General features: G+C 35.8%; 3 protein-coding genes across 3 annotated transcripts; 2 read left to right on the top strand and 1 right to left on the bottom strand.

Annotated features, from left to right (window-relative positions):
* The first annotated feature begins 7447 nt into the window (after nucleotides 1-7447).
* On the top strand, nucleotides 7448-122681 carry LOC126819696 (semaphorin-2A). Its single transcript, XM_050547891.2, has 20 exons — nucleotides 7448-7561; nucleotides 34869-35223; nucleotides 36354-36754; nucleotides 86931-87033; nucleotides 105088-105136; nucleotides 105661-105729; nucleotides 106571-106681; nucleotides 107744-107837; nucleotides 108586-108747; nucleotides 109439-109560; nucleotides 110036-110144; nucleotides 110680-110734; nucleotides 111310-111457; nucleotides 112415-112607; nucleotides 113590-113717; nucleotides 114141-114301; nucleotides 115107-115186; nucleotides 115787-116029; nucleotides 116884-116972; nucleotides 117890-122681. The coding sequence occupies exons 3-20, from the start codon at nucleotides 36652-36654 to the stop codon at nucleotides 117953-117955; spliced, it is 2085 nt and encodes a 694-aa protein (XP_050403848.1). The 5' UTR covers nucleotides 7448-7561; nucleotides 34869-35223; nucleotides 36354-36651; the 3' UTR covers nucleotides 117956-122681.
* Nucleotides 122682-124871: 2190 nt separating this feature from the next.
* On the top strand, nucleotides 124872-141893 carry LOC126819715 (cystathionine gamma-lyase). Its single transcript, XM_050547919.2, has 12 exons — nucleotides 124872-125076; nucleotides 128236-128317; nucleotides 129430-129525; nucleotides 132025-132134; nucleotides 132759-132893; nucleotides 134118-134175; nucleotides 134834-134911; nucleotides 135586-135738; nucleotides 136360-136481; nucleotides 138036-138088; nucleotides 138641-138779; nucleotides 139598-141893. The coding sequence occupies exons 1-12, from the start codon at nucleotides 124927-124929 to the stop codon at nucleotides 139604-139606; spliced, it is 1185 nt and encodes a 394-aa protein (XP_050403876.1). The 5' UTR covers nucleotides 124872-124926; the 3' UTR covers nucleotides 139607-141893.
* A 1913-nt stretch (nucleotides 141894-143806) lies between these two features.
* Nucleotides 143807-165167, bottom strand: LOC126817725 (kinesin-like protein KIF2A; the record flags this gene model as incomplete). Its single annotated transcript, XM_050544845.2, has 11 exons — nucleotides 143807-152587; nucleotides 153355-153417; nucleotides 154060-154132; nucleotides 154745-154846; nucleotides 159224-159350; nucleotides 159889-159956; nucleotides 160656-160766; nucleotides 162760-162848; nucleotides 163381-163427; nucleotides 164053-164127; nucleotides 165151-165167. Coding segments are annotated over 11 exons (855 nt in total), but the record flags the coding sequence as incomplete, so codon positions are not given.
* Between the last annotated feature and the right edge of the window lie 44828 nt (nucleotides 165168-209995).

Here is a 209995-nt window from a genome sequence, read left to right as displayed (position 1 = left end):
AGACTAGTGATAGACAAATAGAATGACTCAAACTAAATAAAGAAAAACACAGCTAAGAACTTATCAGTAGACACCTGTGAATTCTTAAATGGGATCACATGGTTATCACATTTTTTAACCGTGCCGTTCAAAATTTCGCGGCACACTTAGGAAGATCTTACGGCACACTGGTTGAGAATCACTGCCCTAATCACTGACCAAACAACAACGTACCGGATGGGACGAAAAACCAAGGTCCCGTGTATACATTGGAATGCACGTAAAAGATCCCTTGACAGTTGGAATTTGATATAAGAGTAGGCTGTAGTGTCGCTGTCCAGGCAAAATTTCCCTCATAGCACACTGTATGGCGTATACCCGTCTTCATTAGCCCAGTTTGGAGCAGAACAGTAGGACGCTAAACCCCATTTCATTTCATGTTGTCAGTAATCCAGTAATAATAACAGGGAAGCCCTCCAGGTAAACTGAATATTTTTCGTGAACCCCATGTTAGAAATTGGGTGGGGGGGGGGTGGATGGCTGAATGGTTAACATAAGGTCTGTCATTGAGTCAACTGGCGGGGTTTCGATTCCCCGGTTGTATATGTCAAAGAGTAAGGTCGCCTGTCCAACCTCGTGGGTTTTCTCCTGGTCCTCCAGTCCCCCCTCCCCACACTGCTAAAGACCCCTACATGCAAACAAATTATTGAAATAAAATTAAACCATATGTTAGTCCTGAAATGTCGAGTGAATGTTAAATCCCATTTGATTCTCTCTCTCTTGTTCAAAATTTATGACTTTTTATTGGATAATCATCTGAAAATGTCTAGAATATTTTCTATTGATATTTTAACATCCCAACGCTTGATTTCATCATTTCATCCTTTTGTCCATCCATTTAGATTTTGAGACGTTCTTAATGTTTTATTGATCAGAAAAAAATTCTTATATTATTAAAAATTTCAAAGAAACCTTGCAAATTATTGTCCATTTTTTATTTGATTTTTATACGTAACATGTCTCTTTCTAACTGTAAAAAAGATGGTGGAATATTATTCTGATCTTTACACATGACTGTATTCATAACTTCCTTATTTTATTAGTTGCTGGATACGCTTCTTCAATATCCACAACATTATTTCACTCCAAGTATTTTTACACATGACAAGCGACACGAATAACCAGTAAATTCATCACACGTCATTTTCTATCCTTTCATGAAGAAGACCATTCGTTATTTTATGACTGTTTTGGAATTCGCTCTGTAAAGCACAAATTTCATAAAAACATCAAATTAGAAAGCAGTGTTTGAAAACGCCTTCCGTCTGATTAGATTTGTTGGTGAAGTTGAAATGTGTTTTTTGTGAATCTTGTCGATGGTAGAGAATCATTGAGAAACGCTGGTGAAAAGATTTCCTGGAAGACAGTAAATAGACGGGGAGATCTGCTGTCAGTTAATGAATAACTTCAATACTTCACCAAATCTCTCTTAACTTGTCATGCTCTAACTTCTTTCAAGGGCTTGTTTTTGGGACCTTTTTTTTACGAGACATTCAGTTGGTATTAGAATGTCTATCTGTCAATCAATTTAAGGGGCATTATGGGAGATTAGATAAAGAGCTGACAGTTCTCGCTATAATAGTTAAAATATAGATAACGTAAAGAGAATATTCTGAAATTTTCAGTCAAATTTCTCCACTATGAACCGAGATATTAGCGATTAAATTTCAGGCCTTGTCTCGATCATCATTATTAAAGTTGGTACAATAAAAAAAACAAAGTCTTGATTATCCATTTTTACTTTTAAATATTTTGACGTTAAATGATCCATCACAAAATGTATTTAAATCCAGTAAAAATCGCAGGCTAGCAATGGCATCGAGAGTTGATTATGGTCTGGATAATTTAATAAATGTCTAATTAATAATTTAGATAACATTTCAGGCCTAAAGAAAGACCTGCAATAGGCAGATTTAGCTCTTGCATAATGCACGTTTAATAGATTTAACTCAGTTGAATGAATTTCTAAAAAACAAGAAATTATAAAAAGAGACTTCAATTCTATATTAACCTGGCACCAGGGTCCGGTATACACATAAAAGAATCTTTGACAGTTGGAATTTAATTTCCCCTCATCCCTTTCTTCATTAGTTGAAAAGTCACAATTTCCCCTCACACCTTTCTTCATTAGTCGAAAAGTCACAAATTACACCCGTTTTCATTCATTTATTCTTAACCCAGTGTGGGTGGCATATATGCTTTTGGGATATGACGACTCCATGCTTGTCTGCGATGTAACTACTTTGGAAGTAAACCTTAAACCACCAGCTATTACCACTATAACTCCATCAAAGAATTTCGATTCCCCAGTTGTATGTGACAAGGAGTAAGGTCGCCTATCCAACCACGTGGGTTTTCTCTGGGTCCTCCGGTTTCCTCCCACTGATAAGCGAATTATTGAAATAAAATTGAACCATGTGTTAGTCCCAAAATGACCTGGTTTGTGTCGAGTGGATTTTAAACCCAATTTCTCTCTATCTCTCCCCCCATCAATGAAAGAGTGCTTGTCTAATATCTTTAGATAATGAATTTTTAAGAAATTTTGTTCTTGAAACAACAGTTTTTAATAAAATAATACATTATCTGAATGATTGCAGCAAAACATTATTGTACTCTTTGACTTGAGGAGTCATCATTTGGGGTCACTTTTATCGCACCACAGGTGGGCAAACAGATAAACTTATTGTGAAGAAATTAAATTCATTAGACAAAATCTGAAGCAACTATAGGTAACTCTAGGTTACAACACAATGATATTACCCGAACCAGATGGAATTAGAAATGGATTAGTGCATCTGATGGTACTGCAGTATGTGACTGACTTATATCAGATTACTGAATGTTTTAAAATGTTTTGTCAGTGACATCTGGTAAGAAGCAACAGGCTATCTAAGATGGAATAAGGACTCTTGTTGTTCATATTGTGGACGTAAAACTCCAGAAACGAATGAACGAATATTGTGTTTTTACCTGAGCTCATGGCTCGAGATATTTGTTGGGATTGCTGTCAGCTTTCACCAAAGTGGTCTTATTTATAGTATATTCAGTGCATGTGCACGAGTTTTTCCTGCGGAAGTACTTAAAGAGTAAATACCCGAGTTTGATAAGGCGCCCCCCACACATGCTCCCACCAGGGGTGAAAACCAAAACCACAAGCAAGAGGTGATCAGCAACATTCCAGATTACTAGGCCTTCCCCAACCCCTATAGCTACTCTAAGTACCTCCCCTTTATCTTATAGCTACTACAAAGATCTCCCCTTTGTCTTATAGCTACTACAAAGACCTTCCCTCTATCGTATAACTACTACAAAGACCCCCCACAACCACCACCACCCCTGTATCTTCTAGCTACTCAAAGACCTCCCCTCTAATCTTATAGCTACTACAAAGACACCCGCTCCCCCTCCTTTATCTTATAGCTACTACAAAGACACCCCCTCCCCCAGCTTTATCTTATAGCTACTACAAAGACACCCCCTCCCCCACCTTTATCTTATAACTACTACAAAGACACCCCCTCCCCTACCTTTATATCTTATAACTACTACAAAGACACCCCCCTCCCCCACCTTTATCTTATAGCTACTACAAAGACACCCCTCCCCCGTCTTTATCTTATTATAACCACTACAAAGACACCCCCTCCCCCACCTTTATCTTATAGCTACTACAAAGACACCCCCTCCCCCACCTTTATATCTTAAAACTACTACAAAGACACCCCCTCCTTTATCTTATAGCTACTACAAAGACACCCCCTCCACCACCTTTATATCTTAAAACTACTACAAAGACACCCCCTCCTTTATCTTATAGCTACTACAAAGACACCCCCTCCACCACCTTTATATCTTATAACTACTACAAAGACACCCCCTCCCCCACCTTTATCTTATAGTTACTACAAAGACACCCCTTTAAGTTGTATTCCACCATCGTCTAACCAACACTCATCTTGTTACCAAGATTGTTTTCAGTTTATTACATGTATCTTTTCTTGCCAATTTGATAAATCTGCCTGATAATTGTTCATCGCAGTCTATCCCATTTACAGTTAACTTCATAAATTAAGATAAGGGATGGGATCGAGATGTAGGTATTTTGTGGTTTAGCAACACAATTTTCTAAATATTGTTGATAAGTTTAATACTTTAATAACCTTCTTAGTGTGTGACTTTACTTTCCACAAGATGTCTAATTGAAACAAAAATGGATAACCTTGGAATTATGTTACATGACTTAATAAATTCATAAAAAGAAATTCTATTCTACTTGTAACTAGCTTTATGTATAGGTTCGTTTATTTGTTACATGTATATTTGTTGTATTGTATTAATGTTCGTTTATTTGTTACATGTATATTTGTTGTATTGTAGTAATGTTCGTTTATTTGTTACATGTATATTTGTTGTATTGTATACTATTAATGTTCGTTTATTTGTTACATGTATATTTGTTGTATTGTATTAATGTTCGTTTATTTCTTACATGTATATTTGTTGTATTGTATTAGTGTCAGTTTTGTAATTGTATGCTGCTCCTCGTGGGCATTTTTATGCAATAAATATACTTATCCACTTGATTGAAGTTATAATTATGATTCAGATTATTCAAGTCTTTTTAGCGCTGAGAGAAAAAACGGCCTAAAAAAGGTTCAGTTCAGTAATTATAAATATATAATGATTTTGGTTTGGTATTCCTAATTAATTGTTAAAGCAGCATTAATTAGTCTAAGATTAGATAAAGAGCTGACAGTTCTAGCTATAAAAATTAAATAATAGATAATGTAAATAGAATATGCTGAAAATTTCAGTCAAATTAGGTAACCTAAGATTAGATAAAGAGCCGACAGTTCTGGCTATAATAGTTAAAAAAAAATAGAATATGCTGAAATTTTCAGTCAAATTACTTTACTCTGAGTCTGAGCCGAAAAAACTGAATTTAAAAAAACTGTAGCCTTGATTGTCATGGTTTCCGTTGTTATGATAATAAACAAAGTCTCGATTATTTTTTTTTACGGTTCATCTTAAATAGCTGTTAAATTGTAGATCGGATTCAAATCTGTTTAAAATCGTATCCATCAGATGATCTTGCCATGTTAATAAATGTCTAATTGATAGTTTATTTAACATTTAAGGCCTAAAGAAAGACCTGCAATATGCAGATTTAGCTCTTGCATAATGCATGTTTAAATTAATCAATTTCAGTACATTTTTTCGTATGAAGTTACCTGTGAATGAAAAATGATCAACTGCCTTAACATCTGTAACATTAATACTTTCAATGTCTTTATTGGGAAATTCCCTGATTACCTAGCATTTAATTTGGTTAGGAATAACTGAATATTTAAAAGAGAAAGTTGACTTTGTTAAAGGGTGGCTCAACTTTCAGTGGCAACTGGTGGCCTTAAGTGTAGCTAGAGGGAGCAAGAGGGGGATAGTATGATGGCTGCCACATGGTCTATTACAACAGATGAATCCGAGACTTCAGTTAACCGTTAATTAAAGAAACAATAAACATGGTCAGTATTGGTGAAGTCCACTCTGTATACATGGACTGAGTTAATGAAATGGCTGGAGGGGATGAATAGAAGCTGCTGACCTCACCATCTTCCAGCTGATCCCTCTAGGCTATCTCACTGATCATACTCTGTATCCACTCATTCCTCATCCCCTTTGTCTTCATTTTAGAAACATTTCTTCCATATGATAGTTTTATTGGATCTTATTGATGCTAGCAGCAGGTTATTTCTTTTTTCATATTCTTTATTATATGGTAGATAAATCAATAAGGAAACAAATTAATATAAGCCTACTTGGCTTGTTTTTGTATCCTATTCTTTTTGCTTTTATATTGTATAATATTCTCGAAATAAATACTGTTTAAAACCAAATCAATAAGCTTTTTCATCGATATTCAATCTTCTAAAATTAATTCTGTTTTTATGATGACGCATATATATAGTTGAATAGACTGACTTTCTATGATATAATTTTCAATAGTAAATTTTAATTATTCTGACTCACACCTATTTAAAAACTTCCATTTATTAAAGACAAGTACAGGTGTTGTGGAGTTATTTATACATGCAAACTATTTATTTGATAAAATGTGTGAATAAAGTGTATGAAAGTATCCTGAACTTGATTTCTGAAAAGTGATTTATTACAATGCAGAAGGAGATTGATACCAAAAAATAGGCAATTATATAATACAATGGATATAGAAATTTATACAAAATAAGTAAACAATTTAATACAATGAATATAGAAATTTATACAAAATAAGTAAGTAATTTAATATAATGGATACAGGAATTGAGTAATTTAATTATTACAAAAGTTAAAAAAAAAAATTTTAAGCAGGACAGGGCTTCCAGGCTTCCACCATTTTTTAAAAGGTTTACCTCTAAGGTTATTTAACTTATTTTAAATAACAGCTTGTATTGTGACATGATTGCTCTAATGTTAAATAAGATATTTTATGCAGGACAGGGCTTCCATCATCTTGTGTAAATAAAGTGTGACCATGTAATTAAAAATTACCATCTAGGGTTAATTAGGGATAATGGACACTAGTTATTTATGGCTCTTGACCAGGGGACACTTTAATTGTCCTTAATTTATCAGACATAGGCTTAGTTGATAATTGATGATAAAAATATCAAAGGAAATGATCCTGTTGCTGATGATAAAAATATTATTAAATTGTAAAACTGACTGACCAGTTAACAGGCTGCTCAATCTGTGGGGCGTTGATTTTAAATGTCAGGCTTGTACATGTATGTCGTCTGCAAAGTTCAAAGTTATTGAATTTAAATATTATACATGTAATTGCTAAGGGATCCCATTGCAAGAAATGTTAAAAGGAAGTGCAGGTTTAAGATAGCTGATCTCTGATTGGTTGATTTGTAAGGTAAGACAAACAATGTTGCAATGGTTTGCTGTCTCTCATCTCAGAGTAGGCTACACATGTGCTGTTTTTTTTTTTGTATAATCCATGTGTAAATCGTACCACGGATGTTTAATATCATATGGAGTCTAACTAGTGCTTTTTTTTTAGTAGTCTAATTTGGTCTCTTCCTTAGAAATATGGCGCTGCAGTGATCAGCCTGTGACAAACTATGAAGGAAGACTGAGTTGATACATGAAGCAATGTGAACTTCTAGTCTAATATCAGTGATTATTGATTTATCCGGAAGCCGTAAGCTGGCTCCTACATGTTGTTCTGTTTACATTCATAGCCTCAGTCAAGCAGTCTGTATCTCTCCACATATTATACTCAGTGTTTTACTTCACCAAAGAGAAAAACATTTGTCGTGGAAATGAAGAATTTCTTTATTTTACATCGTTAAGAGATCGACACAAGGTACTTCTACTTCCATTTTGTGTTTATAAAGAGTTTAAGATTGGATTTGTTGGTGTGTCGAACCCGGGGTTTATTCCTGTAGAATTAGAGAAGGTGAGTCAGACAATCATTCAGTGAAGAGGGAGGATAAAGGGTCAGCTTGCTGCTTTCAGGGTCAGTGCAATTCAGCTATTTAATCTAAATGCACTCTGTGTTTTTTTTGGTGTTGTGTAGTTTATCAATGTTGATTCTGTCTTACATAAAGTAGTTTTCAACCAGGTCTGTTTGTGGTTGTGGGTAATATATTGAGCTGAACGAGATAAAAATAGATCTGCTGGTGGTGCATGGTATTAGATGCAACCAGTGTTAGGTTTCGGTCCCAAGAGGAAACAATTACAGGGGAGAAGAAGAACTGAAATTCATCCATTCTCGCGATTAGCAACGACTGTTGAATCTCAATAACCTTAATACATACAGACGATTATTCCCTGCAATAAGGTCAAAGGTCGCATATTATTACCAAATCATGCAGCTACATAAAGAACATGACAACATGCCAAACATTGCAGGTTATTTTGGTATAATTTAGCCATACATAGCCGCCAGATATAATAAAAAAAAGATCATCCATTATTTTTATGTTTAATATTTTATGAGTATGAGTTCATCAATCATGTCTGTGAACAGTTTTGACAACAATAACTTTTTATATTATTTTATACTTAACTCCTTGTTAACAGCGAAGCAAGACACCTAAATTATCAGTGTATTAAAGAGCTGTTATCACCTCAACCAATGTGATCAAAATACAGGTCTAAAAAATTTTATACTTTTCGATGGTATCACCTCAACCAATGTATCAAAATACAGGTCTAAAAAAATTTATACTTTTCGATGGTATCCACTCCATATATATTTGACTGGTTTCTTCGTTTTTGTATGGCTGTTATATATTTACTGATGTCAAGAAAAAGTTAATATCTCCACTCAGAGTGAAGCATTTTGAAGGTATTATTCCAAACATAGGATTTTATATAGGTCTAGACGTTGTGTTAGGACTGATTAGAAATGATGTGTTTTATTTTCATAGCTTGAGTCGTCTAATTATTACGGTTATGTTATTATTATAAGGATAGTTTTTATTAGAGTTTTTTATTAGTGTAATTAGTTTAGCATATTTATATATTATTTACTGTTAATGATAGTATATTTACTGGTACTTATGTATTAAATATACATACATACATCTAAAAAAAAAACATAAACCAAAACAAGCAATTAGATCATGTTGTACGCCGAGCATTTATACACAACGTACTATAGTTATAGCTAAAACGTATGCGTAAAGATCAGAACAGAATACAGTGTAATAATTATTACATTCCTACCAATAAATATTCATTATTTATATTACATTAACATAGTCATATACGTTTCTAAATGTTGCAGAGGGGAGTAGGTGGCTGACGTGACAAGGAGTAGGGTCATCTGTCCAATTATTGATATAAAATTGAACCATATGTTAGTCCCAAAATGACGTTAAACCCCATCTCTCTCTCTCTCTCTCTCTCTCTCTCTCTCGATCTAAAGTGTACATGTAGCACGACTCAGCTCGCCCCCCCCCCCATTTTGGATATAGTTTTGAACTGAGTTTTGAACTGAGTTTTGAACTGATTTTGATGAACTGATTTTGGATCTAGTTTTGAACTGATTTTGAATAAAGTTTTGAACTGATTTTGATGAACTGATTTTGGATCTAGTTTTGAACTGATTTTGATTATAGTTTTGAACTGAGTTTTGAACTGATTTTGATGAACTGATTTTGGATCTAGTTTTGAACTGATTTTGAATAAAGTTTTGAACTGATTTTGATGAACTGATTTTGGATCTAGTTTTGAACTGATTTTGAATATAGTTTTGAACTGATTTTGGATGTAGTTTTGATCTAATAGGCAACTCTGTCATTTTAAATTTAGTATTGAACTAATACCCTTTCATTATAGATATAAATTTAAATTAAACATGCATTATGGATATAAAATTTAAACTTATACTCTGTTGTTTTTCTGTTGTTTTTTTTAAATGTTACAGATTCATACCCATAATCCATTTTGAGAAAAACTATGTTTTAAGATATTATCAAAAATTCAGATAAAATTATGAAATAACACTATTTTTTTCTGCCCGTTAAATGTCACAGATTTCGGTTAATTCATTCTCCGTTTAGGAATTAATTTACAAAATGGTGAATACTAATTTTGCGATAAATTAGATTCATGTTTAAGTAATTGGCTTAAAAAAAAATCTTAATGATGTAATTCATCATCATAGTTGGAAAAGTCATTTAGACAAAATAATGTAATTTGACAATCTATTTTTCAACAAACCATATTTCAAAAGTGATTGAAAGTTAAGTTAGAATTTAAATATATTTAATGATCAATTAAGCCTCTTTATTGTCCCTTTACTTCTTCCTGACCGTTGATTCAAAATGGTGTTTATTTTAGCTTTGCCTAATTACACGCAGACAATAGCATGGCATTAGCATTTAACTGTTCATAAATTATTCACCACCCTTGGGGCATCAAATCCCTTGCTCAATTTTTAAGGCCTGATTAGATCCCAAGAAATAAAGGGGCCTGCAGCAATGAGATTGCCAACCAATCTAACCATAGTAAAAATGTCATTTCTCAAGCCTGTCAGTTTCGTCAAGTTCTACAAGAGAAGCAAAGGACAGTGTTTATCGTAATTATTAATAACCCAACACACCACTCATCTTGCCAAAATATTGATCATTTCAAGTTTGTCCGAGAAAATTTGACCAAATCTAATAGATGTGCAGCAATAATCAATTTAGCGTCTGCGTTATTGGATATTAGATCCCAAGTCAATAAATTCATTCTCATAATTTGGAATATTTTGTAAGAAGCTAATGTCACTGGTTTCATTCCAGGCGTTGTGTTCATGGCTTTTCAAGTTTTATTACATTATTAAAACAGCTATATTACACCCATACATCACCCCTAGAGCTCAGCAGGTTTCGATATTAAATTCATGGTAAAATGAGATTTAACAACGTAAAAAATAGCTCATTAGTACCCATATTATTATGAAACTTGGAGATAATTGAGGAAAGTTGTGAAGTGAAAACCATCTCTCTCCTCCATCATGTTAGATCAAGTGTTATAGGGATGATGTAATGTATTATTACACCTCATATATGGCAGTTATATTCACTTTCAATACCACCTCAAGCAACAGCTAGAGTTAACTCACCAAATTGGTTTTTCAATTGGTGCAAATACCATGGTTGACCTACTCTAAACGCTCATGTAAGGCCACATGAATTTTATTTTGTTTTTTGCTTTTCAAGGACTGACCAACATAAAAATTGTTACTTAAAATTTCTATGTTAAAACTGTTGATGATCAATTACATTTATTGGACATTATCTATTTTTTCATGCTTAATAACCCACTCTAAATGTATTTGGATTGATTATTAAATATTTGATTAAGAAAATAAATTTGGATTTCATCAGATTAAAAAGAAGCCAAATCAAAATATTTTACCCAACAATTGTACATGCTGTTGGCTTCTCTTATATTGTTGGGGGGTTGGATGGCCGAAGGGTTAGCACGTGTGCACTGCATCATAAAGCCTGTCATTGAGTCAACTGGCGTGGTTTCGAAACCCCCGGTTGTACGTGACAGGCGACCCTACTCCTTGTCACATACAAACGGGGATTCAAAACGTCGCAAGTTGACTCAATGACAGGTCGTATGATACAGCACGCACGTACTAACCATTCGACTATCCACCCACCCACCCCTCCTTGAAGAGATTGTCTGTATAATTTACATACCTGTAAAACACAAATGAATCTAAGATTTTTAAAAAATTAGACGTCTTTGTAAACCACTTGAGATGATGCATTCGCTAACCATTCGTCCATCGAACCCCCCCTCTGCCAATGAATTACAAACTTGTATTGGCCTTATGATGGATATAGGTTGTGGGAATCTAGCGCTGGCAGATGATGTGAAAATTGCCTATGATGTAATCTATTGATTTCTCCAAGTAAAACAAATATGATTGGAGGATGGAAATCTCTAGGGTCTGGGCCTCCCAACACCTTAATGTAGTAATAATGGCACATTTCCTGTAATGATTTAATGTGTCGGCAAATTTACTCGAGTAATTTTGGCTACGTCAGGATTTCTAAACTTAAAGCTGTCTTTATTATATGTTATGAATTAAAAATCCCCGTTATCTGAACAAGATGTCAATTTGACTTTTACATCCAAATGTGAAACATTATTTGTTAGATATGTGAACTCCCCAGATCAGAGTTGGTATAATGTGTTCTATAAAGAGTTGGTATAAGGTGTTCTATAACAAGTTGGTATTATGTGTTCTATAAAGAGTTCGTATAAGGTGTTCTATAGAGTTGGTATAATGTGTTCTATAACAAGTTCGTATAAGGTTTTCTATAAAGAGTTGGTATAAGGTGTTCTATAAAGAGTTGGGATAATGTATTCTATAAAGAGTTGGTATAAGGTGTTCTATAAAGAGTTGGTATAAGGTGTTCTATAAAGAGTTGGTATAATGTGTTCTATAAAGAGTTGGTATAAGGTGTTCTATAAAGAGTTGGTATAAGGTGTTCTATAAAGAGTTGGTATAAGATCAAGAGTTGGTATAAGGTGTTATATAAAGAGTTGGTATAAGATCAAGAGTTGGTATAATGTGTTATATAAAGAGTTGGTATAAGGTGTTCTATAAAGAGTTGGTATAATGTGTTCTATAAAGAGTTGGTATAAGGTGTTCTATAAAGAGTTGGTATAAGGTGTTATATAAAGAGTTGGTATAAGATCAAGAGTTGGTATAAGGTGTTATATAAAGAGTTGGTATAAGATCAAGAGTTGGTATAAGGTGTTATATAAAGAGTTGGTATAAGATCAAGAGTTGGTATAAGGTGTTATATAAAGAGTTGGTATAAGATCAAGAGTTGGTATAAGGTGTTATATAAAGAGTTGGTATAAGATCAAGAGTTGGTATAAGGTGTTATATAAAGAGTTGGTATAAGATCAAGAGTTGGTATAAGGTGTTATATAAAGAGTTGGTATAAGATCAAGAGTTGGTATAAGGTGTTATATAAAGAGTTGGTATAAGATCAAGAGTTGGTATAAGGTGTTATATAAAGAGTTGGTATAAGATCAAGAGTTGGTATAAGGTGTTATATAAAGAGTTGGTATAAGATCAAGAGTTGGTATAAGGTGTTATTTAAAGAGTTGGTATAAGATCAAGAGTTGGTATAATGTGTTATATAAAGAGTTGGTATAATGTGTTATATAAAGAGTTGGTATAAGGTAATGAGTTGGTATAAGGTGTTCTATAATGAGTTGGTATAAAGTGTTCTATAAAGAGTAAGTATACCCTAGCATATGTACGACACACATCATCAACAGTTCAACACTAATCAATTGTCATTTATTGTGCTTGTTAATTTTATTTGATATTATTCCGATGCGAGACAAATAATTGATCCGGTGTCAAATCAGTAAATATTTGGAATTCTAAGACAATAGCCTGAAATGTCATAGTCCATGGTAAATTCTTTTACATAGCCATCCATCTTCTCTTGTCCTAGTATATGTCGACAAACCCCTTCTGAATACAAGGATCAGTTGATGAATTCCCTTAATTGAAACCTTGTACTCATGAATCAGTTCTTTTGATAAAACTGTAAATTGGTAGTGGTCAGTCCTAGTGGCCAGTCATTGAAAGCCTACAATACAAATAATCACTGCATTATTAATGTGGTTGTATCAAAGTTGGGGGGTTGGATGGCCAAATGGTTAGCGCATGGGTGTTGTATCATAAGGTCTGTCATTGAGTAAACTGGCGTGGTTTCGATTCCCCAGGTGTATGTGACAAGTAGTAGGGTCGCCTGTCCAACCTCGTGGGTTTTCTCTAGGTCCTCCGGTTTCCACCCACTGCTAAAGACCCTTACGTGCAATTGAATTACTGAAATAAAATTGAACCATATGTTAGTCCTGAAATGACTTAGTTTGTGTCAGTGGATGTTAAATCACAAAAGTTTGTTTGCTCTGTGAACTCATATTTGTGAATGTCAGAAAGTTAGCTGTGAAATTACATCAAAGTAAAGTTCACGATTTTTAAAAACAAAAATTGAGAGTGTGTGATATTTGAAATGAAAGTAGATCTAAAAACTAGTTGCAGATACATGTATATCTAAACAAAGTAATGTTATGTCAAATAGAGACTGAGTACACATGGCTATAGAAAGATTAACATGATAATATGAATATATTTGTTGGCTACTTCACATTAGGGATCAAAGTGTGACTTACCTGACGCTTTTAGAGAAAAAAAACAACAATGAAGGAACATCAAATAAACGATGTTCTGTGGGGAAGATAATTCCATCATGGAAATGTCATATGATATGTTGAAACATCCAACAACCTGTTAGAGATAAAATTCTTCCATGTTTTTTTTACGAAAACTTATCATCAGCAGAAGAGGGATAAGAGGTGAAAAGCGAGAAACGAAAATGGCAACGTTACACAGTTGTTGCATTTGACTGGTTGATAACTGGGTATCAGAGGCTAATGCTGCCTTCCATTAGTTAAAAACATGGGCGTTAAAAGGTAGCTAATGTTCCCCAGACACATTATAATACAAGCACTAAGATACCATAATGTACGACAGATACAATATATTACAAATACTATGATAGTAATAGTAATACCCGCGCAGTTACTCATCACAAATATCATAATTTATTAGCCTTGTTAACCTTCTGTTCCTCTCAATATCTGTACATAACATACCATTGTCTCTCTGATCTTCTATCAATATATAACATTCCCCCCTGTCAACACTTTACACCTACCAATATTTCTTAGTCTTTATGAAAAAAACCTGGGATATCAAATCAACCCATCTGTGAGTATTCGACACAGTGATGGCTTTATTCCTATCTATTATCTAACTTGAAGACATATAAGTATTGTTTGATGGATGGGCGTATGTTTATTTCTACACCGGATCCACCAGATACTGAGATACACATGGTCTTCTTATGACTCTGACAGACAATACTACAAATGGCAACCAATTGCTTAAATCATTTATCTTAATACTCTTCAACATTATCTGAATTTATGTCAAGACCAAAGAAATTAATACTTAAATAATTTTGAAATATTTGTTTGAGTGAAAGTTTGATCTAAGATTTGTCCAATTGGCAAGTTTGGTTAATTTATTGTTATGTGATATTTAGGAGTTTTCTTTGGGCATTATTTTAGTTGTTGATAATAAGAGAGAGGGAGAGAAATGGGGTTTAACGTCCACTCGACACAAACTAGGTAATTTCAGGACTAACATATGGTTCAATTTTATTTCAATAGTTCGCTTGCGCATAGGGGTCTTTAGCAGTAAGAGGAAACCCACGAGGTTGGACAGGTGACACTACTCCTTGTCACGTACAACCAGGGAATTGAAACCATGCCAGTTGACTCAATGACAGACCTTATAATACAACGCGAAACCGGTAACCATTCGGCCATCAAACTCGCCTTCGGATGGGGGAAAAAACCTGTGTATACATTGGTGTGCTCGTCTTCATTAGCCCAGTCGGAGCAGAATAGTAGGACGATAAACCCCATTTCATTTCATTTCACAAGTTTCAACTTTTCTTCGGGCAGTGTGAACAGTATTATTAAGATTGATTACGTAAATGCACTCACGGTTAAAACAAAAATGTTAGTTTTCAAACTCTGCATGAATTATTTTATTATATAATTATATGATATTATGAAAGATAAGATGACATTTAGATTAAACAAATCATATCAATAACCATAAATAATAATATATTATTGGTGTACTTATTCACCTTTAAATTACTTACATCCTTCTCTATAATTTATTCAGTTTATTAGGTATATATACATGCTAATATATGCTAATATGAAGGTATAGTGTATGTAGCAAAGATAAACTTTTGCACTACAGGTGGGAGGGGGGGTGGGGTGAACCAGTGTGCGAATGGATATGACCAATTTGTATAGCATTTATGCTATTGATCTTTTTTCCTATCACATGCTTAGTAATGGGAATCTTTAGGATCTCAAGTTTGGTATTGTTGGATTTTGCCATGTTTCCAGGTTTCCTCCAACAAATGAAGATTCTTGCTTGTAATAAAGGTATGCCATATCTCAAATTAAACCCCATTTCTTCTTCTCACATTTATTATAATTTCTGTCGAGTAGTCTAATGGGAATATGTAAGATCGGCAGGGTGCACAAGGACATGATGCCTTCTCTCTTATTTGGGATAACATAAAAGATCTGTTTGGAGTGCTAATTTAAAGACTAGGCCCCGAGTTCACAAAGGATTCTCAGACTTAAGAATATACTCAAAATTTTTCACCTTATTTTAAACAGCCCTTTATAAAATTTTTGTTGTTTTAATATATCAAATACATCAATAAGAAACGATGTCTAAAGTTTTTGTGTGCCTCGATCAAAGATATTTCTCATAAACAGTGATTGAAAGTTGAGTAAATTCTTAACTTTAGGCTGAGAATTATGCTTAGTGAACTCTGGGCCAGTCTATTTTAAAATCTTGTGTCATTCTGTGTTTATACTTGCCATGGTTTATAATGGAAGCAAATCATGATGCTGTATATTAGCAATATGTTTACTTTATAAATAAGAAAGACCAGCATTTGATTGATATAGTACCAGTTACAAATCTCTCTACTACACAAATCACCACCGATTTGATAGGTGACTTGTGAAAATTATTTGGGCAGTTTATATGAAGATCAATAAATCCATCAGAAGACGTTGTTGAAAATCCCATCCATCTTTCAAGAATTTAGCAGAAGATAAACGTCAAGTTCGATAGCCGTCCCTTCGTTCAATATGGAAGACGGGATGATAGTGTTTAATCTAATATAAAACATCTTGATTCTCAATTCCGTAGAAAAAAACGGAAAAGATAAGACTTTTAAGAATTTGATAAATTTGTTTTGACGTTTGCCATGTTCAGAATCTAAAAATTCCTCCCATCAGAGTGGATTTCTTTTCGGTAATATTTTTTACTCTCAAAATCCTCTAAAAAATAAAATTTGAAATTTGTTTTGACATTGCTGTGTTCAGAATCTAAAAATTCATCCATCAGAGTGGATTTCTTTTTGATAATATTTTTTATTCTTAAAATCCTCTGAAAAATAAAATTTAAAAAGATATTTGAAAGAATAGAAAATTGTTCTTTACCTATACCGAGTCTAGTTTACAACCCCCCAAATCCCTTGTGGAATTTTTGTCTTCTCAGAACTATTCCACCAGCTTGAGTTTGTTCCCAAAAAACTCCTGCTGAACTCTTTTCATAATTTGTCATTCAGTTATGTTTTTTGTTGGTCGTAAATTTGATTTAAGAATAAAAAAAATCACATAATTCTTCCAAAAAGGGAGAAGGATGTTTATGATAAATTTTTGATACTGTTACAAAAGACTTTAGTTAAAATAAGTTTTTTTCTTAGTGACCATGTTTCTCCTCCCTTATCTTTTTGAAATATTTACGTTTTAGATTGTAAACATTCTAAAATTTGTCTTGACTAGATTTATTAAAGGGGAACAGTCTGGTATTTGAAGAATATTTTAGATTGTAAACCTTTTTTTCTTGACTGGGGGAAACCTGCTAGAATAAAAGTCTGGTATTTGAAGGATATGAAATGAAATGTAATTGGCTTAAAGATGCATTATGTAAAAGCTAACTCAGCCTATAGCAGGTCTTTATTTTGGCTTCAAATGTTATATGAATTATTAATTAGACATTTATTAACACGACAAGTCTATAATCAACCCTCTAGATTATTGGATGACTGAGATTTTAAATGTTATATAAACTATTATTCAGACATTTATTAACACGACAAGTCTATAATCAACCCTCTAGATTATTGGATGACTGAGATTTTAAATGTTATATAAACTATTATTCAGACATTTATTAACACGACAAGTCTATAAACAACTCTCTAGACCATCGGATGGCACCAATTTAAATGGATTAATACACCTACAATATTTAAAAAATTAATGATAAAATTGATAATCGAGTCTTAGTCTTGATTATCAAGTAACCTTGCTACGATAATAAACAATCTAGGCTACATCTTCCAGCAATCTTGTCTTCACTCAGAATAAAGTAATTTTACTGAAATTTTCAATATATTCATTTTTCATTATCTATATTTATATTATTATAGCAAGTACATCCAACTCTTTAAAGGGACAATAACACTCTTGCTGGCTTGACAGCTCCAGAAAATAAAAAATAGCCTTATTCTAAGTATTAGATGTGTTAGTGTCCTACCTGTTGTGTAAATTATCCATTAAATCATATTTTACTTGTCCAGAGGGTTCGAAAATATTTTAAAATCCAAGTCACATTTGAAAAGGTTTACGTTAGGCTTTTCAAATCATTTAGTTGGATTTTTCCAATTTTTTAAATTAGGTGTGTTAAGATGAAATTTGTATCATCAATTAATTGGAATACTGTAAAATAGTACAATTTGTTGACCAGAATAAAGATTAGGACATATTATTCAGTTACAACAAGAGTGGTATTGAGCCTTTAATTAAATCTTACATAATAAATTTTTAACTGGTTTAACATGCTAATTTTCTGCACCAACAAACCTAATGGAAACAGGTTGAGGGATGTATTCAATCATAAGTACTATTACAAAATATATTAGTCCAAATATTATTAAAATCTATAAATTCTAATTCATTTTATGATCATATACAGTTTTCATTATTTTCTATTTTCTATTCATCACAGTTCTTAAAAATAATATCATTATTAATATTTTTTTTGTACTTGGCTTAATTAGAAAAACTCGAAACGCCCAAGAACTGAATTATTCAAAATAATGCTGTTTGTTTAACTCAGAAATATCAATCACTGTAATTTAACGGGCCACACCTTCCTGCAGTCCTGAATTGGCCACTGCTTTTTAAAGTACTCATTATATATACTTTTGCTTTACAAGAAGGCTTATTTGGATTTTCTGACATGGTTCAGTGGTACAGGACAGAGGGCCTGGCAAGGGACAACGTATAGTCATTCAGATGGTACAAAAAGAACCCTGGACATGGGCTGTAGTGCTGCTGTCAGGCCAAAATTTCCCCTATAGCGCACTGTATGGCGTATACCCACCTTCACATTAGCCCAGTAGGACACTAAACCCCATTTCATTTTATTATATGCCCTCATTTTCATTTGGACGTATATTGTCGTCGCCCTTGGACGTCTGGACGTCCGGACGTCCGTCCACAATTTGTTTGTGTACTCTTTACAGGCCATAATTTTGATCCAATTTTGACAAATCTTAAAATATAGGTCTATCTCCTAACGATCTTGGTTCCTTTCGATATTGGCATGTATCAGACCATATCTTCATGGATTATGGCTCCTGATTGTACGAAAAATCAGGTTTTTAGCTTGTGGACACTCAAGAGGTCACGATTTTGATGAAACTTGAAATGCATCTTTATAACCCAAAGATCTTGGTTCCTTTTGATATTTGCGCATTTCAGACCATAACTTTCTGGATTATTGCCACTGATTGTACAAAAAATCGTGTTTGTTTTTAGCTTGTTCTCTATCCATCTCTTGCAAAATGTGGGCATATCCTGGCTGGCAGCCACTGGTTTCATTTCGTTTTATAAAATATATTTCGTTCTGTCCCTTTAAAACAATATTAATATATTCGTCTGAATTTTTTCTCCTCAGTGATAGATCTGTAGAAAGTTAATGTAAATCTTATCCAGTTAAAACTGACATATTTTGATGAATATAAAAAGACACGAAGACAGATTGTGATTTCATAGTTTATTTTTCTATTTTCTCAAGGGATTTGTTTGACTTTGTTAATTTTACAGTTCTCTTTGATTTGGTTCCCCGATGTTTATCAGAATGTATACAACGTTACGTAACCTTTGACTTGTTTGCTCTTCCATCTCTTGGGAGTTGGTCGATCTGATAGGATTTTGAAGACTTATATAACATACGGGTAATCCAATGGAATCGTGGGGTCAAGGAATATTTTTATGATCTGATATTTTCTACCAAATGTTTCAGATCTGTCTGGCACCCTGCTTCACCAGGTCTAGATTCGGATGACATAATGGGTTTATTAAATGTATTATATGAAAGCCGAGAAACAATGAATCGGTTATTGTATGGTAATATGGAGGTGTGGATGACGGAATCTCTATAATAATAACAACGCTAACAATAATGATAAGGTGTCGAGTATACACCCACCTCTATTCATAACTCTAGTTCCATAGTTCCTGCCACAAATCTTTTCTTCACTTCAGGAAACCAAGTACAGATGTAAGCTGTCTGCATATAGTTTAACACAAGTTTCAAACCTAAATGCACCAAATGGCTAATAGTCGTTTTCCTTTATTAAATTTAACAAAAAATAAAGACTGTTAAGTGTTCTTGAGATAGCAATTTAGATGATTAAAACGAAAAAAAAGTGTAGATGAGATAGCATTTTGAGTTCCAGGTTCATTGATATAAATTAATTATCCTTCCGACTTTCAGTAACAAAAAAGATAGTGAACTTTAGATGGCCTTAACTTAAGTTAGAATTAATTGATTTTACTAAATTTCAGACCAGTCTACTTTTTGATAATGTTACTTCTCGTTGTGTCAAGGCTTTTTCTTATTCTTTAAATTTCAAAATGATGAGAGAGAGAGAAAGATGAGGTTTAAAGTCCACTCAATACAAACTTGTTTATTTCAGTATGGTAATCTTTATTTCAATTATTTGCTTCCATGCAGGGATCTGTAGCATTGGGGGGAAATTGGACAAGAAATTCCACAAGGTTAGGCAGCAAACCCTACTACTTCTCACAGAGAAGCTTGGGATTGAACCCTTGCCACTCGATTGGTTAGCACATGCGTGCTGTATCATAAGGTCTGTCATTGAAGCAACTGGCGTAGTTTTGATTCCCCTGTTGAACGTGACAAGGAGTAGGGTCGCCTACCCAACCTCATGGGTTTTCCCCAGGTCCTCCGGTTTCCTCCCACTGCTAGCGACCCCTGCATGCAAGAGAATTATTGTCAATCCCAAAATGACCTAGTTTCTGTCGCATGGAGGTTAAACCCCATCTCTCTCTCTCTCTCTCTCTCTTTCTCTCTCTCTCTCTCTCTCTCTCTCTCTCTCTCTAAAGTCTACATGTAGTGCGACTCAGCTCGACTCCACCCCCACCCCCACCCCCCATTCGAATTCAAAGCGAGTTTGATATCACTGTTTGAATAAAAATAACAGCAACAGAAGAATAACTCTGTTTTGATCTAGAATATATACCCAGATCCTGTAATTCTTGCACTGTATTTGAAACATCGTGGTAGGAAAATTACATGTTTTTGATTAACCGTCAATTAAACACCCAGTGGAACATGCTGTTTTTTTCAACTGCCTATCTGTTTGAGCTCCTTCAGAATTCAAACTCCAGGAATCTGTTTTATCTGATTCTGGTTGTTTAATATGTGACATTAACAAAATATCTGATCTATGAATCTGATGTTTGATATAAAAGAGATGAGAAATGTAACATTCTAGTATGACATGTTTAAAGAAAACTGCCTACTGGTTCCATATCTTATTAATCATACAGTTTCACACATACTTAAAATTATCCCACGTTAGGTGCATTTGTTCATGCTGAGACAAGTAATTAAATGAATTTCACTTGCTTCTCTACTTGCTGAGCAGAACTTGTTGACTTCTACCCCCCATCCCCTCCCCGTTTTTGTGAAGTTGTACCAGGTCTTTCGAAAAAGTTAACGTACCCTCCACATGTAAGCACTTATTTACACTAGTTTGACTGTGACAAGTACAGTGGAGTACTAAAAATATGCCTATCGGAGCAAAATTCACATTTAGAGGGGATTGGGTTCCGGAGGCTTGACAATTTTGAGGTAAATGAAAACACCCTCTTCTGTGCAATTGAATAAAGGCATCTATACTGTTTTTATTTTGACTAGTTTCCTGTAGATAGTTTATATTGGGATAGAGATAGTGCTTCTTTTGTACAAGTTGAAAATGAATGAAATGAAATGGGGTTTAATGTCCTACTGTTCTGCACCGAACTGGGCTAATGAAGACGGACATATGTCATACAGTGTGCTATGAGGGAAATTTTGCCCGGACAGTGGCACCACGGCCTACTCTTATATCGAATTCCAACTGTCAAGGGATCTTTTACATGCACGCCAATGTGTACACGGGACCTCGGTTTTTCGTCTCATCTGAATGGCTAGACAGCTGTCCTTGTCAGGCTGTACAAGTTAAAACTATCAATCCAATTTGGCTTCATTGAATAACATTTATTGCATGCAAAGCTTAAACAGTTTCATGTACCACACCCACTATGCCAATTTTATATAATCGAATAACTGTATTGTGATGTATATTTGGAGGAAACCGTGTACACTACTCTGTATGCCACACACAGTATTCCATTAGGATGTAAACGTTGCACTTCCTCTAGGCAGTTCTAAAGAGTGGTACTTCTCCATTTTTAAAATCACAACCAACACCCTTTGCCATGTTGACCAATTTTAAAATTTTGATAAAACTGTCATTAAACATACATTATGCAAGAGCTAAATTTCTTTAGGCCTGAAATAGTATCTAAATTATTAATTAGACATTAATTAACTTATCCAGACCATAATCAACTCTCAATGTCATCATATGAATCCGATTTTCCACAGATTTGAATCTGATCTGCGGTTCAACAGCCGTTGATGATAAACCGTAAAAGTGGATAATCGAGACCTTGTTTATTATGGTAATGACTGTAACAATGACTCTGAAATTTTCAGCATATTCCCCTTACATTATCTATTTTTTAACTATTATAGCGAGAACTGTCAGCTCTTTATCTAATCTCCCATAATGTATCTTTATATGTTAAATTATCAATATTTCGGGACTAACATATGGTTCGATTTTATTTCAATAATTCGCTTGCGCGTATTGGTCTTTAGCAGTGGAATAAACCAGAGAACCCAGAGGTTGGACAGACGACGAAATGAAAATGAAGTGGAGTTTAACGTCCTACTGTTCTGCTCCTAACCTGGGCTAATGAAGACGGGCATACGCCATACAGTGTGCTATGAGGGAAATTTTGCCCGGACAGCGGCACTACGGCCTACTCTTATATCGAATTCCAACTGCCAAGGGATCTTTTACGTGCACGCCAATGTGTACACGGGACCTCGGTTTTTCGTCCCATCCGAACGACTAGACAGCTTTCCTTGTCAGACCCTCCGTCCTGCATCACTGACAAGGAAGAACCACGCCAGAAAATCTGGATGAACTTTCTCGGCCAATGCAGGGATCGAACACCCGACCTCCAGGCTAGCGAGCTAGCGTCTTACCCACTTAGCCACGTGATTCCCTGGACAGACGACCCTACACCTTGTCATCTACACGCGGGGAGTTGAAACCACGCCATTTGACTGAATGACAGACCTTATGATGCAATGTGTAATTGTTAACCATTCGGCCACAACTTTCACCACTGAAATATACAAAGAGCTTTAAAGTTTTACGAAACATTAGTCTCTACTTATATTGTACTACATTTGCATAAATATTTTGTATGGGTATATGAAGTAGTTTTTTGAAAAGAAACAAGTTTAATTGATTCTTTTGTTTAATTAATGCACACTTGATTAATTCTTGTAAACTTGTCGAGGTCTAGCGAAGAGAAAAAACAAGTCAAGTTGGTAATATAATGACATTGTAAGCTTACAAAAAAAATAAGAGTGTTTTAATGGCTTCAACTCTGTAGGTTTTTTCACAAAGTCTATCTTCAAGTTGAAAAATGGCAGTACTTAAAAACCTCTGTTTAATTGTGAAGCAAGGCAATACAATGCATGTGATAAAAAGAACTATATTTAAAGGTATCATCCCTGATATATGTGGGGGGTTGGATGGCTGAATGATTAGTGCATGCGCGTTGTATCATAAGGTCTGTCATTGAGTCAACTGGTGTGGTTTCGATTCCCTGGTTGTACGTGACAAGCAGTAGGGGGTCGTCTGTCCAACCATCATTGGCATCATGGGTTTCCTCCGGGTCCTCCAGTTTCTTCCCACTGCTAAAGACCCCTACACATAAGCAAATTATTGAAATAAAATTGAACCATATGCTAGTCCCAAAATGACTCTCTCTCTCTCTCTCTCTCTCTCTCTCTTTTCTCTCTCTTTTCTCTCTCTCTCTCTCTCTCTCTCTCTCTCTCGATATCTTTTTTCAATCCTTACAGATCTATTTCACTAACATGGAAGTTTTATATATTTACCCAAATTACCTTTTATAGAAGTAGCTCTGTTGTGTTCCCCCGTCCGTCCGTCCGGTCTGATCCCAGAAGACAGAGGACATAGCATAGACATCAACCAGTTTGTGGATGGAATGAAAAAAAACCGAGGTCCAATGTATACAAGAACCCTTGACAGCTGAAATTTAATTGCTGTCGGGCAAAATTCACTCAGCACACTGCATTGCATTTCATTAGCCCTGATGTTGCTGAAAAGCAGAACGTTACACCTCGTTTCATCAAGGTAGCAGTGGGTGTCATGCATGGGGCAGATGATATTGACTCGTTTTGACACACCTAATAATTCTTTGCTATGACAGTATCAGTTACTTTGAAACATTCCCCTTTAAATCCGCACTTATATCTGCAGATGTCTGGTGAAGTCTGGGACTCCACCTTTAAATGTAAATGTTAAGAAAACATCCATCAATCGACATAAACAACAAGATTACAACAGGGTTACAATCAAATCTTTCAATAAATTCAACATGAATATTTTTCTTGAGGCCACATGTCTGAGTGAGCCATTTCATCAAGCATCTCGGCAGTATAATTCAACAACCTATACATTAAAGAACTTTTTATCGTTATCTGAAGAACCTCAATCGTTATGATTTAGCGATGAATTTATTTCTAGTGGTTCCACCTGTCAAACTTTAATTAGTTAAATTTAATTAAAAAGTTATGTACATATTCTGAAGTCCTTATGTATATACTTACAAGTTCTAGGACCAGATAATTAAGTGTTTAAAATTTTTATGGTTATCTTTTTTTTTTTGTGCAATTCCCACCCATTAGACGCTGCATCATAAGGTCTGTCATTGAGTTAGCTGGCATGGTTTTGATTCCCCTCTTGTACGTGACAAGGAGTAGGGTCGCCTGTCCAACCTCGTGGGTTTTCTCCGGGTCCTCCGGTTTCCTCCCACTGCTAAAGACCCCAACATGCATGCGAATTATTGAATTAAAATTGAAAATTATGTTAGTGCAGAAATGACCTGGTTTGTGTTGAGTGGATGTTAACCCCCCCCCTCTCTCTCTTTTTATTTAGCAAGTTCTTAGCAATAGTTATATTCCATTTTAAATGTAATACCACTTTTAAAGAAGGATTGTAGAACATATATTGAAAAACAAGGCACTTGATGCTAAAGCAGTTCTATATTTTGTACCCCACCCTTACATCGTCTAGATCTCTGCATGCATGCATGTTATGAATTTCCACCATGCGGTATCAAAATTACGAATAAACTCAAAATTTGCAACAAAAAACTTAAATATTTTCAGAACTAAAGTGTAAGACACTTGAAGCTAGAGCAATCCTACATTGGGTACTCCACCCTCAACATCTCTGCCTGAATATAATATGAATTTTTACCATGTGGTATTAGAATTAAGAAATAAAAAAGAATCCTACATGTTGAAGTGGGGATGTGTTTTCTTTGAATCTTAAGTACCAAGTATAGGATTCGTGTATAGATTGATATTCCATCTGTTAAAACACCTGCAGATTTTTTCTTTCAATGGTTGACTCGACTCTATTATGAATTCAATTCAATATTTGTTTAGGCTATTTATCAAATAAATATTCCATATTCTTTGAAAAGTATCATTTTGGACAGGAATAGAAAGTACCTGACACCACTTCATATATAGATAAAAAACAATACATCCAAGTTAACAATAAAATAAGTAAAATGGTTTATCCATGTTTTGTGGGTTTTCTCTGGGTCCTTCGTTTCCTTCCACTGTTAAAGATCCCAACACGCAAATGAATTATTGAAATAAAATTGAACCATATGTTAGTCCTGAAATGACCTAGTTTGTAGACATTAAACCCCCTCTCTCTCTCTCTCTCTCTCTCTCTCTCTCTCCTATCATCATGTTATGTAAAATTTATTGAATAAATCCAACAAATGTTAGTCCTGAAATGACCTAGTTTGTGGACCTTAAACCTCACTCTCTCTCTATCTCTTCTCTCTCTCCTATCATCATGTTATGTAAAATTTATTGAATAAATCCAACGAAACTCACATTAGATTAAATTGTGGAAATAGTTAACCCTATGTCTATAATATGATTATTTTTCTTTTTGTACTGTCATCAGTTTTAAACATTTCTACTTCAATTTAAATTACATGTCATTCAAATTATTCTGCATGTTACTTTTTTATACTGGAAAAAATGTTTTATTTAAAGTAGGTGACATATTGATTAGTTTCTCTACGATTTAAATAAAATGCAATCAGTATCAATACTCGACTAAATCTATCTAGGTTTTTACATTAGAAAGGTTCAGCACGCGGAAGACATCTCACCTATTCTCATAGCCTGGTTTTCACTCATCGGGTATCTATGTTTTTACATTAGAATTGTCGATGGTTTAGCACGCGGAAGACGTCTCACCTATTCTGATAGCTTGGTCCACGCTTGTCAGGTGTAACCCATGCTGGGTTGACCAGGAAAGGAAAAAGGGTCTAGTCATTCGGATGGGACAGTAAAAACAAGATCCTCCTGGTCCGCACTTGTCAAGTGTGGCACATGCTGGGCGGATGGGACAGAAAAACAAGATCTGCCTGTTTACATGATGGAGTGCCCCATAATAAACCTTTGGCAGTTGGGCCTGATGCCACTGCTCAGGCCAAATTGTCCTACTCATATTGCACACATAATCATAGAAATAACAATTACCATTATGTTGGTCTCAAAGTGACTTATGTTTTGTGTCACGAGATGTTAAAACACTATTTCATTTCATTTCTAATTAAAGATATATTATGTAAGATTTAGATCAAGAGTTGGTCGTTCTTGCTATAATATTTCCCAAAATAGATAATGCAAAATGAATATATTGAAAATTTTTTTTGGGCAAAGTTATCAATGGGTCGTAGTTTTGGTATCACGTCATTTGGGACTCACGTCATTTTGGACTCAACATAAACGACATTTGGGACTCAGTTGACTACGTTTGGGACTTGATTGGCGTCAATTGGGACTCAACACAAACGACATTTGGGACTCAATATAAACGACAGTTGGGACTATTTATTTATGAGATATATAGTAACAGCTGTCTTAGTTGTCTTTCGTTTTATTTAGTTGATCGGCGATTGTTGAGACCGCGATTAACACTGCTAGTTCTCCTTTGTTTTGTTTTATCTGCGAGTATAAAACTTGACAATGATATATTGTTGAAAATTTGTGTATATTTAGTAATACTTCGTTGTTTTTCTTTTATCAAATAGTAAACGAGCTTGATTGACCGACCACTGCTAATGTTTTTTCGTGAAACGGTATAACTGCAATCAACACACGGCCGCCATTCTCAATGATTGACAACTCACGTTTTTCCTCATCCACCAAAGAACCGTTAGGTTTCTTTGAACATACTGCAATCAGCTTTAATTATCCCGCTTTGATCGTTGCCATTTCTTATATTTTCCACAAAAAAACTTTGCCTTGTACGCACTTATTTATCTATTGGTATTGGTGCAGCTCACGGATTATCGTTCACAATTTCAAGGGGCATGTAAAAAAGATTGCATGTCGTGTAAATATTTATTTTGTTTTTTGTGTAGGTCATTTTCAAATAAATTCATCAGCATATTATTCGTTTTAAATAAATATATAACTTTTATGAGAAACGATGATTATCAAAGAACCGTAAGTGCAACTAACTAATGTTTTATCGTTTGGTTGAGCCTTTTACTAACCACGTGTTTCATGTTAATAAACATTTTCTTTCGTGTTTTGAATTGGCCTATTTCTAATAAATTATCCCGAGTCCCAAACGTCGTATACCCGAGTCCCAAACGACGTATACCAAAGTCCCAAACGTCGTATACCTGAGTCCCAAATGTCGTGGTCATATTTTTTTGAGTCCCAAATGACGCGAGTCCCAAATGACATGTAATCGTCAATGTTTGCATTGATCATAACCACCATACTGGTAATTCAAGTCTTAGCCTCGTTTCTCCATTTTTAAGTTAAATCATTTAATGACCAAACCGTTCTAATCTACTTAAAATTGGCGCCATCCGATGGCGTCAAGAATGTCTAATTAATAATTTATATAACATTTATTAAGACCCAAAGAAAGACCAGCATTTAATGACCAAACCGTTCTAATCTACTTAATAATTAATAATAATGTCTAATTAATAATTTATATAACATTTATTAATACCCAAAGAAAGACCAGCAATAGACATATTTAGCTCTGACATAATGCCTGTTTAAAATACCATTTCCCAATAGTTGCTAAATTTTACAGAACGTTAGTCAATAAAACATGGTTGACAGAACAACTGAAATAAATATTTGATGCGATTGTAGAAACATGACTATTTGTTTACTTTGTTAATTACTGAATACACGAACATGAAAGGAATAGTTTGCTTCCAAGTATTCAAGCTTACTCTAGGTTTGGGCGATATAGTGTTTTTTATACGCCCCCATCGGTCCGTCTGTCCGTCCATCATCCACAATTTCTTGTAAACCCTCAAACGACAAAATTTATAATCTGATCTGTATGGAACTGTCTTGTAAAGGCCCCCAATTACCTACAAAGGAATAAATATGCGACAACCCTTGACGACCGCTCGGACGATTTAGCTGCTGTGGGCGTATGTTTTGTTGCCTGGCAACCTATCTTTCAGTATATTCAGAAATGTTGACTCTTTGGAGACAATAAAACAGATTTGGAAGTGTATTTGACAATTTGGAATATTGCCTGGAATTACAATGAAAGAATTGCTGTATGTCAGTATTCAGTAGAGGTTTTATACCCTTGTTAATGACCACATAGTAATATGGTCTATACTGTGGGTTTTTTCTGGGTCCTCCGGTTTTCTCCCACTTCTAAAAGACCCCTACACACACCGAAGTGTTGAAATATCATTGAACCATATGTTAGTCCCCGAATGACCTAGTTTATGTCAAGTAGATGTTAAACTCTCTCTCTCTCTCTCTAGATGGAATTTTATTTTATTATCTTAAAGATCAAAGATCTACCTTGATAATTATCGTAATCCTTTTCAATTTACCTACCTGGTATAATGTACCTATAGTAATTACTCGTTATCAGATTGGACTTTTCTAAATGTTGTAAGTACTTCAGATGGTATTGGTCAAGGTTTTCTGACCAATTACTAATGGACAATTTCCTCATTACTATTATCATTATCAAAAGAGATCATGGTTTAGTTGATAATTTACTGGAGATATGTGGTTAATTGACTTTTCTTGAAAATTGTTGTTACTATTCAGATGTTCATGCTTACAGAGTTGAATTAAGAAATACCCGGTGATATATGGTTGATGGCTTTCTTAGAACCTATTATGATACATATCTATAGATGCATTCACATCAGAAGCCGGGGACAATCTATGGAATTTCAGAATCCTAGTCTGAATACTGGCATTTAATTCCTCTACACAATATTTCAATCTGGTTAAAACACATACAGATCCTATTTCGTTTCGTTTTTTATAGTTCAGAATTTTGTTTTACTTGTCTTTACTACACTAGGATCTGGAAGAGTTGTTATATAACCCGCGTTCTGAATGATGTGATGGATTAGCCAATGAAACGTTCTGTTACGGAGAGTTTTTGGCATGAGGTGAACAGAACTGTGGGTAACCCACTAGAAACATCAACGCTGATTGGTTAATCAATTGTCTGATGTCATAGGGTCAAAAGTCGCTTGTATGATCAACATCAGTGTTGATTTAAATTGACATCTAATTTTAGTGTTTTCAATGTCGAAGACTTTGGATGATATTGAGTTACAAACTTAGCTACTTGAAGGTCAGTAAGCTAGTCAGATGACACCCATACCTTTAAATCAGATATCTTGTACAAAAAATTGCTGAGCTAGCAAAAAAAATCCACTATGGTATACTCCAGTTTAATTTTATATTTGTCCATCTTGGTACATGTGACTGACAATGACTGGGGTACCTCCCTTTATAGTTCACGGTTTTGTTATTATATTTGGGTGGGATCATTTATGTAAGGAATCAATTTAAGCTTTGGTATTTCTAATTCAGTCAATGATGATGTAGATTACTCACATAGTTCCTAGTATTTTTTCTAGTCTATGTTTGTGTTTAATTAATCTGAAGTTATTCCTCAGTACGTGTCAAATTGCCCAGTCGTTTACTTTTCCCCCACCTTCTGAATTATTAATTTATAGTGTGTTTGATCATTTTTATACGCCCACATTTTTATGTGGACATATATTGTTTTCACCCTTGATTGTACGAAAAATCACATTAACAGGTTTTGGATTCTCTGCTGGTCATAATTTTTATCTGATTTTAAAAACCATTTAAATATATCACTGTTACACCATAATGAAGGTTGGGTTCAAATTTCGGGAAAATCGAAACGAAACTGCCCGACAAAATGGCCACTCCTTGTATTTAAATATATCACTGTTACACCATAATGAAGGTTGGGTTCAAATTTCGGGAAAATCGAAACGAAACTGCCCGACAAAATGGCCACTCCTTGTATGCAAATAGTGTAAAAGTATTTAATATGAAGGTTGCGGACCCGTTAGAGGTCACAATTTTCAGTTCCTTTTGATATTCAAGCATTTAAGACCATAACTTACTGGATTATGCCCCATGATTGTACGAAAAATCACTTTTTATTTTTTAGCTTGTTCTCTATCCATCTCTTGCAAAATGTGGGAGTATCTTGCATGGAAACCACTGGTTGTAAGTCTGGAATCTCTGTTTTTGTCCAATTATCATTTATAGAATGTTAAGTCTTTTTTGGGAGCCTGTAATCTCTGTGGTGTCCTGTCATTCAATTTTATCAGTCTACCCAATTATTATCATCTTAAAGCATTTTAGTATTTTGAGGGATTCTAGGGATGTTGGCACTTATTTCCAAACATTTGCTTTTTATAAATCTTTTGAATTATTAGTAATTTTCGGAGTCTTGATCTTCATGCTTATTTATTCTGAATTCATGTACATTTGAATTGTTTGATGATTTGTTTCCCTGCACGTTATAAATTAATATAAATTTATACTGTGTTTGGTGGGAGCCACGCTGGCTAAGTGGGTAAGACGCTGGCTCGCTAGTCTGGAAGTCGCGTTTTCGATCCCTGCATTGGCGTGGTTTCCCACTGTCAGTGGTGCAGCACGTAGGACCTGAAAAGGACAGCTGTCTAGTCATTCGGATGGGAAGGAAAACTGAGGACCCATGTATACATTGGTGAGCACGTAAAAGATCCCTAATTGACAGTTGGAATTCTATATAAGAGTAGGCCATAGTGCCGCTGCCCAGGCAAAATTTCCATCATAGCACGCTGTATTAGCCCAGTAGGAGCAGAACAGTAGGACGTTAAACCCCATTTCATTTCATTTCTGTGTTTGGTCTGGAATCTCTACGCTTATATATTGCCAAAAACACCCCTCAAAATTCCATTAAACTGGTTTAATTTATTACTCTAAAATACCAGACTAATTACGCATTCAATGTAAATAGTTTATGTGTTTTCATCGTATAACTACTCCCCGGATGTGCTAAAAGGATTCTTACTTCACACTGACATCTTTAAAACTGTTTAATACATCAATTTTATACCTAAAACATTTAAATAGATTTTGTGTCTGCTCTTAAAATCAGCAGCTATCATAGCAATTTTGAGTCTAATAAGGGGGGTTGGATGGCCGAATGGTTAATGCGTGTGCGCGTTGAATCATAAGGTCTATCATTTAGTCATCTGCGTGGTTTCAATTCCCGGGTTGTACGTGACAAGCAGTGGGGTTGCCTTCCCAACCTTGTGGCTTTTCTCTGGGTCTTTCGGTTTCCTCCCACTGCTAAAGACCCTACATGCAAGCAAATTCTTGTGGAATGGACATAAACCCCAATTCTCTCTCTCTCTCTCTCTCTCTCTCTCATTCTTTGAGCCTTATATTTTATTATGTGTTAAAAAGAAGCATTGTGTTTATGGAGGTCAGTATAATTTGTTGCCATTGAATGGTCTGTTACCATAGTAATTGTTTAATATAAACATAATTTAAAAATTCCTAACAGTTTAAACTCTGTTACTTGCAGGTCCTTGTTTATCTCTCCAGAACTTTGCTTACTGTATAAACAATTGCCATTTTAGTTGCCAAATAATTTTAAGAAATTGAGTATTGTAATGGTATACTTGATAAACGTGGTGGTTTGCGGGAAACATTAAAGATACATTATGTAAGATTTACATAAAGAGCTAGCCATTCTTGGTATAATAATTCGAAAATAGATAATGTAAAATGAATAATTTTAAAATTTCATTCAAATTACTCTATTGCGAGCAAAGATAGTAGCATTTGAAAGTTTGACAGGATGTGTGACTGAATATCGTAGACAGTGCCAAACAAGGGACAGTCTAATTTACGGTCTCCCGAAATCACTTGGACCTAGTTCCTAGAAAATATTACGTATAAGGTCGATTTAAAATCAAAATTTGCCTGGACCATTTCTAACAACATTTGTATTACCACGGTGGCTAAGTGAGTAAGACACTGGCTTACTAGCCTGGAGGTCTCGGGTTCGCTCCCAGTTTTGACCAAGAAAGTTTTATCAGGATTTTCTGGCGTGTTCCCCCTTGTCAGTGGTGCATGACAAATGGCCTGAAACGGCCAGCTGTCTAGTTGTTAGGATGGGACGAAAAATCGAAGTCCTGTGTACACATTGGCATGCATGTAAAAGATCCCTTGGCAGTTTGAATTTGATATAAGAGTAGGCCACGGTGTGACATAAGCCTGTCTTAGCCAGCCCAGTAGGATCAGAAAAGTAGGATGTTAAACCCCATTTCATTTCATCTCACTCTCTTTCTCTCTCCAGAAAGCAAAAAAAGATTAGAATAAACATGTAGACAAGGTGGGAGGTACATCTCTATAATATAATTGTTTAAACTTGATCTCATATTAATTCCACATGTTAAACGAGTCTATATATTCAAGCCAACCTCTAAATACACTGTTTGTCTTTCTATTGTCCATCTGTGTGCCGGGGCACCGAGGGGGTAGTTACTGTGTTGATTTTCATTTTGTTCTCAAATCACCATGTATGTGTAACTATTTACTGGTAGTTATATTGTATCATTGTCTGGGGGGATATTTAGCTAGAATGATGGAGAGCGTTCCAGACTGGACGTGTTATCAATGAGCCAGTAAATTAGGGAAATCAGTGAGTTGACAATCAAGGGAGATAAGGAGAGAGTTTGAATGATAAGGATGTCTGCTCTCCTAATCTTGTGTCAATTTTATCATAAAGGTGACATACTTCACAAAGTCGGTATATCGTGGTCATATGGCACATCCAGACAGCAATTTGTCATATTACCGAGACGTGGAATAAGTGAGAAAAGGCCACTCTCATGATCATATAGATAATCTTGACTGATTATTTCAAAGAAAACTGTATTGTAACTAAATATGAGATATTTTATGGTCAGTATTCTTTTAAACATATCTTGGTCAACAAGACAGATATGTAATATTACCGAGATTAAAATTATTATATTGTTGATCTCTATAGGCCAATTGAAATACATAAATCATAAAATGGTGAAAATGAAAGTGAAGCATAGTGAATTGACCTTTTAAAGAGGCATTATCACTCCCATATACTTACAAAAGAAGAAGAAACTTTATTGCACAAAAAAAACTTGACAAGGTTATGTGCATATACAAATAAAAATAATAGAAATATACATGAAACATAATTATACAAAGATACACAACTTTACAAAGACACGAACAAATTGTATACAAATATAAGAGTAGTTCATAGCACTGCTGCCCAGGCAAAATTTCCCTCATAGCACACTGTATGGCATATACCCGTCTTCATTAGCCCAGTTCGGAGCAGAACAGTAGGACGTTAAACCCAATTTTATTTCATTTCAATTAGATGTTTAATAAACGTACAGAATTTTCTAAAATATTTTTATACAAAGTGTAATACATTCATTGTAATAATTTAAAATAATAGTGATTTGTGAAAGGATATCCCAGCAAACTATATTAATAATTAGATGTAGACTTGTGTGACATACATAATTAACCGATATATTGCTGCAATTATAATTAGATGTAGAATTTGTAACATACATAATAAAATCTTGCGCGCTGACATTCAATGGAAATGACATAGTTTTAGTCTGACGGATCCACATCCGAACCTTCTTTGTTGGAATAAGTTTTTTTTTTCTGGACGGTTTCTGTAATTTAGTCATAACTCCCTTTTAATACACTGTCTATTTGTAATTCAAATACCAAAATTTATTATAGGACGTGTTCTACAAGCATGCATTTATATCCTTTCCAAAACAAGTCACAAAAAATATATTAATTTGAGTTGCAAGATATAATGAATTGCAGTAAGACAGCATAACACATAAAAATGGCTATTTTTGGGACATGTTCATTGCCGTAATTCAACAATAAAGCTATATATTGACTTGAAATTTGATGGTCATTAGGAGAGGTCATTATTACAAATGTTGAATATAAGAAATGGACTGTATAATTCTGGAAGTTGTTTCCAAACTGTATATAACATCACAAAATTGAAAACTGGACAAATAATGGGTTTTAGCTTTCATTTCATTTCTGCAGATGATAAGACAACTGTGTAGTTGACAATATTCTAGTTCGAGATTTTATTTTCTTCTTTTTTATTACTGGTACTTGGTCATTTTAGGAGCCACAACTTTTGTCTGTTATTCAAATTGTAGGAGTGTAATTTATTTTTATACTTGCACAGGCTATCAATTCATATTGTTTACATGACCTGGAGTATTGGAAGGACTAATAAATTTTTTTTCTAAGAAGAGATTACGGGTGATCACTTGAACCCTTCTCCTTTGTCTTAAAATGATAATTTACAAGATCCCTTGCTTTGAAATGTCAATATAATGGTGTTCCCCTGATATACTACAGTGTGACAGAGAGGGAGGGACAGACTGAAGCCAAGTAGAAGAATAAATCACTTATTAAATTCCTTTTGTCTATTTCCTTTTAGATGTGAGATTTGAGACCAGTGAACCAAGTCTACAAGCAGACAGCCTGTATCACCACGACCATAGCAAGCACACACAGGGCCTCTCTTTCACACACCATCTCACAGTCAGTATTAGCTAGCCTGTTGAAGGATCAACATATTAGCTGAAAGCAGACAGGGCTTTGAAGCAGTATGACAGGGAAAATTCATGGATAAATCTCTGGCCGTTAGTGTGAAGTTTAACAAATTATTTTCAGTTCATTATTCATGTGTCTAAACTAAGCTACAATTATAATCTGTTGTGGATTTATCGGAGTGTGTGACTTTATATAAACGTGAGATTAGGGAGTAGGGCTCTACAGATTTGTGTATAAAGGTAAGTACAGGTTTTATCATTAACATACAGGTAGATGATTCCTTTGATTTTAGTTGAACAAATGAAGGTGTTAATTTAGTTAAAATTGGTGTGTTTATTCATTTTGGAACTATCTTATAAAATTCCAAATGTTAGGTCCTCAGATTATCAAATGTTGGGATCTAACCGATTTTGATCTCATTATGTCAATTTGAGTGAAAAACTTAAACTGAATTTAGTAAACAAAACGGCTTTATACTTGACTAGATATAAAATTTATTGGCATATAGTTTGGCTCATCAATTTTGGCACTAACTCATTTGATCAGTTCATTATTGCACTTTTGTTTAATTTTTTACCTGAATCAAATAGGAGCGTCGGCGATCATGTTTGATACAAATCCCTTTTCTATTTCCATCACTTTTACATTCCATCACGTCTACATTTTAGGGTTAGGGTTAGGGTCCGGTATTTAAGATTAAAACCTATAAATTCAGGGTTAGGGATTTAAGATTAAAACCAATGAGTAAGACAAAATCTTCAACAACAATGAAATATTGAGACACAAAAATGGGAGTCGCATGAAACATGAATACCTGATCGTCTTCTTAATAATTCACCATGATCATATACGACTTGAGAATTTTTACTACTTTTTACCTTCAGTAGTTCTAAGTAGATCTAAGATGGGTTTTATTTTATGTACATAGTTTTATTGAAACTTTGATACTAGATACACATATATATTTATTGACTTTGATACCTTCGTGTAAATAACACATTACTTATTTAAACACTTCCATAAATTCAAAGTATGCATGCCGGCTTGATTGAATACTATCGTGTTTTTAGTTTCGACCATGTAGGTGTTGTATTTTTTGTTATTTTCTTCTAACTAACCAACTTAACTAGTCAAGATAACGATTGCCCTTCCTGATGTGCGAAATGTAGAGTAAAAAGTGAAGATTGGCAAGCATGTTTCATTTAGCCAAGAATTTCTAATCTTGCTTTTGTTGGCCTGAAGGCACTTAACTTGTTCAGGTTCTTTACTTCCATTCTGTTTTGATTGATGAAATTTGAAGTCTATTCTATTCCTTAAGGATTTCTTATTCTGCTAACTGTAACTTCTTAATCACTATTTTCTTTTACAGATCATTGCCTCTATGGAGTGGACTACTTTTCTCAGTTCGGCACTCATTGGATTTAACAAGATTTTAGAGTAGAAAAAAAAGATTTTAGTGTGGAAAAATAAAAAATAGACAGGAAGAGAAGAAAAGCTACGAATTCTGTTTACTTTTGTGCAAATTGGATAATAATCCCTTGACCTAGAAAAGGATTTTAGGCTCAAAAAAAGAGACAGAAAAAGAATTCTTTTTATTTTTGTGAAAATTGGATAATAATCCGTTAAAGGATATTTTGTGGTGTGTATTAAAGCAAAGACATTCTACCATGGCTTTGTTTTATGTGATAACGATTTTAACAGGACTAAACTCGGTTTTAGCCATGATGAATTTAGAATCTTGTGAATCAGGTGCCAAACTCCATGATACAGGTAAGTTGTTTTATTTTTACAATATTTTAATAGATGATGCAGCATACCTGTAAAATAAAAACAAGGACAGAAAAAACAATACAGTAGTAGAGACAGACTTTACCATTTTATACGGTACACATTCCCAAAAGAGGACACAAAATTAGCCCCCCCCTTCTCCCCCAAATAAACAACCATTTTGAATCTGCCTAAAAAAGAAATTATTAATTTAATTAATCAGTGTTTTGAAATATGGCTAACACTCTGCAATCAGGAATTATATCTACAGATGATGTAGGACATTGTTTTAATTGACAGTATAACCCAGGTATCATTTAATCTTGTGTATCTAGTAATAATTTCTTTCACATTCATTCAATATCAAATCCTTGTTTAAAAATTTGTTTAAAATCAACAAAAAACTTCTAATTTGTACTGGTATCCAGTTTAAAGCTGACCATTCAGTTTTGAGAATGAGTGTCCAATTATTTAATTTCTCAATCACTGAAAATAAACAACTCAATAGATTATTGATGTATAATGTTTAATTTTTGAACAGTGTCAGTACGACGGTATATTAAATGCTTTTTAATTGGATAAATTAGATGATTTTGTTAATTTAAATGATTTTTAAACAAAGATTTGATATTAAACGAATGTGAAATAAATTAGTGCTAAATACACAATATTAAATGATACCCGGGTTACAGCCGCCTTTACTAGTCACCAACCCGATTCAACCCTTCAAATAGGTCAGTTCTCTTAAAAATACTCAGGTAACGAAATTTTATCTTCGATAGTTTTGTATCAACAATAAAATAAACTTTTACTTTGATAAAACTTTGGTGATATAGATATGTCATAAATTAAATCTGACAGTTTTTCAAAATTTATTATTAAATTTGAAAGATGGTACTTGTGCAATCTTTTGAAATCCAATTTAATCTTCAATATTTTGATGCCATTAAAGGTTCGTACCTCATAAAAATTCAACAAATATAGGTAGTCAACATCATAAATTATTTTTGACAGTTTTTTCAAATTTATTATTAATTTTTAAACATGATACTTAAGCCATCTGCTTTTATCTTTTAGAACCGATTGACAGTAGGCAATATCAAAATTGAAAAATTGACGAACTTCAAACACTCCTTGAGCAATATTTATGTTTAAAAGTTGTAAACGTAACGAATGATTTAAGAGTTGGATCGATGAATAGTACTACTCGAGTCAGGATTGCACATGACTAATGTAATATATGAGGTCCTCGTATTTTGACAGAATTAAAGTCATTGTACAGGCAGGTGACAGTACCTGATATTTTCTCTAGTGTCACTCGTGAACTTTACGACCTACTCGACTCCCAGCTCCCGTCATTAGCCAACCGACATAAAGCATAAATCTATATCCAGCCAGAACTGCTACAGTTTCACAATCCCATATTTTACAACTTCTTCTTTAGTCTTTCGTTCTCTTGATCTCCCTGGAAACAAAAGCTTAGAAGATTGTGTCTGCTCAGTGTTGTTTTTGCATTTCAGAAATATAAACGAAATGCACTAAGCTGCCTTGTAATTTATTACTTTTTAGACTGGAGAGAAATTTGACGACAGAAAGCATAAATATTGTCGGATCTTTTGTGACTCAATTACTAACCCCCATATTTTAATGTTCTTTTAATCAATGCTTCGGACAGGTACAGATTATTTCTGTCGACCAGACAATTTTTACTCCATTTCATTAGGGAATCTACTCGGCAGATATGTGTTATTGCACCGCCACATTCAACTTTAATGCATTCCCTAGGTAAAAATAACACTCACGTGTTATTAAGTACAGATTGAATCAGATCTTACAGAAGCCGACATAAATTCTACTTTATTCAAAGTATTTTTGGAAGGTTGATCGAGTAAAGATTAGGGAAACTGTAGTCCAAACTATTATTTTATTGAATAGAGGTGCTTGTCCAGCCTCAACTGGCGTGGTTTCGAATCCCCGGTTGTACATGACAAGGAGTAGGGTCGCCTGTCCAACCTCCTGGGTTTTCTCCGGGTCCTCCGGTTTCCTCCCACCTCCAACTGCTAAAGACCCCCTACACGCAAGCAAATTATTAAAATAAAATTAAAACCATATGTTAGTCCCAAAATGGCCTAGTTTGTGTCGAGTGGACGTAAAACCCCATCTCTCTCTCTCTCTCTGTATGTCCAGCCTTAAGCCTAGTATGTTTACTCTCTAGAACACCCTGCATCACTTCTCAATGTACACGATTAATTTACGCCACCAGGTCTGGAAATATTGGTTTTAGTCCCACCTACTGCACTCTGTGCATTAATAAATGATATCAATAAAAAATATTCAAAAAAGACAAATCAGTGGTGAAAAAAATGAAATGAAATGGGGTTTAACGTCCTACTGTTCTGCTCCGAACAGGGCTAATGAAGACAGGCATACGTCATACAGTGTGCTATGAGGCAAATTTTGCCCGGAAAGCGAGGCTACAGCCTACTCTTAATCAAATTGCAACTGCCAAGGGATCTTTTACGGGCACGCCAATGTGTACATGGGAACTTTTTTTTGGGTCCATCTGAACAACTAGACAGCTGTCCTTGTCAGGTCCTCCATCATGCACCACTGATAGGAAGAAACCACGTCGAAAAATCCTGATGAACATTCTCGGCCAACACCGGGATCGAACCCGCGACCTCCAGACTAGTGAGCCAACATCTTGCCCACTTAGCCACCGTGGCTCCCACTGCCAAATAAAACGTCTAGAGCCTGAATGATTGTGCATGAATTTGTGCCTGTCATTTCTGTGACTGATGCCTTATTTCCAGACGTGAAAGTCGCAGTTTACTGCTAGTCACAAATTTGAGTCTGGATATCAAAACAAATTGATATCGAATGGCAGAAATCGCATTATTATAGTTAGAAATCACATTATAGTGAAGTGACATATTTGATCAAATTACAATCTGGACCTGTCCGTCAAATCGACTCCCATACTTCAATAATTTAATTTATGAGTTGATTATTTTGTAAAAGTTGTGATTAAATTGGGTGATTACACACCCTGTTGCTTTATTAAAGCATGCTGTGTGGAAAATAACCAACTACATTATCATTAATATATAGTAATATTGTTATGATTGACGCAATTGGGTCCATATGTGGCTACCTTTACTTTCGCTCAGTTTGAAATTTAAAGAGGCTTTATCGGAGATAAGATAAAGAGTTGACTGTTCTCGCAATAATAGTTCAAAAATAGATAACGTAAATATGTTGAAAATTTCAGTCAAATTCAGTCAGTACCGAGATATTAAATTTTGAATTTTAGGCTAGCCTCAATCATCATTACTAAAGTCGGTACAATAAAAAACATAGTCTCGATTATCCATTTTTGGAAATCATCAGTGAAAATCCGATACATAAGATGACATTGAGAGTTGATTATGGTTTGGATAAGTTAATTAATGTCTAATTGATAATTTATATAACATTTCATTTTTGGAAATCATCAGTGAAAATCCGACACATAAGATGACATTGAGAGTTGATTATGGTTTGGATAAGTTAATTAATGTCTAATTGATAATTTATATAACATTTCAGGCCCAAAGAAAGACCTGCAATAGGCAGATTTAGCTCTTGCATAATGTATGTTTAATGTGATTGGACGTAAATAACTCTTCTAGTTGTACTGACATTTAATGGACATGTTCTTGACTGATTATAAGGCATAGATTGTGGGATTTTACAACAACAAAAAATCTTGTGATCTGAAGCAGGTTTCAACAATTTTATAATCATAGTGCATGTTCCATCCGTAATCGAAACTTTGTGGTGAAAATTGTTTGGTCTGGATTATTTTAAGCAATTAAAATGTCAGTGTTTGGTTCAAAGATGGCAACCTGGAAGCCGAGCAGACGCTGTAATAAACATTGTTCAAGCTTTTTCATTAGAAATGATTGATTTAAAAATACCACACTTAGAATACATTAATAGAGTACGCCATGTTCTTAGTATTGATGTGGACAAAAACATTAACAGAGATTGCACTGAGAGAAAAATATAACAAGCTTTAAGCTACATGTACATAGGTCAGAACATTTCCACTAATAAGATTGCAGAACAAGATGCTGAGCAGCGTACAGTTGTTTAGTTGGGACAAAAGAATGAGGTACTGCGTACAAATTGGCGTGCACGTAAAAGATCCTTTGGCAGTTGAAACTCGATATAAGAATAGGCTGAATGCTGCTGTCCGGGCACAATTTCCCTCATAGCACACTGTATGGCGTATGCCCGTCTTCATTAGCCCAGTCAGAGCAGAACAGTAGGACGTTAAACCCCATTTCATTTCATTTTGTATTAAAAATATTAATAATGCCTTGAATTAAAGGACACTTCAGTACCAGACAAAATAACAAAGGTTTTGTGTCTGACAGGTGGCATTTGGCTTTATGGAATTGCTCACTAATTAGTTTATTGGATGTTCTGTTTGTCGTGACTGGACTATATTTGCACCGAGGAAGAAGATATTTCTAGGAAATGTAACTTGCTACATACTCCTCGCAGTGTTTCGTTTGATTAGAGCTAATCCCACTAAACACTGCTTTAATGGAAGCAAATTTCTGTTCCAAATTATGACTGGTCAATGGTCCGATTAACAATCAATTCCTGACTGGGTTACAAAAGCATTACGCTTAAAACAGAGCTACAAATTGGACCAAATATGTTTACATAACGTTACGTCATGACTCATGATTTTATTATGCCCAATTAACCAGTGCATAGCAGAATATTGCAGAAAAACTAATTGCATGACAAATGAGGCTATCAAATCGAAAACAATGTAAACAATACTATTTGGAGACGAACATACTTTCACCGCTTTTAATACCTTAAATCACTGTCCAAAGTTTTAGGGAAGACCCTGATTAAACGAAGGGCTGTCATGTTGCTGTACTTGGGATAGATTTGATTGAATGGGAAGAATAGACAAACTCCCTCAAAAGCTCAAGTATCTAGCAATATCCAGAGAGGGATTCCTCGGGCCATTGCTTCAGGAATATGAACTTGCTAGGGCAATAAAATACATAAAAAGCTGTGTGTTTCAGGCAGAACAAAACCAGTCTTTTACTTAATATTTCAGTAGAGACGCAATTGATAGAACAATGAAATAATATGCTGCACTTCCCGACTTTAAACAGGATGACGTTCTTCCTTTAGGATTTCTATTTTAAACAATACGTTTATTCTCACTTTCTTTGTAATATAATCATTGGTTGAACTGTAAAGAAAAACCTGGTTTCCTAAATTCAAAGTGTTTTGTTTATAAAAGTAAAGAAAGATCGGCCATTAACATGATGAGAAAAGTTTAACCAGGGGCATATTACATACATGTATGGACAATTTCATCTTTGTCAAAAATAAAATTGTCATTTTCATTCGACTTTTTCGATTCTCCGGTTAAACTGTATGTGACAAGGAGTACGGTCGTCTGTCCAACCTCGTGGGTTTTCTTGGGTCCTCTGGTTTCCTCCAACTACTATAGACCTCTACGTGCAAGCGAATTATTGAAATAAAATTGAACCACATGTTAGCCCCAAAATGACCTAGTTTGTGTCGAGTGGATGTTAAACCATCTCTCTCTCTCTCTCTGTTTAATTTGTCTACTCTTCATCTTCATTAGCCCAGTCAGAGCCGAACAATAGGATGTTAAACTCTATTTTATTTCTTTGCTTTGCCATTGTAAATCCATCAATTTCCCCTGATTTGTATTGGTTCATGCTTAATGAATAAAAAAACATTTGAGTTAACTTGACATAGTACGTCTTCTATCGCTGATTTATTGATCATTCACCATTTTATTTTTATATCTATCAAATTATTTTTAATCCATCAAGCATCCATCAAAAATCTTTTACCTAATTACTTCACACTAAACCATAATTTACAGCTTTTATTTGTTTTTTTATGTCGTAGAATTCTCACCAAAAATCGTGAAAATTTGTTTCTCTAGATGGTCTCGCAGGAATCGCGAAACCATTTTATATTTCAAATTCAGTTATTGTATTGATGAGTTGAATTTTATTATGATTTAAACACACAATGGTAGTGAATATTAATTTCGGATTTTGGTTCCTACTATGTCTAGTCCTACAAATAGAACAAAAAAAAGGCTTTTTTTTATAAAATGATGTATTTCCAAACCATTGCTCTAGTTGGCTGTAATTAGTGACATGTAGTAACAGTTGTCATGCACAAGGCAGGATATGCTTACTTTTCTAAGACACCCGATACCATCTCTCATTTGAGGAGTTGACATACATGTAGCTAACTGATCCGCGTAAAATGTAGAAGGTTGGATGTTAGTGTATCAGTGCTCACCTTGTAAATAATATGTTTTCTATGTATACACACTAGCATTGTAACCTGGGTATCATTTAATCCTGTGTATCTAGCACTAATTTCTTTCACATTCGCTTAATATCAAATCTTTGTTTAAAAATTTGTAAAAATCACCAAAAATCATCTAATTTGTACTTGTGTCCAGTTTAAAGCTGACTGTTTAATTCTGATAATGAGTGTCCAATTTACAAGTATTTAATTTCCTGACCACTGTTTAAAAATTAATCATTATACATCAATAATCAATTGGGTTGTTTATTTTATTAGTCAGTTTTAAACTGGACACAAGTACAAATTAGATTATTTTTTACTGATTTTCAACAATTTTAAGAATTTTTAAACAAAGATTTCATATTGAAAGTAAAAGAAATTAGTACTAGATACACAAGATTAAATAATACCCAGGTTACGGTGTTACACAGTTGATGTACTACAGACTGATAGAGTAGAATAATAGTTATTGTCTCTAGATATAACAGATGTTTACTACTAATGTCTCAGCCATAATGTGTGGTACTTGAAATTTGAAGAGTGCTCTTATAACAATATTTATAACAGGCTTCATAAATCAAAAATTAACTTATTTTCTTCCTTACCACATAATGTTTTCTTTTTGAAATTGTATATTCAAAGATCATGTAGGTATTGCTTTGAAAATTAACAAGAAAATTTTGGCATTCCTCCCCAAATAGACGCTGAAAAGGAAAGAAGTAACTGTACTCTTCTAAAAAAATAATTTGATGATTTACAATAAGGTTTCGATATTGATTGCAAACACTTTATTAAAAATAAAAATGAAAACTGCCAGATAAATAGTTTTGTAGTATGAGTTGAAATTTTATTCAAAATCGGGGTCGACATTAGCCGAGAAAGTTAATCCAGATTTTCCAACGTGGTTCCCCCTTGTCAGTGATGCATTATGGAGGGCCTGGCAAGGACAGATGTCTAGTCGTTCGGATGGGACAAAAAAAAAATGAGGTCCCATATACTCATTGGCGTGCATGTAAAAGATCCCTTGACAGTTGGAATTCAATATAAGAGTAGGCCGTAGTGCCGCTGTCCAGGCAAAATTTCCCTCATAGCACACTGTATTATGTATGCCCGTCTTCATTAGCCCAGTTCGGAGCAGAACAGTAGGACGTTAAACACCATTTCATTTAATTTTTATTCAAAATAACCTTACGGCTGACAAACCACAGTATTTGAAGAGTTGAATAGACCACATAAAGATTTCCTGTAAAACTATCATATAATCTCCTGATTTACACAGATTTATCAACAAATCTTCTACATCGTTCTATGTATAGAGGATTTACAAAGAATTTTTCTACAACCTTCCAGCATTTCTCGTTTGAAAATAAACAATTAAGTGTTGTCTTATGCACATGTGTATCTTGTTTATTTGTAAATAAATTTTTTTTTTTGGCATGGCGTACTTCGGGAATATTTACCACATTTTAATCAACAAATATTTTTTGTAGTATTGGTGATTTTTAGAAGTTTTTATTTTGTAAACCGTTAGCATTTTTTTTGATAGAGTAACACAATCAATTTAAGGTTTTATTCTACAAACTATGTCTTTTTCAAGGAGGTTGGTTGACTGAATGGTTAGTGCGTGTGCGTTGTACATGTATCATAAGGTCTGTCATTGAGTCAACTGGCATGGTTTCAATTCCCCAGTTGTACGTGACGAGGAGTAGGGTCACCTGTCTCTCTGTCCCTCATCTGTAAATAAATCCCCCTTTGCGTAGTTATTGTCATGAAATATCTTCCACATTACGATCATATTTTCAGAATTTGTTTACCACGTTTTTTTTTTAGGGTAACAATATTACTTAAAGTTATCTATTTGCGCACTTCATCTTGTTCATCCGTAAATAATCTTTCATGGAATAATGGATGTTGTTGATATATGTTCCATATTACAGTTTACATACAGAATAAAAATGAACGAAAGGTTAAACAGACTAAATTATCAATCAACGTAGACCACGTATCTATCTCAGATGCAGAAGTCAATATATGTACGATATCGTAAATGGCATGTTTTAGCCCACCATTTGTTAACCATACATTTAGTTTTATGATCTAGATATCCGTATTTCTTCCTTCCTGCAAGGCAGTTACTAGATGTGTTGTTAGATTAGCTTTCTGTTTATTGCAGACGTTGTCTGTTGTAGGATTTCTCAGGTGTTGAAGAATGAACATCTGAAAAACCAGGTGAAAAAACCAACAACATTAGTAAAAATACACTAATAAGATATCTTCATATCTTGTTAGTTTCATTAACCCATATATTGTTTCATCCTAAACACATAAATGTATTTGTTGTTTTTATGCCTAAAATTTTCTTTCGCTTTATGATTTGCACATGTGAATACAAGCTTAATTACTACTAGTAACAGTACCGGTAATTGTTATTTTCAGGAATTTTGCATACAGCAAAAACAAAATTCTTATTATAGACCCACATTGAAATGTGGTCGTATAATGTCGTCGCCTCCGTTCATTCATCCGTCGCAACGATTTCTGATGATAATGGCAATTGATATTAAATGTTTTGTATGTTAAATGTTAGGATAGGGCAGAACTAGAAGCCAAATGGATATTTTACGCGTAATCAGATTTTAGTATGTTGTAAAAGTTTTCATTTTTGACAAAAGAAAAAATATGTGACAACCTTTGTTGACTCCCCGGACGACTTAGTTGCCTGGCAATCTTATCTTTACGGTTTATGAGAAATGTAGTTGTATATTATTGTCACCTTTATGGATGCTCGTGCGGTTAAAATTATCTTCCGATTGACTTGAAATTTACACGCAATGTTTATGTTAGCGAGACGTAATCCATTGTCAAAAAGACAATGCAAAAGTGTTAAAATGTTTAGCTCATCCATAAATATTTAAAAGCATTCACTCATATCCATTTAGATAAGGGGGATTGGATGGCTGAGTGGTTAGCGTGTGCGCGTTGTATCATAAGGTCTGTCATTGAGTCAGCTGGTGTGGTTTTGATTCTGCGGTTGTAGGGACAAGGATTAGGATCGGCTGTCTAACCTTGTGGGTTTTCTCTGGGCCCTCCAGTTTCCTCCCACAGTTAAAAGACCAATATGCACAAGCAAATTGTTAAAGTAAAATTGAACCATATGTTAGTCGCGAAATGACCTGGTTTGTGTTAAGTTGATGTTAAACCTCATTTCTCTCTCTCTCCCTCCATTTAAATTATCATGTCATTGATGAGATACCAGTAAGAAAAATGTTCTCCACAGAATGACCCTATAGATATAAAAATAAAGAGTGGAATTTTTATGTTGTTGTTTAAACCAGGATCACAGGATCACAGATATTTTATAACCTAATTACAATACAATGGTAGTAAAAATACTAGACATCAGCCATTTAATATTGTCATTCCTAACAAAGTTTATTTGACACCCCTCGTCTCTTCACTGACCTACAACTGTCATGTGCTTTTAGAACTACTCATCATTTCAGGGGATTTATACATTAATAATTCATTAATTATTATAAATTATTCATAATCTTGTAATCTGTTGGCAAGCTCGTACATATGAAGACACATGTACGTGTCAAGGTTGTCAATATGTTCTACACAGATTTTCTACAACATTAATAAAACCTTCGTCTTGGGAGAATATGAACAGGCTCCAGTCGTCTGGCCCATAATCAAAATATTAATTTTTGAAGAAGGATTTGTTATTGAGTGTCTTGAGGGGTTGTCAGGCTCAAGCCACCTAACTATCATTCCTGACTAGCTATGCTTCTGGTGTTAAGCAGTTGACGACCAAAATAAAAATCTCAAATCTTGGAGACTTTTATATCAAAGATAATTAGTGTGTGAAGTGAATTAAAATAAAACCAAGTACGAACAATAAAAACCATTAGATAAAATTCGAAGTCCTAAAAAAACAGTATAGGCAAAATAGTGTAATAAGGCAAAATAGTGTAATCAGCATTTGGACTGTTCACCGTGTACAAAATACACGACAAACAGATGAAAGTTGAATATCAATCCAGTTTTGTTCAGTACTGTTCAGTCTTGCAAACCAAAACTAAAACTAAAATTTAGTCATATAGAGCTTGTCCCTCCCTTTTACTAATCTATTCTGAAGTTGATATATGGGTTCTTTGTTTTGTCCTGTCTTCATTAGCACAGTTGGAGCAGAAGAGTAGGACGTTAAACCCCATTTCATTTCTTATCTTTCTGAATGAACCAACTTCATGGGTTAGTTCCAAAATGATCTAGTTTGTGTGAGTGGATGTTAAAACCATCTCTCTCTCTCTCTCTCTCTCTCTCTCTCTCTCACAGCAGAACAGTAGGACAGAACAGTAGGATGTTAAACCCAATTTATTTTCTTATCTTTCTGAATTAACCAACTTCATGTTAAAGGCCCCTCCGCGAAAGCGAATTATTGAAATAAAATTAAACCATATTATGTTAGTCCCGAAATAACCTAGTTTGTGTCAGTGGATGTTAAACCCTCTCTCTCTCTCTCTCTCTCTCTCTCTCTCTCTCTTTTCTAAATGAAGCATTGAAACTTTGAAAGTCATGATGGAAGATGATTGGGTATGAATCTATGTGTTATTGTGATCTATCAGAGTGATCTAGTCTGACTAGAAAAGCTTGAAATGATGGACAATACAATGTCTGTCAAAGTCATGGGGGGGATATATAAGTAAACCATATTGTATAGTATACAGCTCTGATTGACAGGTTAATCTATACAAGTTGTCAACTTTAAAAACCATGTGTTGATATAGTATCAAAACCACTTCTAACTCGACTATATGGTCGTGATCTATAGCATAGGCTTTTGTTGAGGTCAGAATTACAAGTTGTGACTCTCTGATGTTTTAAACTGATTAATACAGATTATCTTTTGGAAAACAGAATCCTGATCTGTTTATCAAACAGAAGCAATGCTGTGGGGTTTTTTGGAGGTGGGGGTGGGTGGGTGGGGGTATTGGTTGAGTTCAGGGTTATGACAATTATAGAATATATTTTTATACATAAAAAATATAAATTTAACTGAAATGTCCAATTTTATACCAGGAAAGAAATTTGACTACCAGTCAGTGAACACTAGTAAATATTTCTGAAAGACAAGTGCTGATTAGTTGGTATGGTGTGCCAATGTTCAAATTACTCAGGCCCCAAGTTCACTAAGCATTCTCAGACTTAAGTTAAGAATTTACTAAAAATTGTTCACCTTATTTTAACTAAAATATAGCCCTTTATAAAACTTTTGTTGTTTTAATGTATCAAATACATCAATAAGAAACTATGCACAAAGTTTTGTGTATCTGGATCAAAGATATTTCTCATAAACAGTGATTGAAAGTTGACTAAATGCTTAACTTAAGTCTGAGAATTCTTTATGAACTAAGGGGGCCTGATTGGGTAGTATTGTGTGTCTGTGTTCAAATTACTTTGGTTCTCAGCCAGTCTCCTGTTAATAGGTAATTTACACAGATAATTATCCTGTTTTGTGTTAATTAGCACTAAGAGAAAGTGATACCAGAGACTACAAATACTATTGGTAATCAAAGAACAAAGATTGGAGATTGTTAAATCTGTGATTCCTGTCTTCTGACAGAACTGTCATTAAGTTCTATTAATATATGAATATCAAGTAGCATTTATTCAGCTGATTATCTCAAAGAGGCATGATATCAAACTGTTATTTATAGAATAAACTACATCAATAATTCTGTCCATAGTTCAAAGTCATTTACTAGACGATACAGTCCTTTCACGTTTATAAAATTATGCGGGAGTCATAAAAAGCTCCTGCCAATTTCAAAAATGAGAAAACCGCTCCCGTAAATTCTACATTTTCTTGAATTAACGAGAGCAAAAATGTATTTATGCTTTAGTCTTCTTTCATATTTGGTGAATATGTTTGGTGAATTTGGTAGCGTCAGAATTATCATCATGGAAAATGATAGCGCGAACGTATGCAGTTTAAAAATTAACAAAAACTGAAAGTAGTTTTTTAATCTCAATATTTAGGAGAGCAATTTAGCTAATTTACTTGAGTCATTAATGACTCCTTCGAAGGAGAGGAGGAGGATCCCCTTGAAACCTTGAAACATGAAGGACTGACAATAATTTCAGACACACAATACCCATTAGTAAATTCAAGACCACAGTCTTTATGACTATTAACGCTAATTTCTAAGCCGCAGATAATCTTTGGGCTCGGATTGGTCGATCAGCAGGTTTAACTGATATAAATGGGATGTTTTAATAGAATTAATTAAGCTGAATTTACATTTAAAATTCCTTGCACAGCAGTTACACCTCGGATTATTATTGATACCCAGTTTGTAAATTAATCCCAAGTTACTAACTACAGCAGGGAATGATTTAATGATGTACCACGATATCTTCATCTGTCGTTCGTTTGGTATGTGTTTATTTATATTTCTGTGCAGGAGGGCTTCAGACTTTCTTTTCTGTAGAGCTTAATAAATACAATTTAGTCAGAAATGAAATGGGGTTTAACGCCCCACTGTTTTGCTCCAACTGGGGTAATGAAGAAAGGCATATGCCATACAGTGTACTATGAGGGAAATTTTTCCCAGGCAGCGGCACTATGGCCTACTCTTATATCGAATTCCAACTGCCAAGGGATCTTTTACGTGTACACCGATGTATACATGGCACCTCAGTTTTTCATCCCATCCAAATGACAAGACATCTGTCACCACACTGATCCGCAGTGAATATTTTTTTGGCCGCAACAATCACTGATAAGGATGACATTGATGTGGCTTAATGAGCTAGAAATATTAACTTTTTTCCTGCGACAAATTAAATTCTAAAACATTTTTTGTATATATTGGAAAAATAAATAAAGGCGTTTGACGTATTTGTAGTTAAAAATTATTTCCGATTTAGTGTAAATGGGTATTAAAATGACTAAAATTGACTAAAATGCAGCATTCTCTCCGAAGCAGTTATGTCTTATGTAAACAATGCACGCGCCATTCAGCAAATGATTCACACCACGTGCTGTGACAGCACGTGTTAAGGCAGTCATCTATGACAGAGATATTATACGAGACTCGTAATTCTCTGTGAAACAGATTGATCTGTCACCACTGACAAGGGGAAACCACGTCGGAACATCCTGATGAACTTCTCGACCAAAGCAGGGATTGAACAGGTGTCTCAGCCACCATCGCTCCTGATTAAGTCAGAACTTATTATTTATATTTCTGGAGGATCTTTCTTTTCTGTAGAGCTTTACTCTGAAAAAATGCATCCGGACTGGAGATATTACTAATGATGCATCAAATCTGAATAAATTAACAAAAAAATAATTGTGTGCGTAAGCTGTCGGAAATATAACGTAAGAAGTGTCAGAACTGATTAATATAGTTAATAAATTAAACTGCGCAACTGTTGGAAATATGAGGTATGGTGTGTCAGGTATGTATTTACACCTGACTATAAACTAATTATCATTCACCTGGTTGATGTCATTTATCATATTATATACCTAATGTAAATAGTTTCACGTAATAAACAGGTAAAACAGGTAAATAGACACACCCTCGTTATGGTTTACTAAGAATTCAGTCATACATGAAAATACAAACTTTATTTAGGCATAAATTGGGTGCAATTTGGCTTTTAATTAAATTTTGTTTACCTTGGTAATGCAGAAGTTTTGCCCAGAGGTTACAAATTCTAAAAGATCACATTTGCTGAGAGGCACAGCATTGTTTTGAAAGTGTGCTCACACCAACTCAACCCCCAGTCCAGTTCCATCATAACCTCATGAATAACACAAAGGCAATATATTTTGTAAATACTTTGTGTTTTATCTTAAAGTCTGTTTAGGCATTTTGTAAAGAATTCTTAAGAAAATCACTGTATGTTTATGACTGGGGGGGGGGGGGGGTCATACTCACAGTGGGTAAGACGCTCATTCGCCAACCTGGAGGTCGGGTGTTTGATCCCTGCATTGGCTGAGAAAGTTCATCCAGATTTTCCGGCGTGGTTCCCCCTTGTCAGTGATGCAGGACGGAGGGCCTGACAAGGACAACTGTCTAGTTGGAATTCGATATAAGATTAGACCTAGCGCCGCTGTCCGGGCAAAATTTCCCTCATAGCATACTGTATGGCGTATGCCCCTCTTCATTAGCCCAGTAGGATCAGAAAAGTAGCACGTTAAACCCCACCACCACTGCCACTCCCCCTACTGGATCAACCGATGGTACATGTATGTATTATGTAGTGTATGTAAAGGTTCCAGACCAACTTGGGTACCTTTAAGAGGTGGGGTGTCCCCCTACTCCTACTGGATCCACCCATGATAAAGGTGTCCTGACCAACTTGGGTACCTTTCAAAGGTAGAGTGTACCCCTACTCCTACTGGATCCACCCATGGTAAAGGTGTCCAGACCAACTAGGATCCTTTAAGAAGTGGAGTGTGTCCTCCCCTCCCGTACTACTCCTGTTGGGATCCACCCATGGTATGTATTATATTATGTACAATGTATATAAAGGTGTCCAGACTAACTAGGTGGAGTGTGTCCTCCCCTCCCATACTACTCCCACTGTCTCCACCCTTGTGTTCTATGTATATAAAGGTGTCTGGACTAACTAGGTACCTTTCAAAGGTGGAGTGTCCCCCTACTCCTACTGGATCCACCCATGCTAAAGGTGTCTGGACCAACTTGGTGCCTTTAAGAAGAGGAGTACCCCTACTCCTACAGGATCCACCCATGCTAAAGGTGTCTGGACCAACTAGGTACCTTTAAGAAGAGGAGTACCCCTGGTCCTACTGGATGTATATATGTATGTAGTAGTTATTAGCACACTTTCCGAGGTGTATCGGTGAATATCAGCCCAGCCGAGGCGGCTCCCGACCAAAACTGTCCTGATATTCACGGATACACCAAGGAAAGGTGCTAATAAGTTACTTACATCACATTTCTATCGAGTATTGTGAAGCAAAATGTGAAAAATAGTATTTATTATCGAGTCGTTTCAACCGAAAAGTGACAAATACTTTCTGTTCTTTCATTATTTATCCCTTTCTGAGCCTCACGTTACATTTCATGGTAGAATGATTTCGCAGTGGAGAGACGACCTGAGTAGTATTTACACGTGCGTCTTGCTATGATACTCTGAGCGTAAAACAATCACGTGTTTGTTTAGACCACATCGTCAAAACGATGTCTATGGCGTAGAGGACTGCGATATTATTAAATGTAGTGTAAAGGAAATGCGAAACGTGGGTCATTCCTGGTGAAAGTATGCATTGGCGAATGGTTCTTCCGTTGAAATTTATTTGTAATAAAGTTTATGACTTTCTAGGCGTTTTTTTTCATCCTGCTTATTTTCAATGCCTGTGAAGTGTCCAGCAAGAGAACTGCGCCTTCTATCATCACAATTAATTAAAATAATTATTCAATATTCTAATTTATATATTTTGCATATTAATATAAATCAAACCAAATTATGAAATAGATGCCAATTGATATGTATAATAATTGATTTTTGTAATATGTTGTTATGTTAATTTAATGTCATTGTATATGTTTTTGAACTGCCATGTAGTTCCCCCCATTTTGTTTTGTTACTATGATTTTGACTAGTTGTTTCATGTACATTGGTTGGAGCCTCGTTATCAATTGCGATCTGGGTCGGACTAAACGTCCGCTACTTATTGCTTGATAGATATCTAAAACGGTATAAAAGTATCGGTGTATCAGAAATGATCAGTACTCTTTCTGTACATTTCTGATACATGGATACTTTTAAGCTTGTATTGCAATTAAACAGGACAGTTTTATCAAAGGTTGCCAGTGGCAACGAGTAGAAGTGGGATGTAAGTATATATAAAGGTGTCATGAAGAACTAGGTAGGCCTATATATGGAGTTGATTAAGAAGACATGATATAGGTTATATAAATGTAAACTAGGCACCATGTGGGTCAATAACATGGAGTATAGAATCATGTCTTACATTAAAATGTTTATTATTTTTACCATTGACGCCTTACTATATAAGTCACACTTTACACATTCTCAAATTCTCGATGTCATGATATTTACCCCATGGCACCACACTGTGTCTAATCACAGCTCACATTCTCTTCTCTTGTGAACTGGTTGTTTGTGACTAAAATTATCTGTTCATGAGCGCAACTTGACAAAGCTTACTTTAGGATTACCATGGTATATCGGTTTATATTTCAATAATTTGTTTTTTGTGCATATAGTGGAGGAAGATGCATCAAGTCAGGCAGGTGACACCTGCAGTAAGACAAGTTGCACATATCCCTTTTAGTTGAGAGTTTTTATCGTACATGGATTAATATAATTTCCTATTTCTTCAGGACCAGAAAAAATTATTTTCAATAACATGTGCATGAAGGTTAAGAGAAGGACAACTTGTTGAGATAATGGTAGAAGTTGTCATAGGGTTCTTGTTACCTTTTCGCTAATCATCTGGGCCCTTATTCACGAAAACTTAAACTAAGATACAATCGAAATTTTAAGAAGTACTGCAATTCGATTGGCTGACCAGTAAAATCAATTTGCATATATCCAATGAAGTTGCAGTATTTCTTAAAATTTCGGTTGTAACTTAGTTTAAGTTTTCGTGAATAAGGGCCCTGATATGTAAAAGGAGCTAAGTGTCTTAACCCCAAAGTCTCTATCATCCAAAGTCTTTGAAATTGAAAACACAAATTATTTGTTAATCTAAATCAACATTGATGTTGTGATCTTACTGGGAAAAGATGGGCTTCTGATATCTGATATTTTACCATCGGTACACGGATTGTGTAGCATAATGCATTTAGTGCCATTTGTAACAAGGGACTCGAAGAACAAGGCTAGTCAAATGGTGACGCAATAGTCTTATCTGGAGATCATGCACAATACATACTTTTGGTGTAGACTGGAATAACCAGACTCTAGAGATTGCCATTCGATTGAGACTTCTGATTTGAAATTAGATTAAAAACGGAAACGATTGAATGTAAATCAGTTTATATACATTCATATTACATTATTATACGCGTTGCGACCCATTTGTGTCAATTTCTAGGTCTCAAATATCTGTGATTTAGCTCCTTTAATGTTACCGGTAGTTCTAGATTCATTTTTATACATTGTTCACTTTTCCGAAAAAAAGACTACAAAGAGAACTTACTACTTACTTCTACAGTGTTTAAATTGACTCAAGATTTTAAAATGAAATGCAAGAGTACAATTCTTAAAAAAGCAGAAAATGTTTGAATATTTTTTGTTTGTTTTTGGTTTAATCCCCAACAAGTGTTATCCAAGTGTTTGTAATTTGACCAAAAGCGCTGACAGTGAAAAGTGAGAAGGTTAAAAGGAAATCAGGAAAATTCTTTTTTTTTTAAAAAATAACAGACTATTCTAATATAACATGTGTACATGTAAATCAAAAATCATGTATTTAAATATTTATTTAATCCTTAAATATTTTAAATAATAATATTACATGTACGGACATAACTTGCGATTCCGAACAATGACAATTTCCTCTGTTTTATAAATACACATGTAGATCAAAAATTGTGTTATATTTAAATATTTATTTAAGCCTTCAAGGAGCTAAATCGCTAATATTTCGGACCTAGAAATTGACACAAATAGGTCGCAATGCATGTAATATTGTAATATGAATGTATATGAACTGACTTATATTCAAGCGTTTCCGTTTTTACTCCAATTTCAAATCAGTTATATGCGGCAAAATACGCCAGAAGTCTCAATCGAATGGAAATCTTTAGCGTCTGGTTATTCGAGTTATGGTACACGAATCGTGTACCAATGGTAAAATGTTTATTTTGTCTTAAATATTGGATATCAGAGCTCTTAAATGTTATATAAATTATTAATTAGACATTAATTAACTTATCCAGGCCATAATCAACTCTTGATGTCATTGCTAGCCTGCGATATTTACAGGATTGGAATATATTTTGTGATGGATGGTTTACGTGACAAGGAGTAGGGTCATCTGTCCAACCTCATGGGTTTTCTCCGGGTCCTTTGGTTTCCTCCCACAGCTAAAGATGCCTACGTGCAAGCAAGCAAATTATTGAAACAAAAAAACTTAACCCTATGTTAGTCCCAAAATGACCTAGTTTGTGTTGAGTGGACGTTAAACCCCATTTCTCTCTCTCTTAACTCGGGTATAAACAGTAATCATATTCCATTGAATTATTCCCTTCTAGAAAACCTGATACCATTCCTCATTTCTTTTAATCATCCTCATATCTAACAAAAGTTTTTGTTTTAATTTTGCAATCAGAAATAAAGAACATGACAATCAGTTAAAAATATTTTTCATTAGAAAACTCATTATAATTTTAAATATGATTTATTCAAACGTTATTGAAGCATAAACACATAATTAAACACATGTTCATATTTACATTCCAGAGTCAAGTTTTTCTGAGATAATTTGGTTTCGAAAATTAAAATGTTCAGTTCAATTTTCTTCACATTCTTTTAAAGATAACTTTTTTTTTAAATTAAAATTTTTAGATTAACATTTTTGACTTTGATGTTTTTTTTCAAATTTCTGACTGAATTTATTTTTATGGTGGGTCAAGCTGATCTTAACAATACCTAAAAAATTATAAAGTCATCTGGTGAAATGATTATGTGTTTACGTGAGATTGTTGCAGTTCAGGATATTTTTCAAATGTGACCAATTCAATGGCAACAAGAAGCCGAAGCTGGTGAAGAAATTGACATTTGTCCTCTGTGCAATTTTATTGTTTGTTTAGTGCAGCTTCCTGTAGATTTTGATATTTTGAGGATAATGAGAGAAAGAAAAAAGAATATTATTGAAAATAGAGTACAGCTCAAGTGTGAAAATGTGTTAATAAAAAAAACCGTTTTATTCCTAGAAATTATTTATTTTGGGTGGGCAGCAATGGTGAGATGTGGTTATGAGAGAGAGGGAAAAATGGAGTTTAATGTCCACTCGACACAAACTAGGTTATTTCGGGACTAACATATGGTTCAATTTTATTTCAATAATTCACTTGTGCGTAGGGGTCTTCAGCAGTGGGAGGAAATCGGAGAACCTTGAGAAAACCCACGAGGTTGGACAGGCGACCCTACTTCTTGTCATGTACAACTGGGGAATTGAAACCACGTCAGTTGACTCAATGACAGACCTTATGATTCAACATGCACACGCTAACCATTCAGTCATCTATCTATCTATCTATCCAAGTACATCAATGACAAGTCTTTATTATTCTTAAGCATGGAAGATATTATTTTTGACATACAGCAATGGCAAATTCCTGTAGTGTTTTTCTGTCATGGTGACCTACTGATCAAATTTTATAGAATGGCTACCACAACAGCTGCAGAATACAGTATTTTTATCTTATAAACAGAAAGATAATGTTATTTTTTCAAGACTCCTGGTAATTTTTACACACAGTATCAAATAATTTATAATTTTGTCTTAAAGGACCACGGTGAATCAGATTGTGTAGAAAAGATTTTGAGAGAGAGAGAGAGGATTTAAAATACACTCCACACAAACCAGGTCATTTCTGGACTAACTCATGGTTCAACTACACTAAGTCAGAGGTCATACGAGCGGCTTTTGACCCTATTACATCAGACCTTTGTTGTTTTTTTCCGGGTCCTCTGGTTTCCTCCCACTGCTAAAGACCCCTACAAACTTCCATGTACACACTGGGAGGAAACCAGAGGACCCGGAGAAAACCCACAAGATCTGATGTCATAGGGTCAAAAGCCGCTCATATGACCCCTGACGTGACCTCCCACTACATCTGGTCAGACCTTCATGTAGTAGAGGCCATCGAAAGTATAAAAAAAATGAAACAAACATAGATCTGTATTTTAATTCGATTGATGATATTTGACAGGAGCGAAAAAAAATATAATTTTACAAGTAAATCATAATGTGGATCTTTAAAAAAACTCAGAGGGCCCGACAAGGACAGCAGTCTAGTCCTTCGGATGAGACAAAAAACCGAGGTCCCGTTTATACATAGGAATGCACGTAAAACGTACGTAAAAGATCCCTTGGCAGTTGGAATTCGATATAAGAGTAGGCAATAGTGTAGCTGCCCGGGCAAAATTTCCCTCATAGCACACTGTATGGCATATGCCCGTCTTCATTAGCCCAGTTTAGGTGCAAAACAGTAGGACGTTAAACCCCATTTCATTTCATTTCATTTAAAGAAACACAAATATTCTTAATGTTAAACGGGTTAACAGATGGTCCAATATCAACAAAAATTGTGAATGAACCAAGCTTTTCTTACATGTCAAAATATTATGAATCTGTGCGAGTATTTTGGCGTATATTTAATTGTAATACCGTAAGGTGTAGTATATAGTGTATTAATAATGTAATTGATTTTATAGTCCATAAAGATAACAGAATCAAAGAAAGTATTCCAGAGATTTCAGGGTTAATATTATCTAATTTTTAAAAAATATGTTTATATAATTATTCGTGGGAAATTCAACTTATTTAATTTCACAAAATTCCCATTAAATTTAAATATTTATATATTTTATATATGATGCTACAAATTGTGTAAATAACTGAAAGCTCTCTCAGTTCTCAGTTTCCTTTAAAGTCCTTGGCACTTTGTGGGGTTGGATGAACGAATGGTTAGCGTGCGGGCACTGTATCATAAGGTCTGTCATTGAGTCAACTGGCATGGTTTCGATTCCCCGGTTGTATATGACAAGGAGTAGGGTCACCTATCCAACCTTGTGGGTTTTCTCTGGGTTCTTCCGTTTCCTCCCACTGCTAGATACCCCTACTTGCAAGCGAATTATTGAAATGAAATTGATTAGTCCTGAAATGACCTAATTTGTGTTGATTGGATGTTAAACCCCCTCTCTCTCTCTCTCTCTCTCTCTCTCTCTCTCTCTCTCTCTCTCCTTGGCACTTTATGAGGAACTGTTGACTAGTTTGGAACATGAAAGTTAGGAATTCGTGTTTGAGGGTCTCATTTCTGGTACCATTTGGAAAGAATATTCAGAAAATTATGTGTCATATATGTTGACTTAAAAGCTTGATCAGATCAGCACGTATGGTAGTATTAAGGTTCCAATCTGGACTCAAACTTTTCAAAGAAGTCACTTCCCCTTCTCGAAAATTTAAGAAATGAAATGGGGTTTAACGTCGTACTGTTCTGCTCCGACTGGGCTGTAAATTTGGAGAGAAATGGAAGAAACAGTGTTTACATAGAAGGTCACAAGAAGGTGAAATAGAAATTCCAAATGATAAGAAGAAAAGACACTAGAGTGTAGTTCCTGTCACTAATGAACTGATTAGTTGCCTCTGAAAGACGAAATACAATCAAGAATTCATTAGTGAGCACTTACTCAACATTAACCCTTGAACAAACAATGTTAAAGGCACTTATCCAATATTAACCCTTTAAGAAACAATTTGACGGCACTCAACCTATGTTGTCGTCAATTAATGCCAACATTAGCGCTAACGGACCCTGATCATAATCACAGTTTTTGGAAAATAAAGAAATTAAGGTTGATGACATGTCAGCACCTATTAGAATTTTTGAGGAACATATTGGTTTTATTGGGATTCTTTTAAAGACGTAACTAGAAGCAATATATTGTTCACACAGTACAATTCGATGGTTATTGTTAAAGCTGTCTATCACCAACACAGAAAATTAATATTGTAATTTTTATTTCGTTCGGATGTAAGAAATCAGTGAATAATAATTTGACGTATCTTGAATTACAAGATCCGCACAAGTTTAACGCAACTTTCGTTTGCACGCCATAAACAGAAATCGGCCCAGAATCGTTGGCAGCGATAATGATAACCTGCACGATCATGTGCAGAAGCAATCAGTGGCCAATCAGGGTTAAGAATAGAATTAACACATCCGTTATTATATTTATTAATGTCATACACCGTGTGATTAATTTATTTTAGACCAGGAAAAAGGCATTTATCTAATGTAAAGCATGCCGTCTGTTCTTGTAGAGATTATAATCTACGTATCTCTATCTTCATTCTTCATAAACCACAATGATTGATGCTACAATAAAGCAATTTCAGTTGGCTCTGATGGAACATTGCACCTCTAATTCTACATATTATAGACTGTCTTCTTTAATAGCATTCCATCTGCTACACTCTGATATATCAACATGTGCAAGTGATACACACTCAACCACGGCTCTTTCTTGAAGAAAAAACTGTTCAGCCAGATATTATGCACGTTGCAAAAGTACAACATAATTGTTATCTATGTAAACTTAGAGTTTAATATCTGTTGATATTTAAAATAATACACTGCAGGTCCTAAATTGCCAAATTTTGCATAGATGACTCCCTGTTCCTGGGAACGATTAAAATAATAATTTCCACAAAAGTTTATATCTCTTGCTCTTAAAGAGTTTTAGTCAAGAGGCATGGTTTCAATTCCCTGCTTGTATGTGACAAGGACTAGGGTCGCCTGTGTTCAACCTCGTGGGTTTTCTCCGGACCCTCTGGTTTTCTTCCACTGCTGACGATCTCTATGCGTAAGCAAATTATTGAAATAAAATTAAATCATATGTTCGTCCCAAAATGATCTAGTTTGTGTCGAGTGGACATTAAACCCATCTCTCTCTCTCTCTCTCTGATGTGTACAATTATTCATGGCCCTGTTTCACGAAATTTTAACTAAAGATAAAATCCAAAGTTTAGTAGATACTTCAATATTGATTGGCTAAGTACTAAAATAAATCTAATATTATCCAATCAAATTACTAAAATTTCGATTTTATCTTAGTTAAGATTTCGTGAAACAGGCCCCAGATGACATATAATTATTGGAATACGGTTATAAAAATTGTAAACTGGATAACCTGGAGTTTGTAACAATATTCCTATCTACTCATCTCTAGGAACTCAGGTTATAACTCAGATTAATTCAAAAAGCATTTGTTGACAGGAATCCATAGTTGTCCTGAATAGAGCTGGGGAAATGAGGGTCATAAATAGCATGGCAACTCATTAATAATATTTTACAACATGGGTGATTTGATCAGAATGATACCATACCAGCTTGTAATGAATGGATTAAGAAACCAGTGTTATCACATTTTAGCAATTAGTTTTTAATAATCCTTGATACCACAGCTTCATGTGGTCAATATCATTCCATTGAGTATCGTTCAAACATTCCATCATGGTTCTATTCAACTCGACATCATTGATTTGGTCGTCTATAGCGACCATCTTGTATAGAGAGATATCGTATTTGACCAATCATGACTTACATGTACCAATTCTAGATATCAACACTTGGTTAAAGTTCCACATGAAGATACTCAGCGGGGGACAATACTAAGATGGATCGAACTGCAACAAAATGGAAGTTCAAGTCTCCAGTCTGGTAGTTTTCAGAATAACAAAGCAATTTTCATTTATGGTTCACTGACAAGGAGTAAGGTCACCTGTCCAACCTCGTGAGTTTTCTCTTAGTTCTCCGGTTTCCTCCCACTGCTAAAGACTCCTCACAATGCTAAAGACTCATACGTGCAAGCGAATTATTGAAATAAAATTGAACCATATGTTAGTCTCGAAATGACCTAGTTTGTGTCGAGTGGTCGTTAAACCCCATTTCTCTCTCTCAAATGAATCACTACCAGCAGTCGGCCATTATACAGTTTTGTGTAAGCACACAAACCCGATTGTATTAGCTGGTTTTCAAAGCTACCAAGCACATATTTACAGGAGTTGACCACAAGAGATGAAACATTTAAACATATTTCCCATATGTTGATAGTTTTAATGTTAAATGCAGCTCTCCCTGATGGTGAAATTATATTACAAGGTAGTCTTAATAACAGAATATTTACTCAATATAATTTTTTATACACGTAGTATAATTTTACATGGTTGTTTGGACATAAGAGGATAATTTGGTTGTTAAATTAGAAACAAGTTTTTAACAGATGGAAAGATTAGAATACTCAATAGACCAAGCTGGGTATAATTACAGTTAAAGCTGGAATATTTACATCTTTTGCAATTCTTTGGTCATTAAGAAATGTCAGTATAAATCTAATCAAATATTGCTAGGAGTTTGTGACGTCCAATCCCCAGTTGTACGTGATAAGGAATAGGGTTGCCTGTCCAACCTCGTGGGTTTTCTCCGGGGCCTCCGGTTTCCTCCCACTGCTAAAGACCTCTACGTGCAAGCAAACTATTAAAATAAAAGATGTGTTCATACATGACAGCATATAGCAATTTTCAGTCTGGCTAGTCTGTTCAGACACTTAAGTTGAACTGGTTTAAAAACCCTGGGGTTCATTAACTTTGTCGGTTGAATGCAAATGTGGGACAAATAAACCAGTTTAAAATCCCCATCTCGTAACTTGTCTTCGAGCAGGATTTTTATTTTAAACTGGTTCATCTTGGCTGTCTGAATGGGTTTGCTTTGGACATGCCTAGGAAAATAGCGGTGTCATGCAGTGGCAGGGTTATTGAAAGCATGCCAGAACCGAGGAGAGAATATGAAGCTACCCATGCGTAGTTAACTCTTACCTCCGACCGAACAGGTCAGAATAGTTAAACTGGTTTGGCTTATAGTATGTGTGAACGCAACACGCAACACGATGCTGTCTTAAAAACCCTAAAATTAAGTGATGAATGTTATATTATAAACTAATGATATATACCTAAGAACCATATTATGTTAGTCCCAAAATGACCTAGTTTGTGTCAATTGGGGGTTAAATCCCATTTCTTTCTCTCTCTCTCTTTCTCTCTCTCTGACTAGCTAATGATGAGACTTACATGACCTAGTTTGTGTCAATGGAGTTTAAACCCCATCTCTCCCTCTCTCCCTCTCTCTCTCTCTCTCCCTCTCTCTCTCTCTCTACTAACTAATGATATATACCTAAGAAGCATCTCTCTCTCTCTCTTGTACGTGACAAGGAGTAGGATCGCCTGTCTAACCTCATGGGTTTTCTCCAGGTCCTCTGGTGTCCTCCCACTAGTCTGTTGTTTTACAATTTTTTTATGTGGGTGAGCAGGGTGGGGTTTGCCCCCCTCCACCTCTGGATACGCCCCTGGGATGGTCAATAATTCTCATCTTTGGTGTCCTTGTCTTATATATTTACTTGTGTGTGGTGTGGTCCTCCTATAAAACCTCAGTATGCCATGGTTTATGATGCAATAATCAACTTGTTCTGTTCGGGTAACGTGACAAGGAGTAGGGTCGCCTGTCAAACCTTGTTGGTTTTCTTCGGTTCCTCCGGTTTCCTCCCACTGCTAAAGACCCCTATGCGCAAGCGAATTATTGAAATAAAATTAAACCATATGTTAGTCCCGAAATGACCTAGTTTGTGTCGAGTGGACGCTAAACCTCATTTCTCTCTCTCTCTCTCTCTCTCTCTCTCTCTGTGACTAACTAATGATATATACCTAAGAAGCATAATATTAATAAAGACTGGTGATGATTTATTAAATGTTGTTTAGTTGATATTAAAACAGGATATAAGATATTTATTTATCACCGTCAGACACATCTCCATTTTAACATTTAATACTATTTTAGGATTAGCTATACGTTAGTCAGATTCCCACAAACCACAAACCTGTCTTGAATAACTGAATATTTATTACACTCATACGTTGCTACAGTTTGAATCTGATAACAAATTTCCTTCCAACAGAGAAAGTTTTAAATCTTTCGAAGATAAGATGCCACATTGAAGAAATGTCTGGCAGAATTGTGAAAAAAAGAATAATTTATTGCTCTTCAATGAAACGGGTTTGGTTGAAACCAAATTGGATAATTGAAAGAAGTCTGGTGCATTGACTGAATAAAGAGAAAGCTTTTAAAATTTATGAGTTTCGTTATGTATCTAAGAACAACAAAATTTGTTTTTCTAAATATGGGTTTTGATATGGCTCCACCCCCGACAAGTGGTCTATTTATGGCTGGCTTGTTATAAAAATTTACGAGCTCCATTATGTACATAAAAGCCATTTTATACCCCCACATTGAAATGTTATCATATATTGTCATCGTAACAATATGTAGTGGTGACAAGGAGTATGGTCGCCTGTCCAACCTCGTGGGTTTTCTCCGGGTCCCCCAGTTTCCTCCCACTACTAAAGATCCCATACGCACAAGCGAATTATTGAAACCCTGCCAGTTGACTCAATGACAGACCGTATGATACAGCACGCACATGCTAACCATTCGACCATCCAACCCCCCCGCTCCTTGAAGAGATTGTCTGTATAATTTACATACCTGTAAAACACAAATGAATCTCAGATTTAAAAAACATTAGACGTCTTTGTAAACCACTTGAGATGATGCATTTTTCCTCTTCTGGTGTTCATAAACCTTGAAATTATTCAAATGAGTCGACAACTCGACATGAATGTTGAAAACAATTGTGTAGTAAAGCATGTAATTCGGTCTGTCAAACATGGCTATCGTCAAGAAAAAAATATCTTATTAATTAGATGCTTGCAGACTGTGTAATTTATGCTGTTAATCTTTTAAGATGTAGTGGCATGTATGTAATACATGAGGAGAAAAAAAATATTAAATAACCTTTGAAGTGGAGATTTCTTGCACATTTTTGAATAAACTGATATTCACTCTTGTCTGCATTCTAGTTATGCCGATTGTATGTAAGACTTTAAGGAAAAAAATATTAAATAACCTTTGAAGTGAAGACTTCTTGCACTTTTTTGATTGTGTGATTAAATCCACTCTATAAAGATAGTACTGAAATGCACCATGGGATTCGTGTACCAACGGTAAAATGTTTATTTTGTCTTAATTATTGGATATCAGAAGCCCATTTTTTCCCCGTAAGATCACAAAATCAATGTTGATTTAAATTGACAAATAATTCGTGTTTTCAATGTCGATGATTTTGGTGATATTGAGTTAGAGACTTGGCTACTTTAAATCTGTAGACAGAGAAAAGTACAACAAAATACTTGTATACTATAACTAACAGATCCAGTCATGCAATATTACCCCCTCATTATAAATATAATGTGCAGATTTCTATGAATAAAAGCGTTATTATCTGGTATTTAATCTGTGTACTGTCGTAAAATGATATAAGAAATGTCTACCTATTATACAATGTCTCAACAACTAAAGAATAATAGTGCATGAATACAACGAACAGACGATAAATAAAAAAGATTGTTTAAAAGTGTCAACACTTGAATTCTAATGGAAACTTTGTGTTTGAAAACCTTCACATTTTTCTCAGAAATGGATCGAGAGTAAAGGTATGTGGGTACCGAGGAGTGGTTACTTATCCCCATACATCTATTGTTTGATACTATACTGCCATTTCCATTCGAACGCTGAGTCGAAGGTGGCTTCAGTTACCAAATAACGTGCGTTTCCACTGAAATCTCTTGTTTTTGTACCAAATGTGTATACATTGGCGTGCACGTAAAAGACCCCTTGGCAGTTGGAATTCGATATAAGAGTAGGCGATAGTGCCGCTGCCCAGGCAAAATTTCCCTCATATAGCACACTGTATTTCGTATGCCCTTCTTCATAAACCCAGTCGGAGTAGAACAGTAGGACGTTAAATCCCATTTTATTTTATATAGTTGATAATAAACGCCAGTGATTATTCCCCTCCTGTTTAATAGATTAATGGATTATTTATTTATGATAAAGTTGTCAATAATTTATGGTCAGTTTTATAGACATATTGACATGTTTGTGATGCAGTGTTAAATTTAGCAGACGGTTTATCATGTTGATCAGAGTGATATACCATTTACTCCCATCTGCAAACTTTCTCTGGGCCCTTATTCACGAAAACTTAAACTAAGTTACAACCGAAATTTTAAGAAATACTGCAACTTCATTGAATATATGCAAATTGATTTTACTGGTCAACCAATCGAATTGCAGTATTTCTTAAAATTTCGATTATATCTTAGTTTAAGTTTTCGTGAATAAGGGCCCTGGATTTGAAACAGGTTGAATCTACACTTCCCTTTAGTTTAAACATGTGACACTGGGTCACTAGGCTGCAGGTCGGGTGTTCAATCCCTGCATTGGCCGAGAAAGTTCATCGGGATTGTCCGACGTGGTGTGGTTCCCCCATGTCAGTGAATCAGGAGTGGGGGCTTGATAAAGACAGCTGTCTAGTCATTCGGATAGGATCAAAACCATTGACATTTGGAATTCGATATAAGAGTAGGTCGTAGTGCCGCTGTCCGGGCAAAATTACCCTCATAGCACACTGTATGGCGTATGCCGGTCTTCATTAGCCCAGTTCAGAGCAGAACAGTAGGACGTTAAACCCCATTTCATTTCATATATAAGTACTTTAAAAATAGAATGGTACTGAATGCAGATCCAGAACGGTACCAAAAAATTCTCAGTAGTGTAAACCACTTGAATATACAATATAAAAATAGAAGAGTACTGAATGTAGACCCAGCAATCAACTCATTTTTTGTTGTAAAACTTAGAAATCTTCAGAATCTATTAGCAGAGAACACCCGGTTCCTAAAGTACCAGTTGGTAGAATTAGTCACGGAAATTACAAATTTTGAGTTCTTCACTAACATAGAAAATACGTGTGAAATATCATACAGTGGTAATGTTTTAAAAGTCGATAAAATATAGGATTTTATATGTAATAGATGATATTTATACAAGATTATAAAAACACACTTGGTAACATTTCTAATGTTTCACATCCGTATATTTCTTGTAGGAATCACAAAATCCCATATTTTATACGCAGCTGTGAACAGTTTGCTGCATTTTTTTTTTAGATAGAATGAAACATTAACATAGCTTTTTAAATGATAAATGTTCAAATGTAGAGTATGTATATAATGGTTATTGACAGATATTTCAGCCATTTTTAACCTACGAATATGTTGAACAAATAATCCTGTCTTTAACACGCTGATTTCTCAGCCGGGGGAACACAACCCTTCTTTCTACATCAGATGCTAACTCGCGATTCATTGATAATCTTTAACCTTCTGATTTTTTTTTATAATTTTATTTTAAAAAACCTGTTTTAATATAAACCCCAAAGTTGCTTACTTGTGTTAAATTGTAACATGAATATACTAGACAGGTTTCTACACTGTTTTAAAAGTATGAGACGCAAGAATTAACATTAAATTATATAGTTTATGATCGTATTACACAATTACGACTGCTATTAATGAAAAATCTATTGGTTCAAATCAATTTTAAAGGTTCGAGACACAAGAATTAACAATCAGTTTTATAGTTTTTGATCATAATACATAATCACGACTACTATTAATGAAAAATATATTGGTCCAAATATTGTTCAAATCAGTTGATTACCAGTATGGTCATTTGAACTTTACACTTGTTGGGATTCACTCTGCCAGCCTAATTTATCTGAGATTTAAAAAATAATAATAATTGTTTATCTTCCACACAAGCTATCCCAGTCTTTATTATGATTTATTCAGAGCTGAGATGTATTTAATAAGATCATAACGTAAAATAGTTTATATTTTTGACGCGTGGCATTTTGTCCCTTTAATGATATACCTACCTGCCATATTTAAATGTGTTGACGTTTTGTGAAGAGGGCTTGTTATTACACGTGTTCTTTATTTATGTGGATAGATAGCGACGACTCGAAACCCCCATCGACTAGACTTACCTTTTCCAACCCTTGTAGATCCCTCAATATTAAACATGTTCTGTATTTATGTATATAGATAACGAAGACTTGAAACCCCCCATCGACTAGATCTACCCCTACAACCCATGTAGATCCCTCAATATTAAACATGTTCTTTATTTATGTGGATAGATAGCCACGACTCGAAACCCCCATTGACTAGATCCACCCTTACAACAACCCTAATCACACCATTCTTCCCTGTATATCCCTCTATATTAAACAATCTCTAGAAGGGGTCTGTTCCTTAATCAGAACCTTATCTCTCAATTCTAAATACTCTTCTCCCTAGTCTATTTCTTAACGAGGCCCCATATCGAGACCTAACACATACATCCCATGTTCTCAAACATGTCTGAAGATAATCAGTTAGAGTACAAACACTTTCAAACAATGTGATAGCAAGGAAATATCTTGACCCTCCGTTATGACATGAAAGTACTTTATTTATTTTGATGACATGAAATAAGTATTATAAATGGTTTGACTTTTGTCAGTTTTCGTGTGTTGAAGTGTAGAGGAAGTGAACAATATCCTGTTCTCTTGTATGTAATGTTTTAACTTATTTAAAACACAAAGCATTTTTATTTGGGTATTTATTAGAAGAATTCTCTTGTACTTCTAGCAGTCACATCCTAGCTACATTCCAACATTATATGTGTTTATTTTAGTTTTAAAACGCATTGTAAGCACTATAAAATTCTCACAAGTAGATATGATTACTTGTGTTGTAGAAAGAGATAGAGAGAAAGAAATGGGGTTTACCATCCACTCGACACAAACTAGGTCATTTAGGGACTAACATATGGTTAAAATTTTATTTCAGTAATTAGCAGTGGGAGAACCTGGAGAAAACCCATGAGGGTTGGACAGGGGACCCTATTCCTTGTCACGTACAACCGGGGAATTGAAACCATGCCAGTTGACACAATGAAAGACCTTATGATACAATGCCCACACGCACTAACCATCCTGTGTATACATTGGTGTGCATGTAAAAGATCCCTTGGCAGTGTAGTGCTACAGCCTGGGCAAAATTCCCCTCATAGCACACTGTATGGTGTATGCCCGTCTTTATTAGCCCAGTTAGAGCAGAACAGGAGGATGTTAAACGCCATTTCATTTCTGTGACATATACCTGTCTTCATTAGCCCAGTTGTTCAGGTAAAACTGAAATGTTTATTTTGTAATTATAAGTAAATAGACGTGATTAGGTTAAAATATTTAAATTTTATAGTTTGTCAATTGATTGATAGATATCTGCCCCAGACGTTTTTCAACGCCAGCCAGATAACGATTGACTTGCATGGTCGAGATACCAGACATGAACAGGAGTCTTTAAGGTTATAGCATATTTAAAACCAGATGGCAATAATGGGTCATGTTTGTGTGGTGAACTTGTTCCAGTACAAATGGGGAAAGGTTCGTGGTCAGTTAGAATGTTTCTACCTTTCAGAGGGATATCGCTCACCTTTCTGATCAGTATCAAATAGCCGTTGATCTTCTGTCGTCCAGACATTCCTCTATGATTAAATAAATGGTAGGTTTGTTTATCCAGGTGACCTGTATTAGCAGTTGTAATATGACTGGTCGATGGTGTGTTTTAACTTACGATTGGTACCAGTAGTAACCTTAGATACACATCCACTATTGTACCCTTGGGCCAAACATTCTGAGCAGGTTCTGTTATTGTTTTGGTTCCAGCCTTGTACTCTGGCATCCATCATGAATTAAGGACAGCCTTAGGTGAACTGTTTTTTTACTCCTTTCTGAACTAAGGGGTAGATTTTTAAAGACGTTTGATATGGAAAATTGCAGAATATTTGTAATTACTGAAGAGCACAGTGCTTTGATTTATTAGTGGATGTTATTGATCTAGATCATGATAAACAGATGTAAAAAAAACCCCGAAAGGGACGAATACCAAATAGCAATGGCTTATCCACTCGCTTTATTTGTTGTTTCCTAAATTTGGCATTTTCACAGCAGTTTTCAAAGGCTTAACGCTTTAGCACTTGGTACATATAAATATTGCTATCCAACTTCCATAAAACATCAGAAAAAAGGGATCTTTTCACGAACTTTCGCTCCCTAGACCACCGGACAGTTGGTCAAGAAAGTTCACCAGGAGCAGTTGTCTAGTTATTCGTATGGGATAAAAAGAAATAGGTCCGGTGTACACATTTGCATGCATGTAAAAGATTCCTTGGCAGTTGGAATTCGATATAAAAGTAGGTCTTGGCGCCGCTTTTCGGGGCAAAATTTCCCCCATAGCACACTGTATGGCGTATGCCCGTCTTCATTAGCCCAGTTGGAGCAGAACAGTAGGACGTTAAACTCCATTTCATTTCATTTATAAAACAAGAGAAAACTCTGTACTTTAGTAGCTGATCTGTAGATACAGCCTTTAGATCAAAACCACAACCAAATTGAGGATAAAACCAAAATCCACTTTATATGACTATGCAAGCCAACCTCCTGCATGCATCATACAGAAATTAATGGTTTCAGTCCATCACTGTTTTCCTGCCAGAGACTTTACAATAACTAAATCAGCAAATTTGGATTTATTTTAAGACTTTAATAGGCAACAGGCGGCACTTTTTGGCTACAAACGATTTTAATGAACGAGAAAACGTGGATCCTTTGATCTGATATCTGTTAGCAACTGGTTCCAGCAGGTTGTTGTATTGCCAGGAACCTGATGAAAGAGTAAAACAGGAATGACAATATAATATGGTGTTAATATAGTTGTGTATCTGATATTATTAGACATTAATTCCATCAGGTATGTTATTGTATATCAACTGAGGTATTATATAGGTAATGATACCTGTGTATGTTAACCATGTGGTATATATGTATGATGTACCATTAACAATGGTATATATTTATTCCATGTCAGGTGGAGGGTTGGGTGGCTGAATGGTTAACGCGTGCGCGTTGGATCAGAAGGTATGTCATTGAATCAAGTAGCGTGGTTTTGATTTTCCGCTTGTACGTGACAAAGAGTAGGGTTGCCTGTCCAGCCTCATGGGTTTTTTCTGGGTCCCCCGGTTTCCTCCCATTGCGAAAGACATATGAAATTGTAACTTTAAACTATTCCTAGCAACTTGAACATTGAAATAATTAATGAACAAATACAAATTAAGATGTGAAGGGGAAGAATAATTACTTACACAATGTAAACATATTAAGAGTGATAGACAATGAAATTACAGATTAATGATGAATCTTAAAATGTTACTAGCGACTTGAAGATTGAAATAATTAATGAACAAATACAATCAAGAAAAAAAAAATTACTTATGTAAACATATTAACATTGATTGACAATGAAATTACAGATTGATGATGAAACATAACAACCTGTTAACAGTTTTTCTGTTGATGGGTTGCTGGGAAATTAAGTGGCAGAAGAAACCTCATTTCAAAAGCAAATCAAAAAGTATTCCAATTTAGCATTTGTTGCAGTGTTGCCAGTTCTTTCATCAAAGGCTTTTCTCTTGAAAGATTAATGATGGATCAATATTTTTTGTTATCGTTTTAATTGGAACAAGGCTTTGTTGTGTCATTACTCAGGTATTATTACGACAGCTATGATGGATGCGTGTAATACGGCATTAAGATTCTTTGCTTTTTCGGACATTATGAAGGGGTTCTAATGTCGTTGGTGTGATACCAATTTTTAACAAAATGATTTTTCTTGTCGAGGAACATGACAGTGATGGATCGGCCATTTTGACTTGGACATGTTGGAAAGGTTAAAGTTGACCTACTAGAGTCTCTCACAGCTGGTCTCAGCTGTACCGTCTATTACCAAATGTCCATAGTTCATGCATGCAATGGGTTGTGGAGTTCTTAGAGGTTAATTAACGCTGGACGGTGTTATCCTCTTAATGGCGCTATTACCAATCTTTAGTAAGATTACATCACCAAAAATTCTTCCACCTTCTGACCCCTTCCTGCTAAATTTTGCACCCTTTAATCAACCTAATTTGTTATAGTATCTTTGAAGGCACCCAAGAAATGAAAAATTAAATTTATATGGACAAGATCATTCTCAGTAACCCACGAGAATCTCTCGTTTACGGGGTGACTCAGGCGTAACTGGTGAATATTTGCATTTTCAATTTTCTTTCAAAAGTAAATTTATATGGTTAGGATTGTTCTCAGAATGTCTTGTTTACAGATTGACTTTTGGAATCTGGTGAAAGTTTGTATTTTTAGTTTTCTTATTATTATTTGACTTTTATATTAAGTCGCCCATAGAATTTTTATAGGTTTTTGCAAGCTTAAAGGGGATAAATAAACCTTTATTTATAGTCACCCCCTTGTCCAGTAAAGAGCAGATGTTCTGTACCATATTCATTAGACAATGCTGTCTATACCTATACTAATTCTATAGAAACATTTATGATATATGGCAGGATTGAAATGGATTTCTAGACAGATATTAAGACATCTTCAGACTCGATCCACATGGTGATTTATTTACCCCGATGAACCCGGCTAATAGTCGTTCATTGTAAAGAAACTTCTCTAAAGAGGATAATCTTCGGAGAGATATAAACATAGTGATTGTCCAACTCCTTATAACTAACTTCTATTGATCTGTTTGACCTTTTGACCTCTCATGGTCATACATCTTTTTGGTCAGACTCAAGTTGGCATTTGGCATGATGTCAGCTGTCTAGTGCTCTGGAGAGAACCCATTCCTATCTTTCATTCATTGTGATATATTAGTTTACTAACTTATTTGGTTTACCAAGGGGGCCCTTATACATTAGCCTCTGTTCCCATTGAGATGCCTCGGAAATAGTAGGGCAAATAATTCATTTTCTCAGATGCAAACAGAAGTGTTTGGATTAGAATACTTCTAGCAAATTAATTCCTGAATTAATAGACAACCGTCCCTTGACTTAGAAAACTTTTTGGGGGGCAAATGTGACCAAGATTTATTAATATTGACCAACAATTATGATGTGGTAAAATTTAGAAATCCAAGATAACATTTTAACTAGCTTTGACCATCACATACATCTCCTACTCGACTTTCTGTGCCAGATTTTCTAAATACTGATTGCAGCTATATCATTATTGATTGTCTGGTTCATTCAAATTCATTGGGCTTATAGACCTATAGAAGTAGACCAATTGAAAGAAGTTTTCTTAGACGGAGATTTATATTAAACGTATTAATTTAAACTCTTTAGAGATTGATTTTAAAGATTAGCTTTTCTTAGAATTAAAATTTGATTATAGAGATATATATGTACAAACCTGGTGCTGAACTGGGTTTAAGATCTCATCAACTCTTTACCTAGGCTTTTTTGAGACTAACATATGGTTGATTTTGTTTACTGTGTTAAATGTAGTTTTTTACCAGGACGGAACCACTGTGGCTAGCCTGGAGGTCACATGTTCGATCCCTGCATTGGCCAAGAAAGTTCATCAGGATTTTTCGACGTGGTTTCCCCTTGTCAGTATTGCAGGACACAGGGCCTGACAAGGATGAGACGAAAAACCAAGTTCCTGTGTATACATTGGCATGCACATTAAAGATCACTTAGCAGTTGGAATTTAATATAAGAATAGGCCCGGGCAAAATTTCCTTCATAGCACACTGTAAGGCGTATGTCCGTCTTCATTAGCCCAGTAGGAGCAGAACAATAGAACGTTAAACCCCATTTCTTTTCATTCCGTTTTGCTTGGACATCAGGATTTCTGCCTTCAAAATTATCTTAATGAACAGCAATGTGTACATAAGTGGACCTTATTTTTTTTTTATCTCATCCAAACTAACCCAGGGCCTTTTAATCAAATATTCTACTTCGACAACTGTTCAACTACCACGGACCCCTAGAAAAATAAAAAAGTGTGTTAATGCAAGAATAACAACTGAAAGTAAATCTCCCCCAAAATGCGAAAGGTTATGACCTTTTGTGTAGATTCAATAATAATACACAGAGGAATAAGTGGGTTATCAAAATCATTTCTAATCTGCTTGACCATTCGTCGTATTTACCGAAGATAATATTTGTTCATTTGTGGCACTAATGGTTGGTGATAGAATAAATAGACACGGACATGTTCAATATTGTCCGATGTATTGTTCCTTCATCTTACTACATAGTTTTCATATAACTCATTTCAGGCTTTGCACGTGTCAATACGGGAGAAAATTGTTTTTTTTTTATATAGAAGATGTCCGTTTGCTTATTAGTGTACCGGTATTTCCACAGAGAATTGTATTCTTGTTGTCTCATGGATCATGATGTTGTATATTTTAACCTAATATTAGATCACACACATCGTTGTAATTTGGTGAGTTTGAAAAGGGTCAATATCTTCTGAGGAATGATTTAGATTTTTGGGGTTAGGAATAAAACGAAGATAACACTTCACAAATCTTTATCAATTTATCTGTTGGTTATAGCTTGTTATCTGTGCCATTGGCCAAGAAAGTTCATCAGGATTTTCCGACGTGGTTTCCCCTTGTCAGTGGTGCTGGAGAGAGGGCCTGACAAGGACAGCTGTCTAGTCGCTCGGATGGTACGGAAAACCTAGGTCCCGTGTATACATTGGCATGTACATGAAAGATCCCTTGGCAATTTGAATTCGATACAAGAGTGGGCGATAGTGCCTCTCTCCGTGCACACTTTCCCTTATAGATCAGTAGGACGTTAAACAAAATTTCATTTCATTTCAGCAAACCATTGAAATAAAAGTATACCATATATTAGTCCCAGCATTTTATGGCTACAGTAAAAGAATGTTGAAATTATGGTTAATTTCCCACCAATATATGTACACACTATGTCATCTGTCACACATGGTTGTATCCGTGAATGACTTGAAGATTTAGTAGAAGATGACACAACTCTAGCTCGTTATTCTACCGTATGATTTATATTATAAACAGTTGTTAAACTATTGTAGTTATGTATAAAATGTCCCTACATATGTTACATGTGACACACCAACAAATACTGTCACTGACAACAAGCACAATGTTTATAGCTGTGCGAACTTCCCATCACATCATTAAAACCATCACTGACAACAAGCATGATGTTTAGCTGTGTGAACTTCCCATGTTAAATGTAACAAATCAACAAATACTGTCATTTTATTGAAATAAAATTGAACCATATGTTAGTCTCTCTCTCTCTCTCTCTCTCTCTCTCTCTCTCTCTCTCTCTCTCTCTCTGTGAATTCCCCCAAATATTCAAATTATGGATAGTCCTCCTCAAATGTCAGTACATAAATCTGTTAAAGGTGACATACGAGTAAATACCATATACTTATACGAACAACAAGCAGGTGGTTAGTTAGGGATTAAAACTGATTGTACATTAATAAGGTTTCAAGTTCTATACATGTATAAAGTTGCTTATTTATAATCCCGGATATTAATATACCAGGATATCAACTTAACTCTGATATTTAACCATGTACCTCGTAAAATTATACAAATTACTGTGGATTAAAACACAGGTTGTTCGACAAAATAGGTTAATCCCTGAATAACTACAAATCTCAAGTTGGGATTAAAATTGTTTATTTGCAAAAAATTTTACATAAATTATGAAAATTAATTTGGGTTTAAACAGAGAAGACTGAATAGGTTAATCTCTATCCAACATTATCTGAAATGTACGAAATGAGAAATATTTGGATTAAAATAGTTTGGGTTAAATGATGATGAGATAGTTGTATTTTACGTCCGCTTCCACCGAGGTGATATCGCAGACAATTGGGTTGGGTTAAAGTCATAGCATCCTTTATAAGCTCATTACTGAATAAAATGTTGTCATGTGATTTATAGTAAATATTCTATACCAGTCTATATCATGGAATAAGAATCAAACCGTTGATAGTTTAAATCAGACATTGCTGATACCATAGGCGTAGGAGCCCCCCCAAAGATTCTCTCCCCCCACCCCCCTGATTCGCTGAACCGTCCATTTTTCGGGCACAACAATAAGAGAATGGGAAAGATTAAATTGTTTTTTTGTTTAACATATTGTAAATTTATATTCTTGTGTAATTGTGCAATTAATAAAAAAAAAACCAACCATCTTAGCTTTGTGGAAAATTTGTTTTAATTAATGGTTGATGGATTCTGAAAATTCGGGTGACAAAGACAATTTTCAGGCAAATAGCCTCAGCCCCCCCCCCCCCCCAACTGAGATTGGCCTCCTATGCCTATGGCTGTTACCTTACCTTGAAAGTAGGTTGGACAAAAGTTCATTTCTGTTTTTAAAATTCTTTTTCTATTTGTGTTCATAATTTACAGTAAAATGAATGAGTTTTATTTGGGTGTGTACAATGCATCTGTTTGTCAAGATTTCAAAAATTATCATGTAAAACATTAACGTCACTGTCAACTCTGTCATCCAGTCACACGACAATAATCAGTTGCGATGAACTCACGTCTGTAACTATCTAGTAGCACATTGATTTTATAAAAAAATCATGAAATCTTTGATGAGGATATATTTGTCTAAATTTTGATTTGATTTGCTTGAAGTTTTTTTTATGGTAAAATTTCTGTGCATTTTCTTAAAGGGGAATTATGGGAGATTAGATAAAGAGCTGACGATTCTCACTATAATAGTTAAAAACAAGATAATGTAAATAGAATATGTTGAAAATTTCAGTCAAATTGCTGTATTCAGAACCAAGATATTAGTGATTGAATATTAGGCCTAGACTCGATCATCAATATTGATTCCGGTCTTTTAGGTCTCAATTATCCATTTTTTGAATTAATCATCAATGAGCGTTGATTATGATCTGGATAAGTTCATTAATGTCTAATTAATAATTTAGATAACATTTCCAGCCTAAAGAAAGACCTGCAATAGGCAGATTTAGCTCTTGTATAATATGTATGTTTAATTAAGTCCAAAATATCTACTTAAAGTACACTTAAAAACTTGTAGTTTTTGGCAGGGCAATGAGAAAGTTGACACATTAGCTGCATGTGAAGTTGAAGGAGTTTAATTGTATTAATGGCTGATCTTTTAAAGAGGCAGCATGGCTGAGAACAAATATAAAGACCTCTATGCGCAAGCGAATTATTGAAATAAAATTGAACCATATGTTAGTCCAGGAATGACCTAGTTTGTGTCAAGTGGAAGTTAAACTCTCTCTCTCTCTGTCTCTCTCTCTCTCTCATCTGTAGCTACTTGTATTCTACCCTATTGTCCCTTTAAACTTATATCTGTAGCTAGGAGAATAAAGAGTTATTCCAGGGTAATTACTGATCTCTAGATCTACCTATGAACTGAAATCAAAGACTGAAGGGCTGCTTATTTTCCATGTGATTAGATCTTCTATACCATCACATTCTATCAGATTGCTATCAAATACATCTATTTGGTTGGATACTGGTAATGAAAGTCTGTATTAGATTGTACCAACTGATGATTGAAAGTTCGTTAGATCTACCTAATGTTAAAGACTAAACCTGTCCGAATAAAAATCACTCTTACTCAAAGGTACAAACTGATGATTGAAAGTTCGTTAGATCTACCTTGTAAAAGAGTAAATACCTGTCGGAATAAAAATCACTCTTACTCACAAATATATTTAATGGAAAAAAAAAATCATATTTGTGTAAAGATGATGCAAACTGATTGATTCTAGCTCATGTTCTAGCCATTTGAAGTTTGCATTAGTCACTATTAATTTTACACACATATCTTTATGCATACCAGAATTAAAATCAATAGAAAGTCTTAAAACTATGCTTAATCACAAGAACATTTGCTAAAGAAAATCTCATTTGAAAAAATGAAACAAATTGATTGATTCTACCTCACATTATGGCCGTTTGAAGTTTACATCTGGCTTGATGCGTTTACACTGCCATCTTTATGCATAATGATACTAATAATACTGAATTTTCTTCCATACAAACCAGCGTATTCCTTATACATATTTTGTGTACTGGAAATCTGGAATTATGTAATTAACGCATGAGAATTATCTTTAAAGGAAATTGTAGCCCAAAATGGAAATTTCGAAAAGCGGCGTAGAATGAGTATCACAGTCCTCTAAATTTCCTGGGCGACTCACAGCGAATGAATATTTTGCAGTAGTTTCCAAAACTTTCTAGGAAATCTTCATGAAATTTTGCTTGCATATCTTAAACATTCAAGCCTTGGCTTACTGAAACACACACCTGAAACACAAAACTACAAAGTTAGCGAGCGTATTTCAAAGATAGTAAGTAAATTTCATTATTAGAGGCGCTCGATCGTTAAGCAATCTCGGCCTCTAATGATTTAAGTAGTATCAAATGGACAATAACAGTCGGTGTTTATCTCCTAAATAGAATACACATTTTGATTTTGAAAAGTAGATAGACAATGTGAATAATCCTATTACCTTTAACTGATGAACAAGCCACAACTATCTAAATAGGAGTGTTAAGACAGTTACATTATGTGTCTATATCGGTATTCTTTGACCTTTCTAACGTTTTTTTTTTTCTCTGGGATGCAGTCAGTATGTATAATCTGAATGTTGTGGGCGGCTCAAATTGATAAATAACGTCTGCTATCTTTAAACCAACTCTCCCATAAACGCATAAATCGGATTTAGTTGCTTCTATTGCATGAGAGTTCAAGGATTGCTCACTAAGTTTTCTTTTTAATTTGACTTCCTGTTAAGAAAGTTAGAAACGTGTGACCTCTTGTCAAGTTGTAATTGAATGTTGACTGGATTGTGTGATGAAATCAAGAGTTAATATTCCCCACTGTTTGTAGACGATTATTTACCTGTTTAAGATATCATTTGATAAACAGGTTGTTATTTTAGGGATGGAAATCTGTTTTCTGTCGCTGTGCTTCATCAACATCATCATCTTTAACCCGGTTGGGGGGGTAGGGGGGAAACACGGTGGTCGAGCATTGTGGAGTAGGGGGGTGGGACACGGTGGTCGAGCATTGTGGAGGAGGGGGTGACACGGTCGAGTATTGTGGAGAGGGGGGCAACATGGTAATCAAGCATTGTGGAGGGGGTGGGGGTGGGTGCAGCAGTTTATTCAAGCATTAGGGCACTGGTGTTTTGACTAGAGAACCATCAATATTTTTCAACCCGGGCTGCCAACTGTGACACATGCGGGGCTGGAATGGGGAGTATGCCATGTCGTTTGAATGAGACGAAAAACAAGGGTCTGCTCGTGCACAAAAGGGCATATACGAATAAGATCGCTTGGCTGTTTGAATTTTAAGAATTTATAAGCTGAAACGCTGCTGTGCGGGCAAAATTCTCCCTCTAGCATTACACACGCAACTATAGATCGCAGTATTTTATTGACAAGACTTTGAATGCTGTTCCATTCCATTCATCTTTAACAACAATAAATTTTGTAGAAAAATGTTCCCACCTGTTTTCATATGCATCATATTACATTAAGTGTGTATGTGTTTAATAAGCTGGTTTTATATGGATTGTTGCCAACTTAGTTTCATTACTCTATCCTGATGCAAGTTTTATCATATGACAACATTAAACGGCATGTACAGGTTGTAAACGTATCTTCAGCTCATGAAATATATCAGATTTACTGCTTTCATAAATTTTTTAATATAGTTCACTCAGTTTACAAAGATTTAGTTCTATGTCACAGTGTGAAATGGTGAAATGGGGTTTAACGTCCTACTGTTCTGCGTCGATTGGGCTAATGAAGACGGGAATACACCATACAGTGTGCTATGAGAGAAATTTTGCCCGGGCAGCCGCACTGTGTCCTACTCTTATATCAAATTCCAACTGCCAAGGGATCTTTTACATGCATGCCAATGTATACATGGGACCTCGGTTTTTTGTACCATTGAGTCAACTAGCTTGGTTTCGATTCCCCGGTTGTGGATTTTTTACAGGTCCTCCGGTTTTCTCCTACTAGTCTGTGTCGAGTGGATGTTAAACCTCTCTCTCTCTCTCTCATTTCTCTCTCTCTCTCTCTCTCTCTCTCTCTCTCTCATTTCTATCTCTCTCTCTCTCTCACTCTCTTTCTACAATTCAATTTTAATCATTGGATGAAATTCTGTAAAACGTTCACACCACATTTTTATTTTGGTGATCGTTCCCTGATGTGTAAACCAATTACACATCTATTAGAATTTGTATGGAAGTAATTAAAGTTGTACAACCTTTTATTTTAAAAAGAAAATACATCGAAAATTTGAAAACATTCCCACAAGTCTTAAACTTCATGTACACGAAATGCCAATTGACGTAATTTATTTTATTTTAAATGAAAACCCGGTATGTTATCTTGGCTTTAATTTGTAAACATTTAAAGATTATAAGTTTTAAGTTTTTGAGGATTTAGTTTTTATGAACCTCAAATGCCAGGGATGTTTACTTTGGTCTGACACGTTTATGTAATTTGTGGTCATCCGAATATTAGCTAAATTAAAATGGCTGTATCTTTGAGGTTTGAATAAAAGGCTAGATTTAAGCCATCTTTTTTTGATTAAGAATCGGCATTAACACTTATCATTATTCGTTAAATGTTTAGTTTTGGTTATCAAGACTTAAGTTTAATTGAATGCTTTATATGTAATTTGGAAACGAGATACTTTTTCAGCAATGAAACTTAGAAACTCATAAAAGCTGTGAAACGATATTCTACAAATTAGCGATGAAGTCATATACTATGTCGTGTGTCAGTTTCCTCATTTCCAGACATGCTTCGGAAAGTTTGGATGGATGAGAGGAATTAATTAAACACATCCCTTCTTATATCGGTTACTAAAAACCTAAAATTGTGGACATCCTCCTAATGCATGGCATAGTGCTTGGCTGGGGAAGATGTGCTTCGGAAAGTTTGATTGGATAAGCAGATTTAATTAAACAAATCCCTTCTAATATCGGTTACCTAAAATTGTGAACACCCATCCTCCAGGCAAGGCATGGCATAGCGCTTGCCTGGGGAAGACGGGGAGATCTGGGAAGTTATATCCTCCATAAACCTAAAAACATGTTGCCGAGGTAGAAAAAACTTAGGGTCATGAGTTCTAACTTGATATTTGTAAAATAAACAATGTATGCTTGTAAATGATTTGTGGAGCCTATGAAAAAAAGTGTAATGTTTATTTTACAGGTAGTAAGACAAACATTATGTTAGATACTGATGGTAATATGTAAATAAACATAACCTTATTTAATTTAAAACATAAGTATTTCATCTATTTTATAGCTTGATTTGATTAACTGCTTAAATACTATAGATATGTAAGAGGTGATATAAGTACATCTTGTCCTGAGCTATTAAAACCCTGCTGTTGGCCGAGAAAGTTCATCAGGTTTTTACGGTGTGTTTTCCTCTTGTCTGTGGTGCAGGATGCAGGGCCTGACAAGGACAGCTGTCTAGTCATATGGATGGGACAAAAAACTGGGTCCCGTGTACGCATGGTCATGCTTGTAAAAGATTCTTTGGCAGTTGGAATTCTATGCCGTCTTCATTAGTCCAGTCGGAGCAGAACAGTAGGACGTTAAACCCCATTTCATTTCATTTTGACTAAACAGAAAATTTGTCTCAAGTTGGAGGCAAGGTGGGTTCGATTCTGGTTGGGTGTTGACCAAAAATTTTTCTCATGCAGTAAGATGGCTGATGTCAGCAATTTTAAACTAACCCAATCAGCCAGCTGAAAAAAAAACAAACCCCAAATCAGCAGGTTTTTAAACATTGTTATTTGTCCAACCATTGCATTCAGACTACAAAGTTAAAATACCCTTTAGAACCAGCCTCTGTTTGGAAACCAGCTCAGGATCTCAAGAGCTTTAAGATAATTTGTTTACGAAAAGGATCGTGGAACATAACAAACTGTCTGGTTGCTGGAACCTTTTCAGTTAAAATACAAAGACAATCATGTTTTATGTCACTCTCTAAGTAATCTAAATGATATCCCATGTTCTACATACATAGACCATGACCTTTGACCTCCTGTCAAATATATCAATGTTAAAAAAATCCCACCCATAACAGGGCATATGGTCAAGATGTGTGAGCTGTAGACTTATTTGATCAAACATGGTTAAGTGGGTAAGATGCTGGCTCACTAGCCTGGAGGTTGGGTGTTCAATCCCTGTATTTTCGATCGGGATTGTCCGGCGTGGTTCCCCCTTGTCAGTGGTGCAGGACGGAGGGCCTGACAAGGACAGTTGTCTAGTCATTTGGATGGGATGAAAAACTGAGGTCCCGTGTTAGTCCCGAAAAGCAATTTAAAGATCCCTTGGCAGTTGGAATTCGATATAAGTGTAGGCCATAGTGCCGCTGCCCAGGCAAAATTTCCCTCATAGCACACTGTATGTTTTATGCCCGTCTTCATTAGCCCGGTCATTAGGACATTAAACCCCATTTCATTTCATTTGATTTCCACCCGACATATGGTCAAGATGTGTAAGCTACAGACTTTAATCAAACATGCTTATCAAAGTTGTGAAGAAATCTTCACCGAACAATTAACTAGCACTTATCTTTAATGAGAATTGGACAGTGATTCGAGGATTGACACTCCAAGCTGGTCACCTGGCATAGGATTGACACTCCAACCTGGTCACTTGGTATTGTGGAGAGTATTTTTTTAGAAGGTTGTCAATAAGGTGTATTTGGAATAAGGGAGACTGTGTGTCTTTAAGTGATTCTAATTAAACTAACTATTGTGGGAAATATTGAAGTGAAGTGCTTTTATTCGCTGATTGTGTAGGAAGGAACACTGTAATTATATTGGTAGAAACTCTTCAGATTACATTTCCTATAGACTTATATACATGAAACCAGTAGTTCACAATACATATATAACAATTGTTATTAAGTTTCTATAAAGAATGACCATATTTTATTCAGTACCAATAAAAAATAAAATTGATCCTTTTTTCCATCTCTTCATCTCTCACTGTTCATGAATGTATTAAGGGGCACTAACATGAAACCAGTAGTTCATAATACATTTATTTAACAATTTTTATTAATTCCCTATATAGAAAGACCATATTAAGGGGCACAAACATGAATGTATTAAGGGGCACAAACAACATATGACAAGGAACATGAAGAAGATATAAGGAGAGCAGACCCCGAGTTTACAAAACATTCCCAGACTTAAGTTTAGAATTTACTCAAAAATGTTCGCCTTATTTTAACTAAAATATAGCCCTTTATAACACTTTTGTTGTTTTAATATATCAAATACATCAATAAGAAACTATGTGTAAAGTTTTGTGTTTCTGGATCAAAGATATTTCTCATAAACAGTGATTGAAAGTTGAGTAAATTCTTAACTTAATTCAGAGAATGCTTTATCATGTCCTTTGAGGTGTGTGGGGCAAAATCTTGACAGCCTACCCCCCCACACACACTCTAATCATATGTACTCCTGTAAGCCAATGAAACTAACAAGTCCTGTTTTAAGTATTTTCAAAGATAAGGTTTTTCAAAACTGTTTTTCAGTAGTATATTTTCAAAGAAAACTATTTTGCAATAGTATTGCCAGTATGATAACTTGTAAATACATTCCATGTTTTTACAGACAGTTGAATGTTTTTGTTCGTAGCAGATGGTCAGTGAATCCTGATTCCTTGTCCATTAAACAACCAGAAATCATAAATCCAGTAATGTGAATAATAACAAAGTATCTAAGATGGCCGATAACATATTTCTGTATGTTTGACCATCTTAAACTGTTTATACAATCAGCCAAGATGGTCGTCAAATTACTGATAAGATAATTTCTGATCATTATGTAGTGCTCATTAGTTCCAATGTTGAATTAATTGACCTAGGGTCAATCACAATCTAGCATTTTATTTCCTGATGTGATAATCATTCATAATGAGAGAGACACAGAGAGAGAGAGAGAGAGAGACAGAGAGAGAGAGAGAGAGAAATGGGGTTTAACGTCCCCTCGACACAAACTAGTTCATTTTGGGACTAACATATGGTTTAATTTTTTTATATCAATAATTCACTTGCGCGTAGGGGTCTTTAGCAGTGGGAGGAAACCGGAGGTGCCGGAGAAAACCCAAGAGGTTGGACAGGCGACCCTACTCCTTGTCACATACAACCGGGGATTCAAAACCATTTTATGATTAGCCAAGAGACCAAACTGTATAGCTTCGCAACAAAACATAGACAGTGCAAACAATACATTATGCTCATAAAATTACCCCTTCGACCATAGTTCAACAATCTGATTAAATGAAATGAAATGAAATGGGGTTCAAGGTCCTACTGTTCGGCTCCTATACTGGGCTAATGAAGACGGGCATACGCCATACAGTGTGCTATGAGTGTAATTTTGCCCGGGCAGCGGCACTATCGCCTACTCTTATATCGAATCCCAACTGCCAAGGGATCTTTTACGTGCATTCCAATGTATACACGGGACCTTGGTTTTTCATATCATCCGAAGGACTAGACAGCTGTCCTTGCTCTGCACCACTGACAAGGGGGAACCACGCCTGAAAATCTGGATGAACAATCTAATTAAAACACAGATCCTATTTTGTGTCGTTTTTTATAGTTAAAATTTTTTTTTACTTGTCTTTACTACACTCAAATCTGAAAGATTTGCTATATAACCTGAGTTCTGGATGATGTGAGGGATTAGCCAATGAAACGGTCTGTTACGGAGAGTTTTTGGCATGATGTGTGGGTAAACCACTAGAAACGTCAACACTGATTGATTAATCAATGTCTGACATCTTAAAATTGTGTCGCGTGTAATGTGTAAGGCAAGAAAGGCTGCGAAATAACATCTCAAATTAGCCAATGAAACGGTCTGTTACAGAGAGTTTTTGGCGTCAGGTGCACAGAACTGTGGGTAAACCACTAGAAACGTCAATACTGATTGATTAATCAATGTCTGACATCTTAGAATTGTGTCGCGTGTAATGTGTAAAGCAAGAAAGGCTGCGAGATAACATCTCAAATGTTTTATATTTTTCACACAGATCTTAGTATGTACCATATTCACGCTTGGTTCCATTACTTCCTGTATTCCAACCTCTCTACAGTTGTTTATGATTCTGTGTCCTATTCTCGTGTACAATGGTCACCATTCACACTAGATATAAAACTCAACACATGGTTGAAATATTGAACGGATGATCAAAGTTTATTATTTCTAAAGATTATTTTTTATTGATTTCCTCTCAGTATTTCCCCCTATCAAATCGAATACATGGAGACAAAAGCATTTTGTCATTGTCACTTGTAGAATTGGACTCAATATTAACCATATCTGACTGAAAATATATAAATCGCCACAAAAAATTCTTTTTAGCGCCATGGGAAATCTAGAGAATTGGAACCAAATAAGCAAGGTATCTACAGATACGTTTTCCTTCCATTTTTTATTCAAATATTTATGGTGTCTCAATGTTATTCAGAGACAGTTTTAAGGGGAAAATATCAATTTTGATAAATAAAAAAGCAAAGGTACAGAAACAAGGCTACTTTATCTGTAATATTTTAATTATAACTGGTAGAAAAACAAAGGCGTACTCTTATTGTATAATATTAGTTTTAATGAAAACAAAGGTACTTTTCTTTGAGTGGCATTTAGCGATCGATCGGTAAACACATTAACAGAACCCCATTTTTTATCGGATAAAATCACTAGTTTTATTCTAAAAGCATGACGTTTCGACAAGTATCCTCTTATCGTTATCATTGTGCTTTTAGAATAAAACTAATGATTGTTTCCTATAAAAACTGTGTTCTGTTAAAGGTACTTTTACTATATAATATCAGTTTTAAACGAAAACAATGGTTCTTTAACCGAAGGCTTAACTCTAATATTTTAATTATAACAAATACAAAACCAAAGGTACATTAAAGGACCTAAGTCCGTAACTCAAAATCCTCCAAAATCTTCGACATCGAAAACACGAATTATTGGTCAATTTAAATCAACATTGATGATGTAAACTTACCGGGAAAAGATGAGCCTCTGATATCCGATATTTAAGATAAAATAATTTTTTTAACATTGGTACACGAATCGTGTACCATAATGCGCTTCAGCCCCAGTTGTATTGAGAGACTCGAGGGACGAGGCTAGACACATTGCACCAAATCAAATGGAGTTATGTAGACTAGAATAACTAGACGCTAGAAATTTGCACTCGATTGTGATTGCTGACTTATTTCGCTGAACATAACTGATTTGAAATTGGAGTAAAAACAGAAACCATTAAATGTAAATCAGTTTATATACATTCATATTACAGTATTATATGCGTTGCGACCCACTTTTGTGAATTTTTAGGTCCCAAATGTTAGCTATTTAGCTCCTTTAACTGTAAAATATCAGTTTTAATGAAAACAAAGGTACTTTGACTAAAGACTGAAATTTGATGCTTGGAACTTAAAAAAAAACTACAGAATTCTGGCAGTGCGGAAACTGCATTGCACATTTTAGTTCTCTTTGTGTGTTCATATTCTTACGCATTTATAGAAGACATCAGATTACTTGATCATCTGGAAAGCAGATTTGGAGAATATGATTGATGAAAAAACGCCCTTTTTAATTTTCCTGCTTTTTACATATACATGTAAATTGGAATTTAGCTGCTGAGTCGATATTTTCTTATAAATACTTCTGTTTATTGGATCTTTGAACTAATGTCACAATCTAAAATTATAGACAAGTCCATATAAATAATCTTGCCAAAAACAACTAAACACTGATTTTCAGAACTTTGATAGAAACATCTCGGTTCAAACACAATAAATAAACTTAAATTGGTCTAAATCGTAAGAAGCTGTGTCAATATTTGGGTTTGTTTAGAAATTTCACACCATTCCAAGATGTTTTCTATTTCTTAAATTCAAACTGTGAAATAAATGGTGGGGCCTTTGTTGTTGATTTAATTTAATAATAAAAAAATTGCTCTGCAATTAGTTTGGGGCGAATTTCATTGCGGACACAGCCTTTGATTGTTTTAATGTAAAAAGACAGGCAATTGCATCAAAAGTTCACAAATTCTTTGTAGAGATATGTCCCAAGTTTATTTATTGTTGATAAGTTTTTGGTGTGTATTTATTTAAAACAGCTGAGCGTGGTTTCATCAGTCAAGAAATGGTTCAATTCTGTTCAGTTTTCACAAATGAATGATGAACTAAAAAAAATTTCTCCCGACATTTGTCATTCTCTGCGAATGGTATAAACAAACCAGTGCCACCTACAAGTGTTGAGTAAAATCTTTTGATGGGCCTCATTTTAATCCTATTGAATCCAAACTGAAAGATTATATATCGTTGACATTTTGGTTTTATTTTCTTAAGGGGGTGTTGGGTGTTCTAGTGGTGTAACACGTGCATGAAACAATAAGGTCTGTCATTGAGTCAAGTGGTGTGGTTTCGATTACCTGCTTGTACGTGACACTGCTAAAGACCCCTATGCGAAAGCGAGTTATAAAAATAAAATTGAAACATGTTAGTCTCGAAATGGACATCGAATGTACGTTAAACCCTGTTGTTATAAATATTCCTTGTTTATTTTTCATAGAGTTTTTTTGGAGTATATATTTATTTATAAATGCAAAAAATGTCCTGGACTTTGGCTTCGATTTTATTTTATGTGCACAATATAAACGAATCACAATATGGAGTTCTTTACAAGTTTATTTATGATGTTGATCAATTTTTTGAGTGTTTATTTATTTTTTAAGATAATGTAGTTCGTGAGTTTTTACCTGATGTAAGGTCTTGATGCGTTGTAGCAGAGATTCACGATGACATGTTTAGTAATCAACGTGTGTATTCGGTATTTGATGTCAGATGGTTTCTCATTAGTTTATATTGTACCGGCAGATTAAAACAACGATTAATGTATTTATTATCGTTGTTTGTTGCCAAAATATTCCAATGATCTACTGGTATTTATTGGCAGCTTTCCATCACAGATACTACACGTGTATCGTCGTAGCGTATGATTTTCGTTTTAGCAATGTTTTTGATAATTGCCCAGTTTTTATAATGTGATTGCTAATTATTTGATCTCTTTTTCAGATCTAGAGACGTTTACTTTCCAAGATGGTGTCCAACAGGAACCCCGTTTTTATCGCTACCTCAAACTTGATAGCCAATCAGGAAGCCTGTATGTAGGCTCAATGTAAGTGTGTTTTACTGTTAAACGACGCGTATATCACTTACTATTTCATTATTTCAGTAATTCACTGACCATTCTAAATCACGGTTCTTACTTGGACCATATTTTTGCCAGTCATTTTCCAGCAGGCTTTGAAATAGTCTTGCATAGAAATCTACTTTTAAGACAACTGTGTCACTACATGCCCAGGACTGTACAGCGCTGTGGACACTTACGGCTAGCCCCCGAATCCATTCACTTTATTTGAATTGTTTGTCTGTTTGTGATTTTTGCGCAATATGTCTTGTCCATAAATTTGTTTTTGTGTAAATACAAGATCGGAATTACACATCATTGCAATCACTGCACTAAAATCAATCAACAGTATCAGATGTTCTATGCTTGACATTTGGAGTTTATATTTAATGAAATTTGGGGTGGATTTCATTTAAAACTAGATTTAGAATTTTGATAGTGGTCATATGTTTAAATTGAAATGACCATGTGTTCAAATAGATCTAAAGAAACCAAAAGGAAATTTGGTGCAGGATTTAAGATAGAAAATTAATAGGTTAATCTGAGAGGTTGAAAAAGAAATCAAGCAGTACCTTGAATTTCTAGATATGATGTTAAAGTGATATAAATCTAAGTGCAACTGTTAATCCAAATATATTAAAATTTTTGTGAATTTTTTAAAATTTAAAATGACAAGATCTCTTAATTCATGGATTAAATCTGAAGTACAGCAGGAAAGAATTTTATGAGCTTTTCAAAATTTAAGATGACTAAATCACCTGGATTTAAATAAAAACAAATTTTTTTTTATAAAGATTTGCGGGTTGAGATATCACAGACAGTTCCACAGTCGGAAGATTTTATACACCCACATTGTCGTCGTCCCCGTCCGTCCGTCTGTCCGTCTGAACACTCTACAGGTCACCATTCTTAATCGGATTTCGACAAAACTTGAAATATGGGTTTATCTTCAAAAGATCTTGGTTCCTTTTGTTATATTGGCATGTACTGGATAGAGACTTCATGGATTATGGCCCCTGATTGTATGAAAAATCACATTTTAGCTTGTGGACATTCTAGAGGTCATAATTTTGATCCAGTTTCGATGAAACTTAAAATATATGATTATATCCCAAAGATCTTGGTTCCCTTCAATATTTGCGCATGTCGAAATTATGGCCCCTGATTGTATGAAGAATAGCTTCTTTTTTTACCTTTATCTCTGTCCATCTCTTGCAAAATGTGGGCGTGTCGTGCATGGCAACCGCTTGTTAACCCAAAACAAAAACAGAATTAGAAAATACACCAATATTTGCTGAATAACTTGGATAATCAAAATAACACATCAACCAAATTCAACACTTTAGTTTGATCAAAATGAAACAGGGTTACCTGAAGTTGAAAAAAGAAAGGGTGTGCTAATTAAAATATTTTCGTTTATTCAGTCGCATATTGTGTATCAAACTTGCAACACTTTATTTTGATCAAAATGAAAGAGGTTTACCTGAAGTAAACCCCATTTCTCTCTCACTTTTTGTGTATCAAACTTGCAACACAAAGATATATTTCAAGTTATAAGTTATAATTGCTAGGCTTTGTTCAAGTGACAAAAAAGGACCATCCCATTCAAAAATATCTTTTTACGAGAGTTGATTTATAATTAGGTATTTAAGAAACTGTCAAGTATTTCAATTACGAGGTTGTTTTTTTTAAGGGCATCTCAAGTACCTGAACAATGATTCTAGGCCGGGGTTTAAGTTTTCAGATAGATTACCTAGTTTGATATTATCGATAGTTCAAGGACCATAGAGACATTAGGTCTCGCTACGTAACTTGGCTTTGAGTATTTAATAGATCCAATTGCTTACATAACCTCCCCTCAATTACTTCAATGGATAGCCACTTTATTAGTCTGTTATACCTATAAACTATTTTAGGACAAACTCAACATTCCATAGTATTTAAAAATAGAAAAGTGAATGATTGGAGTGGCATAATTAGGTTTCTCTTTTACAGAAACCAAATTTGAAATTATTCCTCCTGTAGTACTATTCGATCTTTAAACTTCACGTTCCCTAACTTCCGTGACTAAAACTATAGCTACAGTTTAGGTTCTTTTTCTATCTTTTATTGTATAAAAACTTTTAGCGTTTGTCACATATAAGTAATTAATGGCTGATATGACAGGTGGTGTGAGTTCTGCCGAATGCTATCCCCCCCACTTTCTTTCATAGTGCCCACACCCTAATTGGTTTGCATCATAGACTGACTGACCACAGTCCTAGATTCCAAATATGGAACATACCCCATACCTTGCACTCTGATAGCAGGTATTACTAAATTTGGTCAACAGAACATGACAAATGTGTTCATTAACCTTTAGTTCAATTCATGTATCATATAACAACAACAGATTTCTGTTGTTTCAGGCACCGTTTTGCTTGTCTATAAATCTACAAATAATTATTGGTCAAGGCCTTAATATTATAACACTGAGAAGTGGTATCAGATGTTCTAGAAAGAGTAAGCATACCCTACCTAATGCTGGTCTAATGAAGACGTGCATACGTCCTACTATTCTGCTCCGGCTAATGAATACGGGCAAACACCATACATTGTGCTTAGAGGGAAGTTTTGCCCGGGCAGTGGTACTATGGCCTACTCTTATATCGAATTCCACCTGCCAAGGGATTTTTTACGTGCATGCCAATGTTTTATGTCCCATCCAAACGACTAGACAGCTGTCCTTGTCAGGCCCTCTGTCCTGCACCACTGACAAGGGGAAACCACGTCGGAAAATTCCGATGAACTTTCCTGGCCAATGCAGGGATCGAACGGGAGATCTCCAGACTAGTAAGCCAGCATCTTACCCACTTAGCCACTGTGGCTTCCAAAAAATACGAAAAAAACCCTCCTTATAGCTGTTTAGTACGAAAGGTTTGACTTTGTCTTCAGTAGATAAAGATTTTTTTTTTTTTCTGAGAATTTGTTGACATTTGCAGTAACTGCTCTAAGATAGAGGATGTTTTTTTTCCCATGTAGATTTTGTGTCTGGTATCAAAATTTAATACCAAGAAATTTAAGATAATCTTTTTTAGATGAAGACAAACACTTTGATGTGGTCAATTTTATTTCTGACTTTGATCATTTATTTTGTTAGCTTCTAGAAATAGTTTTTTTACCGTCTGGCCCACTGATTAAACTAATTAAATATCTTCAGCAGACGGGCTTGTGAAGAGTTTTGACTTAGTTTAAAGTTATCTAGTAGTATCTGTGGTTATTTGTTATTACCAAAAACTCCACGCGGTGCCGTTAACAGGATAGGTAAACTAATTTGTGGTTAGTTAGGGTGTCGTAGATATGGTGCCAGATTTCTTGAAAAGTTTTGACTGCGTTAACAGATGTCATAGTAAAATTAACAGGCTGGATAATCCGCAAACAAGTTTGTGGTTAGTTAGGGTATCGTAGATATGCTACCAGATTTCGTGCAAAGTTTTGACTGTGTTAACAGATGTCATAGTAAAATTAACAGGCTGGATAATCCGCAAACAAGTTTGTGGTTAGTTAGGGTATCGTAGATACGGTACCAGATTTTATGAAAAGTTTTGACGTTGTTAACAGATGGCTGGCACGATCAGAGATTATTTGTTATTGAAATTATACACAGTCCAGTTAACACGGTAGATAATCCAGAATCAAGATGGTGGTTAGTTACGGTGTCATAGATACGTACTCAGTAGATACACAAGTTTATTTATCATCACCTTCTTATAAAAACTAGAGGTGAAACAGGTGGAAAAATAACCCAATGTTTTTATCCTGGTTATAAAACATTCCTCCGTTCTCCGCAAACCTCAGCTACAATATACACCATGTGCAGAGAGAGAGAGAAATAGGGTTTAATCTCCTCTCGACGCAAACCTCATCCACAAAATACACTATGTGCAGAGAGAGAGAGAGAAATGGGGTTTAAGATACACTACTGCAAACCTATATTATTCTGTTTTGGGGATTTTGTGGTTTGGGTGAATGTGTGGTCACAGACATCGTTCTGCTCTGTTTGACTCATATGTACCTTAGATGTCACCATTATGGGGGGGTTGGATGGCCCAATGGTTAGCACGTGCGTGTTGTATCATAAGGTCTGTCATTGAGTCAACTGGGGTGGTTTTGATTCCCCAGTTGTACGTGACAAGGAGTAAGGTCGCCTGTCCAACCTCATGGGTTTTCTCTGGGTCCTCCAGTTTCCTCCCACTGCTAAAAACCCCTACGTGCTAGTGAATTATTGAAATAAAGTTGAACCAAATGTTAGTCCCGAAATGACCTAGTTTGTGTCGAGTGGACATTAAACCCCCTATCTCTTTCTCTCTCACCAACCATAATAAGTGTGGTCTATGAATCTGTGTAAGGAACAGACAACCACGTCTGAATCAAGAATCTAGACTGTGTAAAATGGGCACATAATTGCTTTAACCCCCCCCCCCTCTCTCTCTTTCTCATTCATTTGTGACCTTCAAAGTTTCTATTTCTTTGGTTTTTCCCTTCTGAAATTGTTTGGATGTTGTTGATGATTAAAATTAATTATAAAGTTTTAAGGTGGAGTAAAGAAAACATGGTTAATGATATCATAACTTATGTAATAATTAAAGTTTAATACAGGGTGAGACGTTGGTCGACAGGAAACTCACTAGTAAATTACCATAAAAACAACCACGGACAATCGACAAACTAAAGTACATGTACATGTTGCGTGTGTCAGGTTTATATGTTGTTGATTTAATTAACATTTCTAGTCCTGGCAACAAATCACTAAGGGAAATCCTCTTTTCATTGGTACAAATTGGTATCATATTTTTATTTTAACTAGAGTTCGGAGACCTATTGCCCTATACTAAAATGGCCCAGTCTACAACTTGAAATTCAAGGTCGTAACCTGTTTTGTGTCTGGCTGTATTTTGTATGTCATTGAATCAGAGTATGATAACGGTAAATGTTAAATTAAATCCAGACCCGTCTCGAGTTATAATACATGTTGCATGTTGTAGTAAACTAGATACGAGAGAAACAGTTTTAGTTTTAGTGTGTGGCAGTGCATGTGGAAACTTGGGTGAATAATTCTGGTATTTCGATTTGGGTTTTGTAACAAGATGTTGAATTAAAGATAAATTCAAAACAGGTGGATGATCTGTTAAAAGCTGCTGATTGTCAATTAATGTATTATTAATCCTTTTGCAAATAACATTGTTAGGAAATTTGATTCGGATTACCATTTCAGGGATTGTTAAGCCTTTGCAAACAACAGTATTGGGAAAGCTGAATCCCCACTTTCCAGAATCCCCACCCCCAGAAATTCTTTTTTTTTTGAAAACCATCAAATGTGTAATCCAATTATTATTTTCCGGATTATCAAAACTACCGTTAAATGTGCTAATGACCCAGATTCTGACTAAGGTATGGTGACTATCATCATATCGTATTCGTAGCCACAAGTTATAATATTAACCTGTTCTATGATTCATTGGTTTATAAGTAGGATTTTTTCAAACATGGACCGACTGAAGCCGGCAATAATGAGCCGATTAAGATCGAATGATTGAATTACATTGCATTGTTGTCAATGACTTTCGGTGTTTAACACGAATCAAATTCTAGTTCACAAGGGGAGGTAATTAAAATCATGTGATACAAAAATGGAGGTTCTTTCGATATCAATAAAAAAGACCCGTAAATGAGCATTTACATCTGAATCAGTTTAATACATTTGAATGGATATTCACGTATGGGGCATGTAGATACATGCGGCATATTCTTTTTATGACTTGCTTATCGATGTTCGGGCGGGCGTTACATATTTTTTATTTTTCATCAAGACTAATAAATAGGCCGCACGCACAACCAATTTTGCGTGCGGGCGGTGCCCGAGAAACAACTTATTTTATTTGTGTTGCCTTAGATCCGCCTTAAAGAGTTTTGCGGACTCAGCTCGCAAGAAGGTTAATAGGCAATGAACTAAAGACAGTGCAAGAATACCAGATCAGTAAATTGGTTTTGAAAACTAGACTTTTCAATTTTCTTGTTGAAGCTTTGAAGAAATTGTCTGGAGAGATATAAGTTGGTTGGAAAATTACTCTTTAAAAAACAAATTACTTTTTGTGTCGATGGTCTGTTAACTGAATTCTTCTACTGAGATGATTGTAAAAAACAGATAATGCACTTTTATGTTTCAAAAATTTGTCTGTGTCTCTATGGACGATTAAACCACACAGTGAAGCTCGCTCCCCTTTGATAATATTTCCATCAGATTGATGAGGGAGAACTATGACTAAATTTGATAACTAAATAGCTTTTAGCGATTTCTGTGTTCGGAATAAAGATCAAATAGGTGGAAATTTACTTTTGGGATGACTGACAAACGTGGAATTAATTCTTGTGTGTTTATGCATTCTTTTCATGTTTCTGGTGTGAAAGATTGGCTGTGTATGATGTATACATATGAAATGGGGCTTGAATGTCCTACTTTTCCTCTCCATGAGAGAAGAGAGAGAGAGAGAGAGAGAGGGGTTAAAGGTCAACTGGACACAAACTAGGTCATTTCAGGACTAGCATATGGTTCTATCTTATATCAATAATTCGCTTGCAGGGGTCTTTAGCAGTGGGATGAAACCGGAGGACCCGGAGAAAACCCAAGCGATGGGGTTTAACTCCACTTCGATCGACACAAACCAGACCACTTCGAGACTAACATATGGTTCAATTTATTTCACTTGCGCGTAGTGGTCTTTAACATTGGGAGGAAACTGTAGGACCCGGAGAAAGCTCACATTCACGAGGTTGGACAGACGACCCTACTCCTTGTCATGTACAACCAGGGAATCGAAACCACGCCAGTTGTATCCATGACAGACCTTATGATACAACTCGCACATGCTAACAATTCGGCCATCCACCACCCCCCACCCCCAATCCGAGCTGGGAATTAGTTGGCTGAATAGTTAGCACCTGCACATTGTATCATAAGATCTGTCATTGAGTCAAAAGTCTGCCTGCCCCCTCCCCTTTATCATACAGGTCACATTGATCTATAGAAACGATTACACACGTTTCTGCATATGATTAACATTTACCACTAAAATTATTCTTCAGATAAATGATCAAACTTTACATATATATTATATAACTCATGGACCATAAAGCCATTATATCAGTTACCATTCCTTTATCACACAGTTGATGTGATAATTGAATCATTATTATAAAATAGTGTTGTGTAACTAGGATATAGGTGGGGATTAAACACTGTCGTGATAACATGATGTTACAGATCTCTTCAAATGTAAACATCGTGTTTGGGTTCTCTTTACAATCAGGTGTTAACCCAAAATACCGTAGGTAATTTATCGTAAGGGCACATCAAGTACAATAGATGGGATTTATCAACTTTGATTAAAGAGAGTTAATAAGCCTACTCTATCAACTCAGGTTGTGGGGTTTGATGGCTGAATGGTTAACATGTGTGCGTTGTATCATAAGGTCTGTCATTGAGTCAACTGTCGTGGTTTCGATTCCCAGTTTGTACGTGACAAGGAGTAGACTCGCCTGTGCAACCTTGCGGGTTTTCTCTGGGTCCTCCGGTTTCCTCCCACTGCTAAAGACACCTACGCGCAAGCGAATTATTGACATAAGTTAGAACCATATGTTAGTCCCGAAATGACCTAGTTTTTGTTGAGTGGATGTTTAACCCCCTCTCTCTCTCTCTCTCTCTCTCTCTGTATATATATAAATGTTGTTTACATTGGAGAGAGGACAAATCCTATTTTATTTCAACAATTTTCATCAATTAATCATAGTTATAATTATATTCAAGGGCAATAAGATGTTGATGACTGATGAACCATCTTGTTTAACATAGATGTCTTACTAACATTCCATATGTAACACCAGATTACATATTCATATGAACATGCTTTACTTGCCAAAATTTCTCAAATTCTTCTAAATTTGTTTATCCTCATTATATTACGAGTTTGATTTTTTTTGTTACTTTCTACAAATTGTTGAGTATTTCGTAAAATCGTTTAGGTTTTTGTTTTTCTTGGCTTAATTTTTGCATTTTGCGAACAACTTGAATTGAGATAAATATTTACACATCTTGACGTAAAAACTTTAGGATAATTTAGTGGTATATCTCTATGAAGGCGATACTTTAATCTGCGGTTTGGGTGTTAACTTTGAATACACACTGGTTTCATTTTGAAGCATTGTAAAGAAGTGTAGATACCGTCTGTGAGGTCTGAGAATACGATATATTTATATCTGGAAATACACGTTAACACGTCGCAAATTAGATTTATTATGAAATATGATTTGCATAAGAAATCATCTGTAAACGTTTACAGATGTGAGTTTCCTGTATGTTCCCGTTGAATACAAGTTGATGTAAATAATAAGATGGACGGATATGTTTGGTAAAGTCCTGTCTATGTAATAGGGTTGTACGTGACAAGGAGTAGGGTCACCTGTCCAACCTCATGGGTTTTCTTCGGGTCCTCTGGTTTCCTCCCACTGCTAAAGACCCCAACGCACAATTGAATTAATAAAATGAAATTGAACCATATGTCAGTCCCAAAATGACCTAGTTTGTGTCAGAGTTGAGGTTAGCCCCCCTCTCTCTCTCTCTCTTTCTCTCTCTCTCCCTCTTTTCTAAGGCAATTTTTTGGGTCAACACCTGAATAAACCCAGGCTCTATTTGGTTAGGGAGGCAGCACCATTCTTTCAGAACCAGGTGGCACCGGTTTATGTAGAACCAAATGTATCATTCTAGCCAATCCTTCCCTGGCTTGAAATCATTAAATTTCTATAATTCATATAGAGTGACAAGTAAAAAGGCAGAAGTATACTAGTGTCAACAGACGGACCACCATAAGTTGATTGAACCACATGAAGATTAGACAGGTTACAAAAACACGCCATTGAAATGAAAGATGTAAAATGAAACACGAACCCATTCATTTACAAACTATCCTGTCTTCGTTTGTTATGATTAAAACAGGTTTAGAATTCTCCACACTTCAGTACTCACATTATTTAAATATCGTACATGTTAAAATGTCTAATTATATGATAAATTGATAACTTGTATTTATTATTTTACTCTCCCTATCTATAAATAGTTTAAATTGATTTTTCTGATAAAGCACTCCAACCCATGAAGATCTGGAAAAATTCAGTGTTTTTCTACATAAGCCATACTGAATTTGTTTTTTTTTTAGAATTGTAATCCATCATAGAAATAGAAAGCTTATCTAAATACAGGGGAGGTTGGCTGGCCGAATGGTTAGCATGTGCGCGCTGTATCATACGGTTTGTCATTGAGTCAACTGGCAGGGTTTTGATTCCCTGGTTGTACGTGACAAGGAGTAGGGTCACCTGTCCAACCTCGTGAGTTTTCTCCATTTTCCTCCCACTGCTAAAGACCCCTACGCGTAAGTGAATTATTGAAATAAAATTGAATCATATGTTAGTCCCGAAATGGCCTAGTTTGTGTCGAGTGGATGTTAAACCCCATTTCTCTCTCTCTCTCTCTTTAAATACAGGCAACGATTGTTATATTTTCAATACATAGAGTGGTTAAGTCCTCAGCTCTTGTTTCAGTTGTATTTGCCATTCGAGATTTAAAGAGCCTACCTGTCAGCCACTTTACATGGAATAAAATTAAAATTTCATAGAAATTAACCTTACCAGTAATTAAAACCAGATAACTCAAATAAACACAGTTAAATTTATCTGCAAAAAAATGTTAAAACACAAATTATAATTGGGATAATGCCAAAAATTGTCATATTGGAAACATTATCTTGCTAATTTGAGGTAAAGACAATGCATCAAGAAATGTTAAAGATTAATTTCTTCTCCCTGTGTTTAGTCCATCAAAAAAAAATGATAAATTTAGTGAAGAATCGGGAGATAATTAAACTACTTATTACCATAGTAATTGTTATCCATAGATAGTGTTTTATTTGACCATGTTCTAATTAATAAATGCCATTCAAAAGAATAGTATTTCCATAGACTGTGGACTGTTTTAAAACGAGAAGTGTCATTTTCTCTTGGCCTCCCTAGTTATCCTCCCTTTGTTATTGAAAAAATCAAAGAATTATAAAAAAAGACAGTATATTTTATCGTTCAGGGGGTTGGGTGGCTGAATGATTAACTTGTGTTAAATCAGAAATTCTGTCATTGAATCATGTGGCATGGTGTAGGGTTGCCAATCCAACCTTGTGAGTTTTCTACTGGTCCTCCGGTTTTCTCCCACTGCCAAAGACACCAAGCGCAAGCGAATTATTGAAATAAAATTGAACCAGTTTGCGAAATGACCTAGTTTGTGTTGAGTGGACCTTAAACCCCATCTCTCTCTCTCTCTCTCTCTCTCTCTCATTTTATCCCAGAAATGAGGTAGTTTTGATGAGTGGACCTTATACCCCTTTTCTCCTTGTATCTCTCTCTCTCTCTCCATTTTATACCTGAAATGAGGTAGTTTTGATGAGTGGACCTTATACCCCTTTTCTCCTTGTATCTCTCTCTCTCTCTCCATTTTATACCTGAAATGAGGTAGTTTTATTGAGTGGACCTTATACCCCCCCTCTCTCTCTCTCTCTCTCTGAAATGAGGTAGTTTTTATTGAATGGACCTTATACCCCCCCAACCTCTCTCTCTCTCTCGGAAATGAGGTAGTTTTTATTGAGTGGACCTTATACCCCCCTCTCTCTCTCTCTCTCTCTGAAATGAGGTAGTTTTTGTTGAGTGGACCATGCACCTCTCTCTTTCTCTCTCTCTCTCTCTCTCTGAAATGAGGTAGTTTTTGTTGAGTGGACCATGCACCTCTCTCTTTCTCTCTCTCTCTCTCTCTCTGAAATGAGGTAGTTTTTATTGAGTGGACCATGCACCTCTCTCTTTCTCTCTCTCTCTTTACCCCTGAAATGAGGTAGTTTTGTTGAGTGGACTCTCTCTCTCTCTCTATCTCTCTATCTCTCTCTCCCAGAAATGAGGTAGTTTTGTTGAGTGGACCTTACACCTCTTTCTCTTGTTGTTTTATATTCCCATGGTTTTGTGATATTTTATCCCATGTTTTTTGTTTGAAGCTGTCAACAAGTTAGTAAAATATCTTTTGTGTCAAATACACCTATCTGTAAAGGGAAAGAAAGAATTTATCACCTGGTAAATAAAAAATTGGGACGGTTGAGATTATATTAATGATCACCAGGTGGATATTTAGCAGAAATATTAATCACAGATGTGTGCTGAATAGTGTTTGAGGATTATAATCCCTTGTTATGGCTGGTTTATGGCTGATAATACAACCCCTTTTACAAAGAAATACCCTTAATTGACTGGCTATATATCATAAATAATATCCACAACCCCCCCTTACTGTCACACAACACACACCACTTCAGTTTAACTAACAAAAATTTAGATTAAGTTGAAAGCTACTTTTATCCCCTGGCCTATAGATACTTAAGAATCTAATTTAGATACGCTGTCCCGAGTCAAATAAATGTAAGATAAAAGAAAATCCAGTTATCTCCCCATACTATATTTAATTAGAACATCAAAGCTATGTACTTTTAAAACTATATTTTATTTTCAATAAAAGACAATTTTTAAAATGCGAGTAAGTACGACTAGGCTTTAAATTGATTCCTTTGATTATACCGAGATATTTCAATAATTGTTACTGTGTCGCAGAGGTGTAAATTATCAGGAGAATTGTTATTAGCTTTTAATTTAATTGTTTCTTGGGTTATTCGTGGTTTTATCTGTAAAAAAAATCGTGGAAGGTTTTTCGTTAGTAATTTGTACATCAGCAAATCAAAATTTGTTCCCTTGCTAGCGTGCGTGCCATGGTAATTTAAAGCACTCAGAACGGAGAGAGGTTCGATGTGAAATTACATATAAAAGTCAAATTTTTTTAAACTTGATGTCTAACTCAAGCATTAGGGTGCCTATTCTTTTGATTTTGATGTTTTTAAGTGTTTTGGGTAAAATATTAGATATACTACCAGTATTTTTTTTTTTTATTTTTTTTTTTAAACACAAGATGAAATGTTTGTAAAATATGATGGATGGAGCTTATAGATTCTCATCGAAACATTTCAAAAACCGTATCAAATTTTTCACCCCTTTTCTTATTTATCATTTCTGAAAGGATTAGGATCGTCTTACACAAGCTCTACACTATGAAAAACTAAACTGTGAACTTTCTCTCAACTCTTGTTTTCGTTTATTTTCTGATACAGAAACTTTTCTATGAATCTTAACTTAGTAAATAGATTGACGTCGGCTTTCTCTAGTCTTAAACTCTGCTTTATAGATCAGCTAAAATGAGATTGAATTTCATAAAGATGAAATGAAATGGGGTTTAACGTCCTACTGTTCTGCTCTGACCGGTCTGCTCTGACTGGTCTAATAAAGACGGAAATTGCATAGAGCTTACAAGATGACTAAACAATAAAATATGCTAATGAAAAGTGATATGGGGTGTTCTAGAAAGAGTATGCATACCCTGCCTTACATACAGCACCTGTCATTGATTTATATATTTAACTGGAGCAATATTTATATAGGAAGCAACTATAAACTCTGCAAATGAGAAGTAGCATGAGATATTTTATAAACATGAAGCATATTCCGTCGTACACAAAGCCCATGTCGTTAATTCTCTTACCTTGAGCAATAATCGAAATAACCAATCAGATTAAAATACAGATCTATATTTCGTTACATTTTTTATACTTTCGATGGCCTACACTACATGAAGATCTGACTGGTTGTATTGGAAGGTCGTGGCAGGGGTCATACAAGCGGCTTTTGACCCTATGATGTCAGCCATTTAATTAAGTAATCAGTGTTGATGTTTCTGGTGGGTTACCCACAATTCCATGCACCTCACACTAAAAACTGGCCGTAACAGATCGTTTCATTGGATAATCCCTCACTTCAACCAGAACGCTGGTAATATAACAACTCTTCCAGATCCTACAGATCCTAGTGTAGTAATTTTGAACTATAAAAAAATGAAACGAAATAGGATCTGTGTTTTATTTTTAATCAGATTGTCGAAATAACTTAATTCCACATTGTATTTTAACCTACATGAATTCGTTCTGCCACTTTTAACTCAACATGTTACCTGGTTTTCATGAAGAATATTTGGCAGTGTTTGTTTTTAGACAGTTGGAATGTGTAATATATATAGATATAGACCTACTGATATAAAAATAACCCATGCTTTTCCTTTATCTATGTATTTATACCTAAATACCTCATTTACAAGTTTAAAATGATGTCTCAACAGATGATACCTCCTATAAAAAATTGTAAGGCTTTTGTTGTTAGTTTCGCTTTTGTTGTTGGCATCAGTACATCTAATTTGTGATCTATTAACGACAGGATTCTCACGTCTCTGTCTCGAGCAGCCAACTTGAAAACAAAAACCTGTGGAACTTTGTGAGTCTGTTTCTCATTTGTCATCGATATTTGTTATGTGGGTGGCTAGGAGTTGTATCTAGTTTTTTGGATTGTATGAAAAATAGAGGTTTGGTTATACACATATAGTATCCCTTGACAGTTGGAATTTGAAAGAGTTGATAGAAATGCCAGTGTTTTGGCAAATTCATGTCATACTACACTGTAGTCACACAGATAAAAATAATGTTAGTTGCCAAATGACCAAATAAATGTACTGTTATAAGACATTAAACTCTGTTCATTTCTTTGCCTTTAGAATTCCCGGTTGTATGTGACAAGGAGTAGTGTCGCCTGTCCAACCTTGTGGGTTTTCTCTGGGTCCTCTGGTTTCCCCCCACTGCTAAAGACCCCTACGCACAAGCGAATTATTGAAATAAAATTGAACCATATGTTAGTCCTGAAATGACCAAGTTTGTGTCGAGTGGAGGTTAAACCCCATTTCTCTCTCTCCTTGCCTTTAGAAATATATATGGTTTTTGTTAGCGCCTTAAGAAAACTTTAAAATGTTGATAACTTCTATTGTCTTATCTTGTGTAATTTATACACAAAATAATAGAAGAGAATTGTCTTCACGGTATTTGAATCGTGACAATCGAGAATTTGAAACAATAAAATACAGATATAAAGGTCGTTTGAACTATGTCCGTCTGCGTGTGGTATACGAATTAAAGTATTTAATCATACAGCCAATCTAACCTCGTCACATTCTCACTTGATCGTTTTGAAGTTAGAATTTTGTTTTATTTCAATGTTTTTGGTTTTTTTCCCATTATTCTTCCTGAAGATCTGATACAAAACTGGTTATATTGTTACACACAGACAAGCCACATAAAGTTTGGGATATAAATTTTAGATAATGACATTTAGATCGGAATGTCCGAAAGATTTTTAATCATGTCTTGGTCTAAGTATTCAACATATTTATTTGATGATATGGTATTAAAGGAGGTAAATCACTAATATTTGGGACCAAGAAATTGACACAAATGGATCGCAACGCATATAATAATGTAATATGAATGTATATAAACTGATTTACATTCAATCATTTCTGTTTTTACTGTAATTTCTAATCACTAATGTTCGGCGAAATACACCAAAAGTCTCAATCGAATGGCAATCTCTAGTATCTAGTTATTCCAGTCTACACCGATAGTATTTATTGCGCATGCTCTCCAGATAAGAATATGGCGTCACCATTTGACATGTGGAATATGTCTAGCCTCGTTCTCCGAGTCCCTTGTTACAAATGGTGCTGAAACGCATTATGGTACACGATTCTTGTACCAATAGTAAAATATTTATTTTGTCTTAATATTGGATATCAGAAGCCCATCTTTTCCCGATAAGATCACAACCTCAATATTGATTTAAATTGACAAATAATTTGTGTTTTCAGTGTCGAAGATTTTGGAAGATATTGAGTTAGAGACTTGGCTACTTTAAAACCAATAGATCTCGTTTTCTAGTATTGACCCGTTTCATTTTAGGTTTGGTCATGTGGCTGAGAATAGTTTGTTTTTGGTCGTCCCCGCAATAAAGTATTTTAAATATGTATGTCATGTTTTTATTTTGGAAATATAATGTTTGATATTGGATTAGAAAGAAAAGGACAAATTAGAAGTTTTGTGTTTATTTGAAATAGCCTACAAGTTCATGTATACAAACACAGGTGTAATGTATTGACTTTAATGAAAAATATCTAAAGATTAGAAAGTTAGAGCGATGATATTTTATAAAAAAAAAGACAGATTAGAGGTTTTTTTATTTATTTGAACTAGCCGACAAGTAAACAAAATACCAGCATAATGTGTTGAACTTTAAAAAAAATATCCCTGAAGATTTAGAAAGTTCTAATTGTTTGTGAATATAGGGATGATTTTAAAAACCCCCCAACAGATTAGAGTTTTTTATTTATTTGAAATAACCTACAAGTGTACAGAATACCAGCATAACGTATTGACTTTAAAAAGAATTCTAAAGATTAGAAAGTTCTAATTGTTGTGTGAGCAATAGAAGTAACATATCAGTGAGTTTTTTTATATCATGTTGTGCGTAGATATTGGCAAGGTTAAACACATATACACAGATTAAACTATAAAAAACTTTCACTTACGACACGAACTGGTTGTAATAATTGGTGTTAGATAACTATACACATCTGTCATGTTGCCAACATCATCAAATATTCGATTTACACGCTGAAAGATGGTGATTATCTCTTTTATTATATACATATGTACTCAGGGTATATTTAGACTTGAACAATTTGAAAATGTGTGTTAAATGTTTGTATGCTAGGGACCCGTTATTACGTGTATATATATGTTCGAGAGTTTCTGAGCAAGACGTTATGACATTTCTTTCATATTTATTATTAACGAATCGTGATCTTTATGTCATGACCTAAAGGCATTTTAAGTGTAGTGATGAGTTTATGAGTGTGTTGAAATTGAACGTTAAGGTTACAATTCTATGGAATACATTATACTGTTTATTACTGAGCGATGTTTCGACTAGGCTTCTCTAGTCTGTATCAAGCAATGATACATCTTATCAAGCCCTTCATGTAATACCCCTGCATATTTTAGCACTAATTTCGATTTGGTATAAGCCCAGCTTGTGATAATATCAGATTCCTTCGTTAAAAATATCGTTACGATTAAAATGTCTACATGTGACAATCGAGTTGCAAAGTTCAAGGTTCGATCAATGTCAAGGTTACTGGAAATCATGGCTGATCAACACAGGCTGTAAACTTGTCTATTTCTTTTTTTAAGGAGGCTGCCATATTTGTTTACAGTGTGTTATGTGCCACGACCTCTGATTGGACAATGCTAATTAGTCACGTGTAAACACAACGAGCGCAAAGGTTCGGGAATTGTTGAGTTTTGAAGCAACGGCTAGATGTTGTAAAACTTGCGGTCGTTGCTTCAGGAACATGGCAATGGTCATGCTAGGTTCCAACTGTCGTGCGATGCATCACAATACAGTTGTTCTATTGGGTCCAAGATCTGGTATGTGGAGATACGCTCTGATACGTTTTGATAAGATCAACACAATTACTACGACTGACGTCAAAATATGATAAGAACTGATGGGATCACCAATATTTTAGTCGCAGCTCGAATCGTGATAGTGGGAACCTAGTGTTAAATATGAAATATGACGAGACAATATATACATATGTACACAACAATATTTGGTTAATGCTGACCAACTAGAGACACTTTTCTAATTACCTTGAAGGAAACCTAACTTGATTATGGTCTGGATAAGTTAATTAATGTCTAATTAATAGTTTAGATAAAATTTAAGGCCTAAAGAAAGACCTGCAATAGGCAGATTTACCTCTTGCATAATGCATGTTTAAATTCATAATAATCATTATAAAAGTGATCAAGGATGATAAGCGTAATACTTATGATAACATCCAGTTTTACCTGATTAATGGATAACTTGTTGTGAAGTACTGACAATGATTTGATCAGGTTAAAATAACCACAACACCTTGAAAGAAGATGAAATTTGATTAATACTCTCAATGAAAAATGTTAATACAGGCCGGTAGAGGTACATCAATTTGAATTCTGGTTCTTGAAGCACAACTGATAGAATTTTGCTTCCTATTACATCATGGAAAAAAATTCTTCGGTTGTAGGTGGCAAGGAGTAGGGTCACCTGTCCAACCTATTGGGTTTTCTCTGAGTCCTCTGGTTTCCTCCTAGGGGGGTTGGATGGCTGAATGGTTAGCGTGCGCGCGCTGTATCATAAAGTCTGTCATTGAGTCGACTGGCGTGGTTTCGAATCCCCGGTTGTACGTGACAAGGAGTAGGGTCGCCTGTCCAACCTCGTGGGTTTTCTCCGGGTCCTCCGGTTTCCTTCCACTGCTAAAGACCCCTACGCGCAAGCGAATTATGTAAATACAGTTAAACCATATGTTAGTCCCGAAATGACCTAGTTTGTGTCGAGTGGACGTTAAATCCCATTTCTCTCTCTCGGTTTCCTTCCACTGCTAAAGACCCCTACGCGCAAGCGAATTGTTGAAATAAAGTTAAACCATATGTTAGTCCCGAAATGACCTAGTTTGTGTCAAGTGGACGTTAAACCCCATTTCTCTCTCTCTCTCTCTGGTTTCCTCCGACTGCTAAAGACAATTAAACCGTATGTTAGTCCTGAAGTGACCTACTTTGTGTCGAGTGGACGTTAAACCACATCTCTCTCTCTCTGTCAAGGAAAATAAACTAATTTAAAAAAAAAGTACATTTTTCGCCAGACTCTAATGGCTATTTATTTATTAAGAGCTTGATGAATTAAAAAATAAATTGGTTTGGCCTAATGATGATCAGTCTTGAATCCAGTGTTTTGATTTCGTTTTAGAACATTATTTTGTGTTAATGATTGTTTTGAATTGTATTATATTGTGGTTCTAAGCGATAACATTTCCAAATGCCTTTATTTTATTACTGCTTTAATGATAATGTCAAATGTCAGTCTATATCAGTCTATTCATTTTTTTAAAAATGTATTTTTCAGGAACCATGTATATTCTCTAGGCCTAACTGATATCAGTGATAAGTTGAAGGTAAGAAAAAATTTATAAAATTCTCTCAGAAAAAAAAAAAAATGTGATTAAAGGTGATGACTGATTGTTGCAAGAGAGCCACGGTGGCTAAGTGTGTAAGACCCTGGCTCGCTAGGCTGGAGGTTGCATGTTCGATCCCTGCATTGGCCGAGAAAGTTTCCCTTTGTCAGTGGTCCAAGACGGAGGGTGTGACAATGACAGCTGTCTAGTTGCTTGGATGGGATGAAAAGCCAAGGTCCCATGTACACATTGGCGTGAATGTAAAAGATATCTTGGCAGTTAGAATTCAATATAAGAGTAGGCCGTAGTGCAGCTGTCTGGGCAAAATTTCCCTCATTTCATTTCAGTCAAGTATCCTCCATGAAAATGGTGGTCATTTAGCAAGAGGTCCACTAATATTCTTCCCTATATCAGGTGTAATTTTGGGCCACAATTTTACAGTTCTCCTAATCTTAAATGTCCCCTGTACATATTTTAACTGTAGTCTTCTCAGAATATTACTATTATTTTACTGTATTATTCAGATTAAAAAACAAGATCTGAGTCCAAGAAGTAAAGATGTTAGAAGATGTTATATACAGGGAAAAAATGAGGTAAGTTCAGGTGTAACAGAGTTGTCTCCCATGTACTAAGCTTGTACAGTACTTACCCAGTTTGAAAATCTTTCCCTAGAATATTCAAATATGCAAATGATACAAATACTTTGAACCAACAGAATGGATACATGGAACTTCAATATTTTAACACTATTTGTAAAAGCATTGTTCCTATATTAAATTAAAGATTTATAGCCAGTGAACATGAAGCTCTAGTTGTAATTCATTAGGGAGTCAAACATCTTGTTCTTTATACATTCTTAAAATACAAATGTGAAGTCATACTTTGATGTTGGCTTAACATTATTTTAAATAATGGTACGGGCATTGTGCCTAGCGTACATTATTATATTAATTTAAATATTGCAATGCACATGCTTGATAGTGTATGTATTTGAAGTTGTTTAATGGTCTCATGCAAGACAATGTGTAATATATAGATATAGCCCTCGTGCTGACGCCCTCGTGCAATATCAATATAGTACTTAACGTCTCGCCCTTGACCATTAAACTGGGGGTTGGATGGCTGAATGGTTAGCGTGCGCGCGCTGTATCATAAAGTCTGTCATTGAGTCGACTGGCGTGGTTTCGAATCCCCGGTTGTACGTGACAAGGAGTAGGGTCACCTGTCCAACCTCGTGGGTTTTCTCCGGGTCCTCCGGTTTCCTCCCACTGCTAAAGACCTCTATGCGCTAGCGAATTATTGAAATAAAATTAAACCATATGTTAGTCCCGAAATGACCTAGTTTGTGTCGAGTGGACGTTAAACCCGATTTCTCTCTCACTCTTCGACCATTAAACTACATGTACATAATACATACTAATTTGTATTTTTCAGATGCCAGATTGCCAAAGTCATGTTAAATTTATAGCAACTAATATAAGTGCTCCGAATACATTATTTGTCTGTGCGACTGGAGCTTACCATCCCAAAAGTTACCAAATAAATGTAAGTTTTAACATGTCTATATTACTTTCAATATTCAATATAATTCCATGATTCGTCTGGTTACCATGACAACTAAACTGTACAAGATGGTGTGGGGGGTTGGATGGCTGAATGGTTAGCGTGAGCGCGCTGTATCATAAAGTCTGTCATTGAGTCGACTGGCGTGGTTTCGAATCCCCGGTTGTACGTGGCAAGGAGTAGGGTCGCCTGTCCAACCTCGTGGGTTTTCTCCGGGGCCTCCGGTTTCCTCCCACTGCTAAAGACCCCTACGCGCAAGCGAATTATGTAAATACAGTTAAACCATATGTTAGTCCCGAAATGACCTAGTTTGTGTCGAGTGGACGTTAAATCCCATTTCTCTCTCTCACAAGATGGTGTCGCAGTAGTTCTGTTGTAGGGAACTGTCCCTCTCGTTGAGAATGTCTTGGATTTGAAGAACCTTCAGGATTTTTGTGCCAGGTTCTCCACTCAGGAGGGTACCTAGTCATTATGATGGTATGAAGAACCAAGGTCACCCGTCGGTGGAAGCGCATGTTCAGTAAAGCTATTTCACACACTGGAATTCGAAAACAATTGTGGCTTTTATCCAGGGCCCTCACAAGCCTATGTTGCGCCCCAAGGCAAAAGTTTCAGAAGGTTAGTCCATAAATATTTAAAGGGTCTCCCTTTGAATATTTCTGGTATGCACTTAGATAATTTGCCTCCCCTCAAAAAGTGTCTCCTCTGGGCATATGCCCCCTTAGTCACCCCAACACGAGGGCCCTGCTTTTATCACCTAGTTTGTCACTGACGTTTCACAAATTCTGTATCAGAATTGATTTAAGATGAAAAATTATGTTGTCGAAGAAAAGAAACATTTCAATTTTAATTAGCACATAAAGAAAATATGAAATACTTTAATCATGTTATCTATGTATACAGTCTTGAGTCAAGTTAAATTGATCATGTTAATCATGTTATCTATGTATACAGTCTGAGTCAAGTTAAATTAATTATGTTATCTTTCTATACAGCCTGAGTCAAGTTAAATTAATTATGTTATCTATCTCTATGTTTTACTAGATCCAGTATAATAGTTTATCTATACAATCTGAGTCAAGTGGTATAGGAATGTGTCCATATGATCCATTTGATAATGCTACAGCAGTATTAGTAGGCAAGTATTAAACAACACCAACAGTTTATAAATTAACTTTCAGATACCTGTATAGGCTTACACTCTTCTTTACATTTAACTTTGGTTGTACTTTATTCAAAGTTTGTTATTTTGCTTGTGTGAACTGACATGGTTTTCGATTCCCAGCTTGTACATGACAAGGAGTAGGGTTGCCTGTTCAACCCCGTGGGTTTTCTCCAGTCCTCCGGTTTCCTCCCACTGCTTAAGACCCCTACGTGCAACCGAATGACTCTATTGTTGAATATTCTGTCTTGTGTTTGTCTGTATTCAGTTTAGATTTTGCTCAAGAGATTATCTACGGTAACATTTTTCTTGTAATGTTTTTAAAATCTCCAATATAAATTGTTTCAGTGATTGAACTTGAATTTACACAGATCACAATTATATGGATTATAATGACTGTTTATTACTGAGCGATGTCTCGACTAGGCATCTTTAGTCTTTATAGAGGAGCCTAATCAAAAAGTCACTCAGTATTAAAGTAGCTAAGTCTTTAACTCAACATCAGCTACAGTCTTCGACATTGAAAACACGAATTATTTGTCAATTTAAATCAACGTTCATGTTGTGATCTTACTGTGAAAAGATGGGCTTCTGATATTCAATATTTAAAGATACATTATGGGAGATTAGATAATTAAAGAGATGGCAGTTCTAACTATAATAGTTAAAAACTAGATATGTATCTGATATGTGGTAATTAATAAATGATTTTATATATTTATAGAGAGTGATAATCCAGGAAATGTACCAGCTCTATATTCTGGTACGGTCACAGATTTTATTAAAGCTGATCCTGTTATATTTAGACCAGCTTTATATCATAGAAATAGAACGCAGTCAGCAGCTTACGTCAGAACATTACGCAATGATCATAAATGGTTAAATGGTATGTTTATAGCCTTGTAATTATCAAATTATATGGGGTGGGGGGAGGGTGGTAGATGGCCGAATGGTTAATGCATCTACGTTGTATCAGAAGGTCTGTCAAGTCAAGTAGCGTGGTTTCGATTACCCGTTTGTAACCTCTGACAAGGAGTAGGGCCACTTGTCCAACCTCGTTCTCCGTTTTCCTCCCACTGCTAAGGACCCCTACGCGCAAGTGAATTATTGAAATAAAATTGGACCATATGTTAGTCCCTAAATGACCTAAATGGCTAAATGGTTAATGCATGCGCATTGTATCAGAAGGTCTGTCATTAATTCAAGTAGCCAGGTTTTTATTCCCTGCTTATGTTTGACGAGGAGTAGAGTCACCTGTCCAACCTCGTGGGTTTTCTCCGGTTTCCTCCCACTGCTAAAGACCCATATGCATAAGTGAATTATGGAAATAAGATTGAACCATATGTTAGTCCCGAAATGACCAGGCTTGTGTCGAGTGGATGTTAACTCTTTAAATAGAGCAGAGCAGAAATTACAACATTTCTGAAAACTACCTACCTAGCTCAATTTCATTTGAATTATTAGGTTGACACATTTCTTTGCACTAATTACAATATGAATTATTTGTCATGTTAACGTCTGATTAATATACATGAATGGAAATCGTAATTCTAATATTTTTCACAATAATCTTACAGAACCTCAGTTTGTTGGGTCATTTGATGTTGGAAGCCAGGTTTATTTCTTTCTGCGTGAAGTGGCATTAGAATATCAGAACTGTGGAAAGAAAATATACTCCAGGATAGCTCGTGTCTGCAAGGTAAGATGTTCTTTATTTACTTATTTTGAAAGTTGGCAGAAACTTTAATTGATAGCCATGAGGATATTATTAGTCCTAGATGTGCAAGTATTTCAAGAAAAGTTTTCTTCAGAGTGGTTCCTGCAAGATGGAGGGTCTAACAAGGAAAGCAGTCTAGTTGTTTGGTTGGGATGAAAAACAGGTCCTGTGTAGGCCTACACATCGGTGTGCACGTAAAAGATCCCTTGGCAGATGGAATTAGTAGGCTATAGCGCCGCTGTCCGGTAAAAATTTCCCTCATAATACACTGTAGGGCATATGTCCGTCGTTGGAGCAGAACAGTAGGACGTTAAACACCATTTCATTTCATTTCATTTCTAATATTGGACCAGAGATCAACGAAAGAATCACGGTGGTAAAGCTGTATGGATGGACATCATATCAAACACATTTAATTAGAATATTATTATAAAACATTATAAACTTTATTTTCTAGAATGATCGAGGTGGTAAAGCCGTATTAAACAGTGTATGGACGTCATATCAAAAAGCCAGATTAAACTGTTCTATACCGGGAGAATATCCTTATTACTTTGATGAAATACGTAAGTTTTACCCATTTCCGTGATATTTAGAGAAGATTGTGATTGAAAGAATATCTGAAGTCAACTGACTCATCTCTAACATAAAATATGTGCATCGTAATTACATTTTTTGAGTGGGGCTTAAAAATGGCATGATGGGCCTCTTTGTAATCCGATTGAATCCTGGCTATGAGGAGCCATGGTGGCTAAGTGAGTAAGACACTGGCTTGCTAGCCTGGAGTTGTTGGCCAACAGAGTGTTCCGTAGGATTTGCCAGCAGGGTTTCCCCTTGCTGGAGAGGGAACCTGACAAGGACACAGCTGCCTAGTCGTTTGGATTTGACGAAAAACCGAGTTCCTGTGTACACATTGATGTGCACGTAAAAGATCCCTTGGCAGTTGGAAGTTGATATCAGAGTAGGCTGTAGCGCCGCTGTCTGTGTATTATTTCCCTCATAACACTCTGTATGAAGTATTCCCATCTTCATTAGACCAGTTCGAAATAGGACAGTGGGACATTAAACCCCATTTTATTGTATTTATTGTATTTATTACAGAGGATGTATATACAGTTGATGGCCAGACATTTTATGGTTTATTTACAACTAATATGTAAGTATACAGAGTCTTTTAGATCTATTTGATAAGACCATCTTCAAGTTTGGTCAAAGGTCATGAGATGTAAACAGGGCTAGCGCTTATCCCAACCCTAATCCTAACCCGGGATCTAGCCCAAATGCTTACCCTAACCCTAATCTACAATCTCACCAACAATCACATGCCCTAACCTTATTTACATCTCAGCGACCTTGACAAAAATTGAGCTGGCCTTAATGAATAGATTTAGCCTTACATGCCCTTAAAGAGAGATATGTTACAGCAGGACTAACACACGATACAAATTCATTTCAGTAATTCGTAGGGTTGTATAGCAGGTCACGGAAACTGGAAAACCTACAAGGTTTGGCAGCAACCCGTGCCTCTTGATTCAACAACAAACCTTATAATCTAAAGTGGACACATTAGACCACATGACCACCCAACTCCCACCCAACTCCCACCATGCCCTCAAACAAATCTGATTTATTAAATCGACACCCACCTTTGTTTTAATAACAGATGCTTACATTTCGCCTTTACATAAAATAACTGAACCAAGATTGGTTAATATTTTTTTTATATTTTAGCAATGGATTAACAGCCTCAGCAATCTGTGCCTTCTCGGTACAAGACATAGAAAAAGCCTTCAATGGACCATTTAAAGATCAATCCCATAGTAAAGCCAATTGGTTACCTGTACCGGAATCAGATGTACCTTATCCTAGACCCGGCAATGTATGTACAGAGTTATTTTTGTAAATTAAACTCTACAGTTGTTTTATAGAATGAATAGGATGAATTTAGTGTACTAAGCTCTACAGTAAACTCTACAGTTGTTTTATAGAGTGAATGCATGACACTAAACTCTAAAGTGAATATTTGATACTAAGCTCTGCAGTTGTTTTATAGAGTGAATGTATGATATAAACTCTACAGTTGTTTGATAGAGTGGATGTATGATACTAAACTCTACAGTTGTTTTATAGAGTGGATGTATGATACTAAACTCTACAGTTGTTTTATAGAGTGAATTTGTTATACTAAGGTCTACAGTTGTTTTGATAGAGTGGATGTATGATACTAAACTCTAAAGTTGTTTTACAGAGTGAATTTGTTATGGTTGTTTTATAGAGTGAATCTATTATGCTAAACTTAACATGTCAAAATATGTCAAATAGAAAACTTCATATGAAATAGAAAACAAACACAAAAATTCTTATCATGACCGTTTTGCGTAATCAAAATCAACAAACAACTGGCCATTTCATTTTAATGAATTGTCCAAGAGTATTATTTCTATTTCTTTCAGAGCCACGGTGGCTAAGTGGGGTAAGGCGCTTGCTCGCTAGTCTGGAGGTTGTCTGTTTGATCCCTGCACTGGCCGACGTGGTTTCCCCTTGTCAGTGGTACAGGACAGATGGCCTGACAAGGACAGCCGTCTAGTCTTTCGGATGCGTCGGAAAAAACAAGGTCCCATGTATACATTGGAATGCACGTAAAAGATCCCTTGACAGTTGGAATTGGATATAAGAGTAGGCCGTAGTGCCGCTATCTGTGCAAAATTCCCCTCATAGCACACTGTATGGCATATGCCCGTCTTATTAGCCCATTCGGAATAGAACAGTAGGATGTTAAACCCCATTTCATTTTGTTTCTATTTATATCTATGTAATATTAAATTTATATTTCCAGTGTTCAATTGAGGATTCTCGATCTCTACCTGATACTGTTGTTAATTTTGTCAAAGATCGACCATTGATGGATAAAGCTGTTGCCCAACAATTTGGTCGTCCAATCTTCTATAAGGGTAATTGTTTAATGCAGAGACTGGCTGTAGAAGCTAACGTATCTGGAAATGGAGAACTTGTCTTTTATACTGCTAGTAGTAAGTTTTATTTAATGTTTCAAACGGATTATAAATATAACATTTTTCATGCAATCTGATTCAAACACAGATCATATTTCGTTTTACTAGTCTTCACAACACTATGATATGTTATATAACAGGCGAACTAGTTGATGTAAGGAATTAGCCAATGAAACAGTCTGTTAATTAAGGCGAGTTCTTGGTGTGCTCTGCCGGAACTGTGGGTAAACTACTAGAAACGTCAGCACTGATTGATTAATCAATCATAGGGTTAAAAGATGCGCGTATGACCCCTGTGCAACCTTCCAACTGGTCAGATCTTCATGTAGTGTAGGCCATCAAAAGTATAAAAAAACGAAACGAAATATAGATCTGTATTTTAATCAGATTCGTTTTACATGAAGACTGACAAAGAGTAGTTAGAAATATAGGCAATATTGTATATCTGGATTATTCAGTTGATATAAAAAGCACAGCGAGAAAAATATCTTTTTGAGAATTGAGGGCTACAAAAAGAAGACATTTATAAAAGTAGAGGATTATAAATGATAAAAATATGAATTGGAAAAAGACGAAATACAGACCAATTCTGAGGTGTATAGATAAGAGTTGTCCCCCTCTAGTCTTCAGATAACTGTTTACTATAGGATTTACCAAATATTCTGTTGTGAACATTAAGGGGAATAAATAAGAGTTGTTCCCCCTTTAGTCTTCAGATTACATCAATATGCATTATAATCGATGAGGGTTAATTTTTCTCTCTGTGTTTTAGCAAATATTCGGCGGTAACCATAAATATGTTGTGTTTGGGAATAAATAAGAGTTGTCCCTCTTTAGTCTTCAGATAACTTCAATATACATTGTGAAATATTATGACTAGCAATAGTAATGAATTATGAATAAAGAATAATCGTTCTTTATGTGTTTTATAAAATATTCTACAGTACACAGCAATCGAGATTCATGGAATTCTGTATTAATTCTATAAATTAACTTTCAGATACTGGATTAGTTTACAAGATATTTGCTAGACCATCGAAATCCGTGTTAGAAGCTCCCAGATCTATCTTATCAACAACATACAAACCATTTGATAATCCTAGGCCTATTTGGAGTATGGTTTTACATGTAAGTTATTTTGTTACTGGAGGTCGCATGTTTGATCCCTGCATTGGCCGAGAAAGTTCATTGGGATTTTCCGGCGTGGTTTCCCCATCGACCCTGAAATATTATATGTATTATAAGGTCTATGGTTTCCCCTTGTCAGTGGTGTAGGACGAAGGGCCTGATGAGACAGCTGTCTAGTCGTTTGAATGGGACAAAAAAACGAGGTCCCCTTACACATTGGCATGCACGTAAAAGATCCCCTGGCAGTTGTAATTCGATATAAAGTTTGGCCATAGGGCTGCTGCCCGGGCAAGATTTTCCTCATAGCACACTGTATGGCGTACGCCCATCTTCATTATCCCAGTTGGAGCAGAACAGTAGGACGTTAAACCCCAGTTCATTTCATTTATTGTATTTTATTGTATTAAATGGTGTTATTTACAGGATAAATATGTGTATCTTGGAACTGATTCATCTGTTGTACAACTAAATGTAATGACATGTGAGAAATATAAGAATATAGATTTATGTGTGTTTGATCCATATTGTGGTTGGAGTAAAACAGCTAGTGAATGTATACCTATACAAGATAAAAATACTAACAAGTAAGAAACAAATCTATATTCTTTAAACATACATTATGCAAGAGCTAAATCTGCCTATTGCATGTCTTTCTTTAGGCCTGAAATGTTATCTAAAGTATTAATTAGACATTAATTAACTTATCAAGACAATAATCAGCTCTTAATGCCATCATTAGTCTACGATATTTAGTGGATTTGAATACGTTTTGTGATGGACGAAATAACTGTGAAAATGGATAATCGATACTTTATTTATTATCGTACCTACGGTGGTAATGAATTGCTATTATCTCGGTTCAGAGTGGAGCAATTTTCAGCATTTTCTGTTTTCATTGTCTATTTAGTAACTATTATAGCCAGAACTGTCAGCTCTTTATCTAATCTTACCTAACGGCCCTTTAAATATTCAATTGCTTATTCTGCTTTTCAATCTGCCATTCATGTTATCATTGGTAGAGAGCAGTCAGGGCACTGAACCTTTTGATTCCAATACCACCAGTTTGAATCCTGGCATGGACAGAGAATAACCTTCTCAAGTTTTCATTCCTCGGCTGCACTTGTCAGGGGCAGCACTCCGCACTTTATGGTTCCAATTGAATAGGGAAAAAACACTACATATTGATAGTTATAAATTGATACATAGTGCATGGATGTGCTGTTGCCTGGGCAAAATTCTCCTAGAAACAAAAGCAAAATTACCATTTTATTTATCTCAAAATGATTGAATTATAATGTTAGCAAGACAATAAAACTAATTTTATTGCATTCCATGTCTTAGTTCCTCCGATTTCAGCTTTTTAAACATAAACATATATTTATTTTACAGTCTGATTACGTATAAAGATATTGATATGGTAATACCGTTAGAAAATGCCGTAGAAAATGCTTTAAATGAACCTCTGTTTGGTAAGTATTAAAGTCTCTAGACGGTTAAGTTACCGGTATGTCATTTGGTGGAGGCCATCGAAAGTATAAAAAAACGAAACAAAATATAAATCTGTATTTTAATCAGATTGCTATTGGAATATGATCAAAGGGAGGGGTAATTGTTGACTCTGAAAGGTTTTTACCACCCAATCCAATTACTTATTGCAAAATCCTGCTTTTGTCCCCGGGGGTGTTGGATAGCACGTGTGTGTTGTATCATAAGATCTGTCATTGAGTCAACTGGTGTGGTTTTGATTCCCTGGTTGTACGTGATAAGGAGTAAGGTCGTCTGCCCAACCTTATGGGTTACCTCCAGTTTCCTCCCACTGCTAAAAACCCCTATTTTCAAGCAAATTATTGAAATAAAATGAAACCATATGTTAGTCCCGAAATGACCTAGTTTGCGTCGAGTGGACCTTAAACCCATCTCTCTCTCTCTCTCTCTCTCTCTCTCTCTCTCTCTCTCTCTCTCTCTCACAATTCCAAATAATTATTGTAAAATTGTGCTTTTGACCCGTCAATATGAAAATCAATCCTGCGTCACTGTTTATATTATATGTACATATTTTATATTTTTAGAAACAAAAGAATTACGAAGATCAGCTGGTCACTCATTATCATTAAAGGTTAATTTTAAACTACATATTAGTGGAACAGTCATTTGGACAAAAAATGATTCCAAATTATCGAGTCCAAGACATATTATAGCACAAGATAACTCTCTAATTATACCAGAACTAATGTCATCAGATCAAGGAACCTATAAAGCTATTGACGATCAAGATAGACTCGTAGCTGAATATTCTGTCATGGTTGATACGTGTGAGTATAAAATCAAAATACCTCATATTTACAATATCATTTAAAGATACATTATGGGGGATTAGATAAAGAGCTGACTGTTCTCAACAAAATAGTTAAAAAATAGATAACGAAAAGAGAATATCCTGAAAATTTAAGTCAAATTGATCCACTCTGAACCGAGATATTAGCAATTGAATTTTAGGCCTAGTCTCGATCATCATTACTAAAGTCGCAAGTCGGTATGATAAAACATAAAGTCTCGATTATCCATTTTGACATTAAATCATCCATCACAAAATGTATTCAAATCCAGTAAATATCTCAGGCTAGCGATGGCATCGAGAGTTGATTATGGTCTTGTCATGTTGATAAAGAATGACCTGCAATAGGCAGATTTAGCTCTTGCATAATGTATGTTTAAATGTGGTAGTAGACGTCAAATAAAACTATTTTTACACACACAGTTGGAGCCTTGAAGCAATGCAGCATGTCATTGAATTGAAGTGAAATGTTATTTAATGTACTGCTTTTCTAATGAAAATGGACATGTCATTGATAAGTCAGGGTTGTTTTCAAATTTCAGATTGTAATTATAAAATAGACATTTATTAGGAATCCATAAGTGTTTACTGAAATCCAATGTTAAATTTCACATTATGGTTCGGACACGGTTGACAAGACAACCCTTTATTTTTGAAGCATCACTTTTTAATCTATGAAGTCTTGAGAGCAATATTTGTCTTGTAATACCGCTGGGTGTCTAGAATAGAAATAATATATGTAAATATGTTTCCATATTTGCTGGCTTAGTTACTGCCGGCTCATTTATTTTAGTATTAATGAATTGTAAATATTTATTTTATTTATTACAGCTAAAGAAGATATAGAACAAAGATGGATACAGAAGTTTGATGAATGGTGTCAAGAGTTTGAACGTTATCAAAGTGATATAAGAACATGGGTAAATACATATATTACTATATATACCGTGAACTTTGACCCTCGGTCTATAGATTTAACTTTATGTCCTGTTAACTTGAACTGTTAATGTCTAACTTAAAGGTTCAAATTATATAACTGTGTTAGGGGGATTGGGTGACCAAATGTTTAACGTGTGCTCATTGCATCATAAGGTTTGTTATTGAATCAAGTAGTGTGATTTCGATTCTCTGCCTGTATGTGACGAGTAGGGTCTCCTGTTCAACCATGTGGGTTTTCTCTTGGTCCTACGTTTTCTAAAAGACCCCTATGTGCAAGCGAATTATTGAAATATAATTGAACCATATGTTAGTCCCGATATGACCTAGTTTGTGTTGAGTGGACATCAAACCCCATCTCTCTCTCTCTCTCTGACATTTTCAACTTAGTGCCGGACATTTATTATTAATATCAGTAAAAATGACAAATCAGTGCTGGACAAAATGAGGGATTGTGCCTGACAAAGTCTGAATCTGTGCATGACAATGTCTGTGACAGGTGCCTTATTTCCAGGCTGTAACAGTATATGCCTCTATCTGAGTAAAAATTCTCTGACCTAGCATTGGACATATATAAAATAACTCACGTTAGTCACCGACTGGCCAAAGTAAAGTGTCGCTAGTCGCTACCCTGGAGATTGGGTTCAATCCCTGCACCGAGGTCCCTTGTATACATTCGCATACACATAAAAGTTCCCTTAGCATTTTGAATTTGATATAAGAGTAGGCCATAGTGCCGCTGTCCGTGCATAATTTTCCTCATAGCACTCAATATGGCGTATGCCCGTCTTCATTAGCCCAGTCGGAGCAGAACAGTAGGACATTAAACCCCATTTCATTTCATTTCATCTATTAAACCCTGTTTTATTCCATAATATTGTTTTGTATTTTATTCCTTCAGGAGAAGAAATGTAGCAACTGTTGTGAAGATCCTTCTAATGCCATTTCATCTTTTGGTGGAAAGTGAAATACCCTATCGTAATAAACTATTTAAGTCTTGATCATCATGCTCACTGTAAAACCACGGTAACTGTGATACGAATTAATCGTAATGTGATTCCAATATTATATATGTAAACAGTTTGAAATACGAGAAAAAAAAAACAAACGTGATGATGATTATTGAAATGGATAATTAGGGGACGTGTTGGGGTTTCTTTAATTAGGATTCTTCCCAAAAAAACTTTAATATGTGGATTGGCAAGTGTAAAGGATCGTGAATTGAAAATTCTCCATAAAACATTAATAAGCAGAAAGAGTTTGAAAATGGACAAATAATTTTGATAAATTGACAAATGGTAAACTATTAAAAAAATAAAATGTGAATGTTCGGACTATGAGCTGTGGATTTTAAACTATGAACAATGTATGTTCAAACTATTCTATGAGCAATGAATGTTCAAACTATTCTAACTATGAATAATGAATGTTCAAGTTCTGAACTCTGAATGTTCAAGTTCTGAACACTGAATGTTCACGTTCTGAACACTGAATGTTCAAGTTCTAAACAGTGACTCTTCAAGCTGAGAACAAAGAATGTTCGAACTACCAAATGCTGAAAATAAAATGAACTACGCAACAGAAGTTTTAAACTATTATCAACGTGCATTTATATACCAGACATAATACAACAGAAGTTCTGACCATATATGGTAAAAAATATATATGTGTGTGATGACTAAATGACCTTATGGTGCTGTGCAGTATTTGAAATAAATTCAATGGAGTTGAGTTTTCTCTTTTCATCAATGGAACTTTGTTGGTGGAACTTTTTAATGACTTACAAGCATAAAGAGTGAATTACAAACATTTTTTTATATAAAATTATATAATGGAATGTAGATATGAATTTTTTTGTCACTGATTGAACCAGAAACGAGGATGAAATGTACATATATTTATAGTATAAATTCTAAACAGAACTTTAGATATATATTTGTGGTATGAATGTAAATATTTTAATGTGCCGCCATTTTTAATTTGTGAAGAGCTAGATTTGAATTATCATAGTTTTGGGAACGGTTTATAGATACACTTGAACTTCACTGTCGCATAATTCGCTAAAAGGTGGATTTCTGTATGTTTGGTTTCAAGATGACTTTTAATAGTGTTATGGTGAATCCCTTCTGTATAGCTATAGGCATATCAGGATTTCGCTAAAATGCGGGTATAGTCAACAACAGTGTTATAGTGAAACCATGGTGTGTGGGTATAATCAGATGACCCAACAACAGTGTAATAGTGAAACCTGTAATATATTATATATAAGGGACTCACTATTACATGGGTACGATCAGTTGAACTCCACAACAGTCAATTGACCCCAACAACAGTGTTATAGTGAAACTTGTAGTATATAATATATAAGGGATTCGCTATAACATGGGTACGGTCAGTTGAACTCAGCAACAGTCAATTGACCTCAACAACCGGCGTTATATTGAAGCAGTAGTATATAAGAGACTCGCCTTTATGCTGGTACAAAAACTGGTGTTATAGTGGAGCTCTTGTGTCACTATATACTGGTATAAAAACCGGTGTTATAGTGGAGCTCGTGTGTCACTATTATGCTGGTACAACAACCGGTGTTATAGTGGAGCTCTTGTGTCACTATAATGCTGGTACAACAACTGGTAATATAGGGGAGCTCTTGTGTCACTATAATGCTGGTTCAACAACCAGTGTTATAGTGGAGCTCTTGTGTCACTATATGCTGGTTCAACAACCAGTGTTATAGTGGAGCTCTTGTGTCGCTATAATGCTGGTACAACAACCAGTGTTATAGTGGAGGTCTTGTGTATAGCATGGTCTCACTATAATGTTATTGTAGTCACCATTGTAATGAGGGTCTAGTGCATGTATTTTCCACAATAAACAGGAATTAATATCAGAAACTCCCATCAGAGTTCTTGTAGATTAGAAGCCGTTAGAAGTGAATCTGTTTTTGTTATAAAAATGTGTTCCTTTTATATTGTAATTGTAATATTAGTTTAAAGTTCACTCTTGTTTTGAGGGGTAAGGTGGGCGAATGGTTTAACGTGTGCACATTGAATCATAAGGTTTGTCATTGAGTCAACTGACGTGGTTTTTGATTCCCTGCTTGTGCGTGACAAGGAGTAGGGTAGCCAGTCCAATCACATGGGTTTTCTCCGGGTCCTCCGTTTTACTCCCACTGCTAAAGACCCCTTATTGAAATAAAATTGAACCATGTTAGTCCCAAAATGACCTAGTTTGTGTTGAGTGGACGTTCAACTCCATTTCTCTCCCTCTCTATTGTTTTGCATCATGAAGAAAAAATCGGCAAACAACAATCTTTGATATCAATCGAGGTTTCGTCTGTTTATATAGCGATGCAGAGTTTGCAACATCGAATCTATTGATGGGTTCGTCGAACGAAATTCATAGGTTGGGGTAGGGGGGCTGTCAGCATCAAAATTGGGCCCTGAAGATTTGTCTCGCGGACTTTTTTCAAATTATTGGGTTCTGATGGTCCTGATTGATTCATAAACCTCCAGGTTTACATTTACTGTAGATCGCGTAGACCCTGCTGGACCTGAATATTTGATTCAAGAGTTGTCATTTTATCAGATGTGTATGATCAAATTGAATGAATGCTATATATGTTAGTATTAATACTGTATTGTCAACTAGTTTATATATGTACCAGGGTTCAGGAGTCCGTAGTTTTATTATTGGTTCAATGTTCTTCATACGGACATTTAACACAACAGTGCTACTGATTCTTGTTATTGTCTATAAGATGTCTTGGACTACTAACAAGCGCCAAGATATGCTGGAGAGCACCAAGGCAAGCCCAAATTAGACCCATGGGATTGTAAAAGTTGTTCAGACAAGTTTAAAACTCCAAGGCTCGTCCAGGATATGGGCTTAATCTATTTGTTAAGGCTAGCTCAATTTTTGTCAAGGTCGCAGCGATATAAAGGCTGTTGGCGTGAAGGTTAGGGTTAGGATAAGCATTGGAATTAGGACCAGGGTTAGTGTTGGGATTAGCGCTAGCCCTGTTTACATCTCGTGACCTAACCTATGACAAAAAATTGAGCTAGCCTTATCATTTAGCATTAACCCAGGATATGTTTCTGATTCCTTGACATTTTTATAAGAGGGGCTGCCAGAAGAACCCATGCATGCACTGTAGTCTAGTTGACATCATTAGTTATCTATATACATGTATACTAATGTAGATATTATCTCTTTCAGGGAAAAATATTTTTATTTGTTTTAAGCTCTTAGTGTAATATTTGGTGCAACTTAATTATGTGTATATTTTTGCCATGTATGTAGTAGCACAGATCATCGTAAGGAATTCTCATAGATTTCATATGTATATCCCTCCATTAAATTATTTGTAAAGCCATTTTAAAATGCAGTAACCCCACTGATCTAAACATCTGCCTAAATGATCTAAACTTTTTTAAAAATATTACTGTTATTTATGACTTTACATAATATATTTAAAAACATACGAAAAAGAGCTTTGAATAATTTTTAATATACAAACAAAATGAAGAACAAAACTAACATTAACATTAATGAATTTACAATTTGAATGAATTTGTTAGCAAGCTCTTTTTAAATAAATATATAATATTAAAATCAATAAAAAGCTTGTTAACAAAATATTTTACAATGTTACACGAGGTGATTATCGACCTAATATGTTATATGTAAACTCTATCTCTAATTTACAGACAAATATTAAATTATTATTGATTATTTATCGATGGCTAACAGTCTATATCTCTAATCTGTAGGATTATGTAGAATCTTAATCATTGTCATTGCTATATTTAGTTTATAACGAAATACATTATATAGAACTTGCCCTATCAATGATCAGAATAATACGTCAGATAAACCCAGTAAAACTCTTTATTTTGACTAGGTTAAGGCTAGGTTCCCCACTGTCATGCGATGCGTTACGATAGGATTGTCTCTATTGAGTCCATGATCTGCTACGTGCAGATACGTTTTGATACGGTCAACACGATTGCTACGACTGACCTCATTATATGACCTGATAGGATCACCACGATTAAAACCACGATTCCAATCCTAGCACGAATTGTGATAGTGGGACGAACCTAGCTTTAGATATGCTGATCTTTAAATGTATATCTCTAATCCAAAGTTGTAATTGTAATATTTGATTAGAATGAATTATAATTTATCAGTTAACTAACCAATATCAGCTTAATCCATCACCTACAATTTATAATTATATAGAAATTGGTCCATTATTAATCAAACAGTTTATTTTTAATTAAATTAAATTTCCTGCTCTTTTTAATCCAAAAGAATATTCAGTGCTTGTTAAACCCCCATCTCTCTCCAAAATTAAGTCTGCTTTATTAATTAAACCGTGTGTCTCTCTCCAAAATTAAATCTAAGATGTGCTGCTTTCTATACGCCCACATCAAAATGTTTTTTTTCTCAAATCCACAAGAATATGTAGTATTTAAATCATAATAAATACACTTGTAATTTACTGAGTATTTTGTGGAGATTGTAATTTATTGTAAATATTGTATTTGTAGATGTAAGTATTCTGTTATGGAAGATATTTTAGTGTTATACAATTTGCCATTTTCTTGTGTACATGTGAGTTATTATGACAGTGAGTGTTGTCCATCCAAATAATAAAAAAACTGTGTAAATAAAATCATAAAATGACACATTTTTAGTTGGTTGTCTATTTCTCTTCATGCTGTGTCGAGAGCTATGAGTGAAGGGTGATAACTCGGGTTGGAATCCATTTGCAGGGGCGGATCCAGAGGGGGGGGTTTGGAGGTGTTGAATTTCTCTGTTTAAAAAGCTCAATGTGTATGTATATATATACGCCAAAATGTCGATAGAGACTATGTGGGAGAGGGGGGGGGGAGATACATTGTCTCAGGAACCTGGAAAACCCCCTCCTGCAAAAATTCCTGGATCCGCCCTTGATTTGAGAGTTTTATGGACCGTCGTGGTCGAGGAAACTGACCTCGCGACGTGGAAGAAACGTTGAGATTCTTTAAGTCATTTGGATAGGACAAATAAATGAATCGTACCTGCGTGATTCGATTTATGATGAATTATACAACTCGGGTTGGAATCCATGTGAGGGTTTTAGGGACCGTGGTAGGTTGTGCAGTAGGAAACTGGCCTTGCGACGACGTGGAAGAAACTTTGAGATTCTTTAAGCCATTTTGATGGGACAAATAAACGAATCGTACCTGCGCACACATTGGTGTGTACGTACATAAGGAGTCCATGACTGTCCAGGCCCAATTGCCTAATTTATCAGATGAAGCCAACAAAATAAGATATGGCTGTGTATATAATTAATGTGCAGGCTAAGATAAGAGGTTTATTGCATCAAAACATCCATTAAGGACAGCATGCATATATATATATATATATATATATATATATAGCCTACACTTAGACATAAGAACCCTTGACAAAATGGGGTGGGGCTGGATGGCCGAATGGTTAGAGCGTGCGCGTTATATCATAAGGTCTGTCATTGAGTCAACTGGCGTGGTTTCAATTCCAGTTTCCTCAAACTGCTAAAGACCCCTACGCGCAAGTGAATTATTGAAATAAAATTGAACCATATGTTAGTCCCAAAATGAAGTAGTTTGTCTTGAGTGTTGCATGTGACCATAAGATTTAACAGTATGTTAGTCTCGAAACAACTGTTGACTTGACCTTCACCTTCGTCTATCTGTTAAGTCTTTGATTTGCAAAGAGATTTATTTCTAAATGTGATAAGCACAATCTGTAGCCCTACCTTCCAAATTCATTTCTATACACATTACTTATGTGAACCAGTACATGTTTTTATTTTAAAAAGAACAAATTAATCCTACTGAGTGTACCCTAGCTATATTCTGTTGTTTTGTTTTTTTTATTGGGTTGATTATTGAAAATCGTTAAAAATTCATAGGATTAATTTGTAGCTTCTATATGTAGGCATATAAAAAGTTGAATGTGACGTCATAAGATTTTTAAACGATTGAGACATTTGTCATGTTGACCTTAGGTCATTATGTTCTAAAAGGTGATAAGAAAGTCAAACTGTCCATATTTGGGGATAAAAGATTTAAAGATGCAACCTCATGGGGAATAAAATAGATGAATATATAACATCACAATCAGTATACATATTTGCTGTCTGAATCTCCCTGGGTCCCAGCTTGCCTCCATCTATAAAGGCCACAACCATAAACAGCCGGGGGCAGTGGGGGTGGGGTCTGCGCCCAACCCGTAATTTTTTTTTTAAATTCACCATTTAAATGATGTAAAAAAATGCAACTACAGGGAAAAAATGCTCTCTTTGACCCCCTGGCATGTGAGTTGTCAACCACACAGTCCATCCCTACCCATCTCTGAGCCCCTCTAAAAGGTTCACTGCCACTCCGCAGCCAGCAAGCCGATGGGCTGACAATGTGCATCCATTCATTCAGATGTGAAAATTTAGTGAGAGTGTAGAAAATTATTTGCAGTTATCAATAAAGAGTTATTGACTCCGACGTACTGTGGCCACTGTCCCTTTTTCAATTAAAGTGCTATATTAATTTTTTTGGGTGAATGTATTGTCTCTTTAAACATCTGCTCCACTAACCGAGATTTCTTGACACACCTCCAAATTAAGACTTATCTCCCTTAGGTGACACGATAATAATTTTTTTTTTTATATATTTTATAATTATCGCTTTGTAATGACTTGTCATCGCTATGTTAGGAAAGTTTTCAATTCTTTATACATAAATTAAACAGTTATGGGCGCTTACTTCACCAGTCCTTTATTGAAAGAAAAGTTTTCTGTATTATTTATTTATTTGCCGACGGCTTGATATTCAAGACTACGGTTTATAAACCAAGTCAACCCTCTGCAATTTTCTTTTTCTGTTATTTCATCATACGCACAACATCATGGAATTAAACGGATTTAAACCCTTTCCTAATTTCGCCACTGACGCGCTTCATGCCGGTCAGGAACCTGAACAATGGAAATCTATGGCAGTTGTTCCACCAATATCAATGTCCTCGACTTTCAAACAGTTTGCACCAGCTGAACATGCGGTAATATTAATAATAATAATATTGTTTTTATTGTGTCTGTGTGAGGTCAGTAGGTCTACATGTATCTTATCTCGGGTGATTTTTAAATTAAAATTTAAAATGGCTATATTATTATATATCTCAGTGGTGTCTTTGGAAGATGTGTCTAAAATTTGTGCTTATCTATAGGCCTACAATCTAATTCATGAAATATATTTCCCATGCCATAATATTGAAGATGACAATATAGATAAGAACAAAGATTTTTAATATCTGTTCAAGAATTTCACTCTACCTCACATTCAAGCCTGGAAATAAGGCACCTGTCACAGACAATGTCAGGCACAGATTCAGATTTTTTCAGGCACAAAACCTATGACGTGCCTGTCATTTTGTCCGGCACTGATTTGTCTTTTTTATTAATATTATTAATACATGTCCGGCACTAAGCTGAAAATGTCAGGTACTATTTTATTAGTGCCTGACATTTTGTCAGGTACATCTAACCCCGTTATTTCCAGGCCTGCTCACATTCGAGATTAATGTGGGTGGGTTCTATCCAAAATCTAGGCCTACTTGATATTGCAACATGTTATTCAATTCTGCCGAGTCACTTTCTATTTCTTAAAGCGAAAACATGTAATGTATCATAATTTCATTCATATACATTCAACAAACTCTATTATATTCATGGTAAGCTTATTATAGTTTGTCATTTGGTACACGGGTCAATTAGGAGAATTCTGCTAGAATCTTTATAATCTCTGCAAAGTCCATCTTAGTGCATCACTAAGTCCTATAGTAAGCTATAATATTAATAAAAGATCTCCAAATTATGAAATTCCCCTGGATTGGTTTCTGATACTTGAGCTTTTGAGGAAGTGTGTCTATTCTTCCCGTTCAATCAAATCTATCTCAAGTACAGCAACATGACAGCCCTTCATTTAATCTGGGGTCTTCCCTAAAACTTTGGACAGTGATTTAAGGTATTAAAAACGGTGAAAGTATTCTTCATCTCCATACAGTATTGTTTACATTGTATTCGTGTTGATAGCCTCGTTTCTCACGCAATTAGTTTTTCTGCAATATTCGGCTATGCACTGATTAATTGGGCATAATAAAATCGCGAGTCAATGTCATGACGTAATGTTATGTAAACATATTTGGTCCCATTTGGAGCTTTGTTTAAAATGTAACGATATTGTTACGCTGTTAGCTATTGGTTGTTAACTGAACTATTAACCAGTCATGATTTGGAACAAAAATTTGGTTCCATTAAAGCAGTGTTTAGTGGGATTAGCTCTAAATCAAACGAAACACTGCGAGGAGTATGACACATTCCCACTCTTAGGTTTATTTGCAAATATTGTCAATAAATTAAATAAAGGGTTGTTTTATCAAAATTGATACAGACATTCAAAATTACGGTCTACTATTCCTGCGCAACTCATATCAGGTTAGTACTTTGATTGGCTATTGTACACGACCCCCCGCCTTCATGACGTCAAATATGTCAAATTTAAAACATCAGAGAGCCAGGCTATTATCACTTCGAGATTTAAAAAGACATGATTTGTGCCAGGGCCTGTCCAACCTCTTGGGTTTTCTCTGGGCCCTCCTGTTTCATCCCATAGCTAAAGACCCCTATGCGCAAGGGAATTATGAAAATAAAATTGAACCATATGTTAGTCCCGAAATCACCTAGTTTGTGACGAGTGGACGTTAAACCCCATTTCTCTCTCTCTCTCTACCTGTGCCAGGTATATGCTTGATAGTAGTTGAATGAGGCAGAAATAACAATAAGGAATAATGATAATCAATCGTTGTTTTGATGAAAAAATTGTCAGGTTTGCGAATAGAAATCCTGATGTGATCTGCGCCAGGGTTTGCCAGATGGATCTATATAATACCATCTCTTATCTCGAAACACAGTTGGTTGAGAGATGAGGTTTCTTATCTATATAGAATTCATTTGTTCCATTCAGTTCAATGAATATTATAATGTGAACCAAGTGGCCTTATAGCTAATCATATTGATTTTCAGTAGGCATATATCATTACTTACGGTCAATTTCATTGGTGATGATGAATAATTTAAATATTATTAAAACATTAATTTAAAAAATTGTTCAACACAGACACAGTTTGCATTGTGTTTTGTGTAGGCCCTACATGGTGTAAATAAGTAGCTGATTATTCGAGAATTATAGATCTATGTAAATTAACAAGCACCTGCTGTTTTGATCAGATAAAAGTATATTAAGTATAAATTGTTTCAATGGAATTTATTAGTTGAACTGGAATATACAGGTCACAATTCTATGGAATACAATCCCTGCTTCACTAGTTATTATCAAGCAATTATAAAATATAACAAGACAATATAATATACATGTAAACAACAATATTTGGTTAATGCTGATCAACTAGGGACACACTTCTGATTACCTTGAAGGAAACCTAACTAAAATGAAATGGGGTTTAACATCCTGCTGTCCTGCTCCGACTGGGTTAATGTAGACAGGGATTTGGGCATGGACTGATATCTGTCAAGTATTTAAAGGACCATTATAAAATCTGTAGGTTCAAGGTTATTTCATAAACCTTAAATTAAAGAGACATTATGCCAAGGCTCTATTATGGATGAGGGGGTTGGATGGCCGAATGGTGTGCGCGTTTATCATTGAGTCGATTTCCCGATTGTATGTGTGACAAGGAGTAGGGTCATCTGTCCAACCTCGTGGGTTTTCTCTGGGTCCTCCGTTTTCCTCCCACTGCTAAAGACCCCTACGCGCAAACGAATTATTGAAATAAAATTGAACCATATGTTAGTCCTGAAATGATGTGTTGAGTGGACGTCAAACTCTTTCTCTCCGTCTCTCCATTCTGGATGGAGTTTTTACAGTTCCCATTTGATGTCAATTTCAAAGCCCTAACACAGAAATGATTGTAGTTTGGCTGACAAATAAATATCCAGATGACAGCGGACTCTTAAAAAGCTTCACGCTATTCTTTCTCAATATCTCAACAGAATGTTTTATATTATTTTAATTTTCTATGAATTAAATGCAGTAGGTTGGTTCGACAATAGTGATATTAAAGACAAAAGGGAAAGTAGGAAGTTTGTTGTGTTATTATTGCCTTTTTCTAGCCTTCAATCAATTTTTTTTGCTATTTCAGGGATTTGAATATTCAAGAAGTGGAAATCCAACTAGAAATTGTCTAGAGAAATGTCTAGCGGCTATGGAAGGGGGAAAACATGGTATTTGCAAGTTTTTAGTATTTTTGGTAATTATTTATGGTAACCTTGTTAGATTTTAATTCAGACAGGTATTTCCATTAAAGATACATTATTGGCAAGATAAAAAAAAACAACCCAAAGTCTTGATTATCCATTTATCGATTTAATTGTTTGTCAAAAAATGTATTCCAATCCACTAAATATCGCAGGCTAGCGATGGCATCAAGAGTTAAATATGATCTGGATAAGTTAATTAAAGATACATTATCGGAGATTAGATAAAGAGCTGGCAGTTTTCACTATAATAGTTAACAACTAGATAATTGATCCACTATGAACCAAGAATTTAGTCTAACCTCGATCATCATTACTAAAGTCGGTACATAGTCTCAATTATCCATTTCATAATTAAATCATAAATAAAAGTTGAGCAGCAAATCAGATCCTAATCCAGTAAATGACACGGAGAGTTTATTATGGTCTGGATAAGTTAATTAATGTCTAATTAATAATTTAGATAACATTTCAGGCCTAAAGAAAGACCTGAAATAGGCAGATTTAGCTCTTGCATAATGTATGATTAAGTCAACCCAATATTATCAATATTAACTTATAACTCTGTGTAAAATGACTGACCTTTATCAGTTCAAATGCCTTCTACGTATGTGACGTCAGATCACAAGGTGTTTATCATTGACTCGATGGTGCGTGCATTGTTTACATAACGAGAACTGGTCCGGGCAGAATGGTGTCTTTTACTCATCTAATATACCCATTTACACTAAATAGGAAAACAATTTTTTAACCAGATATATTTCAATGACTATCTGCTTGCACTAAATCTATCTGTTAAGGCCAGCTCAGTTTTTGTCAAGATCGCTGAGATGTAAATAAGGTTAGGGCACGTGATTGTTGGCCAGATTGTAGGTTAGGGTTCGGGTAAGCATTAGGACTAGGTCCAGGGTTAGGGTTTGGATTAGCGCTAGCTCTGTTTACAATTCGTCACCTTTAACCAAACTTGAAGTTGCCCTTATCAAATAGAACTAACCATCTGCTTGTGGTCCTGTTAATGAATTGGGACCAGGACCCTGTGAATAATGATATGTGTTATAAATATGTTTGTTTTTTTACAGGCATGTGTTTTTCATCAGGATTGGCTACAACAATGACTGTGACACATTTATTGAGCTCTGGAGATCATATTATCAGTATGGATGATGTTTATGGTGGTAGGTATATTAACCATTTATTCTTGGATATTCTAGTCAAGTAATTTCTCCAGTGGCTTAATTTCCGTGGGGGGGGGGGGGGGGGTTTGAATGGCCGAATGGTTAGCGTGTGCACAATGTATCATAAGGTCTTGTCATTGAGTCAACTGGCGAGGTTTCGATTCACCGGTTGTACGCGACAAGGAGTAGGGTCGCCTGTCCAACCTCATAGGTTTTCTCCAGGTCCTCTGGTTTCCTCCCACAGCTAAAGACCCCTATGCGCAAGCGACTTATTGAAATAAAATTGAACCATATGTTAGTTGTGTCGAGTGGATGTTAAACCCCATCTCTCTCTTATATCGAATTCCAACTGCCCAGGGATCTTTTATGTACATGCCAATGTATACACGGGACCTCAGTTTTTCGTCCAATCCAAACAACTAGACAATTGTCCTTGTTAGGCCCTCCTTTCTGCACCACTAACAAGGGGAAACCACTTTGGAAGATTGCGATGAACTCTGTTAGTCAAGAGTAGAGCTGGGTGATATACCTGGACACAAATATCTCGATATTATCATGGACTGCCAAAAGATACTGATAATCATTTTACCAATTCTTTCAATGCAGTTGGCGTTATTTATATTTCTGCTTTATTAACATTTATTTTAATCAGAAAATCAGTGATTCCTTTGAAAAATCAGTATTTTTGACAGTTTTTATTTTTTTTAGGGTTTTATATCTAAATATCGCTCAGCTCCAGTCAAAAATGAGAAAATATAACCAAAACAAGAGTTCGGTAGCTTACATAAACCGGGCTTTACATTAGCACTACACACAAAACAAAAATCTACAAGATAAACCTGCAGACAAGACAGAAAATAGACATTGCACCAAATAAACAAATATCAAATCAAGTGAATAGATCAGGGGGCTAGCCGTACAGTCCCGGGCATGTTATGGTACAGGCTTCACTTAAAATGAAAAAAAACCAAACTGATTTACAAAAAATAAAAAAGACGTAACAGAAATAATGCGACCAATCTTGACAGTGGTCGTCTCTTCAATAGCGATAGTCTGCCAGTTGACGTCATGAGTTAAAACGTCTTTGACGAGTATAAAGATAATTTTTGATTTCTTACTGTACAGTTACATTGGGGATGTGCATATTAAAATTGTATCCAGAATTTGATAAGAGAGTGAGAGAAATGGGGTTTAACATCCACTCGACATAAACTAGGTCATTTTGGGACTAACATATGGTTCAATTTTATTTCAATAAATCACTTGCGCGTTGGGGTCTTTAGCAGTTGGAGGAAACCGGAGGACCCTGAGAAAACCCATGAGGTAAATTGTGATAATAAGTCGATTCTAAATTGAATGCATTATCTAAAGATAATTTTATTCCCTAGTGGAGAGTGATTGTGCATCTTTAGTATTTAAATTAGATTTTATCTATGGTTATATTGAGTTTGTTCGTGCTTTGAAAGGAGAACTTCAATTATTTATTTTTTAGTGTTTACAGTGTACTTGGATAGATACTTCAGAATGTTTTCTGACCGTTCATGCCCTAGTTCATACTCTATTTTTATATCATGAATGAGAATGTCATTTTACATAAATAAATCGTATCACTCAGTCAACAAACTGTTACATTCGGGGTGTAATACTCACAATATGAAATCTGTTCAAATAACGTTCAAGCTAAACAAATTTGATTTTAAATTAATATTTTGGTACTCACAGCCCAATAAATATTTTATGAATGGCCTTTTTATTACAAATGAAAAAGAACATATTTTAATACTGGTGGAGTTTGTCAACCAAATTTGTTCATGTCACAACAGACTTGTTTTTAAAAATATTAGATAAAAATATTTCTCTTGTAAGTTTTCATATTCTCTCTCTAAGTAAAATCTTCCATGCACACATTCTCGTAATCGATGGAAAATTTAGTCCCTTTGTGTTTTGTTTTAGCTTAAATTATTTCAATGGCATTTACATGATGTAATTTTAGGGAATTATGGAATGGGGGGGGGGGAGGAATGGTTAATGTGCGCTGTATCATAAGGTCTGTCATTAAGTCAACTGGCATGGTTTCGATCCCTGGTTGTACGTGACAAGGAGTAGGGTCACCTGGTCGCCTGTCCAACCACGTGGTTTTTCTTCGGGTCCTCCGGTTTCCTCCCACTGCTAAAGACACCTACGCGCAATGAAATCCTAATTATGTACTATAGTGTATGTGTTTGTTTATCTGAGCAAATTAGGATTTCATTGATTTCCTGTCATTCAGATGGATTGAAAAACTGACGTCCTGTGTACACATTGGCGTGTACGAAACAGATCCCTTTAAGAGTAGGCTGTAGCACCGCTGTCCGGGCAAAATTTCCCCCATAACACACTGTATGGCGTAAGCCCATTTTCATTAGCCCAGTCGGAGAAGAACAGTAGGATTTTGAGTTCGATTTCATTTCATTGCATCTGGTAGAGAATTCCATTATTATTTTTATTTGTCTATTTCAGGTACAAACAGATATTTCAGTAAATGTGCTGCTAAATTTGGTTTAGATATATCCTTTATAGATTGTACAGTGATAGAAAATGTACAAAATGCTGTGAAAGATACAACTAAGGTATTATTACTTAATTTATTCGTATTCGTCTGTATGCCTCAAAACAGCTACAGTATATTAAAGTCAATCAAAATCCATTTTAACTACAGGTCACATGCGGGGGTTGGATAGCCTAATGGTTAATGTGTTCGCTTTGGATTAGAAGGTCTGTCATTGAGTCAACTGGCGTGGTTTCAATTCCCCGGTTGTACGTGACAAGGAGTAGGGTTGCCTGTTCAACTTAGTGGGTTTTATCTGGGTCTTCCGGTTTTCTCCCACTGCTAAAGATTTTATTTTGAAATAAAATTGAACCATGTGTTAGTCCTGAAATGACCTAGTTTTTGTCAAGTGAATGTTAAACCCCATTTCTCTCTATCTCTCTCTCTCTCTCTCTCTCTCTCTCTCTCTCTCACTTATAGTCAAATAATTTAAGTCCAATAAACAATCAGCAAAATCGAACGCTGACAAAACATTAGCAAGAGGACTTGATAGATATAAACTGAAGATCAAAAGAAAATATTGCGAAATATTTTACTGAACAAAATCAAGGTGACCAGGTGTACAAGGGAATTATACTAGGCTATTGACGCAGTAAAACTATGGCCCAACTATAATGTTATAATTTTATGGCGTTTATTTTTACAGTTAGTATGGATAGAAACCCCGACTAATCCAACTATGAAATTAGTAGATATAGCAGCAGTTGTCAAAGTTGTTAAAGCCAAAAATAAAGATATTATTGTCGTTGTGGACAATACTTTTATGTCTTCATATTTTCAAGTAAGTCATCAAATTACTATTTTGTCAGGATTATATAAATAAAGCAAGGAATAGTTGTATATGAATTGAATAATCTGTGTAATAACATAGACTGGGGCTGGCTGATAATATTGATAATGTTGATAATCGTTGGTAAAGCATTTTGTAGATTGATAATCAATACAGATTTAAAATATTGATAATCGTGCAATTATAGATAGCAACTTGTAAGAAGAAATCAATTAGATAATCCATATCTTTGCAACGTGTGCTTGGGTTAGCTCGGTAACGGTAATTAAACACAACGTTTTGTTTTTTCACGTGAGACGCCAGCGTCACAGAGTAAAAATGTCAACGTTTAGAATTGTCGGCTGCTTATAATGAGAGAGAATAGTTCCTCATGACGTAATGTATTGTCGAATATTAAAATTATATAAATGTCATAGTGTCCAAGAGTCAAAAACATGAATTAAGCCTTTATACAAGGCGTTCTGTTACCGTTTCAAAGGGAAATAACTACATTTTACTCATTGAAATAAATTCAACATGTATATGGTACATAATGATATTTCAGCATACACTCACATATAATTCATAGTTCATATACAAATTATGAATGTTTTCAAAACAAATTGTAAGTAAAATAATTCGGCGATATTATCGATTATTGAATGGCGGATGGTCGATGATTATCGATACATGAACCCAGGATCGATTGCCAGCCCTAATATAGGCTAGTGATATATGTAATAATATAGACGGATGATCTATGTAATAATATAGTATGTTATACTACGTGACCCGCTCCCACAAAACCAGGTGCTTGTCGCACAACTTTGTACTACGGGCACATAGTCTGTATGCCTTTATGTTGCTGTGAATGAGCCAAACTCAACTCCAGATGATACAACAAATTTAAGAAGAATTGCATTTTTAGAAAGCTTAGGCTGTCGACTATTCAAATATGCTGCCAGCTCTATTTTTATAAAAAATGACCAAGTGTCTGGTTTTGTGGGAGCAGCTCACATATGTAAAATAGACCATGTAATACTGTGGACTGTCATATAGACTATGTAATACTGTGGACTATGATATATAGACGGTGTAATAATATGGACTATGTAATATAGACTATGTAATATGGACTGTGTAATACTATAGACTGTGTAATACTATGGACTATGTAATATAGACTATGTAATACTATAGATTGTGTAATAATATAGACTAATTGTATAATTTTAGAGACCTTTATCTCTTGGTGCTGATGCTGTAATGCATTCTTTAACTAAATATATGAATGGTAAGTTCTTCATACTAATATTAAGTACATTGTGTGTAATGTTGTTAATAACTATTATTGTCTATTGTTCAATAGATCTCCGTGGAAACAAGTGTTTGGTTTAATGGACACTGCAATCAACACAGATATTGGGTCTTTTTGAGATTGACATAACTATTGCTTGTGTTTTCAGCTGTGGGAGAAAACCTTGTTTTGCATTGAAGTTATATGCTTTTAGGGCGTTTGGATGGCTGAATGGTTAGCGCATGTGCATTGTATCATAAGGTCTGTCATTGAACCAACTGGCGTCATTTCGATTAACCGGTTGTACATGACAAGGAGTAGGGTCACCTGTCCAATCTCATGCGTTTTCTCTGGGTTCTCAAGTTTCCTCCCACTGCTAAAGACCCCTACGCAAGTGAAGTATGGAAATAAAATTGAACCATAGTTTATGTCGAGTGGACGTTAAACCCCATTTCTCTCTCTCTATATATATATATATATATATATGCTTTGATGCTATATGCAAAAGTACCAATCTCAGCAAAAGTAATGATTAGAATCATTTAATTTTGAAACGGGACAAATTGTTGATCATCCTTCCATGCTATCTATAGTCATATTATTCAGGAAATCATATATCAGTTGGTATATATAAGTTTATATGTTTTTATTACAGGTCATAGTGATGTTGTTATGGGTTGTTTAGTTGTTAATTGTGATGATTTAGCTGATAAACTCCGGTTTTATCAAAATGGTAAGATCCAAGTTGATTATGTATACTATATTAAAAACAAAACTGATTGATATATATATTCTTCTATCAGAGCACAAAGTTCTAGACAGTTTCCAGTCGGCGAGTTTTTGGCGTGAGGTGCATGGAACTGTGGGTAACCCACTAGAAACATCAACGCTGATTGGTTAATCAAATATCTGACGTCAAAGGGGTCAAAAGCCACTTGTATGACCCACTACAACTGGTCAGATGTTCATGTAGTATAGTCCAATGAAAGTATAAAATAACAAAACGAAATATAGATCTATATTTTAATCAGATTGAAATTATTCTAATGGTTGAGTTTGCAGTACGGAGAAAAAAGATATTTTTTAACTTGACTTGAAGCAGCAGATCATGTGAATAAGTGACTAGTTTGAGGTGTCAACCATTGTGGAAAATTCTACTGAATATATAATTATATAATTCCTTGCCCCCTGCGATCCAGTATATGAACATGAATTACGACAGTACAGTACAGTATCTTTATCGTGAGATAACTAGTATTTCTATTCACGGGAATCCAGTCTACTTGGACACACACACATGCAAGGGGATTCGATGCCACTGAAGCCTTCCCTTCTCTCAAAGTCCTCACAAAACAGTTTGAAAAACTGAAATATAGGACAAAGCTGATTAATTGATTTATCTTTCAGCACTTGGTCCAGTTCCGTCACCTTTTGATTGTTTCCTAGTTAATCGTGGTTTAAAGACTTTACATGTTAGAATGAAGGAACACATGGTTAATGGTTTAGCTGTTGCTAAATTTCTCGAGGCTAATTCAAGAGTGGAAAGAGTCATACATCCAGGTAAAAACCTGACATTTTGACGCAATTTATTCTCTGTCGGAAAAAGTTTCAAGAGAATGCTTTAATAATTAGAGCTTATCTATGTTTTTGACTTTTGATATTCAAGACCTGTGTTTGAATTGTTAACAAATGACAAATTCGATAAGTTTGTTGCAAAATGACTAAAAGTTTTGTTAAAACAGAAAGTAATTAATTTCTCCATATATATACACCTCTAACAGAAATTATAGAGATATCTTAAAGAGACATTATGGAAGATTAGATAAAGAGCTGGCAGTTCTCACTACAATAGTTAAAAACTAGATTATGAAAACAGAATATCTGAAAATTTCAGTCTTAATTATTGCTCCACTCTAAACCGAGATATTAGTCTTTGAATTTTTTAGGCCTAGCCTCTATCATCATTACTAAATGCGGTACGATAAAAAGCATAGTTTCGATTATCCATTTTTGGTTTTAATCATCAATGGCATCGAGAGTTGATTATGTTCTGGATAAGTTAATTAATGTCTAATTAATAGTTTATATAATATTTGAGGCCTAAAGAAAGACCTGCAATAGGCCGATTTACCTCTTGTATAATGTATGTTTATATAATATTATTGTTTATTTATATTATAGGTTTAGAAAGTCATCCTCAGTATGAAATTGGTAAAAAACAGATGATAGGATATAGTGGAATGGTGACGTTCTTTATTAAAGGGGGAGCTAAAGAAGCTGGGGATTTCCTTAAAGCAGTAAAGGTTTGTAAAACAATTACTGTGATAAATATGTGTAGAATAAAGCACAAGACTGAGGTTATGCTGGGGAAAGAAAGACTGAAGAAAATAACCTGAGAAAAAGAAAAACCTAGGCCTGTCAAGTGTTTTTTCTGAAGTCTTCCGTAGCATAACAGAAGTCGAGGACTTTATCTTGCTTATAAACCGTTTATGTTTACATGTACGCAAGATGAGAATATCCCAGAATTCCCGTAAGAAAAACCTTATATCATGTTTTCTTATGGAAAAAATTGTCCTGGAAGAATAACCTGTTACAGGTATAAAAAAAAACTTTCAGAAGAATAACCCCAAATTTCCCTGTATATATCCAAAACCTCCCCCGACTTTCAGACCGCAAGTTATTCCGGGCATAGAATATACCCCAAAGATCAAAGAGATTTACCAATACAGGTTTATAATATCATAGAAAACACCATTTTAAACTATACAGTATTTAACATTGGTTAGAGGGTTTAACCTCCATTCGACACAAACCACGTCATTTTGGGACTAACATGTGGTTCAGTTTTATTTCAATAATTCGCTTGAGTGTAGGGGACTTTAACAATGGTAGGAAATAATATATTGTGTATTATTAGAGGTGTAAAGTGTGTGTGATATAAAGTATATTAGAGAGTCTTATGTGTATTAGAGGTATAAAGTACATGTATATTAGATAGTCTATGTGTATTAGAGGTGTAAAGTGTATTGTGTATTAGAGGTGTATGGTATAAAGTACATTAGATAGTCTATGTGTATTAGAGGTATAAAGTATATAACAGTCTATGTGCATTAGAGAGTATATGTGTATTAGAGGTATAGGGTATATTAGAGAGTCTATGTGTATTAGAGGTATGGGGTATATTAGAGAGTCTATGTGTATTAGAGGTATAGGGTATATTATAGAGTCTATGTGTATTAGAGATATAGGGTATATTATAGAGTCTATGTGTATTAGAGGTATAGGGTATATTATAGAGTCTATGTGTATTAGAGGTATAGGGTATATTAGAGAGTCTATGTGTATTAGAGGTATAGGGTATATTATAGAGTCTATGTGTATTAGAGGTATAAAGTATATTATAGAGTCTATGTGTATTAGAGGTATAAAGTATATTAGATAGCCTGTGTGTATTAGAGGTGTAAAGTATATTGTGTATTATAGAGGTGTAAAGTTTATTATGTATTATAGTATAGAGATGTGTGATATAAAGTATATTAGAGAGACTATGTGTATGTGTGTATTAGAGGTGTATGTGTGTATTAGAGGTGTAAAGTGTATTGTGTATAATAGTATAGAAGTGTATGGTATAAAGAATATAAGAGATTCTATGTGTATTAGAGGTGTAAAGTATATTGTAGTATAGAAGTGTGTGATTGTCTGCACTATCACCTTGGTGGAAGCGGACGTAAAATACAACTAACTCACACAGAAGTATGTGATATTAATTATACTAAGTGTTATTATATAGATGTTGAACTGATCCTTAAAAAGAAATAATATATCAAGATATAAACATAAATTTTATTTCATTATAGATCTTTACATTGGCAGAAAGTTTGGGAGGATTTGAAAGTTTGTGTGAATTACCGTAAGTAGAATACATGTAATGCCATTAAATAAACACACAGGAAAACTTCACACTTGTAATGCTATTAAATAAACATGGAAGAAAGATTCACAGATGTAATCTGTTAATAAACATTTAGGAAAGCATCACAGATGTAAGAGCTAAATCTTCCTATTGCAGGTTGTTCTTCTGCCTGAAATGTTATCTAAATTATTAATCAGACATTAATTAACTTATCCAGACCATAATTAACTCTCAATGCCATCGCTAGTGTGTGATATTTACTGGATTTGAATCCGATTTGCTGCTCAACACTCATTGATGAATTAATCCAAAAATGAATAATCGAGACTGTGTTTTTTTTATCATACAGACTTTAGTAATGATGCCCGAGGCCAGGCCTTAAATTCAAAAGTTAATATCTCTGTTCAGTGTGGATCAATTTGACTGAAATTTTCAGCAAATTCCCTTTACATTATCTAGTTTTTAACTATTATAGTGAAAACTGTTAGCTCTTTATCTAATCTCCCATAATATATCATTAATATAAATTATTTATTTAATTTTATCAAGGTCCGTCCAAACTCATGCCTCTGTGCCAGCTGATCAGCGTGTTAAACTAGGGATTACAGATAATCTCATCCGTCTATCTGTGGGTATAGAAGATTTAAATGATCTGATTGCGGACATTGATCAAGCCTTGAAGATAGCTGTAAGTATAAATTACTGAAATAAAATAGGGTTTAACGTCCTACTGTTCTGCTCCAACTGTGCTAATGAAGACAGGCATACACCATAAAGTGTGCTATGACTGAAATTTTTGTCCGGGCAGTGGCGCTACTGCCTACTCTTATATTGAATTCCAACTGTCAAGGGATCTTTTATGTGCATGCAGATGTTTTTTGTTCCATCCGAATGACTATACATTGTCCCTTGCCAGGCTGTTGTTGATATTTATCTTTTTTTTATCTTACCACACCTGCAGGGGTTGTTCCTGTGGGAGTGAACCGAAGTACCCGAGGTTGAAAAGAGACCATATCTCCAAACCACATACTCTCACCCTAAGAATCGAAACCACAACCGCAAGCCAGAGGTGGGGGGGTTGGATGGCTGAATGGTTATCACGTGCGTTGTATCATAAGGCCTGTCATTGAGTCAACTGGCGTGGTTTCTAATCCCCGGTTTTACGTGACAAGGAGTAGGGTCGCCTGTCCAACCTCGTGGGTTTTCTCCAGGTCCTCCGGTTTGGTCCCACTGCTAAAGACCCCTATGCGCAAGCAAATTATTGAAATAAAATTAAACCATATGTTAGTCCCGAAATGACCTAGTTTGTGTTGAGTGGACGTTAAACCCATCTTTCTCTCTCTCTCTCTCTCCCAGGTGGAGCTCGGAGCGCGACACTCTAGACTATCCCACCCCACCCCCACACAACAAACTGTAGGGTGTCATCTTTATAAACCCTGGCTGTTAACCATTGAATTAACCATGAAATGGCCACAAATTAATTGTGTTTTTCTGTTTTTATTACAGATCCCTTAAGAAGACAAGTTATTATAAACTATGAGGAAGTTGGTGGATCAGTTTATTAAATTGTCTATTACATTGTGTGATTTATTCAGTTAATCTATTCTAATATCAACAAACCCAGTCATATAATTAACTCAAATCATGTCAAATTAAAAGAAAAATTATTATGGATCAGAGAATACCTATGTTATTTCACTGCTAATTCTGCAATATAACAACAACGAACGGATTTTAGAATCTCTCCTGCAATTCTTTCTAAAGACTAGGACAGATGAGCGTATTTTTTCGTCCGGTCACACTGATTTTTAAAATCGCAGGAAAAATAGACTGTGTCCCTGCCCTCTCATGGCGACAATGATTCTGCTCGGCAAACCATTCGCTCGATCAATCATTTGATCTAGAATGTTAGATATTTTCAAATGATCGTTGTACTTTACTCACAGAGTGGCGTACGCTCTCGAGACAATTGCTATGTGTGCTCGTTCGTAATAGGCCATAATAATTCGATGGCTAATTTCAATCGGTGTGATCAGTCGAAAAAAAACGCTCTTCTGCCCTTAACATAATAACTATATCTTATCTGAACTCAACCTTTATTCACTGCACATGCTATCAGATTCTAGCCTCAATCTAGATCAGTGATTCTCATCCAGTGTGCCGCAGCACACAGGTGTGCCACAGCACACAGGTGTGCCACAAGATCTTCCTAAGTGTGCCGCGAAGTTTTGAATGGCACACCAAGAAAATTTCTCTCTAAAAAAGCGGTTGTATTCCGTCTGACTAACGATGTTTTTATTTTGTAAAATTCAAATATTTTTCATGTTTATTATATAGCCAAGTGTACTTCTTTTTTTTCATGTGTTCCAAGGTGTGCTGTAGCAAAAAAGGTTGAAAACTACTGATCTAGATTTTAAAAAGAATTATTTCTCTTCTTTTTTTACCGATTTCAAAATTATGTTTTCTTTTTTGATTAGAACAGATAAAATCTACAGTATTTTCAGTAATTTAGGAATTTGAATTGATTTTAAAATTCAGGTATTTGTTATAGTGGGATCTATTTTTCTTCTCATACGTAGAACTATATTCGCTCAGAATCTCTGCTATTATGGTGGATTAAATTAATATCTTGTCAGTTGTCGATAGGGACTTTGGGATTCCACAATTTTATAACTTACAGAAAATATATAAATTCTTTGGAAACTTATATTAGTATGTCTTGATTTGTTCTGTTACTAAATGTTGCTTAGAGTCTCTTTGCTGCCATTTTTTGTGGGTGAACAGAAATGATAGGCCTATTTAATTCGAGAGGTTATCTAGCCTTGGTATTTTGATTCTGTTCAATAATAGATCTAGATTACCTTGTGAGAAAATTCATATTTTAGGGGAAAATGCAAATGGCATATCAAATCAAACTCATAATGGTAGATTCATTATCCTCAGGTACGTTATAGTTTAATTTTATTACACAAGATCTGAAATAACAGTTAGCATATATACAGGGCACTTGTTTCAGTAATATTGACCAGTCTTGACCAGAGCTGGGAAATCGAACCCGCTCCTCAGTCTTGAGCCCGACTTAAGTTGCATCAATGACCCGACTTGCGACCCGAGAGCTTTCTAATTGAGTCGCAGCAATGGGGCATAACCCTAACTTATCTTATTTGCGAGGAATTGCTGCTTGAACAAGACTCAGGTTTTGTGAAGATTTAATTCAACTCGGTACTAACGCCAACGACTTGGCACTCGACTTGACGTGCGGTGACTTGGAACTTGGGAGTCAAGGTCATGCAACTTGTTCCCACTTCTGGTCTTGGATCAACTGGCAGTAAAATCAACCAGCTGAAGAACTTCTATCAAACAATTAGAATCTCAAAGAATTCAACCCCAAAAACACAATAATTACTGTTAAATTGATAGTGTTTATGTGTAAAAACTGCCAAAAATTGTCATTTTCTTTGGAAAAAAGGTTTTGCAAATCTGAGGCGAATTTTTAAAGTGGAAGCCCTTGATATATGTAACCTGTTTTTAGCCTGTCTTCTCATTTAAATATAAATATTTTGGAACGAATGTTCGTTATTCTTGTTTTCATTATTTTCTCAAATTGTGTTCATTAAATTATGATATAGATGTAAATTTATGGAAAAAAAGGGTTTTATTTTATGTAAGTGTTTTTTTTAAAAATTAATATGAATTTCTTATGTGATATATTATCACAATTATTTTGATATATTATCAAATACAACCATTAATGTTAGTGCTATATTGTATAATTCACAGAATAAAAATATCACCACAATGATCATGTATTTTCTTCCCAGTTTTATGGGAGCCACAGTGGCTAAGTAGGTAAGACACTGGCTCATTAGCCCGGAGGTCGATAAAGTTCATTGGGATTGTCCGGCGTCGTTTCCCCATGTCAGTGGTGCAGAACGAAGGGCCTGACAAGAACAGCTGTCTAGTCATACAGATGTCACAAAAACTGAGGACCTGTGTATACATTGGCTTGCCGTAAAAGATCCCCTGGCAGTTTAAATTCGATACAAGAGTAGGCTGTAGTGACGTTGTCTGGGCAAAATTTCCCTTATAACACACTGTATGGCGTATGCCTGTCTTCATTAACCCAGTTCGGAGCAAAACAGTAGGACGTTAATCCTGGTGATGGGATTTCGCCTGTATATTCCGAACATGTTCAACGCTATTTTCCAAACGTCGAAAATTGTCCGACCAGGAATAAGCCCAATCGGACATCCAGATATGGTGAATAATATTCAACTTCCAAAATTAATATAGTGTATAACTACCACTCAACCCGATTATCGTTGATAATAGGCTGGATTGATTAGGTAATTAAGTGATCAATGTATTGATCGTGTTATACCGTCTATACACCTACCTTGATTAACTACTGAATCTGCCATTATTGACTGACTTAAAATTTTATCGGACAATTCATCAATCCAATCTTAAACCCCATTTCATTTCATTTCCCAGTTTTATACAATATGAGGGCAAGAATTTAGGCTGGATAGGAGAGTATCTGACTACTCTTCATTGCATTCAAACTGCAATGGGGGGATCACGTGGCTAAATGGGTAAGACACTGGCTCGCTAGCCTGGAGGTCGGGTGTTCGATCCCTGCATTGGCCGAGAAAGTTCATCCAGATTTTCCAGCGTGGTACCCCCTCGTCAGGGATGCAGGACGGAGGGCCTAACAAGCACAGCTGTCTAGTCCTTCGGATGAGACGAAAAACCAAGGTCCCGTGTATACATTGGAATGCACATAAAAGATCCCTTGGCTGTTGGAATCCGATATAAGAGTAGGCGATAGTGCCGCTGCCCTGCCAAAATTTCCCTCATAGCACACTGTATGGCATATGCCCACTCTTCATTAGCCCAGCATAGGAGCAGAACAGTAGGACGTTAACCCCCATTTCATTTCAAACTGCAATGGGTTCTTTTTATATCAGGGGCTTGGGTGGCATAATGGTTAGATCAGTAGGTCTTGTCAATGAGTCAAGTGACGAGTTTTCGTGACAAAGAGTGGGGTTGGCAGTCTAACCTTGTGTATTTCCTCTCACTGCTAAAGAACCCTACGCACAAGCAAATTATTGAAATAAAATTGAACCATGTTAGTCCCGAAATGACCTGGTTTATGTCAAGTGGACATTAAACCTATCTCTCTCTCGTGTAATGATTTTTCTTCCTATCTGAACGAATAGATACTCTTTCTATTGTATTTGTTAGATATGCCTTAAAGCTTGTGATCAGAACTCTGGGTAAATGGTAACAATAGGGAGGATTGCCTATTACTTTATGGCCAATTAAGAGCGCTGGTTTCCATCCACTTTTCTTGTCCAATCTGATTAAACCATAGATCCTGTTTTGTTTTTTTTTTATAGTTCAAAATTTTGTTTTACTTGTCTTTACTACACTAGGATCTGGAAGAGTCGTTATATAACCTGTATTTTGGAATATGTGAGGGATTTCTCCGATATTAAATCGATTAGAACGGCTTTGCCATAGTTTGATTTAATTTAAAAATGAAGGAGCGAGACTTAGCTTCGAACAACCTGTATGGTGGTTAAATTATTGTCAAACCTTCATTTTACATTATCTTGTGTCGAACTATAAAAGCAAGAATGGCTAGCTCTTTATCTAAATCTTACATAATGTATCTTTAACTTAGAGAAAAAAAAAACCCCAACAAACAAATTGATAATAAAATTTATTCTTGCCCCATATATATGGCAGTCCGTCAATATGACAAAACACAGAAAGCAGCAGTAGAAAGAAATGAAACCAGAAAGTTAAGTAAATATTAACATAGACTGAGATCAAAGCTTAACCTACAATATTCACAGTCATCTGTTATAATATATTGATATAAATTACATAATGAGCCATAAGCAGATAAGAGGCTAGAAATGCATTAGATCTATAGTTACTTTAGTAACCGATTTTAAGACAGAGTCCGATAAGAATCTGTTACTAAAATAACTAGGAGATCGTTGACCAACTAGTCTTTCATTTTGCATAAATCTAATTTGAGCATCAACAGTCCTGACAGTACATCTATAGTCAACATGCATCAATTGATCACTTTCTTTCTCCAGACCAGCAAAAATTCTACAATTTTCATGATTTGTCATCTTAAGAACTGCAATCAAATACTGGTAAAACTATACAATCTGCTAGTGAGAGAGAGAGAGATGGGTTTTAAAGTCCACTTGACACAAACTAGGTCATTTCAGGACTAACATGGTTCAATTTTATTTCATTAATTCGCTTGCACGTAGGTTTCTTTAGCAGTGGGAGGGAACCGGAGGACCCAGAGAAAACCCATGATGTAGAACAAGCGACCCTACTCCTAGTCACGTACAACCAGGGAATCAAAACCATGTCAGTTGACTCAATGACAGACCTTATGAGTCAACGCGCATGCGCTAACCATTCAGCCATCCAACCACCCATAATCTGCTTGTGGCCCAGTACTAAATTATATCTATTTCTTATTGCTTAAATTGAACATTCTCTGACATTGAGGGTAAGTTGCAATTACATTTATAAAGTTAACAGACATAGAAGAGAATTTTAGATAACAAGTTACAGACGAGAAGAGAAGAATGCCATTTTGTTTGGGTAGCAAACCAAATTTATATAAACAATTCAATAAAATTCTTCAATCTTGATTTAAGGAAAATTTAACTTTAAGATATTAATATACAAATCGTAATATTCTCTCCCTTAAATTCTTGAATATATACAAATAATTACGTGCAAACATATAATACATGTGCTAACAACATTTCACAACCCAAACATAAAAATTAAACCAGAAAATTTTCTGATACGAAAAATTAAGGAGATGGCAAATATAACTTAGCAATGTACAAAATCTTTCTTAAAAACAAAACTTTTTTTCAATTAACGGTAATTATGGAAACTTAGCAATGTACAAAATTCTTTCTTAAAAACAAAACTTTTCAATTTAATGTACTTATGGAAACTTAGCAATGTACAAATTCTTCCATTAAAACAAAGCTTTTTTCAATTAACCTTAATTATGGAAGGCGTGACATTTTTCAGTATGCCTCATTTGTAAGTAAAAACATTATTGTAAGTTGTGTGGAATTGGATACACTGAATAATAAATTTATAGAAATTCCTTAATATTAAAACATACCAGGGGCCAAATTGATGGGATTGAATAACGCGTTTGTTTACCAACGTGATGAAGTATTAGGAAGGAATCGTGACTATGAGGGGTGATTTAAAACAAACTTGGGCTGTATAAGAGTAACTTATTAATATTTGTATTCTAAGATTTAATATTGCAAATTTTCACAGTTTATCATGCAAGGAATAAAAATAAAATCTGATAACAGATTGTCACCAACATCTTTACCTTTGAAATTTTTACCCTGAATTCAAGATGTTAAACCCTTATTTCTAGAAATGGTCTAAAGGCCAGTCCCCGATTTTACGGGACATTGAAATAACAATTGGACAAATTATGTGAATCCATTTCAAAATGTCACGACAAATTACCTTCAAATCAAAATATTGAGCAATTCGGAAATGATGGCCAGATTTGGTCAACAGGATTATGTAACTTGTTTTTAAGGCATTTCATTCAATTGTATAAGTGACTTGATAATCATGTCAGATCATTTAATGCTGTAACTTCTTCTAGTATAGACATGATTATCCAGGCATGTATACACTATGAAATATAGGGACCAAGCTTGTATTTCTTTGAAAAGGTGCCATAGAACGGAACTTGGATACATTTTTTATTTTATTAAAATATATCTGGGGATTTTCCCTTTAAGATAAGAAGTTGACAGTGCCAAGAATTAACCCTATGAAAATGAAGTTGTATTTTTATTATGTTTTCAAGTGAATCTAAATAAACATTGAATAGAGACTCGATACAAACAGTATTTAAAAAAAAAGATAAAAATTACAAAATAATAAACAAAAATGGAATTCTCATGTTGGTGGCTATAATTTAATTTAAAGTAAGAAAACTATAGTTTTGATGAGACTAAGGAAATATATTTTCACAAATTACAACCAAATATGGACAAAAAATGAAGCATGTGAAAATAAGGCATGTGAAGATATAGATTTCTTGTGAGAAATGATTAAACTCGAAGTATAAACATTATTAAATTGAGTAAATAATGTCAGATAAATAATCTGGAATTTGGTTACATAATAAAACATAATGTTAGACAAATCATCTTCAAATTGAAACATGGCTCAGTTACATAATAGAGAGGTTTCCCAACTTCACAGTTTCACTTACATTTACATGTTTCGCTAAATTCACACTTACAGTTACACTTAGTAGGTGGCGACATAAACTTGGTCCACGATCTCGATAGGCCTACATCACGGATAGATTATTAAAGATGAGATTAGTAAAGTACGCACATATTTTGTCTCGGCCTATTCTTATTGTATCTACACGAAGGAGAAGGTCTTCTCTGTTGATTTAGTTAGTGAAAAACCACAATTCAGAGAAAAATTGTGAACTCGATTATAGAAATTAAACAAGGTTTAGCTAAGTGTTGTGAACTTACAGATATAGAGGCTGCTATCCGTCGGACACACTTTTATGACGTGCGCTTCACGTCATGTCACAAAAACTAATGACATTTTACCGTCTAAATGTATATGCAAGTGTAAATGTAAAGTTACGAAATCTCTCTATTAAACGACAGGTAATACATATTATATAACAATCAATGCTGTTGGCTATTCTGACTTAGATTCTAAAATAAATAAAATGAGAAAAAAAATTAAAATAATTGCCTGAAAAATAATTCTACTGATTTATAGGGGTACTAATATTCATGTCAAATATAAAATGTCTGCAGATCTGCATTTTTAACTGTTGAAGCAATATGCCCACAAATCCAACCATCTTTGTTTGTTCATCTATTGCAGACATGATACATGTCTTATGCTAGTCTATCACGATTGTTCAAAATGGCGATTCCAAAATATGGACTGTGGAGTTAACCAAACCTACCGAGGAATCGTGTATAGTGTTGTGACATAACTACAGACATTATTTTTGAATGAATACCCCTCCATACTAATTGTCTACTAAATAATCAAAATTATTTAAAACTGGTTTCTATTCTTAAAAAAAATATTCTATGTGTGTTCTATCGATAAATAAATATAAACTAATTATAGTAGGCATACATATTGATAATCTGTCTTATAGCACTAAAATAACCAATTATTTTTAAATACAAAAAATATACGGTTATACATTGAAGGGGTGGAAATATGGACTCGTAAAATTAGCATACCATCAAATTAAGAAATGCCCTTTAACAAAACTAGACTGAAACATAGAATTATTATTTTGAGATTCTTCTTTAACTTTAAAAGTAGGACACTTGAGTCTGATTTTACACAGGTAAAGTTTTTAAAGGACCGGTATGTTTATTTGCAGTGGACTAGTCAATTTGATTAAAACACAGATCTATCTTTCGTTTCGTTTTTTTTTAATACTTTCGAAGGCCTCTACACGGGAGGTCGCGTCAGTGGTCATACAAGCGTCTTTTTACCCTATGACATTAGACATTTGATTAACCAATCAGTGTTGAGGTTTCTAGTGGGTTACCCACAGCTTTATGCAACTCACGCCAAAAATTTGCCCTAACAGACCATTTCATTGGCTAATCCCTCACACTAATAGGAACGCGGGTTATATAACAACTCTAGACAAGTAAAACGAAATTTTGAATTTTAAAAAAACCGAAAAGAAATAGGATCTGTGTTTTAATCAGTCTAAATATGGACTTTCGTTCTTAGATATCAGGTTTATTCGCGTACTGTATTTGTTTTTAAGATGCCTGGACCACAGAGCAAAACAAGAAGTCTTAACTCAGGGGTTTTCTTTAACTGGATGCCATGACATTTCTTTTCTTACTTTTTTAATATCGTCAATGACTTCCATAAATAACTTTCTTTACTAAACCCACAAATTCTTAGTTACTCTATAAACAAGCCTGGAAATAAGACATCAGTCACAATTTCCTCGATTTGGTGCCAGTCATTTTATCCTCGACTGATTCGTGTTTTTCTGTGTTATCATTGATATTATGAATACATATTCGGCACAAAGTTTGAAGTGTCCGGTACAAGTTCAGTAATGTCAGACTAGCCCCCCCCCCCCCCCCCGTGAAAAAATTGTTGACCATAAAAACAAAAGATATTACAGCACCCTTGAAAACACTTCCCGCCCCCCTCGTTGCTCTGAGCTATTTACGGCCATGTGTCAGACCATATTATTTCCAGGACTATCCAGATCTATTTATAGTTGTATATATTGTCTAGAACGTACGTGAAATATAAAAAGACCCAATGTTCGCTTTGGTTGAAGGCGATTTATCTATCTATATTGAACAAGAGCTAAACTACGACATACATTACAGCGAACTACCTTATATACATTAACGCAAATCTTTTAAAAGAATAATTTTATCACAGCATTGTCTTTACTTAAATTCAGCAGGCTTTTCATTATAACACATAATAGCTTTATATATAATCACATGGTTAAAATAGGATAGGTTGCCATGCAACGAAATATACGTGCATAGCAGCTAAGTTGTCTGAGCAGTTAATAAAGGCTGTCACATTTTTATTCTAGAATAAGTAACGAGATGGGAGGATTTAAAAGACACTCGGAATCAGATCAAGGGCAACAATCCATGTAGTAATCATCTAGGATACTACAAGGCTTTACTAAGAGACACTGACAGCAATTCAAATTGTAGAAATTCAATAGGATTCTTCATCTTATAAACACTGTTGTGTATAAAGTTTAAAGTCAATCAGATTATACAGGGCTTGCCAAGAAGATAATGATGTGAGCAATTAAGCACTCGCGCAAAATTTGCGAGTGGTTAAATTTACTCACGCAAATTCGCTTTACATGAGCAATAGGTCGCATACCAATATGGCAAATGTGTTGTCATGGAAACAATTAACACAAAACAGTAAATTCAACTTGATTAAAAGTTTGAACCAAATATAGGAAATGTACATGTTATTTTAAAATTAAAAAGAAAAATCTGATATTTTTTTTATTTATCAATTTAGGCAGGTAAGTTTGGAATCCCCGTGTAGCCCATGGCTGAAAATAAAACAGTGATCCCATTGACATAACATGCTCACAAAATCTCACATGGTTTCATTGGTCAATATGAATTAGAAAGTGATGTAATTGTGACGTACAACATGTTGGAATCTTCGACCGATGTGTGTACAGCGGCAGTGACAAACGAAGAATAGCAAACCTTTCAGTTTCACAACATCAGTTTTGTAAAAACAATAAATACTGACCCAAAAAGCAACGAGTTTGGTAGCAACTATTCATTGAACGACATGAGTGAGCAACATCTTCTCGCGCAGCAACAAGTTTGCGTGAGTGTTATGTGCGCTCGTTCACATCTTGTGGCAAGCCCAGTTATAACTTGATCTCTAGAACATCAACAAACAATTTTGAACGACAAAACGTCAAGACGGGCGGACAACATTATAAAGCTAAATTTTAATGTGAGCGTATAAACAATCATATTTGATCCTAAATAATGGACTAACTGTTTATCAAATAGACTATTAAATTTACTAGAAATGGCTAGTTTCCATATAGTTTTTAAACGTTTGCAATCGATTTATTTCCGTCACAAAAAGTGTGATTGCTGATCAAGATGTCTGGTTTAATTTTACACTATCAGCACAAACTTCTGCTAAATGGAGGAGAGAGAGAAATGGGATTTAACGTCCACTCGACACAAACTAGGTCATTTCAGGACTAACACACTTGCACGTGTGGGTTTTTAGCAGTGGGAGGACCTAAGAAAACCCACAAGGCTGGAGAGGTGACCCTACTCCTTGTCACGTACAACCGGGGAATCGAAACCTCGCGAGTTGACTCAATGACAGACCTTATGATACAGCGCGCCACGTGCTAACCATTCAGCCACCACCCCATCCCCCTTTGGGCTAAGACAGGCGACTCTACTCCTTATCACGTACAACTGGGGAATCGAAACCACACAAGTTGACTCAATGACAGACCTTATGATACAGTGTGCACATGCTAACCATTCGGCCATCACCCCATCCCCCCTTGGGGCTAATGGAAGATGGGACCATATGATTAAACCTCCAATATACGATTACAAACAGTTGTAAACTGTATGGAAACTTGTTCTAATAAAACTACTGACAGTCCCAGTTATTTTGATCTATTGAGCTATTACAATACCAGAATAAATAAAGGGAAATTCGTAAAAATATATTAAATTATTCATTGCTTTATGATTCACTTGGCATTAATTTATACACAGAACAAAAACACAAGAAGGATAAATTTTAAACATTATTAACTCGACGTCTTTTATAATTAATAAATACGTAAATAAAAATTGAGGATGTGTAAAATAGCAATCTGATCAAAATACAGATCTATATTTCGTTTCGTTTTTCTTAAACTTTTGATGGCCTACACTACATGAAGGTCGCGGAAGTTGTAGTGGAAGGTCGCGTCAAGTGTTATACGTGTAGCTTTTGACCCTATGACATCAGACTATGATTAATCAATCAGCATTAACATTTCTAGTGGTTTACCCACAGTTCTGTGCATCCTACGCCGAGAACTCCCCGTAACAGGCCGTTTCATTGGCTAATAACCTCACTTCAACCAGAATGCTTGTTATATAACAACTCTTCCAGATCCTAGTGTAGTAAAGACAAGTATAACGAGATTTTGAAGTATAAAAAATGAAACGAAATAGGATCTGTGTTTTAATAAGATTGGGAATAAAGTACTTCAAGAAGTATTATTATCTATACCAAAATTGAAAACAACTTACATAAAGCAACATATACGGTGAAATCAGAAAATCACCACAGATATAAGAGTCATCTCTAAAGCTAGGTTCCCACTATCATGATTTGCGCTACGATTGAAATCATGGAGTAATCCTATCCAGTCTTCAGTGGTAGCAATCGTGTTGATCGTATCGAAACGTAAGTGAATGTATCTGCATGTACCAGATCATGAACTCAATAGGGGACAATCCTAACGCATCACATGACAGTGGAAACCTAGTCTTATCAATTTACAAGAAATGTCTTATCTTAAAATATGGATAGCTGGATAAATCTCAAATTAAACACACAATTTAATATTCACATGTCTAATTTAACTGCATAGTTAAATTAGGTAATATGTTTTGTTTTAAACATTAGCAACGGTTACTAGTGACAGTACCTCTTTAATAACATCATATTGAACACTTTTCAATTTGTGATAAATTTTACACCATGTCAACTGAGACTGATGTATATTGGTTTTTATAATTAGATCACGTATAGTTTGTAATAAATTCTATGATAAAGAAAAAGTACAGTAAACCTCGCATAAGTCGGAATCGTATAATTCAGATCTTTGCTCAACTCGGATAAAATTGTTTGGACCCTTTGATCCTGCACGATTTTCTTATTAAATTTCCTAAGTCGGTTCCTTGCTCAACTCGGATCAAAATGTTCGGTCCATTTGATCTAATTCTGGCTTTTTTCCTTTGCCTAAGTCGGATCAGCAGTATGTTCAGAATTTGACTGTCAGTTTTGTCCCGATGGTCTAAACCGCGGTTAGGTATTTCATGCACAGAGCACCAAAATACTTCCTTCCATTATTTTGATTCAAATCAGCCTTATTTGATAGAAATTTATTGTCAAATTCGAAACTGGCTGTCTGCTGTAATAGACATTTTCCTGGGAAAATTTAGGACATTTTTCAAAGATGGCGACAAAACAGAAGTTATCTAATCGCACCAAAACAGAAGTTATCTACTCGCACATACAAACAAAAGCTTGAAATGTGCCTTTGAATCAATTACTATCCGCCTCCTGCAGTTTATTTCTAATCGAGCTAAGATTGAATTTCGGTCTTCGGCTAACTCGGATCTTCGCTTAACTCAGAAAAAATGAGTAAGTTCACTTAGATCCAACTTATACGACGTTTACTGTATAATTTATCTTTGATAACACGTTGAATAAAAAAACAAAAAAACATAATAATTTACCTACTAAACAGGACATTAGAATTCATCGATGAATCGTTGCAGCCCTATAATTTACCCACGAAACATGACATAAGACTTCATCGAATAAACTCTTTACTCATTTGCATATTGTTTTAAAACAAGTGTCTAGTAATTTAGATGCTACACGAACAAGATTTAAACATCACGTTTATTTATAAAGAGACGAAACAAGTCATAAGTATGCTGTTTGGCAAGTTGTTTACAGAATAACAATGGGACCGCCTAAAATAAGCTATGACCAAAACACGATTATAATTGTTGGGAATTTATCTAGGTGGTTTTCTAGCCTTTATATTTCTACTTAAAGTCTCCTCTTCTTGAAGTTCTCTTCTAAACGTTGCAACTTTTTCTAGAAATAAAACAGTAATTTGGGTCATAAAATATTAATAAATGAAATGAAATGGGGTTTAACGTCCTACTGTTCTGCTCCAAACTGGGCTAATGAAGATGGGCATACGCCATACATTGTGCTATAAGGGAAATTTTGCCTGGACAGCGGCACTACAGCCTACTCTTATATCGAATTCCAACTGTCAAGGGATCTTTTACGGGCACCCCAATGTGTACACGGGACCGCGGGTTTTCGTCCCATCCGAATGACTAGACAGCTGTTCTTGTCAGCCCTCCATCTTGCATCACCAACAAGGGAGAACCAAGCCGGGAAATCTGGATGAACTTTCTCGGCCAATGCAGTGATCGAACACCCAACCTCCAGGCTAGCGAGCCAGCGTCTTACCCACCGCGATCCCCGTCTTTACAACGAGTTAAAACATATTATGGTCATTTACAAACTTATAGAGAGAGGGTTTAACATACACTCGACACAAACCAGGTAATTTCGGGACTAACATATGGTTTAATTTTTTTAATTTAATAATTCGCTTGCGCATAGGGGTCTTTAGCAGTGGGAGGAAACCGGAGGACCCGGAGACAACCCAAGAGGTTGGACAGGTGACCCTACTCCTTATATTATGCTGGATTAAGCAGTAAAAAAGTCAGTTGTCATATTGTGTCAATAGTTGTGATAATCACTAAATACCGGTAGTTAAATGTTACTGACACCTGTGTAAAGGTTAAAAGGTCAAATTGGTGATAATAGTAGTAAATATAATTTACCTCTCATCGATGTTAACATTTGTATTCTCTTCACTAAACTAACATCCAATTGTTTAGCATATGCTACAAAATATTACAAATATATTGATACAACTTTAACACATGTTATACTTGACAATCTATTAAAACACAGATCCTAGGTATTTAGGTATAGATTAATAAATATCAGTGAGTCTATATCTATATATATTACACATTCCAACTGTCTAAAAACAAACACTGCCAAATATTCTTCATGAAAACCAGGTAACATGTTGAGTTAAAAGTGGCAGAACACATTGACATAGGTTGAAATACAACATGGAATTAAGTTATTTCGACAATCTGATTAACACACAGATCCTATTTCCTTTCGTTTTTTTTATAGTTCAAAATTTCTTGTCTTTACTACACTAGGATCTGGAAGATTTGTTATATAACCCGCACTTTGGTTGATATGAGAGATTAGCTAATGAAATGGTCTGTTAGGGAGAATTCTTGGTGTCAACGCTGGTTGATTAATCAATGTCTGACGTCATAGGGTCAAAAGCCGCTTGTACGACCCCTGACATGACCTCCCAGTACAACTGGTCAGATCTTCATGTAGGCCATCGAAAGTATAAAAACCAAAATGAAATATAGATGCATATTTTAATCAGATTGTTTGCAATAATAAATAAAAGTGAATATTTGAGCAGAAATTGTTGTATATTTAAACTAACTGACCTTCTGTATCGTAATCAACACTTTCTGTTATTTTTAACAATCGTTTATCTTCTGATAACCACTTCTGATTTTGCTGTAATCAAAAATAAAGTGTGTGAGAGAGAGAGAGAGAGAGAGAGAGAGAGAGAGAGAGAGAGAAATGGGGTTTAACGTCCACTCGACGCAAACTAAGACATTTCGGAACTAACATATGGTTCAATTTTATTTCCATAACCTACAGTCATTGTTAACTTCCACACGTTCACACAGTTCATATAGGGAATTTCCCAGTTTGGGCTAAGAAGAATCGTTAAGAGTTTTTCAACTCTGATTTTCAACTGTCTAGTCTTTTGGATTGACTGGAGAGAGAGAGAGAGGGTTTAATATCCACTCAACACAAAGTAGGTCATATCAGGACTAACATGGTTCAATTTTATTTCAATAATTTGCTTGCGCGTAGGGGTCTTTAGCAGTCGGAGGGAAACCGGAGGACCCAGAGAAAAACGTAAAATTTACATACAAGTGGGGAATTGAAACCACGCCAGCTGACTCAATAACAGACCTTATGATGCAACACTAACGCCCGATTAAAAGAAATGAACTGTAATGATGTTAATTTCAATATACTGTCTTGACAAGACGTTATTCCAGAGATTACAATGGTCGAGATTATTTCTATGACCTACATGTATAAGAAATGTTTTACCTCTGCTAATGACTTATGGTCTTCTATTACTTCTTCTTCCATTTCTTGCATCTTATTCATAGCTTGATGGAATGATAATAATTCTTCTGATACCTCTTCTTGCTATAATATATAAACATAAATACCTCTACTGCTAAATAAAATTCATAATTTGTAATCAATCCTAAAAAACAAAAAAGCCTGGGAATAGATGAAATGAAATTTAACGTCCTACTGGGCTTATGAAGACGGGCATGTCATACAGTGTGTTATGAGGGACATTTTTCTTTGACAGCGGAACTACGGCCTACTCTTATATCAAATTCCAATTGTGAAGGTATCTTTTATGTGCATGCCAATGTGTACACAGGGCCTTGGGATTTTGTCTGATCCTAATGACAAGACAGCTGTCCTTGTCAGGTTGCCCCGTCCTGCATCACTGACAAAGGGAAACCACGCCAGAAAATCCTGATGAACAACCTGGAAATAAGGTACCTGTCACAGACAATGTCAGGCACCATTTTTTGCATCCCCGACTTTTGTCAAAATGTCAGGTATTCGTTCAGTAAAACCAGTAATTTTGACAAGTACAAGTAAAACCTTATTTCCATGCCTGATATTAATAACGGTCCTGTAATAAAGTCGATATTTGGAACTTATGACTTCATCAATTTCATCACATTCCTATTGTCTTCATGGAAAGTCTTTGTTGAGATAAGGATATTAAAATCCACAATATATTGCCATTGTTACAATATTTTAGTACTTTGTGAAAGGAGACTGGAAATACGATGGTGAATATCTCAAGTAGATTTCTCCGAGAAGCAAATAAATTTAAATGACTGTAAGGTCAAGCTTATGTTTCACAGAATATTATTAGACACGTGTCAACAATATATTACATTATTACGGTATTTTAATGATCAAAATATTTTGTTGAACACAAAACTTATGAATTAAGGGGCATTATGGGAGATTAGATAAAGAGTTGACAGTTCTCACTATAATAGCTAAAAACTAGATAATGTAAATAGAATATGCTGAAAATTTCAGTCAAATTGATCCACTCTGAACCAAGATATTAGCGATTGAATTTTAGGCCTAGCCTCGATCATCATTACTGAAGTCTGTACGATAAAAAACAGAGTCTCGATTATCAATTTAATCGTTAAACCATCTTTCACAAAATGTATTCAAATCCAACCGAGAGTTGATTATGGTCTGGATAAGTTAATTAATGTCTAATTAATAGTTTAGAAAACATTTCAGGCCTAAAGAAAGACAATAGGCAGATTTAGCACTTGCATAATGTATGTTTAATAAACCAGCGTAGATTTATCAAGTATAAATTTTGACGTATGATCAAACTGATTTACACTAAGTTTCAATAAAATACAATTATATTGTTGAAGAAATGGCGATAATCTTAGGTCAAACATAACATTGGATATTTGGATTATTGCAGTATTTTTAACGGTCAAAACATTTTTATCAATAAATTATAATATCACACAAAATAATAACTATACCATTTTTGTCAATAAATTTTACATATTGCAATATTATTTTATTGATTTATTGAAATTATTGTCCAACTCTATATAATATCACACAAAATAATTACTATACCGTTTGTTTTTCCATTTTTCTTGATAAATAAAATGTCAAGATAAGTTCACAAACTTATATAGATTTTATTATTTTTAAAATAACCTTAAGGATATCCTGTACTCTGACATTTAATAGTTGTAACATGGACTGTATATAGTTGTATCTTAGTAGGAAAACAACAGGGAAGTAGAATAAAGGGAGTAGAGGTTTCGTTATATTCTATCTCATTATCTTGTTTACCGTGGCACAGTGTCTCAGTGAGTAATGAAATGAAATGAAATGGGGTTTAACGTCCTACTGTTCTGCTCCGAACTGGGCTAATGAAGACGGGCATACACCATAAAGTGTGTTACGATGGAAATTTTGCCCTAATAGCGGCACTATGGCCTAGTCTTATATCGAATTCCAACTGTCAAGGGATCTTTTATGTGCATGCCAATGTGTACACGGGACCTCAGTTTTCCGTCCCATCCGAACAACTAGACAGCTGTCCTTGTCAGGCCCTCCGTCCTGCATCACTGACCAGGGGGAACCACGCCGGTTAATCTGGATGAACTTTCTCGGCCAGGTTAGCGAGCCAGCGTCTTACCCACTTGGCCACCGTGATCCCCGTCTCAGTGAGTAAGATGTTGGATTGCTAACCAGGAAGCCCTGTTTTTGATCCCGGTGTTGGCCGAGAAAGTTCGTCAGGATTTACTGGTGTGCTCCCCCCTTGTCAGTAGTGCAGGACAGAGGGTCTGACAAGGACAGAGGGTCTGACAAGGACAGCTGTCTAGTTGTTCGGATGGGACAAAAACAAAAAACAAGGTCCCATGTACAGTTTTTTTGTATACATTGGCGTACACGTAAAAGTAGTGGGAATTTGATATTTGGTAGGCCATAGTGTCGATGCCCGAGCAAAATTTCCCTTAGCACACTGTATGGCATATGCCCGTCTTCATTATCACAGTATAGGAGCAAAACAGTAGGACATTAAACCCCATTTCATTTCATTTCATTTACATCCTGATTATCAGAGTCTTGGGTGCAGGGCTTTCATTTTTTAAAAAATGTCCCGTCAGTCAGTTTTGGACTTTAGGCATGAAATGTTATATAAATTATTAATTAGACATTTATTAACATGAAAAGACCGTTATCAACTCCCGATGGCATCAGATGGGTCCTATTTTCCACAGATTTGAATCCGATCTGCAGTTCAACGGCCGTTGATGATTAACCCTAAGAATGGATAATCAAGACTTTGTTTATTATCGTAATAACTGTCACAGTGACAATCAAGGTTACAGTGTTATTAAAATGAGTATTTGTTGACTCAGAATGAAGTAATATGACTGAAATTTTCAGCACATTCCCTTTACATTATCTTTATTTTAACTATTAAATTGAGAACTGTCAGTTTTTTTATCTAATCTACAATAATGCCGATTTTAAAAATGAGAGGAAAATAATGAAACGAAATATAAAGTATCTTCTACTCCCTTGGTTTATTTGTCATTAAATAAACATATAACAGGAAGTCAACATCAAGCTACATGTAGAAAATACATAGTTTTACTCGTTTTAATTTTTTATGTTCTTAAAGTCAGGTCACACACTACAAAGCAACTAGAGTACACGAGATCACAGCATTAGGTACTATAATAGAAAAGACCCTGGGCTCTGTTTCTCGAAATCTTAACTAAAGATAAAGTCCAAATTTTAGTAGATACTTCAATTTTGATTGGCTAAGCACTAAAATCAATCTAATATTATCCAATCAAATTACTAAAATTTGGATTTTATCTTAGTTAAAATTTTGTGAAACAACCCCCTGGTTGACATCCACCATTTTGATTTTTTGACCACAGAAAGAATCACGTCTGCTGTGATTCTAAATTTCGATTCAACTGAATTGAAGGAATGTCAATTTCCTATTGCAATGAAATATTGGATCTAGTGTTGTATTGTAATATTGGATCTAGTGTTGTATTGTAATATTGGATCTAGTGTTGTATTGTAATATTGGATCTAGTGTTGTATTGTAATATTGGATCTGGTGTTGTATTGTAATATTGGATCTAGTGTTGTATTGTAATATTGGATCTAGTGTTGTATTGTAATATTGGATCTAGTGTTGTATTGTAATATTGAATCTAGTGTTGTATTGTAATATTGGATCTAGTGTTGTATTGTAATATTTGTATTTTACGAGAAAGAGAAATGGGATTTAACTTCCACTTGACACAAACTAGGTCATTTCGAAACTAACATATGGTTCAATTTTATTTCAATAATTTCCTTGAGCGTAGGGGTCTTTAGCAGTGGGAGGAACTTGGAGGACCTGGAGAAAACGCACAAGGTTTGACAAGCGATCCAACTTCTTGTCACAATAAAATGCTGTTCTTAACTCTCTGTGTGTGGTTCTTTTAAAGTAGCCAAGTCTCTAACTCAATATCATCCAAAATCTTCGACATTGAAAACACGAATTATCTGTCAATTTTAATCAACATTGGTGTAATGGTGTTGTGATCTTACTGGAAAAAGATGGGCTTCTGATATCCAATATTTAAGACAAAATAAACATTTTACCATTGGTACACAAATCGTGTACCAAAATGCGTTTCAGTGCCATTTGTAATGAAACGACTTGATGAAAGAGGGGAGAATACTACCGGTGTAGACTGGAATAACCAGATGCCAAAGATTGCCAATCAATTTGAACTCTTCACGTTTTGCACCAAACATAACTGATCAGAAATTAGACTAAAATAGAAACGATTGAATGTAAATCAGTTTACATACATTCATATAACATTATTATATGCATTGAGACTCATTTGTGTCTAATTCTAGGTGCCAAATATTAGAGATTTAGCTCCTTTAAGTGAAGAGATATAGATTAGTACTTACATTAGAAGTTTTTAACATATGTAGATCACTATTCTGTGGTGACATGGTACCTAATGGTAGATTATCTGATGGTGACACCTCGGCTGGTTTACCTTCAACTTTACCACCTGGTCCTAATTCTTTTACTCTATATTAAATATACAACAACATTATAATATAAACACCTTTTACTATATATCAAATATACAACAATATCATAATATAAATCAAACAGTCTGTCTCGCAATTTCAACAATTCAAGAAGCAAACAATATCTGTGTTAATTATAACCATTCTCTCAACATTATATCCAATCCTCACCATCTATGGTCACTCTCATCCTGCCCACGGCACATGTTCACTCGTATGATTCACATTACATTATAAACATGAATGATTCACATTACATCATAAACGATGTAAGCACAAGCACAAGTGAATTAATGAAATAAAATTGAACCACATGTCAGTCCCGAAATGACCAAGTTTTTCTTGAGTGGACATGAAACCCCATTTCATTTCATGTCTGTATTGAGTATTAAAGTCTTACCTGTCAGCGTAGCGTAAAGTATTAAAAGTCTTACCTGTCAGCGTAGCGTAAAGTATTAAAAGTCTTACCCGTCAGCATAGCGTAAAGTATTAAAAGTCTTACCTGTCAGCATAGCGTAAGGTATTAAAAGTCTTACCTGTCAGCATAGCGTAAAGTATTTAGAGTATTTTCAACACAGCTCATACCAGGTGATATCATAGCAATCTACAAATAAATATTATCAAATGTCTAAAGGAACAGATTTGGCAAATTATTACAGATTCTCTAGAAAGCCTGTTGCTTATTCAGCTTTTCATGAAGAACAATAAAAAATTAAAAACCTCCCAAAGCACAATTTTCTGAAAACCAGAATATTTTTTGAGATGTGGCCTAAACTTTATTATTATTTAATATGCAATAAAAGGCAGCAAAATTTTGTTTCATATTTGTAAAATCTGTCAATTATTTAGCAAGAATTCTTATCCATTTCCATGGATCTGCAAGAATGAAATTCTAAGAACTTCTAGATCTCTAACAACACAACCGAATGTACAGGTATATAATTCAACGTGGATGTTTATTCTGTAAAACAATCTGATTAAAATACAGATCTATATTTAGTTTCGTCTTTTTTTATTTACTTTTGATGGCCTATACTACATGACCAGTTGTAGCGGAAGGTCACATCAGAGGTCATAGGAGCGGCTTTTGATCATAAAATGTCAGACATTTTATTAATCAATTTGCGTTGATATTTCTAGTGGGTTACCCACAGTTTCATTCAGTACGCCGGTTATATAGCAACTCTTCCAGATCCTAGTGTAGTAGACAAGTAAAACGAAATTTTGAACAATCAAAAATGAAACGAAATAGGATCTGTGTTTTAATCAGATTGGGTTTCAAATGTTTATATGACAAACTTACCATGCACGTTCTCGAACCTTCCTTTATAAAAGAATCACGTAGAACCTGTGTTAGTTTACTAGCACGGAATGGTGTGTGGGCTCCTCTTCTACCTAAAGCTCTTATACACTCCTAAAATAAAAAACAATCAAATTATAATACAGAGACAATATTTTAACTTTTATATTCTTCATAATTAGATTACTGTTACATTGATAAAAGTTAAAGGGACAATAACACTCTTGCTGGCTTGACAGTTCCAGAAAATAAAAAATAGTCTTATTCTAAGTACTAGATTTGTTAGTGTCCTTCCTGTTGTGTAAATTATCCATTAAATCCTATTTTACTTGTCCAGAGGGTTCAAAAATATTTTTAAATCCAAGTCACATTTGAAAAGCTTTACGTCAGGCTTTTCAAATCATTTAGTTGAATTTTTCCAATTTTTTAAATTGGGTGTGTTAAGATGAAATTTGCATCATCAATTAATTAGAATATTGTAAATAGATTGGTACATATTATTCAGTTACAACAAGAGTGGTATTGAGCCTTTAAAGGACAATATTGGTGTCAGCCATTACCACATATGTAATAGAACTGGATCCAGGTATATATTGTCCTTTCATACTTAGATGACAGTCACATGACACTGATAGAAGTCAATATAAAAAAAAAAGAAAGGTTTTCTATATGTCCAAACCATGAAACACGGAAATTTATACATGAAATTTTTGAAAGTTCAGTAAAAAGGCGTAACGTAAAAGCTGAGGTCTTTAGATAAATACATTTGAATATGCAGTTAAATTGAGACCAGAAAATAGCATAGTATGAAAATTAGATATTAAATGTGTTTGAGTTTAGGCAACACAAATAAAATAAGTTGTTTCTCGGGCACCGCCCGCACACAAAATTGGTTGCGCGTGCGGCCTATTTATTAGTCTTGATGAAAAATAAAAAATATGTAACGCCCGCCCGAACATCGATAAGCAAGTCATAAAAAATATATGCCGCATGTATCTACATGCCCCATACGTGAATATCCATTCAAATGTATTAAACTGATTCAGATGTAAACGCTCATTTACGGGTCTTTTTTTTATTGATAACGAAAGAACCTCCATTTTTGTATCACGTGATTTTAATTACCTCCCCTTGTGAACTAGAATTTGATTCGTGTTAAACACCGAAAGTCATTGACAACAATGCAATGTATTTCAATCATTCGATCTTAATCGGCCCATTATTGCCGGCTTCAGTCGGTCCATGTTTGAAAAAATCCTACTTATAAAACAATGAATCGTAGAACAGGTTAATTATTATAACTTGTGGCTACGAATACGATACGATGATAGTCACCATACCTTAGTCAGAATCTGGGTCATTAGCACATTTAACGGTAGTTTTGATAATCCTGAAAATAATTATTGGATTACACATTTGATGGTTTTACTGACGAGTTGTTAGTTAAATTTAAATAGTCATTCGATATAAACCCCAGATAGAACACCGAATATCCTGAGAAACACGCCGAATAACCTGAGAAACAGTCATTTCCCGAATCCCGATGACACGTGACATGCATTGGTTGGAATTAGGTCAATCATTATAAACCAGCGATACTAGATTTAGATCGAAGTGTCGTTTATCGTGATGATTATTTTTGATAAACATGCTGTCAGAGACTTACTCTTTAAAATATTGTCGTTATTATGGACGGCTATTAATAGTCGTACGGAATTTTATTTTAAACCAATTTCAATTATGGTTGTCACCATTACCATTAGTAAGCTAGTACAATACGTGAATTAAATATGGAAAATTATTTTCCTTTCAGTGTACAGTGTTTGAGTAGACTTGATTTTTGGGTTTATGTTCTAAGTATGTTTAATATATAACTGAAAGCAAAACCGTAGACAAGTAATGACTTTCTCATTAAAAAAAAAAAAAAAATACAAGGCCGCCCTCCCGCCCCAACAATTTTCAACAATAGCCAAATTTTATTTTGCACCATCCTCTAGCCAGAAATGAGGTAAAAAAAAAAATAAACCGCCCTCCCCCCCTACAGTTTCAGCTGTCAGTTGCCCGAGAAACAAGACATTTATTTTGTGTAGCCTTATATTAATAATACCTTTAAAGCTAGTAAACTTTTGTTGATTTCAGCCCCTTCCATTCTCGTCTGTCTATCAGCACTTGACGTATCAGCTCCTCTTTCATTACCTGTAAAATAATAACGACCACAGTATAAATATATTTTTCTTGAACACTGGATGACACTTCTCACTTATTAGTAAAGTTCATGTAGCTAACAGGTTTTTTTTTGTACTTGGGCATTTACAGCCAACATAATTCAAATGTGAAAATACAAGATTACTTGACTATCAATTCAATCTGCCTAAAGCTAACTTGGGCATTTGTAAGAGAGAGAGAGAGAGAGAGAGAGAGAGAGAGAGAGAGAGAGAGAGAGAGAGAGAGAGAGAAATGGGGTTTAACGTCCACTCGACACAAACTAGGTCATTTCGGGACTAATATATGGTTTAATTTTTTTATGTCAATAATTCGCTTGCGCGTAGGGGTCTTTAGCAGTGGGAGGAAATCGGAAGACCCGGAGAAAACCCACGAGGTTGGACAGGCGACCCTACTCCTTGTCACGTACACCGTATGATACAGCGCGCCATCCAACCCCCCCATTTGTAAGAAATAATTGATATCTGTTTCTCTCAATGAAAATCACCACAAACACGAGACTTACCTGCTAAATCAATAAGAGAAAACTTTCCAAATAATTTATTCGTATTTCTGGAGAAAAAAAAAGGACAAATTATAAGGAAATTTAATAATCATGAAAAATTACACAGAAGCTAGAAATGTTAATTCTGTTGGTGAATTCAGAAACATATTCTAATTAACTGTCTTACATGTGGCAATAAAAATAGTGAAGCCACAGTCTTTTATTGAGTATAGCGCTGGCCCACTATTCAGGAGAGTCCCATGTTTAATCGTAATGTTTGCTAGAAATGTTTCTCAGGTTTTTCCAGCCTAGTTTTCTCTTCTCCGCGATGTAGCACAGATCATTTAGGATCAGATCAATAACAGAGGTAATGCGTACATATTGACAGCATGCAAACGAACCAATGGCAGTGTTGGCAGAAACACTGGTGTCCAACATGCTGTCCAGGCACAACTTTCACTCATAGTAAACTGCATAGCGTTTGTCTGTCTTCATTAGTGCATTAAAGTAAGATGTAAAAAAACTCATTTCATTGCATGTGTAATTAAATATTAAAGTAATATGTTAAAACCCATTTCATGTGTAATTAAATATTAAAGTAAGGTGTTAAAACCCATTTCATGTGTAATTAAATATTAAAGTAAGGTGTTAAAACCCATTTCATGTGTAATTAAATATTAAAGTAAAACTGACCTTTTTCTGAGAATGATTTGAAATACTGCATGAGAACGTGATGAATGTTGGTTAGCAGATGTAGTACCAGACGTCCTGAAACAAAAATTCAAACCATATAAAATACTCTTGCCAGTGCTTTTCTTCATCTAGATATATTGATGGAGAGAGAGAGAGAGAGAGAGAGAGATAGAGAGATCTTTAGCTGTGGAGGAAAATGGTGGACCCAGAGAAAACCCACAAGGTTGGACACATGACCCTACTCCTTGTCACATACCAGCATGGAATCGCAACCATGCCACTTGACTCAATGACAGACCTATCTACGCACACATGTAAACCCCCCCCCCCACCCCCAAACACTAATCAGGAGAGATGTATTATCTACCTGACGTTATTTTCATGTTGTATAAAAGGTTAAAGATACATTAGTTAAGAGTTTGATAAAGAGTTGGTCATTCTTGCTATAATAATTCAAAAATAGATGATAAAAAAAGAAAATACTGAAAATTTCATTCAAATTATTTCATTCTCAGCCAAGTTATCATTGTTTGTAGTTTTGACAAGATGTGTGCATAGTGGTAACCAGGGTACTGGTATAATCAGGACTTAGCCTCGCTTTCCCATTTTTAAATTAAATTTTTAAATGGCAAACCATTTTAATCTAGTTAAAATCTTGAGTATCTGATGCCATCGAGAGTTGATTATGGCCTGGATAAGTTAATTAATGTCTAATTAATAATTTAGATAACATTTCAGGCCTAAAGAAAGACCTACAACAGGCAGATTTACCTCTTGCATAATGTATGTTTAAGTAGAGATGTATTTATTTACCTGACATTATTTCCATGTTGTATAAGACGTTATGTATTATTTACCAGACGTTATTTCCATGTTGTATAAGACGTTATGTATTATTTACCAGACGTTATTTCCATGTTGTATAAGAAGTTAAGTATTTATTTACCTGAGTTATTTCACTGTTGTATAAGAGGTTAATTAGAAAGGTGTACTATTTACCTGACATTATTTATCCATGTTGTATAAGAGGTATGTATTATTTACCTGACAGTATTTCCATGTTGTATAAGAGGTTAATTAGAAAGGTGTACTATTTACCTGACGTTATTTCCATGTTGTATTAGAGGTTAATTAGAAAGGTGTACTATTTACCTGACGTTATTTCCATGTTGTATTAGAGGTTAATCAGAAAGGTGTATTATTTACCTGACATTATTTCCATGTTGTATAAGAGGTTAATTAGAAAGGTGTATTATTTACCGGACATTATTTCCATGCTGTATAAGAGGTTAATTAAAAAGGTGTATTATTTACCTGACATTATTTCCATGTTGTATAAGATGTAAAACATCATCAGCATTATTTACACTTTCTTCCCGTAATCCTACAATCTGTACTTGTTGTTTAGCGTCTTCTAAAACTCGTAACTTGGTTTTATTATTTAATAAATCAAACACCTACAAACACATCAATAAATCTCATCAACACTCTTCTTAAAGGATTCAAGGATTCTTTATTGTGCCCGACAATAGTGTTCCTCGCTTTTTTAGTAATATTATGTTGACATAGAATTTCACTATAATTTGTATACTAAGATGAAATTCGAAGGTTTTATCTTGTTATTCAAGAAAGAGATGGTTTAACGTCCACTTGACAAAAACCAGGGACTAACATACAGTTCAATCTTATTTTCACTGCCTTGCGCATAAGGGGATTTTAGCTGTGGGAGGAAACCATATGGTCGTACAGTCCACCCCACGCCTTGTCATGTTCAAGCTGGGACTTAAAAACACGACACATGATTCAATGACAGACGTTAGGATCTAACGTGCACAAGTTAAACCATTCGGATAATATGAACAACAAGCCCCCTTGTACACCATTGGTAACCCATTAAAGTATTGTCCACAATAACCTTGTTAACATGTATATCTGAATATCCCCTACTTTTTTTTTTTTGAAGAGTATATTTAAAATATAGCAGTATCTAAGAAACACGAATTGAACTACTTACTTTACCACTATAAATCTCGAAAAAACTTGCTCCAACCACTAGATCCGATTTTTTATATTTCGAATGTAATAATTTAAATACATCTTTTGCTGCAATACAATTGAAGATAAATAAAGACACTGATACTAAGATGCTTATTTCAAACCTCAAACTTAACATATATTTAGCCTAAACAAAACAATCAGACTAGGTACTACATTTGTGTCATTGCTGTAATGCAGAATTATTTACAGCCACTTTCAAAAGTTAATAAAGGGAATGCAGTTTTATAAGGCTTTTCCACAATCTTTTATAATTTTATTCTTGTTATCATCAGATAAACAATGGTCTTTGTACCTTTCGCTAGGGGCAGACGAGCGTATTTTATCGCTTGATCGCTCTGCTTAAAATTTGCCATCGATTCTTTATGGCTGATCATGAACAGACACGTGTAGCGATCAACTCGAAAATGTACACTTTCTGCGAGTCAATTACATCGATCATGTGACTTGTTCTAAGTGGCGAGTTGCCGAAATCGTAAGATTGCTGTTGTAGATGGCTATTTATTTGCTAAAAGTAAAAGACAGAATATCTAGAAGGGCTCGTTAGACAAATTGAAACTTGTGGTACAGGAGTTAGAATCCATGCTTCGGCAGTGGAGGCAGACATTTTGAGCTCATGTGATATCAATCATGTCTTCATGGCTTATAAAAATGGTTCGCCCGACAATACACACTTGACACAAGCACACAAGTGAATTTGATCGCCGGCAAAAAATATTTGGCTAGATAAGTGATTTTAAAAATCAACGCATTAGGTGAAAAAATATGCTCGTCTGACCCTCATGTAGTAGATATATCATTTGAAATTTAATACATTACCTGCTAAGCAATATATTCCTTTAGAACAATCTTGTTGGCCCTTTGCTGAAAAATTACCTCCCATCGTCTGTAGGTGAAAATAAATTAACAAAAAACACATCAAGTTATGAAAGTTATAGATTGGGAAAAAAAATGGTTGAATCTGGTGAGATTAAAGTATTATGCAAATGTTCTTAATTGATATACAGGGCTGAGAACAGTTAACTTGGCTAATATATAAACGAAAATTACGTGTTAATAAAAATGAATGGACACACTAAAACTCTATGAGGTCATGTATGCACATTCGGCTTGAACATCGTTATACAGAACCATGAAACCGAGCCTACATCATGCAAAATATCATCCAGAGACCACAATGCAACTGTTGCTTTAATTATGTCTGTTGGATCGCAAGTGTCTGGGCGAAACAACTTGGTCTCTAGTCTCCCTTGAAATAAAGGGTCATGGTCGAAAGCACAAAATTCGATTTGTTTTTAAATGCTTTCAGTTAAAATGCAACCTAAATCCCAGATTTGGAGTCCAGAATAAAACTAATAATCAAGAATAATTTTTGTTTACTCTCTGAAATAGGTTGGCTACGGAAATGACCATGTTTTAGAAGCTTTGTTAACTTGTTAACTTTAAAATTTTAACGCGTTAACCAGTTAACTTGCTCTCAGTCCTGGCTCCCATCATATGGAACTCTTTACCACCATGTGTTAAAAGTATTGAAAATAAAAGGGCATTAAAATGGAATTTAAAAACAAAACTTTTTCAACGTTCATATTTGTAATGACTTTTTTGGCCATTGTTTAGTATCATAGTGCCATAATAAGAAATTTTGAATAATTTGTCTATATTTAGCAGTATAAAACCAGCGGCTGCCAGGCAGGATACGCCCACATTTTGCAAGAGTTCAGGTATCTGCGATTATTCACACATTTTTTTTAAATCAGACAAAAATTGTGACCTCTAGAGGGACCTCAAGCTAAAAACGTGATTTTTCGTACAATCAAGGGCCATAATCCATGAAGTTACAGTCCGATACATGCCAATATCGAAAGGAACCGAGATCTTAGGGTGATAAACCTATATTTCAAGTTTCGTTGAAATCGGATAAAAAATGTGACCTCTTAGAGTGTTCACAAACAATTGTGGATGGATGGACGGACAGGGACGACGACAATATACGTCCACATGAAAATGTGAGCGTATAAAAAGAATGTGACTAAAATAAGAAATAAATAACTTACATGTGTTTTACCACTTCCTGTTTGACCATAAGCGAAACAAGTAGCCATACTTCCTTCAAATATACACTCAACTAATGGCTTTGCTGTATATCTTTAAAAATAAACAAATTTGAAAAAAATATTCAAAGACATGCTCCTTTTACTGTTTAAAGGAGAGAGAGAGAGAAATGGGGTTTAACATCCACTCGACACAAACTAGGTCATTTCGGGACTAACATATGGTTTAATTTTATTTCAATAATTCGCTTGCGCGTAGGCGTCTTTAGCAGTGGGAGGAAACCGGAGGACCTCTTGTCACTTACAACCAGGGATTCGAAACCACGCCAGTCGACTCAATGACAGACTTTATGATACAGCGCGCGCACGCTAACCATTCAGCTATCCAATCCCCCCCCCCCCTTGTTTAAAGGAGGTAAATTGCTAATATTTGGGACAAAGAAATTGACACAAATGGGTCGAAACACATATGATAATGTAATATGAATGTATATAATAAACTGATTTACATTCAATCATTTCCATTTTTACTCTAATTTCAAATCATTTATGTTTGGCGAAATATGACAGAAGTCTCATTCGAATGGCAATCTCTTGCATCTGGGTATGCCAGTCTACACTGATAGTATTTATTGCACATGCTCTCCAGAAAAGAATATGAGGCCACCGTTTGACATGATTTGTGGGATGTGTCTAGCCTTTGAGTCCCATGTTACAAATTTGCGCTGAAACGCGTTATGGTACACGATTCGTTTACCAATGTTAAAATGTTTATTTTGTCTTAAATATTGGATATAAGAAGCCCATCTTTTCCCGGTAAGATCACAACATTACTGTTGATTTAAAATGACAATTAATTTGTGTTTTCAATGTCAAAGTCTTTGGATGATATTGAGTTAGAGACTTAGCTACTTTAACTAATGGATATAAAATGGCTGCTGAAATGAGCAGAGAAAAATAACATCTCGAGTATTAAATAAGTTTATAGTTTCCATTTTGAACCCAAATGGTAGATAAATGAAATGAAATGTAATGGGGTTTAGTGTCCTACTGTTCTGCTCCTATACTGGTCTAAAGAAGATGGGCATACGCCATACAGTGTGCTATGAGGTAAACTATCTCGGCCAATACAGGGATCGAACACGCGACCTCTAGGCTAGTGAGCCAGCGACTTACCCACTTAGCCACTGTGGCTTCCAAATGGTGGATAAATGAATCTAGTGTTTTTAACTGATGTTAGAAATTAGAAATATGATTATAATATCAACAAATTATTGACGACCTTTATATTAAATTTAACTCACCTGTAAATCACATCATTTGTGGAACTTTCATCAAAAGCATAATCAAATCGAAAACTCTGGTTTTCTAAATACTTTGTGAGGTCAACTTTTAACTTTGGTTCATGAATTATCACATTTTCTTTATTAGGGACAGTTGTTACATCGGGTTCACCTTTACCTATTTCTGTTTAAATATAAAAAAATACCTTTACAAATTAAAACACTGTCTGGGAATTTCTCAATCTGATTAAAACGCAGATCCTATTTCGTTTTGTTTTTCTATAGTTCAAAATTTTGTTTTACTTATCTTTACTACACTAGGATCTGGAAGAGTGATTATATAAACCGTGTTCTGATTGATGAGAGGGATTAGCCAATGAAACATGGATTGGTTAATCAAATGTCTGACATAATAGGGTGAAAAGCCAATCATATGAACTCTGACATGACCTTCCACTACAACTGGCCAGATCTTCATGTAGTGAAGGCCATCGGAAGTATAAAAAAAACAAAACGAAATATAGATCTGTATCCTTTTAGACAGACTACCTGTTCCTGCATCCAGTATAGTGGCATTGCTATGGCATTGGGGGTTAGGTGGGTGAATGGTTAACGTGTGCATGTTGTATCATAAGGTCTGTCATCGAGCTAAGTGGCGTGGTTTCAATTCCCTGCTTGTAAGTAAGGAATAAGGATGCCTGGTCAACCTCGTGGGTTTTCTCCGGGTCCTTTGGTTTCCTCCCATTGCTAAAGACACCTATGCGCAAGCAAATTATTGAAATAAAATTGAACCATACGTTAGTCCCGAAAAGACACAAACTAAGTCATTTTAGGACTAACATGGTTCAATTTTATTTCAATAATTCACTTGCACGTAGGGGTCTTTAGCAGTGAGAGAAAACCGGAGGACCTGGAGAAAACCCACTAGATTGGACAGACGACCCTACTCCTTGTCACATTCAACCGTTAAATCGAAACCACGCCAGTTGACTCAATGACAGACTTTATGATACAGTGCGCACGTGCTAACCATTCGGCAATCCAACCATCGATTAATAACAGAGATTCTGGAAAATTTGAGAAATACTTCAAGGGTTGGTTAAAGTCCCTAGAATAATCAGAGGACATGGGACTAGAACTTTCATTCTGACTGATCAAGATCACACGGCCAGGAGACATTACCTTTTTTCGTTAGAGGTCTTTTTCGTAAACAAACACATATTTGATGATCATCGATAGGATCAGAGGATGTGATTGGTCGATATTCTAACGATTCCTGATAATCTCTACAATAAATAATATACTCAATTATTAAACACTGCATTTAAAACTTCAAATAATAGCAATGCACTACAATATAAAACCAAAACTATACGTAGTACTTGTCTAGTAATGCAAACTGTTAATTTAAAGATACATTAGCGGCAATACTTTATACTGGAAAACACCCGGAAAACACCATTTTATACTGAATACCGGAAAACACGGGAAAAACACTAAATACCGATAAACACACTAAATACCGGAAAATACCCTAAATAGGTAACCGGGAGCCTGGTCCTCTGTGTGCCTGGGTTAGGGTTAGGGTCAGTTTCCGGTTCATAGTATAGCCCTTCTCCGGGTTACCTATTTAGGGTGGTTTCTGGTATTTAGTGTGTTTTCCGGTATTTAGTGTTTTTCCGGTGTTTTCCGGTATTCAGTATAACTTGGTGTTTTCCGGTAGTTTTACGGTGTTTTCAGGTATATAGTATAGCCCAAACATTAGTTAAGAGTTTAATAAAGAGTTGGCCATTCTTGCTATAACAATTAAAAAATAAATGATAAAAAAGAAACTATCTGCCTATTGCAGGTCTTTCTTTAGGACTTCAATGTTATATAAACTATTAATTAGAAATTAGACATTAATTAACTATCGATGTCATCGGATAGCTCTGATTTTAAGTAGATTAGAACACTTTGACCATTAAATGATTTAATCTAAAAATGGAGAATGAGGCCTTTGCACAAAATAAAGTAATTTGAATAAAATTTTTAATATATTCATTTTGCATTATCTATTTTTGAATTATGATAGCGAGAACAGCCAGTTCTTTATCTAAATCTTACATAATGCCCCTTTAATAGGCATAAACAAAGGGGCCGCTCGACTGACAGTCCGGAACGTCCCGAATTGACAGAATTGCAATCAAGTGATACGGAATTCAGTCCTGTCACAGTTCTGCCAGTCCCGAAAGCTGAGGTGGTATGAGTAGAATCGTGACGTATTTTAAGTAACAAATATGTTTCAGCTGTCATGATTGGTTGAGATATTTTTTATGCAGTTGGCACATGCGTTGTATTCAGAAATTCTCCTTTTCACTCGATTGATACTATTGTCGGAAATTTAATTCCGGAACGTTCAATCGAGTATCCCCATATTCAACATTTAGTATGGTTTAAAGAGAGAGAGAGAGAAATGGGGTTTAACGTCCACTCGACACAAACTAGGTCATTTCGGGACTAACATAATATGGTTTAATTTTATTTCAATAATTCGCTTGTGCATAGGGGTCTTTAGCAGTGGGAGGAAACCGGAGGACCCGGAGAAAACCCACGAGGTTGGACAGTAGTATGGTTTAAGGATGAGTAATAAAGAGAGAGAGAAATGGGGTTTAACGTCCACTCGACACAAACTAGGTCATTTCAGGACTAAAACATGGTTCAATTTTATTTCAATAATTCGCTTGCGCGTAGGGGTCTTTAGCTGTGGAAGGAAACCAGAGGACCCGGAGAAAACCCCCCAGTTGACTCAATGACAGACCGTGTCAATGCACGCGTGTTAACCATTCTGCCATCCAACCCCCCAAGTGATAAAGACAAGTCTATGAGGATTGTATTGACTTATTGCATCTTGAAACAAGTGTAAACAACCCTGCTCATGTCAACTCACACAGTGGCATATTTACACAAGAAAATTTGATCATTCAATATTTGTGTGAAAACATTTTACGGGAAAGACAAGTTACACCAACTGTCCTGAATAATACTCAACTTTTAATTTTTTTTCTCCCTTTTAAAAATATTAAATAACAAGTGTTTATATGGATAATTCCGATGTTTTCATGAATGGATACCCTACCTATATAATTTTAAACGTTGCCCAATCATTTATAATTTATCACAGATTAACAATATGCTAATAGGTAATTGGTTAATGTGGTTTAATTATATTCCTGAGGCAATGGCCCGAGAAATCCCTTTCTGGCCATTGCTGGATTGGCTTCAGATACTTGAGCTTTTGAGGGAGTGTTTCTATTCTTTTCGTTCAATCAAATCTATCCAAAGTACAACAACATGGCAGCCCTTCGTTTAATCTGGGGTCTTCTCTAAAACTTTGGACAGTGATATAAGGTATTAAAAACGGTGAAAGTATTGTTCGTCTCAAACAGTATTGTTTACATTGTATCCGTGTTGATAGCCTCGTTTGTCACACAATTAGTTTTTCTACAATATTCTGCTATGTACTGTTTAATTGGGCATAATAACCTCGTGAGTCATGACGTAATATTACGTAAACATATTTGGTTCAATTTGGAGCTCTGTTACGCATTTAGCTATTGGTTGTTAATCGGACTATTAACCAGTCACAATTTGGAACAGAAATTTGCTTCCATTACAGCAGTGTTAAGTGGGATTAGCTCTAATCTAAGGAAACATTGCGAGGAGTATGGGTTTAATGGTCTATTGATACTAAGCAGTGTTGTGTCAATATATTACGTACTGTCTTGCTTGAGACCATTAAATAGCTTTAAATACAGAAACTATCAAGCACATCCATATCAACGAAATACGTCACACGAGTCCAATATTTCATCTAGTATAAATAATGTACAATTGACACACTTGTCCGTACATTACTTGAAATAATGGTACATCAATATCAAAGGATGATGTCTGATCTGTATTTTAAATAATGTTATAGTTCTCTATCATTTTAAGGAATTCCCCTATTAGTTAATTACTGGATCAACTTATCTAATCATTGTAAGGAATTCCCAGTTAAGATCACAGGAGATTGGATATTATATAATGGGTCGACTTACTTGATCGAAGCTAAGTCTCGGTCCTCCATATTTGATTAAATCAAAGTATCGCTGAACCATTCTAATCTATTTAATATCAGAGAAATCTGATGCCATCGAGAGTTGATTAAGGCCTGGATCAGTTAATTAATGTCTAATTAATACTTTAGAAAACATTTCAGGCCTAAAGAAAGACCTGCAATAGGTAGATTTAGATCTTGCATAATTCATGTTTAATATCACTGGAGATTGGATATTATATAATGGGTCAACTTACTTGATCATTTTAAGGAATTCCCAATTAGGATCAGTGGTATCATACTTAGTTTCGTTGACTTCTTTAATAGCGTTATGAGCCGCTCTTCTCTCCTCGCGTCTCTGTTTTATTAATTCAACCTCTTTAACACAATTTGATTTCCGCCGAGCTACAAAACAAGTTATGGTACACATAAAAATTATTTAATCCAATGCAGTCTGTGTGAACTTGACTTTTTTAAAAATTTTATTCTTGCACTGGACTGGACAACAAATTTTTTCCTAACGTTTTAAACACATTGTTCTGCTCCAACTGGGCTAATGAAGACGGGCATATGCCACACAGTGTGCTATGAGGGACATTTTGCGCTATGGCTTACTCTTATTTCAAATTATCTTTTATGTCTACGCCAATGTGTACACAGGACCTCGGTTTTTCGTCACATCTGAACTACTAAGCTTATACATTGTCACTTGCCAGGCCCTCTGTTCTACACCACTGACAAGGTGGAACCACGATGGAAATTCCTGATGAACTGCAGGGATCGCAGGCCAACGCAGGGATCGAAAAGGGGAACTCCAGGTTAGCAAGCCAACGTCCTACCCACTGAGCCAACAGTTCTATGGACTACAATCATTGTTAATTGGTATCTGAGTGACGTTTCGACCACTGATCGATCAAGACAAGAAGAGAAGTCAAACCAAAAACATTACTCAGTAATGTAATGGTATTCTAACTCAGTATATGTAATGGTATTCTAACTCAGTATATGTAATGGTATTCTAACTCAGTATATGTAATGGTATTCTAACTCAGTATATGTAATGGTATGTCCTGTATATCCCCAGATCAAATTCTAAATAAATAAATGACGTAAAAGAGAGTGAGAAATGTGGTTTAACGTCCTACTCTTCTGCTCTGAACTAGGCTAATGAAGACAGGCATACGCCATCCAGTGTGCTATGAGGGAAATTTTGCCTGGCTAGCGGCACTATGGCCTACTCTTATATCAAATTCCAACTACCAAGGCATCTTTTACATGCACGCTAAAGTGTACACGGGACCTCACTTTTTTATCACATCTGAACGACTAGACAGCTGTCCTGCACCACTGACAAGGGAAACCCCCGTCGGAAATTCCTGATGAACTTTCTCGGCCTATGTAGGGATCGAACACACGACCTCCAGGCTAGCGAGCCAGCGTCTTACCCACTTCGCCACTGTGGCTCTTGCCATAAAAGAGAGAGAGAAACAGGGTTTAATGCCCATGCAAAATTTTTATTTCAATAATTCGCTTACGCATAGGGGTCTTTAACAGTGGGAGGGAACTGGAGGACCTGGAGAAAACCCACGAGGTTGGACAGACGACTCTACTCCTCGATACGTACGAATATCTCAGAATATAATACATGGGAGATTCACAAGATTCTGGCAATTTGAAACGAAGAAAATACAAACCTGCAGCATTAGCGGCAGCTGTAGCAGCAGCAGTATTCTGTTGTTTCTTGGCATCCTCTTGTTTTATATCTGTAGAAGAAACTGATTGTCCATTCTGTTGAGCCATGGCTGGTCGTGCAAAACTTCTTCTCGACCCTGCTGATGGAACTGAAATACAAGTTACAAAATGAAAATAAAATGAAATGAAATGGAGTTTAACGTCCTACTGTTCTGCTCCAATTGGGTTAATGAAGACGTGCATACGCCATACAGTGTGCTATGAGGGGAATTTTGTCCGGACAGCGGCACTATGGCTTACTCTTACATCGAATACCAACTGCCAAGGAATCTTATACATGTGCGCCAATGAGTACACAGGCAGGACCTCAGTTTTTTGTCCCATCCTAACGACTAGACAGCTGTCCTTGTCAGGCCCTAACTGAAATAGAAGTTAGATTACTTGACCGAGACAGGAACAAATGTTCTTCTCCGTAATTTTACTATTTCCAGATGGCAGTTTAATTATACATTATACAAGAGCTAAATCTGCCTATTTCAGGTCTTTCTTTAGGCCTGAAATGTTATCTAAATTATCAATTAAATGGATAATCAAGACTATGTTTTTTTTATTGTACCGACTTTAGTAATGATGATCGAGGCTAGGCCGAAAATTCAATCGCTAAAATCTTGGTTCATAGTGGATCAATTTGACTGAAATTTTCAGCAAATTGCCTTTACATTATCTAGTTTTTAACTGTTATAATGAGAACTGCCAGCTCTTTATCTAATCTCCCATAATGTATCTTTAAGTTTCATATGTTGTACAGTACATGCCATCATTGAACAATCTCTCGCAAGTTCCCTGTTCTTTATGTTAATCTGTGGTTAATAATTTGTCTTTGATTAACAACCTCCATAATAATGTCAGATTTAATCAACATTTTAATTCAATTATAATAAGATTTGTGAGAGAGAGAGAGATAGAGAGGTTTGAACGTCTACACAAACTAGGTCATTTCGGACTAACATATGGTTCAATTTTATTTTAATACTTCGCTTGTACGTAGGGGGGTCTTTAGCAGTGGGAGGAAACCGGAAGACCTAAAGAAAATCCACGAGGTTGGACAGGTGACCCTACTCCCTATCACATACAACCGGTGAATCGAAACCATGCCAGTTGACTCAATGACAGACCTTATGATGCAGCACGCACGCACTAACCATTCGGCCATCCAAACCCCTGTATTATCTTAAATTATAATAAGATTTAAACTTACGTTTACTTGGTTGACGGGCGTTGTTTACACTCTTATTGCTCTGTTAAAACAAAAAAAAAAATCCAGATAAATTCAAATCAAAATATATGCTGTCATAGCTGATCTGTTAAGTATATTCAGCCCGTTTTTGATTCAAGTCTTTTCTTTATTATGAAATTTTATTTCCAAAAAAGTACGCAGATTCAAATTTTCAAATTACATTGTGGTAAATAATTTGATTTACAAAATAAGTATTATCATTTCAAATAATAAAATAACCAAAAAAAAAAACCTCTCAGGTTATATTTCAAACTGTTTTACATGCATCAATGAATATGAAATAAAGAAATTTTTACCTAAGACAAATAATGCATAAATTATTATATAAAAAAAACAATTTAAAACTAGTCTGTTACAAACAGTCATATATTATACACACTGAATAAATCTATACAACAATAGCTATCTAATTATTATGAATCACTAACCCTAAAATAACTATTACAGCTTATAATATTTCATAACATTTACAAACATAACAATGGCACAGTAGAAACAAACTAGCAAGCTGCTAATTTCTTTAGTATATAAACCCCTTATTATAATATGATGAATTACTTACAAGACATACCCAATGTTATTCTATATTGTTTTAATAATTCATGAAGGCCAGTCCATAATAAGACTAGTTTTAGTGGTTGATACACCTGTAATTAACAGGTATCGATCACACTATAGTGTAACTAGGTAAAATTAGGTGTATAATAACATTATAATATACCTGTGGTTTAAAGGTGTGCTATTTTATTAAGGTTAAAGGTGCTCAATAACTTGAATGATATAATGAATATAAGTGGGTTTTTGTGTACGCATGTGTAATTAGCAGAACATAATAAAGCAACTAATTAAGCTGATTCATCGTATTAATCTATAATAAACAACATTTAAAGCTAAATCCTATTTTGAGTAGCCCCAGATAGGGTTTACATTCTGATCTTATGCCACACCCACAAATCATAATACCCGAATAGAGAAGTGACGGAATGAGCGTTCTTACAGACTATTGTTGTATTGATTTTAAAGGCATTATACTGCATTAATCAATTATAGGCCCTTTGTTAGCCAACAATATGTCTCATAAACCAACAATCTGATTATACATATTTCGCTTCTTTTTTTTTTTTATACTTTCGATGGCCTCCACTAAATGAAGATCTGAGTTCTGACCTATTGTAGTGGAAGGTCACGTCATGGGTCATACGAGTGGCATTTGACGTCAGACATTTGATGAACCAATCAGAGTTGATGTTTCTGTTCATCTTACGCCAAGAACTCGCTGTAACAGACCGTTTCATTGGCTAACCCCTTACATCAGCCAGAACGCGGGTTATATAACAACTCTTCCAGATCTTAGTGTAGTAAAGACAAGTAAAACGAAATTTTGAACCATAAAAAACGGAATGAAATAGGATCTGTGTTTTAATCAGGTTGATAAACTAACTGTTTTCCTTGGGTTGAGCAAGGTGTCCAGAATAGAACCATCTGGGGCTACAACCAAAAATACACTTTAACAACACTAGGTCATGACATTAAAAATCCAAGACGTTTAATTGTCATGTGTTGTTTGCAAATTGTCTTTCTTGTAAAATTTAAAGTTGTACATGTTTGTAACTAGGTGGCTGATCAAGTTTGAACTGTATTGTCGAATGTTTAAATTAATAATGTGGAGTGAAGTAGCTAGCCTAACAACCGTCATAAAACCAATCAATCAACACACCAACGGTTAACACCATTATACCATATCATCATTAATAATATAACACTGGGGTTGGATAGTCTTTATAACACGTACACAAAATGAATACAATCGGAGTAATGGACAATCAAAGACAAAAAGAAGTATACAATTACCGGAGATTTTAATTCATCTTGCTGCTCCTGGATCACAATAATAAATCAAAATAAACGGCAAAATTAAATTTGCAGCCAAAAAAAAAAGAAGAAGAAGAATGTCAATCTTGCATGAAAAAAAGGTGTAGCCATTCTGAGCATGTGTTTCAAAATTCTACAATTCTTTATTGTCAATAGATTGATTAACATATTTACTGGCAGTTGTTTGCGGAGTCTTTCACATGCACACAAAAGTCTTTTCTTTATTTAAAGAAACTCATGCACTGTAACACAGGTATCATTTAATCTTGTGTATCTAGCACTAATTTCTTTCACATTCGTTTAATATCAAATCTTTGTTTAAAATTCGTAAAAATCACTTAAAATCATCCAAAATCAGTTTAAAGCTGACTGATTAATTTTAATATTGAGTGTCCAATTTACAAGTATTTAATTTCATGACCACTGTTCAAAAATTAATCATTATACATCAAAAATCAATTAGACGATTTTGGGTGATTTTAAATGATTTTTACGAATTTTTTAAACAAAGATTTGATATTAAACGAATGTGAAAGAAATTAGTGCTAGATACACAAGATTAAATGATACCTGGGTTACAGTGTCAACAGTATTTCTGAAATATGCTTTACAGGTCTGGAAATAACCTCGTACCAGACAAAATTGGAGGCACTAGCACGAAATGAAATGAAATGAGGTTAAATGTCCTAATGATGACGGCATATGACAGTGTCCTAATGCACGCAGGAAATTTTGTCAGGATAGCGGCGCTACAGCCTACTCTTGTTTTAAATTCCAACTGTCAAGGGAACTTTTATGTGTCCTTGTCAGGCCCTCCGTCCTTCATCACTGACAAGGGGAAACCACGCCGGAAAATCTGGATGAACTTTCTCGGCCAATGCTGGGATCGAACACCCGACCTCCAGGCTAGCGACCCAGCGTCTTACTCACTTAGCCACCGTGATCCCCTGCTGAACAGACTGACAGGCACCAAAGGAAATTTATTCCTAACAATGTCTGTGATAGCTGCTATATTTCCAGATTTGCATTAAAAATAATTTTCTTTTACAACAAAATTCAATTGAAAGACGATGCTAGAAACCATGCAAGAAGTTTTCATGCAAAGAAACAAATCCATGAAATCTCATTACACCTAGATTGGCTTTGAATCCCACACTTTGACAAATAACTCGTTACAGTTGCATAATTTGGTTAATTAGTAAACCATTCAATCATATAATGGCAGATTTGTATTCAATTATTCTCCCATTCTAGTTTGAACATGTCCAATTTAAAGATCTGGATTCCAATAATTATGTCTTTTTGGGACAATAAGCTTATCTTATTTTTCACAGCTAAATTAACGCTAAAAATACATTGATTATTTTAACATTTAATTAATATACATTCTGATGTAGGTATTTACAGGGTAGTTATATTGTCAATAAAATTATGTAGACACTCAATCCTACTAGAAAAATACTGGATTCCCTAAAAAAACACCACGGGACAAAATTGTAAAGGTGTCACTGACAACCTGCCTTTTCAATTATAGTAATTCCATCACATATTGAAAATACTGAATATAATTGAGCCATTTCAGGAATGATATTACATTAATAGAACAAAATTTCACAATATTGTAGTTTTGAAGATATTCAAATTCCCTTAAATAATTATTAGGATTAAAAGTATTATTAAGTTTATAGTAAAAACAGATCCATTCCACAATCATTCAAAAAAAATGATAGCACCCCTTTGAATATTATATAATATCTATACCCTACAAAACGAAACAATACACAAGATAGGGCTAGAAATTCACGAGAATCTACGAATCTTAACTCGTGCAAGGATTCTCGCAAGAGATTACGCCACGAATCTAGAAGGATCCGCATTATTTTATAGAATACTACATGTATAATAAAATAAAATATTTGTTTTGTTTTTGTTTTACTGTTTACTTAAAATTTTGACGAGTTTCTGGTTGGCAGTTGTCTTTGCTTTTGTGTTTATCTTATGTATTAATGAATTGTGTTGAAAATTCCCTGACATTGGAAGCAACATTAAAGCTGTATCTAAGGAAACTGTTATGAAATGGAGTAAAGGAACTAAATGAAAACTACGAGTTTATGTTTGATTCTGAAAATAAACGCATAATTCACATTGTTTTCTGGATATTACTTTTGACACTATTTAAGTGTTTACCAAAAATTCCATTCGATTGTTTTATTTTTATCATTGTTATTGTAATTTGGTGTTTTAGATTAACACAATAAACAAAATTTTGTTTTTTAGACAGTATTATTAATTAAGATTCGGAGGATTCTCGCAGATTCCATATATGAGAATCTTCTTAGATTCTTGCAAAAAAATGACGGATTATGAACCACATATGACCGATTCTCACTAAGGTATGACTGTTGTTGTAGCCGACACTTCTTTATTAACAAGTAATAATTAAAGTGTTGTAATATTAGCCGATAGTAGATTGATTTATGATACCATGCGGCCGATTCATTGTTTTACCAATCGGCTAGATAAACATCAATCGGCTAAACCCCACAAAATACAGCCGATTAAGAATACTAACCCTGACTGACATTCAACAGTTGGACTCAACAATAATGACCGAGATTTTTTTTTTTTTTTTTAAGAAATCTTGTACGCGAATCCTTATAGATTCGCAGAGTAAGCTCTTGGGAGAATCCTTGCGTGAATTAGATTCGGAGATTCGCGTGAATTTCTAGCCCTGCAAGATACTGAAATAACCCAGAACAATATATTATTTGTATCACAAAAACAACAACAGATATACACCTGTTCCAATATTACAACATGCTTACTCTAACATTTTATAGATTTTACGTTAATTTACAATAAAATATTGTGCTGTAATGAAATGAATTGATTTACTTGATGTGCAGGAATGAAGTTAAAGTCAGAAATTAAAACCTGTAATGACTGAATCAGTGTAACTATCTATGATATGGTTTAAAACATGACACAGTGTAATCGTGTAAAATACAATTTACCATACACAAAAACACATACTTCTGGAAAAACGGCTACTTATTTATTTGGGCGACCTTTCGAAGAGTATTCTCTCAACGTTATTAGCTTGATAACTTCAAGAGAATACTCTTCGAAACGTCGCCCAAATAAATAAGTATGTGTTTTTGTGTACTGCTCTATCCAGTTACTAAATGCCTCTAAAAGATTAAGATTTACAATGTTCTATCCTAGTCTAGACAGAGTCCATGTCTATGGTTGGACAATTTAGGAAAAGAGCATCAGTCATGTTCGGACTATATGGGCGAAATCTCATCACTAGTCTAGACATACACCATGTATAAACTAATGGTACTTGGTGAAATCAAATGAATAAGCATATGTTGTCAAAGAATTGAAACTTTTACATTTTATCCAGGCCAATTTAAGTATCTCTCAAATATAAAATCCTTATATCATTTTAGTTAATTTTAAGTTTTAAATCAAACCTACATTCGGTCTTGAAATTAAATCTGCGTTTCTGTTTTAAAATCTACACATTGTCACATGTTTTACTCTTAAGACTAAATTTTATTTGATTCTAAAGTTAAATTCTACATTTCTGCTTTAAAAATCTAAATTTCTTAAATCTATTTTTGAAATTAAATCTATATTTCTGTTTTAAAATCTACATAATATGTCAAATTGCTGTTTTATTGTTAGGTCTAAATTTTATTTTCTAAATTCAAAATCTACATTTTTGATTTCAAAATCTACATTTTTTTCTTTCAAAATCTACATTTTTTTCTTTCAAAATCTACATTTTTGCTTTAAAAATCTGTATTTTTGCTTTAAAAATCTGTATTTTTGCTTTAAAAATCAGTATTTTTGCTTTCAATTCTATATTTTTGCTTTCAAATTCTATATTTTTGCTTTCACTAAATTTTATTTTATTTTTTCTTTAAAAATCTTCATTTTTTCTTTAAAAATCTAATTTTTGCATTAAAAATCTAATTTTTGCATTAAAAATCTAATTTTTGCAAATTTTTCAATCTATCTTTTACCTTTGAATCTAATCTACGTTTTATTCTTACGTCAAATCTAGCCTACATTTTAAAATCAAATCTACTTTATGATGATGATATGATCTATATAAAGTTAAATGTTAGCCAAAATATGCATAAAAACTAAACTAAATTAACTAACAACACAAAACGTGAGCATGGCCTAGAAAAACAATACCGGTACCTTAGCTACCGTGCGCTTTTGATTAGAATTAACACGAGATGTGGCAGGTCCACCTTGATTAGTGGTTCTACGATCATCGTGATTATATGTTTCTGTGGTACTTTCATCTTCCTCCTCGCCATCGTCATCCCCATCCATCTTGAGGGTGACAAAATTATTAAATGTTTAGATTTTATCTCTACATAATGCTTTGTTAATTTTATTTGGATCATTATAAGCATAGAGGGTTTGAAACTAAATTTTCGGGTGGACCAACAGATTCCCATAAAACCTAGCTCACAACTTGCTGTATGTGCTACTACGATGGAAATTTCAGTAAACCTGTGCGTGAGAAATGAAATGGGGTTTAACGTCCTACTGTTCTGCTCCTATACTGGGCTAATGAAGACAGGCATACGCCATACAGTGTGCTATGATGGAAATTTTTCCCGGGCAGCGGCACTATCGCCTACTCTTATATCGAATTCCAACTGCCAAGGGATCTTTTACGTGCATTCTAATGTATACATGGGACCTCGGTTTTTCGTCTCATCCGAAAAACTAGACAGCTGTTCTTGTCAGGCCCTCCGCCGTGCGTGAGACTTACGCATCACTTGCGTGTGTTCGGCGCCGTAGAAGATCGCAGACTTTTGGTACTGCACAAATAAAATTTCCACAGGGTTTCTTGCGGCTGGTCTGCAAGCTATTAAACTCTACGACCTGTGCGTGTCAAAACATGTACGGCCAGTTGTGAGCCAGGCTTAAGCATCAGTAAGACAGTCTAAAACATAATTCTTGAAAAACGTTTCAGATATTCTATAAAATATAAATTCTATTCATAAATAAGATGTCGAATTTCTGACTAACCGTCTAACGATTTCAGCTGCGGACTAACAAAAATAATTTGTATGCTGGGCAAGCCTTCAAAAATATTAATTTCAAACCCTTAGCTTATCTCTTTTCAACAAAAATATGAAAACTATCACAGTTCAAACTGCAATTGCATTACCGTTACTTCTAATAAAAAAAAAACCCAAAAAACATTTGACGCCAAAAAACACTGCACACACGGCATAAATACTTGTTAAACAATTAATTAGGGATAGAGAGCAAAAATCATTCCAAATGGTAAAGAAAACATAATTCAGAACAGAGAAGTATTTTCCGAGACCTGCAAATTGACATTTACATCATGTAATTCATGTCATTATTTCATTTTGATCACTTTTTTAAAAACAGAACATGAGAAAGAAAAAGTGTCCAAAAATAAAAATCCAAAGAAAAAAAGTTGAAATATTCACCTTGGCTGACACTGAAACTCGATTTTTGTTGAATGCTGGTTCTGAAACGTGGGGATTCAAGCTTAAAATAGCTTCCATTTCAATCTGTAAAAAAAAATATTGAAAAATAAAAATTTAGTGTGTTTTATGACATTAATAATATTGGAGTACCGGTACAAACTTTTAGACTGCTCACTTGTAATATAAAGGCATGAGGCACAAATAGCAGGCACCATAGTTTTGTGCACGACATTCTTGCAGTACACCTTAGACTGGATCATACCAATTCTGAAATTACCTCCTGATTTCATGATGTACAATCGGGGGCAGTTCTTTACTCAAACCAACAAAATATTCTAATATTATAAGCGTGAAAGAATTCAAAGCTGACACTGGAATAGTTCAGGCCAAGAAATGTTAGGAATGACCCAGCCAGCTCTAATTTGCATGTTCCTTGACATGTTGTTGACTGCAGTGAAATACATGTAACAACTGAGCAAATATATTATACATATATTATCCTTGATAAACATGTCTATTTTATTTTATTTAGTAAAGGTTTAAAACTTGGGTTTTTTGATGAAAGAAATAGGATAAACTGTGGGTCTAGACCGGGTCCAGGCCCATAAGTAGTTGAATGAGACTGATGAGAAATTGGGAATTGGACTGTCGGTCGGGCAATAAATTTTTCCCCTGTAAAGTTATGTCAGTGACAGTGCTTGTCTATTGCTTCATTAAAAGTCATAGCTTGTGCTACACAACAGGTTGAATTTTGAACTTCATCTAGGCCTATAATGTTCTATAATGAACAGCCATTATAAATTAGGGGGGGCTGAATGGTCAATGCGTGCACGCTGGATCAGGAGGTCTGTCATTGAGTCAAGAGGCGTGGTTTTAATTCCCCGCTTGCATTTGACAAGGAGTAGGGTCGTCTGTCAAACTACATGGGTTTTCTCCAGGTACTCTGGTTTCCTCTCGCTGCTAAAGATCCCAATCAAGTGAATTATTGAAATAAAATTAAACCATATTTCAGTCCGGAAATGACCTAGTTTGTGTGGAATGGACACTGAACCCATTTCTCTCCCCCTCTTTCTCTTATTTCCAGGCTTGTAAACTGTGATTTATTAATACTCACTTCTTTCCCTTTGGTTTCTCCCTTCTCAAACCACTCGACTGTGACACTACGAGATTCTAAGTTAACGCCGCTAATAACAGCAGAATGTATTCTCCCTGGAAATAAATATACATCCATGATACTGGTACTGAAGTCATAATCATATCCAAGAACAGACATTCATGGTTCCACTAATAACAGATCTTAATTTTATAATTAAAAAAAGAATTCATGATTTTAAACAAAATTAAGGAATAGAGACAAATTTTAATAAAATTTCCGAGTTACAGTTTTGTGCTAATTTGGGTAATTAAATTCAAGGCATGTTCTTTGAGTGGTATTTTGTAATTGGGACATAATCAAATAACACACTTTTATGTAATCAATAACAATTACTATGACTTTAACATTCTCAATGTTTTCTGGTCGTTATCAAGCATTTATAAGCTTATACACAAATACTAATAGATAAAATAGAATGAGAATATATGAATAATCAAATTAAAAAAGGTTTTGGTCATACACTACAAATCAGGTATGATTTAGTTGTGTGAGTTTCAAGCCATTGCTGTAAAACTGTTCAAATCTGTTGAGAATCATAGAAAACTCATTATCTAATCTAGACAGACCATTTTAAACTACACAACAGTGGTTTTTCTATGATTCTCAATGGATTTGAATAGTTTTCCAACAATGGTTTGAAACTAAACATTAAATACATAAACTCCTGCTATAACAACACAACTAAGTAATACCCGAGTTGTGTAGTGATAGTAACGGGTCATAATTGGAGCACAGTAGATAGTTAAAAGTGGACTTTTATTAATTGGTACCATTTCAATTTTGTTTAATAATATATTAAAATAGACATAAAACACAGAAATGGTTGGTGCAAAGCCCAACTTAGGCATGGGCTTGAGGGGCCCAGGCCCAGGGCCCCTGCGGTTCATGGCAAAAAGAGAAAAAAAATTCAAATTCTAGATGAAAGTTTCATGGTAATCGCCGTTATATGTCATTTCCGCACATTGTATGTCATTCAGACCTGAATAGATTTCGTATGTGATCAGATATTATGTAATTATTCTTGTATTACAGACCGTTTAATTGTGTGTTACTCATACGTGCCATTCAAAAGGATATGAAATAATCTTTTCATCGCGTTAGGGGCCCCATGATTCTAGTCAGGCCCGTCTACGGTTAAGCTGGGTTTTGGGTTGGTGGAACGACATTAAAATCAGAATCTGTCTGAATCCAACTGTGCACTGTATATTGTCAATTCATTCCAAAAGCTACACAATTTTTAACACTAAAAAGAAATGAGACCCTGTGCACCCATCTTCAATAGAAGGCTTGATCACGCTTTAACTACGTAAATCTTATCAAGGCCTTCACGTAATACACTGCATATTGCGGCACTAATTTCGATTGGGTACAAACCCAACTTGTGAGCCTATCAGATTCCTCGATTGTCGCGAATACCAAGTCTCGCGCTTTCAAGCTTAAATGTCTACCTATGATAATCGAGTTGCAAAGTTCAAGGTTCATTCAATGTCAAGGTTTCTGTAGATGTCGCGATGTCACAACCTCTGATTGGACATTACTGCTCACATGTCTGTAGATAACATAGCTATAAGTTCAGATGTTGTGAAACTCGCAGTCATTGATGTCTTCCTACAGTATCAAACGATCATCATAGGGCCTACATGTATGTAGCCTACTTACTTTTCACGTCTAAACTTGTGTAAATTATTATCTCTTATAAAATTATGAAAACATGTTGACTGTGGAAAATATTGCAGTTGACATACATGCTCCATCTCCAAATCTACAGCAATTCCCACTGTTCCTTGGGTTATTCCAGTCTGGTTTGGAGCCATGATTGTTCACAGATGCCGTCTTCATTAGCCCAGTTCGGAGCAAAACAGTAGGACATTAAACCCCATTTCATTTCATTTCATTTCCACTGATCAGAGATTTATCGAAGCTGTTACTAGTAGGCAGAGATTTTCACCTCAAGTCAAAAACGGAAGAGGTTCAGCAACCAAATAAAATACACAATTTGAACTGACAGCCTAACATGATGGTGGATCTCATTACATGTAAGAAACATCGCTTGACTCAACGATAATAGTTACAGTTGTGCACATGTTTTGACGCTACACTAGGGTGAGAACATTTAATTAGTCATTCTTTTAGTAGCACTGTTGTAGTCGAATAAATTCATATAATTAATGATGTGCCTAAAATGATTTCTTTTTTAGACATTACAAGCATTTTAAAAATGACAAGTCTTTAACTCAATATCATCCACAGTCTTCGACATTGCAAACACTGCATACACAACTTATTGGTCAATTTAAATCAACATTCATTGATGTGGTTATCTTACTGTGAAAAGATGGGCATCTGATATCCAATATTTAATACACAATGAAAATGTTAAAATTGGCACACGAATCGTCAATCTGTTTCACAGTGGTATTGTGAAAAGTCTTCAACAATCATGGGGCATCAATCACTGGCTCAATTGGCTAGCATTGTTTACATAGACTAAGATTTTACTGGTCCGGGCAGAATGGTGCCTTTTACTCATTTTATATATATCCATTTACACTAAATAGGAAATGTTTTTTTTACCTACATGTACATAAATGTCTTTATTTATTTTTCTAATCTAATAGGGGAAGTGGGGGTAATATGGGCATGAGGGTAATATGGGCCACAGCCCTGACAAGCTTGTCATATGACATTTCTTTAAAATGTTATTTGCCAAGATCTCTAAAAGCTCTAAACATGTGTTACACATCATAACAAGTTCACAGATACATTACGCAAAAAAGCTCAGTATTTTAAAAAATTTCTATGGTGAAAGTTTCTTGGGGGTTGAAGACCATCAGTCCATTTCATGAAATGTTTACCATCTAAAGAAAATCTCTTCTGAGCATTAAAATAGATTTTTACTGTTAGGCTCTAGCCTGTAGTTACAGGAAGAGAACTCTTGGTCCATCTTTATGAAATTTTGACTTATCTAATCCTTGTCACTTGGGGCAATATGGGACACGCAAACTGGGGTGATATGAGCCATGGTTCATATTCCGCCCAAACCATTAAAAACAAATTGTCCACAAAATCTTAACATATTTCTTGTGAATGATTTGTAGCTTAATCATATAAGCTACATTTATTTTTAGCAATTTTATTTTATTTGTTTTAGAAGCATTATAATGACTATATGGGGAAGGGGGGGGGGGTAATATGGCACATAATTTTTTGCTGTGGAATATTTTATAGGTATAATGATTCGATAAACTAAACTAATATCTTTCAATTGAAACTGCCCTCCAAATTTTTCATTTTGTTCTGGAAGCAGTGTCAGAAATCTGTAAAATGCTGTCAGCTCATATTACCCCATCCAGGTGGGGTAATATGGGCCATCACCCAATATTTTTCAAGTCCTATAGCAAAAAATTAGCTACTCACATTGTCCTTATATTTTATAAATTGAAAGATGAGTTCAGTAGCTTTAACTAGAAAGTTGATTTGTTTCAATATCACATTACACCTATGAAATATTCTACAGCAAAATATTATGTCCCATATTACCCCACCTTCCCCTACTTAGAAAAAATGTTTCAGAATTTAATTTGTCTGAGGAAAGCAGTTAATATTTGGGGCTCATTATTAAGTCGCATCGATGTCATCCTTATCAGTGATTGTAGCAACCTAGCAAATATTCACTGCTGATCAGTGTGACGAATGGTGTGCCAAAATGCTTTCTCAAGCGCCATTCATAATGAAGTGACTCGATGAACGCGGCTATTAGAATTAAACATACATGTACATGTATCCCACTAGAGAATATTACCGGTGTATAGCCTAGACTAAAAGTATAGCCAGACGCCCAAGACTGCCATTCAATTTGGAAGCTTTGCATATTTTGCTGAACATAACTGATTAATGTAAATCAGTTTATAATATACAACATTCAGATAATTACATTATTATTATGAATTATGTGTTGTACACAACCCATTGAGTGTCCATTTCTAGCAATTTAGCTCCTTTAATGAACAAGAAGGAATTAATTGAAGCAAAATCAAACATCACATTTATCTTAAAGACAACGTATTTAACCACATTCTTGTACCGGTAGCTAGCTACTATCTAGAGAACCGAGACTGAGTCACCGACGCAAAGCCAAAAACTTGAAAAGTCAACAGTCTGCATCTGATATGAAAAACAGGTGTTCAGAGACTTTCAACTACAACATGTTTGTAGAAATTAACAGATCTTACCTAAAAATATTCATAATTAAATAAATTTTAATGAGTATCTATTGAAAATAACGTTGTTTATTTATATTAGCAACCTGTTTATACAATCAAGGCCAGGAAAATCAGAAAAGTGGTTTGGCTGCCGTTGCAAATATTCCAGCATTACTTACCGTCAGTGCGTTGTATATCGACATTAACGCCGATTTTCATGCCGCCGTCATCTGCCATGATTCTAGTTGGGAATCAGTTCCAAAATATTCAAATAACTAGTTCAAATAATTTGATTAAAATCGTTATTCATTCCATTAACTTGACATCATCCGTTAAAATTTCAATAAATCGAAGAGCGCATGCGCGGTAATTATTTGAACATGACATTTATCTAGGTAGACACGATTGCGTATTCATAGCGATAGGGTCAACTTGAACTAAAAAAATAAAATGACGCGGGAAACGTTGAGGGTATGAATCAACAGAGTTAACCTTCTTCTAATCTTGTCTGCGATATTACTTAATTGTAGAACTGGACGTTAAATAAAGTTATTTATCACACATTCATCATACCATATATATCAGTCTTTAATAAGATGAAAGCGAACGAAACCCTTGTTAAAGGGACAATAACACTCTGGCTGGCTTGACAGCTCCAGAAAATAAAAAATAGCCTTATTGAAGTTATTCTAAGTATTAGATGTGTTAGTGTCTTACCTGTTGTGTAAAATATCCATTAAATCCTATTTTACTTGTCCAGAGGGTTCAAAAATATTTTTAAATCCAAGTCACATTTAAAAAGCTTTACGTCAGGCTTTTCAAATCATTTAGTTGAATTTTTCCAATTTTAAATTAGGTATGTTAAGATGAAATTTATATCACCAATTAATTGGAATATTGTAAAATAGTACAATTTGTTGACCAGAATAAAGATTGGGACATATTATATTCAGTTACAACAAGAGTGGTATTGAGCCTTAAAAGTTGTTTAAAGGATGACAGTGAAAAACCCCAATATTCTTGATCTTCCTAATTATTCTGTCCGGTCATAAGTCAAAATAAAGTATAAATTGGATTGATCCGGGGTGGTTCTGTCCATTAATTATGAGACAATTAGTCTAAGCTTTAGATTGGATTTTTAAAAGTGGGGGGGGGGGGGGGAGAGGCAGACCTGCATCCATCAAAGGGATTTTATATTATATCATTAGCCTATGTAAGATTATTAGATAAAGATGGCCGTTCTTTCTATAGGCTAATAGGCTATATCGACAATTTCATTCAAATTACTTTATAAATGTTTGAAAGTTTTGACAAGATTTAGCATAGGCTAGTCTTCATACAAGTGGGCCTATCCATTGCTACGATAGGCCTAATCGTTCTAAATCCATTTAATATCTCTCTCGGCCAACCGATGACCTAAAGGGTTGATTAGGCCTAAGCTGGGATTGCTATGTTAAAAAGGGTCTATAGAATAATAATTTATGTAACTTTTGAAGCCATAAAAAAGAACTGCAAAAGACAGTTACACATAAAGCATCTTCAATAAGAAAAAACAAAAAAACAAAAGAGATTTGCAATAGATTTTACAATCTACTTGGAATATATAGGCCTACGTTTCCTAAAAGGAAAGTGTCATCTTGTTTTCAAAAGATGAAATGAAATGTTCTGTAGGCCTATACCGACTGGTTATGGGTTTTATTATGCCCGGACAGCGGCACTATAATACTCTTATTTCGAATTCCAACTGGACCACGGGTCCTTTTACGTGCACTCCAATACGCGGAAGCTGGGTTTTTTTTTCAGCCCCATCCGAACGATTATGCGTTGTCTTTTGCCAGGAACCCCGTCCTGCACCACTGACAAGTGGGAATTCAAAAGATTAAACTATACCAGAACGGTAATATTTTGATTTGCTTTTTTTAAAACCTTATATATAGTTACCTTAGGGCAGTGATAAATAGTTTGAGATATATCATTTTCAGTTCGCTCATTCTAAATATAGAGATAAATAAATTAGGATCCACAATTTTTTTTTTTTTTAAAATTCCAAATCGTAAAGTCTTCAGATTCAACCTTCACAATACTGTGCCCTGATGAATTTTTAAAAAATTAGACGGCAGCAAAAACGTTTTAATATTTATAGGCCGTGAGTAGGCCTACAGCAACTAGAAAATTGTCCAAAATAGTCGTTTTTATGTGGTCTTGCAACCGAATTTAAACAAAACCAAAACACTGTGATTTGCTGCTATCCCGTAAGATTAGAATGGTCTTGCAACGGAAATCCGAATCTTGCCGACCTGAATTCCAAACTACCAATCAATTAGACTGTTGCGGTTGGTTTCACTGGACATCAGAAATTTAACTTCCTGATCAACTGGTGCATTAAAATATTGACGATGCCCGAAATATACTTGCTTTTAGAATACAAGCATCCGCGGCCTCTGATTCCAGTCGTCCGCGAGCGCCGACCAAATAACGAAGATGCCCGTAAAAATGTCGCGCGAAAAGAACTATAGCCAAGACTGGCGATACACACGGTTTTATAAACTGATTTTAACCCTTGTGCGCACACATCGCACGACAAACGTTGTCGGCAACAAGGGGTAAACTAAGACCCCAGACATAAATAGGTTTTTGTATGCATAATTTTATTCAAATACGATCAAACTACAGCTTCATTTAAAAACTGAATAATAATCAATAAGTACAAACTTAGACTGCCTCGCTGTGTGCAGTATGAACAGATTAGGCACGCGTTACCAGTAAAATGTTTGTTTATTGGGGGGGAGGGGGGGCACAAGACCTCGTTTCCGATAATGTGATACTTTTATTTTCTTGTCAAATGGTGAATGTTGCCACTGCCCCATTTCCGTTTGTTTTGTTTTTTTGTAGCATTATACCCGACGTTAAGTAGCTGACAATGTATAAAATGTCTCGCGACAATTATGAACCAGTTCCACACAAATGTTAAGGATATGGTCGTGGTCCACTGGGGTCCCGAAATACCCCTCGTATCCACACAGTGAAGGGTTAAATATTTTCAAATTTAATCCATTGCTAAATTTAAAGAGAATATGATTCCAAAAACAAATAATGATCGATGCCCGAAAAATGTCGCACAAAACAGAGTGGCTCCAGACAAAATGTTGTAATCCATAGTCCATTTAGTACAAATTCGCCGTATTCAATTAAAAGAAAAGTAAAATTAGTGTTTTATTAACAGTAAAAGTCATCAGATTTCGGACACTTTATTTTGCCAATTCTATATATATAGAAGGTTAAATATGTTTACAAAAAATATAAAATTGTCAGCATGGGTCTTTCTGAGATGTTCGTAAATACTGAACGGCCATTTTAGGACTGGTTGTACGGTTAGACCAGTGGTTACACCGTGCCGCAAAATCTTCCTAAGTGTGCCGCTACATTTTGAACGGCACACTAAGAAAATGCGAAAAACCACGTGATCCTAATTGAGTATTCACTGGTGTCTACAGGTCAGTTCATACCTGTGTTTTTCTTTATTTAGTTTGAGTCATTCGATGTGTCTATGACTAGTCTGTGTCTACGGTTGTATGCCGTCTGTGACTTGCCATGTTTTTATTTTGAAAAATTCATATATTTTTCATATATATTTAGCCAGGTGTGCCGCTATTTTTTCATGTGTTCCAAGGTGTGTCGTTAGCAAAATAAGGTTGAGAACTACTGGGTTAGACAATATCTGGTTTGATTGAGATTAAAATTTGAGTGAAACCACACAACGTATTTATTTTCATATGGAACCTATTATATAACTGAAATGGTTCCACTGTACTGATGTCTTCTGTCTTGCTCCAGCCACAGTAGTGGATCGTTCTAAGGCCTTCCTTTGATCGGGTTTTGTAGTCAGTTATTGACTACAAAAAGTTACTCCCTTAATTTCCAATAAAAACTGACCCAAAACTGTATTGCACATAGCTTATAACAAACCTATTCCCTCTGAAATAAAGGTGAAACCTTACCGTTTAATTATATGATTTGGACCGGAATTAGAACACGCACGTGAATTCACGTCACCTCAAAAATACTATTTGTAACATAATTACTTTGCACACTGTGATCATATGATGCAATTTAATCTAATTGTATCAATTGTAGCCGTGGATAAGACAATTATCACGGCTCACAAATATTGCAGCTAAATATATAACAGCAGAGAATTAAATCATAATGCGGGGGTCGGAGAGTTTTTCAACAATCACAATACTTATTAGTATAAGTTTTTAATTTCATATTGTGTTTCTTATTTATTTATTCACATATGACATTTCCCGCAAACATCTGTGGTCTAAGCCCTAAGAGTCGTCTTTCACCGGATCACGTGACTTGTGGTTTAAATCAGGGGTTGTCAAATATTTCGCCTTACATTACTAAGCATGCGCAACTTAAAATATATGGATTTTGTCAAATTGCATTATGAATGGAGAACCAAAAAACGAAGAATCCTCAATTAATCAAATAAACTATAAATCACTGTAATCTGTATAACCATGACCTCCTCGGTACTTTCCTTGTTAGCTTGCTACCGATTCCAGAGGGATCCACCGGAGAATTGACTCCAACTATTTTTGAAGGACGAAACTTCGTAGTCGAGAAAAACTAATTCGTTTCATAATTACGTCGCCTGTAATACCAATTTTGAATTTACCCCTTGACACTTCCCTGTGTACGACTGGAATCGAATCTACACGCTTTTATGTTGTGTCATGACGGTATAACAAAATCCAATTACCCCTAAGTACCACTAGAATTTCCAGTCAACAAACTCGGTCGATGGTTGGGCTAAAATTTGGGAATAGTTTGTTTGACTGAAATAAAAAACGCACTAACTCAAATATGATTACATCGTTTTTTGTCTATTTTGATTATTTTCCCCCAAGTTCAAATCTGACAGTTGAAGTCACAATTTTATTGAGATTTTCCTTCCAATAGCAATACCCTAAACAACGTGTTGACCTCTCTTTGCGAGTAAGGTCGTCATCTAGGGTTAAGGGTCAACGACTGACGTCATCAACTGAAAACAATGGCCGTACTAATATAAACAACTTGAATTAAGTCTGTGTCCGATGCATAAAACTGATGACAGCATAGTATCTAGTCGCTTCAGTATTTGACATTTTCATGTGGCCTCGCCCAGTCGATAAAATCAATCAGTTAGTTCAGTCGAATAATCCAGTCGAATAAACCAGTCGAAAAGTTCAGTCGAATACTTCAGTCGAATAATTCAGTCGAATAAACAAGTCGCTCAATATTAAGCAGCGGTGGCAGCGGGCTAAGATAATATAGTAGCAAATCATGCTCGTAGCCATAGCTGAAGGAGCCGGGGGCATGGGGTAGGGACCGGGGGGCTTCCCAACTAATTTCAAGAAATGAAAAGAAATGAAATGGGGGTTCAACGTCCTTCTGTTCTGCTTGGAACTGGGCTAATGAAGACGGGCAGACGCCATACACTGTGCGATGAGGGAAATTTTGCCCGGACAGCGGCACTACGGCCTACTCTTATATCGAATTCCATCTGTCAAAGGGATCTTTTACGTCCACTCCAATGTAGACACGGGACCTCGGTTTTTCGTCCCATCCGAAAGACTAGACAGCTGTCCTTGTCCGCCTCGAAAAGAATAGAGTCCCTATATATGATATAAACGAAGAAAGGGGATGGGGTGGGGCGGGGGTGGGGGGGATGAGGTATTTGACATTTTCATGTGGCCTCGTCCAGTCGATAAAACCAGTCAGTTAGTTCAGTCGAATAATCCAGTCGAATAAACCAGTCGAATAATTCAGTCGAAAAGTTCAGTCGAATAAACCAGTCGAATAGTTCAGTCGAATAATTCAGTCGAATAAACAAGTCGCTCAATATTAAGCAGCGGTGGCAGCGGGCTAAGATAATATAGTAGCAAATCATGCTCGTAGCCATAGCTGAAGGAGCCGGGGGCATGGGGTAGGGACCGGGGGGCTTCCCAACTAATTTCAAGAAATGAAAAGAAATGAAATGGGGGTTCAACGTCCTTCTGTTCTGCTTGGAACTGGGCTAATGAAGACGGGCAGACGCCATACACTGTGCGATGAGGGAAATTTTGCCCGGACAGCGGCACTACGGCCTACTCTTATATCGAATTCCATCTGTCAAAGGGATCTTTTACGTCCACTCCAATGTAGACACGGGACCTCGGTTTTTCGTCCCATCCGAAAGACTAGACAGCTGTCCTTGTCCGCCTCGAAAAGAATAGAGTCCCTATATATGATATAAACGAAGAAAGGGGATGGGGTGGGGCGGGGGTGGGGGGGGGTAAGGTATTTGACATTTTCATGTGGCCTCGTCCAGTCGATAAAACCAGTCAGTTAGTTCAGTCGAATAATCCAGTCGAATAAACCAGTCGAATAATTCAGTCGAAAAGTTCAGTCGAATAAACCAGTCGAATAGTTCAGTCGAATAATTCAGTCGAATAAACAAGTCGCTCAATATTAAGCAGCGGTGGCAGCGGGCTAAGATAATATAGTAGCAAATCATGCTCGTAGCCATAGCTGAAGGAGCCGGGGGCATGGGGTAGTGACCGGGGGGCTTCCCAACTAGTTTCAAGAAATGAAAAGAAATGAAATGGGGTTTTAACGTCCTACTGTTCTGCTTGGAACTGGGCTAATGAAGACGGGCAGACGCCATACACTGTGCGATGAGGGAAATTTTTCCCGGACAGCGGCACTACGGCCTACTCTTATATCGAATTCCATCTGTCAAAGGGATCTTTTACGTCCACTCCAATGTAGACACGGGACCTCGGTTTTTCGTCTCATCCGAAAGACTAGACACTGTCCTTGTCCGCCTCGAAAAGAATAGAGTCCCTATATATGATATAAACGAAGAAACGGATGGGGTGGGGCGGGGGTGGGGGGGGGGATGAGGTATTTGACATTTTCATGTGGCCTCGTCCAGTCGATAAAATCAGTCAGTTAGTTCAGTCGAATAATCCAGTCGAATAAACCAGTCGAATAATTCAGTCGAAAAGTTCAGTCGAATAAACCAGTCGAATAGTTCAGTCGAATAATTCAGTCGAATAATTCAGTCGAATAAACAAGTCGCTCAATATTATGCAGCGGTGGCAGCGGGCTAAGATAATATAGTAGCAAATCATGCTCGTAGCCATAGCTGAAGGAGCCGGGGGCATGGGGTAGGGACCGGGGGGCTTCCCAACTAGTTTCAAGAAATGAAAAGAAATGAAATGGGGTTTAACGTCCTTCTGTTCTGCTTGGAACTGGGCTAATGAAGACGGGCAGACGCCATACACTGTGCGATGAGGGAAATTTTGCCCGGACAGCGGCACTACGGCCTACTCTTATATCGAATTCCATCTGTCAAAGGGATCTTTTACGTCCACTCCAATGTAGACACGGGACCTCGGTTTTTCGTCCCATCCGAAAGACTAGACAGCTGTCCTTGTCCGCCTCGAAAAGAATAGAGTCCCTATATATGATATAAACGAAGAAAGGGGGTGGGGTGGGGCGGGGGTGGGGGGGGGATGAGGTATTTGACATTTTCATGTGGCCTCGTCCAGTCGATAAAACCAGTCAGTTAGTTCAGTCGAATAATTCAGTCGAATAAACAAGTCGCTCAATATTAAGCAGCGGTGGCAGCGGGCTAAGATAATATAGTAGCAAATCATGCTCGTAGCCATAGCTGAAGGAGCCGGGGGCATGGGGTAGGGACCGGGGGGCTTCCCAACTAGTTTCAAGAAATGAAAAGAAATGAAATGGGGTTTAACGTCCTTCTATTCTGCTTGGAACTGGGCTAATGAAGACGGGCAGACGCCATACACTGTGCGATGAGGGAAATTTTGCCCGGACAGCGGCACTACGGCCTACTCTTATATCGAATTCCATCTGTCAAAGGGATCTTTTACGTCCACTCCAATGTATACACGGGACCTCGGTTTTTCGTCCCATCCGAACGACTAGACAGCTGTCCTTGTCCGCCTCGAAAAGAATAGAGTCCCTATATATGATATGAACGAAGAAAGGGGATGGGGTGGGGCGGGGGGGGGGGGGGATGAGGTATTTGACATTTTCATGTGGCCTCGTCCAGTCGATAAAATCAGTCAGTTAGTTCAGTCGAATAATCCAGTCGAATAAACCAGTCGAATAATTCAGTCGAAAAGTTCAGTCGAATACTTCAGTCGAATAAACAAGTCGAATAATTCAGTCGAATAAACAAGTCGCTCAATATTAAGCAGCGGTGGCAGCGGGCTAAGATGATATGGTAGCAAATCATGCTCTTAGACATAGCTGAAGGAGCCGGGGCATGGGGTAGAGACCGGGGGGGCTTCCCAACTAGTTTCAAGAAATGAAAAGAAATGAAATGGGGTTTTAACGTCCTACTGTTCTGCTTGGAACTGGGCTAATGAAGACGGACAGACGCCATACACTGTGCGATGAGGGAAATTTTGCCCGGACAGCGGCACTACGGCCTACTCTTATATCGAATTCCATCTGTCAAGGGATCTTTTACGTCCACGCCAATGTGCACACGGGACCTCGGTTTTTCGTCCCATCCGAACGACTAGACAGCTGTCCTTGTCCGCCTCGAAAAGAATAGAGTCCCTATATATGATATGAACGAAGAAAGGGGATGGGGTGGGGCGGGGTTGGGGGGATGAGGTATTTGACATTGTCATGTGGCCTCGTCCAGTCGATAAAATCAGTCAGTTAGTTCAGTCGAATAATCCAGTCGAATAAACCAGTCGAATAATTCAGTCGAAAAGTTCAGTCGAATAAACCAGTCGAATAGTTCAGTCAAATAATTCAGTCGAATAATCCAGTCGAATAATTCAGTCGCTCAATATTAAGCAGCGGTGGCAGCGGGCTAAGATAATATAGTAGCAAATCATGCTCGTAGCCATAGCTGAAGGAGCCGGGGGCATGGGGTAGGGACCGGGGGGCTTCCCAACTAGTTTCAAGAAATGAAATGGGGTTTAACGTCCTTCTGTTCTGCTTGGAACTGGGCTAATGAAGACGGGCAGACGCCATACACTGTGCGATGAGGGAAATTTTGCCCGGACAGCGGCACTACGGCCTACTCTTATATCGAATTCCATCTGTCAAAGGGATCTTTTACGTCCACTCCAATGTAGACACGGGACCTCGGTTTTTCGTCCCATCCGAAAGACTAGACAGCTGTCCTTGTCCGCCTCGAAAAGAATAGAGTCCCTATATATGAAATGAACGAAGAAAGGGGATGGGGTGGGGCGGGGGGGGGGGTGAGGTATTTGACATTTTCATGTGGCCTCGTCCAGTCGATAAAATCAGTCAGTTAGTTCAGTCGAATAATCCAGTCGAATAAACCAGTCGAATAATTCAGTCGAAAAGTTCAGTCGAATAAACCAGTCGAATAGTTCAGTCGAATAAACAAGTCGCTCAATATTAAGCAGCGGTGGCAGCGGGCTAAGATAATATAGTAGCAAATCATGCTCGTAGCCATAGCTGAAGGAGCCGGGGCATGGGGTAGGGACCGGGGGGCTTTCCAACTAGTTTCAAGAAATGAAAAGAAATGAAATGGGGTTTAACGTCCTTCTGTTCTGCTTGGAACTGGGCTAATGAAGACGGGCAGACGCCATACACTGTGCGATGAGGGAAATTTTGCCCGGACAGCGGCACTACGGCCTACTCTTATATCGAATTCCATCTGTCAAAGGGATCTTTTACGTCCACTCCAATGTAGACACGGGACCTCGGTTTTTCGTCCCATCCGAAAGACTAGACAGCTGTCCTTGTCCGCCTCGAAAAGAATAGAGTCCCTATATATGATATGAACGAAGAAAGGGGATGGGGTGGGGCGGGGGGGGGGGTGAGGTATTTGACATTTTCATGTGGCCTCGTCCAGTCGATAAAATCAGTCAGTTAGTTCAGTCGAATAATCCAGTCGAATAAACCAGTCGAATAATTCAGTCGAAAAGTTCAGTCGAATAAACCAGTCGAATACTTCAGTCGAATAATTCAGTCGAATAAACAAGTCGCTCAATATTAAGCAGCGGTGGCAGCGGGCTAAGATAATTAGTAGCAAATCATGCTCGTAGCCATAGCTGAAGGAGCCGGGGCATGGGGTAGGGACCGGGGGGCTTCCCAACTAGTTTCAAGAAATGAAAAGAAATGAAATGGGGGTTCAACGTCCTTCTGTTCTGCTTGGAACTGGGCTAATGAAGACGGGCAGACGCCATACACTGTGCTATGATGGAAATTTTGCCCGGACAGCGGCACTACGGCCTACTCTTATATCGAATTCCATCTGTCAAAGGGATCTTTTACGTCCACTCCAATGTAGACACGGGACCTCGGTTTTTCGTCCCATCCGAAAGACTAGACAGCTGTCCTTGTCCGCCTCGAAAAGAATAGAGTCCCTATATATGAAATGAACGAAGAAAGGGGATGGGGTGGGGCGGGGGGGGGGGGGTGAGGTATTTGACATTTTCATGTGGCCTCGTCCAGTCGATAAAATCAGTCAGTTAGTTCAGTCGAATAATCCAGTCGAATAAACCAGTCGAATAATTCAGTCGAAAAGTTCAGTCGAATAAACCAGTCGAATAGTTCAGTCGAATAATTCAGTCGAATAAACAAGTCGCTCAATATTAAGCAGCGGTGGCAGCGGGCTAAGATAATATAGTAGCAAATCATGCTCGTAGCCATAGCTGAAGGAGCCGGGGCATGGGGTAGGGACCGGGGGGCTTTCCAACTAGTTTCAAGAAATGAAAAGAAATGAAATGGGGTTTAACGTCCTTCTGTTCTGCTTGGAACTGGGCTAATGAAGACGGGCAGACGCCATACACTGTGCGATGAGGGAAATTTTGCCCGGACAGCGGCACTACGGCCTACTCTTATATCGAATTCCATCTGTCAAAGGGATCTTTTACGTCCACTCCAATGTAGACACGGGACCTCGGTTTTTCGTCCCATCCGAAAGACTAGACAGCTGTCCTTGTCCGCCTCGAAAAGAATAGAGTCCCTATATATGATATGAACGAAGAAAGGGGATGGGGTGGGGCGGGGGGGGGGGGTGAGGTATTTGACATTTTCATGTGGCCTCGTCCAGTCGATAAAATCAGTCAGTTAGTTCAGTCGAATAATCCAGTCGAATAAACCAGTCGAATAATTCAGTCGAAAAGTTCAGTCGAATAAACCAGTCGAATACTTCAGTCGAATAATTCAGTCGAATAAACAAGTCGCTCAATATTAAGCAGCGGTGGCAGCGGGCTAAGATAATTAGTAGCAAATCATGCTCGTAGCCATAGCTGAAGGAGCCGGGGCATGGGGTAGGGACCAGGGGGCTTCCCAACTAGTTTCAAGAAATGAAATGGGGTTTTAACGTCCTACTGTTCTGCTTGGAACTGGGCTAATGAAGACGGGCATACGCCATACACTGTGCTATGAGGGAAATTTTGCCCGGACAGCGGCACTACGGCCTACTCTTATATCGAATTCCATCTGTCAAAGGGATCTTTTACGTCCACGCGAATGTGCACACGGGACCTCGGTTTTTCGTCCCATCCGAACGACTAGACAGCTGTCCTTGTCCGCCTCGAAAAGAATAGAGTCCCTATATATGATATGAACGAAGAAAGGGGATGGGGTGGGGCGGGGTGGGGGAAGATGAGGTATTTGACATTTTCATGTGGCCTCGTCCAGTCGATAAAATCAGTCAGTTAGTTCCGTCGAATAATCCAGTCGAATAAACCAGTCGAATAATTCAGTCAAAAAGTTCAGTCGAATAAACCAGTCGAATAGTTCAGTCGAATAAACAAGTCGCTCAATATTAAGCAGCGGTGGCAGCGGGCTAAAATAATTAGTAGCAAATCATGCTCGTAGCCATACCCGAAGGAGCCGGGGGCACGGGGTAGGGACCGGGGGGCTTCCAAACTAGTTTCAAGAAATGAAAAGAAATAAAATGGGGGTTTAACGTCCTTCTGTTCTGCTTGGAACTGGGCTAATGAAGACGGACATACGACATACGAGGTCTCGTGTATACATTGGCGTGGACGTAAAAGATCCCTTGACAGATGGAATTCGATATAAGAGTAGGCCGTAGTGCCACTGTCCGGGCAAAATTTCCCTCATAGCACAGTGCATGGCGTATTCCCGTCTTCATTAGCCCAGTTCCAAGCAGAACAGTAGGACGTTAAACCCCATTTCATTTCTTGAAACTAGTTGGGAAGCCCCCCGGCCCCTACCCCATGCCCCCGGCTCCTTCATCTATGGCTATGAGCATGATTTGCTACTACATTATCTTAGTCCGCTGCCACCGCTGCTTAATATTGAGCGACTTGTTTATTCGACTGAATTATTCGACTGGATTATTCGACTGAACTATTTGACTGAATTATTCGACTGGACGAGGCCACATGAAAAAGTAAAATACCTCATCCCCACGTATCCCCATCGCATCACCTTTCTATCATATATAGGGACTCTATTTTTTTCGAGGTGGGGGTGGGGGGGGGGGCGGGGGAATATTAGTATCTACTTAAGTACATGTATCACTTAAGACTGGTGAAGACCTCTCCCACCCCTCCTCCCGATCCCCTGGCTCCTACGGTTATGGCTTAAGCATCGCTTCAATACCTATATTATCAAACTACTTTTGCCAAAAAAATTGGGCTTGAAACTAGTTTGAAAGCCCCCCCACCCCCCAGCTACTACCCTATGACCCCATATTGGATTAGTGTTAACGACACTCACGTATCTGACTTGTTTTATCGACTTGCATGAGGATACAAGAAGAAGTCTCATCAAATAACTCAATCGTATAATTCGGTCGATATTTGAGCCAGCTCACAGTGTCAATGTGTTATATTTAGTGCTCACATGGAAAAGGATAAAAAAGAAAAAAATTTGTACACAAAAACAACTTTAAGTTATCTGTTTTTTGACATTAGGTATAAGTTCTAATTAGTCTTTTAAAAGTATTAAAAGATTCTAAAATGAATATAGAAATAAAATAAAAGAATAAAACTAAATAATTGGATCTGTAAATTTTTCTAGCAAGATTTATTCAATCAATATAATATACATAATCTAAAGATACATTATTTATGGGGTCTGAAAACATTCCAGGTCTTATATACATGTAATTTCATTTCCCGTAAGAAATTATTTACAGAAATATAAATACATTGTATTTCAAACAACAAACTTAAAAAGGTGAAAACAACATAAACATAATTCCATATGACAAGTATATACAGATTTCAATATTATATACATGGGCGTTGAAAGGGTTACACATTTGACCAAGATCGAATCAACAATGATAACGAATCAACTTACACTATACTGAGCTTTCTAGGAATTATATATTTGAATATCATCATATCATTGGATGCCATCATATACAAGAGCCTGTAAATAAACAAATTTAAAAAAAGAAAAATAAAGAAAAAAAGATCTTCAATTAGAGATGCAAGGCGCTCCCCATTATTATACAGTTGAAGTTACAACACCTAATATTATGTAAAGAAAGTTCAATATCCTTCTAAAATTAACGGATATAAGAATAATAAACTTTCGACACTATTATATAGTATATACAATCAGAAATATGTGACAATTAGTTAATTCGTATATGTATGAAACAAGATTATGGGGTATAGATAGTTCAATATATATATAGTTCGTTAATAACGTTATATTCAAAGACATCTATTTATTTACAGGTGATACTTTGATATTTTAGTTTGTTTTAGAGTTGGTGTGCGTGGGGGGGGGGGGTATTTTGATCATTCTTCTGGTTTTATTATCCTGTTACTTCTTTCATTATTCTGTTTCTCTTTGTTGTAGACCGAACTGTATTGCATCTTGATTAGTTGGACTTGTTGCAAATTTTGTCACAAATTTGCAGACTTTTTCACAACGTAATTAGTTACAGATGTTTTATTACTTTCTTTTGTTTTTTTTTTTTAATTTATTACTTAATTGCCTCTTCTGTGTATTGCCGAAGAAGAGTTTGACTCAGAGTCTAGACACTGAGTCTAGCTCTTCACAAGCAATACACAAAAAAACATACTTAAAAGCAGCCCCCTTTTGGACACATTTCATATATGTGGAAGTGGACGTTAAACACATAGCATAGTAGTAGTAGGCCAGTTAATACGTGCCCCTAACGTTTTTAGAACGTAGTGTTTTATAATATTTCATGGAATTAACACAATGTGCCGTTAAATATGGATGATATTGATGACCATACTGTAAGTATTACAACATCATTTACTTTTCAGACGGAGGTATTTTCTTTCCGTTGCTAATGTAATGGTTCGGGCTTATAATTACATTATTTTATCATTTTTTCTATACTATTTAGGCATATAAATCCATTAATTTTTGCATAATATTGGAAAATGGCGTGTCCCTTACTCTCTTAAAAACGAGAACGGGGGTATGCTATAGACGCTTTTTTTTTTTAAGGTACATTGAAAGTAGAGCTTAACTGAAATTAAATCTGGAACCTTTCGTAGTGATACAAGTATATGTGATAAATATCATAAATAAATGTGATAAATATTAAAGAGCTAAAAGAAGGAAAACTGATTGACCCGGATCCATTACCAAATTCATATTGACCATTATGCAAAATATTTTAATTTAGTTCTGTATTGCTATCTAGATGGAATGAGTCACAGTGTCTATCAATAAAATATGCTTCAGAGACAAGTTTACTAAAAACTTGGAATTAAATGATATCATACCTCCTGTCCAAAGCGCACTGACAATTTATTATTAAGATTATCATCAATAAGTAACGGACAAGTACAGCTGTCTGGTCGTTCGGATGGGACGAAAAACCGAGGTCCCGTGTCCACATTGACGTGGTCGTAAAAGATCCCTTGACAGATGGAATTCGATAAAAGAGTAGGCCGTAGTGCCGCTGTCCGGGCAAAATTTCCATCATAGCACAGTGTATGGCGTATGCCCGTCTTCATTAGCCCAGTTCCAAGCAGAACAGAAGGACGTTGAACCCCCATTTCATTTCTTTTCATTTCTTGAAACTAGTTGGGAAGCCCCCCGGTCCCTACCCCATGCCCCGGCTCCTTCAGCTATGTCTACGAGCATGATTTGCTACCATATTATCTTAGCCCGCTGCTTAATATTGAGCGACTTGTTTATTCGACTGAATTATTCGACTGAAGTATTCGACTGGTTTATTCGACTGAACTTTTCGACTGAATTATTCGACTGGTTTATTCCACTGGATTATTCGACTGAACTAACTGACTGATTTTATCGACTGGACGAGGCCACATGAAAATGTCAAATACCTCATCCCCGCCCCACCCCATCCCCTTTCTACGTTCATATCATATATAGGGACTCTATTATTTTCGAGGCGGACAAGTACAGCTGTCTGGTCGTTCGGATGGGACGAAAAACCGAGGTCCCGTGTCCACATTGACGTGGTCGTAAAAGATCCCTTGACAGATGGAATTCGACAAAAGAGTAGGCCGTAGTGCCGCTGTCCGGGCAAAATTTCCATCATAGCACAGTGTATGGCGTCTGCCCGTCTTCATTAGCCCAGTTCCAAGCAGAACAGAAGGACGTTGAACCCCCATTTCATTTCTTTTCATTTCTTGAAACTAGTTGGGAAGCCCCCCGGTCCCTACCCCATGCCCCGGCTCCTTCAGCTATGTCTACGAGCATGATTTGCTACCATATTATCTTAGCCCGCTGCTTAATATTGAGCGACTTGTTTATTCGACTGAAGTATTCGACTGAATTATTCGACTGAAGTATTCGACTGAATTATTCGACTGGTTTATTCGACTGGATTATTCGACTGAACTAACTGACTGATTTTATCGACTGGACGAGGCCACATGAAAATGTCAAATACCTCATCCCCCCCCCCCCGCCCCACCCCATCCCCTTTCTTCGTTCATATCATATATAGGGACTCTATTCTTTTCGAGGCGGACAAGGACAGCTGTCTAGTCTTTCGGATGGGACGAAAAACCGAGGTCCCGTGTCTACATTGGAGTGGACGTAAAAGATCCCTTTGACAGATGGAATTCGATATAAGAGTAGGCCGTAGTGCCGCTGTCCGGGCAAAATTTCCCTCATCGCACAGTGTATGGCGTCTGCCCGTCTTCATTAGCCCAGTTCCAAGCAGAACAGAAGGACGTTAAACCCCATTTCATTTCTTTTCATTTCTTGAAACTAGTTGGAAAGCCCCCCGGTCCCTACCCCATGCCCCGGCTCCTTCAGCTATGTCTACGAGCATGATTTGCCACCATATTATCTTAGCCCGCTGCTTAATATTGAGCGACTTGTTTATTCGACTGAATTATTCGACTGAAGTATTCGACTGGTTTATTCGACTGAACTTTTCGACTGAATTATTCGACTGGTTTATTCGACTGGTTTATTCGACTGGATTATTCGACTGAACTAACTGACTGATTTTATCGACTGGACGAGGCCACATGAAAATGTCAAATACCTCATCCCCCCCGCCCCACCCCATCCCCTTTCTTCGTTCATATCATATATAGGGACTCTATTCTTTTCGAGGCGGACAAGGACAGCTGTCTAGTCTTTCGGATGGGACGAAAAACCGAGGTCCCGTGTCTACATTGGAGTGGACGTAAAAGATCCCTTTGACAGATGGAATTCGATAAAAGAGTAGGCCGTAGTGCCGCTGTCCGGGCAAAATTTCCATCATAGCACAGTGTATGGCGTCTGCCCGTCTTCATTAGCCCAGTTCCAAGCAGAACAGAAGGACGTTGAACCCCCATTTCATTTCTTTTCATTTCTTGAAACTAGTTGGGAAGCCCCCCGGTCCCTACCCTATGCCCCGGCTCCTTCAGCTATGTCTACGAGCATGATTTGCTACCATATTATCTTAGCCCGCTGCTTAATATTGAGCGACTTGTTTATTCGACTGAATTATTCGACTGAATTATTCGACTGAACTATTCGACTGGTTTATTCGACTGAACTTTTCGACTGAATTATTCGACTGGTTTATTCGACTGGATTATTCGACTGAACTAACTGACTGGTTTTATCGACTGGACGAGGCCACATGAAAATGTCAAATACCTCATCCCCCCCCACCCCCGCCCCACCCCATCCCCTTTCTTCGTTTATATCATATATAGGGACTCTATTCTTTTCGAGGCGGACAAGGACAGCTGTCTAGTCTTTCGGATGGGACGAAAAACCGAGGTCCCGTGTCTACATTGGAGTGGACGTAAAAGATCCCTTTGACAGATGGAATTCGATATAAGAGTAGGCCGTAGTGCCGCTGTCCGGGCAAAATTTCCCTCATCGCACAGTGTATGGCGTCTGCCCGTCTTCATTAGCCCAGTTCCAAGCAGAACAGAAGGACGTTAAACCCCATTTCATTTCTTTTCATTTCTTGAAACTAGTTGGGAAGCCCCCCGGCTCCTTCAGCTATGGCTACGAGCATGATTTGCTACTATATTATCTTAGCCCGCTGCCACCGCTGCTTAATATTGAGCGACTTGTTTATTCGACTGAATTATTCGACTGGATTATTCGACTGAATTATTCGACTGAACTATTCGACTGGTTTATTCGACTGAACTTTTCGACTGGTTTATTCGACTGGTTTATTCGACTGGATTATTCGACTGAACTAACTGACTGATTTTATCGACTGGACGAGGCCACATGAAAATGTCAAATACCTCATCCCCCCCCCACCCCCGCCCCACCCCATCCCCTTTCTTCGTTTATATCATATATAGGGACTCTATTCTTTTCGAGGCGGACAAGGACAGCTGTCTAGTCTTTCGGATTGGACGAAAAACCGAGGTCCCGTGTCTACATTGGAGTGGACGTAAAAGATCCCTTTGACAGATGGAATTCGATATAAGAGTAGGCCGTAGTGCCGCTGTTCGGGCAAAATTTCCCTCATCGCACAGTGTATGGCGTCTGCCCGTCTTCATTAGCCCAGTTCCAAGCAGAACAGAAGGACGTTAAACCCCATTTCATTTCTTTTCATTTCTTGAAACTAGTTGGGAAGCCCCCCGGTCCCTACCCCATGCCCCCGGCTCCTTCAGCTATGGCTACGAGCATGATTTGCTACTATATTATCTTAGCCCGCTGCCACCGCTGCTTAATATTGAGCGACTTGTTTATTCGACTGAATTATTCGACTGGATTATTCGACTGAATTATTCGACTGAATTATTCGACTGAACTATTCGACTGGTTTATTCGACTGAACTTTTCGACTGGTTTATTCGACTGGTTTATTCGACTGGATTATTCGACTGAACTAACTGACTGATTTTATCGACTGGACGAGGCCACATGAAAATGTCAAATACCTCATCCCCCCCCCACCCCCGCCCCACCCCATCCGTTTCTTCGTTTATATCATATATAGGGACTCTATTCTTTTCGAGGCGGACAAGGACAGCTGTCTAGTCTTTCGGATGAGACGAAAAACCGAGGTCCCGTGTCTACATTGGAGTGGACGTAAAAGATCCCTTTGACAGATGGAATTCGATATAAGAGTAGGCCGTAGTGCCGCTGTCCGGGCAAAATTTCCCTCATCGCACAGTGTATGGCGTCTGCCCGTCTTCATTAGCCCAGTTCCAAGCAGAACAGTAGGACGTTAAAACCCCATTTCATTTCTTTTCATTTCTTGAAACTAGTTGGGAAGCCCCCCGGTCACTACCCCATGCCCCCGGCTCCTTCAGCTATGGCTACGAGCATGATTTGCTACTATATTATCTTAGCCCGCTGCCACCGCTGCTTAATATTGAGCGACTTGTTTATTCGACTGAATTATTCGACTGAACTATTCGACTGGTTTATTCGACTGAACTTTTCGACTGAATTATTCGACTGGTTTATTCGACTGGATTATTCGACTGAACTAACTGACTGGTTTTATCGACTGGACGAGGCCACATGAAAATGTCAAATACCTCATCCCCCCCACCCCCGCCCCACCCCATCCCCTTTCTTCGTTTATATCATATATAGGGACTCTATTCTTTTCGAGGCGGACAAGGACAGCTGTCTAGTCTTTCGGATGGGACGAAAAACCGAGGTCCCGTGTCTACATTGGAGTGGACGTAAAAGATCCCTTTGACAGATGGAATTCGATATAAGAGTAGGCCGTAGTGCCGCTGTCCGGGCAAAATTTCCCTCATCGCACAGTGTATGGCGTCTGCCCGTCTTCATTAGCCCAGTTCCAAGCAGAACAGAAGGACGTTAAACCCCATTTCATTTCTTTTCATTTCTTGAAACTAGTTGGGAAGCCCCCCGGTCCCTACCCCATGCCCCCGGCTCCTTCAGCTATGGCTACGAGCATGATTTGCTACTATATTATCTTAGCCCGCTGCCACCGCTGCTTAATATTGAGCGACTTGTTTATTCGACTGAATTATTCGACTGGATTATTCGACTGAATTATTCGACTGAACTATTCGACTGGTTTATTCGACTGAACTTTTCGACTGGTTTATTCGACTGGTTTATTCGACTGGATTATTCGACTGAACTAACTGACTGATTTTATCGACTGGACGAGGCCACATGAAAATGTCAAATACCTCATCCCCCCCACCCCCGCCCCACCCCATCCGTTTCTTCGTTTATATCATATATAGGGACTCTATTCTTTTCGAGGCGGACAAGGACAGCTGTCTAGTCTTTCGGATGAGACGAAAAACCGAGGTCCCGTGTCTACATTGGAGTGGACGTAAAAGATCCCTTTGACAGATGGAATTCGATATAAGAGTAGGCCGTAGTGCCGCTGTCCGGGCAAAATGTCCCTCATCGCACAGTGTATGGCGTCTGCCCGTCTTCATTAGCCCAGTTCCAAGCAGAACAGAAGGACGTTAAACCCCATTTCATTTCTTTTCATTTCTTGAAACTAGTTGGGAAGCCCCCCGGTCCCTACCCCATGCCCCCGGCTCCTTCAGCTATGGCTACGAGCATGATTTGCTACTATATTATCTTAGCCCGCTGCCACCGCTGCTTAATATTGAGCGACTTGTTTATTCGACTGAATTATTCGACTGGATTATTCGACTGAATTATTCGACTGAACTATTCGACTGGTTTATTCGACTGAACTTTTCGACTGAATTATTCGACTGGTTTATTCGACTGGATTATTCGACTGAACTAACTGACTGGTTTTATCGACTGGACGAGGCCACATGAAAATGTCAAATACCTCATCCCCCCCCCACCCCCGCCCCACCCCATCCCCTTTCTTCGTTTATATCATATATAGGGACTCTATTCTTTTCGAGGCGGACAAGGACAGTTGTCTAGTCTTTCGGATGGGACGAAAAACCGAGGTCCCGTGTCTACATTGGAGTGGACGTAAAAGATCCCTTTGACAGATGGAATTCGATATAAGAGTAGGCCGTAGTGCCGCTGTCCGGGCAAAATTTCCCTCATCGCACAGTGTATGGCGTCTGCCCGTCTTCATTAGCCCAGTTCCAAGCAGAACAGAAGGACGTTAAACCCCATTTCATTTCTTTTCATTTCTTGAAACTAGTTGGGAAGCCCCCCGGTCCCTACCCCATGCCCCCGGCTCCTTCAGCTATGGCTACGAGCATGATTTGCTACTATATTATCTTAGCCCGCTGCCACCGCTGCTTAATATTGAGCGACTTGTTTATTCGACTGAATTATTCGACTGGATTATTCGACTGAATTATTCGACTGGTTTATTCGACTGAACTTTTCGACTGGTTTAT

This window comes from Patella vulgata, chromosome 4, assembly GCF_932274485.2.
Source record: "Patella vulgata chromosome 4, xgPatVulg1.2, whole genome shotgun sequence".
Classification (NCBI taxonomy): domain Eukaryota; kingdom Metazoa; phylum Mollusca; class Gastropoda; family Patellidae; genus Patella; species Patella vulgata.
Note: the sequence above shows the minus strand (reverse complement) of the source record. Positions and strands in the feature narration are given on the sequence as shown.

Coding starts and splice junctions, on each gene's coding strand:
- LOC126819715 (XM_050547919.2), top strand. CDS start 124,927: ATGGAATTAAACGGATTTAAACCCTTTCCTAATTTCGCCACTGACGCG. Junction 125,077..128,235: donor TTGCACCAGCTGAACATGCG/GTAATATTAATA, acceptor TTGCTATTTCAG/GGATTTGAATATTCAAGAAG. Junction 136,482..138,035: donor ATTTCCTTAAAGCAGTAAAG/GTTTGTAAAACA, acceptor ATTTCATTATAG/ATCTTTACATTGGCAGAAAG.
- LOC126819696 (XM_050547891.2), top strand. CDS start 36,652: ATGGCTTTGTTTTATGTGATAACGATTTTAACAGGACTAAACTCGGTT. Junction 87,034..105,087: donor AGCCTGTATGTAGGCTCAAT/GTAAGTGTGTTT, acceptor TGTATTTTTCAG/GAACCATGTATATTCTCTAG. Junction 105,137..105,660: donor ATATCAGTGATAAGTTGAAG/GTAAGAAAAAAT, acceptor TGTATTATTCAG/ATTAAAAAACAAGATCTGAG.